The 288,358-nt window shown below is 43.2% G+C and overlaps 5 protein-coding genes across 15 annotated transcripts in view; 3 read left to right on the top strand and 2 right to left on the bottom strand.

The window, feature by feature from the left end:
* The first annotated feature begins 75,817 nt into the window (after positions 1 to 75,817).
* On the top strand, positions 75,818 to 142,109 carry LOC130071726 (uncharacterized). Its single transcript, XM_056236584.1, has 6 exons — positions 75,818 to 75,984; positions 78,095 to 78,186; positions 88,269 to 88,477; positions 120,210 to 120,256; positions 132,809 to 132,883; positions 141,689 to 142,109. Exons 1-6 carry the CDS (start codon positions 75,943 to 75,945, stop codon positions 141,899 to 141,901), a joined length of 678 nt encoding a protein of 225 aa, XP_056092559.1. The 5' UTR covers positions 75,818 to 75,942; the 3' UTR covers positions 141,902 to 142,109.
* On the top strand, positions 121,250 to 123,831 carry LOC130071724 (uncharacterized). Its single transcript, XM_056236582.1, has 2 exons — positions 121,250 to 121,737; positions 122,686 to 123,831. Exons 1-2 carry the CDS (start codon positions 121,350 to 121,352, stop codon positions 123,729 to 123,731), a joined length of 1,434 nt encoding a protein of 477 aa, XP_056092557.1. The 5' UTR covers positions 121,250 to 121,349; the 3' UTR covers positions 123,732 to 123,831.
* A 7,359-nt stretch (positions 142,110 to 149,468) lies between the features above and the next one.
* On the bottom strand, positions 149,469 to 247,145 carry prickle2a (prickle homolog 2a). Of its 2 annotated transcripts, none has more exons than XM_056236580.1 (8): positions 247,060 to 247,145; positions 219,015 to 219,170; positions 204,332 to 204,445; positions 186,340 to 186,477; positions 185,164 to 185,367; positions 184,776 to 184,962; positions 150,871 to 151,806; positions 149,469 to 150,595 (listed from the first exon to the last, which is right to left on the bottom strand). In XM_056236580.1, exons 2-8 carry the CDS (start codon positions 219,144 to 219,146, stop codon positions 149,691 to 149,693), a joined length of 2,616 nt encoding a protein of 871 aa, XP_056092555.1. In that variant the 5' UTR covers positions 219,147 to 219,170; positions 247,060 to 247,145; the 3' UTR covers positions 149,469 to 149,690. The 2 variants fall into 2 exon arrangements, with proteins under 2 accessions (XP_056092555.1, XP_056092556.1); XM_056236581.1 differs by having other exon boundaries at positions 149,469 to 150,592.
* A 19,059-nt stretch (positions 247,146 to 266,204) lies between these two features.
* On the top strand, positions 266,205 to 267,855 carry rho (rhodopsin). The gene has a single exon (XM_056236583.1). The coding sequence runs from the start codon at positions 266,315 to 266,317 to the stop codon at positions 267,371 to 267,373; it is 1,059 nt and encodes a 352-aa protein (XP_056092558.1). The 5' UTR covers positions 266,205 to 266,314; the 3' UTR covers positions 267,374 to 267,855.
* Positions 267,856 to 273,948: 6,093 nt separating this feature from the next.
* Positions 273,949 to 288,358, bottom strand: part of magi1a (membrane associated guanylate kinase, WW and PDZ domain containing 1a) — a 179,096-nt gene continuing 164,686 nt past the window's right edge. For 8 of the 10 annotated variants that reach the window (XM_056236569.1, XM_056236571.1, XM_056236572.1 and 5 more), the window contains 4 exons: positions 287,563 to 287,611; positions 279,347 to 279,490; positions 278,462 to 278,600; positions 273,949 to 275,426 (listed from right to left, as the gene is read on the bottom strand). In XM_056236569.1, coding sequence (XP_056092544.1) covers positions 274,174 to 275,426; positions 278,462 to 278,600; positions 279,347 to 279,490; positions 287,563 to 287,611 — 1,585 coding nt within the window. In that variant the 3' untranslated portion in view covers positions 273,949 to 274,173. Of the gene's footprint in view, positions 275,427 to 277,751; positions 277,841 to 278,461; positions 278,601 to 279,346; positions 279,491 to 287,562; positions 287,612 to 288,358 lie in introns of all 10 variants that reach the window. The other 2 variants (XM_056236577.1, XM_056236578.1) reach the window with 1 other exon arrangement.

The following is a 288,358-nucleotide window of genomic DNA, read 5'->3' as shown; positions in this document are numbered from 1 at the left end:
ACATTCTTGAGATGGCATATAGGGGTCTGGTAGAAAGCATTTTACAGTTCAATATAACAGCTTGGTATGGCAATCTGAATGTGAAAGACAAAAACAAGCTTTCCAAAATTGTTAATATTGCAGGGAAGGTGATTGGCAAGTCACAAAGGCAGCTTGGGGATATGTATGATAGGGCGGTACTCAGGAAGGCCAGACAGATATCAACAGACACCCTACACCCACTCAACTCAGAGTTTGAGTTGCTCCCATCTGGCCGTAGATTCAGGGTCCCAAGGGCGAGCCGGAACATTTATAAGAGATCCTTTATTCCCCATGCCATACAGGAACTTAATTTAAACTGAAAGCGTCTTTGTGTTTTATATAACTTCTAATCGGCTGCGCTGCTTTCCATTTTCTGTTGTTGTATGTTGATGGTGGTAGTGTCATACTTTTAAACTGTGTGTATTTTGTCATTTTAACTGTTGTGTCACTGATGCATATATGTTTGGAGAAGTCGAAGACAAATTTCCACCAAGGTGGACAATAAAGTCTAATAATAATAATAATAAAGCAATTCTCTTCAAAATTCACCACGTGTCATGTAAACATTTTACTGCGATCATTGATAAAACAAAGCATTGGGTTCAAGATGGCGCCGGTGTTTTTGTCAGGCCGTCAGTTCCTGAGACTTTTTCCAAGTTTGTTTATTTTATGGTGTTTTATGAGTCTTTTAAGCCAAGTGATTTTAAACTCAAGTGTTGTCTTAAGCCAAAATGCGCTGCCATTAATAGCGTATGATCGGCAAACTCTATTGAACATTAAATTTCTGGTCGATGGGCAATCTCACTGGGTGTCGCTGGATGCTTATTGCACTCCACCACCGCTGCTGGCGGCCGTGCCGCCCTTTCTGTGGCGCGTGCCGTGTTTGCCGACGGGAAGGAAACGCCGAAGGCGAAGAGGGAAAAGAGGTGGTGTTGCTGTTCAGATTAAGCTTACCCTTGTGAAAAACCGGGAGAGGTATACCCTTCGGAGTTTCTCTATCAACGAAATGGACTGCTGTCATCTCATAAGACGCCGTTCATTGGAACCATCATATGCTTGGAACATTCGGATCTCCCCGACTTCGTCTGGATTGGAGCAACTGTATCGCCCGCCCTGACTTCATCGTGGTGGTGTGAGATCGTGCAATATTAGACCTTTGCGCCGGATATCTCAAGTAAACAATGACCCGGTAAAACTGAGGATTGCCTTGATCAACGCAAGATCAGTGGTAAATAAGACCTTTTTATTGAATGAATTCTTTACCGCGAGCGGTTTGGATTTTATGTTAATTACTGAAACGTGGATCACGCGTGGAGAAATAAGCCCTTTTTCTGAACTTCTACCACAGAAATGTAAGTTTTATAATACTCCTCGTTCATCTGGTCGAGGAGGAGGGTTGGCTTCTATTTTTAAAGAGAAGTTTAACTGTAGACAAATAGTGACCGAGGAATTTCATTCATTCGAACTGCAGTTAATGATATTAGACATTGACAACCCAGTGGTAATAGCAGTCATATATAGGCCACCTAAACAACATAAGGACTTTACCAATGATTTTGGAGATTTTCTTGGAGGTTTGATATCAAAGTTTGATAGACTGCTTATTGTGGGTGATTTTAATATTCATCTGTGTTGTTCTGAAAATTCCCTGGCAAAGGATTTTTTAGTTTTGATTGACTCCTTTGGCCTAACTCAGGCAGTTAAAGGCCCAACCCACATGCATGGCCATACATTGGACCTGGTACTAACACATGGTTTTCTTGTTGAGGACTTAGAATTAAGTGATTACAGTATCTCTGATCATAAACCTGTTTTGTTTACTATTCCTGTTGTCTGCCATTTCAACAACCCTGTTAAATCTATTCAGTATTTTCGTAAGTTTTCATCTACAACCTGTGCAGATTTTACTACAAGGTTCAGGGAGGTGTACAATGTGTCAGACAGTGGTCTTCAGGACAAGGGAGTGGATGAACACCTTCAACTGCTACACTTAACCTGTCAAGAAGTGTTGGATGCAGTGGCTCCATTAAAAAGTAAATATTGTAAAAATAGGTCTGATCCCTGGTTGAATGATGATGAGATACGGCGCTGTAGACAACCTTCAGCAGGCGGAAAGAAAATGGAAAAAGGATAAACTTCAAATCTTTTATTACATTTTTAAGGAAACTTTAACACAATTTCAGAGAACTGTAAAATCAGCTAAATCTAGATACTTCACAGAACTTATAGAGAAAAAGTCGAATAATCCGAAAATACTTTTTAATATTATTAATACTGTAGTAAATCCTTCTCCTAAGGTAAAATTAACTCCGTCCCTGTCTGTATGTGAGAACTTTCTTGATTATTTTATTTCTAAGATTGATGCAATTAGACTGGATTTCTCACCGATGACTTATAAACCATTAAGTCCTGTTCGGCATATTGCAGTTTTTGATCAATTTGAATTGGCTACATTTCAGTGGTTACAAAAGGTGGTAAGTAAATTAAAACCCACAGGCTCCGATGGAGATATGGTCCCTCCATGGTTTTTTAAAGAAACTATTTGTCACGGTTCATGAATTCGCTGTCTCCTTCTCGTCTCATGTTGTGCGTGGGCGGGGTCGCTGATCACCGCAGTTGATTGTTCCAGCTGCGCTCTATCTGCGCGTCAGCTGTGGCTGATCAGTGAGCCCTATTTAGTCCCTTTGTTTTCTCCCTGTCTTTGTCAGATCGTTGTTGGATGTTCCAGTGTTACCCACCTGTCTCTTGTTCGCTGTGTTCCTGCCTGTTTCAGTCCTGTTCGGTTCGTCGGTGTTTTGGCACTTCTGTTGGTCTCCTCGGATTACTTTCACCTGCACGTCTGGATTGTTCTTCCTCCTGCACTCTCGGACTGTTCATCGCTGCACATCCTGCGAGACCCCACAGCGTCCCTGTGCTGCCATACGGCCGTCCCACGGACTTTTGTGCATCCTTCAGTGTGCAACAATAAAGACCCAGCTTTTACTTGCAATTGAATCTTCTGTCTATTATTCCTAACAGAACGATCTGACCAAGATGGATTCAGCAAGCAGCACATCAGACTTAAGTGAGTTTCTGTCTATTAGCGGTGCCAGAATGGATCAACAAGAGGAGAACCTGGCCGTCACGGGACGTGCCGTTCAAGCCTTGGTAGCACAGGTGTCCGAGCTCACCCAGTAGCTCCAACATCTGGCTGTTCCCACTGCGCCCAGCCCACCGCCGTTTCCCCAACCGCCGCCAGCACCCGACCGTCAACCTGAGCCTCGCCTACCCGCGCCTGAGATGTATGCTGGTGAGCCGAATTTCTGTAGAGCATTTTTAACAAAGTGCTCTATGTTCTTTTCATTGCAGCCCCAAACCTTTTGTACTGAGAGAGCAAAGGTGGCGTTTGTCCTAACACTGCTCACAGGACGTGCAGCATTATGGGGAACGGCGGTGTGGGAAAATCAACATCAATGCTGTTCCTCGTTCCAGACACTGTCGGAGGAGATGAAGCGAGTGTTCGATCGGGCGACCACTGGACGGGAGGCTGCTCGTCAGCTCGCAGACCTGCGCCAGGGTAACCGTTCAGTATCGGACTACGCCATCGACTTCCGCACCCTGGCTGCCGAGTGTTACTGGAACGAGGAGGCGCAGTGGGATATGTTCGGTTGGCTGACCGCATCCAGCGGTCATTACTTGAACACCTGCCCGGTAAAAGATCGAGCCCGGCCGTGAACGAGAGGCTACTGTCGGGCGGGATCTCCGTGAACAAGGCCTCTTCCTCTACTCTCCTCCCGGTTAGACTGCTGTGGGGAACCCAGTCCCATCCCACGCAAGCCCTTCTTGACTCAGGAGCTGAGGGTAATTTTCTGGACATAACTGTTGCTCGGACACTATGATTACCCATCACTACTCTCAAAGACACCATTTCTGTCAGCGCACTTAACGGTCAAGAACTTCCATCCATAACCTATCGCACACACCCCTTGACACTGGTCACGTCTGGCAATCACACTGAACAGATTTCATTTTTGCTTCTGGACTCACTCATGGCACCCGTTGTCCTCGGTCACCCCTGGCTGATACAGCATAGTCCCAGAGTTGATTGGGGACACAATTCTGTGTCAGCCTGGAGCACTCAATGTCATAAGTCTTGTCTTGTGTCTGCTTGTTCGTCTGTGTCCAGTGTTGTCTTTCAGACGGAGGCGGTGAATTTATCTAACATGCCCGCGGAGTATCGAGACCTGCTGGAGGTGTTTAGTAAGTCCCGCGCTGCTTCTCTTCCTCCGCATCGTCCTTATGACTGTGCAATAGATTTACTTCCAGGTAAGTCTCCGCCTAAGGGCAAGTTATACTCACTTTCTGTTCCTGAAAGGGAGGCCATGGAGAAATATATTTCTGATTCTCTAGCTTCCAAATTCATCCGTCCTTCCTCTTCTCCAGAGGGGGCGGGATTCTTTTTTGTGGGTAAGAAGGATGGATCTCTGCGACCGTGCATTGATTATCGGGGGTTGAACAACATCACGGTAAAGAATACTTATCCTTTGCCGCTGATGTCTTGAGCCTTCGAGCGGTTGCAGGGAGCATCTATATTCACAAAATTGGATTTACGTAATGCATATCATTTGGTTCGCATCAGGGAGGGGGATGAATGGAAAACCGCTTTTAATACTCCCAGGGGGCACTTTGAATATTTGGTTATGCCGTTCGGGCTGTCCAACTCCCCAGCGGTTTTCCAGGCACTCGTCAATGACGTGTTGAGAGACATGGTAGATCAATTCATATATGTTTACCTGGATGACATATTGATTTTTTCGTCGTCTCTCCAGGAACACGTTCAACACGTCAGACGAGTGCTTCAGAGGTTGCTAGAGAATGGGCTTTTTGTAAAGGCGGAGAAATGCGCGTTTCATGCACAGTCTGTCCCTTTTCTAGGTTACATTGTCTCGTCTGGGGAAGTGCGCATGGATCCTGACAGGGTTAAGGCTGTGATGGATTGGCCAAGTCCAGATTCCCGTAAGGCCCTACAGAGGTTTCTGGGGTTTGCCAACTTCTATCGGCGTTTCATTCGCAATTTCAGCCAACTAGCCGCGCCTCTGACTGCCTTGACCTCTCCCAGAGTGACGTTCAGGTGGTCGGACACAGCCGAGGCTGTGTTCGCCAAACTCAAAAGCTGCTTTGTTTCAGCTCCCATCTTAGTCGCCCCTGATTCATCACGTCAGTTCGTGGTAGAGGTCGACGCGTCAGAGGTGGGGGTAGGTGCAGTACTTTCTCAGCGCTCTTCTGCAGATGACAAGATGCATCCTTGCGCGTTTTTGTCCCATCGTCTATCGCCTGCCGAACGTAACTATGACATTGGTAACAGAGAGTTGTTGGCAGTCAAATTGGCGTTGGAGGAGTGGCGTCATTGGCTAGAGGGTTCGGGGGTACCTTTTATCGTTTGGACCGATCATAAGAACCTTGAATATATTAGATCTGCTAAGAGACTCAATTCCAGGCAGGCTCGGTGGGCACTTTTTTTCGGACGTTTTGACTTTTCTCTCTCGTACCGCCCGGGGTCTAAGAACATCAAACCCGATTCCTTATCTCGTATTTTTGATCCATCCGAATGCCCGGTTACTCCCGAGTGTATTTTACCCGAGAGGATAGTTATCTCCACACTCACATGGGAGGTCGAAACGAAGGTCAAGACGGCCTTAGAAGGGGTAACGCCTCCGCCCGGTTGCCCACCGAATCGATTATTTGTGCCGGAGGGGTTACGGTCCGAAGTCATACGATGGGGTCATTGCTCCAACGTGGCTTGTCATCCAGGAGTAAATCGCACTCGCTGTTTAGTCAAGCAACGATTCTGGTGGCCGTTAATGGCTCGCGACATTCGCAGTTTTGTGTTGGCTTGTTCAAATTGTGCCATTGGTAAGACGTCTAACCGGCCTCCTGATGGGTTACTTCAACCACTGTCTGTCCCTTCGAGACCCTGGTCCCACATAGCGCTAGATTTTGTTACCGCCCTCCCGCCTTCTAATGGCATGACAGTTGTTTTGACCGTTGTGGACCGGTTCTCGAAGTCGGCACATTTCATCCCCTTGCCCAAATTACCATCTGCCAAGGAGACAGCGGTGACTGTCGTAGATCACGTCTTTCGTTTACATGGCCTTCCGATGGTCATGGTTTCTGACAGAGGTCCCCAATTTGTGTCCAAATTTTGGCGAGAGTTTTGTAAATTACTAGGAGCCACGGTCAGTCTGTCTTCGGGTTTTCATCCCCAGAGCAATGGTCAAACCGAGCGAGCCAACCAAGATTTGGAGAGAGTGTTGCGATGTTTGGTGTCCAAGAATCCTTCGTCCTGGAGCCAACAACTCTCTATGGTGGAGTACGCACACAACTCGTTACCAGTGTCATCCACGGGCCTCTCACCGTTTGAGTGTAGTTTAGGGTACCAGCCACCTGTTTTTCCAAGTCTGGAATCCGAAGTCGCGGTTCCCTCCGCTCACGCCTTCGTCCAGAGGTGCCACCGCACATGGACCAGAGCCCGCGAGACTCTGCTCCAGGTGGGGTTGCGCACCAAGGCCAAGGCCGATCGCCACCGGTCAAGGCCTCCCGTATACGTCGTGGGTCAAAAAGTGTGGCTTTCTACCAAGAACATTCCGCTCCGTTCCGTGTCTAACAAATTAGCTCCTAAATTCATTGGCCCGTTCCCTGTCACCAAAATCCTTAGTCCGGTGGCAGTCCGACTCAAACTTCCTCCGGCGTACAGGAGAATTCATCCCGCCTTTCATGTGTCCAAATTAAAACCAGTTTTTCATTCTCATCTTAATCCGCCGGCCCCGGTTCCCCCACCGCCGCGACTCGTAGACGGGGAACCTACATATTCGGTTAACCGTATTCTGGACTCGAGACGGAGGGGACGCGGATTCCAGTATCTGGTGGACTGGGAGGGTTACGGTCCGGAGGAGAGAAGTTGGGTTCCTGCCAGGGACATACTGGATCACTCCCTGATTGATGATTACAATCAACAGGTAGGTGCGTCTGGGAGCGCCAGGAGGCGCTCCTAGAGAGAGGGGTACTGTCACGGTTCATGAATTCGCTGTCTCCTTCTCGTCTCATGTTGTGCGTGGGCGGGGTCGCTGATCACCGCAGTTGATTGTTCCAGCTGCGCTCTATCTGCGCGTCAGTTGTGGCTGATCAGTGAGCCCTATTTAGTCCCTTTGTTTTCTCCCTGTCTTTGTCAGATCGTTGTTGGATGTTCCAGTGTTACCCACCTGTCTCTTGTTCGCTGTGTTCCTGCCTGTTCCAGTCCTGTTCGGTTCGTCGGTGTTTTGGCACTTCTGTTGGTCTCCTCGGATTACTTTCACCTGCACGTCTGGATTGTTCTTCCTCCTGCACTCTCGGACTGTTCATCGCTGCACATCCTGCGAGACCCCACAGCGTCCCTGTGCTGCCATACGGCCGTCCCACGGACTTTTGTGCATCCTTCAGTGTGCAACAATAAAGACCCAGCTTTTACTTGCAATTGAATCTTCTGTCTATTATTCCTAACACTATTGAGGTGATTGGGCCTGGTACCTTGCAAATCATAAATAAAAGTTTAGATACTGGGATATTTCCAAACATGTTGAAACAGGCATGTGTGCAGCCTTTACTAAAGAAACCAAATCTGGACCCGACTGTCCTGGCTAACTTCAGACCGGTATCTCATCTTTCATTTTTATCCAAAATTTTAGAAAAAAATGTTTTTTTATCAATTAAAAAACTTTCTAGAAGAACACAAGATCGGTGAAGTCTACCAGTCTGGTTTCAAGAAACACCACTCAACTGAGACAACCCTTGTAAAAGTTTTTAATGATTTGTTGATGACTGTTGATGCTGGAAAGTCTGCTGTGTTAGTTTTATTAGACTTAACCGCGGCTTTTGACACAATTGATCACTCAGTGATGATTTCACGTTTGGAGGAGTATGTGGGGGTTCAGGGGAAGGTCCTGGAGTGGTTTAAATCTGACTGGTAGAAGTATGGTAGTGAAGATCGGGACATGTTCTTCTAGATCAGCACCGATCATGTGTGGTGTGCCGCAAGGCTCCATTCTTGCTCCTATTTTATTTTCTCTCTATATGATTCCGTTGGGAAATATTTTCAGAAAACATAACATTAAGTTTCACTGCTACGCTGATGACGTACAAGTGTATCTGCCACTGTCACATGAAAATGGTTTAGAACCCCTTATGGCCTGTCTTTTAGATCTTAAAACATGGTTGACTTTGAATTTTTTACATCTAAATGAAACCAAGACTGAGATTATTGTTTGCAGTTCTAGTGGAGCCAGGGATACAGCAGAAATAGACTTTGGCCTTTTGTCACCTCATGTTAAAACATGTATTCAAAATCTAGGTGTAAATATTGACAGCTCTTTAAAACTAGACAAACAGATCAATTCTGTTGTAAAGTCAAGTTTCTTTCACTTACGCAATCTAGCAAAGATGAAATCATGCTTGACGCTTAAAGGCCTTGAAACCGCGATCCACGCTTTGATAACATCCAGACTTGATTATTGTAATGCGTTATATACGGGAATTAGTCAGTCATCTATTTCTCGTTTACAAAAAGTTCAAAATTCAGCTGCTAGACTTTTAATGGGGATTAAAAAACGTGAACACATTACTCCTACCCTGATCTCCTTGCACTGGCTTCCGGTCTACTATAGGATTGATTTTAAACTTTTGTTACTGGTGTACAAATCTCTGCATGGACTCGCACCGGCCTATCTGTCAGATCTTTTAACTGAATATCAGACTGGACGAAGTTTGAGATTAGCGACTCAAAAGCTACTCAAAATACCTAGGACACATCGAAATAAAAAAGGTGATCGTGCCTTTGCTGTAGCAGCGCCTAAACTTTGGTTATAGTTTGCCTAAACATATTAGAGATGCCGCTACTGTGCAGGATTTTAAAAGACAACTGAAAACACATCTGTTTTCAATAGCTTTTAATCAGTGATAATTTTTTTATTAAACGTGTTGATGCTGTGAGGTGATGCTTATTTTTAAGATTAGATTTTTCACCTTCTGTGTTATGTGTTACAATGTAAAACACTTTGGTCAACTTGTGTTGTTTTTAAATGTGCTATATAAATAAAGTTGCTATTGCTATTGCTAAGTCCTTACTCTGATTATTGGAAATAATCACATTATTGGTGCAAATGTAAATATAGTCTCACGCAGTGAAAAATACATCTTGGAGCAAAGAGGAAAAACAAGACAGCGCAGGTTAATTTTGGTATAAAACAAAGTCTCAGTTTTCAAATTCTGTCAGTTTCATCAGTAAATTCAGTCAATAGATACATGTTTGTGTGTCTTTAATGTGTGTGACAGATGAACTGATCATCTCTTCCTCTTTACTACTAGTTACAGCAGAAAATAAACATCAATGAACATCAGAAGGAATGTTGTTTCAACCGTGGAAAGATATCAATACACAATTTCAAGTCTTTTTCTGTTGATCAGTTCACTTTGAAAGGAAATAAATGCATTGAGTGCATGTGCATAACTATGGTGTATGGACAGTATTGTTTTATATAGTTAATGTACATAGAATCTGTGAAATACTTGTATATATATACACTCACCTAAAGGATTATTAGGAACACCATACTAATACTGTGTTTGACCCCCTTTCACCTCCAGAACTGCCTTAATTCTACGTGGCATTGATTCAACAAGGTGCTGAAAGCATTCTTTAGAAATGTTGGCCCATATTGATAGGATAGCATCTTGCAGTTGATGGAGATTTGTGGGATGCACATCCAGGGCACGAAGCTCCCGTTCCACCACATCCCAAAGATGCTCTATTGGGTTGAGATCTGGTGACTGTGGGGGCCATTTTAGTACAGTGAACTCATTGTCATGTTCAAGAAACCAATTTGAAATGATTCGAGCTTTGTGACATGGTGCATTATCCTGCTGGCAGTAGCCATCAGAGGATGGGTACATGGTGGCCATAAAGGGATGGACATGGTTAGAAACAATGCTCATGTAGGCCGTGGCATTTAAACGATGCCCAATTGGCACTAAGGGGCCTAAAGTGTGCCAAGAAAACATCCCCCACACCATTACACCACCACCACCAGCCTGCACAGTGGTAACAAGGCATGATGGATCCATGTTCTCATTCTGTTGTCTGAATGTCTCAACAGAAATCGAGACTCATCAGACCAGGCAACATTTTTCCAGTCTTTAACTGTCCAATTTTGGTGAGCTCTTGCAAATTGTAGCCTCTTTTTCCTATTTGTAGTGGAGATGAGTGGTACCCGGTGGGGTCTTCTGCTGTTGTAGCCCATCCGCCTCAAGGTTGTGCGTGTTGTGGCTTCACAAATGCTTTGCTGCATACCTCGGTTGTAACGAGTGGTTATTTCAGTCAAAGTTGCTCTTCTATCAGCTTGAATCAGTCGGCCCATTCTCCTCTGACCTCGGGCATCAACAAGGCATTTTCGCCCACAGGACTGCCGCATACTGGATGTTTTTCCCTTTTCACACCATTCTTTGTAAACCCTAGAAATGGTTGTGCGTGAAAATCTCAGTAACTGATCAGATTGTGAAATACTCAGACCGGCCCGTCTGGCACCAACAACCATGCCACGCTCAAAATTGCTTAAATCACCTTTCTTTCCCATTCTGACATTCAGTTTGGAGTTCAGGAGATTGTCTTGACCAGGACCACACCCCTAAATGCATTGAAGCAACTGCCATGTGATTGGTTGATTAGATAATTGCATTAATGAGAAATAGAACAGGTGTTCCTAATAATCCTTCAGGTGAGTGTATATATATATATATTAGTGCTGTCAAACGATTAAAATATTTAATCGCGATTAATCGCATTAATGTCATAGTTAACTCGTGATTAATCGCAATTAATCGCACATTTTTATCTATTCTAAATGTCTCTTGATTTCTTTTTGTCCCATTATTTTTTCTCATTTTAATGCTCTCATCAACATGGAAAAATGGATCAGCTTGCTTTGTGCAAATGTTTTTTATTGAAAACAACATTGGCATATACTGTGTTCAATTTCACACTAACATTCTCACTTGGAGCAAATAATCTCTCACACAATGTAACACTGTCCATCAATAAAAGGGTGAAAGAAATACTGACGAGGTCCTGATATTGACGAGGGGGCGGAGAATTCGCATCAGCTGTGTGTGTGCTTGGCCATCAAGTGGTTAGTGATGGGAAGTCCGGTTCTTTTCCGCGAACCGGTTCTTTCGGACAGTTCGTTTCAATGAACCGGTTCAAAAAACCGGTTCACCAGTTCTTTTACGTCATCACGTAATGACGTCAATTCTATCATCCCGGCGATAAAAATACTTTAAATTAAAGGCATTTGTAATCATAACTCATAGTATAAATAATAGTACTCATCGTCATAATCATATTGGATAAGTTTCTTAAATTTACGTTTTGCAAACGAACCCAGCCTACAGGCGATGTGCAAACGCGGATGTTTTACATGTCTTAAAGATATAAAATGCATAAATGGTCTTCATCATTCTATTTGTTATTAAATAAACTTACATTTTGTAAATAAACCCTCATTTAAGTCCACGGTTCACCCGTGCTGCGTGCTCATGTATCAGCACAGCATCAGTTGGCCGAAATAAGGTTTTGTTTAGAGACGGTGTTATCACGCATGCGCAGTATCTCCAGCTCATCGGTTCTCCGTATCGAACGTGTCCGAAAGAAACAGTTCTCGGTTCTGTACTGGTGATTCAAGAACTGCAACAACCAGTTCTTGACTAGAGAACCGTCATAGGCCTTTGTGTGCTGAGCTGAGAACTGCTGAAACCTGAATACAGTCGACAAAACAAAAAAATCGATGCATGTCTCCTGTTTAATACGTTACGTTTTTAACACATTATAAACATTTACTAAGCAGTGCACCATTAAAACCTTGGCGTTTACATCAAAGATTTATGTCAACTTAGAAATTAAATGAGCTGTTCCTGAAAATGTTATTTTAGTATAATAATAAATGTTTAGTTTGACAGTTTTACAATCCATTCGTTGTGTTTCCAAACTTTAAAATAATACAGTGATAATCCGCTGTGTACCTGTGCGTTTAGTAGAACGCGCATGCGCGGTATCAGCTGCTCGTGCTTATCATTTCTCTCAGCACATGTCTCAGTTCAGTGAACTGTTGGATTTACTGGAGTAAAATATACCGGTTATATATATATAAATATATGGGTTATTTCGATTCGGAGGGACTGTCAGGCTTGTCTGAAAGTGAGTAACTTTAACTTGTGGATCAGCGCTGACGCAAGACGCGAACGATTCAGTCCGATTTAGTGTACTGGTTCGACCGGTTCACTAAAAAGAACCGGTTCAAAAGAACGATTAGTTCACGAACCGGCCATCACTACAAGTGGTATTTCAGACTGGACGCGCTGCTAATACGATAGCGATGATGATAGCTCAGTTCACAACGAAAAAACACACAGATCACTTTGGTCTTGTAAACTTTCCATTCAGAATCTTATTGGCATCCATTTCGGCGTCTCGTGCTCGTCGTCAACTCAAAACGTAACGTTAACCAGGGACGTGCACAGGAATTTTGAGGGGCAGTTGCTCTGACCTGAAAATTTTGGGAAAAAATACAATCCTTTTTTAACCTTTTGGCTTCCCGTACATTCAGTTGTGCTTCTTGCTCGTATTCAGTTGTGATGGTAGGCTACGGGCAACTACGCATGATTTGTAGTATGATTGCGTAAAGGGAACAGGAATTCCGGTAGGGAACAGAATCGACTGCTAAACCCAGTGCCGATCCTGACCTCCCCCTGGGGCCCTAAGGGGTCCTGTACCTGTCCTGTGATGTCGTGAGCTATGTAAACCATTTGCCATTGCCACACAGTCACACCTGACACTTCAGTGCTCCCATACAATCCTCCCTCCTTTAAACAAAACAGTCAAAGAATAAGTACAACAATATAGAACAGAATGAGGTTCAAACAAACAATATTTATTGAATAGAGTATTTTCTATAGAATGTTAAGATAACAAGTGAACATTAACGTAAACATAAATAAGAAGAAAATAATAAATTATAACCCTGAGCTTTGGCTTTTGGGATTAACTTTGGTTCTCTCTACAGCCTGGGTATTTTCGGCATCAGTATGATTGTTTTATTTATTATTATGCATGTTGAAGCAATTCTTGATTTATGGTTATTATTTACTGAGGGATGTGCATCCATATTGACCAGTATGTCCAGCTAATCAACATTTTAAATTCAATATAGCCTATAAATCAATAGTCAATCAATGTCAAATTGTCAATACATTGCTTTCTATCTTGCATAATTAGTGCAGTTGTTTAGAGTTTTTAACCCTTTGACGCGTACGATCACACCGGTGTGATCAGTCTTGGCTGGTCCCTGGAGCTTACGATCACACCGGTGTGATCAGTCTTGGCTGGTCCCTGGAGCTTACGATCACACCGGTGTGATCAGTCTTGGCTGGTCCCTGGAGCTTACGATCACACCGGTGTGATTAGAACGGTCAGTGCATCACGTGATCAACTGCTAAATTCAAACTGCTTTCGCGCGTTGGCTGGCGCTGAGCCAGAGACGGACGCACTCAGTGCTGTCATATATCACAACTATTGAGTATTTTAAACCACATAATGTTTATTTTAGGTTTCAGACATTTAAATACACATAAGTACTAGCAAAACAGTGATTTTGAATTAGTAAAATAGACACTGATGTCTATGGAAACGGCAACAATAATCATTTCCATTATAATAAGACAAAACGTTTTATTCATATCAGATACACATTGTGTAAGTAGCTTTACATTTTACCCTATTCTTCTCCTAGTTCACCGGCCACTTACTTTCATGTATTTCGTGAGAAACAACAGATCCGATTCTCTGAACTGTGAAACAAACTAACATGGCGCCGCCCATCGCCCATACAGCTCAACTAACGCGATCGTTATAAAGATGTTTAAACAACAATACACATCCACTTGCACATATTTGACAATCGGAATATCAGTGTTTCATAATATAGCTAATACATTTGTGAATATTTTGAATACTAAAGGAAAAAAGACATAAAAGCAGATCATCACTCATTCAGCTCTGTGTTGTGATTGCGCTGTGTCACGTGACAAGAAATGACGCGTCACCATGGAAACATTAAAGTGACAGGTTCTAAATAACGGTCGCCTTGAAAAACTCACGCTGGGGGGTCAGTTAGAATATTTTAAACTTACGTGTGAAAGGGTTTAACACTGAGACTAGATAATCAGTGTCTTGTTTTAAACGTATAATGTGTACTTTGATTGGGAGTGCCATCATTCACGTGCATGTATTGTACAGTATGTCTGGTCTCCACATATTCTGCTTGAAAAATGCACGTTTCACTTCGTGCACGCGCATATGAACGCATGATAACACCATGGATAACACACGCGACGCGGTTATGTTTTCTGAGCTGCAGTAAACAAACACCGTTGCACTTTGTCGTTTATCAAAAACAAACGTAATAAATAATTGTATTTTACTCTCACTTTTGTCAGGCACAAAGTGATGCAAGAGATGCACTGCCTGCCCAGCTAGGTTAGCAAGACCGAAAAACATCAAACTTTGCTGACATCAAACTTAGAGAGGAGAGAACACAAGTTTACCTGATTGTTGTTCCCGCAATTCACTCTCATGGTTTTTTTATTCTTCCTCTTTTCGTGACCAGAAGGATAGTTTCGCTTTATTTTGTCATGGATGTTGTACACATTAATTGACGCGCTATGACACGAGATGGAGGCGGGGTCTTACGCACCGGTCGCGTGCAGTCTATGGTCACGTGCAGAGCTGCAGCCACGTAAACAGTTGAGCTGAGTGCCCGAATGGAAGTGAATGAGGCTTTGCGATTTTTTTTTATTATTATTATTATTTTATCTAGGCCTACGTGAAATTCTTTTATCTAGGCCTAAAAAATTTTTTTCTTTTTTTTTTTCCGGAAGGGCAACCTGAGTCGAAAAGGGCATATGGGCAGTTGCCCGGGCAACCTGAGCAACCCCCCTGTGCACGTCCCTGACGTTAACCAACTATTTGGCCGGCTCGCAAGCCCAAACAAGTGTGTGTGGCGTCGTGCCTGTTGTTTTGTTTCCGGTCTAGCTAGATCCGCTTGCGCTTTGGTCGACGAAGCAACAAAACGTCCTCGCCCAGCGCAAGCCATTGAAATGAATGGGTTTCATAGCGCAGCGCCGCACATGCCACGTCCTGTTGCAAAAGCATATGAAAAAAAACCGACAAAGTTTGCTAGGCCAAAAAGACCGTTAATCGCGCAAAAAAAAAAATTAACGCCGTTAAAATGGGTTCGCGTTAACGCCGTTAATAACGCGTTTAACTGACAGCTCTAATATATATATATATATATATATATATATATATATAAATATCAATAAAATTAAAACTATATTTTATATATAAATAGACTTATTTACTATTGTGGTATAAACATTAAAACACTTAAAACGCAAACACATGTTATGGTAATGAATGGTTCGATTCTTTACAGCTAAACGATCCGTTTTGGTTTAATTTCGCTAGGGCGTTCTCGAGATATAAGCGGAAAACCAAATTCCCATTCATTCATTTATTCTGCCCAAGACCAAATGCCCAAGCTGTCCTCCAGGGTCACGGGCAAATCTGAGCGTGGACAAGAATGGTGTTAAGAAGTTAATCTTAAGTAAGTAAGATTAGTTTTCTTACCCAAGTGGCAGATAATTTTGCTTGTTTTAAGCATAAACTCACTTAATTTTGATTTCCCCCAGAAAACAAGACATAATATCTTATGCCATTTTTCATCTTGATTTAATAATTTTAAGATATTTGGACTGGAAACAAGACAAACATTTCTTTTTCTTTTGCAGTGTAGACAGTGTCTTGGAGCCTGATAGGGAAAGTTCTAGAAAAACTGAGGCTTACACAGATGTAAATTTTCTAGTTTGTTTACTTCAGAAGAAAAAAATCCCAACTGGAGTACTTGACAAACAACGTTATCAGCATACTTATAGTATGTACTTGCAATCTTTCAAAATAAACACAAAACAAAGTAATAGTGTTTTCTCATCATTTACACTTAGCAACACGTACTGTATGTGTCTATTCAGAAAAAAAAATTATTCAACAACAAAAGTTGCAACATCCTCCCACCCAATAAACTAGGTTTATCTATATTCATTTCAAGGACGTTCGAAACAAGCTAATTCCAAAGGATATAGAAGTTGCACAGGTCTTCTTAACACACTGCCTGATAAACTACGGACACTGTATGAGCGTACCAGGCCATCTCGTCCTGAATTCAGTTTCTCAATTCTTCCCAATTTCCAAGTTTGGCGTGGTACTTTGTCCTCTACAATTAGAACAACATCGCCTTCCTTCAGCATAGTAGCTTTTATTTAGAACTGCTTCCACCTCTGTCAAAATAGTGGTCCTCTCTTTTTAGTTTAGTGAGGCTTTTCCAAGGACTTTTTTCAGACAATTCTTTACTGATCCAACAAGTCTCTCCCAGAAGCCTCCCCAGCAAGCAGAACGCTTCACAATAAATTTCCAAGTAATAAACCTTGAAGAAAAGAAATCTGTAAGCTCAGAGGTTTTGAAGGATCTCCACAGTTCTTTCAAATCTTGGTCTTCCCTTTTGAATGTTTTTGTGTTGTCCGAGTATATTATTTTGCACAGACCTCTTCTTGCTATAAATCTTTTCAGAGCGAGGAGAAATTTCTCTGTGGTCTGATCTGACACTAACTCTAAATGTACTGCCTGAGTAACAGCACATGTAAAGAGTGCCATGTATGCCTTTTTTGATGCACCGTTTGATTTGACATACAATGGGCCGGCAAAATCAACTCCAGTGACTTTAAAGGGTGGTGCTTCAGTAAATCTGTCCCTTGGCAGAGCTGGTTTTGCTGTCAATCTCTTACAAACATGACATGTCCTAAAATTTGCTTCACAAGCTGTCGGCCTCGCAAAATCCAATATTTCTCTCTCACCTGAATCAGTGTATCCCTTACACCTGAATGCATCAGTCTTTCATGATAACTCTGAACTAGTAATTCTGAGTATCTAGTATCTGAGTGTCTATTACAATTCTAGTAATATCGGAGCACCCATGGGTGACGTTCTCGGAAACTGAACTCGGACTGTTGTAATCGTCCACCTACACGAGTCCATTTTCATCTAAGAACGGCTTCAGATCCTTGATTTTGGAGTCTTTATCAACCATTTGACCTAATTTGAGCAAATTTATTTCCTTACTGAAACTCTGTTCCTGAGTTATCTTTACCCAATACATTTAAGCTGCAAGCATTTCTTCTGCAGTGAGTTCACCTTGGATTTTACATCTGGACCCAGCATTGGTAATGAACCTCTTTATTCTTGCTGTGTATTCGTAGCACTGTCTTCAATCTGCTATATTTTACCAAATTCAACAGAGATTCTATTGGTGTAACACCTCCAAACTGTACGGTGACCTGAAACTTAGACCTCAGTTCAGTGTTCATTTCAGCAACACAATTTTCCTCAGGCTCTTCCGAGTGAGCTGGAACTAAAGATGCCCTAAAGATGCCGGGCCATACCACCAGTGTACTCTGTATGAGATCATCTGCACTCTTTCCTCGAGTGGCTAAATGAGCTGGGTTGTCTTTCCCATTACAATGGGACCACGATTCAGAGTTTGTGAGATTTTGTATCTCAGCCACTCTATTAGCTACAAATGGTTTCCATTTCTGTGCAGAACTCTGTATCCAGCGTAACCCAATTACTGAATCTGTCCACATGTGAATTTGGTTTTTCTCCATCTTCAAGGGACTAAACAGATTATGTCCTATTCTAGCTCCAATTAGAGTTCCCAATAACTCTAAATGTGGTAATGTAAGCTTCTTCAAAGGAGCAACTCTTGCCTTTGATGCTACAAAACTGGTTACAGTTTCTCCACTTTCATTTTCTCCTTGAAGGTACGCAAGTGCGCTGTACACCTTTTCACTTGCATCACAAAACGTGCAATGTTTGCGCTTGAACATTAGGTTGAATCTCAACTATGTACCATCTTGGTACGGCGATCAAGCGAAGCTGTGGCACTTCACTACACCACTGATTCCACATTCTCGTCAAATCTGGAGGTAACTGTTCATCCCAACTAAATTCCCTTTCCCACATTTCCTGAAGAAGACATTTCACTCTAACAGTGAAGGGAGTCAAGAACCCTATGGGGTCAAAGATACGGGACTATGTTTGCAACATATTTCTTTTTGTGATTCCTTTTCCCTCCAAAACACTCAACAATTGCTTGAATTCAAACACAAATTCATCGCTTTCTGGTCTCCATACTAAACCTAATACTTTTACTACATTTCCACTGCTATCCGATATGAAGTTTTGTTCCATCGCATTTTCTGTCCATCTTGCTCTCAGTTCTGGTGAACTTGTCACCCATTTACACAATTCCATGCCTGCATCTAGTAAGATGTCTCTGGCAGCTGTGGAGATAGTGTGTGCTTCATCCACCTCACGAGAACTCACAATGAAATCATCTACATAGAGCGATTCTCTCAAGGCTTCCACTGCCTTAGGCTGTTCTAACTCCTTTTGATGAATGTGATGCCTAATAGTTGCAGCTAACAGGAATGGACTTGGGGAAACTGCGAAAACTACTCTACACATTCGCATAATGCGCAGCTCATTTTACTTAGCATCAGTTGGAGGACCATGTAGCCATAGAAATCATCCTTTTCCTTTTCTGCCAGAGCAATCTGTAAGAATGCCTTAGTGATGTCAGCCGTAAATGCAATTTTGTGCAATCGGAACTTGATAAGCACGTCCAGCAAGTGAGGATTCAAGTTTGGTCCCGCAAACAAGCAGTCGTTTAGTGATGGACAACCCTCCTCATGTGAGGATGCATCAAACACTACCCTTACAGCTCGTTTCCACTGAGCGGTATGGTACGGTACAGTTCGGTACGGTACGCAATTATTTGCGTTTCCACTGTCAAAAGTTGTGAATGGTACCAAAAAGCCGAACCGTACCGTACCACTTTTTGGGTACCCTTCAATTGGGGTACCTAGCACAGCGGTACGGTACTAAAAGGAGGAGCTAGACTCACTGCAGAACGTTGATTGGTTGACAGAGTATCATCACTTGCGCGTGCTACAAGGGCATTAGAAACAAATCTGTGGTTTATTTATGATAATTTGACTGAGATCCATTCCAAGCAATCACCTGGCGATCGGCGCTCAAGTACCCCGCCTGGATCAGCCTTTCCTCGGCTAGTCATTCTGATGTTTGCCGCTGACTCTGACGTCTCTGTAGTGATTAAACATGAGATATAATTCGTCTTGTATAGACCTAACAGGCGATCTTTGGTCTCGTGAATCTATAATTCGTTCCCTGGCCCATAGTTTTGGCAGAAGGCTAAGTGAAGTTTCATATATTTGAGCGCTGAATTTGTATATTTGACTGAATTGTTTGCTTTATGTTATTAAAGCTTTACTGTATAGCTTTTTGTACCTTTTACTTATACTTTTATAATGGCTATTATTGATAAAACTGAAATTTAACAAAAGAGATAGGGTTGAGTTTTGTCATTTTTTATTTTATTACAAGACCATCTGTAATGTTGTTTATTGCAGCATTTGTACCAATGCACATATAACCTAGCCTGGCAAGCCAGACCTACATCAAGATGTTAGGTCTGGGAACTCACAATTGGCATACCTCAATCCGAGGGGCGGGATAAACGGTTGTCTTTCAATATCCCTCGGCACGCAATAGGACAGCGCTACAACCAACCGGAGCAACGAACGGCTGTGGCTGAGTGAGTCCTGTCGATTTTTCCACCAGTGAACCAGCTAGTTGATATATTAAACTTTTGCCGTATCCGGTCGTCAAAACTCTGAACACATCTTCCTTTTTTAGGAATGACTTAAGTGACATTCTCTTAACTCCAAGTCATCCAGAGTCGCGGGCAAAGCCGATTCAAAAGACCGCTGTTCGCCAGCAGCATCTTCTTTGTTTTCAAGCAGAGGGAAATCACCTATGGAAATCACGTGGAACCGTCATAACTCTGCCGTCATTATGTTAAGCCCGCCCACCAACTCTACACGATCTGATTGGCCGGACCAGTTTTTGGTTTTTCGAGCTCAAAAGTCTATGGAGAGTTGATAGACCACACTTTGCTGCAAAATAATTTTTGCTGCCGCTAGAGTGCGTCTAGATTTCTAGGCTACATATTGCCTGGAATATGTTTAATATTTTTATATTTAAACGAAAAGAGGCAGGGTTGTGTTTTATATTTAGTTTTGTTATAAATATAGGCTACATACATGCAGTGAATATAATCAATAGGATATGCGTTGCCTGAACCACATTTGTGTGCTTATAATGTTTAAAATGTATTTAAATGAAATCGAAAAGAAGCAGAGTGGTGTTTTATAACATATTTCGTTTTTATTGTTGCCTAAAATGTACATACAGAGATAACTGGAGTAGCAGAGCGAGCTGAGTGGCGCTTTCAAGAACACGCTGTTCCATTAGCAGAATTACTGGACTCGCGTCCTCGGGAGTCATTCTCCTGAGTCGGACCTTGCGTAGGCTACTTGGTATTGAGAAACGCCTAATGCCGGCGCTTGTTTCTTGTGACAAACATGCCGAGAAGCAAGAACAAGATCTGCAGTATGTCATCCATAGTTGTTTACTATGTCGCTTTCTTCGCGCGAAAATGACGTCAATCGCTTCTTTCCGGCAAACACCACGCCTATCAAGTAAGGGTACTGTTGGCGGTGGAAACGCTATTAACATAGGCTTCTATTACATCTCTGTAATTTGTGTAAAAGGTTACGTCAGCTTTTAGGTTTCTCTGTAGCTTCTCAAACCTCTTCTTCGCCACTTTGAAGTTGTTGGGTAGTTCTGGTTTATTTGGTTTCCAGGGTAACTCAACCTGATAACGTCATTCCTTAAAAGTAACTGTCTGGTTAAAGTGTTGTACGGCTTCTATTTCTTCTGGTCTCTCAGCCGTCTTGTTCAGTATGCCCAAAGACTCTACTTCCCAAAAAGCACGCAACTGTTTTGAAATCTGTGTATCTTCTTCTAAACAAATTTGCATACAGGTTGTGTCGGTTACACTCAACATAGGAATCGGTCCTTGTACAGTCCATCCAAAAATACTTTCCAGGGCCACAAGAGATTCGGTTAATCTCTCAACTCCACCAGATACCACTTGCCAATAGTAGTCTGTTCCTATTAACACTGAAAGCTCCAAATCATTAGTGTCCCCAGAGAAATAATCTGCAAGTTGCAGACACTTAGCTTCAAACTTCTTTTGCACATGTTCTCCAGGAACTTTCATAACAGCAGTACAGACTTGAGGAGTCTCTATTGCTGCAATTTCTATTCTTTGATTATCATTGTTGTGCAGGTAAGTGAGGACCCAAAAGCGATTTGAACAAAAACAGAGTCTTTATTGTCAACACAGGGAAGCAACAGTGAAGAACACAGATCTTCTTCTTGAGTGGTAATGGCAAAACAAACAACCCGCAGAGAAGGCGATAAAAAGAAACACAAATGTCTTTCAGATAACTTCAAAAGAGAGCCTTTTGGCAGCAGTGGAGAATAGCTGGGTTAGCGGCGACAGGCTGCAGGTCTCTCAGGGTAGACGCGGGTCAAAGAGAGACAGTGGTTACCTGATCTCTCGCAGCATCAGATGAACTGGACAGAATACAAATATCGAGACGATTAGCTGAGAACAGATAGCACTTGCCAGGTGGATGCCAATAGGACAGGACAAGGTTGAGACAAACAAGACAGTAGTTTGCTTCTAGCATGAGAAACTCTAATGAGAATCTGACAAAGAAAGAAGCAAGAACAGAGAGGGAAGTAGAGACCTAATCAGAGGGGAAAGGGAACAGGTGGGAAGAGAGTCAACGAGGTAGTTAGAGGAGATGAGGAACAGCTGGAGGAGGAGAGAAAGAGAAAGTAACCTATTAAGACCAGCAGAGGGCAACAGAGTAAAGAGAAAGAACAGGAACAAGACATGACATAACATGACAAGACATGACAATCATTCCATACACTTTCAAGTCTCAATTTCACAATGTCGCGTTGTGTAGTTACAGGACACTCAGCTCCGAAAGTGTGAAGATTCAGCGTCTCTTTATTCAGCACTGGTAATTCTAGTGTTTTCACTAGACTCTCTTGCACAGCTCCTTTGGCTGCCTCCATCCAATAAGCAACATACTAATTTCCTACCTGCCAGACCCCCTATCCATGCCTTAACTGTTTGAAGAATTACAGTTGCTGAAATACTGGAGTTTTGAGTGGATGGAGCAAATAAAATTTTTGCAATGCTGAAAAATAAATCTTTGCATTTACTTTGGATGCTGTAAGTAACTTTTACCATCAAAAACTATTAAGTCTGATTCATTTGAAATATAATTTGTGTGATCAAGTGTTTTAACAGATAAATAAATATGCAGATCGCTTGTTCTTCTGGGCATTTTACTTTTAATGCATGATAGCATATCTCTTGGACTGCAACAACCTGTCCCACGTTTAAAAATAATCCACCTACATCTTCTGTACAAACAAAGGGAATCGTAATACATGTATTTAATATTTAAAATACTATTTATAATGCTCTATAGATCATTAGATCAACGGAGCTGATCGTTTGTGTCATTAAAACTCCTTGACTGAAGAAGTGGTAAAAGCTGTTGTCTGACAGTAATTTCACCTTACACAAACTCACGTGCTTATCACAAGGTTGAATCCAGTTACTCATTAGTCCGCTACTTACTGATGCTTTTCTGTTCCATCTTGAATAACGTGACGCTTCCATAACGTGTGGTTCCCGTAACAGAGATGTAAAACGCTGTTTCTTCGCCATTTTCAAAGGCTCATGAAAATGTGGCTTGGCTTGATATACAGTCTAACGGTCTAACAAAATCCAAATTTTAAACATCTTTTACTATAGCAATTTTTGGGCCTTTCACGTCCAATTTGAGCCAATGAGCAAAAGTTATTTCAGAGTTATTTCAGTTATTTCAAAGTTCAAGGTCTCGCCCAAGTGTAAAGCCTAACTTGATTGGTTGTAGCGAGAATGTGCTACGATTGGTCAGCTCAATATGTCCGTTATCTGATTGGCTTAAGTAACTGGGGGTGGAGTCCACTTATTTGTAGATTTGTTTGTACATCAACGCTAGAAGTGTTTCAAACTCCACAGATGCGTGAGGGGATTGACAAGTGCACAAGAAGCGATTGACAAATGTGTGCAGCGATTTACAAATGCACAGAAAGCGGTTCACAAATAAAGTTGTGTTTGTTCAATTCAACTCAAATTTATTTGTATAGCGCTTTTCACAATACATATTGTTTCAAAGCAGCTTTACAGAAAGTACATTTCAGAAATGTACATAGAAAAAATACAGTTAGTTAATCATGTATTAATTTAGGACTTAACATATCGCCGGCGTTGAGTCGTCTCTTCACAGGCGTCGAGTCGTCTCATCGCAGGTGTTGGGGCATCTGAAGTCTCCGTGAGAGGCTGGATACAAACTGGAGCTGACGAACGCTATTTACCTCGGGACTAGCGTCCCGAGATAACAGCAGAGAAGCAGATGGGAAATAATTAGCATAGCTGCTGATCATAATATTAATGCATTCGATCTGATTCAGCAGTGGTATAAAAGGTAAGCATTATGTGAATGCTTGGCTAAAGAGATGCGTCTTTAATCTAGTTTTCAACTGGGACAGCGAGTCTGAGCAATATCAGGAAGGCTTTTCCAGAGTTTAGGAGCTAAATGTGAGAACGCCCTCCCTCCTTTAGTGGACTTAGATATCCTAGGAATGACCAGCAGCCTCGATTTTAGTGGTCTTAAAGAACGTGATGGATTGTAGGGCGATAGAAGGTCCATTAAATACACTGGAGCTAAACCATTTAGGGCTTTATAGGTCAGTAATAGTACTTTGTAATTGATACGGAACTTGATAGGTAACCAGTGTAGAGATGATAAAATTGGTGTTATATGATCGTATTATCTTGACCTAGTAAGAACTCTAGCAGCTGCATTTTGCACTAACTGTAGCTTGTTTATTGAGGATGCAGGACAACCAGCTAATAAAGCATTCCAATAATAATAATAATAATATGTTTATTTTCTATAGCGCTTTTCAAGAACCCAAGGTCGCTTCACAATGTAATACAAACAGCAAACAAACAACAAGCAAACAAATACAAAGGCCATCTGCTTATGAGAGACAAAACAGATGGAAACAAGCATACACTGATTGACATGAATCAAAGAAAGACATGTTGTATTATTTATCAAAATATACAATTACGACGAAGTATGTAGCAAATAGAGCTGGAAGAGTGAAGAACAGAGAAAGCAGTGATGAGGATACTGATTTATTGGGCAAGCTTGAAGATATGAGTTTTAAGTTGTTTTTTGAAGGTCCGGATGTTGTCGGTCGCACGGAGATTCGGGGGCAGCTTATTCCACAGCTTAGGGCCAACAACACTAAAAGCCCTACCGCCCACCGTGGAGAGTCTGACCCGGGGTACCACGAGTAGGTTTTCAGTGCTAGACCTAAGGCCCCAAGTTGGAACATATGGCTGTACCAAATCAACAAGGTATTTGGGTGCCGGGTCGTGTACAGCTTTATATACTAGAACTAGCAGTTTAAATTGGATGCGGTTTATGACAGGAAGCCAGTGCAGTTGGTGAAGGATAGGAGTGATGTGGGCAGATTTTTTATTATATGTGAGGGCACGTGCAGCAGAGTTTTGAACCATTTGAAGGCGCTGTATTGCTTTGGTGGGTAGTCCGCTGTATAATGAATTACAGAAGTCCAATCTGGAAGTGATAAAAGCACGAATAACAGTTTCCGCATCTATAAAGGTAAGAGAGGGGCGAATACGAACAATATTCCGCAGGTGAAAAAAGCATGATTTGACAGTCTGACTAATGTGTGAGTGAAAGCAGAGCGTGGGGTCGAACAAAACTCCCAGATTCCGTACAGTTTTTGAAGGTCTAATCTCAATACCATCTATATCAAGATAAATGTCATGTTTGGGTGAGCTCTGTGATCTAGGGTTAATCAACAGGATTTCGGTTTTATCAGCATTAAGCTGTAAAAAGTTAGAGGACATCCATGTTTTAAGTTCGTGAAGGCAGGAGATAACTGAAGAGGGTGGAAAAGATGAGTTCGGATCGATCTTGAAGTAGATTTGAATATCATCAGCATAGCTATGAAAATTGAGACCATGCTGTCTGATGATTTGACGATATGCTGAGATACTTTAAAATAATCCAGAACAGACAGAAAGTCAATCAGAATCAACATGTATGTTAAAGTCACCAAGCATCATTATTCTATCATGCCGGGCAAAAGCGAGAGTGAGAAGTTCAGTCAGATCAGAACAGAAGTTTGGGTTGTTTCTAGGGGGTCTATAAAACTAAAGAATCAGAAGCGGAGCGGGGCCAGCCAGTTGAAGTGAGAGACATTCAAAACTTGGAACATCAAGAATGACATATTTAGTCACTTTGTAATTGTTCTTAAAGATCACTGCCAGACCACCACCTCTACCACTAAGTCGAGGTTTTGTCAAATAACTATATCCAGCAGGGGTTAAAAGGTTCAGCTCAATGAAATCGTCAGGTGTTTGCCAGGTTTCAGTCAGAAAGAGTAAATCCAGGTCTCTCTCAGTTGTAACTTCATTCAGTAGTGTACCCTTGCCAGTCAGGGAACGAGTGTTCAAAAGTGCGCAGTTGTATCGATGGGGAACATGCGACGAGTAGGTCACATCTTTGGTTAGGGGTATGAGAGTCCTAGCGCGGTGGAGAGTCACATCGTTACTATGGCAACGCTCCAATCTCGGCGACAGTATCACAGGTATTGAGAGAGAGGGGTCGTAGTTATAAAGCCATCTACGTTTAGCAGACCGATGGATATAACGTGTACGACGTGCAATTCCGAGAGTAGTACACAAATCAAACGTGGAGGATTCCAGACGGATTAGACTATTTAGTTTATGCAGTTGCAATGAAGTATAGTTTAAATCCATTCCGTGAATGAGAAGCAGAACAAGGCCAGCAAAGCCCAGGGCCAGCAGTCTCAATGCCGGAGATTTATTAATGGCAAAGTACATCTCTTTGCAATTTAAGACAGCACTCACAGAAAACCAAATGGCCACCCACGTTACTACAACACTACGTTAGCCAGAACCCAACTGATATTAAGTGAGTCCACAAAACTAAACTAAGCAGCTCGCTAAACAAGTTAAAACTTGCCTACCTGCTGCATTAGATGTTATGGGACTCACAGATATACAGCGGTAGAGGGCTCGCGGGAAAAGTAATGCGAGGCCACCACGTTAGCCAGACCAAAGAGGGCAGAACCACAATAAACCACTACGCAATGAATAAGGGAAAACTTACCCACCAAGAGTGCAGAATGGTAAAGCCGAAACAGTGGACAGAGGGCTCGTGGGGATTTCACAAAGTGAGACGCTGAGCAGAAATTAGCAGAGATTGTCCAAATTGTCCAGGGAGTGTCAGGGACTTCAGAAAATGTAACATCCATGCAACAGATGCTTAGCTCAAACATCCAACACTGTTCCATTAAGATTTTATATCCCAAGAAAGCACATCAGAAGCCAACAGCAGGTTTATCAAGTCAAGTCAAGTCATCTTCATTTATATAGCGCTTTTAACAATGAATTGTTTCAAAGCAGCTTTACAGAGATAAACATATAATTTAAGGTAACAGATTGTTTTGGCGTTATAGCGGTTCTTGAATAATGTTACTTCCAGCTAAAGTTAACTTTGATTGATTCACCTCCGTCGAAATGATCAGACTTTAAACGCGAACCTGTGATTAACGCTGACGGTGGTCACATGCTCATTCAGAATTCTATAGTTATGTGCTTTTTAAAATATGTGCGCAGGTTTGTAATTCATACAACCCAGCCTAAACAAACTACTTTTCTTGCCTATAAATTTTGATACAGAATTTTGTTTTATTTTATCACTTCGGGGTACGCGAGCCGGAATTCACAGCGCTTTATCTGTAGAGTGGGAAAGGGATCCTCCATAGGGAGAGGATAGTGGATACTTCAGCACTGCATTGTCATCGGGTCCAGGCGAATCTCCTTCGTCAGATCTGGACACGGCCTGGATCCGGCAGGCTGCGGGAAAACCTCGGGATAAACAAAGACACTAATATTAGCGTAGATGCCATTCTTCTTATGATGTAGCGAGTACATCAAGATTTAAGGGAAGTGTTCCCAGTTCCGGCTGACCTAATCTATGCAGCCTAACATTGAATTTATAGAAGTCTATAATGTATTATGTGTATGCTAGGTCAAAGAGATGTGTTTTTAGTCTAGCTTTGAACTGACAGAGTGTGTCTGCTTCCCTGACAATGGTAGGAAGACTGTTCCAAAGTTTTGGTGCTAAATAGGAAAAGGATCTACCGCCAGCAGTCGATTTAGATATTCTAGGTATTATCAACTGGCCGGAATTTTGAGATTGCAATAGACGTGAAGGACTATAATGTGTTAAGAGCTCGCTCAAGTACTGCGGAGCTAAACCATTTAGTGCTTTGTAGGTAATCAACAATATTTTAAAATTTATACGATGTTTAATAGGGAGCCAATGCAGTGTTGACAGAACCGGGCTAATATGGTCATATTTCCTGGTTCTGGTAAGAACTCGAGCTGCGGCGTTTTGAACTAGCTGTAGTTTGTTTATTAAGCGTGCAGGGCAACCACCCAGTAGAGCATTACAATAATCTAGCCTTGAGGTCATGAACGCATGGACTAATTGTTCCGCATTTCCCAATGAGAGCATATGGCGTAATTTAGATATATTTTTAAGATGGAAAAATGCAGTTTTACAGATACTAGACACGTGGCTTTCAAAAGAAAGGTTGGTATCAAATAGCACACCCAGGTTCCTAACCGACGACGAAGACTTGACAGAGCAGCCATTAAGTGTTAGACAGTATTCTGGGTTATTACGTGTGGAAGTTTTTTTGTCCAATAATTAGAATCTCTGTCTTTTCAAAAATTAGTAGTAGGAAATTACTAGTCATCCAATTTTTTATATCAGCTATGCATTCCGTTAATTTTGTGAATTGGTAAGTTTCGTTGGGTTTTGAAGAAATATACAGCTGAGTATCATCGGCATAACAGTGAAAGCTAACTCCATGTTTCCTAATGATATCTCCTAATGGTAGCATGTACAGAGTGAACAGCAGCGGTCCTAGTACTGAGCCTTGTGGTACGCCATACTGAACTTGTGATCGATAAGACATCTCTTCATTTACTGCTACAAACTGATAACGGTCAGTTAAGTATGATTTAAACCATGCTAATGCAATTCCACTAATGCCAACATAGTTTTCTAGTCTATTTAAAAGAATGTTGTGGTCAATGGTGTCAAATGCAGCACTAAGATTGAGTAACACTAATAGAGAGATACAACCACGATCGGATGATAAGAGCAAATCATTTGTGACTCTAATGAGAGCGGTCTCAGTGCTATGGTACGGTCTAAATCCGGACTGAAAATCCTCGCAGATATCATTTCTTTCTAGAAAGGAACATAGTTGTGAAGATACTGCTTTTTATAATATCTTTGACAGAAAAGGCAGATTCGAGATCGGCCTGTAATTGACTAATTCTGTAGGATCAAGTTGTGGTTTTTTAACAAGAGGTTTTATCATAGCCAGTTTAAAGGTTTTTGGTACGTATCCTAGAGACAAAGATGAATTAATGATATTAAGAAGAGGATATATGACCTCTGGAAACATCTCTTTCAGTAGCTTAGTCGGTATAGGATCTAACATACAAGTTGTCGATTTAGATGAATTAACGAGTTTGCAGAATTCTTCCTCTCCTATAGCAACAAATAAATCAAATTTTTCCTCAGGGAGACTACAATGCACTCCCTGATGCGATACTGTGGTAGACGGTTGCATAGTTATAATTTTGTCCCTGATATTATCAATCTTATAAGTGAAGAAGTTCATAAAGTCATCACTGCCGTGTTGCTTTGACACTTCTGAGCTTGAAGCTTTCTTTTTCGTTAGTTTAGCCACTGTTTCAAATAAATACCTAGGATTATGTTTATTTTCTTCTAATAGGTTTGAAAAATAAGCAGATCTAGCAGCTTTTAAAGCCTCTCTGTAAGCAATTGAGCTCTCTTTCCACGAAATCCGAAATACCTCTAGTTTAGTTTTCTTCCAGTTGCGCTCCATTTTTCTGGCTGCTCTCTTTAGGGCCTGAGTGTGCTCGCTGTACCACGGCGTTGGACTATTTTCTTTAATCTTCTTTAAGCGCAACGGAGCAACTGCGTCTAAAGTGCTGGAAAAGAGAGAGTTAAACGTTTCTGTTGCAATATCGAGTTCTTCTAAGCTATCTGGGATGCTGAGATGATGAAACTGATTAGGAAGATTATTGATAAAGCAATCTTTAGTGGCAGAAGTTATAGGTCTAACGTATTTATAACACGGAGTCGGCTTTGCAGCCTTGGCTAAATGTAATTTACATGAGACTAGATAATGATCTGAGATGTCATCGCTCTGCTGCAGAATTTCAACAGCATCAACATCTATTCCATGTGATAATATTAGATCTAGAGTATGATTACGACAATGAGTAGGTCCTGACACGTGTTGTCTAACTCCAATTGAGTTTACAATGTCTTTAAATGCCAGTCCCAAAGCATCTTTTTCATTATCTACATGTATATTAAAATCACCAACAATTAGTACTTTATCTGCAGCCAATACTAAATCTGATAGAAAGTCCGCAAATTCTTTGATAAAATCTTTATGGTGCCCTGGTGGCCTGTATACAGTAGCCAGCAGAATTCTCAAATGTGATTTATCGTTTACACTATATATTTTTACATTAAGCACCAATACTTCAAAAGAAGTATATTTAAAGCTACATTTCTTAGTGGTTTTGAAAATATTACTATAAATTACAGCAACACCTCCCCCTTTGCCTTTCAGATGAGGTTCATTTTTATAACTGTAATCTTGTGGGGTTGACTCATTTAAAATAATGTAATCGTTTGGTTTTAGCCAGGTTTCTGTCAAACACAGCATATCAAGATTATAATCTGAAATCATATCATTAAGTATAAGAGATTTTGAAGTAAGGGATCGAATATTCAGCATCCCAAGCTTTATCATTTGCTCATCTGTATTATATCTGTTTTTTATTTGTTGAACATCAATTAAATTTTTAACCTGACGTTTTTTGGATTTCCAAATTCGGGGAACAGACACAGTCTCTATATGATGATATCTAGATGAAAGAGGCTCTATGTGATGGGATTTATCTGACCTTGGTGACGTGAGGCCGCTAGCAGACGGTCGGTTTAGCCAGTCTGTCTGCTTCCTGACCTGAGCCCCAGATTGTCATGTTTTAGCTCTAAGACTATGAGCCAAATTACTAGAGAGAAGAGCAGCACCAGCCCAGGAGGGATGGATACCATCTCTTACAGTGTTGGGGTAGTTACTCAAAAAAGGTAATTAGTTACTAGTTACTAGTTACTTCTGTAAATTGTAATGAGATTACTTTACTAGTTACTGCGTTTGAAAAGTAACTTCACTACTTATTACTTTACTTTCCCGTTTCTTAATTTATGGACAAATATCATAGCCCTAGCATCACTTAGCCTGTCTACATAGTGTTTATTGTATAAATATATACAAAATGGCATGTAAAACCATATGAAAGAACAATATCCCTGTCTGCACAAGGAAATATATCTCACTGTAAAATCCACAAACAACAGGATAAAGAAGGCTATGGTGCGGTCATTTTAAAATGGGGTCAACACACAAGTTTTAAAACACAGGCTTTGGGAAACATGAGAATAAACTCTTCTCCTGAGAACAAAACAAGCTTTTTATTCGACTCATGGCAATAAAAAAAAAAAATGAAGTGGTCAATGAAAAATAATAAAATAAAGGTCACTTTTACATTTTTAATCTTAATTTAAAATGCATTTTTCTTGGCGATTCAATAGTCGGCAGGGGAAGCATTCCTCTACAATGAACCCTGCAACAAGCCTGTTCATTTTGTTTTGTGTTACCTGCTGTGCTCCAAGACTTGAGAAGAGTTTTTGTAACAGCGCGCGCGGCGCCGATTCCGAGGATGAACGACTTCAAGAAGCCGAATCTGCCCGAGCATGTAGCCTATGTCTCACCGTGACCGCACCGGCACACAGTTTGCGTGTCTAAATCAGTTGCTTATGTTTACAAAATGAGCCTACAATAGCATAATAAGCATTTTTAATAGAAAGATCCATGTTTTATAAAATGTCCACGATACTTAATGAAATGTTTAGTGAAATTAGAAACTATTTAAGAGATCGTTGATTTAGTTCTATAGTCTACATACATGTTTTTATATCCACATTTTGTTCTAATGTCACAAGTAATAATCTCAGGTTTTAACGTTACTGGATTTTACGTACACGATTCTTTTTGTAGTGTTATTGGTGCTGATGTAGCCTACTAAAATAAACATCGTCACGTGTGGACCTTTCTTCTTCTCACCGTTGATTCCTGATGGTTAAGAGGACAATTACTCGAGTCGCCCCGTCGTTTCACAGAATAGTACAATGGCGAGCGCGTCGAGTATAAACGCCTCGTCCGTTTGGGGAGGTGCGCGTGCAGTCAGCGGAGACTCGCGCTGCAGAGACCCCCTGTCTCCGTCTCCGTCTCCATTTCCCTCTCTCCTTCGCACCGGCAGCTATGTCACTCAAATCGATCTCTATGGCAACGGTGCGCACGCACCACTAGACAGAACTTTACACACAAGCAAACACGGCTTGGGTAACGCAGGAAAGCGCGTTCCTATAGTATAGTAAAGTAGTGTAGTTACCGATATTTTTAGTGTAATGCGTTACTTTACTTCGTTACCCAAAAAAGTAATATCGTTACTGTAATCCGTTACTTTGTAACTCGTTACCCCCAACACTGATCTCTTATCAGGCTTGCCCCAAAAACGTTTCCAATTGTCTATGAATTTTATATTATTCTGCGGACACCACTTCGACAGCCAACCATTCAGTGAGGCCAATCGGCTAACTATCTCATCACTCCTGCATACAGGAAGGGGGCCAGAGCAAATTACAGTGCCTGACATCGTACTTGCGAGTTCACACACCTCTTTAATATTAATTTTGGTGATCTCCGACTGGCGGAGTCGAACATCATTAGTGCCGACATGAATAATGATCTTAGAGAATTTACGATTAGCATTAGCCAGCACTTTTAAATTTGCTTTGATGTCAGGCGCTCTGGCTCCCGGCAAACATGTGATTATGGTGGCTGGTGTCTCTATTTTCACGTTCCGTGTGATCGAATCACCAATTACCAGGGCACAATCAACAGAATTCTCAGTGGGTGTTTCACTGAGTGGGGCAAATCGATTTGTTATGGGAATCGGAACGGAAGAGTGGTTCTTTGATCCGCGACTAGAGCGGTGATCTCTCACAGTAACCCATCTGCCCTGCTGCACGGGCTCTACTTCAGCCGGAACTGAATCATGTAAAGAGTTCACTATGCTAGGCGCATCCAAAACACTATCTAAAGATCTAGCATTCTTACCATCCTCAATTAAAGTTTGGATGCGTGTCTCTAGTTCTGAAATCTTCTCCGTCAGCCTGACTGTCTCCTTGCATTTATCACATATAAATCCTATATTGCCATCGGAGAAGGCTATACTAAACATATGACATGTGACACAGGTGACAATAACAGGACAAGAAGACATTACTCACCGTGTTTGTTGACTGATTTCTTACTTACCTGGACTTTATGAACTCAAAGGCGCGGGCGCGCGAGAGAAAATAAATATATAAATGAGCGCACGGGTGGCGCGTTAGCAGGCTAACGTTAGCGAGTTACTAGCGTGCTGTGTTAACAATAACGGAAGCTAGAGATGTAAGGTTAATCTGAGATGTTGGGTAAGCTGTATTTAGTAGTATAAACAACTAGATAGTAAATGATGGCTCAAAACATAAAGAAATACGAGCAATCCCAAGTATATCCCGAGTATTTCCCGAGTATATATCCAAATTTCGTGTCCCGGGAAAAGAAAACATCCAGATTCTCCGTTCAGCAGTGACGCCCAGAAGCAAACAACATGATGTCGAGGATGAAACGTAACAAACAAGTCCAGATTCTCCGTTCCAGCAGTGTCGCCCAGAGGCAAGCAACACGATGTTAATAGAGGAAACGTAACAAACAAAGATTTACAATAACAAAACAAAACAACGATTTGTGATAAGCGGCAGCCATTTCGCGCACAGCGTACTCTCAATCACATGACATGACCAATGTAATCTAATCTCGAGGTCATGGATGCATGAACTAACTTTTCTGCATCAGAAACAGATAGCATGTTACGTAGCTTAGCAATGTTTCTAAGGTGGAAAAAGGCTGTTCTTGTAACATATGAAATATGATTTTCCAAAGACAAGTTGCGGTGTAATATAACACCCAGGTCTTTTACTGTAGTGGATAAAGTAACAGGACATCCTTCTAAATTAAAGTTGTATTGTAAGAGGTTTTGTGGGTAGTTTTTTGGACCAATAAGTAATACCTCCGTTTTATCTGAATTTAATAGCAGGAAATTACACGTCATCCAGCATTTTATATCTTTAAGACACTCTGTCAATTTAGATGATTTCCATTACACGAGAGTAGATGTTAAAACTTCATGCTGATTTGTACTCGGCTTTCACCAAGATAAACACAAACTAAGATGTAGCTTTACAGTAACCTATGCTTCTCCATCCATTTACGCTTCCTTCCATATGGTGATATGAATCTCCTCTGTCCGGCGTTAACGGCTGCAGTGTAGTTGGCGCGTCAGCACACACGACGGCTCCAACTACAGTGTGGTCTCCCTAGTGGACCAGCACGACAACCGTCTGGATTGAGCCGAGTAGGGGACATCTCTAGGGTCTTCAAGTGGGCACCTTCCGTCCTCAGTGTTTCGTCGACTAGCCCACGACACCTCAAGAGGGCTCGACAGTGACTCTGGCGTCCCAGAGTCACCCCCCTCCGTCCCTCACTCAACTCAGCCCAGCTTAATGACCTTTACATCCTTCCTGCTGCTGAGGTTGCTCCTTCCTCGTAGTTCACATGTGACCTAACCACAATCTCACAATCTGTCTGCAACCCAACCGCGCCAACCCGTTTGACTAAGGCTGTCGAGCCCCACTGTCTTCGTTAAAGTAGGTTCAGTGGCAACGGTTCCGTATGGCATACTACCTACCGCAAAACACAATATCTGCCCAAACACCAACCCTCATTCACGCAATATACACAAGAACGTAATAACTGTAATTACTATGCAAACTATACAATTAAACCAACAGACTCTTCGAGTTTTTCAAGAATTCTACGAAACCGTAGCGTGGCGGCCTGTACTCAGCCAGCTAGAATCTTTCCGTCTCAACCACAGCCAGTTGCTGCTCCTTTCTGCTGCTTCAGATAAGTTCTTTACTGTGCGACGCAACTCTTGGCCACTGAATCCGACGTCCCTGAGGAACCGGGTTGTAGGGTGTGCCACAAATCCTCGACAACCCACTTCCACTGGATAAACCTGAACTCTCCATCCTCGCTGTTCTGTTTCAGTGGCCAGATGAGCATACCGCAGCTTCTTCCTCTCATATGCCTCATCTACCGCATCCTCCCATGGCACTGTTAACTCTATCAGTTGAACAATGCGTGCTGATCCAGACCACAAAACAATATCTGGTTTAGTGGTGGCAATCTCAGGTGGAAAAATAAGCCATTGATCAAGATCAGCCAGCATTTTCCAGTCCCTAGCAGCTTCCAGTTGCCCTGGGCGAGAATTGTTTTAACACCTTTTCTTGGTGGTTGCTCACCTGGGCGGAGGAATATTGTCTTCTGTGTGTAAGGTTTTGCTGGAACAGGAGGCAACTTATTGGTCATGTTACGCTTGCCTTCCAATGCTAAAGCCAAACATCGCAGTACTTGGTCATGGCGCCAAGTAAACCGACCTTGGTTAAGAGCCACCTTACATCCTGTCAAAATGTGCCTTAATGTGGCAGGTGATGAACACAAAGGACAAGAGGGATCCTCTCCTACCCAGAGGTTTAGGTTCTGTGGTGATGGGAGAACATCATATGTTGTCCTGATAAGGAAACTGATCCTACTCTCTTCCATTGACCAAAGGTCTTGCCAGCCCATCTTGCGTTGTTCCACACTCTCCCATCTCATCCACTCTCCCTGCTTGGCCTGGGAAATGGCCTTTATACACCTCATCCTCTCCTCCTGCTTTCGCACCTCATTGACTATCAGCTTCCTCCTTTGAGCTGGGCCTGCCTTGTGCCATTTAGGAGGAGCTAAACTGAGCCCAAAACCCCCTCTTCCATGCTGTACCTGTCCCACGATATCCCCAATTTGAAGGGCAGCCTTTGCCTCTACTACAGATTTCTTTGCTGACCACTTTCTAACAGTTTTTAACACAGGTGCTGCCTCCCTTACACATTTGTCGCGTGACTCTACTAAGGTCATTTCCAGTCTGACCTTGGCGCACTTAAACTCCTCGGTTAAAGCAGAGGATGTTCACAGTTAACTGGCAGCTGCAATACTCCTTTACTATAAAGTCCCACTCTGCTGTGGCAGCGTGGAACTCCCAAACATTTCCTGATGTATGAACTTATTAACACTTCCAGCTTATCCTCCAGCTTATAAGTTAGTGTTTTCATCTGGTCGTGATGAAATATATAATTGAGTGTCATCAGCATAACAGTGGAAATTAATTCCATGTTTTCTTATAATATTACCAAGTGGCAGCATATATATTGAGAATAGCAGAGGGCCTAACACCGATCCTTGCGGCACTCCATAGTCTACTGACGTTATCTTCGATTTTTCCCCATTTAAACAGACAAAATGGTAACGGTCTGATAAGTACGATCTAAACCAGCTTAATGCCTGTCCCTGAACACCAGTGTAGTTTTGTAGTCGATCCAAGAGTATTTTATGATCTATAGTGTCGAACGCAGCGCTAAGATCGAGTAGAACTAGTATTGAGATACAGCCTTGGTCAGAAGCTAGAAGCAAATAATTTGTAATTTTAACTAGCGCGGTTTCTGTGCTATGATGTGGTCTGAATCCTGACTGAAATTTTTCATAGATATCATTTTCTTGCAAGAAAGAGCACAATTGAGCGGACACAACTTTTTCTAGTATTTTAGACATAAATGGAAGATTTGAAATGGGTCTGTAATTTGCTAGGTTATTTGGATCTAAATGTGCCTTCCAAAAAAACATTCAATATCATATTGAAAATAAAAAGGACATGAGCAAATATAAGAATCACAAAGATGTGTTAAAAGGAAAAGACAAAGGAAGTTTGTAAAATTAACTTCAACTGTCAGAAGGACAGCTCATGAAGAACCAATCATGTACAGAAAGGAATGTTCAAATCCAGAGGAACAGTTCAGAAGAAACGTTAATAATAAAGATTGAGAAGATTGGATCAGTTGTGCTCCTTTTTTGCAATACTTGAATACTATTTTTTTGTGGAATACTTGATGCGGCCCCGCCTGACCCAGACTCCACCTCCAGCGGCCCCCAGTTAAGTTGAGTTTGAGACCCCTGGTTTAGATGCAATGATAAGTTTATTTAGCTCTTCCTGTCCTATAGTTGTAAAGCGGTGTAGTTGTTCTTGAGGGGCGATAATTGAGGCTGAATCATAAGACACCATAAAAGATTGTACATTTACAATTGTGTTTCTGATGCTTTCTATTTTCTCAGTGAAGATATTCATGAAATCATTACTACTATACTGTAACGGAATATCTTGCTCTGGTGATGTCTGTTTATTTGTTAGTCTAGCCATGGTGTTGAATAAAAACCTTGGATTATTTTGGTTATTTTCTATTAGTTTGCGGAGATGCTCAGCCCTGGCTGCTTTTAGAGCCTTTTTATAACGTGACATACTGTCTTTCCACGCGATTCTAAAGACCTCTAAATTAGTTTGTTTCCATTTACGCTCTAAGTTACGAGTTTCTCTCTTGATAACATGTGTAGTACTATTGTACCATGGTGCTTTAGTTTTCTCTCTAACCTTTTTTAACCTAATTGGTGCAACAATTTCTAATGTACTAGAGAAAATGGTGCTCAAACTGCTAGTCATTTCCTCTAGTTCATCTTTTTGTGACATATTTTTCATTTTTACTATCGATGTTTAAAACTTTATCGACTAAAATAACTAGCTTCCGACAGACGGCCGTATGCAAGTCGACTAACACCACGAGTAACACTTGACGATGTGTGACGTAGATGTAGGAGTAGCGTAAGCTTTGAGTCTCTCGCGGTTCAAACACACAGTGCTGGGCAACCGCGTTCGTCATTACGTTGTGCGTCAAGTTCAAGTGTTACTCTTTAGGCGTAAATCGATGCGTACTATCATCTGCCGGAAGCTAGTTATTTTAGTTGATAACATTTTAAATATGGATATTTTTCTTACACAAACGCATCGCTTCACGTCAGAAGGCCTTTATTAACCCCCGGAGAGCCGCGTGGAGCACTTTAATCATGAATAGATGTGCTTTGATGGACCTCCAAACACATACAGCCATTCACTCCCATTATCAAGCTTGGGAGAGTCAGGACATTTTTTTATATAACTCTGATTGTATTCGTCTGAAAGAAGAATGTCATATACACCTAGGATGATACACCTACACTTCAGGATGAGTAAATCATGGGCTAATTTTCATTTTTGGGTGAACTGTCCCTTTAAGTATGCTGACAAACGAGGTAAATAATGTAACACAGCTGAACCAAACAAACGTCCCGGGTTACGTATGTAACCCTAGTTCCCCGAAGGGACGGACGCTGCGTGTAATCGCAGTGGGAACGCCCTCAGCGTGACGCGTCTGAAGCATGAATGAAATCAGTCAATGGAGAGAATGAGCGTCCGGCGAGTGACGTCATCGACCAGGAAGCTATAAATATCCCCTGAGTACACAATACGCCAGCTTAAAAGTTACTGAAGCAGCGACCCAAGGGGATGCCGAGAGTATGGCAGGACACGCAGCGTCCGTCCCTTCGGGGAACTAGGGTTACATACGTAACCCGGGACGTTCCCCTTCAGGGACTACCGCTGCGTGTAATCGCAGTGGGAACGCAATACCCACATCCCCATACGACCAAATCCCCGTCGTGTGTCATTAGGAGACACAAGCCGACGAGAGAACCTGAGCCCCGGGAGTGGAGCTAAGATCGAGGGAATAAAATCTAACGAAAGTGTGCGGTGAGGACCAGCCTGCCGCATCACAAACGTCCTGAAGAGAAGCTCCTGAAAGAAGAGCTGTAGAAGCAGCCATACTCCGGGTGGAACGAGCCCTTACAGCCAAAGGTGAAGGCTGATGGGCCGACCCATAAGCAAGTGGGATGGCCTCGACCACCCACTTGCTCATCCTTTGCCTAGATGCAGGACACCCTTTCTTAGGTGACCCAAACAGACGAACAGTTGTTCCGATCTCCTCCACAGGGCAGCTCTGTGGACGTAAGCATCTAAAACCCAAACTGGGCACAGCAAATTAATTTTCTCCTGGTCTGACGTCAGAAAAGGCGGAGGACAGAAAACCTGCAGAACTATAGGTCTAACAGAAACAGTTGGAACCTTAGGAACATAACCTGGTCTCGGAAAGAGAAAGGCCTTAACCAACCAGGAGCAAATTCCAGGCACGAGGGAGCCACCGAAAGTGCTTGAATATCTCCAATTCTTTTTAGAGATGAGATAGCGAGAAAAAGGATAGTCTTAGAGTAAGAAACTTTTCCGAAACTTCCTCGATGGGCTCGAAAGGAGCAAGGGAGAGACCTTCTAAGATGATGGCCAGATCCCAAGCTGGTACCCTCGTGCGAACTGCAGGCCTCAGCCTCAAGGTGCCACGAAGGAAGCGAGACATAAGTGGGTGTTTCCCGAGGGAACCTCCATTTGAAGGGGTGTGGTAAGCAGCTAAGGCCGCCACATACACCTTCAGTGTGGAGTGGGATAACCCTGTGGAGAGACGGTCCTGCAGGAAATCCAGCACTGTACCAACCGGGCAGTTAACTGGGTCCTGCTGGCGCTCTCCACACCAAGAGGTGAAAAGTTTCCACCTCGCGGCATATAACTTCCTCGTGGAGGGAGCTCTGGATCGGAGGATGGTCTCAACGACCTCAGCCGAGAGACCAGAATCTATGAGCTGGGCCCCCTCAGAGGCCAAGCCCACAGCCTCCATAGCTCTAGACGGGGGTGAAGGATCGACCCACTCGCCTGAGAGAGCAGATCTCTCCTGATCGGTATCTCTAGGGGAGAGCCGTCGAGGAGAGACACTAGGTCCGCAAACCATACCCGGGCCGACCAGAACGGGGCTATTAGCAGGAGACTGAGCCCGTCCCGGCGAACCCTCTCCAGAACTCCTGGGAGCAGAGCGATCGGGGAAAAAGCGTACAAGCGTGACCTCGGCCACGGATGTACCATCGCATCCAACCCCAGCGGGGCTGGATGGCTGCGAGAGAACCACAGCGGGCAGTGTGATGTTTCTCGAGAAGCAAATAGGTCTACCTTGGCAAGACCGAAATGTTTCCATAGGAGTTCCACCACCTCGGGGTGAAGACTCCATTCCCCGGGCCTCGGCCCCTGTCTTGACAGGATGTCTGCCCCCTGATTAAAATACCCCGGGAGATAAATAGCTCTCAGAGAAAGAATTTTCCCCTGGGACCATAGAAGGATCTGACGTGCCAGTTTGTAAAGCGGGCGAGAACGCAAACCCCCCTGATGGTTGATATAAGAAACCACCGATGTGTTGTCTGTCCGGACAAGAACATGGTGGCCCCTTAGGTCTGGGAGGAAGTGTTTCAGAGCCTGAAACACCGCCAACATCTCTAGGCAGTTTATGTGCCACAGACGATGATGGTCCTCCCACAGACCCTGAGCCGGGCGACCATCCATGATCGCCCCCCCAACCCGTGAGAGAAGCATCTGTCGTTAGCATAACGCGACGACAAGGAGCTCCTAACACAGGGCCTTGGGACAGAAACCAAGGATCTTTCCACATGATCAGGGCGTGATGACACCGTCGCGAACTCACGATCATGCGAAGCGGATTTCCCCTCGGGGAGAATCCCTTGGTCCTGAGCCACCACTGTAACAGTCTCATGTGCAAGAGGCCAAGAGGTATCACGTTGGACGCAGCTGCCATGAAACCTAACAGTCTCTGGAACTGTTTTACAGTGGATGACTGGCCTAGCTTGACCTGATCTACTGCAGCGAGAATCAAAGCAATACGAGCAGGTGACAATAGTGCCTGCATCGTCGTTGAATCCCACACTACACCTAGAAAAGTGGTTCTCTGTAATGGAGAAAGAACACTCTTTTTGGCGTTGAGCCTCAGCCCCAGTCACTTGATATGAGCAAGAACGACATCTCGGTGCCGAACCGCCTGTTGTTCCGATTGAGCTAGAATCAAGCAATCGTCTAAATAGTACAGAAAGCGGATGCCCTGTAACCTCAGCGGGGCTATAGCAGCATCCATACACTTCGTGAATGTTCGGGGTGACAGTGCTAGGCCGAACGGAAGAACCCGATATTGGTACGCTTCGCCCCCGAAAGCGAACCTCAGGAACTTCCTGTGTTGAGGGAGGATAGATACATGGAAGTAAACGTCCTTTAGATCTATCATGACAAACCAGTCCTCGGATCTGATTTGAACATCCCCTGTGACAGACACAGCGCCCTGTAACGTACTGGCAGGGAACAGCTGGCCTGGGCACTCCACAACCCTCCTCGGAGGGGGCGAGCGTCCCTCGGGAAATCGCTCGCAGAGTCTCTCTACGCCCTGTATAGGCAGGGTTAGTAGAACAGACCCCTGAGGGCATCGAGAAAGACAGGGCACCGTGTTTTTGTGCGGTGAACTCAGGTCTTTCACGATAGGGACCACCCTCAGAGTCCTGACGTTTAGCACGTCAGGATTTTTCTTTTTCCCGATGAAGTAGTATCCTAACTCCCTGCTGGGTGGGGGACCCATTCCGCCAGGAACTCTACTAAGGGAACCAGCCTCTCGAGGCTGGCCTCTGGATGAACATCCCGAGTGACAGACACAGCGCCCTGTAACATACTGGCAGGAAACAGCTGGTCTGAACACTCCACAACCCTCCTTGGAGGGGGCGAGCGTCCCTCGGGAAATCGCTCGCCGAGTCTCTCTACGCCCTGTATAGGCAGGGTTAGTAGAACAGACCCCTGAGGGCATCGAGAAAGACAGGGCACCGTGTTTTTGTGCGGTGAACTCAAGTTTTTCCCGATGGGGACCACCCTCAGAGTCCTGACGTTCAGCCCGTCAGGACTTTTTCGACGCGGCCTTTCTGGCGACAATGACTGTCCTCAGATCAGTCCTGCCCCGAGAAGGCCGCGCCGGAGAGCGCCCGCCTCGTCCCTCCAGTTTCTCTGCAGGAGGGCACGAGACTTGACACTCCGCTTCTGCTGTGCTCTTTTGGAAGACGAACTCGACGAAAAACTTTGCTCTGGTTGAACATTCTGCGTGACAGACACAGTGCCCTGTAACGGCGCACCAGCAGGGAACGACTGGTCTGAACACACTAGAACCCTCCTTAGAGGCGGCGAGCGTCCCTCGGGAAAGCACTCGCCAGACCTTTCTACGCCCTGTTTCGGCAGGGTTAGTAGGACGGGCCCCTGAGGGCGCCGGGAGAGACAGGGCACCCTTAAGGGAGGTGAACGCAAGTCTCTCTCGGCGGGGAACCCCCTCAGATTTTCCTTTGATCGGCCTGAAAAGCCTGCATAAAAGTCTTTTTATTTTTATTTTTATTTTTTCGTATGCAAACATGCAGCCGCCTGCCCCCCCACCGAGTAAGCCTTCCCCACCAGCACAGAGGTATATATATTTATTTATTTATTTATTTTTGGTGGAAGAGCCGGTGCTTTAAGTGAAGACGATGAAGCAGGAGAGAGATAGCTCGCGAGCGTCTCCTCCGCCTACAGTATCGTCACATAACCAGCAGATTTAGCACCAACAATGTTACCATAAGCATTGGACTGATTTGTGTAAATTCTGCTTGAAACCGGTCTAACCCAGGTCTTTGACACCTCAGTATGAAGATCTGGGAAGAACGGTAAGCACCGGCGAGAAGGTTGAAGTCGTGCAGACAGAAATCTATCATCTAGATTGCTTTTAATTCTAGAAACCTGTCTATCAGCTGGCCACTCGATACTGTTTTTTTTTTTTTTTTCAGCTTTTCAACAGCCCGAGATAACACATCCATCAAACCTTCTTCATTTGCAGTATAATGTGATAAACTAGTTTTCTCTGATGCAAAACTTTCGACATCCAGCTCCTCAGAACTGGAAAATCTCAATTCAACATCATCATGTGCCTCCACCCGGGCAGAAGTAACCGCCGCAGCGCGTGCTTCCAGAGCCGGGTGAGAGGCACTAGATCTCGGCGGAGATAGCTGAGATAGGGCGGAGCCCGTCTCAACGTCGCCAGTGAGATCCATCTGCGAGCCCCAAGACAAGCGCCGCCGCTCTGCCTCAACAGAAGCGGGACCCGAGCCTTGGGGAGCTCGCAGCAAATCACTCTCCTCGAAGAGCGATCGCCGCGAGCGCAGAGTTCTCAAGGGAAAACACTCGCAATGCTGACAATCGACTCCCTCGAGAGCCGACTGGGCATTGCTGCACTCCCAACACACTTCTTATACTGCTCGCTCATATTGTTTTTTTTATATAAAATATATATAGTGAAAACTCCTGACAAAACAGACAAACACAATCGACAGATTCAGACACACACAGAGCTGCTGAAGTAACTAAAAGCTGGCGTATTGTGTACTCAGGGGATATTTATAGCTTCCTGGTCGATGACGTCACTCGCCGTACGCTCATTCTCTCCATTGACTGATTTCATTCATGCTTCAGACGCGTCACGCTGAGGGCGTTCCCACTGCGATTACACGCAGCGGTAGTCCCTGAAGGGGAACTAATGACATTACTAACCATAACAATGTGGAGATGTGGGAAAAGAACACAGGAAACTCATGAATACAAACTAAAAGTCAAGGTAAGAACTGTGAACATTAGCTAAGAACTGTGAACATTAGCTAAGAACTGTGAACATTAGGTAAGAACTGTGAACATTAGCTAAGAGCTGTGAACATTAGGTAAGAACTGTGAACATTAGCTACGAACTGTGAACATTAGGTAAGAACTGTGAACATTAGGTAAGAACTGTGAACATTAGCTACGAACTGTGAACATTAGCTACGAACTGTGAACATTAGCTAAGAACTGTGAATATTAGGTAAGAACTGTGAACATTAGGTAAGAACTGTGAACATTAGCTACGAACTGTGAACATTAGCTACGAACTGTGAACATTAGCTAAGAACTGTGAACATTAGGTAAGAACTGTGAACATTAGGTAAGAACTGTGAACATTAGCTACGAACTGTGAACATTAGGTAAGAACTGTGAACATTAGGTAAGAACTGTGAACATTAGCTACGAACTGTGAACATTAGCTACGAACTGTGAACATTAGCTAAGAACTGTGAACATTAGGTAAGAACTGTGAACATTAGCTACGAACTGTGAACATTAGCTAAGAACTGTGAACATTAGCTAAGAACTGGGAACATTAGCTAAGAACTGGGAACATTAGCTAAGAACTGTGAACATTAGGTAAGAACTGTGAACATTAGCTAAGAACTGTGAACATTAGCTAAGAACTGTGAACATTAGCTAAGAACTGTGAACATTAGGTAATAACTGTGAACATTAGGTAAGAACTGTGAACATTAGCTAAGAACTGTGAACATTAGCAAAGAACTGTCAACATTAGCTAAGAACTGTGAACATTAGCTAAGAACTGTGAACTGTGAACATTAGCTAAGAACTGTGAACATTAGGTAAGAACTGTGAACATTAGCTAAGAACTGGGAACATTAGCAAAGAACTGTGAACATTAGCAAAGAACTGTGAACATTAGCTAAGAACTGTGAACATTAGCAAAGAACTGTGAACATTAGCTAAGAACTGTGAACTGTGAACATTAGGTAAGAACTGTGAACATTAGCTAAGAACTGTGAACATTAGCAAAGAACTGTGAACATTAGCTAAGAACTGTGAACATTAGCTAAGAACTGTGAACATTAGCAAAGAACTGTGAACATTAGCTAAGAACTGTGAACTGTGAACATTAGCTAAGAACTGTGAACATTAGCAAAGAACTGTGAACATTAGCTAAAAACTGTGAACTGTGAACATTAGGTAAGAACTGTGAACATTAGCTAAGAACTGTGAACATTAGCAAAGAACTGTGAACATTAGCTAAGAACTGTGAACTGTGAACATTAGGTAAGAACTGTGAACATTAGCAAAGAACTGTCAACATTAGCTAAGAACTGTGAACATTAGCTAAGAACTGTGAACTGTGAACATTAGCTAAGAACTGTGAACATTAGCTAAGAACTGTGAACTGTGAACATTAGGTAAGAACTGTGAACATTAGGTAAGAACTGTGAACATTAGCTACGAACTGTGAACATTAGCTACGAACTGTGAACATTAGCTAAGAACTGTGAACATTAGGTAAGAACTGTGAACATTAGGTAAGAACTGTGAACATTAGCTACGAACTGTGAACATTAGGTAAGAACTGTGAACATTAGGTAAGAACTGTGAACATTAGCTACGAACTGTGAACATTAGCTACGAACTGTGAACATTAGCTAAGAACTGTGAACATTAGCTAAGAACTGTGAACATTAGGTAAGAACTGTGAACATTAGGTAAGAACTGTGAACATTAGCTACGAACTGTGAACATTAGCTACGAACTGTGAACATTAGCTAAGAACTGTGAACATTAGCTACGAACTGTGAACATTAGCTAAGAACTGTGAACATTAGCTAAGAACTGGGAACATTAGCTAAGAACTGGGAACATTAGCTAAGAACTGTGAACATTAGGTAAGAACTGTGAACATTAGCTAAGAACTGTGAACATTAGCTAAGAACTGTGAACATTAGCTAAGAACTGTGAACATTAGGTAATAACTGTGAACATTAGGTAAGAACTGTGAACATTAGCTAAGAACTGTGAACATTAGCAAAGAACTGTCAACATTAGCTAAGAACTGTGAACATTAGCTAAGAACTGTGAACTGTGAACATTAGCTAAGAACTGTGAACATTAGGTAAGAACTGTGAACATTAGCTAAGAACTGGGAACATTAGCAAAGAACTGTGAACATTAGCAAAGAACTGTGAACATTAGCTAAGAACTGTGAACATTAGCAAAGAACTGTGAACATTAGCTAAGAACTGTGAACTGTGAACATTAGGTAAGAACTGTGAACATTAGCTAAGAACTGTGAACATTAGCAAAGAACTGTGAACATTAGCTAAGAACTGTGAACATTAGCTAAGAACTGTGAACATTAGCAAAGAACTGTGAACATTAGCTAAGAACTGTGAACTGTGAACATTAGCTAAGAACTGTGAACATTAGCAAAGAACTGTGAACATTAGCTAAAAACTGTGAACTGTGAACATTAGGTAAGAACTGTGAACATTAGCTAAGAACTGTGAACATTAGCAAAGAACTGTGAACATTAGCTAAGAACTGTGAACTGTGAACATTAGGTAAGAACTGTGAACATTAGCAAAGAACTGTGAACATTAGCTAAGAACTGTGAACTGTGAACATTAGGTAAGAACTGTGAACATTAGCAAAGAACTGTCAACATTAGCTAAGAACTGTGAACATTAGCTAAGAACTGTGAACTGTGAACATTAGCTAAGAACTGTGAACATTAGCTAAGAACTGTGAACTGTGAACATTAGGTAAGAACTGTGAACATTAGCAAAGAACTGTGAACATTAGCTAAGAACTGTGAACTGTGAATATTAGGTAAGAACTGTGAACATTAGCAAAGAACTGTCAACATTAGCTAAGAACTGTGAACATTAGCTAAGAACTGTGAACATTAGCTAAGAACTGTGAACTGTGAACATTAGCTAAGAACTGTGAACATTAGGTAAGAACTGTGAACATTAGCTAAGAACTGTGAACATTAGCAAAGAACTGTGAACATTAGCAAAGAACTGTGAACATTAGCTAAGAACTGTGAACTGTGAACATTAGCTAAGAACTGTGAACATTAGGTAAGAACTGTGAACATTAGGTAAGAACTGTGAACATTAGCTAAGAACTGTGAACTGTGAACATTAGCTAAGAACTGTGAACATTAGGTAAGAACTGTGAACATTAGCTAAGAACTGTGAACATTAGCTAAGAACTGTGAACATTAGCTAAGAACTGTGAACTGTGAACATTAGCTAAGAACTGTGAAATGTGAACATTAGCTAAGAACTGTGAACATTAGGTAAGAACTGTGAACATTAGCTAAGAACTGTGAACATTAGCAAAGAACTGTGAACATTAGCAAAGAACTGTGAACATTAGCTAAGAACTGTGAACTGTGAACTGTGAACATTAGCTAAGAACTGTGAACATTAGGTAAGAACTGTGAACATTAGGTAAGAACTGTGAACATTAGGTAAGAACTGTGAACATTAGCTAAGAACTGTGAACATTAGCTAAGAACTGTGAACATTAGCAAAGAACTGTGAACATTAGCTAAGAACTGTGAACTGTGAACATTAGGTAAGAACTGTGAACATTAGGTAAGAACTGTGAACATTAGCTAAGAACTGTGAACATTAGCAAAGAACTGTGAACATTAGCTAAGAACTGTGAACTGTGAACATTAGGTAAGAACTGTGAACATTAGCTAAGAACTGTGAACTGTGAACATTAGGTAAGAACTGTGAACATTAGGTAAGAACTGTGAACATTAGCTAAGAACTGTGAACATTAGCTAAGAACTGTGAACATTAGCAAAGAACTGTGAACATTAGCAAAGAACTGTGAACAATAGCTAATAACTGTGAACATTAGCAAAGAACTGTGAACATTAGCAAAGAACTGTGAACATTAGCTAAGAACTGTGAACTGTGAACTGTGAACATTAGCTAAGAACTGTGAACATTAGGTAAGAACTGTGAACATTAGGTAAGAACTGTGAACATTAGCTAAGAACTGTGAACATTAGCTAAGAACTGTGAACATTAGCTAAGAACTGTGAACATTAGCAAAGAACTGTGAACATTAGCTAAGAACTGTGAACTGTGAACATTAGGTAAGAACTGTGAACATTAGGTAAGAACTGTGAACATTAGGTAAGAACTGTGAACATTAGCTAAGAACTGTGAACATTAGCAAAGAACTGTGAACATTAGCTAAGAACTGTGAACTGTGAACATTAGGTAAGAACTGTGAACATTAGCTAAGAACTGTGAACTGTGAACATTAGGTAAGAACTGTGAACATTAGGTAAGAACTGTGAACATTAGCTAAGAACTGTGAACATTAGCTAAGAACTGTGAACATTAGCAAAGAACTGTGAACATTAGCTAAGAACTGTGAACTGTGAACATTAGGTAAGAACTGTGAACATTAGGTAAGAACTGTGAACATTAGCTAAGAACTGTGAACATTAGCAAAGAACTGTGAACATTAGCTAAGAACTGTGAACTGTGAACATTAGCTAAGAACTGTGAACTGTGAACATTAGGTAAGAACTGTGAACATTAGGTAAGAACTGTGAACATTAGCTAAGAACTGTGAACATTAGCTAAGAACTGTGAACATTAGCAAAGAACTGTGAACATTAGCAAAGAACTGTGAACATTAGCAAAGAACTGTGAACATTAGCTAAGAACTGTGAACTGTGAACATTAGGTAAGAACTGTGAACATTAGGTAAGAACTGTGAACATTAGCTAAGAACTGTGAACATTAGCAAAGAACTGTGAACATTAGCTAAGAACTGTGAACATTAGCAAAGAACTGTGAACATTAGCTAAGAACTGTGAACTGTGAACATTAGGTAAGAACTGTGAACATTAGCAAAGAACTGTGAACATTAGCTAAGAACTGTGAACTGTGAATATTAGGTAAGAACTGTGAACATTAGCAAAGAACTGTCAACATTAGCTAAGAACTGTGAACATTAGCTAAGAACTGTGAACTGTGAACATTAGCTAAGAACTGTGAACATTAGCTAAGAACTGTGAACATTAGCAAAGAACTGTGAACATTAGCAAAGAACTGTGAACATTAGCTAAGAACTGAGAACTGTGAACATTAGCAAAGAACTGTGAACATTAGCTAAGAACTGAGAACTGTTAACATTAGCAAAGAACTGTGAACATTAACTAAGAACTGTGAACATTAGGTTAGAACTGTGAACATTAGGTAAGAACTGTGAACATTAGGTAAGAACTGTGAACATTAGCTAAGAACTGTGAACATTAGCAAAGGACTGTGAACATTAGCAAAGAACTGTGAACATTAGCAAAGAACTGTGAACATTAGCTAAGAACTGTGAACTGTGAACATTAGGTAAGAACTGTGAACATTAGGTAAGAACTGTGAACATTAGGTAAAAACTGTGAACATTAGCTAAGAACTGTGAACATTAGCAAAGAACTGTGAACATTAGCAAAGAACTGTGAACATTAGCTAAGAACTGTGAACATTAGCTAAGAACTGTGAACATTAGCTAAGAACTGTGAACATTAGCTAAGAACTGTGAACATTAGGTAAGAACTGTGAACATTAGCTACGAACTGTGAACATTAGCTACGAACTGTGAACATTAGCTAAGAACTGTGAACATTAGCTAAGAACTGTGAACATTAGGTAAGAACTGTGAACATTAGCTAAGAACTGTGAACATTAGCTACGAACTGTGAACATTAGGTAAGAACTGTGAACATTAGGTAAGAACTGTGAACATTAGCTACGAACTGTGAACATTAGCTAAGAACTGTGAACATTAGGTAAGAACTGTGAACATTAGCTACGAACTGTGAACATTAGCTAAGAACTGTGAACATTAGGTAATAACTGTGAACATTAGGTAAGAACTGTGAACATTAGCTAAGAACTGTGAACATTAGCAAAGAACTGTCAACATTAGCTAAGAACTGTGAACATTAGCTAAGAACTGTGAACATTAGCAAAGAACTGTGAACATTAGCTAAGAACTGTGAACATTAGCTAAGAACTGTGAACATTAGCAAAGAACTGTGAACATTAGCTACGAACTGTGAACATTAGCTAAGAACTGTGAACATTAGGTAAGAACTGTGAACATTAGCTACGAACTGTGAACATTAGCTAAGAACTGTGAACATTAGCTAAGAACTGGGAACATTAGCTAAGAACTGGGAACATTAGCTAAGAACTGGGAACATTAGGTAAGAACTGTGAACATTAGCTAAGAACTGTGAACATTAGCTAAGAACTGTAAACATTAGCTAAGAACTGTGAACATTAGCTAAGAACTGGGAACATTAGCTAAGAACTGTAAACATTAGCTAAGAACTGTGAACATTAGCTAAGAACTGTGAACTGTGAACATTAGGTAAGAACTGTGAACATTAGCTAAGAACTGTGAACATTAGCAAAGAACTGTGAACATTAGCAAAGAACTGTGAACATTAGCTAAGAACTGTGAACTGTGAACATTAGGTAAGAACTGTGAACATTAGGTAAGAACTGTGAACATTAGCTACGAACTGTGAACATTAGCTAAGAACTGTGAACATTAGCAAAGAACTGTGAACATTAGCTAAGAACTGTGAACTGTGAACATTAGGTAAGAACTGTGAACATTAGCTAAGAACTGTGAACATTAGCAAAGAACTGTGAACATTAGCAAAGAACTGTGAACATTAGCTAAGAACTGTGAACTGTGAACATTAGGTAAGAACTGTGAACATTAGGTAAGAACTGGCAACATTAGCTAAGAACTGTGAACATTAGCTAAGAACTGTGAACATTAGCTAAGAACTGTGAACTGTGAACATTAGGTAAGAACTGTGAACATTAGGTAAGAACTGTGAACATTAGGTAAGAACTGTGAACATTAGCTAAGAACTGTGAACATTAGGTAAGAACTGTGAACATTAGCTAAGAACTGTGAACATTAGCAAAGAACTGTGAACATTAGCAAAGAACTGTGAACATTAGCTAAGAACTGTGAACTGTGAACATTAGGTAAGAACTGTGAACATTAGCTAAGAACTGTGAACATTAGCAAAGAACTGTGAACATTAGCAAAGAACTGTGAACATTAGCTAAGAACTGTGAACTGTGAACATTAGGTAAGAACTGTGAACATTAGGTAAGAACTGTGAACATTAGCTAAGAACTGTGAACATTAGCAAAGAACTGTGAACATTAGCTAAGAACTGTGAACTGTGAACATTAGGTAAGAACTGTGAACATTAGGTAAGAACTGTGAACATTAGCAAAGAACTGTCAACATTAGCTAAGAACTGTGAACATTAGCTAAGAACTGTGAACTGTGAACATTAGCTAAGAACTGTGAACATTAGCTAAGAACTGTGAACTGTGAACATTAGGTAAGAAATGTGAACATTAGCAAAGAACTGTGAACATTAGCTAAGAACTGTGAACTGTGAATATTAGGTAAGAACTGTGAACATTAGCAAAGAACTGTCAGCATTAGCTAAGAACTGTGAACATTAGCTAAGAACTGTGAACTGTGAACATTAGCTAAGAACTGTGAACTGTGAACATTAGCTAAGAACTGTGAACATTAGGTAAGAACTGTGAACATTAGCTAAGAACTGTGAACATTAGCAAAGAACTGTGAACATTAGCTAAGAACTGTGAACTGTGAACATTAGCTAAGAACTGTGAACATTAGGTAAGAACTGTGAACATTAGCTAAGAACTGTGAACATTAGCAAAGAACTGTGAACATTAGCTAAGAACTGTGAACATTAGGTAAGAACTGTGAACATTAGGTAAGAACTGTGAACATTAGCTAAGAACTGTGAACTGTGAACATTAGGTAAGAACTGTGAACATTAGGTAAGAACTGTGAACATTAGGTAAGAACTGTGAACATTAGGTAAGAACTGTGAACATTAGGTAAGAACTGTGAACATTAGCTAAGAACTGTGAACATTAGCTAAGAACTGTGAACATTAGCTAAGAACTGTGAACATTAGCAAAGAACTGTGAACATTAGCAAAGAACTGTGAACATTAGCTAAGAACTGTGAACTGTGAACATTAGGTAAGAACTGTGAACATTAGGTAAGAACTGTGAACATTAGGTAAGAACTGTGAACATTAGGTAAGAACTGTGAACATTAGGTAAGAACTGTGAACATTAGCTAAGAACTGTGAACATTAGCAAAGAACTGTGAACATTAGCAAAGAACTGTGAACATTAGGTAAGAACTGTGAACATTAGCAAAGAACTGTGAACATTAGGTAAGAACTGTGAACATTAGGTAAGAACTGTGAACATTAGGTAAGAACGGTGAACATTAGCAAAGAACTGTGAACATTAGGTAAGAACTGTGAACATTAGCTAAGAACTGTGAACATTAGCTAAGAACTGTGAACATTAGGTAAGAACTGTGAACATTAGCTACGAACTGTGAACATTAGCAAAGAACTGTGAACATTAGCAAAGAACTGTGAACATTAGCTAAGAACTGTGAACATTAGCAAAGAACTGTGAACATTAGCAAAGAACTGTGAACATTAGCAAAGAACTGTGAACATTAGCAAAGAACTGTGAACATTAGCTAAGAACTGAGAACTGTGAACATTAGCAAAGAACTGTGAACATTAGCTAAGAACTGAGAACTGTGAACATTAGGTAAGAACTGTGAACATTAGGTAAGAACTGTGAACATTAGCAAAGAACTGTGAACATTAGCAAAGAACTGTGAACATTAGCTAAGAACTGTGAACTGTGAACATTAGGTAAGAACTGTGAACATTAGGTAAGAACTGTGAACATTAGGTAAGAACTGTGAACATTAGGTAAGAACTGTGAACATTAGCTAAGAACTGTGAACATTAGCAAAGAACTGTGAACATTAGCAAAGAACTGTGAACATTAGCAAAGAACTGTGAACATTAGCAAAGAACTGTGAACATTAGCTAAGAACTGAGAACTGTGAACATTAGGTAAGAACTGTGAACATTAGCTAAGAACTGTGAACATTAGCAAAGAACTGTGAACATTAGCTAAGAACTGTGAACTGTGAACATTAGGTAAGAACTGTGAACATTAGGTAAGAACTGTGAACATTAGGTAAGAACTGTGAACATTAGGTAAGAACTGTGAACATTAGCTAAGAACTGTGAACATTAGCAAAGAACTGTGAACATTAGCAAAGAACTGTGAACATTAGCAAAGAACTGTGAACATTAGCTAAGAACTGTGACCTGTGAACATTAGGTAAGAACTGTGAACATTAGGTAAGAACTGTGAACATTAGCTAAGAACTGTGAACATTAGCAAAGAACTGTGAACATTAGCAAAGAACGGTGAACATTAGCTAAGAACTGTGAACATTAGCTAAGAACTGTGAACATTAGCTAAGAACTGTGAACATTAGCTAAGAACTGTGAACATTAGCTAAGAACTGTGAACTGTGAACATTAGGTAAGAACTGTGAACATTAGCAAAGAACTGTCAACATTAGCTAAGAACTGTGAACATTAGCTAAGAACTGTGAACTGTGAACATTAGCTAAGAACTGTGAACATTAGCTAAGAACTGTGAACATTAGCTAAGAACTGTGAACATTAGCTAAGAACTGTGAACATTAGGTAAGAACTGTGAACATTAGGTAAGAACTGTGAACATTAGCTAAGAACTGTGAACTGTGAACATTAGGTAAGAACGTCTCGGTTACGTATGTAACCCTAGTTCCCTGATAGGGAACGAGACGCTGCGTCAAACGCTGCGGGAACGCCCCTGCGTTGTGCGTCATGAAGCACGTATGGAATCAGCCCAATGGAGAGATGAAACGTCATAGGCGGGTGACGTCATCGACCAGGAAACTATAAAGCACCCCAAAAACACAAGCGCATTAGCTTCTGATAGGCTTGAAGGAAGCGCTAACGGGAGTGCCGGGAGTATGGCGGAGCGACGCAGCGTCTCGTTCCCTATCAGGGAACTAGGGTTACATACGTAACCGAGACGTTCCCTTTCAAGGGAACTTCGAGCTGCGTCAAACGCTGCGGGAACGCGAATACCCACGTCGCCATAGGACCAAATGACCGTCATGTGAGACTAGCGCACAGAGGACGAGAGCACCTGTGCCCCAGGGGTAGAGCTTAAGTCTAGGTCATAGAACTTAATAAAAGTATGCGGTGAAGACCATCCAGCCGCATCACAAACATCACTCAGGGAAACCCCCGACAAAAGAGCTTTAGAAGCAGCCATACTCCTGGTAGAGTGAGCTCGGACAACCAAAGGTGAAGGCTGGCCAGCCGACTCATAAGCAAGTGAGATAGCCTCAACCACCCACTTGCTCATTCTCTGTTTAGACGCAGGACACCCTTTCCTGGGTGGCCCGAAACATACAAAAAGTTGTTCTGATTTCCTCCACAGGGCAGCTCTGTGGACATAAGCGTCTAATGCCCTAACAGGGCAGAGTGAATTAAGTTTCTCCTGGTCCGATGACATAAATGGAGGAGGACAGAAAGCCTGCAGAACCGTAGGTCTAACAATATTAGTAGGAACCTTAGGAACGTAACCTGGTCTAGGATGCAGAAAAGCTTTAACCATGCCAGGTGCAAATTCCAGGCACGAGGGTGAAACCGACAGAGCCTGCAAATCTCCGATTCTTTTTAGTGAAGAGATAGCAAGCAAAAAGATAGTCTTAAAAGTGAGAAACTTCTCGGGAACTTTTTCGATAGGTTCAAAAGGAGCTAGGGAAAGACCTTCTAATACAATGGCCAGATCCCAAGTCGGCACCCTCGTACGAACTGCTGGCCTCAGCCTCAAAGTGCCACGGAGGAAACGAGTTATAAGCGGGTGTCTCCCAAGAGAAACTCCACTGAAAGGGACGTGGTAAGCAGCTAGTGCCGCCACATACACCTTTAGTGTGGAGGGGGATAACCCTGTGGAGAAGCGCTCCTGCAGGAATTCCAGCACTGCACCCACTGGGCAGTTAACTGGGTCCTGCAGGTGTTCTCCACACCAAGAAGTGAAAAGTTTCCACTTCAAGGCATAAAGCTTCCTCGTGGATGGAGCTCTGGAGTTAAGAATGGTCTCAACAACCTCGGTTGAGAGACCGGAGTCTATGAGCTGGGCCCCCTCAGAGGCCAAGCCCACAGTTTCCACAATTCTGGGCGGGGGTGAAGTATCGTGCCCCCCGCCTGGGAGAGTAGATCCCTCCTGACCGGGAGCTCCAAAGGAGAACCGTCCAGGAGAGAAATCAGGTCCGCAAACCATACTCGGGCCGGCCAGAACGGGGCTACTAGTAGTAGACTGACCCCGTCCCGGCGGACCCTCTCCAGAACTCCTGGTAACAGAGCAATCGGGGGAAAGGCGTACAGACGTGACCTCGGCCACGGCTGCACCATAGCATCCAACCCCAGGGGGGCTGGAAGAGTGATGGAGAACCACCGATGAGAATGAGTGGTCTCCTTGGAAGCGAATAGGTCCACCTCGGCGCGACCGAAACTCAACCAAAGGAGCTCCACCACCTCGGGGTGGAGTCTCCATTCCCCTGGCCTCGGCCCCTGCCTCGACAGGGAGTCTGCTACCACATTCAAATACCCAGGGAGATACATTGCTCTCAGAGATAGTAGCTTCCCTTGGGACCACAGGAGGATCTGACGGGCCAACTTGTAAAGCCGGCGAGACCGCAGGCCCCCCTGATGATTTATATAAGAGACCACCGACGTGTTGTCTGATTGAACTAACACATGATGGCCTCTCAGGTCTGTTAGGAAGTGTTTCAGAGCCTGAAACACAGCCAACATCTCTAGACAATTTATGTGCCACGAAAGATGATGATCCTGCCACAGACCTTGGGCTGGGCGACCACTCATGACCGCCCCCCACCCTGTGAGGGAAGCATCCGTCGTTAGCGTTATGCGACGACAAAGAGCCCCCAGCACAGGACCTTTGGATAGGAACCAAGTTTCTCTCCACATGACCAGAGCACGAAGGCAGCGCCGCGTGACTTTGAACGTGCGGAGCGGATTTCCCCTCGGGGAGAATCCCTTGGTCCTGAGCCACCACTGTAGCGGTCTCATGTACAACAGGCCGCAAGGTATAACGTTGGACGCTGCTGCCATCAGACCCAACAGTCTCTGAAACTGCTTGACAGTGAGTAGCTGGCCTAGCTTCACTTGTTTCACAGCTGAGAGAATCGAAGCGATGCGGGTCGGAGAGAGTCGCGCCCGCATCGATACCGAATCCCAAACGACACCCAGAAAAGTGGTCTTCTGGGAAGGAGATAATACACTTTTCTTTGCGTTCAGCCTCAACCCCAACTTTCTGATATGAGCGAGGACGACATCTCGATGCCGAACCGCCATCTGCTCGGTCTGAGCTAAAATCAACCAATCGTCGATGTAATTGAGAATCCGAATGCCCTGAAGCCTCAGAGGCACTAGTGCTGCATCCATGCATTTCGTGAAAGTGCGGGGAGATAAAGCTAGGCCAAACGGAAGAACCCTGTACTGGTACGCCTCGCCCCCGAAGGCGAACCTCAGGAACTTCCTGTGTTGTGGAAGGATGGACACATGGAAGTATGCGTCCTTCAGATCTATCGTGACAAACCAGTCCTCGGACCTGATTTGAGACACGATCTGCTTGATAGTGAGCATCTTGAATTTTAGCTTCCCTACCGAGCGATTCAATATGCGCAGGTCTAAAATTGGACGCAACCCCCCATCCTTCTTTGGAACGATGAAATATCGGCTGTAATAACCTGACTCCAAACTGGGAGGAGGAACCCGTTCTATAGCCTCTTTTTGAAGGAGCGTTTTCACCTCTTGTTCCAATACCAGAGCCTGCTCGGGGCCCACCACTGTGTGCAGAACCCCTCTGAATTTTGGTGGACGACACCTGAACTGGATAGCATAACCCTTTTCTACTGTCTGCAGGACCCAATGAGATATTTTTGGAAGGCTTTTCCACTCTGCCAGAAATTCTACTAAGGGTACCAGCCTCTCGAGACTGGCCTCTGGTGTAACTTGAGCAGCAGACGCAGCGCCCTGTAACGGCGCACCGGCAGGGAACAACTGGTCTGACCGCTCTGAGACCCTCCTCAGAGGGAGCGAGCGTCCCTCGGGAAAGCGCTCGCTGGGATCGTCTGTGCCCCGGCATAAAGGCGGGGTTGGCAGAACGAGCCCCTGAGGGCACCGAGGAGGAATGGGCACCGTAAAAAGAGGTGAACACCTTTCCGCCTCGGTGGGGACCACCCTCAGCATCCTGAACGGCTTGGCGTCAGGACTTCTTCTTAGCCGAAGCCTTCTTAGCCAATATAACTGTCCTCAGATCAGTTCTACTGGGAGAAGGCTTCGGCTGAGAGTGTCGCGGCTGAGCCCACTGTCCAGCAGGGGGAGCACGAGACGCGACACTCTGCCTCTGCTGCGCTCTATGTGATGAGCTCGTAGACGGCCGGGGCTGCTCCCGCCCAGCAGCCCCAGGGACATGAACTTTAAGGGGAAGAAACTTTTTAAAAGCTGCAGTTTGTTTCTTTTCTTCTTGGAATTTATCGATAACTGAATTCACAGCATCACCAAACAACCCCATGGGAGAAAGAGGAGCATCTAAAAGAAAAGCTTTTTCTCTCTCTTTAATATTAGTCTGATTTAACCACAAATGTCTTTCTGCGGCCACCAGAGCTGCCATAGAACGACCCATTAATTTGGCCGATTCTCTGGTGGCACGCAGGGATAAATCAGCAGCCTGACGCAGTTCGCGAACTACGTCAGTACTGACCTCCTCACTCTCACTCATGTCCCTTAGCAGATCAGCCTGGTATGCCTGCAAGATTGACATAGTATGCAGACATGACGCAGCCTGACCTGCTGCCGAATATGCTTTACCCACCAAAGCCGAAGTGTTTCTTAAAGGCTTGGTGGGTAATGCCGGTGCCTTAAAAGATGATGCTGCTTCGGGGGAGAGATGGCTCGCAAGCGTCTCTTCCACACGAGGCAAAGCACCATAACCATGAGCCTTGGCTCCCATAATATTAGCGTATGTAGAAGTCTGGGGACTAAACACTCTATATGACACCGGTTTTCTCCATGATTTCGACACCTCGGTGTGGAGATCATGGAAAAACGGCAGGCACCGGCGTGGAGGCTGCACACGTGACGGCAAAAATCTCTCATCCAACTTTGATTTAGAAACAGACTCCTGTCTAGTCACTGGCCATTCAATATTAAGTTTTTCAACAGCTCTTGTTAACACCTCCATAAGCTCATCACTCTCAGGAGTGTGGGGTGGCGAATCCTCCACATCTCCCTCAACACTAACAACATCAAGTTCCTCAGAACTGGATAGCTGCAGCATTGGTGCCTCAGCCCGAGCGGAAGAAACCGCGGCGCGTGCTTCCGAACCCGGGACTGAGGCACTGGATCTCACAGGTGAAGGGAGAGATAAGGCAGAGCCCGTCTCAAACCCCGCTGTGAGATCCATCTGCGATCCCCACGATAAGCGCCGCCGCTCTGCCTCGGCAGAAGCGGGACCCGAACCGCGGGGAGCACGCACCGAACCGCTCTCCTCAAAGAGCGATCGGCGGGAGCGGAGCGTCCTTAACGGCAAACGCTCGCAATGCTCACAGTCTGCTCCCTCGAGAGCAAACTGGGCATGCTGAACTCCCAAACAAACAACACAAAGATCATGTGTATCCCCGCTCGTTAAATAACGCGAGCAGGGAGGAACACACTTTCTAAACTGCTGTTCGTCCGCCATAATCTCTCAATATATATATATAGGGATAAATTGTTTGTGTGGTGCAGGGTATGTAAGACAGACAATATCACACAGGGACAGATTCACATGTAGCGCGACTGAAAGCACAGAAGCTAATGCGCTTGTGTTTTTGGGGTGCTTTATAGTTTCCTGGTCGATGACGTCACCCGCCTATGACGTTTCATCTCTCCATTGGGCTGATTCCATACGTGCTTCATGACGCACAACGCAGGGGCGTTCCCGCAGCGTTTGACGCAGCTCGAAGTTCCCTTGAAAGGGAACTGTGAACATTAGCAAAGAACTGTCAACATTAGCTAAGAACTGTGAACATTAGCTAAGAACTGTGAACTGTAAACATTAGCTAAGAACTGTGAACATTAGCTAAGAACTGTGAACATTAGCAAAGAACTGTGAACATTAGCTAAGAACTGTGAACTGTGAACATTAGGTAAGAACTGTGAACATTAGCAAAGAACTGTGAACATTAGCTAAGAACTGTGAACTGTGAATATTAGGTAAGAACTGTGAACATTAGCAAAGAACTGTCAACATTAGCTAAGAACTGTGAACATTAGCTAAGAACTGTGAACTGTGAACATTAGCTAAGAACTGTGAACATTAGGTAAGAACTGTGAACATTAGCTAAGAACTGTGAACATTAGCAAAGAACTGTGAACATTAGCAAAGAACTGTGAACATTAGCTAAGAACTGTGAACTGTGAACATTAGCTAAGAACTGTGAACATTAGGTAAGAACTGTGAACATTAGGTAAGAACTGTGAACATTAGCTAAGAACTGTGAACATTAGCTAAGAACTGTGAACATTAGGTAAGAACTGTGAACATTAGGTAAGAACTGTGAACATTAGCTAAGAACTGTGAACATTAGGTAAGAACTGTGAACATTAGGTAAGAACTGTGAACATTAGGTAAGAACGGTGAACATTAGCAAAGAACTGTGAACATTAGGTAAGAACTGTGAACATTAGCTAAGAACTGTGAACATTAGCTAAGAACTGTGAACATTAGGTAAGAACTGTGAACATTAGCTACGAACTGTGAACATTAGCAAAGAACTGTGAACATTAGCAAAGAACTGTGAACATTAGCTAAGAACTGTGAACATTAGCTAAGAACTGTGAACTGTGAACATTAGGTAAGAACTGTGAACATTAGGTAAGAACTGTGAACATGTAGCTACGAACTGTGAACATTAGCTAAGAACTGTGAACATTAGCTAAGAACTGTAAACATTAGCTAAGAACTGTGAACATTAGCTAAGAACTGGGAACATTAGCTAAGAACTGTAAACATTAGCTAAGAACTGTGAACATTAGCTAAGAACTGTGAACTGTGAACATTAGGTAAGAACTGTGAACATTAGCTAAGAACTGTGAACATTAGCAAAGAACTGTGAACATTAGCAAAGAACTGTGAACATTAGCTAAGAACTGTGAACTGTGAACATTAGGTAAGAACTGTGAACATTAGGTAAGAACTGTGAACATTAGCTAAGAACTGTGAACATTAGCTAAGAACTGTGAACATTAGCAAAGAACTGTGAACATTAGGTAAGAACTGTGAACATTAGCAAAGAACTGTGAACATTAGCAAAGAACTGTGAACATTAGCTAAGAACTGTGAACTGTGAACATTAGGTAAGAACTGTGAACATTAGCTAAGAACTGTGAACTGTGAACATTAGGTAAGAACTGTGAACATTAGGTAAGAACTGTGAATATTAGCTAAGAACTGTGAACATTAGCTAAGAACTGTGAACTGTGAACATTAGCTAAGAACTGTGAACATTAGGTAAGAACTGTGAACATTAGGTAAGAACTGTGAATATTAGCTAAGAACTGTGAACATTAGGTAAGAACTGTGAACATTAGGTAAGAACTGTGAACATTAGCTAAGAACTGTGAACATTAGGTAAGAACTGTGAACATTAGCTAAGAACTGTGAACTGTGAACATTAGGTAAGAACTGTGAACATTAGGTAAGAACTGTGAATATTAGCTAAGAACTGTGAACATTAGCAAAGAACTGTGAACATTAGCTAAGAACTGTGAACTGTGAACATTAGGTAAGAACTGTGAACATTAGCTAAGAACTGTGAACTGTGAATATTAGCTAAGAACTGTGAACATTAGCAAAGAACTGTGAACATTAGCTAAGAACTGTGAACTGTGAACATTAGGTAAGAACTGTGAACATTAGGTAAGAACTGTGAACATTAGGTAAGAACTGTGAACATTAGCTAAGAACTGTGAACATTAGCAAAGAACTGTGAACATTAGCAAAGAACTGTGAACATTAGCAAAGAACTGTGAACATTAGCTAAGAACTGTGAACTGTGAACATTAGGTAAGAACTGTGAACATTAGCTAAGAACTGTGAACATTAGCTAAGAACTGTGAACATTAGCAAAGAACTGTGAACATTAGCAAAGAACTGTGAACATTAGCTAAGAACTGTGAACATTAGCTAAGAACTGTGAACATTAGCTAAGAACTGTGAACATTAGGTAAGAACTGTGAACATTAGCTAAGAACTGTGAACATTAGCTAAGAACTGTGAACTGTGAACATTAGGTAAGAACTGTGAACATTAGCAAAGAACTGTGAACATTAGCTAAGAACTGTGAACATTAGCTAAGAACTGTGAACATTAGCTAAGAACTGTGAACATTAGCTAAGAACTGTGAACATTATCTAAGAACTGTGAACATTAGCTAAGAACTGTGAACTGTGAACATTAGCTAAGAACTGTGAACATTAGGTAAGAACTGTGAACATTAGGTAAGAACTGTGAACATTAGCTAAGAACTGTGAACATTAGGTAAGAACTGTGAACATTAGGTAAGAACTGTGAACATTAGCTAAGAACTGTGAACATTAGGTAAGAACTGTGAACATTAGCTAAGAACTGTGAACATTAGCTAAGAACTGTGAACTGTGAACATTAGCTAAGAACTGTGAACATTAGGTAAGAACTGTGAACATTAGGTAAGAACTGTGAACATTAGGTAAGAACTGTGAACATTAGCTAAGAACTGTGAACATTAGGTAAGAACTGTGAACATTAGGTAAGAACTGTGAACATTAGGTAAGAACGGTGAACATTAGCAAAGAACTGTGAACATTAGGTAAGAACTGTGAACATTAGCTAAGAACTGTGAACATTAGCTAAGAACTGTGAACATTAGGTAAGAACTGTGAACATTAGCTACGAACTGTGAACATTAGCAAAGAACTGTGAACATTAGCAAAGAACTGTGAACATTAGCTAAGAACTGTGAACATTAGCTAAGAACTGTGAACTGTGAACATTAGGTAAGAACTGTGAACATTAGGTAAGAACTGTGAACATTAGCTACGAACTGTGAACATTAGCTAAGAACTGTGAACATTAGCTAAGAACTGTAAACATTAGCTAAGAACTGTGAACATTAGCTAAGAACTGGGAACATTAGCTAAGAACTGTAAACATTAGCTAAGAACTGTGAACATTAGCTAAGAACTGTGAACTGTGAACATTAGGTAAGAACTGTGAACATTAGCTAAGAACTGTGAACATTAGCAAAGAACTGTGAACATTAGCAAAGAACTGTGAACATTAGCTAAGAACTGTGAACTGTGAACATTAGGTAAGAACTGTGAACATTAGGTAAGAACTGTGAACATTAGCTAAGAACTGTGAACATTAGCTAAGAACTGTGAACATTAGCAAAGAACTGTGAACATTAGGTAAGAACTGTGAACATTAGCAAAGAACTGTGAACATTAGCAAAGAACTGTGAACATTAGCTAAGAACTGTGAACTGTGAACATTAGGTAAGAACTGTGAACATTAGCTAAGAACTGTGAACATTAGCAAAGAACTGTGAACATTAGCAAAGAACTGTGAACATTAGCTAAGAACTGTGAACTGTGAACATTAGGTAAGAACTGTGAACATTAGCTAAGAACTGTGAACATTAGCTAAGAACTGTGAACATTAGCTAAGAACTGTGAACATTAGCTAAGAACTGTGAACATTAGCTAAGAACTGTGAACATTAGGTAAGAACTGTGAACATTAGCTAAGAACTGTGAACATTAGCAAAGAACTGTGAACATTAGCAAAGAACTGTGAACATTAGCTACGAACTGTGAACTGTGAACATTAGGTAAGAACTGTGAACATTAGGTAAGAACTGTGAACATTAGGTAAGAACTGTGAACATTAGCTAAGAATTGTGAACATTAGCAAAGAACTGTGAACATTAGCTAAGAACTGTGAACTGTGAACATTAGGTAAGAACTGTGAACATAAGGTAAGAACTGTGAACATTAGCTAAGAACTGTGAACATTAGCAAAGAACTGTGAACATTAGCTAAGAACTGTGAACATTAGCTGAGAACTGTGAACATTAGCTAAGAACTGTGAACATTAGCTAAGAACTGTGAACATTAGCAAAGAACTGTGAACATTAGCTAAGAACTGTGAACATTAGCTAAGAACTGTAAACATTAGCTAAGAACTGTGAACATTAGCTAAGAACTGTGAACATTAGCTAAGAACTCTGAACATTAGCTAAGAACTGGGAACATTAGCTAAGAACTGTAAACATTAGCTAAGAACTGTGAACATTAGCTAAGAACTGTGAACTGTGAACATTAGGTAAGAACTGTGAACATTAGGTAAGAACTGTGAACATTAGCAAAGAACTGTGAACATTAGCTAAGAACTGTGAACATTAGCTAAGAACTGTAAACATTAGCTAAGAACTGTGAACATTAGCTAAGAACTGTAAACATTAGCTAAGAACTGGGAACATTAGCTAAGAACTGGGAACATTAGCCAAGACTGGTTGCCCACTGAAGCTAAGCAGGGCTGAGCCTGGTTAGTACCTGGATGGGAGACCTTCTGAGAAAACCAGGTTGCTGCTGGAAGAGGTGTTAGTGAGGCCAGCAGGGGGTGCTCACCCTGTGGTCTGTGTGGGTCCTAACGCCCCAGTATAGTAATGGGGACACTATACTGTCAAAGAGCACCGTCCTTCGGATGAGACGTTAAACCGAGGTCCTGACTCTCTGTGGTCACAAAAAATCCCAGGATGTCTTTCGAAAGAGTAGGGGTGTAACCCCGGCATCCTGGCCAAATTTGCCCAGTGGCCTCTGTCCATCATGGCCTCCTAATCATCCCCATATATATATACCAATTGGCTTCATCACTATGTCTCCTCTCCACCAGTAAGCTGGTGTGTGGTGGGTGTTCTGGCGCAATATGGCTGCCGTCACATCATCCAGGTGGATGCTGCACATTGGTGGTGGTTGAGGAGATCCCCCCTTCTATGTAAAGCGCTTTGAGTGCCAAGAAAAGCGCTATATAAATGTAATGAATTATTATTATTATTAACATTAGCTAAGAACTGTAAACATTAGCTAAGAACTGTGAACATTAGGTAAGAACTGTGAACTGTGAACATTAGGTAAGAACTGTGAACATTAGGTAAGAACTGTGAACATTAGGTAAGAACTGTGAACATTAGCAAAGAACTGTGAACTGTGAACATTAGGTAAGAACTGTGAACATTAGCTAAGAACTGTGAACATTAGCAAAGAACTGTGAACATTAGCAAAGAACTGTGAACATTAGCTAAGAACTGTGAACTGTGAACATTAGGTAAGAACTGTGAACATTAGCTAAGAACTGTGAACATTAGCTAAGAACTGTGAACATTAGCAAAGAACTGTGAACATTAGCAAAGAACTGTGAACATTAGCTAAGAACGTCTCAGGTTACGACTGTAACCGTAGTTCCCTGAGAAAGGGAACGAGACGATGCGTCACTTGACGCCTTGGGAACGCCCCCAGCGTGCATGCGTCTGAGCATCAATGTCAACTAGTCCAATGGAAAGAATGAGCGTCACGGGCGGGTGACGTCATGACCAGGAAGGGATAAAGGCTCACCCGGTGAAACGCGGCATTAGCTTCAAAAAGTCGAAGCAAGCCGATCACAGGGAAGCAGGAAGTATGGCAGGGTGACGCATCGTCTCGTTCCCTTTCTCAGGGAACTACGGTTACAGTCGTAACCTGAGACGTTCCCTTTCGAGGGAACTCTCGATGCGTCACTTGACGCCTTGGGAACGAGAATACCCAAAACGCCAGAATTCCAAGTACCTGAGTGTCAGTCTGTTGAAACTAAGCACTAAGCACCTGAGAACCTGGGGCAGCATCCAGGTCTAAGCTGTAAAACCTGACGAATGTGAGCGGTGAGGACCAGCCTGCCGCATCACAAACGTCTTGGAGGGAAACCCCAAATAACAAGGCTTTAGAGGCCGCCATACCCCTCGTTGAGTGAGCTCTGACCACCAAGGGACACGGATGGTCAGAGTACTCGTATGCAAGTGAAATAGCCTCGACTATCCACTTACTAACCGTCTGTTTAGAAGCAGGAAGACCCTTCTTAGGTGATCCAAAGCAAATAAATAACTGGTCGGACTTCCTCATAGAAGATGTCCGATGAACATAAGTATCCAGTGCTCGCACTGGACACAAGAGGTTCAGCCTTTCCTGGTCCGCAGATGTAAAAGGAGGAGGACAGAAAGCCTGCAGCACGATAGGCCTCGGAATCAAGGTCGGCACCTTAGGGACGTATCCCTGTTTTGGATATAAGAATGCCTTGACCATCCCCGGTGCAAACTCAAGGCAAGTGGGGGAAACCGAAAGGGCCTGAAGGTCTCCAACTCTCTTAAGGGATGAAATAGCTAGCAGAAAGATAGTCTTAAGGGTAAGATAATGGTTCTGTCGGATAATATCTCCAAGACGTTACGCACCAGATGACTAATAAGTCAAAATCCAAATCACAGTCTTTGCTGTCCAAACTTAATTGATATACGTAGTGAAGAACATTATATAGAAACTGTGTCTATTCCTCGTTTAGTGAAGCCAAACAATAAATCTAGTGCAGGATCTAGCAAAAATCTTATTGTAATTAAACCAGAAAATCTAAATATCAGTGAACAAAAAGAATTTCTAAAGCTAGGTCTTCTAAACATTAGATCGCTCACACCTAAAGCGGTTATTGTAAATGAAATGGTCACAGATAATAATTTCGATATACTTTGCCTTACTGAAACCTGGCTTAAACCAAATGAGTATTTCGGTCTAAATGAGTCTACTCCGCCAAGATACTGTTATAAGCATGAGCCCCGTCTGACTGGTCGTGGCGGCGGTGTTGCAACAATCTATAAAGATATTCTTAATATTTCTCAGAAAATAGGTCACAGATTTAATTCGTTTGAAGTACTTATGCTAAATGTTACGCTCTTAGATGTAAGAAAGAAATCCATATTATCTCTAGCCTTGGCTACTGTATATAGACCTCCAGGGCCATATGCTGAATTTCTAAAAGAGTTTGCAGACTTTCTCTCGGATCTATTGGTCAATGTCGATAAAGCAATAATTGTTGGAGATTTTAACATACACGTAGACAACAAAAATGATGCCTTAGGGGCTGCGTTTACAGATTTATTAAACTCCTTTGGGGTCAAGCAAAACGTCCGTGGTCCCACTCATCGTCTAAATCATACACTAGATTTAATTATATCATATGGAATCAATCCAACTGATATAGATATTATACCGCAAAGTGATGATGTCACTGATCATTACATGGTAACGTGCATAATACGTACTGCTGAAATATGTCATGTTGCGCCACGTTATAGACCAGGCAGAACAATCCTTCCAACCACTATAGATAGATTCTCAAATAGCTTACCTGATCTATCTCAGCTGCTCAGTGAACCCAAACTAACAGATGAACTAGAGGAAATGACTAGCAGTTTGAGCACCATTTTCACTAGTACATTAGATATTGTTGCACCAATTAGATTAAAAAAGGTTAAAGAGAAAACTAAAGCACCATGGTACAACAGTGTTACGCATGATATCAAGAGAGAAACTCGTAACCTAGAGCGTAAATGGAAACGAACTAATTTAGAGGTCTTTAGAATCGCGTGGAAAGACAGTATGTCACGTTATAAAAAGGCTCTAAAAACAGCCAGGGCTGAGCACCTCCGCAAACTAATAGAAAATAACCAAAATAATCCAAGGTTCTTATTTAACACCGTGGCTAGACTAACAAATAAACAGACATCACCAGAGCAAAATATACCGTTACAGTTTAGTAGTAATGATTTTATGAATTATTTCAATGAGAAAATAGAAAGCATTCGAAACACAATTATAAATGTACAATCCTCTATGGTCTCTTATGATTCAGCCTCAATTATCGTCCCTCAAGAACAACTACACCGCTTTGCAACGATAGGACAGGAAGAGCTAAATAAACTTATTATTGCATCTAAACCAACAACATGCTCATTAGATCCAATACCCACTAAACTACTGAAAGAAGTGTTACCTGTAGTGGAAGAGCCTCTTCTTAATATTATTAACTCGTCTTTATTCTTAGGTCATGTTCCAAGAATATTCAAGTTGGCAGTAATAAAACCTCTCATTAAGAAACCGCAACTAGATCCAAATAACCTAGCAAATTACAGACCCATTTCAAATCTTCCATTTATGTCCAAAATACTAGAAAAAGTTGTATCCGCTCAACTGTGCTCTTTTTTGCAAGAAAATGATATCTATGAAAAATTCCAGTCAGGATTCAGACCGCATCATAGTACAGAAACTGCGCTAGTTAAAATTACAAATGATCTACTCTTAGCTTCTGACCAAGGCTGTATCTCAATACTAGTCCTACTTGATCTTAGCGCCGCGTTCGACACTATAGATCATAAAATACTCTTGGATCGACTACAAAACTACACTGGTGTTCAGGGACAGGCATTAAGCTGGTTTAGATCGTACTTATCTGACCGTTATCATTTTGTCTCTTTACACGGGGGAAAATCAAAGTTAACGTCAGTAGACTACGGAGTACCGCAAGGATCGGTGCTAGGCCCTCTGCTATTCTCAATATATATGCTGCCACTTGGTAATATTATAAGAAAACATGGAATTAATTTCCACTGTTATGCTGACGACACTCAATTATATATTTCATCACGACCAGATGAAAACATTACCTCATCTAAATTGACAGAATGTCTCAAAGATATAAAATGCTGGATGACGCGTAATTTCCTGCTATTAAATTCAGATAAAACGGAGGTATTACTTATTGGTCCAAAAAACTACACACAAAACCTCTTACAATACGACTTTAATATAGAAGGATGCCCTGTTACTTTTTCCACTACAGTAAAAGACCTGGGTGTTATACTAGACCGCAACTTGTCTTTCGAAAATCATATTTCATCTGTTACAAGAACAGCCTTTTTCCACCTTAGAAACATTGCTAAATTACGTAACATGCTATCTGTTTCTGATGCAGAAAAGTTAGTTCATGCATTCATGACCTCGAGACTAGATCACTGTAATGCTTTATTAGCTGGTTGTCCTGCATCCTCAATAAACAAGCTACAGTTAGTGCAAAATGCAGCCGCTAGAGTTCTTACTAGATCAAGAAAATATGATCATATAACACCGATTTTATCATCTCTGCACTGGTTACCTATTAAGTTCCGTATCAATTACAAAGTACTACTACTGACCTATAAAGCCCTTAATGGTTTAGCTCCTATGTACTTAACGGACCTTCTTTCGCCCTACAATCCACCGCGTTCTCTAAGATCACTAAATTCAAGGCTTCTGGTCATTCCTAGGATATCGAAGTCCACGAAAGGAGGGAGGGCATTCTCGCATTTAGCTCCAAAACTCTGGAATAGCCTTCCCGATACGGTCCGATGCTCTGACTCGCTGACACAGTTTAAAACTAGACTAAAGACGTGTCTCTTTAGTCAAGCATTCACATAATGCTTACCTTTTAGTCCTCTGCTATGCCATACGGAACCGTTTGCCACTGAAACTGCTTAACGCACCAGTGGGGCTCGACAGCCTTATAGACAAACGGGTCGGTCCGTATGGTTGCGGAGAGTTTGGGTTACGGAGAGTTGTGAGATTATGGTTTTCTAACACCTACTCCCGTGTAATGGAAATCATTATGAACATCAGCTATGCTAATTATTTCCCATCTGCCTTTCTGCTGTTATCTCGGGACGCTTGTCCCGAGAAAAATGGCGTTCGTAGGCTCCAGTTTGGTATCCTGCCTCTCACGGGGATTTCGGATGCCTCAACGCCTGTGATGAGAAGACCAACGCCTGTGAAGAGACGACTCAACGCCTGCGAAGAGACGACTCAACGCCGGCGATATGTTATCCCCTAAATATTACATGATTAACTAAATGTATTTTTTCCAGGTACTCTCTGATATGGACTTACTGTAAAGCTTCTTTAAAACCCTATGATTGTTAGCCAGAGGAGAACTGGCCCCTGACTAGCCTGGGTTCTCCCAAGGTTTTTTTCTCCATCCAATCTGATGGAGTTTTGGTTCCTTGCCACTGTCGCCTTGCTTTTGGCTTGCTTAGTTGGGGATATTTAATATTCAACAATATTATTGAACTGTGTTGTACTACTTTCATGTTATCACTGTGAAGCTGCTTTGATGCAATCTGTATTGTGAAAAGCGCTATATAAATAAATGTGACTTGACTTGACTTAAGAAATTTCTCTGAAACCGAATCTAAGGGCTCGAATGGAGCCCTAGACAGGCCTTCTAGTACTATTGCCAAATCCCAAGCTGGCACCCTAGTGCGAGTTGCAGGCCTCAGCCTCAATGTGCCACGAAGGAAACGTGTAATCAGGGGGTCTCGACCCAACGATGTACCCCCAACCAGGGCGTGGTAAGCCGCAATGGCCGCCACGTAAACCTTAAGTGTGGAAGGACATAAACCTGACGTAAAGCGCTCCTGCAAGAACTCGAGTACTGTGTTCACAGAACAGTTAACCGGATCCCACTGATGTCGGTGACACCATACAGAAAAAACTTTACATTTCAGCGCATATAGTTTCCTAGTAGCTGGAGCTCTGGAGCTTAGGATGGTCTCAGCAGCCTCAGCTGAGAGACCACTCTCTATGAGTTGGGCCCCCTCAGAGGCCAAACCCACAGGTTCCAAATCTCTGGTCGAGGGTGAAATATTGTGCCCCCGGCCTGAGACAGAAGGTCTCTCCTGATCGGGATCTCCAAGGGAGGACCGTCTAAGAGATGGATCAGGTCCGCAAACCAGATCCGACTCGGCCAGCGTGGTGCTACAAGCAGTAGGCTTATTCCGTACTGGCGGACTCGTTCCAGAACTCCTGGGAGCAGAGCAACAGGGGGAAATGCGTACAGACGTAGCCTCGGCCACGTCTGCACCATAGCATCCAGCCCCAGGGGGGCTGGGTGAGTAAGGGAGAACCAAAGTGGACAGTGCGTCGTGTGCTGAGACGCAAACAGATCCACCTCTGCTTGGCCGTAAAACTCCCAAATTTTCTCCACCGCCTCGGGGTGGAGTCTCCAGTCCCCTGGCCTCAGCTCCTGCCTCGACAGGATGTCTGCCCCCACATTCTGGTCCCCAGGAATATACACTGCCCTCAGGGAGAGTACCTTCCCCAGAGACCACAGGAGGATCTGGTGCGCCAGTTTGCAGAGCGGACGCGACCGCAGACCCCCCTGACGGTTCAGATAAGAGACCACTGATGTGTTGTCTGTTCGTACAAGCACATGATGGCCCCTCAGGTCTGGGAGAAACTGTCTCAACGCATTGAAGACAGCCATCATCTCCAGGCAATTGATGTGCCACGAAAGATGATGACTTTTCCACAGACCCTGAACCGAGCGGCCTTCCATTACCGCTCCCCAGCCGGTGAGGGAAGCATCTGTCGAGATCGTAACACGATGGCAAAGAGCTCCCAATACCGGACCCTGGGTTAAGAACCAATGTTTCCTCCATATAATTAAGGCACGAAGGCACCGCCGCGTGACCTTGATCATACGAAGTGGGTTTCCCCTCGGGGAGAACCCTCTGGTCCTTAGCCACCACTGTAAAGGTCTCATGTACAGCAGGCCAAAAGGAATCACGTTGGACGCTGCCGCCAAGAGACCCAACAGTCTCTCGAACTGTTTCACAGTGCGTGACTGGCCTAGCTTTAGCTCGTTGGTGGCTGTCAGGATAGCAGCTACACGAACGGGCGATAGAGTGGCCCGCATCGTCACTGAATCCCATACCACACCAAGGAAAGTGGTTCTCTGTACTGGAGAAAGAACACTCTTCTTGGCGTTGAGCCTCAACCCCAACATCTGCATATTGGCGAGAACGACACCTCGGTGCCGAACCGCCAACTGCTCTGATTCCGCCAGAATCAGCCAGTCGTCGATGTAGTTCAGAATACGTATGCCCTGAAGCCTGAGAGGGGCTAGAGCTGCATCCACGCATTTCGTGAACGTGCGGGGTGATAAAGCTAGACCGAAAGGAAGAACCCGATATTGGTATTCTTTGCCCCCGAAAGAAAACCTTAGGAACTTCCTGTGCTGAGGGAGGATGGAGATATGGAAGTAGGCGTCCTTCAGATCTATCGTGACAAACCAGTCCTCGGATCTGATTTGAGTCACGATCTGTTTGAGTGTCAGCATCTTGAACTTGAGTTTCTGTACTGAACGATTCAACAGACGAAGATCTAAAATGGGACGCAACCCCCCATCCTTTTTTGGAACAATGAAATAACGGCTGTAAAAACCCGACTCTCTGTCGGGTGAGTACACCTGTTCTATAGCTTCCTTTGCTAACAGGGCCTTTACCTCTTGCTCCATTACCAGAGCCTGCTCGGGATGCACCACTGTGGGCAGCACCCCGTTGTAACGAGGAGGACGAGAACCAAACTGGATTCTGTATCCTTTCTCTACAATCTGCAGGACCCAATGAGAAATATTCGGCAGAAGCTTCCACGCTGCCAGAAAATTTACTAAGGGAACCAGCCTCTCGAGGCTGGTCTCTGGTGTTATCGAGACAGCCAATTCCGGAGCCTGAAACATAATGGCAGGAACTACCTGAACTGGCCGCTCTAAGGCCCCCCTCAGAGGGCGCGAAACCGATGCTGTGCCGCAGCATAGCATCAGCGACTCGCTGGAGACCGCTGCGCCCTGAAGCACCAAGGGTGGCAGGGTTGGCAGAACGGTCTCGTGAGGACCCCGAAATGGAACGGGCACCGTATAATGAGGTGTACACCGCTCCACTTCGGTTGGGGCTGTCCTCACAGGCCTGATGCATGAACATCAGGACCTTTTTTTTTTTTTTTTGAACCGAAGTCTTCTTCGCCTGAAGAACGGTCCTCAGATCCGGCTTCGACTTAGAAGACTTCGGTTGAGAGGGTTGCGTCCGTCTCCAGTCTCTACGTGGAGGTGCACGAGACGCAACACTCTCTTTCTGATGCACACGATATGATGAGCTCGACGGCTGGGGCTGCTCACGCCCAGCAGTCCCAGGGGGCTGGACCCGGCGAGGGATAAACTTTTTAAAAACGTCCGCTTGTTTCTTTGACTCTTGAAATCTCTCGACGACCGCGTGGACTGCGTCGCCGAAGAGACCAGAAGGTTCAAGCGGAGCATCTAATAAAAAAGCTCGATCTTTTTCTTTAATTTCAGACAGATTTAACCATAAATGTCTCTCAGTAGCTACCAAGGCTGCCATAGACCGCCCAATTGCTCTGGCGGTCTCCTTAGTAGCCCTGAGAGAAAGATCGGTAGCCCGACGAAGTTCACGAATATCGTCATGACTGACTCCCTCACTACTATCCAGATCCCCCAGCAGGTCAGCTTGATAAGCCTGGAGCACTGCCATAGTATGCAGACATGCTCCAGCTTGACCTGCTGCCGTATAAGCTTTGCCCACTAACACCGAAGTGGCTTTAAGCGGTCTAGTGGGCAAAGCCGAGGCTTTCAGAGACGATGCGGGACCAGGGGAAAGATAACTGGCTAAATTCTCTTCCGCCTGGGGCATCGCCTCATAACCATACTCTTTCAGCCCTCTTATTCTCGAATAAGTGTTAACATGAGGGCTGAAAAGACGTGATGAATATGGTTTATTCCACGATTTAGAAATTTCATTGTGCAAATCGGGAAAAAATGGAAGCCCTCGTGGTGGAGATAATGTGGTGGAAGATAAAAAGCGCTCATCTAATTTGCTTTTAGGACGAGCGCCCTTCTTCTCAGATGGCCATTCAATATTTAATTTCTCTACAGCCCGCGACATAACATCCACCAGCTCATCATATGCTGGGGAAATAAATTGTGAATCTCTTTCCCCCATGTGTGTGCTTACATTCTCCACACTCATCGCATCAACCTCCTCGGAGGAAGAGCAATAAAGTAATGGAGGGCTCTCTCCCCGGGCAGAAGAAACCGCAGAGCGTGCTTCCGACACCGGGGAGAGAGCACTGGATCTCTCGGGTAAGGAAGGAGAAAGAGCCCTCGGACCCGTCTCCAACCCCTCCGAAAGATCCTTTTGCGATCCCCAGGAATGCATTCTCCGCGCTGCCTCAGCAGACGCGGGTCCTGATCCCTGTGGATCGCGAGCCTGCCCACTCTCTTTATCAAAGAGTGACAGGCGAGAGCGGAGCATGCGAAGCGGTAACATCTCACAATGCTGGCACTCAGCCCCCTCGAAGGCTGAGACCGCATGCTCCACTCCCAAACAAACGACACAAAGCTCGTGTGTATCCCCACCCGTTAAATAACGCGGGCAGGGAGAAGCACACTGTTTGTACACTTGTTTAGTTTCCATCCTTTTCCGCAACAGACAACAGTAAATAGACAGAGACAAAATGACACAGATCGCTTGCTGAGACGTAGAAGCTAATGCCGCGTTTCACCGGGTGAGCCTTTATCCCTTCCTGGTCATGACGTCACCCGCCCGTGACGCTCATTCTTTCCATTGGACTAGTTGACATTGATGCTCAGACGCATGCACGCTGGGGGCGTTCCCAAGGCGTCAAGTGACGCATCGAGAGTTCCCTCGAAAGGGAACTGTGAACATTAGCTAAGAACTGTGAACATTAGGTAAGAACTGTGAACATTAGCTAAGAACTGTGAACATTAGCTAAGAACTGTGAACATTAGCTAAGAACTGTGAACATTAGGTAAGAACTGTGAACATTAGCTAAGAACTGTGAACATTAGCTAAGAACTGTGAACATTAGCTAAGAACTGTGAACTGTGAACATTAGGTAAGAACTGTGAACATTAGGTAAGAACTGTGAACATTAGCTAAGAACTGTGAACATTAGCTAAGAACTGTGAACATTAGGTAAGAACTGTGAACATTAGCTAAGAACTGTGAACATTAGCTAAGAACTGTGAACATTAGCTAAGAACTGTGAACATTAGGTAAGAACTGTGAACATTAGCTAAGAACTGTGAACTGTGAACATTAGGTAAGAACTGTGAACATTAGCTAAGAACTGTGAACATTAGGTAAGAACTGTGAACATTAGCTAAGAACTGTGAACTGTGAACATTAGGTAAGAACTGTGAACATTAGGTAAGAACTGTGAACATTAGGTAAGAACTGTGAAGATTAGCTAAGAACTGTGAACATTAGCAAAGAACTGTGAACATTAGCTAAGAACTGTGAACATTAGGTAAGAACTGTGAACATTAGGTAAGAACTGTGAACATTAGCTAAGAACTGTGAACATTAGCAAAGAACTGTGAACATTAGGTAAGAACTGTGAACATTAGCTAAGAACTGTGAACATTAGGTAAGAACTGTGAACATTAGGTAAGAACTGTGAACATTAGCTACGAACTGTGAACATTAGCAAAGAACTGTGAACATTAGCAAAGAACTGTGAACATTAGCTAAGAACTGTGAACATTAGCTAAGAACTGTGAACTGTGAACATTAGCAAAGAACTGTGAACATTAGCTAAGAACTGTGAACATTAGCTAAGAACTGTGAACATTAGGTAAGAACTGTGAACATTAGGTAAGAACTGTGAACATTAGCTAAGAACTGTGAACATTAGCAAAGAACTGTGAACATTAGGTAAGAACTGTGAACATTAGCTAAGAACTGTGAACATTAGGTAAGAACTGTGAACATTAGGTAAGAACTGTGAACATTAGCTACGAACTGTGAACATTAGCAAAGAACTGTGAACATTAGCAAAGAACTGTGAACATTAGCTAAGAACTGTGAACATTAGCTAAGAACTGTGAACTGTGAACATTAGGTAAGAACTGTGAACATTAGCTAAGAACTGTGAACATTAGCTAAGAACTGTAAACATTAGCTAAGAACTGTGAACATTAGCTAAGAACTGTGCACATTAGCTAAGAACTGTGAACATTAGCTAAGAACTGTAAACATTAGCTAAGAACTGTGAACATTAGCTAAGAACTGTGAACATTAGCAAAGAACTGTGAACATTAGCTAAGAACTGTGAACATTAGCTAAGAACTGTGAACTGTGAACATTAGGTAAGAACTGTGAACATTAGCTAAGAACTGTGAACATTAGCTAAGAACTGTAAACATTAGCTAAGAACTGTGAACATTAGCTAAGAACTGTAAACATTAGGTAAGAACTGTGAACATTAGCTAAGAACTGGGAACATTAGCTAAGAACTGTGCACATTAGCTAAGAACTGTGCACATTAGCTAAGAACTGTGAACATTAGCTAAGAACTGTAAACATTAGCTAAGAACTGTAAACATTAGCTAAGAACTGTGAACATTAGCTAAGAACTGTGAACATTAGCTAAGAACTGTAAACATTAGCTAAGAACTGTGAACATTAGCTAAGAACTGTGAACATTAGCTAAGAACTGTGAACTTTAGTTAAGAACTGTAAACATTAGCTAAGAACTGTAAACATTAGCTAAGAACTGTAAACATTAGCTAAGAACTGTGAACATTAGCTAAGAACTGTGAACATTAGCTAAGAACTGTGAACATTAGCTAAGAACTGTGAACATTAGCTAAGAACTGTGAACATTAGCTAAGAACTGTGAACATTAGCTAAGAACTGTGAACATTAGCTAAGAACTGTGAACATTAGCTAAGAACTGTGAACATTAGCTAAGAACTGTGAACATTAGCTAAGAACTGTGAACATTAGGTAAGAACTGTGAACATTAGCTAAGAACTGTGAACATTAGCTAAGAACTGTGCACAGGCACTTTCAGATAGGTAGATTTATATATTTATAACAAGCATTTTGGGATGTATGCACAGGCATTTTAAAATATGCACTTTAAATAATTATTATATCAAGTACCTTATATAGTATAGGTACTTTTTATTTATTTCTTTTTTTTTAGCTCTATATGTTTGTTAGTTATGTAGTTTTTTTTTCTGTCTGGGACTACGGATGGAAATTAGCATTGTGCTAAATCCGGCATATTTACGTCAATTTATATTGTAATTCATCAATATGCACTGTCCCATCCAAAAAAAAAAAAAAAAAAACACAACTGAATATTTGTAACAGGGGACTTCATGACATAAATAAAATATATACACCCAAAAAAATGGGTCATCAATAAAATTCCATCAAATTGGATTGAACAATCCTTTCAACCCTTTCAACGCATTCATACTATAAATTTAGAATTAGTAAAAAAACCTAAAAAAACGACCTTAATAAAACATTTTGTATTAATCTCAATGGAACAAGGGAATGAACCATTTAGTGTATGTGATTACTCTATTTATAATTACGAATAAATAAATAAATAAATCCCCCCTGTATTTCCTGTTTTTAAGAACCCTGTCTGTGGTGGAAGCTTTTACATGCTTTTAATTATTTTTGAACTTTATTTTAAAGCACAAACAAGCTGCCACAAAAGACGTGTTTGCACTGGAAGAGAAATGAAGAGCATGTCAGACTTCAACACAAAGCAACTGACTTCTGACAGCAGCAGCGACAACACAAATAGAAAGTGAAAGTGAAAGTCGAGTTGGAAAATATTTTGGCGGAGCTCGTGTTCTTGTTAAGAAAACACAATAATCGATCAAATAAACTGGAAAACGTCGGACAGGATGGACAGGCGTTCAGGAGATCCCGTTCATTGCAGTAAAACGGTATGAATGATTCATTTCGCACCTGAACATCAGCAACAACACCATCATTACAAGCTCTGTTGCAGTTACTCGTTCTAGCGTTCAGAATGTAACTGCATATTCAATATTAAATATAGAGACCCAGTAACGACGTCTAAGAGAAACAGGACGTTAGGTAATGTTTTAGAAGTTGGGCTACTTCAACTGTTTTTTATTGCGAGTGCGTTTTGATGATATGTTTGAACATCCGTCACTTCAGTTATACCTTCCTGTTTAGTTCATCTTCCTATGCACAACAAATATGACCATGGCCGGAACCATTGATATTGATATTGATATTCTCGGTATATGGTGTTAGGATGACAAAGAGTAATACATATTTCGCTTTAGGAGCGCGGTAAAGTTAGTTTCAGGTTCGATATTCGCCGGACATTCGTTTTCCCTTGCACTGTTCTACAAAGTCGACAGTCTTACAAAGAATACAAATCAATACAAAGATTGTAACCTGTGTATCGACATTAAATATTCATTCAAAATAACCTTACGTGCATTATAGCTGCATATTTATACATGAGAATGCTTTGACGCGCTGCCACGGCGCGCGATGCCTAAGGGAACGTCTACAAACTCAACCAATTGCGTTAAAACGTGTTATTTGTATTAATTAAAATTACCTTTAAAACTTGTGAAAAAATTTTAAAACAGACATGGTCAAATTTCAAAGCTTGTAGTAGGTTCCAATTAGTAAGTTACTACAGGTGAAATTTTGCCAATACCTCCCTTACTGTATGTAGGCTACCTTACCGGTGGCTCCCCTTCTTTGGCCTCTGTTGTAGAGGGTTATGAGATGGAGAGGGTTATGAGATGGAGAGGGTTATGAGATGGAGAGGGTTATGAGATGGAGAGGGTTGTGATGAGGGAATGGCCGGTTCGAGGGAAGGAAGAAGCAGTGAGGCGGATGCAAGCTCGTGTCGGACAGGCGATAGGCACGCTGGGTATTCTCATCTAGAGGGGGCAGGTGAGCCTTGCACGGGCCAAATTTCATGACACGACATTTGCAACAACGTCGTTGAAAATTTGCTCAAATTTGCTCTTTAATTTAGCTGCTGGATGTCCGCAGGGGAGACGCTAAATCAGCTTGCTTGCAGAGAGAGAGAGGCTTCAGTCTTCTTTGGAGCAGCGAGATGATCTTCACGCTGAAGAAGAAAGATTTGGATGATTGGGCATTTCTGCATGGCCTTATAGATAGCCAAGGCTTTCAGCGGGCTGAAATGCCATTTGTCTGTGAAAAACACAGACGTGAACCAATCTGGCTTCGGGATTCTGAGAAAACAGTAGTTTTCCCCATAGAACTAACCGAGTGAGTGAACCCTATGAACCTCAACTCTCGGTTCCAAAAGTATGAGGAAAGTTTCAGGGTATGCGAGTAATCATAGCAACTTACTCTCTGAACATAACCTGTTCCAGCTCGAGTTCCAGGGTTAGTTTACTTCGAGTATTCAGTGCAAGCTTGCCCTATTGATGAGGCTCAGTGGGCCTGACAGATTTTGCATTATATATATGTTATTGTTGTTTTTGTTTGTTTATTGTTGTTTATTGTTTATTTTCCTCTAATTTATTTATTTTATTCTCATCTCATACATTGTGGATCTGCATTCAAAAGTTTTTGTTTTTTTTGCAACATGACTTTTTCTATATAATGTATTCATGTGTGATACATCTCACGTTACAAAAATGTGGAAGGAAAATGGCTAAACATAAAAATATTCTTATACAGCCATATTATCTTTGCAAGGACAGACAGTTTTTAGTTCAATCAATCTTTTTAAATTTATTATTAGCATTAAACAAAGAATATAATTATTTTTCACAGTAATAAAATACTGATTAAAGATTAAAAATTAAAGATAAGATTAAAATATTATTGCATAACCCTAATGTGTTTTTAACGTGCTTATTTGTTTTTTCCAGCAACTATTACAAACATACGATGATATTGGAAATCTTGTCTGGAGTTTTGAATTGTCAAGTTATTAACTAAGGCTACATTTGTTAAACTAACATTCTTCAATTGATGATTATCAGTTGCATTTATGAATGTCATTTAAAACAGTATTTTTATATTTTTCAGAACAAGAAAAGACACATCCAGAGAATGAGGAGTCCCTCACGGTACACCCACCTCTATCGGCCAAGGTTTGAGGGAAAATATTTTCGTTCTCGGTAAGAATATGTCAAAAATCAAGGTTAAGGCTGAATACAATCTGCAAACTCTTGTAATAAAATGTTGACTACTCTCTTAGTTGAGTCATTTTAGCTAACCTGTCATAGTTGGTTGCAAGAAGGGAGAGTAGAAGAATTAACCCTATTTGCAGCAGTCAACTTTAATTAACAATAGATCAAAAATAACAAACACTCTGGAACAGGGTGGTATTCCAGAAAGCAGGTTATGTGACAGACCCGGGTATGTTTAAGGGTAAGTAAGCGGATAACCTTGTAACACTCTTAACACAATTAAAAGGGGAATTGTTTTCAGTACTTGCATGTTGGGTGTAAACAATGAAGACAATAAAACAACAGATAGAAAAATAACAGATGTATTGACACACAAATGACTAAAAGACCACAATATATATATATATATATATATATATATATATATATATATATATATATATATATATATATATATATATAAAGAGTCCTTAGACTGTTAAAAGAATAGAGTCTGTTGCTTCCATACCATAAAACAATCCTGTGGAAAGGCCTTGTGTTAATAGTGTATATTCAATCCACCGTGTTATAATCAAGTGTGAGTGAAAGGTCCTGGAAGGGTAAGTGACAAACAAAAGGGGCTTTCGCACCGGGTAGTGCTAGGAACTCAGTCATAGGAACGAGCCACCAGGATGGTTCCCAGAGAACTAATGGTTCCCGTAGGAAAATTTTCCTGATTGCATTCGCACCGCCAGTAGGAACTCTGAAGTGACGGAAAGTACAAATAATATTTTAACATACTGATGCATTAAAACAAAAGAATCACGTTAGAGGGTTGCAAAATATAGTTACTTTGGACTACCTACAATAATTATAACATTGACACAAGGCAACTTACACCCATTGGTGGGCATGTACTGCAGTCATTGGTGGGCACGTACTGCACTCATTGGTGGGCACGTACTGCACTCACTGGTGGGCACGTACTGCACTCATTGGTGGGCACGTACTGCACTCATTGGTGGGCACGTATTGCACTCATTGGTGGGCACGTACTGCACTCACTGGTGGGCACGTACTGCACTCATTGGTGGGCACGTACTGCACTCATTGGTGGGCACGTATTGCACTCATTGGTGGGCATGTACTGCAGTCATTGGTGGGCACGTACTGCACTCATTGGTGGGCACGTACTGCACTCACTGGTGGGCACGTACTGCACTCATTGGTGGGCATGTACTGCACTCACTGGTGGGCACGTACTGCACTCATTGGTGGGCATGTACTGCACTCATTGGTGGGCACGTACTGCACTCACTGGTGGGCACGTATTGCACTCATTGGTGGGCACGTACTGCACTTATTGGTGGGCATGTACTGCACTCATTGGTGGGCATGTACTGCACTCACTGGTGGGCACGTACTGCACTCATTGGTGGGCATGTACTGCACTCACTGGTGGGCACGTATTGCACTCACTGGTGGGCACGTACTGCACTTATTGGTGGGCATGTACTGCACTCATTGGTGGGCATGTACTGCACTCACTGGTGGGCACGTACTGCACTCATTGGTGGGCATGTACTGCACTCACTGGTGGGCACGTATTGCACTCACTGGTGGGCACGTACTGCACTCATTGGTGGGCATGTACTGCACTCACTGGTGGGCACGTATTGCACTCACTGGTGGGCACGTACTGCACTCATTGGTGGGCATGTACTGCAGTCATTGGTGGGCACGTACTGCACTCATTGGTGGGCACGTACTGCACTCATTGGTGGGCATGTACTGCAGTCATTGGTGGGCACGTACTGCACTCATTGGTGGGCACGTATTTCACTCATTGGTGGGCACGTACTGCACTCATTGGTGGGCACGTACTGCACTCATTGGTGGGCACGTACTGCACTCATTGGTGGACACGCACTGCACTCATTGGTGGGCACGTACTGCACTCATTGGTGGGCACGTATTGCACTCATTGGTGGACACGTACTGCACTCATTGGTGGGCACGTATTTCACTCATTGGTGGGCACGCACTGCACTCATTGGTGGGCACGTATTGCACTCATTGGTGGACACGTACTGCACTCATTGGTGGGCACGTACTGCACTCATTGGTGGGCACGTACTGCACTCATTGGTGGGCACACACTGCACTCATTGGTGGGCACGTACTGCACTCATTGGTGGGCACGTATTGCACTCATTGGTGGACACTTACTGCACTCATTGGTGGGCACGTACTGCACTCATTGGTGGGCAAGTACTGCACTCATTGGTGAGCACGTACTGCACTCATTGGTGGGCAAGTACTGCACTCATTGGTGGACACGTACTGCACTCATTGGTGGGCACGTACTGCACTCATTGGTGGGCACGTACTGCACTCATTGGTGGGCACGTACTGCACTCATTGGTGGGCACGTACTGCACTCATTGGTGGGCACGTATTGCACTCATTGGTGGACACTTACTGCACTCATTGGTGGGCACGTACTGCACTCATTGGTGGGCACGCACTGCACTCATTGGTGGGCACGTACTGCACTCATTGGTGGGCACGTATTGCACTCATTGGTGGACACTTACTGCACTCATTGGTGGGCACGTACTGCACTCATTGGTGGGCAAGTACTGCACTCATTGGTGAGCACGTACTGCACTCATTGGTGGGCAAGTACTGCACTCATTGGTGGACACGTACTGCACTCATTGGTGGGCACGTACTGCACTCATTGGTGGACACGTACTGCACTCATTGGTGGGCACGTACTGCACTCATTGGTGGGCACGTACTGCACTCATTGGTGGGCACGTACTGCACTCATTGGTGGGCACGTACTGCACTCATTGGTGGACACGTACTGCACTCATTGGTGGGCACGTACTGCACTCATTGGTGGGCACGTACTGCACTCATTGGTGGGCACGCACTGCACTCATTGGTGGGCACGTATTGCACTCATTGGTGGACACGTACTGCACTCATTGGTGGGCACGTACTGCACTCATTGGTGTGCACGTATTTCACTCATTGGTGGGCACGTACTGCACTCATTGGTGGGCAAGTACTGCACTCATTGGTGGGCACGTACTGCACTCATTGGTGGGCACGTACTGCACTCATTGGTGGGCAAGTACTGCACTCATTGGTGGGCACGTACTGCACTCATTGGTGGGCACGTACTGCACTCATTGGTGGGCAAGTACTGCACTCATTGGTGGGCACGTACTGCACTCATTGGTGGGCACGTACTGCACTCATTGGTGGGCACGTATTTCACTCATTGGTGGGCACGTACTGCACTCATTGGTGGACACGTACTGCACTCATTGGTGGGCACTACTGCACTCATTGGTGTGCACGTATTTCACTCATTGGTGGGCACGTACTGCACTCATTGGTGGACACGTACTGCACTCACTGGTGGGCACGTATTGCACTCACTGGTGGGCACGTACTGCACTCATTGGTGGGCATGTACTGCACTCACTGGTGGGCACGTACTGCACTCATTGGTGGGCATGTACTGCACTCACTGGTGGGCACGTATTGCACTCACTGGTGGGCACGTACTGCACTCATTGGTGGGCATGTACTGCAGTCATTGGTGGGCACGTACTGCACTCATTGGTGGGCACGTACTGCACTCATTGGTGGGCATGTACTGCAGTCATTGGTGGGCACGTACTGCACTCATTGGTGGGCACGTATTTCACTCATTGGTGGGCACGTACTGCACTCATTGGTGGGCACGTACTGCACTCATTGGTGGGCACGTACTGCACTCATTGGTGGACACGCACTGCACTCATTGGTGGGCACGTACTGCACTCATTGGTGGGCACGTATTGCACTCATTGGTGGGCACGTATTTCACTCATTGGTGGGCACGCACTGCACTCATTGGTGGGCACGTATTGCACTCATTGGTGGACACGTACTGCACTCATTGGTGGGCACGTACTGCACTCATTGGTGGGCACGTACTGCACTCATTGGTGGGCACACACTGCACTCATTGGTGGGCACGTACTGCACTCATTGGTGGGCACGTATTGCACTCATTGGTGGACACTTACTGCACTCATTGGTGGGCACGTACTGCACTCATTGGTGGGCAAGTACTGCACTCATTGGTGAGCACGTACTGCACTCATTGGTGGGCAAGTACTGCACTCATTGGTGGACACGTACTGCACTCATTGGTGGGCACGTACTGCACTCATTGGTGGACACGTACTGCACTCATTGGTGGGCACGTACTGCACTCATTGGTGGGCACGTACTGCACTCATTGGTGGGCACGTACTGCACTCATTGGTGGGCACGTACTGCACTCATTGGTGGGCACGTATTGCACTCATTGGTGGACACTTACTGCACTCATTGGTGGGCACGTACTGCACTCATTGGTGGGCACGCACTGCACTCATTGGTGGGCACGTACTGCACTCATTGGTGGGCACGTATTGCACTCATTGGTGGACACTTACTGCACTCATTGGTGGGCACGTACTGCACTCATTGGTGGGCAAGTACTGCACTCATTGGTGAGCACGTACTGCACTCATTGGTGGGCAAGTACTGCACTCATTGGTGGACACGTACTGCACTCATTGGTGGGCACGTACTGCACTCATTGGTGGACACGTACTGCACTCATTGGTGGGCACGTACTGCACTCATTGGTGGGCACGTACTGCACTCATTGGTGGGCACGTACTGCACTCATTGGTGGGCACGTACTGCACTCATTGGTGGGCACGTACTGCACTCATTGGTGGACACGTACTGCACTCATTGGTGGGCACGTACTGCACTCATTGGTGGGCACGTACTGCACTCATTGGTGGGCACGCACTGCACTCATTGGTGGGCACGTACTGCACTCATTGGTGGGCACGTACTGCACTCATTGGTGGGCACGTACTGCACTCATTGGTGTGCACGTATTTCACTCATTGGTGGGCACGTACTGCACTCATTGGTGGGCAAGTACTGCACTCATTGGTGGGCACGTACTGCACTCATTGGTGGGCACGTACTGCACTCATTGGTGGGCAAGTACTGCACTCATTGGTGGGCACGTACTGCACTCATTGGTGGGCACGTACTGCACTCATTGGTGGGCAAGTACTGCACTCATTGGTGGGCACGTACTGCACTCATTGGTGGGCACGTACTGCACTCATTGGTGGGCACGTATTTCACTCATTGGTGGGCACGTACTGCACTCATTGGTGGACACGTACTGCACTCATTGGTGGGCACTACTGCACTCATTGGTGTGCACGTATTTCACTCATTGGTGGGCACGTACTGCACTCATTGGTGGGCACGTACTGCACTCATTGGTACGCACGTACTGCACTCATTGGTGGGCACGTACTGCACTCATTGGTGGGCAAGTACTGCACTCATTGGTGGGCAAGTACTGCACTCATTGGTGGGCACGTACTGCACTCATTGGTGGGCACGTATTGCACTCATTGGTGGGCACGTACTGCACTCATTGGTGGGCACATATTTCACTCATTGGTGGGCACGTACTGCACTCATTGGTGGGCACGTATTTCACTCATTGGTGGGCACGTACTGCACTCATTGGTGGGCACGTATTTCACTCATTGGTGGGCAAGTACTGCCGACTATGGCATGTTTACTGCAGACGCAGGTGTTGGTGTTGATCCTCAGCTCTTCATCAAGGTGGCTCTTCACAAAATGAATCCACCTCTTGATATCATAGTTTTTTGGAAATTTAAATAAGGAGATCGAGCTGTTTTGTAAATTATCGCAACCAGGTAATATGCTTTTTATGTGACGAAGGCATAGCTAGCTAGCAAACTGTAGGCTATAGTAACTAACACTAATGACAGTAACTCACGATTGAGCGTGTAAACAACTGATGCTAATGCGCTCTACTTATAGGGTTAGGAGAGGGGCCATGATCAGTGGTTCCAGGGTGTCATCGACGCATCGGGGGGTTTGGTCCAATAAACAGAATCTCTGTTTTTTCTGAATTAAGTAGTAGGAAATTACTAGGCATCCATTTTTTTAAATCACCTATGCATTCTGATAATTTTGTGAATTGGTAAGTTTCGTCAGGGCGTGCAGAAATATAGAGCTGAGTATCATCAGCATAACAGTAAAAACTAATCCCATGTTCCCTAATGATATCTCCTAAGGGTAGCATGTACAGAGTGAACAGCAATGGTCCTAGTTCTGAGCCTTGTGGTATGCCATACTGAACTTGTGATCGAGAAGACATCTCTTCATTTACTGCTACAAACTGATAACGGTCAGATAAGTGTGATTTAAACCATGCTAATGCAATTCCACTAATGCCAACATAATTTTCGAGACCATTTAAAAGAATGTTGTGGTCAATAGTATAAAATGTAGCACTAAGATCGATTAACACTAATAGAGAGATACAACCATGTTCGGATTATAAGAGCAAATCATTTGCCTTTTCTAGTATCTTTGACAGAAAAGCTAGATTCGAGATCGGCCTGTAATTGACTTATTCTGTAGGATCAAGTTGCGTTATTTTTAATAAGCAGTTTCATAATAGCCAGCTTAAAAGTTTTAAGTTATTAAGAAGAGGATCTATGACTTCTGGAAGCATCTCTTTCTGTAACATAGTCCAGGGGTTTTTAAACTGTGGGTCGCAGATTGGGAAGAGGTGGGTCGCGCAATCACTATATTGGCTGCAGCTGAATTTACGTTTCATGAGTGACACATACTAAACAGGTTGCACGATGAAACAACGTTAAATAGAAATCGCTATATTGCTTAGAGCAATTTAAAGTTAGATAAATATGTCAGTATTGTGTTTCATGAAGTGCGCACGTGCGACTTGTTGTGATAACAATTTTCACCGTCTCAGAGCGGCTTCGGTTCATTAAGCAGTTTGGTGCGCATTATTACTAGAAGAAACTCGTTTACTCCAATCACTGCACTGCATTCTGCATGAGATCGCATTACACCGGAGAATTCAAATGTTACGAAAGGCTGATTCAGGTCTGGGCTGCGTTTCCCAGAAGCATCGTGAGCTAAGTTGATTGCAGAGACCATTGGTGGCAATGGTTCTACGATCTACTTAGGCATACGATGCTTTTGGGAAACGCATTAATCTCTGTCGTCTGTTCAACACAGCGCTGTTGTCTTTCAGAGATATGGTCGTCGTAAGAGTTCATTGTTTTGTGGTCCCTTGCATGCATTTTGATACCTACCAACGCATAAGGAAAATATATATGTAAAAAGTATTTAAAATGTATACACACGAGGACGAAAGCGTTTTCTGCGCTGAACAACGCAATGAGTTTAACACTCGCAGCATAAATATTAGTATTGAAATTCTAGGTCCTGGGCATACTGTCAAATAAAATTATTCGTCTAATAGTTTTTTTATATTCTGATTTTTTGTCATATCAAACCTTTGGTTAAGATTAAAGGGATACTTCACCTCTGGAAAGATGAATGTGTATTCATCAGAATGCACTTGCTTCGCTGCCCTAGAAGGCCACGCCTACCGGTAACGGAGCACTGTAGTTAAACTACAAGTCTAGGCTACTAGTGAGTCTCCGTGATGAGTCTGCCCGGGATTATGAGATCGTCCAAAATGTCCGGGATTCGGCTTTTGCGTTCTACAGTCGCCATTCATCATGTTTACTGTGGCGAGCAGGACGAGCCCGGTGGCGTGATTACCGATGAGCGACACCTCTGAGCCGCACCGGTCTCGTATCTCTCACGGAGGAGCGGGAATTTTCTTAGCAATGTTAAAACGCACATCAACCGATCACTTGTTTAGCGTTCATGTAAACACTACATTCAGATTCACCAATCGGAATGAATTCAGTTAGATTGAAACAAAAGGTGTGCACGTAAACAATGAATGGCGACTGCAGAAAGCAAAAGCTGAATCCCGGACATTTTGTACGATCTTGACGGCCGGACATGTCCGGGAAAAAGAGGATGAATGGTAACCCCTACTACTCAGCTTTCTCCACAGAACAAGAGCCTGCTATCTTAGCTTCCAAAAGAAGATGTCTGACACTATGTGTACATTCAGTGAGTGAGATCCCACCCTCTATGGGCGGTTGAGAACATGCGGAACAGCCCCTACTACTGGCTGTAGTCTTTAGCCTCTGGCCAAAAAATCCTCCGATGACGCAATATGACGATTTTTGCGTCATTGGAGGATTTTTTCCAGACAAAAAATACATAAATCTCTCGTCTCAGGGGGATATGAGGGTGGAAAGCATGGTCATTTGAAAATACTACAGGTTTTCTACTAATACAAAGCTTAATGCTAAATCCTGAAGTATCCCTTTAAGCTTACTTAATCTTTTTCATTTCTTTAAATTTGTTTTGCCATGTTTGGGTAAATCAGTTGAGGCAGCAGACAAAAACTCAGTATTCTTCACATTATTTCAACAGCCATTAGGCTACTATTTTAATTCTCAAACTTTTTGATAATGTACCATAAATTTGTATTGCAATTAAACTCATATGTCATACTATGACAAGGAAAAAAAAACTGCTCTAAAGAGAACTAATGCCTCCCACCCCACATTCATTCTTTAAAATTATTTTGGTGGGTCTTGAGATAGATTATTCTTGTCTACGTGGGTCCTGGAATGGAAAAGTTTGGGAACCCCTGACATAGTCGGTATACGGTCTAACATACATGTTGTTGATTTAGATGATTTAACGAGTTTAGAAAATTCTTCCTCTCCTATGGCAATGAATGAATCGAATTTTTCCTCAGGGAGACTACAACGCACTGTCTGATGCGATACTGTAGTAGAGGGATGCATAGTTATAATTTTATCTCTAAAATTATCTGCTTTTGAATAAAGGGATCGTATATTTAGCAACCTGAAATGTATCATTTGTTCATCTGTTTTATATCTATTTATTTGTTGAACATCGATTCCATTTTTACCCTAAAAATGGGTTTGGGAGTTTTTTGTGTTTCCTAATTCGGGGAACAGACACAGTCTCTATATGATGATATCTAGGTGAAAGAGTCTCTATGTGATGGGATTTATCTGACCTCAGTGACGTGAGACAGCTGGCAGACAGTCGTTTAGCCAGTCTGTCTGCTTCTGACCTGAGCCCCAGATTGTCATGTTTGAGCTCTAAGAATATGTGCCATTTTACTAGAGAGAAGAGCAGCACCAGCCCAGGAGGGATGAATACCATCTCTTTTCAACAGGTCAGGTCTGCCCCAAAAACTTTTACAATTGTCTATGAACCCTATATTATTCTGCGGACACCACTTAGACAGCCACCCATTGAGTGAGCACAGTCTACTAACTATCTCATCACTCCTGCGAACAGGAAGGGAGCCAGAGCAAATTACAGTGTCTGACATCGTACTTGCGAGTTCACACACCTCTTTAACATTAATTTTAGTGATCTCTGACTGGCGAAGTCAGACATATTTAGCACTGCATATTTACAATGCTATCGGCTCTGGCAGTTAGAAGATATTTAAATAAATGTTATATTCATTTAATAAAAAATAGTTATTTTATTAATAAAATAAAGTCATATTTTTTTAAATAATTGCTACAAAGGAAACAGACATCGAAAACCATAGACATAATGGTCTTCTTAATTAATTGTTCGAACTTCCGGGTAAAGCCTCGCCCACTTCAGGTTTTATACGAATAAAGATACGAATCATTTTGAGATTGTTACAGATACAAATATTGGCTCCGCTGCACACCCCTAAACTACACTGTTGTCACGGACATGGCTGGTAGACGGCAAGCTTTTTTGCATACCACTTTGGTGTTAAAAACTCCCCCTATAGAAGAAGCTCTAGTACTCTACTTCATAGCAACAACATTTAAATGAAGCAGTGTGGAAATCAAGTTTGACCTCTAACTGGGTAGACACTGGGTAGGTATCAAAATTATACCCTTTGTTTTTTTGATAAGTTAGAGCCTATCAGAACCAACAGGATAATAAATAGCTATTAATTAATAACTGTTAGCTACCTGAATTTGAATCTAGGCAAAAATCTGTTTATATAATAATCTCATGATAATTTCTCCTTTTCTTAGCTTCAGGTTTTTCAGGACTATGGAGGAGCGTTTTTTACAACGTCCAAATTTTGCAATGAGGTACCAGAGGCATCATAGAGGTCCGTGGACCAGCTTACAGCTGAGCCGTAGGCCCAGAGCCTCTCCTCCTCCCAGACATCGGTTCAATAAAGGCCTGGACAAGAGTTCCTTCACAGCACTTAGACAACACATCAAACCAGGCACCACAGGTTAGCTGCATTGTGTGTATCGGTTTGTTGCTAATGGTTCAACTGATTTTTACATACAGTGCATAAATGTCCTTGGATCCGTCTTAAAACTAGGAGGTAGTGATATAGCCTTCTGCATTCTCATCACTGTAGCTTTACAGAATTCCTCGATCATAGGAGGAGTGTGTGTAAGGCTGGGCCACGAGTCGGAAATCAACGGGGACTTGGGCCAAAAGTGCCTATGCACAATAAAATTAAATCTAGTAAAAAAAAAAATGTAAATGAAATTAAAAGTGTCGATTGCAGCATTACATTTAGATCTGCTCGTGTTGCATCATACTTTTTACACGTTTTACAGCATTTCACATTATAACCAATCAAACTCAATTCTGTTGAGCTTATGATTGCAATGGCCAATCAGGTGTTGGGATTAGTCATCACTGAAACGCTGGAGTTTTGTTCAATGCGTGCGCTCGCTGACTGAATTCAGCACTCTCACAACATAAACAAGTGCAGATGTATAAGTAAGAGATTCATTTCACAGTGTAGACGCTTCAGTGATTACAACAGGAGTATTTTTGACAGTGCATAAACTCGCGCTAGTCAGTGATAATGTTCTTTGATGTAAATGTTCTTTATTCGCTTTATATGGCTTAATGTATGCTCTGTTTGAATAATTGTGGAAATTAATATGTTATAATCGACTTACAATTTTTATTTTTTTTACATTGCGATTATGTTAAATACAATGTGTCCAGTTGTATTAACCCTTGTGCACTGTTCGATTTCTGGTTACAGCCTGTATCAGAGGTGGGAGACTCGAGTCATATGACTTGACTCAAGTCAGACTCGAGTCGCAATTTTCTGGACTTGAGACTTACTTGACTAGATCTCTGAAAAGACTCGACTTGACTTTAGACTTGATCCTTGTGACTTTAGACTTAACTCGGACTTGTGCCTATTTACTTGAAATGACTTGTGCAAAAAAAAAAATCTCAATTATTGTAATTTTTTGTATACGCCATAAGAGGGAGCGCGGGCGGTAATGCACTCTGTGTGTGCGGGTTGAGGGAGAATAAAGCGTTGAGCGATGTAGCCAATTACAGACATATGTGTTGTTTTCTTGAACGCAATGGCCAATCAGAAGCATTTACGATAGACTTCCCTCACCGCTCAAAACAGACTTTTTGTTCAGTGCTGAATTCTGTATGCTGGCTAATCCTCTAATTATAACAAACAAACTGTATATATTATGAAACGTCATTGATAATAACAGATGTGTGAGATCGCGATGAACTGTCAGCTTTTTAGGAATTATTAAGGGAGCGCAGTCATGCCAAACCATGCACGCAGGAGCTGCTTGCTTTTATGTTATAACAATGGTTTGTGTGTTAATGCTTTAATAACAAATAATTTATCAGGAGCATTTATCCTGATGTTTATGGTGGCGACACGTAGGCTAAATTGAAAGTATTTGGATGTACAGAAAAAAGTCTATTTGCGGGCGGGAGCGGGACGAAACATAAATGTTGCGGGCGGGAAAAAGTAATATAGAAAGTAGTTGAGAACGTCAGTTACAACGACCCACGTATTAAAAAATAGCCGGGTTTAAATAATTTAAATGTTTAAATTTGTTTTCTTAAAATTTCCATATAATATTTTGTGTTATGGGATCAAATCACCTGGATATTTAGAGTAAGAACATACAAACTTTGGCATACAGTACTAATTTAGAATGCAATATATATATATATATATATATATACACTCACCGGCCACTTTATTAGGTACCCCATGCTAGTAACGGGTTGGACCCCCTTTTGCCTTCAGAACTGCCTCAATTCTTCGTGGCATAGATTCAACAAGGTGCTGGAAGCATTCCTCAGGGAGTTTGGTCCATATTGACATGATGGCATCACACAGTTGCCGCAGATTTGTCGGCTGCACATCCATGATGCGAATCTCCCGTTCCACCACATCCCAAAGATGCTCTTTTGGGTTGAGATCTGGTGACTGTGGAGGCCATTTTAGTACAGTGAACTCATTGTCATGTTCAAGAAACCAATTTGAAATGATTAGAGCTTTGTGACATGGTGGAAGTAGCCATCAGAGGATGGGTACATGGTGGCCATAAAGGGATGGACATGGTCAGAAACAATGCTCAGGTAGGCCGTGGCATTTAAACGATGCCCAATTGGCACTAAGGGGCCTAAAGTGTGCCAGGAAAACATCCCCCACACCATTACACCACCACCACCAGCCTGCACAGTGGTAACAAGGCATGAGGGTTCCATGTTCTCATTCTGTTTACGCCAAATTCTGACTCTAACATCTGAATGTCTCAACAGAAATCGAGACTCATCAGACCAGGCAACATTTTTCCAGTCTTCAACTGTTCAATTTTGGTGAGCTCTTGCAAATTGTAGCCTCTTTTTCCTATTTGTAGTGGAGATGAGTGGTACCCGGTGGAGTCTTCTGTTGTTGTAGCCCATCCGCCTCAAGGTTGTGCGTGTTGTGGCTTCACAAATGCTTTGCTGCATACCTCGGTTGTAACGAGTGGTTATTTCAGTCACTGTTGCCCTTCTATCAGCTCGAACCAGTCTGGCCATTCTCCTCTGACCTCTGGCATCAACAAGGCATTTCCGCCCACAGAACTGCCGCTCACTGGATGTTTTTTCTTTTTCGGACCATTCTCTGTAAACCCTAGAGAGGGTTGTGCGTGAAAATCCCAGTAGATTAGCAGTTTCTGAAATACTCAGACCAGCCCTTCTGGCACCAACAATCATGCCACGTTCAAAGTCACTCAAATCAACTTTCTTCCCCATACTGATGCTCGGTTTGAACTGCAGGAGATTGTCTTGACCATGTCTACATGCACTGAGTTGCCGCCATGTGATTGGCTGCTTAGAAATTAAGTGTTAACGAGCAGTTGGACAGGTGTACCTAATAAAGTGGCCGGTGAGTGTATATATATATACAAGATGGGAAAAGTTTTATTAATTCTTGTTTACTTGTGTTCATTTAATTTATTTTTTTATTAAAGCATTTAAAGTGCTTCTTAATGATATGATATTATATTTTAAGTTAATTTATTTATTTTTGTAACCCATTAGCCCTTTGTGTTTAAATAAAGTAATAAAAGTCCCAGAGTTAAAAAATGTGTATACAACTAGCCTGTGTGCGACTTGGTATGACTTGATGACTAAGTTGCGACTTGACTTGTCTTGACAAAGAGGATGACTTGACTTGACAAAGAGGATGACTTGACTTGACTTGACAAAGAGGATGACTTGACTTGACTTGACAAAGAGGATGACTTGACTTGACTTTTACAACAGAATGACTTGACTTTGACTTGCAATGTTAAGACTTGGACTTGAGACTTGCATTTAGTGACTTACTCCCACCTCTAGCCTGTATGGTACGGGTAAAAGTGAACCTAATTGAATTCAACACAATTCCCCAAAATTCACACTCTGAAAAAAAAAACACACCTTACAATCAGGTACAAATAATTAACTTTTAATATCAATACTTTTCACACATTACAAAGAATAAATATATGAATTTGGGATTCATAAAAATGTTTTTAACCACTATTTTTAAAACGGCCCCTACCCGACACCCATGGGACACTTAACATTATACATTGAATTCATTGTGCTTTTGTATTTTAAAGTATTTAACACCTTTGTAATATAAATCAAAAAACAAAACAAACATTCATCTAAGAAAATACATAATTGAACATAACCCCATTCAGGCATGAGTCCACACTGGATTACAATAATCTTCTTATAGAGATCAGATCACAGATGAACACTGTCAGGAGCCTTAATGGTTAGCGTCCATATAAAGAATCTAGTCCACATTCCAGAACAAGTATCAAGGAACATATATAGTCCAAATGAATAATCAGTTCATATGAGTATTCATGATGAAGTAGGCCTTACACTTTACGATACTCAGGGCTGATGATCGGCACAGCCCATGCACCCACAAACGAAAACCCTCTATGTACAAACAAGATTAAATGATAATCAGACCAAACAGAAAACATGACATATACATACACAACCCAAGCAACAAAACCAAACCATCACTTACATTGAGTTGAAAGAACAATGATGTTCCTCAAAATAGGGCAAACAGTGGCTTGAACAGAGATGAAATATTAGCCCTGCTACGGCACATGGCTACAAACTTACTCACTCCTAAAGTAGAAAGCTAGCAATGGTTACCTTGTTAACTTCCCCCTAGTGGCAGGGAGGAAAACTACCAGAGGAACAGTTGCACCTAACTGATGCAACCTCAGGATGGGCATCCCGAGATAAAAAAGAAAAGCAAATAGAAAATTATTAGCGTAGCTGCTGTTCATAAAATTAAGCAAAGATAATCATGTGCATTTGATCTGATATAACTGGAGTATAATGTTAGGAGATGCATTATATGAATGCATGGCTAAAGAAATGCGTCTTTAATCTAGATTTAAACTGGGAGAGTGAGTCTGAGCCCCGGACATTATCAGGAAGGCTAATCCAGAGTTTAGAGCTAAATGTGGACACGCTCTCCCTCCTTTAGTGGACTTAGATATTCTAGGTACTTCCAGAAGCCCAGAGTTGTGTGACCTTAAGGGTTAGTTCACCCCAAACTGAAAATTCTGTCAGTAATGACTCTCCCTCATGTTGTTCAACCCCGGAAGACTTTAGTTCATCTTCGGAACACAAATTAAGATATTTTTGATTAAATCTGAGAGCTGGATCAGTCCTCCATAGGCTTCTAAGGGATTGAAACCTGCCGGCCCAGAAAAGTTAAAGACATTGTTAAAATAGTCCGAGTGACTACAGTGGCTCAATCTTAAGTTCATCAAGCGACGAGAATACTTTTTGTGCACAAGAAAACAAACAAAAATAATGACTTTATTCAACTATTCATTTCCTTCTCTATTTTTTATTTCCTAATCTATTTCCTTCTCATTTCCTAATTTTTTTTTATTAATTTGACACACTACCTTTGATTATTGAAAAAAAAAGTTTAAAAATGGATTGGTTTATTTTTTCCTGCCGTCGAGCCATAGGTAGGCTTCTCACTGAAAGAGAGCATCGGGTCCCGAGCAGACTGGGATTCAGTGCATTTTCATTTTAAAACACATAACTTTTGCTGCGGTTATGCCTGTCGTAGGCTACTCCGGAGTTTAGACCCTCGAAAGCGGAGACACATTGTCATGTTAATTAATCAAATGCATTTTGTTTTATTGACCACAATATTGTCATTGATATTTGTTTGAGAGTGGCACTTTCGATTAGTTTTGAAAAAGGGCAGCGGCTCGAGCACCCCCAGCGCAACAGTTTCTAATGTAATTAAACAGTTAAACAGTAATTTCTTGAGTGAAAAGATTGTAAAAAGACGAGCGCAACCACGCTAGTGATGCTAGCGGGCTAAAGCTAGTATGCGGGTGTTCGGAAAGTTGGATATTAGTAGTGATATCAAAGTGATACTATATTGGAAGTTAGTAGTGATATGTTGTTCACCCGCTCTAAAATGGAAAAATATTAGTTTATAAAATTTGTGTAAAGAAGAAATCGAGGATTAAGTATTAAGTTGATGGAGCTCCAATCTCCAAACACTGAAATATCTTAGTCTAAACCTAAAGTAATCTTGACAAACTATATAGCATTTGAAAGCTTTCAGACTCTAGTTTTCATATTTGGAGACTTTTCATTTCAAAAGAAATGACAGAGCAATAGATGAATAGCAATAGATTTTTCATTTGTGATGTGTTGCCAAACTATATCACACGCTCTGATTCTTTCCGTATGTTTTTTAGATGGGTTTTAGAGATTGAATTCAAATCAAATAATAACATTACTGCCCAAACTACTTCTGAATAGAATGTCTACCTCATAAATATTTTGAATTGTATTATATGGAAATATATGGTTCAGATCACTCAAACCATTTTCAGATCACTCAAACCAAATCGAAGAGTCCTCAATGGTCACCGGTGGAGTTTGGATGTCATCTAGTGGAAAAGTTTATTACTGCGCCCAAAAAAAACTTACTGAAAGGTTTTTGTTTTAGATATCAAACTAACATTTTTTTTTTGAAGTTTTAGAGTTGAATATGTTTTGTAAAATATATATTTTATATAAAATATAAAAATATATATTTAAAATTTTCATAAACTTAAACTTCTATAACTTACAACTTTACTTTTACAACTGTTTAGACTTCTACAATGATCTGTGGAATGTTCCCTTTAAAAAGATAACAAACTTAATTCTGTGCTTTGAAATATTCAAGACTTATAACAATTAAAGTTGGAAAAGTCATATTCAATGTTCGGCGTTCGTGGTTCGACTGGTCGAGACTGTTTTCCAAGATGGCTCCTGCCTGTATACACGAAGTGGACTGTCTTTATAAAATATCTTCTTATTAAACTGTCTGTACACTTACAAAGTTCTCAATGCTTCGGTTTGCATGTAGGGACCCTCATTATGCTAGCGTGTTCGTGTGGGGCTATTTTGAGCCTTGTTAGTGGTATTAACTAGTGATTTCTTTTTACTTATTCTATGTCAACATGTACTAGCGTTATAAGCTAAACCGATTTTAGAGATAAAACTCTTTACATTCGATTATCATGAAAACAAATCTCAGAGAACGGTTGATCCAGCTCGGTACCAATGTGTTACTAGACAAAAGGTTCATTTTGTGCCGGAGTTGTCCTTTAACAGGTAAAACAACTTTTTATATTCACAAACTTTGAAAATAAAAAGATGTTAAACTCAGCAAGACACTGGCACTTCAGGACTAGAGTCGAAGAGCTCTGACAAACAACAGTGTTTTGTATTATGGGTCTGTACAGTTGCTTTTGAATAACTGTCTATATGGGTCAAATTGACTCATGAACAAGGCAAGGCAAGGCAAGTTTATTTATATAGCACATTTCATACACAATGGCAATTCAAAGTGCTTTACATAGAAGAAATTAAAATAATCAAAACAAATAAGAATAATTAAATAAGAATAAAAAATCACATGAAGTAGTACTGGTCCACCCCTATCTGAGATGGAAGAGATTGAGCCGGTTTACGGTGCCACTGGACCTCTAGCCCAGGGACGTCCTCTGCTGGGGTGGTGCTACACCAGTGATGCCCAGCGGGGCCCCCACAGACGCCCCCACCTCTAGCCCAGGGACGTACTCTGCTGGGGTGGTGCTACACCAGTGATGCCCAGCGGGGCCCCCACAGACGCCTCCACCTCTAGCCCAGGGACGTCCTCTGCTGGGGTGGTGCTACACCAGTAATGCCCAGCGGGGCCCCCACAGACGCCCCCACCTCTAGCCCAGGGACGTCCTCTGCTGGGGTGGTGCTACACCAGTGATGCCCAGCGGGGCCCCCACAGACGCCTCCACCTCTAGCCCAGGGACGTCCTCTGCTGGGGTGGTGCTACACCAGTAATGCCCAGCGGGGCCCCCACAGACGCCCCCACCTCTAGCCCAGGGATGTACTCTGCTGGGGTGGTGCTACACCAGTAATGCCCAGCGGGGCCCCCACAGACGCCCCCACCTCTAGCCCAGGGACGTACTCTGCTGGGATGGTGCTACACCAGTAATGCCCGGCGGGGCCCCCACAGACGCCCCCACCTCTAGCCCAGGGACGTACTCTGCTGGGGTGGTGCTAGACCAGTGATGCCCAGCGGGGCCCCCACAGACGCCCCCACCTCTAGCCCAGGGACGTACTCTGCTGGGATGGTGCTACACCAGTAATGCCCGGCGGGGCCCCCACAGACGCCCCCACCTCTAGCCCAGGGACGTACTCTGCTGGGGTGGTGCTACACCAGTGATGCCCAGCGGGGCCCCCACAGACGCCCCCACCTCTAGCCCAGGGACGTACTCTGCTGGGGTGGTGCTACACCAGTGATGCCCAGCGGGGCCCCCACAGACGCCCCCACCTCTAGCCCAGGGACGTACTCTGCTGGGGTGGTGCTACACCAGTAATGCCCGGCGGGGCCCCCACAGACGCCCCCACCTCTAGCCCAGGGACGTACTCTGCTGGGGTGGTGCTACACCAGTAATGCCCAGCGGGGCCCCCACAGAGTACGCTTCTGCTGCCGTTACCCTTAACGACGCTCTCAGCGACTTCTTATACAGCAGTATAACTTACTCCTTCACTCGCCTCATCGGAGTGAAGACTCTCCCGCTCTCCTTCAAAATATAAAAAGAAATAAATAAATAAATTAGAAATTAGAAAACAAACAAAGACAAAACCAGAACAGTAAAAACAGTCGGACGGACAGTGGCACAGGCTATCAGAAATGCCAAAATCTCGCATTTTAAAGAGAAACTCACCACATGTGGCACTGATGCTAGGGCATTCTGGAAAACAGTCAAGGTAATGGAAAATAAAGTTATTTCCCCTCATTTACCAGTTTCTATGTTATTTAATGCAGCGGTTTTCAATAGGTGAGGCGCGCCTCCCCTGGGGGGCGCCAAAGAGCCACAGGGGAGGCGCGACATGCGAAGAAAGATTAACATACATTGCTGCTAGGTAACTTCAGACTGTTAACGTTAGCTAAATATTTATTGTAGAACATCCTATGTAGCTTACTAAAAACATTCTGTGTAGGCCTACCATGAAAACGAATCCACTTTAAACCGCAGCATTTTTCTGTCAGTAATGTATGACAAGCAGTGCTGTCAACGTTGACGCATGCGATTAATTTTTGCCCAGCTTCAACGTGTTAAAGTATTTAACGCAGCATTCGTTCTTTCTTTCATCCTTCAGCTAGGGTTATATGATCATGCTCTTATTCGCGCAAATGCTCTTAAACCATTCATGCGCGACAAGACAAAAGAGAACGCGCTGTCAGTGAATGTCCTCCTGACACACACACACACACACACACGACTCACAGAAAGACGCGCGCCAGTATCGAGTTCTCTTTCGCGCTTGAACGAACAATAACACACACATTTATGCCAAAATGTTCTCTTTGTCGAGTATCCTCACAATACCAGTCTTAAATTAATTAAATAAAATCTTAAATGGAAGTAAAAGTGAGAATGAGATGCGTGAGATCCTGTCTGCAGATCTTAAAGTGATAGGAGCCACAATTCTCTCTGTCAGTAAAGTTAACCAAAGAGCAAAGGGAACAGAGAAAATTACTCCCTGTTCTTGACTAAAGAACACTTGTAGCTTTAATAAGGATTAATCTATATTTCATTTATAATTTATGCAGTGCGGACTGTTTTATAACTGTCAAGTGTTTTCTTCTAGCTGTGAGGTGTCCACACTTGACAAGGACCAGACTTCGGATTTCACTCAAATGATTTTATTTTGACCAATTCAACAGAAGTAATAGAAGTAACAGGTGAAAAACCTTTAAATACAAAAATAAGCATTTTGAATAAACAGGTATTATTCACAGTTACAGTAAACGCATGTCAAGGTAAGTATTCCAACAATATAAAATATTTTTAGATGAAGTATAATGTCCCACAAACAATTATATTTTAACAGCATTTACTAATATGTATTTTAAGCATTAACAAGTCTATTTAAGTATTTACTCGCAAATATAAGGTAAGAAGCCCACATTTTTTAACCATATACATCCAAGCATTTGGTTTTAGATTTATTTCTTTAACTATGCAGTGACAACTCTTAACTCACACCCACATTAACACATTTAGCTTATTAAATACATTTCTGCACCTAAACAAACAAAGATCTAAATGACAGTCCATGAGCTTACCGATAGCCCGTCACAATCAAAAGTCTCATTCCTCACAGTGGATGCACAATGCTTCTGCCGTCCTCTCAGTCCATTTCATTACAACCAAATGATTGCATTGTGTATATGTGCTCCCGCTCATTGAACTGAGCGCGAGCTTCTGATTACCCCAATTTAATTCACCTGGTCGCGAGTGCCAAGGCGCACACAGTCACGTGCGCGCTACCAATGCAGAGCGGCACGCAGATAAGACGTAATGGAGGAGGAGAAGAGACAGGCTCACGGGAGACAGACACACAGCGCGACACCTCCCACTCGATCTTTACGTGGCAACACCCAGAAAGATCGTACTCTCAAGTGGGCTGGTCTCTAACTTGATCCTCCACTGGCATGAGGACCACAAGGCGTCGGACGTCCCGATGCAGTATGGTACCCGATTCGGGATCCGTGGCACCAGGTTTTGAATTTCTCACAGAGGTGCTAGAACTTGGAGAGACTTTCACATGAACATCTCGAACGACACCTCTGAAATCAGGATTTGCGCTGATTACTTTTGCAAGCCTGAACTGCCCTCTCAGTGCGTTTTGGTCGCAGAGCCAAACTATGTCTCCAACGGTAACGTTCCTCTCAGCAGTATGCCACTTACTGCGAATGAACAAGTTCGGACCAGCAAGTTGGCTCCAGGACTTCCAGAAGTTGCTTACCATCGTTTGTACTTCTTTGAACCTCTTGAATGGGTAAATGGTGTAGTCGACAGTTTTAAAATCTCCACTTTGTGTGGCTCGACCAAGCAGCAAGTTGTTCGGCGTGATGTACTGGATGCGCTCTTCTCGACTCTGGACTCTGGCATCGATGGGTCTTTCATTGGCAAGATTAGCAGCTAGCTGCAGCACTGTCAGAAACTCACTAAAGGTAAGGCCTTCTACATTGCCAAGGCTTTGAAGGGCTCTCTTGGTGACTCTGACAGCGGCTTCGGCGGCCCCGTTTCGGTGAGGCGAGTCAGCTGGGAGGATTTTCAACGTCCAGGTGGTCCCATTTTTGGCAGCATATTCTTCAAGTGACTCGGTTTTCTTTTGATCCAAGTAAGTGTACATCTCTTGTAGGACAGATCTCGCTCCGACAAAGTTCGTACCAGGATCAGACCAGATTTTACGGGGATGGCCTCGGACAGCAGTGAATCTCTGGTAAGCAAACAGGAAGCTCTCTGTCGATAGTGTGTTTGCTAGCTCGACATGGATGGCTCGGCTGGACATACAGCAAAACACGACGCCCCATACTTTCATGGTCACTCTCTTCTTGACATCATCCTTCACATGGTAAGGTCCAAACAGGTCAACGGATGCAAATTCGAATGGTGCTGCAGGACTTGACCTCTCTTCAGGTAAGTTTCCCATTATTTGTTTACAGATTCTTCCTTTTGCTTTCTTGCAGACGATACACTTGTCAACAACTTTTTGGGCAATGATCCTTCCTCTGATGACCCACGCCTTTATCCTCATCCGCAGCAGGGTTCCCGCCACTCCGTCATGTGCTTCACTGTGTGCTTCTCTGGCTAGCAAGGTGGATAACCAGGCTTGGAATGGTAAGAGTGGAACAGCTCTGCGATCTTCTTTAAAGGTCTGGATTCTGCCACCACAAACTAGAAGTCCACTTGTCTGGTCTCTGTAGACGACTAATCTGTCTGTTGTGGTGCTTGGGAAGTTGACGCCCTCTTGTGCTGCTAGGCAAAGGTCTCGAAACACGTCTCGTCTCTCACTGACTGTAAGGACACCCGAGGATGGCACTGCCTCCCACTTTTCTTGGTCTCTGGTTTTGGCACTCAAGAACTTCTTAGCTGCTCTCCAGATCCAAGCCACAGTCCCAACCAGCCTTCTCAGGTTGCTGAAGCGCTTTTCATCGACTAGTTGTCGCACTGCTGCTCCTGCTGGTGGTCTTCCAGACTCTAGCTGGGCTGGACTGTGCGCTGTCTTCAGGCGACTTCTGGTTAGTAGTGCTACAAATGCTTTTTTCTGGATCCTTGTGACTTTGTCTCGAGCTTGGGCTGCAACATCTCTGGCAGACTTCTTCGGCCACTCATCGTCAGGAAGTTGGAGGAACTTTGGACCCAACTGCCACTCAGAGTCCTCAGTTAGGGCATCTGGACAGGCCCCTCTGGTGATGATGTCTGCAATGTTTGCTAGCCCAGGAATCCACCACCAGTCTTGGACATCGGTACTGCTCTGGATCTCACCAACACGGTTTGAAAAGAAAGTCTGGTAGCCATAACTCTCACGCTGTATTGCACCCAGGACTGTTTGACTGTCGACAAGATGATACCATCTCTTGACCTGGAGTCGGCAGTGTCTCTGGAAGTAGGTCTTGAGGCGGGCTGCGAAGACTGCTCCGCATATCTCAGCTTTCACAGGATCCCCTTTGTGGTCAAGGGGGGTCAGCTTGGCTTTGGATTCGACCAATCACACAACGACACCATGGCTGCAGCTCCAGCGAAGATACATCACTGCGCCATATGCGTGTTGGCTGCCATCAGAGAACGTGATGGCACTGGGCTCTGCGCAGGGATCTGGCGGAGTCAGGGACCTGGTGAAACGAAGTTGGCTCAGATCAGCATATTCTTCAAATAGCTTTATAGCATCTTCTCTGAGACCTTCAGACAAAGCAGCATCCCACGTGTCCTCTAGCCAGTATTTTACTTTGGCTTCTTGAAAAGCTCTCCTAACAAGGATGGCACCCTTTTGCTTGACAGGAGTCACAAGGCCGAGTGGGTCGTACAGGCTAGAAACCTGGCTTAGCAGCTCTCGTCTGGTGAGTGGATCTGGTGTTTGATTTCTGACCTCTTCCTTGAGCAGGTTTTGACCAAGACGCATATTTCTCCTTTTCTTTGAGAAGTTAACTGCAGCCATGACATGGAGTTTGTCATCATTGATGATGTAACCAAGGCCAAGGGCTTTGTTGTCGCCTTCCGTCAGCTGGTTTGGTAGGATCATAGTCTTTGGCATCTCCTTCTCAGGTTCTTTCCTCCCACTTTGAATGGAGTAAACCCAGGGCTTTATGTGGAATCCTCCAGCTTTCAGGATGTATTTGATGTTGGTTGTGAGGCCTTTCAGATGGTCAAGATCGTTGTGTGAAGTCAGGATGTCATCGACGTAGACATCTTCTTCTAGCACGCGTCTCTCTTCCTTAAAGTGACTAAATGAAGGCAAGTTTGCAGTCTCTCGCATGGCGACTTGGGCTATGCAACCGGCAGGTTTGTCTCCGATGTTGACTCTTGTTATGGCAAAATCTTCTATTTCAGCATCTTCACTGTCACGCCACAGGAATCTGTGCAAGTGGACCTCTCGATCTTCCAGCCAGACAGAGTTGTACATTTTCCGAATGTCACCCAGGGCAGCATAGACACCAGTTCGAAATCTCAGTAGGACAGCTTTGATCGGGTTCAGGACATCAGGACCTTTGATGAGGATATCGTTCAGACTGAGACCTCTGCACTTTTGGCTGCTGTTCCACACTAGTCTGACTGGGGTGGTGACTGAGTGTGGGTTTGGTGCGATGAGATGACTTATGTACCACACTGGCCCAGTCCAACTCTGCAGGACGTCTTCGGACAGCTTCACTGCAGCTCTGCGGTTCACCATCTCATGGATTTGTGCACCGTAGGCTGCCTTCCACTCAGGTTCTTTTGACAGCTGCTTCTCAGTTCTGAGGAATGTTGCCTCAACTGCTCTCCTGTTGTTTGGCAGGGTTGCTGGATCTTCTGCCCACGGATACTTAGCATGCCAGTGTGGTTCGGTGCTGTGTACATCTCCAGTCGTGTAGGTCAAGCCATTTTTTATGATCTCCATCTCCCTTTCTTCTGCAATCGTCATTTCCTTACCCCCTGGCTGGCAGTTCCCGCAGCGACACCCTCCACATTTCGGCTGGCAGGCGGCTCCGATGCTTTCCCACCTCCACCACTTCAGAAAGTCTCTGCTGCTGGTGGCTGTGCTAGACTGGATCTCGGGGTGGTCGGGATACTGGCAGGAAGTTGAGTCTATAGTGAATTCACGATACTTGACTGCTGAAGTTCTCATCGATCTAGCGAAGTGAGTCTTGGACGAGTGTGCCTTCAGGATGACTTCCTCCAAGAGGTCTGGATGCATGCCCCCGACTGTCTTACCGAGTGGACCGTCCCAGAGCACCAGGTCACCAACTGAACGGACCTTTTGGGGCACCAGCTGCCCTTCTTTGTGGCTGATGAGAAGCTGGATTTCTCTGGGTCTGATGAGGTCTTTGAGGGGAACATCGGGGAAGATCTTCTGCAACTTGTCAGATGGAACATGCCTGTGCACTTCTGCAATCTTGTCAAGTCCATAGCAGATCAGCTGGTGAGACTTCAAAGTTCCTCTCGGAGTGCTGACGCGGATCTTAAGGAGGTAGCGCTTGGTTGCAACAGACACTTTCATCCCTCCAACGCCATGGACGACTAGTGCGACATCTTCACTGCGGAGGTTCAGCTTGCTTGCAGCTTTATGGGTTATGTAATTCGTGTCAGACGCAAGATCAATAAGTGTTCCGATCCTTTGCCCGTCATTGGCAGTGACGTCAAGGAGCATCAGGAGCACTGGGTATTCGTGCAGACCAGTCTCCTCCAGAAGGCCTCTCTCTGCTGTAGTGGAGTTATATGCTTGAGATGCGATGTTGCAGAAAGCATTGCGACACTGCTGCGCTAGCTCAGATGAAAGTTTAGAGAGAAACTCTTCCTGGGCCTCGGTGTGTCTTTTCCCCTCAGCTCTCACAGGACCGAACTTGGGTCTTTGGGACTGGTGTCTGGGCAAGGGACAGAGAAGGTAGTGGTGTTGGTCTCTGCACTCTGAATTCCCACAAAGGTAAGTAGTTTTTCTGCAGGGTTCGCTGTGGATTTCGAGGCACCCCTCACAGGCTCCAAGCTGTTGCACTGCGCTCCTCTTTTCTTGGAGCTTTGTAGTGGTCCTAAACCTCCTGCAGATATAAAGTTTTCTTTTGTGTTTCGGATCTCCACAGATGATGCAGCCTGCTATTTCACTGCTGGATTTAACTGTCCGTGTTCGGGCATGCTTGGTTTGAAACCTGGTCTTTTCCTTGGCAGGGTCGATGTCTCCCAGCTGTTCTAACTGCTCATAGATGGACTCTTGGGATTGGAGGTATGCCAGTAACTTGTCAAAGCGGTTCCAGTGAGTCACAGCATTATTCGGGTCAGTAGCGTGGGTAAGCCAGTCTTTCTTCAGAGACTCTGGCAACTTACTCTCAATGGATTTTAACACCAGTGGGTTTTTTATGGCTTCTGCATTCTTCAGTTCAGTCAAATCATAGAGGGCTTTTTCCACTGCTTGGATGAGCTCTATGATTCTTCTCGGGTGGTTACCACGGACAGGTGGAATAGCTTGTAGCTCTTCGACAATCTCAATGGCGATGGTGGCTTGGTTTCCATAGCGGTTCTCTAGGACTCTGAAGATCTCGTCTGCTGAAGTGTAAGTAGAGAGCCGTAGATCCTTGGCCACTCTTTCCTCGAGGCTATCAAGTAGTTGAAATTTCTTCACCTCTTTGGACCCGGTTGGTTCACCTTGCCTCTGCAGAGCCTCCCATTCCTTCCTCCATCTGTAGTACTCACGCTGGCTGCCAGTAAACTTTGGTAAAGCTGTGGCTTTGAGCTTTATGGCTGCAACAGGGGCTGCGCTGTGGGCTGTGACGGGTACCTTCTTGGTGTCCTCTTTAATTCTTGCTGCTCCGATCAGGGCGGCTTTCCTTGACACCAGCTTAGGAAGTTGGGTTTCGAGCTCCGTTAGCCGACGAGTGGAGTCTTGCTTCTCGGCTGGGGGAGCCCAGCGGTTCCAGGTCTGGTGCGCTTCTTTGGCTTTGTGCACCAGGCTCTCTAAATGGTGGAGCATAAAGTCATACGCCTCCAGGGGTGTGTTAGGCTGAGCGGAAAAGACGTTCTCGCACTCTGCCTCTGCAGCTTTTAGAGCAAGGGTCAGTTCTCTCTCACCAAATGAGGCCCATAGTGTCTCCTGAACTAGGTGCTTTCCTTCTTTTAACTTCTGCTCACACTCTTTCTCCGTCTTCTCGAGGTCGGCTCTCTGCTGGTCACTTAACTCAGGTGCGCCTTCCGCTTCGGTTCCTCTGCCGAGTTCAATGTAAGCAGCCTCAACCTCCTCATTTACATCCATCACTTTGGCGCCCTCTGCTGTGAGTCTTTTGAAGTTATCTTGCAGCTCCTCTACAGACATCTCCATGTGGGTCCTCTTTATATGGTTGGCGAGTCGGGAAAAAAGTCTTTTTACTGTAGTTCGCTCCAATTTCAGCTCTTCGAGTGACTTGGACTCGGCCATGTTGCCCTTTTTGGCTGTTGGACTGACAGGTGGACGGCAGGTAGTTGATTTCCTCCAGGCCCCCAGGTGGAGTCTTCTCCCTCTTTGTGGTGGGCTTTTGTGGAGTCTTCACTGGTCACAGCCGGTTTCCTTCTGGCCAGGCCGGTTTTTCACTGTCAAGTGTTTTCTTCTAGCTGTGAGGTGTCCACACTTGACAAGGACCAGACTTCGGATTTCACTCAAATGATTTTATTTTGACCAATTCAACAGAAGTAATAGAAGTAACAGGTGAAAAACCTTTAAATACAAAAATAAGCATTTTGAATAAACAGGTATTATTCACAGTTACAGTAAACGCATGTCAAGGTAAGTATTCCAACAATATAAAATATTTTTAGATGAAGTATAATGTCCCACAAACAATTATATTTTAACAGCATTTACTAATATGTATTTTAAGCATTAACAAGTCTATTTAAGTATTTACTCGCAAATATAAGGTAAGAAGCCCACATTTTTTAACCATATACATCCAAGCATTTGGTTTTAGATTTATTTCTTTAACTATGCAGTGACAACTCTTAACTCACACCCACATTAACACATTTAGCTTATTAAATACATTTCTGCACCTAAACAAACAAAGATCTAAATGACAGTCCATGAGCTTACCGATAGCCCGTCACAATCAAAAGTCTCATTCCTCACAGTGGATGCACAATGCTTCTGCCGTCCTCTCAGTCCATTTCATTACAACCAAATGATTGCATTGTGTATATGTGCTCCCGCTCATTGAACTGAGCGCGAGCTTCTGATTACCCCAATTTAATTCACCTGGTCGCGAGTGCCAAGGCGCACACAGTCACGTGCGCGCTACCAATGCAGAGCGGCACGCAGATAAGACGTAATGGAGGAGGAGAAGAGACAGGCTCACGGGAGACAGACACACAGCGCGACAATAACCTTATTCAATTTCTGTATATTTCATACCTGTTAGACAGGAAAGGCACAGGTAAATATGACATTTATTATGGGTTTAAGTGAGGATTGTTTTGAGTTAACTTAAATAAAAAATTGTTATATTTTTTGAAGCCTAATAAATGTTTAAAATTTGGGGAAAAATCATTTTCATGGAGACATCAGTAGCTATATTAATATCAGTGATACTGGCCTTCATTCATAAAAAGATGGCATTAACATACAGCCATAATACTTGAAAATAAATGGTTCCACTGAAGATAAGTCCGTCTGTGCAGTTTCAGCCATCGGGTGTCGTCAGCGTTGGCGCCGATGGGGGGGGGGGGGGGGGGGGGGGGGGGGAGGTGGCTCGGCTGTCCTTACCTACTGTAAGGGGAAGCTCATGTTCACCCAATTTGAAAACCCCTGATTTAATGATATTATTATTACTGAGAAGTCTCGGATGGCCTCACTTCTAAACCATCACTTTATTAATGCAACCCATACAGTTTCAATGTCAAACCCTAATCCTGAATCAATGGACACTTCAGTTACAACTGATGCAGATGCTCAACTTTCTCCATCAGACAAGAGGGGCTTCTCCTTTATGCCTCTTTCCACCTCTGAAGTCCAGGATGAACTCACCAAGCTGACTACAAACAAATCTGCTGGTCTTGATGGTCTTGATCCCATGTTCCTAAAAGCAGCATCCCGCATAATTGCCGCTCCCGTCACTAGACTATTTAACATGTCCCTACAGTTCTCTGAGTTCCCTATTGATTGGAAATCAGCCACAATTTTCCCCCTCTTCAAAGGGGGTTCTGAATCTGACCCAAATTGTTACCGCCCAATTTCCATCCTTCCATGCCTTGCCAAAGTTCTGGAGAAACTCGTACAAAAACAGTTAAATGATTTCCTGGATAAAAATCATATATTATTTGACATGCAATCTGGTTTTCGGACGGGACATGGGTGCATAACAGCCACCACAAAGGTCCTTGATGATGTAATTACAGCTTTAGACAGCAAACAGGTCTGTATTGCCACCTTTATAGACCTCGCCAAGGCCTTTGACTCTGTCGACCATAGGATCCTCTTACATAAGCTCTCCAGTATTGGTCTGTCCTCCTCTAGCTGTGATTGGTTTGCTAATTATCTCACCAACCGTGTCCAGCAATTAAAGGTTGACAACATTATGTCAGACCCACTCACTGTCTCTAAAGGTGTGCCTCAAGGCTCCATCCTGGGTCCAATCCTTTTTTCTATCTACATCAATGATATAGCCAGAGCTGTTGGTACCTCTCGGATTCATCTTTATGCAGATGATACCATTTTGTACTCAGTTGGTTCCTCTCCCAATTCTGCGGCTTCCAGTCTTAAACTCAGCTTCACCTATATAGAGCAGTTCTTTGACAGTCTCCACCTCCGTATTAACGCCAGTAAGACTAAATGTATCCTTTTTAGCCGAAAACAGGATACAGAGACTCCACCTACAATCACCTGCACGAACGGTATGGCTCTGGAGTATGTCAAAGAATATAAATACCTAGGTATCTGGTTGGATTCATCCCTGTCATTCATTACACACATCAATAACCTTCAAACAAAAGTCAAAGCTAGACTAGCCTTTCTTTTCCGTAATAAAGCCTCCTTTACCCATGCTTCCAAATGCACCCTCGTTAAGACGACAGTACTGCCAATTTTGGATTACGCCGATATTATCTACAGAATGGCACCAAACACAGCTCTAAAAAAACTTGACACAATCTATCATTCAGCCATTCGTTTTGCCACTAATGCACCCTTTCACACTCATCACTGTGACCTGTATAAACTGGTGGGTTGGCCCTCCCTTTATACCCGGCGGCTCCATCATTGGTTTCTCTTCATATACAAGACAATTCTGGGCAAGGCACCTCTCTATTTGTCATCCCTACTTCATGCCGCTCATAATACCTATCACACAAGATCAAGTAATTTGATTAAATTAAGTACCCCCCCCCCTACTTCTACTACCTTTGGACGTAATGCCTTCCGCTTTGCATCAGTACATGACTGGAACATACTACAAAATACCCTGAAACTTACATCTCTGATCCCAATCTCCACCTTTAAGCAAAAGCTCGAAAATTACATAGTTGACTCTTGTTCCTGCTGACAATCATGAACCATATTTATACACACATATTTAAGCACTCTATTTCTTTTCTTTTTCCCCTTTGTTGTCTATCTTTTTTTAATTTAGTTACTTGTTCTATGTGTTGTGTGTTTGACTATGTACAGCTGTACAGTATGTTCTTATTTATTCCTGTAGCCTCTTGGCCAGGTCATGTTTGTAAATGAGAAGTGGTTCTCAAACAGTTTACCTGGATAAATAAAGGTTAAATAAAAAATAAAAAAAAATAAAAAGCATAGCTAAACAGATGTGTTTTGAGTCTGGATTTGAAAGTGACTACTGTAGGCAGTAGCGGTTTTAGGCACGGGCGAACCGGGCAGTCGCCCGGGGCGGCATTTTTTCATGTCACATGGGGGCGGCACGAGCAGTTAAAAAAAATCCTCTGCGGGAAAATAGAAGGTTTTCTATTTTCTATAATTTCAATTCAATTATTGGCAATGGCGCCCCTGCTTGCTGAGAAGGTGCCATGCACAGAAGCGATCTCAAGGGGGTCTCCTGATTGGAGGAGCTCACCAAGGGGCCGTTCACATATCACGTCTTTTGCGCGCTCGAGGTCGTTGTTTCAAATGTAGGCGCACGGGAAGCGCGCTCATAATTGAAGCGACGCGCTCATTTTTTCCAGGAGCAGCGAGATGAACATTTTTAAACATTTCAGAATGGGGGTGCACCCAAACACGTGGGTGTTTTTCTCTTCTCCGTAAATAAATCTTTTAGCAGAGCTACAGCAAGCGTTTTTCTGTGGTGGAAATCTATTAGCTACTAAAACTTCTTTGTCGTTGTGGAGAGCGCAGTGCATGGTTGTATAGCAACGACAGCCATGGGAAAATTTTACTATTAATAATAAAAGATAAGCTACTGTGCATTATAAATGTCAGGAATTTATCTTTATTGACCCATTCTTTTTATAAAGATTATTTAAAGGCTGAAATATGTGAGGTTTATCTTTTTATAAAACCTTTTTTGTCAAAAGTTTATTTGAACGTGTGCATGTTAGTAGATAACATAAAAGACACTCCTTTAAAATTTGGCCATCATCTTTAATGCTATTAACTTGGTGAATAGATTTCATTGTGTATTAGGCCTACTTTTTGAACAAAATTCTGTGTTTAACCGTGATCATTTTGGTCACTATATTCATGAAATGAAAATAATTTTCATAATGATTAACTAAAATCATGTGTTTTTACAGTAGCCTATAATATGCAAAGTACAATTTTCTATTAAAAAATAATCTCTGATTCTGTCCTTTTTCTCTGACATTTAAGAGTGACCCCCGCTCGAAGGGGGACTCGCCCAGGGTGTAATTCAATGTAGAACCGCCACTGACTGTAGGAGCACATCTGATCTCCTCTGGAAGCTGGTTCAGCATAATAGCTAAAGCAGACTCTCCTTGCTTAGAGTGAACCCTTGGTATTTCTAGCTGATGTGATCCTAATGATCTGATTGATCTGTTAGGTTTATATTCAGTGAGCATATCTGCAATATATTGAGGTCCTAGCCCATTGAATGATTTATATACCAGTAATAATACTTTAAAATCAATCCTAAATGTAACTGGGAGCCAGTGTAAAGACCTGAGGAACAGCAAGATTGTATACAATTTCTGCATGCACATTTCACTACACATCACATGTTGAAACTTTGCATGCATATTCGTGGCCTTAAATGAGAAAAAAATCACAACATTTCAAGAAAAACAACATGGTTTTAATTGTATTTCAAATCGATTGAAAAAAGAAATGATAGCAAATTTTTACCATATGTGGCTGACAAAATATTTTTCTGTATTGAAATAAGTGGGGAAAATCTACTTTTTAGCTTAATAGGGTAGTAAAAGACTAAAATAACAAAATATAACCAAGAAATGTAATGGCATACCATAAAAATAACCCGTAGTTCTCATTTCCAGTAGATTTCACAATGACTTATTGCTCACCTTTTTTATGGAGAGTTTTCCAGGTACTCTCTGATATACACTTACTGTAAAGCTTCTTTAAAACCCTATGATTGTTAGCCAGAGGAGAACTGGCCCCTGACTAGCCTGGGTTCTCCCAAGGTTTTTTTCTCCATCCAATCTGATGGAGTTTTGGTTCCTTGCCACTGTCGCCTTGCTTTTGGCTTGCTTAGTTGGGGATATTTAATATTCAACAATATTATTGAACTGTGTTGTACTACTTTCATGTTATCACTGTGAAGCTGCTTTGATGCAATCTGTATTGTGAAAAGCGCTATATAAATAAATGTGACTTGACTTGACTTGACCTTTTTTATGTACAGTGACAGATGCTGTCATGTCAAAAAACACGTGTTTGATCCGCATTACCTGTCTGATCCAGGGGATATGAATATTTTTTCCTTAGGCCGATCACAAAGCACTGAAAACACCGCAGTTTCTCCCTGAAGTCGGAGGGCAAGCGCTGGGCAAGACTTGTTTTGTGGCGTAATGCTTCGAGGACATTGACAGGCAAGTGTGTGAGTACGTAACCGAAATAAGAAAGGAGTTGCCCCGCTGGTGGGTTAGTTCAACTCTTTCCTTCAGCTGGATGACGGCTCTGGTTATGGGCAGACCCTCATTTCTTTTTCCAGTTACGTACTGGCACACTTCCCTGTCAGTTTCTTCGAAGCAGCTTTCCTTTGACTGTTAGTTTTTTTTCATCATGCGTTGTGTTCATGTCTTCTAACATTACACTCTGACACCGTATTTCCTGGCTGCTTAATGAGAGTTGTTTGATGACTCTGCTTCGTTTATCAGTCCTGGGGAGCACACTCTTTTTTACGTGTATTTGGCGCTCCCTATTGTTGCGGGTGTATTATTGACATGTTAAAGTTTAGAACCTGAATATAAGAAAACCCCATGTTTTCTGATGTATTTTCGAGAAAAAAAAATCATATATTTGGAACAATACGGTACATGTATTTAATGATGTTTTATAAACAAGGTTCGGGAGGAGCACGTTCAAATAAATCATTCCAATCAACTCGTCACCAAACAATTACATGTCTACCCTATCAGCACAAGTGGAAGCATATATATATATATATATATTCTTTGTCAACTCACCTAACATTCCTTGACAGTTCCAGCATCCCTCCACCACCCCGACTCCTCACTCCTGGCTTATTTCACAGTCAGGAATACGGGAGGGAGGACTCTGGGTTCGGGCCGCATACCGAGCCCGGAGCCCTCTCCTCGGACAGCACGGCAAACATGCATTTATTCTATCTGACTTATTTGTAAGTGTGAACTCGTGAATTGAACATTGATGGAGCAACAGATTGTTTGTGAAAATGAATCATAAACGTTTGTTTTGTTTAAAAATCGTATAAACGTGTGAGGTGGCAAAGTGGGACTTTACCCCACACACAGGGGAAAAGACACAAAGTATTGATAAAAATACTAAACTATAACTAAAATAATATGTTTTTTGAATTATGTCTAAGTTAAACCTTGTTCAAAACAATCACTTTAGCAAAGTTTGTAGTATTTTCAGTTTATTTTAATAAATAAGAGAATTTATTTTTGTTCAATAAATACACTGTCATTAAAATATTTTTCAATAATATTGTTGAATATTAAGTGTCCCCAACTAAGCAAGCCAGAGGCGACAGTGACAGGAACCCAAACTCCATCAGTGACAGAATGGAGGAAAAAACCTTGGGAGAACCCAGACTCAGTCGCTCAGTTCTCCTCTGGCCAATGAACGAACATGGTGTCATTATGATTCAGGAAGCATCACGTCAGAATTCAGATTGGGATCAGTAGCATTGAAATGTTCATCCAGTTCCTTCTGCTTGAAGAGCGATTCATCACGCCGGTCTGGAGCCGAAGCTGGTCTGTGTTGAGGACCGGTCTGGTTCTTGTGTCTCTGCTGAGGATCAGTGCCGGTGACTGTCATGTCGACGAGGCCTTTGCCGGGGAGAGTCTAGTACAGCGGTTTTCAATAGGTGAGGCGCGCCTCCCCTGAGGGGCGCCAAAGAGCGACAGGGGAGGCGCGAGTCAGTTTATAATACGTGACTTTTTTCTTTTCTTTTTTTTTGTAAGTCGCGTTAAAACAGCATGGGTACGGGTTCCTTTTCTAATAAAGGAGTGGTTTCAGTTTAATATGTTGCAGGCTCATTTATTGGTAATAAATAATAAATTATAATGCTGAAACTAAATAATCTAATAATATTGGGCTTGTTTTGGAAGCTCCCGTTGCTTATTTGTCTCGCGAGAGTTGGCAACTCTGGGCGCGACACGCGAATAAAAAAATAACTGTGCAGCCTTATTGATATCGGTAAATTCGTGTATTAGCTTTAAAAATTAAAATGCATCGTTTCCTTGTCCCAAGTCAACAGAAGAAAGCATTAAGAGAGGAGACAGTCACGGGACCCAGCAAAAAACGTAGGAAATATGATCCTGAGTATTTAAAGTTAGGTTTTACCTGGTCGGGGTCCGAGGCTGCACCTCTGCCGCAGTGTGTGGTCTGCAAGGAGGTGCTAGCAAATGATAGCATGAGACCATGCAAACTTCGGCGTCACATTGACACTAAGCACACGAATTTAGTGAACAAGCCAGTTGAGTTTTTTGAGAGGAAGCGTGATGATTTGCAGTCTCAAAAAAGCATAATAAAGTCGTTTGGCACCATTAACATGAAGGCGACAGAAGCTTCTTATCGTGTCGCGCTACGTATAGCGAAGGCAGGCAAACCCCATTACATCGGCGAAACATTGCTACTCCCTGCAGCTAGAGATATGTGTTCAGTGATGCTGGGAGAAGCAGCTGCTGCTAAACTTGACGCGATCCCTATCTCTGACAATACCATCCAGCGACGAATATCAGACATGGCTTGTGATGTCAAAGAGCAGGTCCTGGACTGTGTTCGTGAAAGCCCCTTTCACGCCATTCAGCTGGATGAGTCCACTGACGTCGCACACTGTGCTCAATTGATGGTGTACGTTCGCTTTATCAAAGAGCACAGTGTGCAGGAAGATTTTTTGTTTTGCTTTTCTCTACCCGCCCGCACAACAGCTGACGAACTTTTCAAGGCCTTGAATAACTTTTACCAGGCTAATTGCCTTGACTGGGGCCGGTGTTGTGGGATATGCACTGATGGGGCAAGAGCAATGACTGGCCGTCACAGCGGTCTAGTAAAACAGATGCAGGCAGTTGCCCCTGCGGCTGTCTGGAAGCACTGCATTATCCATCGACAGGCTTTAGCAACAAAAAGGATGCCCCAAGAATTGCGTGCTGTCCTTGATGAGGCTGTCAAAATTGTGAAGTTAATTAAATCGCGTGCCTTAAAAGCCCGTCTGTTCTCAATCCTCTGCAATGAGATGGGCGCTCAATTCCAGCAGCTGCTCCTGCACTCCGAGGTCAGGTGGCTCTCTCGGGGCAAAGTCCTCACCAGGCTGTGCGATTTGCGCGAAGAAGTCCTCCTCTTCCTCACTGAGATTAACTCCCCACTGGCAAAACATCTGGCAGACATGAACTGGCTTGCTATGTTGGCCTATCTCTCCGACATCTTTGATAGGATCAACTCCCTCAACACCTCTCTCCAGGGCAAAGAGTGCCACGTCTTTTCGGCACACGACCAAGTGTCTGGGTTCAGGAAAAAGCTGGACTTGTGGTGTGCTCGTGTTGAACGAGGTTCGGTGGAAATGTTCCCAACCCTGGCGGATGTTGCGGAGAAGACAGGGCTGCCTCTTAACTCTGTCCAAACGGTCATCACTGCGCATTTGAATGGGTTGCGTGACCAGTTTGGCGAGTATTTTGGAGAGGACGCATTGGGAAATCAGTGGGTGAGAAATCCGTTCTCTTTCCCCGCCACACCCCGTGATGGACTGAGCCTGCAGGAAGAGGAGGCCCTGGTCGAGCTCAGCCCGAATATGGACTTGAAGCAGAGACTGGGAGAAATGCCGATCACGCGTTTCTGGTTTTCTGTGGAGAGCGAGTTCCCCCAGATCTCCACTAAGGCTACGAAAGTCCTAATCCCCTTCACCTCCACCTACTTGTGTGAGTGTGGGTTTTCCGCACTGACCATGATTAAAAACAAATACAGATCAAGGCTGCAGGTGGAGGACGACTTGCGTTTATTTCTCTCTGGAGTGCAGCCCCGCATCGAACACCTCTGCGCATCAAAAGCGCGGCCTCATTGTTCCCACTAATATGGACGATTAAATTGAAACTCACGTGTTGTCTTGAATCCATAAATTGGTTGGGTCATAGAGGGTTGATGCCGCTCTTGTAGCGCAAATGACGTGAGTGGCGCATTTTGTTTGTTTAAAACCTTTTTGTTTAAAAAGGTTTTAGATTGTTAAAAAAAAGTCATGAAAAATATGTGAATCTGTTCGATCTGATAACATGCCTTCAATGCAGTTGACGGTTAAATGTTATGTGTTCCGTGAACAAACAGCGTTGTCGTTCATTGATCAGTCAGAGCTGTCCATTGTGCTGATTTTGTTCGAGACGCTTTTTCAGCCGTTAGGTGTCGTCGTCGGTAGTTTTGCCGCCGATTACACGTTAAAGGGATAGTTCACTTCAAAATGAAAATTCTGTCATCATATAGGCCTACTCACACTCAAGTTGTTTCAAGCCTGTATGAATTTCTTTCTTCTGCTGAACACAAAGGAATATATTTTGAAGAATGTCAGTAACCAAACAGTAAACTGGTCCCATTGACTTAGAAAAAAAAATACTATGGAAGTCAATGGTTCCAGTTAACTGTTTGGTTACTGACATTCTTCAAAATATATTCCTTTGTGTTCAGCAGAAGAAAGAAATTCATACAGGCTTGAAACAACTTCAGGGTGAGTATATGATGACAGAATTTTAATTTTGATGTGCATCACTTTAAGCATGTTTTGTTGACTTGTGGTTAGGCATATGCTACTGATGTTCAGTGATTTTAAAAGTAGCCTCAATTAGGCCTGCATTAAGTTGGAAATTATTTGCTGTTGCAAATAATCATTTATGAATGCACTTTAAAAAAATGTTTAGAAAATAAAATGTCTTCAAATACAATATTAAAAAAGATTTGTTATTGATCAGACAATCAGTTGTTATTGAAACTCATCATTGCCTGGAACACACAAAAGATGGCATTTACTGCAGGCGTGGGTTAGGGCAGGCAGACGGTGTTTTGGGGAAGGGGGGGCTCGGCTGCCCTTACCTACTCTAAGGGGAGGCTCACATTCACCCAATTTGAAAACCCCTGGTCTAGTAGACATGGTCTCTGCTGACATTTAGGCCTGTGTTTTGGTCGTGTCTAGGCGCAGGTCCTCCATCTGATCTGGATACGGCCCGGATACGACTGACTAAATCATGTGTTGTGGTCGTGTCTAGGCGCAGGTCCTCCATCTGATCTGGATACGGCCCGGATCCGGCTGACTACATCATGCGTTGTGGTCATGTCTAGGCGCAGGTCCTCCATCTGATCTGGATACGGGCCGGATCCGGCTGACTACATCATGTGTTGTGGTCGTGTCTAGACGCAGGTCCACCATCTGGTCTGGATACGGCCCGGATACGACTGACTACATCATGTGTTGTGGTCGTGTCTAGGCGCAGGTCCTCCATCTGATCTGGATACGGCCCGGATCCGGCTGACTACATCATGCGTTGTGGTCGTGTCTAGGCGCAGGTCCTCCATCTGATCTGGATACGGGCCGGATCTGGCTGACTACATCATGTGTTGTGGTCGTGTCTAGACGCAGGTCCACCATCTGATCTAGATACGGCCCGGATACGACTGACTACATCATGTGTTGTGGTCGTGTCTAGGCGCAGGTCCTCCATCTGATCTGGATACGGCCCAGATCCGGCTGACTACATCTTGTGTTGTGGTCATGTCTAGGCGCAGGTCCTCCATCTGATCTGGATACGGCCCAGATCCGGCTGACTACATCTTGTGTTGTGGTCGTGTCTAGGCGCAGGTCCTCCATCTGATCTGGATACGGGCCGGATCCGGTTGACTACATCATGTGTTGTGGTCGTGTCTAGGTGCAGGTCCTCCATCTGATCTGGATACGGGCCGGATCCGGTTGACTACATCATGTGTTGTGGTCGTGTCTAGGCGCAGGTCCTCCATCTGATCTGGATACGGCCCAGATCCAGCTGACTACATCTTGTGTTGTGGTCGTGTCTAGGCGCAGGTCCTCCATCTGATCTGGATACGGCCCAGATCCGGCTGACTACATCATGTGTTGTGGTCGTGTCTAGGTGCAGGTCCTCCATCTGATCTGGATACGGGCCGGATCCGGTTGACTACATCATGTGTTGTGGTCGTGTCTAGAAGCAGGTCCTCCATCTGATCTGGATACGGCCCGGATCCGGCTGACTACATCATGTGTTGTGGTCGTGTCTAGGCGCAGGTCCTCCATCTGATCTGGATACGGGCCGGATATGGCTGACTACATCTTGTGTTGTGGTCGTGTCTAGGCGCAGGTCCACCATCTGATCTGGATACGGCCCAGATCCGGCTGACTACATCATGTGTTGTGGTCGTGTCTAGGCACAGGTCCTCCATCTGATCTGGATACGGCCCAGATCCGGCTGACTACATCTTGTGTTGTGGTCGTGTCTAGGCGCAGGTCCACCATCTGATCTGGATACGGCCCGGATCTGGCTGACTACATCATGCGTTGTGGTCGTGTCTAGGCGCAGGTCCTCCATCTGATCTGGATACGGCCCTGATCCGGCTGACTACATCATCCGTTGTGGTCATGTCTAGGCGCAGGTCCACCATCTGATCTGGATACGGCCCGGATCTGGCTGACTACATCATGCGTTGGGGTCGTGTCTAGGCGCAGGTCCACCATCTGATCTGGATACAGCCCGGATCCGGCTGACTACATCATGCGTTGTGGTCGTGTCTAGGCGCAGGTCCTCCATCTGATCTGGATACGGCCCAGATCTGGCTGACTACATCATGCGTTGTGGTCGTGTCCAGGCGCAGGTCCTCCATGTGATCTGGATACGGCCCGGATCCGGCTGACTTCATCATGTGTTGGGGTCGTGTCTAGACGCAGGTCCACCATCTGATCTGGATACGGCCCGGATCCGGCTGACTACATCATCCGTTGTGGTCATGTCTAGGCGCAGGTCCACCATCTGATCTGGATACGGCCCGGATCTGGCTGACTACATCATGCGTTGGGGTCGTGTCTAGACGCAGGTCCACCATCTGATCTGGATACGGCCCGGATCCGGCTGACTACATCATGCGTTGTGGTCGTGTCTAGGCGCAGGTCCACCATCTGATCTGGATACGGTCCGGATCCGGCTGACTACATCATGTGTTGTGGTCGTGTCTAGGTGCAGGTCCACCATCTGATCTGGATACGGCCCGGATCCGGCTGACTACATCATGTGTTGGGGTCGTGTCTAGGCGCAGGTCCACCATCTGATCTGGATACGGCCCGGATCCGGCTGACTACATCATGCGTTGGGGTCGTGTCTAGGCGCAGGTCCTCCATCTGATCTGGATACGGTCCGGATCCGGCTGACTACATCATCCGTTGTGGTCGTGTCTAGGTGCAGGTCCTCCATCTGATCTGGATACGGCCTGGATCCGGCTGACTACATCATGTGTTGGGGTCGTGTCTAGACGCAGGTCCACCATCTGATCTGGATACGGCCCGGATCCGGCGGACTCCATCATGTGTTGTGGTCGTGTCTAGGCGCAGGTCCACCATCTGATCTGGATGCGGCCCGGATCCGGCTGACTTCATCATGTGTTGGGGTCGTGTCTAGACGCAGGTCCTCCATCTGATCTGGATAGGGCCCGGATCTGGCTGACTACATCATGCGTTGTGGTCGTGTCTAGGCGCAGGTCCTCCATCTGATCTGGATACGGGCCGGATCCGGCTGACTACATCATGCGTTGTGGTCGTGTCTAGGCGCAGGTCCTCCATCTGATCTGGATACGGGCCGGATCCAGCTGACTACATCATGAGTTGTGGTCGTGTCTAGGCGCAGGTCCTCCATCTGATCTGGATACGGTCCAGATCCGGCTGACTACATCATGTGTTGTGGTCGTGTCTAGGCGCAGGTCCTCCATCTGATCTGGATACGGCCCGGATCCGGCTGACTACATCATTAGTTGTGGTCGTGTCTAGACGCAGGTCCACCATCTGATCTGGATACGGTCCAGATCCGGCTGACTACATCATGTGTTGTGGTCGTGTCTAGGCGCAGGTCCTCCATCTGATCTGGATACGGGCCGGATCCGGCTGACTACATCATTAGTTGTGGTTGTGTCTAGACGCAGGTCCACCATCTGATCTGGATACGGTCCAGATCCGGCTGACTACATCATTAGTGGTGGTTGTGTCTAGACGCAGGTCCACCATCTGATCTGGATACGGTCCAGATCCGGCTGACTACATCATTAGTGGTGGTCGTGTCTAGACGCAGGTCCTCCATCTGATCTGGATAGGGCCCGGATCTGGCTGACTACATCATGCGTTGTGGTCGTGTCTAGGCGCAGGTCCTCCATCTGATCTGGATACGGGCCGGATCCGGCTGACTACATCATGCATTGTGGTCGTGTCTAGGCGCAGGTCCTCCATCTGATCTGGATACGGGCCGGATCCGGCTGACTACATCATGAGTTGTGGTCGTGTCTAGGCGCAGGTCCTCCATCTGATCTGGATACGGTCCAGATCCGGCTGACTACATCATGTGTTGTGGTCGTGTCTAGGTGCAGGTCCTCCATCTGATCTGGATACGGCCCGGATCCGGCTGACTACATCATTAGTTGTGGTCGTGTCTAGACGCAGGTCCTCCATCTGATCTGGATACGGTCCAGATCCGGCTGACTACATCATGTGCTGTGGTCGTGTCTAGGCGCAGGTCCTCCATGTGATCTGGATACGGGCCGGATCCGGCTGACTACATCATTAGTTGTGGTCGTGTCTAGACGCAGGTCCACCATCTGATCTGGATACGGTCCAGATCCGGCTGACTACATCATTAGTTGTGGTCGTGTCTAGGCGCAGGTCCTCCATCTGATCTGGATACGGTCCAGATCCGGCTGACTACATCATGTGTTGTGGTCGTGTCTAGGTGCAGGTCCTCCATCTGATCTGGATACGGTCCAGATCCGGCTGACTACATCATGTGTTGTGGTCGTGTCTAGGCGCAGGTCCTCCATCTGATCTGGATACGGGCCGGATCCGGCTGACTACATCATTAGTTGTGGTCGTGTCTAGACGCAGGTCCACCATCTGATCTGGATACGGTCCAGATCCGGCTGACTACATCATTAGTTGTGGTCGTGTCTAGGCGCAGGTCCTCCATCTGATCTGGATACGGGCTGGATCCGGCTGACTACATCATTAGTTGTGGTCGTGTCTAGACGCAGGTCCACCATCTGATCTGGATACGGCCCGGATCCGGCTGACTACGGTAACCTCGGGATAAGAATCAGACAGACAGACTAGTATTAGGGTAGATGCCATTCTTCTTATGATGTAACGAGTACACTAGGTGTTATAGTAAGTGTTCCCGACTCCAGCTGACATAATTTATGCAGCGTAGCAATCATTTAATAAAATTGAAAAAGAATAATGTGATAATGTGTCATGCACATTTTTCACTGTTTGTATTTATATTGTATGTTTTTGTGTAAGGGAGACACAAATGGGTGAAATAAGACAAGTGAAATAAGAATTTCATTGTCTGGTCAAAACCGTGGTGCTTTAATGTGTATATGATAATAAATATATCTTGTATCTTGGATGTGTATGCCATGTTAAACAGATGTGATTTTAGTCTAGATTTAAACTGACAGTGTGTCTGCTTTCCAAGCGATGCTAGGAAGACTATTCCAGAGTTTGTATGGATTCTTAAAAACCTCTGATTGGCCACGCGCTCAACATTTGACAACACTAGCACAGTCCCTCTTGGCGGTGGGGTGTCCATTTCCCCCTTTGGGTACTTCGTACTGATTAATTAAATATATTTTTAAAAATGTAATGTCTTTCACTTTTATTCTGCTGCCTCAAAGTAACATTGAAATTACAATACTGAATCTTTTTTATCACCTAGCTCAATTAAAATTCATGGATTCTTAATAATGCACAACTCTGGCATGTACATTTGTGTGGGTGTGTGTAAAATTTTTGTGCATGCAGACGTGCATGTCTGTTTTTGAGTTGGCTAAAAATCAGATGTGGCATGTTGAGAAGATTTTCCTCCCCCTCCATCTCACACAGTTATGTGCCTGATGACTCACTGCTTTTGTGTGTATGTGTTGCTTGAAAGTGAGATATAATGAGAGAGAATGTGCGTGTGTGTGTGTGTGTGTGTGTGTGTGTGTGTGTGTGTGCGTGTGTGTGTGTGTGTGTGAGTGACGTAGAGCTGAAGGTGTTCTTGTGTGTATGTGAGAGTAGAGATAGAGAGTAAGAGTGGTTGAACATGTTTATATGCAGTTAAGCGTCCAGGTACACACCATTAAATAACACAAAAGCCCAAATGCTATGAGGCATATTTTTCTAAATAACACCACACAGATTTTCCTAAAGAAGCCACTCTCTTTTTTTCTAACTTTTTCCTCTTTTTCCCCCCCTTCCCTTTTTATAGACATTCCCTGGCCATCCTCTGGAGACAGACCATCACTGCCATTCACAGTAAGAGACCAGAAACTCCTTGCATTATTTCATTATGATCACACTTAAAGAAATGTTTTCTTGTTCAATACAACTTAAACTCTATCAAAAAATTATGTGATTTACTGTACATGTATGTTGAATCTGATTGACTGAGATTGACATCACTATGCTTATGTCTATGTACTTTGCACGCCCCACACTGTAACATGGAAGAGGCTGACAACTCATTTGCAGTGCTGAGTTTATTGGGCAAAAGAAAAAACAGCATCGTAATACAGGCAGAGGTCTATAAGAGGAAGTCAAATTCATGCAATAACTTAAAGCTGCCGTCTGCAATTTTTTTTATCATATTCAGTGAAATCGACACTATAATCCGACAGAACAACATAAATAAAGTGGTTTTAGAAAAAAAACCGAGCTTCTAACTGGAGCGTGTTATTTGTTTGGCAAAAATCCACAGCTCCCGGATCATCATGTCCAATCAGCGCAGGGGGGTGTGAGATCTGACTGTCAATCACAGATCGGGCACACGCCACCCCTCGCACACGTTACAATCACATGCACACGCCTGAAGTTTGCGGAAGTTTGCGCAGTAACGAAGAGTGATGGCGGAAAATCAAGTAAGCTCATTTAGAGTATAAAGGACGTTAGCAATTGCAATCTATCGGTAGATTCCCAGCTAGAAATTTTACGTTCCCAGAACGTTCTGAGAACGTCCCCGCTGGTGTCAAGGACGTCGCCTGGTAACGTTCCCACAACGTTCCCAGACAGACTCGATGTGGAGTTCTTTAAAGGGTTTGGGGACGTTATTTGGAGGACCTTCAGGGAACATTCAGGACGTTCTGGGAACGTTTAGAAGACCATATTTAATTCAGAAATCCAATGTTTCCAAAACATTCTGAGAACCTCCTGCAGAACTTTTAGGGACCAACTTAGAATATTATTTTTGTCCTATACACAAGTTTTTGAGCCGTTTCCGCTCTACATCCTAAACTCCTCCCGTTTATGCAATCCACTTCCGTTCTGGCGGGCTGGTAATGCTACCTAGCTCCGTTGTGCCGACAAAGCACTGATATCGCAGTGACAAAGAGGATAACAATTAACTTACAACATGAATAAAAGTGGTTCGGGAACGACGTGTGCGGTAGTTGGGTGCAAAAACTCGCGAAAGCACCTGAACGAGTGGTTAGATAGAGAGTGTTACGACCACAAACCAGCTACGAAGAGGCAATGTCCATGCGCTCCATTGTTTACATTTTTTCGCAAGCCTGATACCGACTCGGAATCAAGGACCTGGCTGAAGGCATTGAATCTAAAGAAACCACCCCGCATCGTTTTTGTTTGTTCCTATCACTTTGTTGACCAAAAACCAACCAAGGATAATCCTTTCCCAGAGTTGTGGTTGGGATACAATCGCCCTCCCCAGCCAAAGAGGCGTCAACTCACCCAGCGGACCACTGTCTCCACCCAGAGAAAGAAACGCAGACTTGCATCTGAGGGTAAGTAAAGCAAATTTAGCTATGAATTTGACAATACTGTTAATTATGAACAAGTTGTCATACACTAACATTGCTACCGGTATTTTGCTGAGGCAGTTGATTGTTTTGGATATGGGACAAACAATGCCCACGATAGCTACATCATTAATTTTGTGTGTGTGTGTGTGTGTGCATGCCTGCGTGTGCCTTATGCTGCGTTCATGTGCGATGGTAATTATGGTAAATACCAAAAGCCGACGTGGAAAATGCACATGAACACCCCTCATGTGGTATTTTCCACTGGGCAACTCATAGAATATTTTGATGGACGAGTTGCCGAGATGAAATAACCTTTGAACTTTTCAAAAAGGCTGAGAGCACCCCAAGAGTCGTGAATGGTAAAAATATATACTATTCATGATCTAAAAAATATATAGCATATTATTTTATTATTATTACCTTTTGAGTTTTGATGCATCATTTTCTTGCTGTTGCAGATGACTTAAGCAATCTAAAATAGTTTTAGCTAAATAACAGGTCTGGATCGCCATCTTTTTACCACATTACAACAACAAAAGCACTTGAACGCAACACACTGGTAAATACCAGTTCACAAGTGGGAAATATCATATTTCCCATAGCATGTGAACGCAGTCTACATCATAAATGCAATGCAAGGTGGCAGGCTGTTGTGATAGTGTGTTTGTGTGTGTGTGTGTGTGTGAGTGTGAGTGCAATGTTGTAATACAAATTTTGCCATTGTGATGTTTGTAGTGTTGTGGAAAAATTTATATTTTACTTTTCTTATTATTTACTTTCTTAGACATTGTGCTTTTTCTTTCAATTCAATCATGTGTTTCTCTCCTGGAATGTATTTTTTACCTGGCAGGAACAAAGACGCACAGTAAAAGAAATGGTCTATGCCTTAATTAATTTTGCTCCATCCATGTTTTCTCTTCCCCTTTTTAGATGCTCCTGAAACCTGTCAGCCTGCCTGTGAGGCCGAGCCTGCTACACCAAAATTTCGAGATGCCCAGACCCAATGGGAGGATCCGTCACATATTGACCACATGTACTGTTCAACAACACAGTCTGTTAAAGTAGACAAGGCCACACAGTGCGAGGCAGAAATGGGTCCTACTGTGACTAGCACCACGGTCATTGATGATGCTAGTTCCCGGCTGTATACAGGAGTGCGTATGGTTCAATTTTTCACCCTGGTGACAGTGTTGTTGCCTTTCAGTAAGCTATCAATTACCCTTCCTGTTGTTGACCAAATCCTGATGACCTTGATGAAGCTAAAACTAAACCTAATATTAGGAGATATTGCTCATCGCTTCAATGTGTCTACATCCATGGCAAGCATTGTGATTAGTCACTGGATTGACGTGATGGGTGAACAGTTCAAAGTCCTGATCCCCTGGCTTCCAAGAGAGACCATTCGTGCCACCATGCCCTTGTCGTTTCAGAGGAACTACCCTCGAACCACCTGCATCATTGACTGTGCCGAAAGTGCCATGCAGAGAGCCACAAACTACGACTCAAGGAGTGACACTTTCAGCCAGTACAAATCACGCAACACTGTGAAATATCTCGTCGCTGTGGCCCCTAATGGGCTAATCATGTTTATATCTGATGCCTATGCTGGCAGAAGCAGCGATAAGTTTATCACCATGGACAGTGGGTTCCTAGACTATCTGAGGGCTGGTGATGAGGTCATGGCGGACCGTGGGTTCACCATTCGAGACTTGCTTGATGAGAGAAAGGTCCGTTTGAACATCCCTGCATTCACCTACAGACGCAATCAGTTGACCAATGAGGAGACCACACGCACCAGGCGAGTAGCCAATGTCCGCATACACGTGGAAAGAGCAATACAGAGACTGAAGGTCTTTAAGATTTTATCCCAGACCGTCCCCATCAGCATGGCACCGAAACTGGACAACATCTTAACCATCTGTGCTGGCCTAGTTAACCTGAAGAGTCCACTGATCAGAGTGCCTTCTGAGATTTAATTTTGCCTTGTGTCCTTGTCTACCAACACCCAGCCATGTTGCTCATTAAATACAGATAAATACAACAAATACTTCATGCATTGTATTTTTTTATTATATATGAATATTTTTAAGGTGATGTAATTGTGTGGGCTGCTTTTGTATTTTACTTTTTAATACCTGTTAGGATTAATCACACAATCTTTCTTGTTGAAGCCATTTGTTTAGTTTACTCAAAACAATTAATTCATCCAGTGTCATTTATGTACAGTATGAGCGTACTATGAATGATGAACTGTGTTAAAATAAATTGTAGCACTCTAAGGAACATAAAGCCTATAATTAATGATCGTAGTTCAGTGCAATAATTAAATGAAATGAAATTTCATATATGAAATGAAATAAAACTTTATTTTAACTCAAACAGTAGTGGCAAACATCTGTTTGCTCCTGTGGGCATGACCTAAATAAGGCAGTTTATTTTGGTTTTAAAATGCTGAGATATTTACTGCAGAACTGTAACCTTCCCTCAACAAAATCATCAACAATTTTCGGGAGCATGTGGGCAAAGTAGAATGTGCGCAGCCTTTTGATATGCCCCTGGACAAAGCCTTGGTCGTAGGGTACTTCAATTTCTAGGTGCTCAGTTTTGTTCCAGATCACCAACTTGGAGTGCTGAAGCCCTGTGCAGTGCATCCCAATTTGTACCTGCATGTAGTAGCCTTTTGGACCATTGCAGGCAATATGGTAATCTACTCTATCTATGTTTGCCACAGTTGTGATTTCACAGTTCTTTGTTGCCAAAAATTCTGCAAGTGACTTGTTTCCAATCACAGGTGATTTGATCTCCAACAGAATGTCTTTGTTTATCACTCCATCGGGAGATGCTGCAAGCCACGGTTCCTTTTCGCACACCACTAAGCCTTTGGTTTCAATGCTGTTGCCCAGAGTTTCCAAATAGTCCCTCGCAAGTTCCTCCCCCTCCGCTCCTTGACGGGTTGCGGCATTACCACGGAAGGATGGGTGTAAGTGATCTGACAAAAACTTGTCAGGCGCCGTGGTTGAGCGAGCGGGCACCTTTTTAGCCGTGCTTGCTGTGACGCGCACTCTCCGTGCATCATGCCAGACCTGTTCTTTGCTCTGTGATTTTGTAACCTTCTCAATTTCCTCAAGCTGGGCTGTGGACATGTTAATGTATTTATCGTAGAAGGTTCTGCATTTTACACAAGCCAGTGGTGTGTGGTGCTCATCATGGGTTAGGAGATGGAGGCCTGGACATGGTGATGGCTCGATGATGGAGGAGGTATTTGCATTAAAGCAGAGCTGCAGAAGGCTATTCCCAGGGCATTTGAAAAGTTCTGCCATTGGTGATGCAAGTGCGTTCCTCCTCCACTCTTCATGAGTCCTAAAGCGTGTCACCTCCTGTGCCGGTTCTGGAGTGGTAGAGGATGGCTGTGAAGTTGGCGGCGGTTGATAGAGATCCTTCCTGTTGTGCCGTTTGAAGTGCACATACTTCATCTTCCTCTGACCAGCATTCCTTTTAGACCCAGCATTCCACTGGTTCTGTCCGTCTGTACAGGCACTCCCGGTTTTCCCCTGTCTCACAGCATTTTCCACCTAGAGAGATATAGTCAGGGACGGATTTTGACTTGCAAGGCCCCGGGGCCAATTATCTCAAAGGAACCTCTATCACAATTTTTTTCCTGTTATTTTAGCTGCGCATTCACAGTAGCTAATCCCCTGCGCTAAAAAGACAGGCCTATATTGTAGGGTTTACAGAATCGGGGCATAGGATAATAATCATAATAATCAACAATGGACTACATTGAGGTGTATGAAACACGTATTTATTGAATTAACTTCAGATATACACTAAACACTATACACAATTAATTAAAATACATTTACAATGAAAATACATACAATTAAAATCAATTAAAAACACATTTATTGCATCACATGAATAAAAATGTATTCACATTAATAAAAAGTATTTGTTACAATAAAAAATAACATGCCTGTAAAGTTTTCTCTCTCTCTCTTTCTCTCTCTCTCTCTCTTTTTCTCTCTCTCTTTTTTTCTCTCTTTCTCTCTCTCTCTCTCTCTCTCTCTCTCTCTCTCTCTCTCTCTCTCTCTCTCTCTCACACACACACACACACACACACACACAGTTACGTTCGCGCCCGCACATCTCACGCGCCTAATTATTATCATCATGGCACACACACTTTGCACTCTAGCCAAGTCGCCTATGATGTAGTTCGGATACCAACAATAAAAAAGGCCTAGGCTACAATGGTCAAATAATCTAGTTACCTTCCACAGAATCGCAGCTGAGTGGGAACAAGATCTACCTGGTCCAGCAACACACGTACATCCCGTAGTTTTAACTTCTCCAGCTTCAGTTACCAGCACCCAAGCATTATGCCACGCATTGTTCAAACACTGGCTAGGCTCTACATTTGCTTTAAGATAAATAAAGTGATCATGTTTGTATGACATAACACAACCGACTTTGTTGCTGTGCAGATATTGGTACGCCTCGGAGGCTTTCAGATTGTCCATGGCTTTTCCGTCTATTGCCATGGATTGTGCAAAGTAGGAGCAAATATTACTGTACGTTATCCTGGGCCACGTCATCATGTTATCCTCCCAGTTCTGTACTGAATTCGGGTGGGGGATAGTAACGCCATCTCCAGTTAAAGTAGTGGAACCGTGTTCCCAAGCTAGCATCTTAATAGCTGTGTTTACACCGGCAGACGCTGTGCAAACCACTTCCGGCGGAAATTAAGTGCATATGTGTAGAGTTATGGCGCCGCCCACGATTTGCCGCGTAAACTTGTGTATTAAGGTCTTCTGTTATATTTCAAGAATAAGAAGCTGATGCTTCTCCGCTTCAACCTGATCTGCAGGCTCTGTGTGTGTGACAGGAGTTTTTTTTTAATAGACTGTGTACATTTTGCTGCCATTGTTGCTGAGCTTAAAACGTCTGCATTCTTGATTTTATAATAACAATTGTAAAAAACTGTTTTACATCAACGAGCCAAATAGCAGGATCACCACAACTTTTTTCCCATGGAAAAGTGGTGTAGCCTTTACCAAATAATAGGAAAAAATGACAATAAAAGAAAAGAGACAAAAATAATACAAACATGTTCTAAAGACCCTCGCTTTGAACTTTATGCCGCTTAGATTTCGTGAGGAGACCCTGCAGGCTATGTAAACAAGAGTTAAAATAAGCAAATTGGAATAGGCCTAGCGCTTACGTTAGCTTGTTTATCTAAAGAAAAAAGCCAATATAGCCTGACCATCTACGGGAGAATGGTTCATTAAAATAACTTTACATGATAATCACATTGGCTTTTTCTGGCTCGCTGTCGGTGAAGAAAACAAGAAAAAGACCGCCGTCAGGTGTCCGTCCGAGAAGGGTCCAGCCCGCAGACAAACCAGATAAACATGACAGAAGTTGACGGAAGTTGAACCTCGGTTCGTCCCACATCACCGCGCACAAAACGTGATGTATATGAGAATGTTCTCATTAAGTTAGTCACAAAAGGTTCTCATATGGTCAACAGAGAACCATATGGGAACGTCCTTATTATGTCCTCTTTGTAATGTTGCTATGTGACCATAAAATAACCAATATGGAACATTCCCCTAAAGTCACATAAAGAACGTCATTGTATGACAAACTTAGACCCATATGAGAACGTTTTGATTACATCCTCTTTGTAACGTTGTTGTGTGACCATAAGATTATCCTTACGAAATGTCCCCCTAAAGTCATATAAGGAACGTTATAATATGACCAACTTAGAACCATATGCGAACGCTCTGATTATGTCCTCTTTGTAACGTTGTTGTGTGACCATAAAATAACCAATATGGGATGTCGCCCTAAAGTCCTATAAGGGAGGTTATTTTTATGACCAACTTAGACCCATATTAGAATGTTCTCATTAAGTTAGTCACAAAACGTTCTCATATGGTCAACAGAGAACCATATGGGAACGTCCTTATTATGTCCCCTTTGTAACCATATGTTACCATAAAATAACCAATATGGAATGTTCCCCTAAAGTCACATAAAGAACGTCATTGTATGACCAACTTAGACCCATATGAGAACGTTTTGATTACGTCCTCTTTGTAACGTTGATATGTGACCATAAGATTACCATTATGGAACGTCCCCCTAAAGTCATTTAAGGAACGTTGAACTGCAGCACTTTCATTACCAAAAGAGGATGTTTCAGGAACGTCCCTAATGTTCTGTAAAAGTTCGGAATGTTCGTCACCTTTAGATAACTTTTACGAAACGTTACCAATGGTCGCGGGAACGTCACCTTCTACCTGGGTTAGCCAGGGCAGCATACCTCCAAATACTCCATGGTGTTGATGGATGCTGATGAGACGGGCGCGTTCACTGAAAATCTGGTGCACACGCACGGACGAGCATGAACTCGGGATATGGAGTATCCCGAGTTCATATGGACATACCCTCCACCCCTCAATTTTGACAGAGAGAGCAAGTTGACTGATATGTACACTTCAAGCTGCTCCATATACCACAATGCAACACAATTGTGATGTCACAGCAGATCACGCCTAACTTACTCCCATCCCACATCATAACTGTTTCGAAACACTTGATCTCTGTCAACCCATGAATCATGACGAGTCACTGAGAACCAATGAACAAGTGTCTGTGGGTTTTACCTGATATCTGATCAATTTTATACATTTGAAGACGTTTTAATTAGACATTAATATAATTAAAATGAATAATGGTAGTTAATTGTCTCAGCCTTTTTAGCTGAGCCATTCATAGAACAAACAAAACAAACCCTGACAATTGATAAAAGAACATATAGACACTTGATAATATTATTAAGTCAGTCAAGTCAAGTCACATTCATTTATATAGCGCTTTTAACAATATAGATTGTTTCAAAGCAGCTTTACAGTGATAATAGACAATTACAGTAACAGAGATTATTTTGGCTTTACAGCAGCTCTAGAATAAAGTTATTGTCCAGCTAAAGTTAGTTTTGATTGATTCACTTCCATTGCACGACACCGTTCTAACAGAAAATGCTCAGTGCGCTCCGGCCCGCTCATCCGCACAAAACAGTGCCTGGTGTCTCGAGAACGCAAACCCTGAAATAGATTCCAAGGTGCAAGCCTTGAAATTTTTAAAAAAAAATGTTATCTCTGTGCAAACCTCAAAAACACAAACCCGTGAAAACGCCAACAGCGTGCACAGCCGCATCACGTGTTTAGTCTATAGGGATGCACGTTTGTGTAGTCCTTCTTTACAAACCAACCCTCAACAAACTACTTGTCTGGCCTTAAAAATTTATAATAAAGAATTAATTTATCACTTCCGCCTAGCCACGTGAACCAGAATTACCCGACAACGTTTTTTCTGTACAGAGCAGTGGCGGCTCCTGGTCTTTCAAAGAGGGGAAGCTCATTTTCGTCCTACATCATAAAAATTGTCCATTTATTTATACAAATACCAAGAAATAAGTTGCAGCAGTTTGTCTTTCGACTACACTAGCAAAATCCGCGATGGGACTGAGCTCGAATAGCTTCAGAGTCAGCGACTTTTTATTGTACAAAATCGCTGTCAATCAAAAGGAGATGCAGCCTTTCGACAGACCCTCCAATCATCACGCAGAAGCCGGAGTCCAGGCCAGCCCACTCCTCCATTCACCCCAGAGACGCTGAGCGTCCGTGGGCGGGACATAATCGCAGCATTTATCCAATGACCGTCTAGTTTCGAAGCACTGAAAAAAACTGTTCAAAGCAGCCCAATTGAAGTCAGTGGACGCTCGGCTTTAACAGGAAAATGCACTGTGACGCTACGGGAATGTATGAGAAGGAAATCGAGTCAGCCGACCTGCTATATGGAGCTGATTCTGAACGAACTCGTCTTCGAGATGAACGTGTTCTAACGCATTTTTAGTCAATAAAATGTTAACACAATAGTACATATTTGACCATAATTTTTTTGATATTGTAGGGGAAGCCGAGCTTCCCTTGCAGTCTTAAAGAAATCCCCACTGGTAAAGAGGTAAATGGAAGGGAGGGAGGCCTTCACAGGGGAGAGACTAGTTGACACTTCAGGACTGCGTTGTCGTCGTGTCTAGGCGCTGGTCCTTCGTCAGATCTGGATACGGCCTGGATCCGGCGGACTGCGGTAAACCTCGAGATAAACAGAGAGATTAATATTAGCGTAGATGCCATTCTCCTTATGATGTAACAAGTACATCAGGATTTATGGGAAGTGTTCCCGGTTCCGGCTGATCTAAACTATGCAGCCTAACATTGAATTATAGAAGTCTATAATGTATTATGTGTATGCTAGGTCAAAGTGCAGTTAGGGTTAGGGTTAGTCTAGTTTTTAGTCTAGCTTTGAACTGACAGAGTGTGTCTGCTTCCCGGACAATGTTAGGAAGATTGTTCCAAAGTTCAGGTGCTAAATAGGAAAAGGATCTCCCGCCAGCAGTCGATTTAGATATTCTAGGTATTATCAACTGGCCGGAGTTTTGAGATCGCAATAGACGTGAAGGACTATAATGCGTTAAGAGCTCACTCAAGTACTGGGAGCTAAACCATTTAGTGCTTTGTAAGTAATTAGCAATATAAAAAAAATGTATAGGATGTTTAATAGGGAGCCAATGCAGTGTTGACAGAACCGGGCTAATATGGTCATACTTCCTGGTTCTGGTAAGAACTCGAGCGGCTGCGTTTTGGACCAGCTGTAGTTTGTTTATTAAGCGTGCAGGGCAACCACCCAGTAGAGCAGGGATAGGCAACGTCGATCCTGGAGTGCCGCTGTCCTGCAGAGTTTAGCTCCAACCCTAATCAAACACACTGAGCAAGCTAATCAATGTCTTCAAGATTACTAATGCTAAAGGCAGGCAAGTTTATATCAGGGTTGGAGCTAAACTCAGCAGGACAGCGGCACTCCAGGATCGACATTGCCTATCCCTGCAGTAGAGCATTACAATAATCTAGCCTTGATGTCATGAACGCATGAACTAACTGTTTCGCATTCGTCAATGAGAGCATATGGCGTAATTTAGATATATTTTTAAGATGGAAAAATGCGGTTTTACAGATACTAGACACGTGACTTTCAAATGAAAGATTGGTATCAAAGAGCACACACACACACACACAGGTTCCTAACCGACGACGAAAACTTGACAGAGCAGCCATCAAGTGTTAGACAGTATTCTAGGTTATTATGTGAGGACGTTTTTTGTCCAATAATTAGAATCTCTGTTTTTTCAGAATTAAGTCGTAGGAAATTACTAGTCATCCAGTTTTTTATATCAGCTATGCATTCCATTAATTTTGGAATGTGTGTGTGTGTGTGTAGCATGTACAGAGTGTGTGTGTGTGTGTGTGTGAGGGTAGCATGTACAGAGTGTGTGTGTGTGAGTGTGAGTGTGTGTGTGTGTGTGTGTGTGTGTAGCAAGTACAGAGTGAACAGCAGTGGTCCTAGTACTGAGCCTTGTGGTACGCCATACTGAACTTGTGATCGATAAGACATCTCTTAATTTACTGCTACAAACTGATAACGGTCAGATAAGTGTGATTTAAACCATGCTAATGCAATTCCACTAATGCCAACATAATATTGAGTCTATTTAAAAGAATGTTGTGATCAATAGTATCAAATGCAGCACTAAGATCAAGTAACACTAATAGAGAGATACAACCGCGATCGGATGATAAGAGCAGATCATGTGTGACTCTGATGAGAGCGGTCTCAGTGCTATGATCCGGACTGGAAATCCTCGCAGATATCATTTCTTTCTACAAACATTAGATGATTGCGTTTTAAAGATTTTACTTTCAGTAAAAAATTTGCAATATATTTGTAAAAGGTGTTTTTGTTGCATTTACACTGTTCTGAGCACTAGCGGTCACCGTGGAGACGGGTGTTGGATAGTTTCGAAGCCTCGACACAATACGGCACATTTGCTTCAACTGTTTCAGTGTTCCACGAAGCCTCGATCTGCCCACCACTAGGTAACACTATGCTTAAACAGGGGTTCCCAATGCTGTTCCTGGAGCTCCAACTAGGGATGGGCAAATGATGCCTCAAGAAGCACTGAGGCGTTCCCCTGAATGTTTCGGATAAAGATTCGAAGCATTAAGAGTGTCGAAAACATCACCATCTTGTGGCAGGTCAAATTTATAGCAGCCATGTTTAGTTACAGGAACAGCATTGTTAGTAACATGTTGAACATATATTAACATGCTAACAATTTAAGAAATGTTAGTACCATGCTAAAACACACTAGCAACATGGTAGCAATGTGCTAAAGCATGCTATCTATCTATAGCTGTCACGTTTTGAGTTTATTTGTTCATGTTTAGAGTTTGTTTTTATCTCTTTTTCTGGTCTGTTCATTTCCTAGTTAATCTTCTAATCTGTTAATTGGTTCAGTCTTCCTCCGCCCCGTCTGTTGGTCTCCTTGGTTACAGATTTGATCAGAGTCCTTAAGTCAGGTGTGTCTAGCTAGTTTCATTCTTCGTTTTTCCTTTTCAGAGTATTTAAGCCCTGTGTTTAGTCCTGTCTAGTTGTCTGTCGTAGTCACTATTTACTGGTTGTGATGTCCTTGTTTTTGGTATTTCTAAGAAGCCTTAGTATTTTTGTTAGTTTGATTTTGTTTTCAATAAAGACTGCTGCATGAAGATCCAGTATCATCTCTGCTGCCAGCAGCCTGTGACAATAGCCAACATCAAAGTTTCATTTTCAGGGCAATATTAGAGCTTGAGTCGAGTCTCATGCTTCAGCCCTCCATCATGGACAGCGAGACAAATTTGTTTACCCTCATTCCACTGAAAGAGTATATTAACATGTGAACATTCGTGATACAATCACTTTCTGTTCCTGTGTGTGCAGAATTATAGCTTCTGTCATGAGTATGTAAACATATGACATTACAATGTATTACAATTGTAAAAGCATTGGTATAAAAATATTTTGTGAGCATTGCTACAAACTGTAACATATATAATACTAAAATCTATGCTTTTGGATTGAAATGTTGCTTTAATTGTGACCTGTACAGGCATCACAGAAGGCCAGCAAGAGAAATGCAGCACGAAACAGAGCCATACAGAAGAAGCAAGAGCAGATAGAGGAGGTAAATTGATTTGTGTTTGTGTGTGTGTGTAGTCAAGGTATTCCCAATGTTGTACTATAGCTACCAAATGTCCTGAAAAAACGACCACAAAAAAAGTTGAGAATGTAATGTAAAAATGCAGAGAGGTTTCTGTGATGATTAGGGTCTAGGCCCGGGATAGACCATACAGTGTGTACAGTATAATGGTCACTTAATATGGTTACTTTCACACACAGTTAGGTTATTATTTACAAAAGAGACAACCCCCTTTTTGGCAAACCCCTGCTGTGTGAACAGAACCACAATGGAAAACAAGTTGTCTGTTCGAGAGACACACTCACGTCCACTGCGTGTTTAATCTGCATCAAGCCTTCCTTACGGAACAAAAATACATGGGAATATACTGCAAAATATTGACCATGTATGGCTATATATTAATACATATAAAATAATTATAAATGAAAACAAAAATAGCTTTACATGTAATATTCACAAAGTTTTATCCTTTATTGTGTACATATATTGCACACACGTTCCCATTTAAATGTGAATGTGTGTTCACACACACACACACACACACACACACACACACACAAATATATATATACATATATATATACACACACATTCACGGAATGAGTTACTACAGATTTCTAGTACCCAGCATGCTTTGCTTCTGACTGTTAAAGGAGAGTAAATGTTAAGATTAAGTGTTATTTGATGTGTTTTGCTCAATATTAATATAGGGGGAGATCTGGGTGTGTTTAACGCTCTATTATTTTGGAATGTAAAAGTTTTTCTTTTAAAGTTTTTGGGGTTACCCTTGTGCTGAAGAGTCGAGCCTGTGCTTCGGTTGATGATTGGCCAAATGTTATTAAGACTATAATTACTATATATTAAAAGTAATAACTGTGCTCTCCGCAGTACAGGCATAGTCTCTTGGCTAAATACTTTAGTACATGCTGGTGTGCTTGTGCTTTTGGTAACTAGCTTGAAGATATGAAATGTTTGTAAATAATTAAAAAATATAAGAAATATATTACATTATATATTTCTCTGTGTGTTTATGTTGCATGGGTAAATATCTGTATCTGCAATATATTACACATGCAGTGCCATATCAGATCGCACATACATCTTTATGTAATGAAGTGTATCACTGAATGTAAAATTACATACATTATGATATATTAGTGAATATATTGTCACATATTTTTCAATATATGAAAAGCGGCAATTCCTTAAGCATTATTCAATATATTGTAATATATTAACACAATATATTATGTATATTTTAAAATATACTGTTTAAACATTTAATATATTGATCATTCATATATGAGAAATATAATTTTGTTCCGTAAGGGCTAACAGACCGTGTTTAAAGGGTTAGTTCACCCAAAAATGAAAGTTCTGTCAGTAATTACTCTCCCTCATGTTGTTCAACCCCGTAAGACTGTCGTTCATCTTCGGAACACGAATTAAGATATTTTTGATGAAATCTGAGAGCTGGATCACTCCTCCATAGGCTTCTTCAGGGATTGAACTTGCCGGCCTCGAAAAGTTATTAAAGACATCGTTAAAATAGTCCAAGTGACTACAGTGGCTCAATCTTAAGCTTATCAAGCGACGAGAATACTTTTTGTGTGCAAAAACAAACAAAAATAACGACTTTATTTCAACTATTCATTTCCTTCTCTTTGGGCCACGAGTCAGTTAACGTAGTGTGATTCCGTAGAGCTACGTCACACGCAGGCTCACTATTGGCCGACGCTGGTCATGTGCGTGATGCGTGTGACGTACAACAACAGAAGCTTACGCTATTACACTAGTGAACTGACTCTCGAGGCGCACAAAAAGCGCACAAAAAGTTTTCTCGTCGCTTGATAAACTTAAGATTGAGCCACTGTAGTCACTCGGACTATTTTAACGATGTCTTTCATAACTTTTCGAGGCCGGCAAGTTCAATCCCTGAAGAAGCCTATGGACGAGTATGGAGGAGTGATCCAGCTCTCAGATTTCATCAAAAATATCTTAATTCGTGTTCCGAAGATGAACGAAGGTCTTACGGGGTTGGAACAACATGAGGGTGAGTAATTACTGACAGAATTTTCATTTTTGGGTGAACTAACCCTTTAAAGCAGTGTGTAATGTCTGTGATGCTCCCTGCATTGAATGTATTGTAACAACGTGTTGTTTGCGGTGTTCAATGTGAATCACAGCAAAAATGAGTGAGGAATATGTACAAGTCAAGGATTAAAGCGTTTATGTCAGTCTATCATTCTTATACACAGCCCTTTGGTTCCGGTTTCCGACCGACCCTGTCAATTTATGTGCGACCAAAATGTATTTTATGAGCTTGGGGAAGAAATAATACAAATTAAATAAATACTCAAATAAAAAACTTTGAGGCGAACTATAATTTACGTTTTTGTACAGCACCGTATTTGTATAGCACTCTTGCGATGCAAGATGCCTGTTGTCCTCCAGCAATGCTAACAAACGAGGCGAGTAGTGTTTTTCTTCCACACAAAACTTTGGCGCTGCTCCTCCTGGACAGTTTGTCACACACCCCTGAGTGAGGCGTCCGCGTTTCCATTACCCTGCAAATTGTGCAAATTGAAATTGCGAATTGAAAATACGCACAATGGAAACACGTCAATTTCGCAAAAACTCTCGTTTATCGCAAAAAAGTTTTTACGCTCGCATGAGGGTTTTTTTCAGGCAATTCGAAGTAAGGGTTAATGCCCAACGCGGTGTCCATTGTCAGGTATTAACGGACGACGGCGAGGCGTGAACCGGCCGACGTGCAGCGGAGTCCAATAATACCCAGACAATGGACACCTCGAAGGGCATTAACTCGCTTATACCATGGTCACTTGCCAAATAACACATTTTTAAAACACTAGTTTATATTTTAATTAGTTTTACAATCGAAATCTACAGTTTTTACAAACAATAACTTGGTTTCCCTGGTTACGCCTGACGGTTTATTTAGCAACCGGAGATATTTCACTCAGCTCGTAGAACCCTTGAGTTTAGCTAACTTACGAGCCAGAAAGTTAATGTATTTTTTTTCATGTAAGTTAGGCTTGTCTAGCCATGGGTGTTACACTTTCGGGTTTTTTAAACCTATAATTAAAACACACAGGTAGGCATAATTACGGCTAACTAGATGTTTGTTTTGATACAATAAATTGTAAACGGATACTTTGACTGCCTGTTGCTATGGTTACTCACAGCTGTTGTAGGCAGCGCATTTATTTATTAATTTTGAACGGTAAACAGTCAGTTTCACCAGAACTCCTTTACTAGGTGTCCTCTATCACTTTTTAATGGAGACCCTGCAGCCAATCAGAATCGAGTATTCACCCAGACCATGGTATAAAAAGGAATATTTCACAAAACTGCAATGGAAATTTTACAATACAATGCGCATTTACAGTCACCTAACTTAGAAGACGTGGTGTGTTTGGGGTCCGTGTACACAAATAATAATAATAGGCTAATTATTATAACATTTATTAGGGTAGCTACATATTTAGAAGACGCTTTTATCCAAAAAAAGGAACAAAGCAATTCGTCAAATGTCATTCATAACACAGGTTGGACAATAATAATACAGGGCTAAGATTATCACAAATAAACACAAGATTTTGACGCATATAGAATAGAATAGAATAGAATGAGGCATTTATATAGCACTTTCAAATGTACTACTGTACACCCAAAGCACTTTACAATCATATCAGGGGTTCTCTCCTCAACCAGCTCCAGTGTGAGCATCCACTGGGATGATATCCATATCCAAGTGTGTGTGCGGAGTGTGGAGCGCGACTGCACGGCACGGAGGCGCGGGCGCGAACACTTGCATTTTCCTATCAACAGTGGAGACAACTTAAAATTCTCGATCATTTCTGGTCATACAGAAAATAATAATACATTATTCGCAACTACTTTTATTTGCGTAAACTCACAATAACAAGAAAACGTTGTGCTTTTGTAACATAAAATAAAACAATCAGGTGCGGTTTCATGATCTCCGTGAACAGGGGCGCGAGAACTGAAACAAAATATAGCCTATGTACGTTACTGTTGGCTAAAGCTTGAAATGTCCACTTTAAAACGAACAAAGCTAATACCTTCTGATTATGTAATCCATATGGAAGGTGCATTTCTCTCTAAAGGTGGATCCGCCTTACAGCGGAGGTGGAGAAATGTTTTAGCCGCGGCGAGCAGGACGAGGTCGAGGGCCGTGCGAGGCCGGTGGCGTGATTACTGATGAGCGACGCACCGGTGTCGTATCTCTCACGGAGGAGCGGGAGCATAAAAGGAGGAGCGACGACAGTGGAGGTCGAGACCGGTGCGTCGCTCATTAGTAATCACGCCGCCGGCCTCGCGCCGTCCTCGACCTCGTCCTGCTCGCCACACCGATATTTAGAAAACAATAGTTTATTAATAAACAATTAAAATGCCTCGTTATTTTTTCAGACACATTTATTATCATTAGCCTATAGCTCACCTATAAATCACCCATAGGCTATGATAAAATAGAGTATCCATCGCTACTGTAAAGTAAAATAAAAAATAATAATAATAATAATTTCTTACCTATGATATCCCTTGCTGCCACTGGAGAAAAACCCCCCCAAAAAACAATTCCCTACCGACCCATGACCTCAGCTGACAACCAAACTTTTTTTTTATGCCTAATGAGAATAAACACCAATATATATTTCTAGATTTTTTTTCTTGTTAGTACACCAATAATGCAGACGATCATTTAACCGTGAAAGGCAGAAACTGTGATCACGTTAATATATGATTAATTGTGTAGCATTAGTCACTCTGCTAGTCTGCATGTCCATTCCGTGACAATTAGTTCAATAATCTACCGAAAATGAGCAAAACAATGGCAACAAAAGCATTCTGTCATGGAGGAGTCTCTGCAGATGCACCATAGACTGGAATGTAAAATGAATGTAGTGAAGGTTCGCCGGGTGCATGAGGAGTGAGGCCGGGGGTGTGAGCGAGAGACAGAAGTGGATTTGTGAGCATGGATTGAACTCCACTTTCCTCCACTCCACTCATCTACAGGATTCTGCGTACTAGAGAGGCTCGGCGGGCCACAGAGAGCCTGTACACATCCGTCATGCATTCTAGCTATTGTAGAAAATCATCTGCATATTACATGCATACAGAAAATTCACATCGTTTTCACAGCAAAACATGCAGCAGAAATAGCAAGAGTAGTGCTATTCTGAATATAGTTTTATTTTGAGACCTGTTGGTAAGTTTGTGTCTTCAGTGAGTTACACAAGTTAAATCTAGCTCTATTATATGGTGTGTTTTCATTGTAATCATAGTCATTCATTCTATTTTCAAGAAACTGCACAGCAGAGCTCATGATGCGATGACTCAGATACATGCGGAATGGTAATTTAAGCCCGCAGCGCACACACAGAGACACGCTATCTCTATGGTTACCACGGATGAGGCAGTAGGTGCTATTTTGAAGTGATCCGATAAAAGCTAGCAGCTCAAACACACATACAATCCTAGAGTTTCTACAAGACTGCCTGCTTCTCCACACACCAATAATAACGGTTTTAGCAAGGGTGAAATGCATATTATTTAATCATTTTTCTCTTAGCAATATAGAAATTCACATTTATTGGCATTTGTTGTTTTATGTAACCTTTTATGTAATGCTTTTATGTAACCCTGATCAAACGTTCTCTAAGGCAAAACCACATATATATATAATTTGATCAAAAATTTAAAGTAGATTTTTATATTTTAAGGAAAATACTGTTTGCCTGAGCAAAATGTCTTAATTTACATAATTTACAATTATCGCTCCATTTTTCTGGCTGCTCTCTCAAGGGCCTGAGTGTGCTCGTTGTACCTCTACGTTGGACTATTTTCTTTAATCTTCTTTAAGTGCAAAGGAGCAACTATTTCTAAAGTGCTGGGGGGAAAAAAGAGTCAAACGTTTCTGTTGCAACATCGAGTTCTTCTAAGCCACATGTGTCAAACTCCAGTTCCTGTCTGGAAGTTTCTAGTAATCCTGAAGAACTTGATTAGCTGGATCAGGTGTGTTGAATTAGGGTTGGTGCTAAACTCTGCAGGGCTGTGGCCCTCCAGGAACTGAGTTTGGCACCCAGTGGTGTAGCGGACGGGCACACAGGGCACGCACTGCGGACGGACCCTGCGTGGTGGGGGGGCCCCCAAAAGTATGACGCAAAATAAAATAACTAAAGCTTTTTTATGACGTGACTAAAGCTTTTTTAACCATCCCTGTCACTGTGGCAAGTGGCGACAGGTCTTTTTCTAAACTGAAACTAATAAAAACCTGCCTGAGAAGGACAATGAGCCAGGACAGACTTTCCAAACTTGCGATTCTCGGTATTGAGAGCCAGCGCGCACGTCAGATGGACATTCAGACATTGTGAGGGACTTTGCTCACAAAAATGCTAGGAGAAAGGTTCGTTTTGGCTATTTTAAAGGTGAGATGCTTTATTGCATTCCTTCTCAAGATTCAATGAGTCAATTAACTTTTTATAGGTAACTTGAATGTAAAAGATTGTCAAAAACACGTTCAATCCCTGTTTGTAATAGACAAATTCATTGTTATATCGATAGCAGATTTCCAGACATAGTTTTGACGCCAGATATACCTGTTATCTTGCATTTTAACATGTTATTATAAGGTTGTTTTATTGTTGGTGTTTTTTTAAGAATCTGAAAAGTTCTTTATGAATAAAATGAATGAAATGCATTAAATATAGTCTATAGTAAATGCCATGCCACTGGTACACCATTGTGAAGGAATCCCACTTATTTCATTTCGCGTGAGGGGCCCCGCCTCCACTCTTGCGGGGGGCCAACACAGTTTTACCATCCCAGGAGGCATGAATACCATCTCTTTTTAACAGGTCAGGTCTGCATCAACAAATTGATAATAATCTCTGTTATTCTGCGGACACCACTTGGACAGCCAGCCATTGAGTGAGGACAGTCTGCTATCTCTCACTCTGGCGAACAGGAGGGCCAGAGCAGATTACAGTGTCTGAAGTAAACACAATGATTTTACATCTGATATACACATTTAGATTAAATATGCCACTCTCATTAATAAAATTAAGCACTGAAATTTCATGAAGTCATTATCCAGAAGTTACAATATTTTTTATATTCATTGAAATAGAAATATTTGTAGTGGGTGTGCTGCTTTTGAACACTTTTCCTGTGGAATGCTGTGGTTTAATGTTTTAACTACAGCAATGATTGCTTGACACGTGATAATTTCGCTTTAAATTGTGTTGTAAATAGCAGAACTCATGTTCTGAGAAAATATTGTTTGTGCGAATAATGATCAATAATGCACAGTTTTCCCGTCTAAGCAGATGGCTTAGCAACATCGACAGCAATGACAGACACTGAAAGACTCGCGCAGTGATCGGTCCATTGAGTAAGTCTGAGGCTGTAAAGCCTCTTCTGCACGCAGGCGCTGTTGATGTCCTGCACAGACAGACATATAACCATTTAACCGGGGTCTTCCCAATATTATGAAAAATATAACTGTATATATCTAAGGATATAATTTGAAGGAAACGGTAAGAAATGCACACTTTTATTTTTTTAAATGTTTTGTCAGTAACGCGCTGAGTCAGACAATTATTTACACTGCAAAAAATAAGGCCTATCTGTTTTCATAAAAAATAATAATAAACCATCCTAAAATATGTTTACCTTATAGGCAAAATTGCATACATTTTATTTGCTTAAAGCAGTTAAAAATAGCCTACTATTTTGCCTGGAAAAGATTGAGAATAACTCTCCTCTGAAAACAGTCTCTGAAATGTATTTTAATACAATATTGATTTATTTATTCTAAAACAAGGAAAGGATACGGAATGATTTTTAGTAATGTAATGTGACAGCACATAGTCCTTATCTCATATTGTCCTAATGTCTTGTGTTAAACATGGTATCACGTGGATGGGAATATACATGGAAAGGATATGCAGATGACGTTATGCATAGTAAAACGAGGCGTTGTAAGCTCATATATGGTTATTCCGGGTAGGAGACGCACATGAACACAATCTTCCTCTGGGTTTTATAAAGGGAATTTTGCGCAGGTTCTGGCAAAATCTAGCTTTTGTGGTTTTTGTAGCTTTCAGGATGAAATCTACAGAAGGTTTTATACATGAGGGCCCTAAAGTACCATTACATATGTTTTATAGTACTATGGTATTCTTTGAAGTACCATGGATTACCATGTAAATAACATGGTACATATACTGTATATATGGTAAGGATTTAGTAACATAGCATATATTATTAAATAGAAACAAATTAGTGGTATTATGTGAATAAGTAATTGAGATATGTATTTGACAGTAACCACTGCTCACTATTTTCTGAAAGAGAACTGAACCTCCAGATCAAAAAAACAAGCGGAAAAGGCATTGCTGTCTTTGACACATTTTTTCAGCTTTTTGTTCAAAATGTTGCTTTTTTTATTAAGCTTTCCCACATTCAAGTATTGATAAAAATAATGCATGAAACTAGAATACAATGTTTATTTATTTATTTTTTAAAGCAGAGCCTCTGTTCTTTCTTTTGATATAGCGCATGTTCAGATATTCATACAACAATTTAATCTGAGGGCCATAACCATTTTGTGAAAATGATAATAAAAAAAAGGCTGGCGGTGGCTGGCAGCTTTTTAAAAACAAAAAATGCTGGTGGGAAAACGAAGTAGTTTAATTAATATATTGTAATGTTTAGAGTAATCAATGTTTATAATCCATACAGGTGTATCGGCAGGACTGTGACACATTTGGCATGGTTGTGAAGATGTTGGTGACCAAGGATCCATCCTTGGAGAAGTCAATTCAGCTGTCTCTGCATGAAAACCTGAGGGACATCGGCATGCGCTGCATCAAGGCCATGGAGCAGTTCATCCATGAGTATGATTCCCGAGAGCTAGACACTCCATCCACCTCCCAAACACATCCCATCAAGTGACGACTGCAAACACACGGCTGAATGCAGATGCTTATTTATTAACTTCTTATTCACGCTATCCATTCAACTTTAAAAATGTGCTTTATTAACACACCTGTAGCTCTATCAGCGTTTCTTTAAAAGATTTGTAGCACTGATCCAAATGCTAAAAAGCTGTCACGATATTGACCCAGTTAATATACATTGACAATAAAATTGTTTTTTAGTACACCTTTGTATTTATTCTGTTGATAATCAGAGGCTGTGCCAGTAATCTCTAATTCCACAAAACCAGTGAGAAAAGTCAAATTTTTAATGGTCATTACCGAGATTACAAAATGTTTATGAACCCAGAGTAAAAATATATTTAAGTATGAATATATAAATCATGTTTGCATTGATGTATGCCTGCCTGTATATTGTTTGCAGACAGTAACTATAAGTACCATGTTGAGAAACAAGTCTCAAATATCAGTGGAAGATAGAGTAAAGAATAATGAATTTAGTTGTACTTAAAGTATTAAGGGAAATGTTAGTTTGGTATTAAGCTTGCTGTTGTGTCTTGAATTTTGTCTGTCTACATGTATTACAAATAAAAATTGTCTTCCACTAATCTACAGGATTTTAATAATTTTTTATTCCCCCTGTGGTGAACATCAAGTGTTTAATGTTGTGTATATGTCTATGTGGTGTTTTTAATATGCTTTAAGACAAACCATATGCAAATTCAAGTCAACACCATTGCTGATTATTTTCTCCTTAGAGGGCATCTATTATGCAAAATTCACTTTTACATGGCGTTTGAACATAAATGTGTGTTGGCAGTTTGTGTACACTACCACCCTATAATGATAAAAAATTGACTGACTCTGCTGTATTAGCATAGACCCGCCCTGAGTGAGCTAAACACAAGCCCCTCCCACGACTGTTGACTGACACTGCTGTATTAGCATAGGCCCACCCCGAGTGAGCTACACACATCCCCGCCCACGACTGTTGACTGACACTGCTGTATTAGCATAGATCCACCCTGAGTGAGCTAAACACAAGCCCCGCCCACGACTGCTGACTGACACTGCTGTATTAGCACAGACCCACCCTGAGTGAGCTAAACACAAGCCCCTCCCACGACTGTTGACTGACACTGCTGTATTAGCATAGACCCGCCCTGAGTGAGCTAAACACAAGCCCCTCCCACGACTGTTGACTGACACTGCTGTATTAGCACAGACCCACCCTGAGTGAGCTGTACACAGGCCCCGCCCATGACTGTTGACTGACACTGCTGTATTAGCATAGACCCGCCCTGAGTGAGCTAAACACAAGCCCCTCCCACGACTGTTGACTGACACTGCTGTATTAGCACAGACCCACCCTGAGTGAGCTAAACACAAGCCCCTCCCACGACTGTTGACTGACACTGCTGTATTAGCATAGACCCGCCCTGAGTGAGCTAAACACAAGCCCCGCCCACGACTGTTGACTGACACTGCTGTATTAGCATAGACCCGCCCTGAGTGAGCTAAACGCAAGCCCCGCCCACGACTGTTGACTGACACTGCTGTATTAGCATAGACCCGCCCTGAGTGAGCTAAACACAAGCCCCTCCCACGACTGTTGACTGACACTGCTGTATTAGCACAGACCCACCCTGAGTGAGCTAAACACAAGCCCCTCCCACGACTGTTGACTGACGCTGCTGTATTAGCACAGACCCACCCTGAGTGAGCTAAACACAAGCCCCCCCACGACTGTTGACTGACACTGCTGTATTAGCATAGGCCCACCCCGAGTGAGCTAGACACAAGCCCACGCCCACGACTGTTGACTGACACTGCTGTATTAGCATAGACCCGCCCTGAGTGAGCTAAACACAAGCCCCTCCCACGACTGTTGACTGACACTGCTGTATTAGCACAGACCCACCCTGAGTGAGCTAAACACAAGCCCCGCCCACGACTGTTGACTGACACTGCTGTATTAGCATAGACCCACCCTGAGTGAGCTAAACACAAGCCCCGCCCACGACTGTTGACTGACACTGCTGTATTAGCATAGACCCGCCCTGAGTGAGCTAAACACAAGCCCCGCCCACGACTGTTGACTGACACTGCTGTATTAGCATAGACCCGCCCTGAGTGAGCTAAACACAAGCCCCTCCCATGACTGTTGACTGACACTGCTGTATTAGCACAGACCCACCCTGAGTGAGCTAAACACAAGCCCCTCCCACGACTGAGGACTGACACTGCTGTATTAGCATAGACCCACCCTGAGTGAGCTAAACACAAGCCCCGCCCACGACTGTTGACTGACACTGCTGTATTAGCATAGGCCCGCCCTGAGTGACCTAAACACAAGCCCCGCCCACGACTGTTGACTGACACTGCTGTATTAGCACAGACCCACCCTGAGTGAGCTAAACACAAGCCCCTCCCACGACTGTTGACTGACACTGCTGTATTAGCATAGGCCCGCCCTGAGTGAGCTAAACACAAGCCCCTCCCACGACTGTTGACTGACACTGCTGTATTAGCATAGGCCCACCCTGAGTGAGCTAAACACAAGCCCCTCCCACGACTGTTGACTGACACTGCTGTATTAGCACAGACCCACCCTAAGTGAGCTAAACACAAGCCCCTCCCACGACTGTTGACTGACACTGCTGTATTAGCATAGGCCCGCCCTGAGTGAGCTAAACACAAGCCCCTCCCACGACTGTTGACTGACACTGCTGTATTAGCATAGGCCCACCCTGAGTGAGCTAAACACAAGCCCCTCCCACGACTGTTGACTGACACTGCTGTATTAGCACAGACCCACCCTGAGTGAGCTAAACACAAGCCCCTCCCACGACTGTTGACTGACACTGCTGTATTAGCATAGGCCCACCCCGAGTGAGCTAGACACAAGCCCACGCCCACGACTGTTGACTGACACTGCTGTATTAGCATAGACCCGCCCTGAGTGAGCTAAACACAAGCCCCTCCCACGACTGTTGACTGACACTGCTGTATTAGCACAGACCCACCCTGAGTGAGCTAAACACAAGCCCCGCCCACGACTGTTGACTGACACTGCTGTATTAGCATAGACCCGCCCTGAGTGAGCTGTACACAGGCCCCGCCCGAGACTGTTGACTGACACTGTTGCATTAGCATAGACCCACCCTGAGTGACCTAAAAACAAGCCCCGCCCACGACTGTTGACTGACACTGCTGTATTAGCATATCCCCGCCCTGAGTGAGCTAAACACAACCCCGCCCACGACTGTTGACTGACACTGCTGTATTAGCATATCCCCACCCTGAGTGAGCTAAACACAAGCCCCTCCCACGACTGTTGACTGACACTGCTGTATTAGCATAGGCCCGCCCTGAGTGACCTAAACACAAGCCCCGCCCACGACTGTTGACTGACACTGCTGTATTAGCATATCCCCGCCCTGAGTGAGCTAAACACAGGCCCCGCCCACGACTGTTGACTGACACTGCTGTATTAGCATATCCCCGCCCTGAGTGAGCTAAACACAGGCCCCGCCCACGACTGTTGACTGACACTGCTGTATTAGCATAGGCCCGCCCTGAGTGAGCTAAACACAAGCCCCGCCCACGACTGTTGACTGACACTGCTGTATTAGCATAGGCCCACCCTGAGTGACCTAAACACAAGCCCCGCCCACGACTGTTGACTGACACTGCTGTATTAGCATAGGCCCACCCTGAGTGAGCTAAACACAAGCCCCTCCCACGACTGTTGACTGACACTGCTGTATTAGCATATCCCCGCCCTGAGTGAGCTAAACACAGGCCCCGCCCACGACTGTTGACTGACACTGCTGTATTAGCATAGGCCCACCCTGAGTGAGCTAAACACAAGCCCCTCCCACGACTGTTGACTGACACTGCTGTATTAGCATATCCCCGCCCTGAATGAGCTAAACACAGGCCCCGCCCACGACTGTTGACTGACACTGCTGTATTAGCATAGGCCCGCCCTGAGTGAGCTAAACACAAGCCCCGCCCACGACTGTTGACTGACACTGCTGTATTAGCATAGGCCCACCCTGAGTGAGCTAAACACAAGCCCCGCCCACGACTGTTGACTGACACTGCTGTATTAGCATAGGCCCACCCTGAGTGGTCCGTGATCCAGCCTAGTGATCCACGGCAGAAGTGAAAGCGCACACTTTATGACAGCTCATGGTGATCATGAAAGGGAGAGAGAGAGTTTATGGATACGACTTCAAACTTCTTGTACTGTTTTATTCAGCTCTTACAGTGATTTTCTGGAGTAAAACTAACACTTCTTTTTTTATGTGATGTACAATAAACTTCATTAAACTCATCAGTATATGTTTGGCCATCATACAGGCCAAACATTTACATTGTAGTAATAGTGGATAAAAGCAAGATGAAAAATAAGTTATAACCGTAATTAAACTAGACTATACCTGTTCTATTTCCATACAGCATATACTCTCTGGCTCTGTGGGGATTATTGTCCGACTCCGGGTGGAAATGAACACCGCTACTGAGAGTTTCTGTTCTGATATTCTCATTCGCTGAGATGAGATTGTCCTGCCACTGGAGCGAGCTCTTGAAGCTCCGCCCTCTGTGCCGGCGGGAACAGCTCATTTGCATTTAAAGGGATACACAATAAAGCAGCACGTGTTTCTGAGCCCCAAAAAGTGACAATTTAAACTTATTTTAAGACAAATTAAATCCTAACCCTAACCCATGCTGTAAAAAAATATCTGTTGGGTATTTTGAGCTAAAACTTCACATACACACTCTGGGGACATAAGAGACTTATTTTACATCTTGTGAAAAGGGGTGCCCTTTAAAACTGCAGTGAAAGAAAGACTCTCAAAAACACTGTTTAAAATTGCTGGTGTTTCTGACGTCACAAACTACCTGGCAACCAATCAGATCAACGTGCCGGCGGCCTTAAGCATATCATTAACAGCGAACTAGCAGGGGAGGTTATTCTGTTGACATGAAGAAAAAAAAAACGGGTAGATTTAGCAATATAGCGGGTGAATTATCTATATGATGTATATTACGATGTTATGATGACTTATGCTTTTCTTCAAAAGCATTTCTAAGGATGCTGATGTTTAGAAGGCAGCTGTCCGACTCTGAGATGGCGCACCAGAGCATGGTTTGTGTAACATTAGCAACACCTGATTAGATGTTTGATAACGTAGTCAAGCTAAAGGTTAATTATATTAATTACCGTTGTGTGTCCGACATTGTAGAGAGCGATACACAAATAAACACATTACCATTCTGATATATCGACTTGTAGACGAGCCTGTGTAATTCACTCTTCCACTACTTTTTCTGAATCAGTGTCTGGTTCTAACATGAATGGCTGAATTAAACCAGTATTTCCAGTAAAGTTGAGTGAGTGGATCTCTGATGTAAACACATCAGAGTGGTGAGAGTGTGGATGTGAACAGGGTGTGAGTGAGTGGAGGTGGGGCTAATTTGCATATTCATAGAGACTTTAAGATTGTTAAAAAAAATTCAGAGGAGAGGATTATCTGAAACTGAAGGGATTTTAAAAAGTACAAAATAAGTAATTTACACCCTAGCTCAGATTATATTTCAGAAAATATAATATAAAATAGTATTTTTAAAAGATCACAATGATATTAATCTGAAGCTTAATTAAAGGCTTTGTTTGTTTGTTGAAATAGTTATTTAATTCACATACAAGACATGAACGGGGGATACACATGCAGTCACCATTGGTTTCTACACTCTATAATATGATACAAATTATGCATCTGAAGATACAAAATATAGAAATATTTAAGACAATATTTACAGAACCTTTACAATACTACATTATTTTTATATATTGTTTTAATCATTAAGAAAACATTCAATTTTAAGATATTATTTGTAAATGACTTTGGAAAGACAGAATATTGCATTTAAAACCATAACCAACATTGCCCAACAAAATGATAAACATTTTATAAAGTTTAATTTTAGAATGACATTAATTAAACAAGTTGAAAACCATGAAGAGCGCATATTAGGAAACTACTGTATTTAGAACAATTAACAGTAAGCAGCAAGGGGATTATAGAAAACCGTATTGCCACTAAATTATAACAAAAATTAAGGGAAAAAGAAAGGGGAGAGTGTAGACTTGACTAGAATTATACTTACAACCAAGAAAATCTAAAAACAGATAAGAAAATGGTTGTAACTAGATTTTTGATGCACTGAGTTTATGGAATGTGCTGAGCAGTAATCCCAAATTTTTTCAAGAGTAACGCAAATTAATTTAAGAGTAAGTTAAAAATCAATATTCTAATTCTAAAGGTTAAGTGCACACTGAGTCGTCACTTCTTTGCTTCTCCTGAAATTAAGTTATATAGCAGATTGTTATTGCACAGGTTTCTACAAAACAAAATTCATATGCTTAGCAATAGATAAAATTCAATGTACAATTCCAATAAATAGAAATGAATACATTTGATCATTGTGCAATCTCCAGTCACAGTAAACACATGATTTCAGATCAGAACACATTACCTACAGTGTTACTTATGCAATGACTGAAACATGCCTGAATTGGATTTCAACCCATAGTTGGATATTTAGGAAAAAAAATACAATACACAACAGAAGTGAGTACACCCCGTGAAATAACACTTAACTGTCAAATGAATAGAAATGTTATCACCTCTTGATAACTATATTATTTCTGCATTATTTCTAAATTTTGACAAAGAGTATTGATTATATACACACACACACACACTCACGTCATCTGTCATCATTGATATTTCTGAACCTAATATTTCGAAATAACCTAATTGCATTAACGTTGTTTTAAAATTACCTGTGAACACCAAACCTTTCTCAATTTTGGACTTGTCATCCTAAAACCGGGTTGTCCAATTCTGTTCCCAGAGGATCACCTTTCAGCAGAGTTTAGCTCCAGCCCTATCTAAACACACCTGAATCACCTAATCAACATCTTTAGGATTACTACAAACTTCCAGGCAGGAGCAAAATTTGCATTATGTTGGCCCTCCAGAAGCAGAATTGGACACCCCTATCTTAAAATTACTTGTATAATCTAGTTCTGAAAAGCAGAAGGGCAAGTGCTTTAGACATGTAAATGGGGTTATAAATGGAAATCAGGCTTTCTGTGGCAGCTCAAGGACATTGTATGGTATCAACCTCTATGGACAAATCCTTGCATACCCTTCAGAACAAAAAAGCAAGATTGGAAGACGTTGGGCAAAAGAAGAATATTTCAGCATGATAGCGATCCACAGTACACTGGCAAAACCATGCAAGATTCTAAAGTTGTAAAAAATGACCTAGCAAAGTGTGTTGCCTGACTTCTAATGGAACCCCTTTGGGTTATTTTAAAGAGAAATGTAGAGCAACTCAACCCTTTCCAGCAAAGAGCATCTGAAAAAAAATCTCTCCAGAAACACTGGTGTCCTCCATGCTGAAAAAGATTGAGACTTTATCAAAAATAAAGGTGGACATCAAATTAAGGAAAAAAAAAAAGATTCCCGGTAATAAAAGGTGTACTTGGATCAAGTTCTTTCTGTGGAGCCTGTATGTTTAAAATAGTACATCTAAACGGTTAATATTACACAAGAGGAAATACCTCTATGTTCAACTAAACAAGTAACACAATTACTGGAAGGTGATAGAATTTTGAATTATTTGACAATTAAATGATGATGTACAGGTGTCTACTCACTTCTCACATACTCACTTCACCCACTCTCACATACACACACTCAGATACTCACATTACCAATTGCTTATGATATGATGCAGTTCTTGCTCTTTCGCCGTTTGCGTGTATGTAATTGGGTGTGACCACCCGTCAATGTAGGACTATAACGATGTCGCAATTCCTCATTGTCAAAGTATCGGAGCTGCACTGGCCGTGGAATGACTTCACCCATAAGGTAACCATCATCATCAGACACCTCTGAAGAAGAGGAACAGGTTGAGCAAAACTGATCTTCATCATCAGCTGTTTCTCCATACCTACCCATAAACTGTCCAATTTGTGGACCTCCAGGATCCTGCAAGGTGAGGTCCGATGTGGTTCGAGGGCATGGCCTAAAGAACTGTTGTCGATACCCATAGTTAGCTCCAAAGAGATTGTGTGACATTCTTGATGAGGATGGTCGCTCAAAGTCATTGTGAAACCTATGAATGGGGTCCCCAGGGAAACTCTGATTTTCTGTAGCTAAATGCAGGGCATTGTCTGACCGAGAGCGGCGGGAGCGATAGTGATATTTATGACCTTTGTGACTCTTGTGGTGGTGACGTTGTCGCTGACGCTGCTGTCTGGGAGAGTCTTGTGTTTGAGGACGTCTTGGCCGTGGTGTCATTGCTTGGGCATTGCCTTCTTGCATACAGGACATGCTTCCTGCAAGACCAATGTGACCTTTGACTGGATCCTCAAAACTTATCCCTCTGTGCGAATCCCAGTATAGTGGAGGAGGGTACCTTACTCTGACAGGCATGCCAATATCAGCAAGGGGTCTTGGGACAGAGCTCAGGGATTCAGTGCTGCGGAACTGCATTGGTGAGTTTAAAGTACCCATGGTGCCTTTATCAGACACAATTACCCCAGAGTCTTTACTCAGGTCAGGCATAGAAAATCGAGAGAAGTGCTCCTGACGCCTGTTAGTCCCGTCTAAGGAGTTTCCTGCTGAAGACAAACAATGGGCAGAGATCAGATATAGGTACACCATGTGAAATGTGTTAAGTTTGAATGAACCAACTCATCTCTTCTTTTGAACATACCCCTGTCAGGCAGGGATATGGAGTATCATGCTATTTGTAAGATCAGAAATAGGGTACACCATGTGAAATGTGTGACAGTTGAATGAGCCATTCTTCTCTTGTTTTGATCATATCCCTGTCAATTAGTGAAATGAAGTATCATGGTATTTGTATTTGTATTTGAACTGAATTTAAGCTCACCTGTAGTGCATGAAAGGGCCAGTGAGTCAGCAGAACCTCTTGGTGTTTGTTCTAGTGGTGTAAGTTCACCAAAGCTTGGCCCAAATTGGTGCCTGCTCCTCAGCAATGGAGGACGCATCTCTCGGGGGAAACCTTGCACACTGATACTGCGCTTGTCCAAAAATCCAGAATTACGGCTTGATACCTCATTGAAGCTCATTTGTGTTTTGAGCTTAGGAGCATGAAATTCAGGTTCTTGGCCATGATGCATCCAGTTTTCATTGAAAGAGTGCCCCCTCAGAGCAGCAATGACTGGAGGCTTTTTGGGATTACCCCCAGGTGGTTCTTTGGACCAAGACTCAGGACTGCTCACTATCTTGGCTGGCTGATTGGGAGAAGGAGGGTAAGCGGTACGAATGCTACATTGGCTTCGTAGCTGATGGGGATTTGGAGATGTGGAGGAATCTCTTTGTTGAGACTCATAGGAGTAAGGCTCATCCCGGTTTACCCAAACTGGCTGCTTGCGGTTGAGACTTGGAGACCGACTTTTGGTTCTACTTGGGGTTCTTGTTGGTGTGCGATGGGGAGTGCGGCTTGGTGCTGGGCTTGAGATGCTCAGCAAATCCATTTGAACAGCTAGAGGCTCCGCATCACCAGCTAATTGTGTAGGGCCAGATGATGTTTGTCGGACACCTTCACCCTTCCCTTTTGTCCCATCCTTGCCAATCTGACCACTGTGGTGTGACTGTCGGGAACGGGCACTCTGGAAAGCAGAGTCTGAGGAGTCCGACAGCTCAGGCTCATCCCCTTGGCTGCAGAGACGGGAACAGTAGATCAAACCTTGTTTCGGCAAGAAGGGACGACCCAGCAAAGACTGATTGCAGCGGGCACAGCTGAAACACTCTTCAGTGGCATGCCAGTGTTGACCTTCATATGCCATCTGACCTTGGTCTATACCTAAAACACATAACAGACAAAAGACAATAACCATCTTTATTTATTTATTTTTTGCTAATTACGACTTCAAATGTAGTGTGTGGAAAATTAGTATTGGTATTTCAAAATTAACCACAAAAATTACACCCAAAGAAGAAATTACATTTTGCATACAGAAAATGATGCCATCTGTGGCCACTATATTATGCCACCAGAACCACTGGGGTGGTCACTGACATTTTTAGGGTGTACTCAAGGACTACTCAAGTTCAGAGGCCAAGAGGGCCACATTTAACCCTCTGGGGTCTGAGGTGTTTTCGGGGTCCTTGAGATGTTTTGGCATGCTCTGACATTTCTGCTTTTTCAGTTGCTTATAAACATATTAATGGCACAGGTGAAATTACACTCTATATAGCACAGACAGGGCTACCATAATATGTGAGCAACATGTATGTACAAGTTTGTATTTTTGAGAGAATATTGTTTATGCGTGGTTATTGAAAAAACTAAAAAATAAAGTTTCTAATATAAGGCCACAAATAACATACTAAATATCTGTCCACAAGACTTTTGACAAGTGGATGTTGTTGCCTAGAGTTTTTGCTTCAAATTGATCTGAAAATCATTCTGCCTCATCATTCACATAAAACAATAGATTGTTTTAAATTGTGAAAAACATTTTTTGTTTGCAAAGGCAATATGCGGATGGGCGTGAACGACCCAACCCCCTCATGAATAATTAGGCAGTTCTCACCTGAGCAGACTGCATACTAATGAGCCTTTCATTCAGGGGTGTCACACAAGAAAGAATGCAAGGACAATATATATATATATAAATAAATAAATATTTATACACACACACACATATATATATATATATATATATATATATATATATATATATATATATACAAACAATCAAAATATAAATGAAAGCCAAAAGCACATTTTTAGTCACCTTTTAGCCATCCACATACCATTTTTAGCCATCCACCACGGTAAAAATAAACCAGTTGCATTTCAAAGTCGTTCGCGAAATGATCGCCAGGTGGCGCAAAGGGACATTTAGCAAAATGTAAGTGGGGCTAATGTCTGTAGCCTAAGGATGAAATACTACAAGTTATGGTAATTTCCAAATAAGCCAACAACAAACATTTATAGCCTACTCCGTAATTGTTGGTCATACAGATAATATATAATCTTTTAAAACTGTAAAAGGCTAAAGTATAGGCCTACACTCACAGGCTAAAGACAAAACGTTTTCTCGCTCATGTGAGAAACAAACGTTCGGGTATTTCTCAGTGAGAAAATTCATAGCCGAGCGGTAGAACTTACGGTTCATCATCAAGATGACGCGGGTTCAAATCCCGCACAAGCCTGGTCTGTTGTAAGTTTTATATTTATTTAGATTTGTCTAGCTCTAAAACTCTGTTACACCATACAGTTTTTTTGCTTATATAAATAAAATACAATTATCATGCATTTCCATTTTACACACAAAATAGTACCCAACAGAACGACTTTGCATCTGTATAATAATAGGCTACCAATCGTAATTTCAAAAGCAGTTCTGTAATAAATAAATTATATATAGCCTATATATACTATATATATTTTTTTTTCAGGGCTGCCAACTCTCACGCACTGAGCGTGAGACTCACGCAATTGACCCAAATCTCACGCTCTCACGCCACACCCCCGATTTCTCCCGCTGAAGTGTCAACCCGGTCGGTCAAATTCCTGAAAGATATAGTTTATCTATAGATCTACCTGTTGAGCCACTCGTGATCGACTAGTTATACCGCAAATTAGTTAAAATATCCCGTAATCTATCTAGAGCGAGCGTGCATGCGAGACAGATATTGTGCTCCAAACCGTGCGCGCGCATGGCAGAGAGGTCTGTTCCCTACAACCTAGAGTTTTAAAAAACATGGTTTTAAGTAAAGTGTGATTTGCCAGGGGGTATTGGGATTTCCTTCTGGTCTAAACATCCCTGCTTCTGCTGAATTATTTTAATCCCCACACCCCTCCCTCCACAGCTAATCAATGCTATAGGCTACTTCACCAATATCAAATATAAAATAGAGATATGCAACAGGCATGTTTAAACGACAAACAATAAAATCAAAACCAGCGTTTCAGTTGTTCATTAGTTCCAGTGGCCCTAATGCATGCCCGGCTTTTCAAAATTTCACAAAGCGTGTTGATGAGATTATTTTGAATGAAATATTGAAGTTTATAATTAAGTGTTTTGGCACACCACGCCGAGTGGCCCTATGCATTTTTCTAAAGTCGGGTTTTATTCTGGCATGGTGAGTTAGTGTTCGACAAACGCGGCGGCGCGTTCATTTAGATTAATTTATTTTTCTCATTATTACAGCTAAAATAACTTAATAGGCGACTCCGTAATTTTTTGGTCATACAGATAAGAGTAGAGTAGCTTACATCGTTCAAAACTGTAAACTTGTATTCATATTAGGCTAAGTTAGCCTGGCTAACGAAAAAACAGTATCTGTCGTCTCTGTCTCCGGGAACTGCGCGTCACAAAAATGAACCGAAAGCCACTTCAGCTCAGTCACGATAAGAAATCGGCGATGTCTAAAGCCTTTAAATGTCTAAATATTTAGGCTAATAAATGTTATCTGATTATGTAGGCTAATCCTTATGAAAACGAGAGGTACAGAGGATCTACTCAAACATGTAATGGAAGCGCTTCCCAATGAGAAAATGACAAGACAAGAGTGAAAATCTCGCTCTTATTAAATGTAGGCTAAATCGCCCTGAATTAAAATGTAAAAACAGATCAAATAATGTATTTGTCGAAATGTTGCGATATTGTTTCATTTAAGTTCATAATTATTCTATAAATGTTATTTAATTTAGCAGCATTACCACGAAGCACCGTGTTTCGATATTTATTTGAATAATACAAAATAAAAAAAAAACTTAATTCACAAATTGCATGCCTGGTTGTAAGGATCCAAAGATCCCTGTAGACTTTAATATTGATTTGAACATTTTGTTCATGACAACAAATTAACATGTGATTTTTCAGATTATATTTAGTTTTGCTTGGAAAAAGCTGGCCCAAACCAGTTTTATTTCATCAGTTATTGAAATAATGAAATAATTAGTAATAAACTTTTATGACAGAAATATCACTAGGCTACATGTAACTTAAATCATTTAATTCCTTCATTATCAACACTGTCTAGAATAGCGATTTAAGTGTGAATTGCGACTTCTCTTTGTGTTAAGTCAGCCTCAGACTCCGATAGCCTGTGGGGGGTTGGAGGGACATTGCTGGACAAAGGTGTTAATGTTCCTCCTTCATATGGAGAGTGTCGGATAGCCAGCCTGATGAGCAGGCAAAATTATTGTAAGGATAAATCTGTGTCCAAATGTAGGCCCCATATCTTATTAAATTATAAATATTGTAGTTTATTTATTGTAGCCTATTTAAAGTTTTTTTCACACAAAATTTCAATTGAAGTTATTGTAAGGTGAATTCAACAAGGCGTGCTGTGTCTTTGAAGCAACAATTAAAGGCTAAATAATTTTTTCGTGATTTGTATGGCTGACACGCAGCGACATATACAGTATTATTGAATTGAATTGAATTTATTGTTGAGGATAACCCCTTGAGATGAAACATCTCGTTTTCGAGGGGGTCCTCGAGACAAAGACAAAGATAATGCAGCACATATACATTCACTCACACTAAAGCTCTACCTCATCCCGCCTCGCCCGACCCACCAACTCCTTATTGGAAACAAATCCATGAGTAAAACATATTGCAGTATTAAGATGCATAACAACATTTAGCCCTGGCTTACATACACATATGTCTATACAAACATATATACAAACATCATGTATACACGTACCTACACCCATACTCGCATAAGTACACATAATAAAAAAAATAATAAAAAAAAAATTAAAAAAAATACGTATCCCAGATATAAAGGGTATAAAAAACAAAAGTCCAGTCACGCATGAGGAAAACATTTACAGCAACAGTTTGCTTGCAAGTAAGTAAAGAGAGATATTTTGAAGGAACACAATGATGTGACAGATCTTAGAGACCCAGGCAGGCTATTCCAGTCTGAGGGGGCTTTGAATTTAAAGGCACGTCTACCACTCTCTTTGGAGATATTTGGCACAATGAAGGAGAGATATTCAGTGTGTCTCAATCTATAGCTGGGTCTATATGGAAGTAAATATTCCTTCAGGTAAGAAGGATAATTATAATACACACATTTAAAAATGACCTGATACCAGTGATACTGTCTTCTGGCTTTTGGTGATAATAAGTTCAGTGAGTCATACATTACACAGTGGTGAGTAGTAAAAGGACATCTCAGCACAAATCTACATATATTATTGAAAACAACATTCAATGCCTTCAAATTTGATTCTGATGTGTTTTGATAGACAATGTCCGCATAGTCTAATATATGAAATATTAACTGTGACACAATTCTTAGTCTAATCAGTTGAGTGAAACAGTTAATAGAGCGATACAATATTCGTAAATTACAATTAATCTTTTTAACAACAGAGTTGATATGACACCTAAAGGAGAGTTGTGAGTCAAGCCAAAGGCCCAAATATTTAAGTTCATCAACTTGTACAAGTTGAGTATCGTCTAGGAATTTGAGTAAAAGTTTGTTATCTTGATTCATTGAAGCTGATCTGGTGGAGAACAATATGCTATATGACTTTTTCTTATTCAATAGAAGATGATTGGATTGGAACCAAAGTTGAATGGCATAAAAATTAGATTGCAATGAGGATTGAATCTTAGAGACAGACACATTAGATGTGTAGATCGCTGTGTCGTCTGCATATAGATGGATACAACAGTCTGAGCAAATTAGAGGAAGATCATTGATAAATAAAGAAAATAGAAGAGGCCCTAAGGAAGAGCCTTGAGGGACACCTTTGTCCATTATTAAGGACTGTGATACGCAACCACAAAAAGAAACACGCTGTCGTCTACAGTGGAGGTAGGAATTAAACCAGAGAAGAGAATCTTTGGTAAGGCCTATCGCATATAATTTGTCGAGAAGCAAATAGTGATCGACCATATCGAAGGCCTTAGTGAGATCTATAAATATTGCACCAGTTGACATGTTATTATCTAAGGAAGATGAAACATCATTGGTAAATTTTAAAAGAGCAGTAGTTGTAGAGAAGTTTGGTCTAAAACCAGATTGATTTGGAGACAGAATAGAGAAATCATTAATATATTTGAATAGTTGTTTAAATATGATTTTTTCAAAGACTTTTGCTATACTACTGATGATAGAAATAGGTCTATAGTTGTTAAGATCAAGTGCATCGCCACCCTTATGTATTGGTGTAACTCTGGCAGACTTCCAAATTAATGGAACCACACAGGTGGATAATGATAAATTAAATAAATCTGATAAAGGAAATGCCAGGACATGAGATGCGAGCTTAATAAACTTAATCTCCAGGCCATCGGGATCAGTACCCTTACCTGACTTTAGTTCGGAGATTGCTTGCTGAACTTCAGTAGGATTTATTTTAGCAAATGAGAAGGAACTGTTAAACTCATCTGCCGGACTAGAGTAGGAGAAATTAGAATATTGTGAACTACAAATGGAGGAAAAGTGTTGGTTGAAAGCAGTGGCAACTGCAAAAGGATCACTGATAACATCATTATTGACTTTGATTTCGGTAGCAATGCTTTTAGTGGAATTTTTAAATAAAGAATTAAGGCTTTTCCAAAACTTCTTAGGATTATTGAAATTATTAGATAGAAAGTTTGTATAATAGTTCGATTTAGCATTCCTTGTTTTAGTCGTACACATATTTCTTAATTCTTTATATACAGCCCTGTCTGATGGATCCTTTGACAGGCGGTACTTTACCCATGCCTTGTCTCTTTGTTTAATCAGATGAATTAAATCAACATCAATCCATGGTAAATGTCAGCCCTTAACCTTGACTGATATCCAAGGGGCATGTTTATCAATTACTTTAAGCACTTCTGTATAGAAAAAATTCCAAGCATCTTCAACAAAAGGAATAAGGTTAAACCTGTTCCAATTTATTTCTAATAAATCTTGGATAAAAAACTCAGTGTTAAAATGTTTACTCTGCCTTACCCTGATCACCTTGGGTGGTAGGCGTGGTATTCTAATTTTCCATACACAGAAAACCATGGAATGATCACTAAAGCAATCGGGTAGAACACCGGTTTCAGTAATCCTGTTAGAGTGGGTGACCAAAATCCAGTCCAACAAAGATTTGGATCTATGGTCAACCCGAGTAGGTTCTCTAATTAGTTGAGTCAGATTTAAGCTTTCAAAATAATTTCTATCATTTAGAGATGAACGATCTAACCAGTTAATGTTAAAATCACCAAGGATAATCATCTCGTTTGAGCTACCCACAGATTTTATAGTAGTGCCTATGCAGTGTATTGACTCTGTAGGAGAGTTTGGAGGTCTGTAGATGTTCCCTATAATCAGCTGTTTATTTACGTGAAAAATAATTTTAACAAAAAGACATTCAAAGTATACAGGGTTTTCCTTAGGGGCTATAAACTCAGATAATAAATTTGAGGAGACATAAGTGGCTACCCCTCCTCCACGAGTACCCCTATCAGCTCTATACAAAATATAACCATCCAGTTTAATTTCCTCATCTAATATGTTTTTATTCAACCAGGTCTCAGACAGTGTTATAACATTTGGTTTATTATAGACCAACCAGGCCCTTAAGAGATCAATTTTATGTGGCAAGCTCCTTATATTCAGATGAATGACAAATAAGCCTTTACCCATGTTGACTATTCAAGGACATAGGAAAAAGGGTTGAAGGGTTGGAGGTTGGGGGGAGAAAGCGAAAGTGAAAGAGAGCAGCATACACACACACACAACCACACACAAACGCGCGTACAGACACACACAATCACAAACTGGCTAGGCCAAAACATAACAAAATACAGATACAGTTTGCTAAATTTCTCAATATAATTATGTGAAGTGAAAGGTTAATGTTGAGAAGAAATAAAATAAAAACATGCAAAAATAAACATTTGAGTCAAGCTGAATCCCAGCCATTAATGGTATAAAATAGGATAATGTATTGGCCGATCTCATTATAAACCAGTCAAATAAAAACATACAAGACCGGAAACGGCAAAAATTAGGCGAATCGGCCCGGGAGACAGGCAGCTCACTTCAATAAATATATTGCCTTTCATGCCACAAAATAACAACAGCATCGAGATGCATTCGGTTAGTCTTATACCTCAAGTTCAATGAGACGAATGAAATCAGTCATTCTGGGAGTGAGCCTCAAGATCCCGAAGGAAAGACTCCGCATCTCCAGCATTTTTAAAAAGGACTACTTTCCCCGCTGCGATGATCCTCAGTGTGGCAGGATATAGAAGAGAATATTCAAACTTCAGCTCGCGGAGCTTTTTCTTGATGTCATCAAACTGCCAACGTTTGTGAATAATGCCAGCACTGAAATCAGGGAAAATGTGGACGCGGTTGCCTTTATACTTTAGTTCCTTCTTCTCACGTGAAAGACGTAGAATTAGTTGTTTATCCTGGAGGCTGAGGAATTTCACCAGGATTGGCCTTGTCCCAGCTTTCGGCTTATTTGTTTGTAACACAGTGGGAGAACGGTGGGCTCTCTCAATGACTGGAGGAACTATAAAGTTCTCTTCCCCCAAAACTAGCTGGATAAGACCTCTCATGAAGCCGATGATGTCCTGGCCCTCCGACTTTTCCGGAATATGCAGAAAGCGCAGGTTGTATGCCCTGCTGCGATTCTCGGCATCCTCAACTTTTTCACGCAAGTAAGAGTTTTCACTCACTAATGTTTTGACATGCTTTTGTAGTTCAGTTAAGTTATCTTCATTTGAGCTTACTCTTTGTTCAAGTTCAGACACATGATCACCAAGTGTGGACAGCGAGCCTTGTATTGTTTGTAAGCCCGATTGGATATTATCCATTTTCGCGTCAAAATGGGAAAACATATCCAATTTCAGTTGCTGTATAGCATCCCAGATTGATTGATTGGAAATCGGTGTTTGCTCCATAGCGAACTCAAGACACGCTGATCCCGGTTTGAATGATTGGAAGTTTTGCAACAAACAAAGGATCAGTTCGAAATCAATTTGTTGCGAAATAATGAGATTTAGGATTAGGGCATGAAGGCCAAAAATATATAGTTTAGCAGACTACACCTGACGAGCACGTCGCTCACGCAGCCATCTTGGATTTCACATGCACTGTTATCAGCTGTATGATGTGTTTTTACCCTGAAATGATTAATTTCGAGAGAGACGCGGCGCGCGCAGCGAGGGAGACTAAATAAACTTGTTAAAAAGAGATCCAGCGCGAGAGAGGCAAAGAGAAACGCATGTTTTTAATTTAATTATGTTTCTTTGGACAATTTTCGTTTTGTACTGTTTTAATTGTTTAATTTAGCTGTAATTTCTTTGGCAATACAAATTTAAAATGTCGCAAGAATAAGATTAGCCTAGTGTTTCTTATTTTGCATCGCAAAAGAAATAAACTCTAAACCCGATGCAACCCTGTTTTAAATAAAAAAAAACTGTCCCGACACTTTATTTAAACCTTGAAATGTTCGAACTTGGTTTCAAACTTAAGTAATTTTAGTGTTCTTTTACATTACACAATAATTTAGCAGACTAAAGACGAGCTTCTTCATTTTCATTTTCTGATGCAATCGGCTGACAATCTTCCTTCATCAGTTTTTGTCGTTTGTGCAGCGGCTGCGGTTCTACAGGAATGTAGCAAATTTATGTTGTAATGATAATTAAACAAAACTATTGACTTTAAATAAGTAAACAGTTATAAACAGTTACCTATTTAAGCATCAAGGTGGTAAAATATAAACGCTGTAGGCCAACATCGGTTAACAACATGTATGCTACATTGAGATTCGATCTCGGGTCGAATAAAGCTCCTAAGCTCGTGTTGTTGCGTTGATCACTGAGCTACCTTCTGTACGCTGTTACAGTTGTAAAGCCTCATTGATGTAGCCTTGATGTTGAAATGTTTTCATTATTTATTCAATTACATTTCAGTAGCCTAATTTCAGTATTGTGATTATGAATTATTTTAACTACGTTTCACTTGTTGAATTCATCTGCTACCAGCTTTCAATCGCTCTGAATCAGCGCGGTGCGGCAGTAGATTACGCATTAGAGAGAATAAACCGGAATAAACGAACACTTTTCAGAGTCTATGATTGTAGCGCCTCTTAGCGGTAAAAGGCAGCAAATACACCACACATTTTACCGCCGCGGTGGAACGGCTGATGTGGGCATTGTCATGGCTTGCCTCGACATTTGCGTTTGAATAGCGCGCGTCCTCCGTGGGCGTGTCAGATTAACGCGTAATGAAGTGTAATGAGCTGGGAAAAAAATACTGACAGCACTCTCTTTTCATACAGATTGCATAAACTGAGAATATTTGTTTTTTATATAAATTACTTCATTTAAAAGAAGAGAATTCAAGCTTCATAAAGAAAAATCTCTCGTGCCTGTGTGACAAGTAATCGCGGAGTTACAGTTAATCTTAGGACGCGTTTCAGAATGGACTGCACTGACAGAGAGAACGCTGAACTCGCATCATGTTTGTTTTTCTTTATTTGGTGAAAAGCACAACACTTTGTTTTTATTGTGAGTATCCACAAAAAAAAATGAAACTTAACAGGATCTAATGATGTATCACACTTATATGTAAGATCAAAATCAACCGAGTATTTTGAGTCTCTTTTGCACTGATAAGAAAAAAAGCGAGACAATCGCGCCGGCGCGATAGCCGACCCCAGGGGGTTAACCCTCTGGGGTCTGAGGTGTTTTTGGGGTCCTTGAGATGTTTTGACATGCCCTGACATTTGTGCTTTTTTTCAGTTGCTTATAAACATATTAATGGCACAGGTGAAATTACACTCTATTTAGCACAAACAGGGCTACCATAATATGTGAGCAACATGTATGTGCATGTTTGTATTTTTGAGAGAATATTGTTTATGCATCGTTACTAAAAAAACTAAAAATGAAAGTTTCTGAAATAAGGCCACAAAACACATACTAAATATCTGTCCACAAGACTTTTGACTAATGGATGTTGTCGCCTAGAGTTTTTGCTTCAAAATGATCTGAAAATCATCCTGCCTAATCATTCACATAAAACAATGGATTGTTTTAAATTGTGAAAAAAAAATTTTTGTTTGGAAAGGCAATATGCGGATGGGCGTGAACGGCCCAACCCCCTCATGAATAATTAGGTGGTTCTCACCTGAGAAGACAAAGACCCGCATAATGAGCCTTTCATTCAAGAAAGAATGCAAGGGAATATATATATATATATATATATATATATATATATACAATCAAAATATAAATGAAAGTCAAAAGCACATTTTTAGTCATACCTGAAAACAAATCCTGTTCAAATAGGCTATATCGGCCATTCTACAATTCTGTTCAAAGTTAGAGTTGGAAACATCTTGAAAAGAAAATTGTCTTTTTCCTTAAAAAATGTCTTAAAGTATTCTTTTTTAAAAGTAGGCCAAAACATTATCATACATATTTCAAAGTTAAGGATTCATTCGTTTGATATAGCTTACATTGGAACAAACACTATAACATCTTAGTTGATTAGTTTATTTTTGACAAAACATACTATATATTTAACATATGAGCAGAAACTGCTAACAAAAGCTTAATTGATGTCTATTTTAGAGTAAAAACTTTATAATCTACCCAAAACTAGTCAGCGAAATGTTGACTCACATTCATTCACTCACACACAGAAACGTGATTCAAATTTAAACAGTATTTTTGCATTTACAGACACTATTCTATATCGCGATTAGAACAAAGCACAAGAATAAAAATCTTGCTCAATTCTCAGCTGGATGCTTTGGATAAACCAGCACTTGTTCTGAGGTAAATGTCCCAGGATTATTCCTCACAGCCTCACAAGACGACATACATTAATCTGATTATACTTGATGTGTTTTACCGAGTTTATGTGGGCGTTTACACGTCTGAATGTGTTGCTTCAGATCATTAGCGTTTGAATAGCGCGCGCTCTCCGTGGGCGTGTCACATTAGCAGAATAATGAGCTGCGAGAACGATAATGAGAATGGCTGACATCTCTCTCTTTTTATATAGATTACATAAACAGAGAATATTTATTTTAGTTTTGAATTAGATAATTTAAAAGTACACACTTAAATGGTTATAAACATATATTGCTCATGCCTGGGTGAATAGTATTCGCTGAGTTTTCTTTAAGTTTAGAGACGTGCTCCAGAAAAAAAGTTCACGGAGACGGAGAGGCAGAAAGCACACCCTGTTTATTTTCTTTATTTTACAAAAGCACAATGTTTTATTTCGATTGTAAGTGGACACATAAAAAAATTGACATTTAACAGTTTATTTTTTCACATTTCTTAAGTCTGTATGACCAGAAATGATGGAGTATTTTAAGTCTATTTTTCTGCTATGTGAAAAGAATCGAGCTCGTCACGGCGGCGCAATAGCCGACCCTAGAGGGTTAAACAAAAAAACAACAAACAAAAAAAAAATGCAAAGAGCCACAACTTACTATAAAACACCTTTTTACACTCCTGGTTACTTTACAAACTTATTATTATTTCTGTAAAAAACACCATGATTTAAAACTTTGGACATACTTTGAAATAAATTTTGAATGGTTTTCAATTATATTTGTGCATTTCAGAATCAGAATAACAATACGTTTTATTGGCCAAGTGTGCCAAAGTGTGTTAGTGTGCCAAATTAGTCTCTCCACTGTGAATGCCTCCTTAATAATAGTAATAATAATAATAATGATAATTCATTACATTTATATAGCGCTTTTCTCTGCACTCAAAGCGCTTTACATAGAAAGCGCTTTACATCCTTCCCTTCCTTTTACCTCGGTACAGACAAAACGTTATCAAAATGATTCCAGTTCGCATGAATACGCCAGACAAGTAATTTGGTGAGGTCAATTTGTAAAGAAAGACTACACGCCTGCGCACATTTATATATTCAAACTCGCATACCTATAGACTAAACACATAATATGCATGTGCACACCGCCACCATTTTCCCAGATTCACGTTTTTGAAGTTTACATGGAGATGATTACGTTTAAAAAAAAAAAATCAAAACTTGCACTTTGGAACCTATTTCAAAGTTTGCGTTCTCGAGCCTCCAAACACTGTTGTCCTGCAAATGAACGGCCAGAACACATTAAAAGTGTTCTGTTTTCAGTTAAAACGGTGTCATGTTAGCGGCCCCTAAGTTAATAACTATTGATCTTTACAACGGAAGTGTATCAATCAAAAACTAACTTTAGCTGGACAATAACTTTATTCTAGAGCTGCTGTAAAGTCAAAATAATCTCTGTTACTGTAATCTCCTGTTATTACTGTGTGGCGAGCAGGAGGAGGCAGAGAATGGTGCTCATCAGCCTCGCACCGTTCTCCCACGGCCCTCGGCCTCGTCCTGCTCACCACACACTGTAAAGCTGCTTTGAAACAATCGATATCGTTAAGAGCGCTATATAAATGACGATGACTTGTCTTGACTAGTGTTTTCAAAATGTTACAATTTCAGTATTGACCTGGTACCCTACTTGGCTACCAAGTCGATACTGAAACTGTACAAATGTTAGGCTACCGAGTACTGACTTGCTGCTTTTAAACAATCCCATCTGTATCTGTTTGCGTTTTGAGGAACATCAAAGTATTCCATTTACAACATGTTTTTGCAGCGTTTTCGCAGAGATGTCTATTGAGCTCATGAAAGCAACACAGTGTGATGAAGAGTCAGAGGCGTCCGAATCCATGTGCAATAACTTTAATGATGAACACAAACAGGCAGAAAACAGAGAAAGCACAGGGTAGAATATATACTGGGGCAGTCCAAACTCAGAGTGGTTACCAGGCAAGGGTCGAAGGCAGGCGGCAAACGTTCACAGAGTAATGGGGAAAACAGGCGAGAATCAAGGAACCAGGAATACGTAGAAATATAGGAGATTGCTCAGAGTTGCACGCCGTGGCAGTAACAAGACCTCACAGAGAACAAAGGGGAGCAAGGTCCAGATAAAGGGGAGCTGAGTGGGAACAGGTGGCTGAGATGATGGAGATGAGACCGGGATGGAAGGAGGTGATTAGTGAAGGGAGTGATGGGAAGTGAAGTCCTAGAACTCAGGAGAGAGTGATCTGGTGAGGCCAGGAGGAGGCGTCGTGGAGCGCATCGTGACACACAGATAGCAAAAACTTTAGAAACTCTGGCCAAGTTTGGAAGATAGTTATCACATTTGGCATAGATATAGCATGGCTAAACATATGTTGGCCAAATTTTCTGCATATTTGTTAAGTGTAGTAAATTACCAGTGGACCAAGAAGAACTACATATTAATAATAATAATAATTCATTACATTTATATAGCGCTTTTCTAGGCACTCAAAGCGCTTCACATGGAAGGGGGAATCTCCTCAACCACCACCAATGTGCAGCATCCACCTGGATGATGTGACGGCAGCCAGAACGCCCACCACACACCAGCTTACTGGTGGAGAGGAGACAGAGTGATGAAGCCAATCAGTGTATATATATATAATGAACTTCCCCTTACTCTACTCCAATCACACAATTGAATGCTTGGGTACGTTTTCCATTTTGTTTTATACAATATTGGAAGATTTTATACAATGCTGGAAGATATTGTGCAAAAATTTAAACCTACGTTCTGTGCAAATTATGTGATGCCTTGTTGTTTGTTAAAGCAGACCTTTGATTGTTCTCAGCTATCCTTTGTCTCTAAAATCTTAGAAAAATATGTGCTGCAACAACTACTTTCATTTTTTAAAGAAAATTCTATAGGAGAAATAGGAGAAATGTTCGAGGGGTTCAAAACAGCCCACAGCAGAGTCGGCTCTAATGAAAGTTAAGCGATATCTTTTTGGCTTTAGACAAAAGAAATGATGTTGTTTTGTTGCTGCTTGATTTGAGTGCATCCTTTGACATGATTGATCATAACATCCTTATCTCCCATCTTGAACATTCAGTAGGTCTAAAAGGTATAGTCTTGAAATGGTTCCAATCTTATTTGACAGATAGATATTTTTTCAGTTAATTATAGTAATGCGACCTAGGGTAAAAAAAAAAGTCTTCCTCGGGGGGTTCTACAATGATCTATTCTTTCTCCCACACTTTTTCTTTATATTTGCTTCCATTGGAGTGTCATTCTTTACGGAGGGTAAAGAAACACCAATAAATCACCCCTGTATTAGCTTCTATAAAATGGCTTACTGTCCATCTACACTGTGCTGGTGTATACATCTAACCAGGCCGCACTGTGTCTGGCAAACCATTTAACCCTGTATAATCCCTCCAGAACTCTACACTCAGAGGATCAAAAACTCATTGTAATACCTAGAACAAATTGCCTACATAAAGGCAATTGAGTCTTTGCAGCAGAGGTGGGTAGTAACGAAGTACATTTACTTCGTTACATTTACTTGAGTATTTTTTTGGAAAATTTTTACTTTTAAGAGTAGATTTAATTGTGGGTACTTTTACTTTAACTCGAGTACATTTCTAATGAAAAAACGGTACTTTTACTTCGTTACGTTGGGCGATGTTCCTCTCGTTACTTTATTTTAATGCAATATGTTGTTAAAAGTGTAGTTTAATCTAAGCGCGCGCTCTCTCTTTTTTCTGGGCATGAGCGATGCTCAATTCACAAATGAATCACTCTTTTGAGTCGATTCTGTTCAAAGACTTCATCAAACAAGTTGGGCAGATATGCAGAGGTGGAAAGTAACGAATTACATTTACTCGCGTTACGTAATTAAGTAGTTTTTTTGTGTACTTCTACTTTTTTAAGTAGTTTTTAAAATCTGTACTTTTACTTTTACTTAAGTACGTTTTCTTTGAAGTATTGTACTTCGCTACATTTTAAATCATATCTGTTACTGAGTAAAAAATAATAATACAAGAAGAAAAGAAAAAAAAAACACTCCGGAAACTACTGCATTGATTGAAGGGCGGGAGAACAAACGCGCAAAAAAAGGTGACGCAGACACAGCTGAAGCTGAAACCGAAGCGCCAAGCGAATTATGGCCAGTATGAAAATACTTTGTAGAAAAAAAGCGTGGTTGTCCTCGAGGATAGATATCCAATTTGCAAAAAATGTGGACGCAAAGTGGCTGCAAAAGAAGGATATAGGACACCATCCCTCCTGCAGATAAAGGTATGTCCCGATTTACGTGATGCAGAGGGAACCCCGGAATCCAGTCATGAAAATGAAATTTACATAACGCATATGTCACGTAAAACACGCAAAATAATGGATGGATGAATACATGGAAAGTAGAACTGTGCAATAAATCCAATCGCGACATGGTCTGTGAATATTTAAGCTATGCACAAAAATACTGCATGTAAATATAACCCTATTTGTTCTGCTGAGCTGCGCCGCTTTGTCTACTACATACTCAAGTAGGCTACGCGTGACATTCAGAGTCTCACAAACAATTGGAGGATATGAATACATGAACATTTCCAGGGCTGCTCTGAGAGAACGCCTAATGAGCATTTTCATAATTTTATTTGAGATAAACCATTGTCAAATACACTTTGAAAGACTTTTTTACACTTTTGGTCTTCACTACAACCCGTCAAAATAAAAGTTTGGTTTATAGGAGAGAAATATTACTATTATAGGTATACAATAGAACGTAGCCTACTTCTCTAAATAATAATAATAATTACAATAATAATAATACATTTTATTTAAACATTATTTAAAGGAAAATATTTTTTGTCCATGGTTTAATTTAGTAAATCTGTTTTTGCAGCGCTTCCCCAAAAAATTAAAGGACACAATTTTAAATTTACATTTTGATTACAACCGTTTTTGATAATATATTTGGATTAAATCATAAAAAGAAACATTTAATTTTCTGAATAAAATACATTTCATAGGACAATATTTTTCTTAAACATTTTAATAAATTATTAATGTTAAAAATAAGTTGTTAATCTAATTCATTATCAATTATCAAATTTAATTGATTAGAAATGTTTTATTGAAATTTTAATAAACAAAACAAACAAATGGTTTCAAGTTTGTTATAATAAAAGCATTTGTTCATCCAAAAAAAAATCCTGTTTTCATTAATTTAACTGTCATTTTAACTGATGATAATAATAATACCCATAATTTAACAATACAGTTTATTTATTTATTTAATAATTGATTAATACTGTAAACCGTGATATTTTCTGAGACGTTATCATACTGTGAAAATCCCATTCCATTACAACCCTACACGGGAGAGTCCCCCACCCCCGCTATTAAAAAAGTTACTCAGTAACTTTTACTCTGAGTACATTTTAAATGAGCTACTTTTTACTTTTAGTAAAAAGTAGATTTTTAGACCGGTACTTTTACTTGTACTTAAGTAAAATTTAATTGAAGTAGTAGTACTTTTACTTGAGTAGAATATTTTATTACTCTTTCCACCTCTGCAGATATGTCTAAATCGGTTCGCGAGTCAGTTTGAATGATCTGTTCAGTTTCCTCACGCACTGAATCGTCTCGGAGTCGTAACAGGAAGATTTAAGAACATCAAGAGCGTTGCATGAAGTGGCGGTCCACACAGTACAGTCTAGAAAGTAAATCTGCAAATGCATCATATTTTTTGCCAGCGATGAAGATCTTTATTAGTTGAACATCTTCGTATGTTACTTCGTAAGCTGTCTCTTGTGAATGAATTATTCCACACGACGATACATTCGATTTCATTTCATTCAGGTAATACATTTTACAACCAAACAGATTATTACGCCATATAGCATTACTACAAAGTATGACATTACCCTTTTTTTGGACATATACATTACTTTATACATTAAATAAGCTATCATCGTCCAGTTTATGAATGTGTGTACACACACAATGTGTGTATTGCGCAGTGGCGTGCGAACTCAACTTGAAAACGAATGCCTTTGCCTGCCTTATTAGACACAGTTAACCAGTTTAAAGATGCTTTCACAAATATAGCCTACATTTAAATACATTTTGGAGAACAGACAGAAGAAGATCCTTGCATTTGATCGTTGTTTGTGTTGGGCATGACATGACAGCGAGCACATGTGCAGAGTTTTAACACTTTCTAATCTGTGTCAATGGTTCCCATCCCTTTACATATGAATGCAAAACTCCATAGAGTCACTTTATTCCAACATTGTCTAATAACCCAAATGTAGTTGTATAAGTTATTATACTATTATACAAACCAAAGGACAGGCAATGGTTTTCGGGCTATAGATATAATATACAGATATACAGAAATAATGTTTGTCTCTTCTGTTTTTGTTGCAAAGATAGCTTATCTAATTATGATAATTTTAGTCATTAAAATGAAAAAATATCTAAATAATATCATGTTATATATTGTAACGTGATGCGGTGAAGGCAGATAGGAGGCTGGATCCAAACGCAGTTTACACGCTTTATTTAAATAAACTCAAACAGAGACTCAGAACTTGGAACAAGAATCTTTACACTGGGAAACCAACACTCACGTTAATCCTGAAACATATAACAACTCACAAAGACAGGGCAGAAACACAGGGCTTAAATAATCAGGGACAAACGAGCTAGACAGGATAACAAGGGGGCGTGGTTAACAAGAAACACCTGGGATAACTAATGGACAAGACAGGGAACCACTAAACATGACAAGACACAAACCCACATCGTGACATAACCCACCCCTTAAGGAGCGGCTTCCAGACGCTCCAAAGACGATCCAGGTGGGGGGTAAAGCGAAGGCGATCCTGGGGGAGGGATGGAGGGCCAGGCCCGTGCAGGGGAACGGGACCAGGACATAGCCACGACGGGCCTGGACCGCAGAGCGTGGGCAACCAGGGCGGAGCAGGACGAGATGGCGGCCAGGGCGGAGCAGGACGAGATGGCGGCCAGGGCGGAGCAGGACGTGATGGCGGCCAGGGCGGAGCAGGACGTGATGGCGGCCAGGGCGGAGCAGGACGTGATGGCGGCCATGGAGGTGAAGCCCCTGCAGACGACCATGGCGGCGCAGCCCTCATGGTCTCCTCACCGGACCCTTGGCCCCCCCGCTAAAAATACTTGGGGAAATCCACGGGTTCAAGAAAGCCCTCCCGGAGCTTGAAGGGCGCAGGCAGGGCGAGGCGCAGAGGCGGGGCCGGCAGGGCGAGGCATCTGGGAACGCCCTCCGGAGCCTGGCGAGCCAAACAAATCATCCTCCTCCTGCGACGGCGCTTTACTGGGCTTGAAACTTTCACTTGGCTGGATTCACTTGACTCACTTGACTTGGAACTTGACTCACTTGACTTGGAACTTGACTCACTTGACTTGGAACTTGACTCACTTGACTTGGAACTTGACTCACTTGACTTGGAACTTGACTCACTTGACTTGGAACTTGACTCACTTGACTTGGCACTTGACTCACTTGACTTGGCACTTGACTCACTTGACTTGGCACTTGACTCACTTGACTCGGCGGCACTTGACTCGGCGGCACTTGACTCACTTGACTCGGCGGCACTTGACTCACTTGACTCGGCGGCACTTGACTCACTTGACTCAGCGGCACTTGACTCACTCGCGCCGGCTGGCACGCGTTCAAACTCCGGTTCGGCTGGCGAAACCTCCGCCGCGGTTTCTGGATTAGCAAAATCAACAGGACCAGTGCGGAATACGGGCTCGAGGGGTCCGACACGAAGAGTGGGTTTGGCGGAGCAGACGTGCAGCGCGGGTTCGGCTGAGCAGACGTGAAGCGCGGGCTTTAGGAGCGCGGGTTCGGCTGAGCTGAAGTGAAGCGCGGTCTTTCGCCGCTTCTTCTCCTCCACGCCCACAGTAAATGATGAACCGCTCCTGAAGAGGGCCAGGTTGACATACCCCTCCAGGGTCCAGCTGGTACAGTCATCCGGCATTAACTGGGCAACGTCCTCGTCCAACCCGCTCCAAAACAAGTCCATGAGCTCGAGGTCGTCTAAAGCCCCCAGACGACTGCACGACATAAAGTCCCTCACGTACCTCTCGATGGACTGGCCTTCCTGAAATATCGAGGCAAGGAAACTTCTGAGGGCCTGGTTGCTGACAACTGCTGGATCCATGTCTTGGTGAGTTGTTCTGTAACGTGATGCGGTGAAGGCAGATAGGAGGCTGGATCCAAACGCAGTTTACACGCTTTATTTAAATAAACTCAAACAGAGACTCAGAACGTGGAACAAGAATCTTTACACTGGGAAATCAACACTCACGTTAATCCTGAAACATATAACAACTCACAAAGACAGGGCAGAAACACAGGGCTTAAATAATCAGGGACAAACGAGCTAGACAGGATAACAAGGGGGCGTGGTTAACAAGAAACACCTGGGATAACTAATGGACAAGACAGGGAACCACTAAACATGACAAGACACAAACCCACATCGTGACATATATATATATATATACATATATATATATAGGCCTATGTGATCCAAAGTAACTAGTAACTAACTACTTGAGTAGTTTTTTCATTAGATACTTTTTTACTCTTACTCAATTAACTTTTAAGATTATTACTTTTACTTTGAGTAAATATTTATATAAGTACTTGTACTTTTACTTGAGTACAGTTTTTGGATACTCTACCCACCTCTGCTTTGCAGTAACAGGGCTGAGACTGTGGAATGAGCTGCCGTTACCTATCAGGTCTGCCAAATCGCTGTCGATGTTTAAGAATTGTCTGAAAGCTCATTTAATATTGGTAGCGTATAACGGTTAAATGTTGTGTTTTTATATGTTGTCGTTTTATTGGCCAATGTGTGTGTACTTTTTTTCTTCTTTTTATGTAAAGCATTTTGGTTCAACTTCGGTTACACTGTAAAAAGTGAACAGTTGGATCAACCTAAAAAAATTACTTCAATTGGTAACACCTAAAAAAATTAAGTTTTCTCAACTTAAATTATCACGTTTTATCAACTTCATTTCACTAGGTCAATCACACTTAAATTATTTGAGTTCATTCAATCCTATTATTTACATTGGTCTGACTTAATTTCACTGCATTCCAACTTAAATGTATTAAGTTTTCCTACAGTTGGATCAACTTTAAAAAAATACTTCAATTGGTAACACCTAAAAAAAATAAGTTTTATCAACTTAAATTATTATATTTTCTCAACTTAATTTCACCAGGTCAATCACACAAGACTCAAATTGCTTCATAAATATTTATTAACATTAATTCATTTCATACGCCATCAGTATTTTTCATATTACAAACTTTGAGAAATCATTACAAACTGTTCATATTTGTTGTGCCAATGGAATTTAATTTACTGACACACTTAACATCCATTCCATTAACAGTCTTTTTGCAAAGCTGTCTTTGCACAGCATTATGCTCAAAACTGAGCCACTAATACATTTATAAAAATAAATATAAAAACATAGTGGTTATGCCCTATGCCCAAAAAACAATTAAAGGGATAGTTCACCCAAAAATGGCTCAAGTTGTTCCAAACCTGCATGAGTTTCTTTCTTCTGCTGAACACAAAAGATGATGTGTTGAAGAATGTTGGTAACCAGACAGTTGACGGCACCCATTGACTTCCATAGCAGAAAAAAAAAAATACTGGAAGTCAATGGGTACCGTCAACTGTCTGGTTACCAACATTCTTCAACACATCTTCTTTTGTGTTCAGCAGAAGAAAGAAACTCATGCAGGTTTGGAACAACTTGAACCATTTTTAGGTAAACTATCCCTTTAATATATTCTTAAATTAGAACCATAAGTGTATGATAAGTGCTTTAGAACACCTTACAGGTAATGCCCTAAATTTAAAGTGAACCAATCAACTACAGATTCGAACATACAACTACACATTCATACTAGACATATGAATGAACAAATGGATAGTCTACAAACATAAGAAAACAAATGAAACATCCAACTAAAACGGAGACATTCTTTCAAACACAGACTAGACATATGCACATTCAAACATTACAGCAAGTTCACTGTAGTCTACTGAAAAGACTTTGAACTTTTGGTGACATCAAGCTGCAAGAGAACTTTCTGGAATACCTCATGTAAAACGAAGTGGTTTTGGGTAAGCCAGATTGATGATGTATATCATCCCGAGAAGCAAGGCACAAGCTGCTGTGAACAAAGGTAGTTCATTCAAAACTTTAACACCCTCGATGACGACACCTATATCAGCCGGTGGTTCGTGATGTTCTCCCCCCTCCTTCCAAATAACATACACCGCCATGGTGAGGTGCTCCAGCTCACCCTCGCAATCATCTCGCTGGTTCTCCTAAAGTAGTGTGCATTAAAAAAAAAACATTTTGCGTTCAAAACTACAAAACACAAATTTAAACTTTCTGAAAAATAAAATCAAAATAGAATATGCGGAATTTCAACTCACAAAGTACTCCTTGATGAGGTCTTGAGGATTTCCCCCCAGGAAAACGATGAGGGCCTTCAGGACACTCTTTTTTGTGTGAATGTTTTCAGTCTGTGAAAAAGCAATTGTGAATATTTTTCTTATTTTTAAAATTCTGAGTAATCTGTAATAGAGAATCAGATTTCGCCGAGGATGGCAAAGGACAAGACAATATAAACATTCACAAAACTATAAAAGTTTGTATTAATGACTGGCCAAAGTACATCACAGAAGTATACAAAATCATTATTCAGATATACAAAAAAACACTGATGTCTACGTTACCGTTAAAAATAGAATATTGTTTTCTTTAGTATATCACTTTTTTAACTGAAACCGTAGTCCTCTGTGGTTCATATAATGCAAGTGAATGGCTACCGTCTCTTTTGAGAGTAAAAAAAAAATGTACACGTGGCTCCAGACAATACATCGAGGTCTTAGGAACTGAAACAATCAGTCTGTGCAAAAAACAAGAACATTAACATGCAACATTGCCATGAACGCACTCAGGGCTGTTTGCTGAGGCTGTTCACAGGTAATCACAAGAAATAATGTTGTAAATAATGTTCAGTTTTTTCCATAGAACGATCGTTTCGCTTCAGTGAACCTTAAACCTCAATGAATCGTCAGGACCCACAGGTATTAATTTTGTTTTGCCTGTATGTTTTTTTTTTTGTGACGCTTTTTGACTTGCATTATATATTAATCACCATGGACCACAGTTTCAGCTAAAAAAAAAAAACTTCTTTACTGTTCTACTGAAGAAAAAAGTCACCTACATCTTGGATGGCCTGAGGGTGAGTAAATTAACAGCATTTTTTTATTTTATGAGTGGACCATCACTTTTAAATTGTCCATTTTGATTGGGTGGTTATGACAATTTCAAAGCTATAAAACAAGTATTTAGGCTAACAATTAAATGTTACTGTTGAACATACTGTGACTAAAATAAGATTGTTTAGTTGATATTAATGTAAAACACACAAGACGTACCTGATCCAAAATTTGAAGAATTTCTGCATTACTTAAATTAATAGAATTACTTACCATGTAACGTTATAGCAATCGTCGTCCTCAGTTGTCAAACATGAAAAAAGCTTTCGGTCCTAAGGGGAGAAAAATGTTGTAGTATTTAACTTAAGTGGTAGAAAATGATTTGCTACAGGCCAAGTAATTAATTAGTTTTGAAAATACAACTATTTCTACAAAAAAACAAACATTTTTTTACTATGGAAACCCCTGATATTTTTTCCTGGATGAAACACCTCGAGCTAGGCGGATGAAACATAAATAAAAATGTATTCGTTTTTATATGTTTTATTCATAAATATTTCTAGTTTCGTTTTATTCTACCACAACTCGCACACAGAGTGAGTGCATTACCGCCCGCGCCCGGCCATCAAATTTAGTCCCGCGCCGCACTCGTTGGGAGTGCACGTCTCTAGATCAAGGGCCCGGCTCGAGGATAGTGACGGGAAATATCGGCCCGACTCGACAAGTTCGGGCTCGGGCAGAGAATCTAAGCTGAACATTATTCAGTAACGCTATTTCGCAAACGAACGTTCAAAAATTCGGTTAATTACGATTTCGTTAGTATTCATGTTCACAAACAACATTAATTAACTCATAAACAACTAATACACACGTCCAAAAGTTGCATATTCGAGTATATTAATTAAAACAAACTTCCAACCTACCTTATTCATCCGAGTGCGAGAGAAAAAGAAAATGGCGGTTGAGCAGAAGTTCCAGACAGGCTCGTGCGTCATGACGTCAGAAAAAAAACGTCTGACGCAGGTGGCCTTAAAGGGAAATTATACTTTGGGTGAAAGTGAGATATTTGAGTGTCAGTGAATTTCTATGCGTTCAAGTTGAATGAGTGTACAATAATCAATTACGATTAGGAAAGCAGAAATACGAAGTACATAGACTCAAATAGTTCTAGTAATCCAACTTACACCCATATTCACTTTTTACAGTGTAGTTCTAAGAGTGCTATATAAATAAACAAGACAAGACAATATTTCTCTTTTAAAGGGGAAAATATTCCCATGCATTAAAGAACAAGATCAAATTAAACTGTTAATTATTAAACTATATTAGACTCAAGGTCATATCCTTTTTCTTTAATAAGGAGCTCAAAGCAAAAGTGCTTTTAACAAAGTGTTTTGCCTCCTGAATAAGTTGTGATGAGCATCTCATTTTGTGGTACCTTGACCATTGTCTACTTCAGACACTTTGAAAACTTGAGAACATGCGGGAATGAAATCACAGAAGAATTCTGGTAAGTAATATATTACCCCACAGGGTTTGACGCTCACATTTATTCCAAGGAGCATTTGTGCTCCTGATTTGAACATTTTAGGGGAGCATAGAGAACTTTAAGGGTGCAATAAAAATGTATCAAATAATTAGTTTACCGTTTTTTATTAGACAATATTGAAACAGAAAATTTGTACAAAGAGGGATCATACATCATTTCGAAAAACTGTCAAGCCAAAGGCTTATTTCCATTGTGATCCTCTCAAGAAAGGATACGAGGATACTTTATGTAACAACTAAGGCTGACTCCCATTCAGCTGCCCACCAGAGGGAGCCCAGAGGGAGTATTGATCACAGACTGCTTCTGCATTAGTTATTTCCTGTTTGCCACATGCATAAATAGCCATGTTCCTGCCACAATACTTTGCAAAGTATTGCCGGCTTCTACTGCCTTACCGAGTGTTTTCCATTGCCTGCTGTTTTGTCTATTGTTATGATCATCATGCCTGCTTTATTGGATATCATTTGTTGATTACACTTCTGCTTTGTTTGCCTGGTTGGACTGTTATCAAGTTATTACGGATTACGGCCTGTTATCCCACGTGCCATGATGACATGTGCCAGAAGTCCGGCATCAAGCACTCAGAGAATGGACCATGGGCCTTGTCGGACATTAAAAGGGCAAGATGGAAAGATGCAGAGCTTAAGGACAAACACCAACAGAGATGGCTTATCTGTGATTTTGGTAAAACAAATTCTAGAGCATCGACAGAAGTGTGAGACTGACAAATTACAGCATTAGAATAAAGCAAAGAAAGCAAAGGTTTGAGCTCTGGCTGAACAATTGCAGAATGAAAAGGACAAAGAAAGACTTTTAAATGAGAATGCCAAGCTGCTGACTTTACTCTCCAAACAACTGGAATCAAAATCTTCAAGCAACTCTGTTGACAGTGAGGCAGGATTTTCCATCAACACGTGTGTTCATGCCTCAAGGAACTCAACAGTTAAACTTGTTCCTGTGATTGTCAAAAACAGAAGAAGTGAAGTTGAAATTGACAATGAGGAGGAGGAGGAGTATGAGGAGAATGGTGAACGAACTCGCACTGTGTCAAAAGTGGTAAAGAAATACATTCCATATAGGACATACCAACCAGCTACTCCAGAGCAAGGTGACAAATAGTCAAAATAATTGCCAGACGTGTAAAAGCAACCATGGAAAGCTTGGCAATTTCTTAAACGCTTACATAAAATATACAATTTTACATCCACTTCACAAAGTGATGATTGTTAATGTGAACTTAAGAGACTAACAGAAAGTGTTGAAAGAAATATTGGTGAGTCTCAAGCGAACATTGAGGCTGGATGGGAAGCTGTACAAACTTTCTTGTTCAATCTGAAACCTGCAGAGGTTAATAGGGCTAGAATTACCTCATGCATGCAGAAGACAGGAGAAAGTATTGCCGAGTTTGAAGAACACTTAGACTAACTTGGCTGGAACATTCTGGTCTAAATGAAAATTCACCAACTTTTTTCTTTTTTTTTCAGTTTGAACACTGAACTTGGGTTGGAGCTCTTAATTTTAAACTCTCAAAGTGCACCAGATTTTACTTAAAAATGTTCAAAATCGTCTTCCAGGGGTGCATAAGGGACAGAGGGACATATTACATATAGAGACGCTGTACAGATGCACACAGGTAATTCACACTCACAGTCTCTCTCTCTCTCTCTCTCTCTCTCTCTCTCTCTCTCTCTCTCTCTCTCTCTCTCTCTCTCTCTCTCTCTCTCTCTCGTTAATTCATTCAAATAAATGTAATCTTACTTTGCTACTATATTTACATTGGACACCATTGAGGCAATAGCAATAGACCCTTGGGTGCTGAACCTTTTCTTCATTAATGCAATACATATTTAATCTACGATAAAACGCCCCAAAAAACCTTTAATAAAAAAATAAAATAAAAATGATGTCCGATTACTACACTTACAACTGATCGAATAGAGTAAAAAAAATATAAGCGTGTTTGGCGTGCTGTCCAAGGGGATCGAGGTCTCCGAGCTCCGAGTTATTCCCAGTATCCCCAGTGGAGAGTGAGGAGTTCAGCCCAAACCCAGAGTTATTCCCAGTATCCCCAGCCGAGAGAGAGGAGTTCAGCCCAAACCCAGAGTTATTCCCAGTATCCCCAGCCGAGAGAGAGGAGTTCAGCCCAAACCCAGAGTTATTCCCAGTATCCCCAGCCGAGAGAGAGGAGTTCAGCCCAAACCCAGAGTTATTCCAGTATCCCCAGCAGAGAGAGAGGAGTTTATCCCAAACCCAGAGTTATTCCCAGTATCCCCAGTGGAGAGTGAGGAGTTCAGCCCAAACCCAGAGTTATTCCCAGTATCCCCAGCCGAGAGAGAGGAGTTCAGCCCAAACCCAGAGTTATTCCCAGTATCCCCAGTCGAGAGTGAGGAGTTCAGCCCAAACCCAGAGTTATTCCCAGTATCCCCAGCCGAGAGTGAAGAGTTCAGCCCAAACCCAGAGTTATTCCCAGTATCCCCAGCCGAGAGAGAGGAGTTCAGCCCAAACCCAGAGTTATTCCCAGTATCCCCAGCCGAGAGTGAGGAGTTCAGCCCAAACCCAGAGTTATTCCCAGTATCCCCAGCCGAGAGAGAGGAGTTCAGCCCAAACCCAGAGTTATTCCCAGTATTCCCAGCCGAAAAAGAGGAGTTCAGCCCAAACCCAGAGTTATTCCCAGTATCCCCAGCCGAGAGTGAGGAGTTCAGCCCAAACCCAGAGTTATTCCCAGTATCCCCAGTGGAGAGTGAGGAGTTCAGCCCAAACCCAGAGTTATTCCCAGTATACCCAGCCGAGAGTGAAGAGTTCAGCCCAAACCCAGAGTTATTCCCAGTATCCCCAGCCGAGAGAGAGGAGTTCAGCCCAAACCCAGAGTTATTCCCAGTATCCCCAGCCGAGAGTGAGGAGTTCAGCCCAAACCCAGAGTTATTCCCAGTATCCCCAGCCGAGAGTGAAGAGTTCAGCCCAAACCCAGAGTTATTCCCAGTATCCCCAGCCGAGAGAGAGGAGTTCAGCCGAAACCCAGAGTTATTCCCAGTATCCCCAGCCGAGAGTGAAGAGTTCAGCCGAAACCCAGAGTTATTCCCAGTATCCCCAGCCGAGAGAGAGGAGTTCAGCCCAAACCCAGAGTTATTCCCAGTATTCCCAGCCGAAAAAGAGGAGTTCAGCCCAAACCCAGAGTTATTCCCAGTATCCCCAGCCGAGAGTGAGGAGTTCAGCCCAAACCCAGAGTTATTCCCATATCCACAGCCGAGAGTGAGGAGTTCAGCCCAAACCCAGATTTATTCCCAATATCCCCAGCCGAAAGATAGGACTTCAGCCCAAACCCAGAGTTATTCCCAGTATCCCCAGCGGAGAGTGAGGAGTTCAGCCCAAACCCAGAGTTATTCCCAGTATCCCCAGCCGAGGAGTGAGGAGTTCAGCCCAAACCCAGAGTTATTCCCAATATCCCCAGCGGAGAGTGAGGAGTTCAGCCCAAACCCAGAGTTATTCCCATATCCACAGCCGAGAGTGAGGAGTTCAGCCCAAACCCAGATTTATTCCCGATATCCCCAGCCGAAAGAGAGGAGTTCAGCCCAAACCCAGAGTTATTCCCAGTATCCCCAGCGGAGAGTGAGGAGTTCAGCCCAAACCCAGAGTTATTCCCAGTATCCCCAGCGGAGAGTGAGGAGTTCAGCCCAAACCCAGAGTTATTCCCAGTATCCCCAGCCGAGAGAGAGGAGTTCAGCCCAAACCCAGAGTTACTCCCTGTATCCCCAGCCGAGAGAGAGGAGCTCAGCCCAAGCTCAGAGATATTCCCAGTGTCCCCAGGCGAGGAGTGAGGAGTTCAGCCCAAACCCAGAGTTATTCCCAGTGTCCCCAGCCGAGGAGTGAGGAGTTCAGCCCAAACCCAGAGTTATTCCAGTATCCCCAGCCTAGAGTAAGGAGTTCAGCCGAAACCCAGAGTTATTCCCGTATCCCCAGTGGAGAGTGAGGAGTTCAGCCCAAACCCAGAGTTATTCCCAGTATCCCCAGCGGAGAGTGAGGTGTTCAGCCCTAACCCAGAGTTATTCCCAGTATCCCAAGTGGAGAGTGAGGAGTTCAGCCCAAACCCAGAGTTATTCCCAGTATTCCCAGCCGAGAGAGAGGAGTTCAGCCCAAACCCAGAGTTATTCCCAGTATCCCCAGCGGAGAGTGAGGAGTTCAGCCCAAACCCAGAGTTATTCCCAGTATCCCCAGCCGAGAGAGAGGAGTTCAGCCCAAACCCAGAGTTACTCCCTGTATCCCCAGCCGAGAGAGAGGAGCTCAGCCCAAGCTCAGAGATATTCCCAGTGTCCCCAGGCGAGGAGTGAGGAGTTCAGCCCAAACCCAGAGTTATTCCCAGTGTCCCCAGCCGAGGAGTGAGGAGTTCAGCCCAAACCCAGAGTTATTCCAGTATCCCCAGCCTAGAGTAAGGAGTTCAGCCGAAACCCAGAGTTATTCCCGTATCCCCAGCGGAGAGTGAGGAGTTCAGCCCAAACCCAGAGTTATTCCCAGTATCCCCAGCGGAGAGTGAGGTGTTCAGCCCTAACCCAGAGTTATTCCCAGTATCCCAAGTGGAGAGTGAGGAGTTCAGCCCAAACCCAGAGTTATTCCCAGTGTTCCCAGCCGAGAGAGAGGAGTTCAGCCCAAACCCAGAGTTACTCCCAGTATCCCCAGCCGAGAGAGAGGAGCTCAGCCCAAGCTCAGAGTTATTCCCAGTATCCCCAGCTGAGAGAGAGGAGTTCAGCCCAAGCCCAGAGTTATTCCCAGTATCCCCAGCTGAGAGAGAGGAGTTCAGCCCAAGCCCAGAGTTATTCCCAGTATCCCCAGCCGAGAGTGAGGAGTTCAGCCCAAGCTCAGAGTTATTCCCAGTGTCCCCAGCCGAGGAGTGAGGAGTTCAGCCCAAACCCAGAGTTTTTCCCAGTATCCCCAGCGGAGAGTGAGGAGTTCAGCCCTAACCCAGAGTTATTCCCAGTATCCCAAGTGGAGAGTGAGGAGTTCAGCCCAAACCCAGAGTTATTCCAGTATCCCCAGCGGAGAGAGAGGAGTTTATCCCAAACCCAGAGTTATTCCCAGTATCCCCAGGCAAGAGTGAGGAGTTCAGCCCAAACCCAGAGTTATTCCCAGTATCCCCAGCCGAGAGTGAGGAGTTCAGCCCAAACCCAGAGTTATTCCCAGTATCCCCAGCCGAGAGTGAGGAGTTCACCCCAAGCTCAGAGTTATTCCCAGTGTCCCCAGCCGAGGAGTGAGGAGTCCAGCCCAAACCCAGAGTTATTCCCAGTGTCCCCAGCCGAGGAGTGAGGAGTTCAGCCCAAACCCAGAGTTATTCCAGTAACCCCAGCCTAGAGTAAGGAGTTCAGCCGAAACCCAGAGTTATTCCAGTATCCCCAGCCTGGAGTGAGGAGTTCAGCCCAAACCCAGAGTTATTCCCGTATCCCCAGCGGAGAGTGAGGAGTTCAGCCCAAACCCAGAGTTATTCCAGTATCCCCAGCAGAGAGAGAGGAGTTCAGCCCAAACCCAGAGTTATTCCAGTATCCCCAGCGGAGAGAGAGGAGTTTATCCCAAACCCAGAGTTATTCCCAGTATCCCCAGGCAAGAGTGAGGAGTTCAGCCCAAACCCAGAGTTATTCCCAGTATCCCCAGCCGAGAGTGAGGAGTTCAGCCCAAACCCAGAGTTATTCCCAGTATCCCCAGCCGAGAGTGAGGAGTTCAGCCCAAGCTCAGAGTTATTCCCAGTGTCCCCAGCCGAGGAGTGAGGAGTCCAGCCCAAACCCAGAGTTATTCCCAGTGTCCCCAGCCGAGGAGTGAGGAGTTCAGCCCAAACCCAGAGTTATTCCAGTATCCCCAGCCTAGAGTAAGGAGTTCAGCTGAAACCCAGAGTTATTCCAGTATCCCCAGCCTAGAGTGAGGAGTTTAGCCCAAACCCAGAGTTATTCCCGTATCCCCAGCCGAGAGTGAGGAGTTTAGCCCAAACCCAGAGTTATTCCCAGTGTCCCCAGCCAAGAGTGAGAAGTTCAGCCCAAACCCAGAGTTATTCCAGTATCCCCAGCAGAGAGAGAGGAGTTTATCCCAAACCCAGAGTTATTCCCAGTATCCCCAGCTGAGAGTGAGGAGTTCAGCCCAAACCCAGAGTTATTCCCAGTATCCCCAGCTGAGAGTGAGGAGTTCAGCCCAAACCCAGAGTTATTCCCAGTGTCCCCAGCTGAGAGTGAGGAGTTCAGCCCAAACCCAGAGTTATTCCAGTATCCCCAGCCGAGTGTGAGGAACGGGGGGATGCAGAAAACTGTCGAGGTCACTAGTTGAGCCAGCTCTTGGCTGTGTATCTCTCTTGAGACTCGAGCTGATTAGATAGACTGTTTGAACGTACTCCTACCGAACTCTGTTTATAATTTGTCGCTTGAATTCTGCAATCTCTTGAAATGCAGACATGTAAGACAATTAGCTGAATATACTAGTTTAATTAGTGACACTTAGCCTACATTTTAAAACCTTTATTTGAATATGGCAACATTTTTATTTTGAAATATTAATTTAAATTATGGCAAAATGATACCTTGTTCTACAATATTTATATCACTGACAGAGACTCCTCCCCCAACAGCCAATCACTGTGGTCATATTTAGTAAGCTTGTTGACATCATCCATAGCAATGCGGTGAACCCCGCCCTTTCTCTTAGCTTAAGACTTCTCTCTGTTCCTTGGAAAAAGTTGGTCTCAGCAGCTTTGTGAACAGGGTTTACGAGAAAACTCTTAACCCTCTGGGGCTGACAAACGCGTCAGGCGTTTTGCTGGATTTTTTTCACATAGCAGCAAAATAGACTTAAAATACTCCTTCATTTATGGTCCTACAGACTTAAGAAATGTTAAATAATAAACTGTATAATGTCTACTTTGTATGTGTCCACTTACAATCGAAACAAAACATTGTGCTTTTGTAAAATAAAGAAAATAAACAGGGTGTGCTTTCTGCCTCTCCTTCTCCGTGAACTGTTTTTCTGGAGCACGTCTCTAAACTTAAACAAAACAACAAATATTCTCTGTTTATATAATCTGTATGAAAAGAGAGATATTTCAGTCGTTCTCATGTCGTTCTCAATATTGAAACGCAAATGATCTGAGGCAATTCATGCAAACCTGTCAACGCACACATCAGGTCGATAAAACTCATCAAGTTTAATCAGATTCATGTACTTTACGTCGTCTTGCTTGGCTGTGAGGAAAAATAAAAGCAAAATAGTAGTATTTTTCCTGGAAAATTTGACCTGAGAAGTGCTGGTATCGGTTTCCTTTCGAGGAGCAACGGATCCAGCAGAGGATTGTGAATAGTAAGTTCTTTATTCTTAAGTGGTTGGTTCTAATCGCGATATATTGTCTGTAAACCGCAAAAGACTGTTTAAATATGAATCCCGTGCCTATGTGTGAATGAGTGGTACAGATGCGCGCTGTTGTTTACTACAGGCACTTACATTAGTAAACATGTTATTTTTACCTGAACATTAACACATCTACTAGTTTAGCTTTTCCCAAACTATATTGCTATACCGAGGAGTAAAAATCGACTGAAATATGTTGAAATAAAATGTCTTTGTATAAGCAACATATTGAACTGCAATATAACATTATGCCCTATATTAATATATCATAAAAACGAAATATGATTGTTTAGACAAGATTTTGTTGACTAGTTTTGGATAGATTAAAAAGTTTTACTGTAAAATAGACTACTGCCACATCAAATAAGCTTTTGTTCGCCAATTTATGCTCATATGTTAAATATATAGTATGGGATGTTTTGTCAAAAATAATATAGGTATATTGAATTATCAACTAAGAAATGTATATTCAAACTAATGAATCCTTAACTTTGAAATACGTATGATAAAATGTTTTATACAAAGAAAGATTACACTTGAAATTTTGTTAAAATAGTTGTTGTTGTGGATTTACGTGTGAAAACTTTTTAATAAAATAGGTAGATGTAAACAAAATCTTAATAGGTCAATATAAGCCTTCTCATTAAATTATGTATTATTGTGTTTTATTAGTGACAAATTTGGGAAGAGGATAAATATTCCAAAACTTTCTGAAAATACAGTATGATAATTAACTGCACAATTACTAGAAATGTTTACCTTGGATATTATACAATTTGCATGCATACAAAATTTGTCGAAAAAGACACATTTTTTTCTAGATGTTTTGAACTCTAACTTTGAACCAATTCTGTAGAATGGCCCATATAGCCTATTTGAACAGGATTTGTTTCCAGGTATGACTGTGTACTCAAAATGTGCTTTTGACTTTCATTTACATTTGGATTAAATTGTTAACTATATTCTAAAAACACAACAAGCAAAAGCAATATATAATCTTTTGTCCTCACATTCTTTAGTTCCCTCTCAGTAACATACCTGACTGAAAGGCTCATTATGCAGCTCATTATGCAGCTCATTATGCAGCTCATTATGCGGCTCATTATGCGGGTCATTGTCTTCTCAAGTGTGAATCACAGCATTATTCATGATCGTTCACGCCCCCACGCATATTGCCTTTCTAAACAAAAAGTGTTTTACAAAATTTAAATCAATGTATTGTTTTATGTGAATGAGTAAGCAGGATGATTTTCAGATTACTTTTAAGCAAAAACTCTTGGCAACAACATTCATTAGTCAAAAGTCTTGTGGACAGATATTTAGTATGTGTTTTGTGGCCTTATTTCAGAAACTTTACTGTTTTTTCAAAAACTATGCTTAAACATTATTATCTCAAAAATACAAACATGTACATACATGTTGCTCACATATTATGGTAGCCCTGTTTGTGCTAAATAGAGTGTAATGACACCTTTGCCATTAATATGTTTATGATCAACTGAAAAAAAAGCACAAATGTCAGGGCATGTCAAAACATCTCAAGGACCCCAAAAACACCTTAGACCCCAGAGGGTTAACTAAGAACTTTCACTGCCATTTAGGAGAACACTTAGTGGTAAGATGAAATGTTTTGTGAATACGGCCCCAGATCTATGCATTAAGACTTGCAGTGTAAAAGCAGGCCTAGTTTGATCTTGCAGTAATTCTGTGGATTGAAGCATGAGGAAAAAATGCAGATTGAAGGAGGCCCTTACCTATGTGCTCTCCACAAGAGTCACAGTATTCTGCATAAAGTGACTCAAAGCAGTTGCAGCAGTGAGGATGACCCTCACGCATGATGTACCGCTGACCACCTAGTGGAGCCTCACACTCATAACAGCAGAAATGCCTCATGTGCCAGTGCTGTCCCTCTGCTTCTGTGCACTCATCTGCGAAGATAATCTACAAAAGAGAGAGATTTATTAACATCATGCGTGTGTGCATTTATGTTCACAATTTATGTGAGGGATTTTATATTCTGAAGCAGGGCTTCTGGGTACTGACATGTCACAGGTCACCCACTGGAATGTTTAAGAATGCAAACAGAATAAAGGTTGATTTCAGACATTGGACAAATGCTTGGATTCTACATGGTCAGCTTACCTCATCACATGCTGAGCAACGTGGCTTAATTCGTTCAGCATGGTGGCGGCCACAGTAGATCTTGCCATCCAGGTGGAAGTAGATGAGATCTACCAATAGCTCGCAACACACGCTGCACACAAAACAGTGGGGGTGCCAACACAGGCCATGGCCAACCCGCGAGGCCAACACTGCAATATCGCCACCATTGATCTGGTCTCTGCACTGTGTGAGAGGGACATTTTGTCATTTGCTGCTTGTTGCACCTTAAGACAGGGACACACCTTTTCCATTTCTGAGCGCCGACCGACAGATTTTTTTTGGCCAATTTAACACATAGAATCGTTGGTGAGAGAGAGAACTCTGATTGGCTGTTCCGTTTAGCGAACAAGAAAAAGAGCAAAAGTGATGAAAGCGAGCAAAGAAGTCATGACGGCACAGAAAGAAGGCTGTTCTAATTTGACGTCATCTTACGTGAGCATTCCACTGCGCGAATATTTTCATAATAACATGAGCGGAGTGGAATAAAGAACGTGATCATCATTTGGATATTCAGAACGGTAAGCAAGCACTGCTTTGTTTATGGTTTGTATACATGCAGTCTTAGTTCGCTTTCCCTGTTAGAACGTCGAATATAGACTAATATATCTGCTAGAATAGACAGTTATCTCCTTTTCACGCAGGCATGGAACGCACATGCTAGTTGACAGTCGCCTGTAGTCGTTTCGGTGTGTTCAAGCACGGACTTTTTAAGGCGACAACAGTAACACAGACAACACAGTCGGCTTTCATCAGCGCTAGTTCTTTGCCGCTTGGTTTGGTGTGTCCCTACCTTTATTGTGCAGCCTATAATATGCAGTGTAACATGCAATCATTACTGAAATATATACTGAAACATTTTTACTACATCTGCATGGCTACTCATTTTTGTTAATCCAGTTCACTAGTCCAGAAAAGATGTTGATAGGTCGATGAGTTAATGTTTAATTTATGCAAATGACTGCCGGTCTGGCGGCTATGGAGAGATTACGTGCACATCTCTAAGATAATGAGGGTGAAAAACAAAAGCTTGCATATCTCCACTAAAAGACTATTACTGCCTGCATTGTTATGAATGGTTCAAAAAACATGTCCTGTTCCAATCGCTTATATTTTGTGCCAGTCTCTGGCTTGCTGTTATTTAGGACTCGCATGTACCTGTTCACATATAGCTCCAGCTATAGTGAGGGGTAGAGGTCGGACAGTGCCTCTGCCTAGATTGTCTCTTTTTCGCTGGTTACTGAAGATCTTCAATTCCCGCTTTTCTTCTTCATCCAGTGAGGTACAGTACCGAACCTGACATCAGAAAGTATCATCAGTAAGCAAGCATCATTATAGATCATCTGAATTCTTATTGGATGAGCCTCATGCAATGCCAGTATAAAATGCAGATGAACCTGTGACTGCACATTCAATTCTAATGCGCCAAATAGCAACCTTCCTTTTCAGTCATAAACAGCTATGATTAGGGTTGGGTATCGTTTGAATTTGAACGATTCCAATTCCGATTCCGATTCCTTGTTTTGATTCCGGTTCCTAACGATTCTCGATTCCGATTCTTTTAAGAGGCGGGGTCAAAAAAGTTAAGGATATTTTAAATGAGCTAGCTAACCAACAGTCTTTCTGAAGGAAATAGTCTGACCTTCTCCATCAATTTTAATTCTATGAACTTTTAACTTTTTATGAACTTTACTATGAATTTCTCACAGGGCTGTTTTCAACTACAATATAAATATCAAATCTATGAACTTGAATATAAATATTATAAATTATGAATATATTTTCACAGGGGTACACTTTCCTCAAGAGAGCTTTATTTTTGAAAACCTAATGAAAACACATTTACACATGAGTGTATGATGCTGCAGATACTTGAGCATGTTACCATGCTCCCACTGAAGGGCTAACCTAGGGCTGTCAAAATTGCTCAAAAATGACGTTCGAATATTCCCTCTAAAGAAACCACATATATTCGAACTATTTGAACATCTGGTTGCGCATTTTGTCAATGACGCGCATTACGTCAATAACAGGACAAATTAATACAAAGAGACATAACTACTTGTATAGGTAGTTTAAGTTTAAACATATTTGACAACGTATTAACTTACACAAAAAAAAGTAAATCAACTAATGGCCAAGACCGCAGACCTCACTCTCGCTCAACCGCAGGCTCTCTCTCTCTCTCGCCCTCAAGCTCTCTGCGCATAACGGTTTAAATGAACAACAATAAACAAATGTTGAGTGCTGGATCAAGAGTTTTGTGCAAGCAAATTAAGGTCACGACTCTTGTCCTAAATATAGCAGGCTTCATTCAGTGATTGAAACAAATATTATTAACATTAATTGGAGTTTTACAGTATATATAACCGACATTGATCGCTCCGAGCGAGCTGTGGTAAACTGCTGCTATAATCAGTGTTGCCAACTATTTTCAAAGGAAAGTAGCTAAGGTCTTCCCTAAAAGTCGCTAAATGTTGCTAGATGACGTCATACGTCAATTAGCATATTAATGACGTCATCGCGTCGTACTTTCGTTCTGTCAGCCTAGTGCATTTTCTCTTTAAATTAATGCTCTATTAGTCTATTTAATATAATATAGCCGAATGTCAAATAAAGCTGTTTTCATTTCCTTTTTTTTGTTGTTGTCAGACAATAGAACAAGTAGCTGTAATATATATGATTACATTTTGTAAAGGCCTATGTGGAACATTATCTGAATTGAGAGAGTTAGGGAACCGGATGAACTAATCTCTGTGATAGTGAGTGTTACAAGTAATAAGCACAAGAAAATAAATAAAATGAAAATGGTCAAACTAAATTCTTTAAATATAAAACAAAAGAAAAGCAGATAAGTGATAAGTCCGTGGAAAAACACTGCTCATTCGCGTCTGTCAGCGGCCGTGCGCTCCTCTCAGCCATTCACTGAACAGGGGAGACGCAGCTAGAGAGAGTGACGACAGGGAGAAAGCAAGACCTCGTGCTCGCAGGACAGGACTGGCAACATTTGGAGGTTACTGAGGTTTGTCCAAAAAGTCGCTAAAATTGTCGCTAGTCGCTTTTTTGAAAAAAATGTCGCTAAAGGGGTCTGAAAAGTCGCTAAAAATAGCGACAAAGGCGCTAAGTTGGCAACACTGGCTATAATGGCTATTTTTTCGGGGGCGTCGGGCCACGCCCCCTTGGCGGACTCTGACGTGTATGATGTAATGCTAGCTCATTGGCGCACACGTTGGAGGCGCCCGCACCATTGGATGTGCAGTTGCCGCAACACAGCCAATGAGTGAGCCAGACACTCACAGTGCTAGCTGTGCAGCTGGAAAATGCGTTTTGCCACTCGCAAAGCAGACAGCCGCGCTTCTGCTACCGCGGGCGTGTCCGGTCGGCGGACTGTGAATCGAAACTAGGAATCGAAATTTAAACTTTTGAACGATTCCGGGAAAATCGAAAAGCTAGTCCCGGTTCCAATCGATACTCGATACTCGATACCCAAGCCTAGCTATGATTAAGTTACACTAAACAAAATTATAAGCGCAACACTTTTGTTTTTGCCCCCATTTTGCATGAGCTGAATTTAAAGATCTAAGCCTTTTTCTATGTACACAAAAGGCCTATTTCTCTCAAATATTGTTCACAAATCTGTCTAAATCTGTGTTAGTGAGCACTTCTCCTGTGCCGAGATCATCCATCCACCTCACAGGTGTGGCATATCAAGATGCTGATTAGACAGCATGATTATTGCACAGGTGTGCCTTAGGCTGGTCACAATAAAAGGCCACTCTAAAATGTGCAGTTTTACTGTATTGGTGGTGGTGGTGTTGGTGGTGGGGTTGTTGATTGTAGCCTGCGGAATGTTGGTTCACTCCTCTTCAATGGCTGTGCGAAGTTTCTGGATATTGGCAGGAACTGGAACATGCTGTCGTATACGCCGATCCAGAGCATCCCAAACACATTCATTCATGCCGACTGCAGGAGTGTCCACCAGAGCTGTTGCTCATGAATTGAATGTTCATTTCTCTACCACAAGCGTCTCCAAAGGCGTTTCAGGGAATTTGGCAGTACATCCAACCGGCCTCACGACCGCAGACCATGTGTTACCACACCAGCCCAGGACCTCCACATCAGCATCTTCACCTCCAAGATCGGTGTTGATCGAGTGGCCCATGGTGGCGGTGGGGTTATGGTACGGGCAGGCGTATGTTATGGACAACAAACACAGGTGCATTTTATTGATGGCATTTTGAATGCACAGAGATACCGTGACGAGATCCAGTGTTGTGCCATTCATCCACAACCATCACCTCATGTTGCAGCATGATAATGCACGGCCCCATGTTGCAAGGATCTGTACACGATTCCTGGAAGCTGAAAACATCCCAGTTCTTGCATGGCCAGCATACTCACCGGACATGTCCCCCATTGAGCATGTTTGGGATGCTCTGGATCGGCGTATACGACAGCGTGTTCCAGGTCCTGCCAATATCCAGCAACTTCGCACAGCCATTGAAGAGGAGTAGACCAACATTCCATAGGCCACAATCAACAACCTTTTTTTCTTTTTTCGGGGCGGTACCCCCCGGACCCCCCAATACACATTTTAGAGTGGCCTTTTATTATGGCCAGCCTAAGGCACACCTGTGCAATAATCATGCTGTCTAATCAGCATCTTTATGTGCCACACCTGTGAGGAGGACGGATGATCTCGGCTCAGGAGAAGTGCTCACTAACACAGATTTAGACAGATTTGTGAACAATATTTGAAGAAATAGGCCTTTTGTGTACATAGAAAAAGTCTTAGATCTTTGAGCTCAGCTCATGAAAAACAAAAACAAAAGTTTTGCGTTTATAGTTTTGTTCAGTGTATGAATGAACTACATTTCTTTGCACAGGTATTATTTATTCATATTATTGCTATTAATAAATATGCTTTTTTATAATATTTGTGTATATTATTTTTATAATATTTACTCCACTTTGTCTAAGAAAACCCTCTACCTGTGGTCAAATCCTTATAACATACAGTATCAAGTGGTGTTTTGTTTTATGAAGCACATTTTTACATAGATTTTGTTGTAGATCCTAGGATTGCAGATTAATAAATCTTTAACCTGTAAACAGTTGCAATTGCATTTAAAACTGCAAATGGGGAATTAAACCTACACAGTTTCCCTAAAGACCAGAAACTGGCTATAATTTATGTTTAACTATGAAGTGCCCTGTGTAAATAATTTACATGACTTTACTTCAAAAATTGACAATATAGTGCAAATTGGGGCAACTGTTTTATCAAAGAGCTTGGGATCTGATTTAAAAATCACAAGATAATTTCTGACCAAAGTAACACACCGTTTATTTGTGTATGTATACAATTGTAATGCAGGACACAAGTTGAGTTCTAAAGGTGGAGTCACTCTAGACGAGTTCTTTTTCATTTACACTCATATGGCCCTATTTTAACGATCTGAAACGCAAGTATCAAGCGCGAAGCGCAAGTAACTTTGTGGGCGGGTCTTGGGCGCTGTTGCTATTTTACCGGAAATAGCTTTATTATTCATAGGTGTGGTTTGGGCGTAACGTGAAATAAACCAATCAGAGCGTCATCCAACACACCCTTTAACCCTCTGGGGTCGGCCGGCGACCCCAGATCTAACAGATTACTCTGTTGATTTTGATCTTACATATAAGTGTTGTACATCATTCGATCCTGTTAAGTGTCTATTTTTTTTGTGGGTACTCACAATAAAAACAAAGTGTTGTGCTTTTCGTCAAATAAAGAAAAATAAACCTGATGCGCGTTTTGCCTTTTCTCTGTCAGTAAAGTCCATTCTGAAACGCGTCCGAAAAATTAACTATAACTCAGTCAATACTTGTCACAGAGATACGAGAGATTTCTCTTTATGAAGCTGCAATTCTCTTCTTTTAAATGAAGTAATTTATTTTAAAAATATATATTTCCAGTTTATGTAATCCGTTTGAAACCAAGGAGAGGTACAGTTTTTTCGTTCTCCCTTCATTATCTTTAATGAGCTGAGGCCGCCACGCCCCCAGAGCTTTTCACATGGTAAATAGGTGATCTAACGTTATGCATCGCACACGCCCAGCAGCGATCAATGGCATAATAACACGTTTCTTCATCAGATTCACTGATAGTTCATCGCATTTTGAGAATGGCACGCTACTCCTTCAGAGGAACTTTTTCACCTTTTCCTCAGAGAAATTTGAAACTCGGACGACGAACGGCTGCATTTTGAAGAACGAATTGAACCCGCTGAGGATACAAGTTCGGAGTAAGTTGTTTAGTGTTATATAATTCCTTTTCTGATTATAGAGCTCAAATGAATTTTCAGACTATATTTTGCCTAGTTTTGGCTAGCTTTTGACATAGGAAAGATTACCTCACAGTCACAATATCCCTATACGTAGGCCTACACGCTCGTGTAAACTTTTTATATGTGATATTAGCCTACTACATATATTTCACTCAGTTTTGAGATTAGTTTATGACACTGATTATCATGCTAATATACTGCCTTACGCGTAATTTATTTAGTTTGCCAATAACTGCTTAGGTTATATAATGATTTAGTGAAATATATTTCAGCCTCCGGTAAAATATGTGATACTGTCTAAATACAATATATTATTTATGTATAAATGTTCAGTTAGGCTAACTGAAATAAAACCATGTCTATTTTGTGAAGGGTAGTCAACTTTAGCATGGGTGTGTTCACTTATTCTAAGCACTATGCTAAAGTTAACACACCCATATATATATATAATTAAATCGCAATTTTAACCAGAAAAATCTACAATGCATGCCCAAAGTCGTGCAGCCATATAGTTTCTCTTGATATCAGCATGTTCAAAGGTGTTTATTTTTTTTAATTTTTTTTTACAGGGAGAGATGCCACTGATGAGTCCTGCTGACTTCAACATTCAACAGTCTCTGTACATGAACATGGTAAAATGAAAAATCAAACACCTTGCAAATGACAGGTATGTACTGTTTCAATGGCACAAAGTTGTGTGACTGTTCAAGCCTCTGTCTTTAGATCAGTGTGTTTACTAATGTGCTTTTTTGTCCTTTGTTGTGTATCTTTGAATTATGTTGTGTTGTGCATAAACAATATTCTCTCAAAAATACAAATATGTACATACATGTTGCTCACATATTATGGTAGCCCTGTTTGTGCTATATAGAGTATAATTATACCTGTGCCATTAATATGTTTATAAGCAACTGAAAAAAGCACAAATGTCAGGGCATGTCAAAACATCTCAAGGACCCCAAAAACACCTTAGACCCCAGAGGGTTAAGAGCAGGTGCGTATGTTGCATGGCGGATTGCTATTATAACGGCGGATTTACCAGGCGCGCGCCAGGAGCGGTTCACAGCCGAGGAGACCGACGTTCTTGTCAGGGCAGTGAAAGACAGAGAAGTGACGGTGTATGGGGATGGGAATTTTTTTTTAATCCTGGTTCTTGACGGACAAACTAATTCGTCAGATGTCCTTATATACACATGTGTCTTGCCACTATTGGGCAAACAGGTCTGATCCGTCATTACTACAATTAGCCTGAAAAATGTTGGTAAATGTGTCAGCTAGATTTAGGCCTACATTTTTTTACATCTTCATGGACACCACAATGATTTCCCTCATGTGTTAATATTTTTCCTTGTTATGATGTATGATTTGCAAAAATAAAAACTGCTGCATCTGTGTTGATGAGAGAATCAAAGTGTATGCGCGTTGTACCATATTTCGCCGAACACCGAGGTCCTGTGAGGCATCTCTCTGATTTGGTGGGTCGTATATAATTTTTTCAAGGTTTTTGTTTCCTGTGCGGCTTTTTATCGATCTTTTATGAAGAATGGAGACTGCGTTGTAGTGTTTTGATAGTATTTTGGGTGCTGGGTCATTTCGCTATACCTACACTATTCAACTATGCAATTTGCAGAAAGAGAAAGCTGAAAATCATCAGAAGAGCGAAAACAAAAAGAATGATTAGATGGACATGGATGACATGTATAGCAGCATGCGGTAAGGAGCATTCTTCTGTTTATGATATATCATACAGCTAGACCTTGACCTATTACGACAAGACATGTCCAAGCAATAGCCTATTGACACTGTTGGAAAGGCGGGGCTTAGTGCACCTGTCAATCATCGCCCTGACGCAGCCGAATGAAGCGCGAGTGAGAGAGACTTGCACGGGACCGGGAGAATTAACCCTTATTTTGTGTGCTATAGTGTGCGTCTCTTACTGATTGTGAGTACCCGTTTTGATCAGTAGACAATCCTTGTTAATATAATAGTATTTATTTTCAAATGCACTATGGTATTTGTCCGCTGTTAGTCAGAATGAAGAGTGTGAGAACTAAGCTCGCGCGTTCGGTGCATTCACGAGCTGTGTTCACAATATAATATCGTTTGAGGATATCTTTAGCCTTTTCCATATCTGTTTATTTATGTTACTGTGGTATTATACTTAATTCTTTGTTAGGTTCGTATGGGAGTACTGTAGTGCGCTGTGTGATATTCATATGGACACTTTCGGTTTCAACGTGCCGGTTATGTTTATTTAAACAATGACGGCGCCAAATTGCATCGTATTGGTCCAGTTTAGTTATGTATATTATAACTAGGGCTGTCAGTTAAACGCGTTATTAACGGCGTTAACGCAAACCCATTTTAACGGCGTTAATTTTTTTATCGCGCGATTAACGGTCTTTTTGGCCTAGCAAACTTTGTAGTTTTTTTTCTTTTCACATGCTTTTGCAACAGGACGGCATGCGGGCCGCTGCGCTATGAAACCCTTTCATTTCAATGGCTTGCGGCGCGCGAGGACGTTTTGAAAGCGCAAGCGGATCTAGCTAGACCGGAAACAAAACAACAGGCACGCCGCACACACTTGTTTGGGCTTGCGAGCCGGATGCGCGAGCGCGAATCTCTCTGCTCGCGCGCGGAATATAATGTGCCGAGCACGAATCTCTCTGCTCGAGTCGCGCGCGCTCTCAGATACACGCTGCTCTTGTAAGAATTTTCTCTGGGCTCACTCAGAGAATATGCCTGCACTTAAAACGTGTTCAGTGCAATCGCGAATCTCTCCTCTTCCCCAGCTAACAATTTTAGGTTATAAGAATGTTTTCATAACGTTCCCATTAAGTTATAAAAACGTTATTTCTGAATGTTATAGGAACGTTCAAAACGTCCAGTTTTGAGTGGATGACGAGCGTGAGACGCCGAAATGGATGCCAATAAGATTCTGAATGGAAAGTTTACTTTTAAAAAGTTGCCAAATGGTTCCATTGACAAGACCAAAGTGATCTGTGTGTTTTGTCGTTGTGAACTGAGCTATCATCATCGCAGCACGTCCAGTCTGAATACCACTTGATGATGGCCAGCACACACACACACACACACACACACACACACACACACACACACGCACACACACACACACACAGCTGATGCGAATTCTCCGCCCCCTCGTCAATATCAGGACCTCGTCAGTATTTATTTCACCCTTTTATTGATGGACAGTGTTATATTGTGTGAGAGATTATTTGCTCCAAGTGATAATGTTTTAGTGTGAAATTGAACAGTATATGCCAATATTGTTTTCAATAAAAAACATTTGCACAAAGCAATCCGATCCACTTTTCCATGTTGATAAGAGCATTAAAATGAGAAAAAAATAATGGGACAAAAAGAAATCAAGAGACATTTAGAATAGATAAAAATGTGCGATTAAATGCGATTAATCGCGAGTTAACTATGGCATTAATGCGATTAATCGCGATTAAATATTTTAATCGTTTGACAGCACTAATTATAACATTATATAGTGTAATGCAATGTGATGTATATTGTGATTCATTTGGTATAACAGTCAAGTCATGTTATGCTGATTATTTCTTTATTTATGTTTTATTGTAGAACCACACACATACCTCACACAGACCAACGCATTGTCAGTGTACAATAAACCCCTTTGATTGAATCAGACTGTCCTGATCCATTCCTGTGTTTTGATCGACACAGCAAGAGGAAGGCTAGAGACATTAGAACCACCTTAGAACACAATCCTAGTTTAACTACATAACAAATTGGTCCTTCGAGCCGGATATCGGCCATTGCTCTTGGATAAAGTGGGATCTATCAGCTCTGATATGGAACCAGAAGGGGTATATGCAGATGGTGGCAGACCTCAATGCCATGTTCGCACTCCTGCCTATCTCGAGGACTACGATCTCACAGCTGCACGACGTAGACCGATCAGACAGCCAATGATGTCTTATGCTGCAGAGGAGCCACAGAGAGGAAATCCCTCAGATGCTGCCAGGATTTCTCCCTCCCCCTCTGACAGAGCCTCTAGTCCTGTGAGTCAGTATTCCTGGAACGCGGTGGACGAATGGTCGCCGGCTGCTTATAACAGAGAGCATTCCTATGAAAGACATCAGGTGAGAGCTCCCATGCCTTTTACTCAACCTCAGTTTTCACCATATCATCGGCCTTGGGAAGAGACTGAGGTTCAATTATCTTCACAAACTGTCTGTGACTCAGCACGCAGGCCTTCGCAACCCCTGTTGCGCTCTGAGTCTCTTCCAACACCACTTCCCCACTCATCTACCAACCGGCAGTCAATGCGGTTGGCCAGCACAGTTGCTGCACCGGTGAACTCAGATTCGTCTGCCCTTAAAGGGGATTACAGCTCATTCTCAACCCCGAAGCAGACTGTGGACTGTAGAGATGGTTTTTTTCTGTCTAACCACCCAGAGAGGAATGCTGAGCCATTAAGGGAACATGTGATGGTAGATTTCTTGGGTAAGATGCTTAGTGAGCTTCAAGTAATGAGAGATCATATACAAACTGGATTGCCTGCCAAACAAGAAGTCACACAGTCAGTTAAGCCCCCTAATTATTATGACTTCCCTCCTGCCAGCTATCCAGATGAAGCTGTCCCACCTACTTCTCGCAGATTACCTCCACCACTCAATGGCCCTCATTTATCATTCTTGCGTAGAAACGGGCGTATATGTTGGCGTAAGATTATGCTTACACTCCTCTCACCGCCTGATTCATGAAGCTGTGCGTACCTTTGAAATCCAGGTGTACGCAATGCCTGCCCTTGATAAATCCCGCGGCTAAAAACGATCGTCATTAGAATAACACGCCCCTATATATTCAAGTCTCCGCTTCCCCCGCGCCCTCATTTTACGCCATGGACACACGGAAGACGGCAAAGAAGAGAAACTTCTCTGACGTGAAGCCGAAATGACCTATCACAATGCATTATTTTACAGCACGTCTTTTGAATTAGCATCTTACAGTCTATGATTAGCATTCAATTTCGAATCACGTTACATGTATTGGGGTGTACAATAGTGATGATGATGATGTGATGTGGAGTACCATTCATTCACATTAATAATTGCATGACAATTTGTAATATTCTTCTTATTATTAGTATGATTTGTATTATTAATGACGCTTTTTGTTATTTAGAAGAAGAATGTCATTATTATTATTTGTATTATTATTATTATTTAAAAGAAGAAGAATGTATTTTTTATTATTTTGTCAGTCTGAATTATTTTTTGGTCATTGAAAGCCTTTCGTTACCGAACTCAGTCCGTGCGCACCTGCCGGGCCAAACCATGAAACGTCAGGGTAAAGCGCACAGGCTCGCAACTGAAGGAATACATATGGCTACAAATCAAATGCTTTGGTAAAGTCACACAAATTAAACATTGAAGTCCATGTTGCACAAAAATAAACACTGAAGTTTATAATTACTATGTTGTTGTTGTTGTTTTTTTACTGTGGGTCATAATATATAATATCTTTTAGTTTGTCAGTGCGTTTTGTGGTGTTAGGAATTGTTTTTCTGCACATTTCCGCACTAACTCAAAACGTGCGTACACCACCTCTTGAGCTGGCGTAGGATTTGAGCGTGCCGTACGCCAACGTCCATATTGATAAATCTCAAAGTCACCGTGGTTTTGGGTGTACGCCAGGTGTACGCTGGAAATTTGGTGTACGCACTTTTGATAAATGAGGGCCAATGAGTACGATACCTACGCCCATGATCCAAGTTGGTATCCAGAACAGAGGTTTGAGCCTGTTAGGGCTGCTTACCTGCCTCAACCTCATGAAAGGTATTAGCCAAGGAGACCTAGGTGTGTGACACCTACGCCCAGAGCTTCCACTTTGCATCCAGATGAGAGAGAGAAGACCTATCGTGGGCCTACACCGACCATTCCAGACTTCATCACGGGAGATCCTAGTGAGTTCACCAGACTAAAGCTTGCTCTGGAAAACCTTTTACCTCATGATGCGACTGAGCTCTTCCGCTATCAGATATTGATGGATCATTTGAGATTAGATGAAGCCCGCCTGGTGGCTGACTCCTATCTCAACTCACATTTCCCGTATAGCGATACTATGGCAGCTCTGACTGAGAGGTTCGGACAACCTTACAAGTTAGCCCTCAGAAGGATAGCTAAGGTGATGGATGCTCCTGATCTACGACGAGGTGATACAGCAGCCTTTGACAAGTTCGCCCTGCAAATCAGATCCCTTGTCGGTATGCTGGAGACTTTGGGCCATGAAGGTCAGTCGGAATTAAGATGTGGTTCGCATGTGGAGAGGCTGCTAAGCAAACTACCTCCTGAAATGAGGTCAGAGTTCAGAAGACACATGTTCCGTCGTCCGGGTGCAGTGTACAACCTCCTAGACTTCTCTGAATGGTTACAGTATGAAGCGTGGTGTCAGAGCAGTGAGAGTCAAACTTCGGACCGTCGGCGGAGGGTAGAGCAGAAGACGGACCGGGGGAGAGCGACAAACCCTGCTGGACGTTCAGCTACTGTACTTCATGGATCACGGATGAGAGCCCTTCACGGATGAGAGCCCTGCCAAATTACCTATCGGACCAGCTCTGATTCCATTAGCCAGTTCAGGGATCACCAAAGCACAGCCCAAAGCTTTCTGTCCGTATTGTGACAAAAATGACCATTACCTCAGTCAGTGTGATACCTTCAAGTCCATCAACAAACAGCAGATCACAGATTGGATCCAGGCCAATCACCGTTGTTGGCGCTGTGGACGTGCACACCCAGCGGCTAAGTGTACCCTCAAAAAGCCATGTAGTATCTGTAAAGGCAGACACCTGCAAATTCTTCATGAAGTGAACTCCAAACCAGTTCTCCTCAAGGTTGTCAGAGTTCTGCTCCGTCACAAAGATAGGACCCTAGATACTTATGCCGTCCTGGATGATGGTTCGGAGAGGACGATTCTTCTATCCCCTGCAGCCATCAAACTCGGAATTCATGGTCCCATGGAGAGCTTAGCTCTGCGTACTATCCGCCAGGATGTTCAGACTGTCAATGGTGCCGTAGTCTCTTTCCAGATTTCTCCAGTAACTCAGCCACAGAAAATATTTAGAATCTCAGCTGCCTTCACTGCCGAGTGCCTTGGTCTAGCGGACCATTCTTACCCTCCGAGTGTCCTGGAGAAGTATCAGCACCTGAAGAACCTTCCACTACAGTCTTTCGATGGAGTAAGCCCACTATTACTGATTGGAGCTGATAATACGCACCTCATTACTCCCATATCACCTGTTCGTCTGGGCCCCTCTGGGGGACCTGCAGCTGTTCAGACCAGGCTCGGATGGACCTTGCAGGGACCAGCAAGATTCTTGAAGGATCAGCTGTCACCACAACAGTGCTTCTTCGTATCCCTCACCCCTGCTGAACTAGAGCTGAAAAAGGATGTTGAAAGGCTGTGGCAGATTGATGTCTTACCCTACCGCTGTGAGAAGCAGGTCACCCGATCCAAAGAGGACCAAGAGGCTATCAGTCTCTTGGAGACTAAGACAACTCGGGTTGAAGTTAACAGCATCCTCCGCTATGCAACGCCTTTATTGCTCAGGAAGGACTTCCCCTTCTTCTGTGCTCCTAAGGAAACAGTAATGCCTAGTCTCAGAGGCATGGAGCGTCGGCTTGTTCGGTCACCAGAGAAAGCGGAGATTTATAAGTCTGAGATAAATAAGCTGGAGTTGACTGGTGCTGCCATCAAACTGCAGAATGAGGGAGAGGAGGCCACAGGAGAGAAGTGGTATATCCCACACCATATGGTCACTCACAACGATAAGAACCGCTTAGTGTTTAACTGTTCTTTCGAGTATAATGGGCTAAATCTTAACTCCTTACTACCGGGTCCAGTCTTGAGCCCTTCTCTTCTGGGTGTCCTCCTGCGGTTTAGGGAGTATAGTGTGGCCATAAGTGGGGATATACGCGGGATGTTTCATCAGGTCCTGCTACTGCCTGAGGATAGACCACTCCTGCGGTTTTTATGGCGTGACCTGTGTCGGGATGACCCTCCAGATACTTATGAGTGGCAAGTACTTCCCTTTGGGACTACGTGCAGCCCCTGCTGTGCGTCCTTCGCTCTTCAGCGACACGTGGCGCTACACAGTACACCCGATGAGGATGTAAGATTCTCTGTAGACAGATGCTTCTACGTGGACAATTGTCTCCAAAGTTTGAGTTCTGTTCAAGAAGCACGACTGTTAGTGGATAAGTTACGTACGCTCCTATCCTCTGGTGGTTTTGACATCCGGCAGTGGGCCATTAATGCAGCAGAAGTTGTCAGTCATCTACCTCCTGAAGCCAGGTCCCCTAAGCTGGAGTTGTGGCTTTCTCAAGACAAAGCCGACCCACGAGAGTCAACGTTGGGCCTGAGCTGGCACTGCGAGCTGGACCATCTTGGGTTCAAACACCGACCTGTCACATACAATGCCTTGACAATGCGGAGCATCTATAGGGTGCTGGCAAGTCAGTACGACCCCCTTGGTATCATCCTTCCCTATACTACCAGAGCCAAGGTGATCGTGCAGCAGCTTTGGCTAAACCACCGGGACTGGGATGATCCACAACTCCCTGGTGAGCTCAGGCAAGCATGGACAGACTGGGAAGAGGAGCTTAAATTCCTATCGCAGGTGACAGTTCCAAGGTGCTATAACCCCTCCTATATGGATCAATCAGATGTACGCCGGGAGATTCACGTTTTCAGTGATGCCTCTGAGAAGGCATATGGGGCTGTTGCTTATCTGCGTTCGGAAGGTCGCCGGGGGGAACTCCACCTTGCCTTTCTTCTAGCCCGGTCTAAAGTGGCCCCACGAAAGCGACAGTCAATACCGAGGCTTGAGCTCTGCGCCGCCTTGGTAGGTGCACAGTTGGCGAAGTTGCTCACAACTGAGCTCACTCTGAAATGGGACAAGGTCACCTATTGGACTGACTCTACTATTGTCCTCCACTGGCTCCTTTCTGAGTCCTGTAGGTACAAAGTCTTTGTGGGCACCCGGGTAGCAGAGATTCAGGAGTTGACCGACCGGACAGAATGGCGATACATAAATTCTGAAGGAAACCCTGCTGATGACCTGACTCGGGGCAAGGGACTGCAAGACTTTATCGGCCCCAACAGATGGCTTCAAGGTCCGAAGTTCCTACTGCAACCACAGGAGGAGTGGCCCTCTCAGCCCACCTCATACTTTCCGAACTCTGAAGATGCAGCTGAACTTAAAGGAGGAATCTTCTGTGGTATCACTAACACTATGCCGTTGACTAATGAAAGGAGATACAACCACTGGAAAGATTTGGTGGACGCAGTTGCACAGGAGCTGCATGGGGCGGCTGCCCAGGATAAATCTCCTCCAGCAGGTACCTACAGAGAGGCAGAGACTGTTGCCCTGAGAAAGATACAGCTAGATAGTTTCCCTGAGGATTTCCCGCTGCTAAAATCCAACAAGTCAGTTCGCTCCAACAGTCGGTTATTATGTCTCTCTCCTGTATTTGACTCTGAAAACCAACTCATCAGAGTCGGAGGACGACTGAGGAGAGTGGAAGCCCTTGACCCAGCTACCGTGCACCCTATTGTACTTGACTCTCATCATCCTAACACTCAGCTACTGATCAAGGACTATGACACTCGACTTCACCATCCAGGACCTGAGCGGGTGTTTGCTGAGCTCCGCAGGAGAGTGTGGATTCTGAGAGGTAGGGAGGCAATCAGGAAGCACCAAAGGGCATGTCTCGACTGTTGTAAGTGGAGGTCAAAGCCAGCAACACAGCAGATGGCTGATCTCCCTCCTCCAAGGCTCAGATTGTTTAAGCCGGCATTTTACTCAGCAGGAATGGACTGTTTTGGGCCACTGGTGGTGACATTGGGACGCCGGGTAGAGAAGAGATGGGGCCTCCTATTCAAGTGTCTCACTACCCGTGCAGTGCACATAGAAGTGCTGGCCTCAATGAACAGTGATGCCTTTCTGATGGCACTGAGAAGGTTCATTGGTCGACGTGGCCAGCCTGCCGAACTGTACTCCGACCAGGGCACCAACTTCCGAGGTGGAGAGACAGAACTCCGGGAATCTTTCAACCAACTCAGTCCAGACTTACAACAGCTGTTACCCAAACAAAGGATCAATTTCCACTTCAATCCTCCGGCCTCTCCGCACTTTGGAGGTGTGTGGGAGAGGGAGATCCGGTCTGTAAAGGCTGCCCTTCGTGCAACCCTAGGTTCAGAAACGGTGTCCGAAGAAGTGCTTCAGACAGTTTTGATTGAGATTGAAGCCATCCTAAATTCTAAGCCTTTAGGTTATGTTTCGGCAGATCTGGCTGATCTGGACCCAGTTACTCCAAATTGCCTGCTGATGGGGCGGCCAGATGGTTCCTTACCCCAGGTGGTGTATCCGGAGTCTGAACTCCTCACAAAGCGGAGATGGAGACACTCCCAGGTATTAGCTGACAGATTCTGGTCTGCATTTATAAGGCACTATCTACCGGCAATGCAGACGAGAGGAAAGTGGCAAAGACCATCACCTAACATCGAGCCTGGCACTGTAGCCATGTTGGTTGACCCCCAACTACCTCGGTCCCTATGGCAGATTGGAAGAATTCTGATAGTCTACCTAGGAGCCGATGGCCGTGTCAGAACAGCGGAGATACAGATAAAAGACAGAACATATACTCGGCCTATAGCTCGTCTAATAGTTCTTCCTGAAATCCCTGAAGAGGATGACCATCCTGGGAGTGAAGACGACCAACAGTAACCCTGAACTCATTTCCAACAGAGCAAATTTCTTAATAAATTTGGGGGCGGCAATGTTGGAAAGGCGGGGCTTAGTGCACCTGTCAATCATCGCCCTGACGCAGCCGAATGAAGCGCGAGTGAGAGAGACTTGCACGGGACTGATTGTGAGTACCCGTTTTGATCAGTAGACAATCCTTGTTAATATAATAGTATTTATTTTCAAATGCACTATGGTATTTGTCCGCTGTTAGTCAGAATGAAGAGTGTGAGAACTAAGCTCGCGTGTTCGGTGCATTCACGACCTGTGTTCACAATATAATATCGTTTGAGGATATCTTTAGCCTTTTCCATATCTGTTTATTTATGTTACTGTGGTATTATACTTAATTCTTTGTTAGGTTCGTATGGGAGTACTGTAGTGCGCTGTGTGATATTCATATGGACACTTTCGGTTTCAACGTGCCGGTTATGTTTATTTAAACAATGACGGCGCCAAATTGCATCGTATTGGTCCAGTTTGGTTATGTATATTATAACATTATATAGTGTAATGCAATGTGATGTATACTGTGATTCATTTGGTATAACAGTCAAGTCATGTTATGCTGATTATTTCTTTATTTATGTTTTATTGTAGAACCACACACATACCTCACACAGACCAACGCATTGTCAGTGTAAAATAAACCCCTTTGATTGAATCAGACTGTCCTGATCCATTCCTGTGTTTTGATCGACACACCAAGAGGAAGGCTAGAGACATTAGAACCACCTTAGAACACAATCCTAGTTTAACTACTTAACAGACACTATGGGCCCTATCTTGCACCCGGCACAAATTACTTTGTACACTGACGCATGTATCATTCATATTTTGCACCCGCGGAAAGCGGGCTTTTCTCTCCACAGACGAACGTCGGTAAACTAGGAAATGAACTTGCGCTCCCTGGGCGGGTCAGCGCAAAGAGGAGGCGTGTTTCGGCGCAAACATTCCCTAGTGCTATTTTGCAGTTCCAGAAAACAATTCCGCCACTGACCAGAAAAAGCCTAGTCTAAAGTCAGTGGCGCGTTGCGCGTTGTTCATAATGCTATTTTAAGGGCGCATGCTTGGCCATAATGTAGCGGATGCACAACGCGCATACACTTTGATTCTCTCATCAACACAGATGCAGCAGTTTTTATTTTTGCAAATCATACATTATAACAAGGAAAAATATTAACACATGAGGGAAATCATTGTGGTGTCCATGAAGATGTAAAAAAATAGTTTTTTTCCTCCCACGCCTGTTTAACCGACGCTGATTTGGGTGGGTTTCTCCATCCCCATACAACGTCACTTCTCTGTCTTTCACGGTCCTGACAAGAACGTCGGTCTCCTCGGCTGTGAACCGCTCCTGGCGCGCGCCTGGTAAATCCGCCGTTATAATAGCAATCCGCCATGCAACATGCGCACCTGCTCTTAAAGGGAATGTGAGATGATGCTCTGATTGGTTTATTTCACGTTACGCCCAAACCACACCTATGAATAATGAAGCTATTTCAGACCAACCCCTTTTAAACTTGCGTCGGGCGCAAGAGTCATTTATCCCGCCGGTAAAATAGCAACAGCGCCCAAGACCCGCCCACAAAGTTACTTGCACTTCACGCTTGATACTTGCGTTTCAGATCGTTAAAATAGGGCCCTATATCCAGGAGATAAGTCAGTAAATTCGAGTAAAATCACAGGCTTCGCTTATCCCGTGTGAATACGTCACACGAAATTCAGATGTTGGGGGGTAATTTCTAAATCACACGAGGTAATCAGATAATACTAATCCAGTGCGAATATTGCTAAAGAATGTAATCTTCTTTAAATAATTATATTTAAATTCTATTTCTCAAAGAAAAAATCGAATGATCTTTATCTAAAAATCTTTATGACTTGAAGTCTCATGTTAAGATGAGTACAGACAAGCTGACCTCAAGATGAAATTAAAGAATAAAAGTATGTGCGATTAGTATATGCTATTGTTATGCATTTTTGTGTTAAAATTTTTTGAGTTATGACTGTACTAACAAACCTCATTGTCATGCGGTGGCAGTTGCTGAAGGAGTTGTTTGATTCGATGCTTTTCACCAATACTGTTCACATAAGGGACCTTATCTTCTGGGAAAAAGCTGTAGTATTGATGAACCTGTGTTCACGCAAACAGAAACAGACAGAGGCAAATGGTTATAATTCATATAAACAATTAGGAACATGTTTTGTCACAGTACAGACTACACACATATTGTGCATATACTGTAATTGTTCAATTGACTATTGCATAAACCACTTGAAAGCTTTGTGTAAAACAAAGGGGACTTGATTAATGTGTAGGTCTTCATTTTGGCCATTAAACATCTTCACAATACCGTTTTGGATAAGATGCCTCTGGTGATCAAGGGTTAATATTCGTTTTGTAGAAATGCTAAACAAAAGCGATGACAATGTGTATAGAATATTATTTTGCATTCTCTTGTCTATACTGTGGGGGTGATTGAATAAATTAAGAACATTTCGAGAAAAAAAAACATTTCGAAAAATTATTATTATAATGATTTGCTTAATTAAACTATTACTTTAAGTTTATTGTAGAATTTATGGTCCCACATCACTTTATATAGGTCTGTTTAACTATTATGTACATAAATGTTATTATTAAAACCTGCATGTTGTTTTAAACTCTTGCCAGATTTCGATTTGCTGCTGGGTATTGCAGTTGGGTAAGTTTAGGGTTGAGGTACCATCAATAATATAACTACATATGAAAATATAGGCAGGTACTTCAAATGTAATGGCGCTTTTCCACTGCTGGTACGGCTCGGTACGGCTCAGTACGGTTCGGCTCGGCGCGGCACGGTTCGGCTCGCTTCGCTTTTCCACTGCTGGTACGACTCGGCTCAGCACGGCACGGCGCGGCTCGCTTTAGCTCGGTTTGCTTTTCCACTGCAGTACCGCTTCAAAGTGGGTGGGATTATAGTCGGACCGTTAGTTTATCCGCTCCTCGGCAACCAACGAGACGAACGTCTGCACTTCGTCCACTGACCACGATTCAGCCATTTCTTTTTTTATGGAAGTTTTCTTTCTTTTTTTTTTCTTCAAGCAAGTAGTTTTAAAACAGGTGCTACAGCGGTGGCTGTTGTCTACTGGCTATTTAAATCGAGTGGGTTTAGTGTCTCGTGTCGCAAATACAATGACGCTGATAGTGACGATTCTGTCTGTCTGACCAATTAGTGATCTGTAGTGTTTTCACGTCACATTTAGTATCGGTACGGTACGCTTGGAACCTCAACAGAGCAGGTACCATTTAAAGCGAGCCGAAGCGAGCCGTACCGTACCATGCAGTGGAAATGCGCCATAAGTGAGCCGTACCGAACCGAGCCGTACTGTACCATGCAGTGGAAAAGCGCCAAAGCGTGCCGTACCGAACCGAACCGAACCGTACCGTTCCATGCAGTGGAAAAGCGCCATTAGATGCAAGTACAATGTAACAACACGTATTTATGCAATAAGCAGTCTATTTGAAATAGGTCCAAGGCAATTTTTATGTAAGTACATAGTAAAGACATCAAATATAAAGTAGGTCTCTATATCCCAAATTTGACAGGAAAACCCATGTATCCTGTCAATGTTTTCATGTAAAACATTAACTTATAACCACAAAAAATGACCAGATTTACAAGCTCCCACAATGGAGGAATATTCATATGTGCTTATGCTAGAAAAAAATGACTTGGTATGTTTGGGCAAGCATTGGTGCTCGGATATTAAGCAATATCCCAATCTCCATCGGGTATTTTGCTGAGATATTTTTCAAGCACAAAAGCTTCTGGGTGGTGATGGCGCAGTGGATAAGACACATGCCTTTGGTGTGAGAGACCTGGGGTCGAATCCACTGTGAGACACCAATGTGTCCCTGAGCAAGACACTTAACCCCTAGTTGCTCCAGAGGCGTGCGACCTCTAACATATAATTGTAAGTCGCTTTGGATAAAAGCGTCAGCTAAATGAATAAATGTAAATGGGTATAGATTGTGAGATCCCACTATACAGGGAAATTAGGTTGTTTTTATGAAGTAATTTGTGTTGCGATAGACAAAATGACGACACCTTTGTTTCATTTTTATAAAATGTGTATCTGTAAAAGTAAGTTAGTAAGCATTGCGACCGCTCCTACTCCCGAGTCAATGTGTCGACTTCTACCAACAAGGGACAGTCGAGATCTGGATGTCTTGTATTGCTGGGTTAAGGTTGCTGGGCGATTTAAAGAGAAAACTGAAACAGAAACCCTTGGCAGCAGCCAGGCGGACTGTTCAACTTTTCGAGGAGAGCGAGGCAACATTTACTGTGACATGAGAAGAAGAGGGGTACTCAGATGGAGACCTCATCTAATCCATGATCGATCTCAGTGGCGATTATTATGGTGCGACACGGACAGGTGTGAAAACGCTGTTTTTGTGTAATGTGTGTGATGTATTGCTTAGAGATGAACTGAGATATATTGAGAATTTAGATTGCATCTGAGATGAAAAGCACGATATTTAACATCGATATCAAATATTTAAAAAGGTGTGCGAGTGAGAGAGAGAGAGAGAGAGTTACAGATTCTGTGACATGAGCCATTTCCTTTCCATCTGTTCAACGATCCTCATTTGTCTCTATTTCCCTCACAAGCACAGATTGTTGATATCTAAATCTCTACGAGTGAATCTAATGAAACCTGTCAGAATACATCCTTGTCAAAATCAAAAGAAAGAAATAAGACATTATATTTAGCTTAAGCTCGCATATTTGAAGCCTAAATGCAGCTGCTAAAGTTCTGACCAGTTCTTGCCAAGAAAATATGATCATATAACAAATTATATAATCCCTACACTTGTTACCTATTAAGTCCTGTATCAATTACAAAGTATAACTACTGACCTATCCCTAAACGGTTTAACTCCTGTGTATTTAATTTGATAGCTCCTGTGATTTTCTATCGCCTTAAAATCCATCACGTTCTTTAAGGTCACACAACTCTGAGCTTCTGGTAGTACCTAGGATATCTAAATCCACTAAAGGAGGGAGAGCGTGTCCACATTTGGCTCTAAACTCTGAAAAAGCCTTCCTGTTAATGTTTGGGGCTCAGACTCACTCTCACAATCAATATTAAAGAGATCTAGATTAAATTAATTATTCTCCATTTACTTTCTGTTTCTTAAGATTACGCCAGCTCCAGTTTTGGAAGACATGACGCTGACCCCTGGAGGACTTCAGATGACCCAACACCTGTGAATACATGACGCTGACCCCTGCCAGGACTTCAGATGACCCAACACCTGTGAAGACATGACGCTGACCCCTGCCAGGACTTCAGATGACCCAACACCTGTGAAGACATGACGCTGACCCCTGCCAGGACTTCAGATGACCCAACACCTGTGAAGACATGACGCTGACCCCTGGAGGACTTCAGATGACCCAACACCTGTGAAGACATGACGCTGACCCCTGCCAGGACTTCAGATGACCCAACACCTGTGAATACATGACGCTGACCCCTGCCAGGACTTCAGATGACCCAACACCTGTGAAGACATGACGCTGACCCCTGCCAGGACTTCAGATGACCCAACACCTGTGAATACATGACGCTGACCCCTGCCAGGACTTCAGATGACCCAACACCTGTGAAGACATGACGCTGACCCCTGGAGGACTTCAGATGACCCAACACCTGTGAAGACATGACGCTGACCCCTGCCAGGACTTCAGATGACCCAACACCTGTGAAGACATGACGCTGACCCCTGCCAGGACTTCAGATGACCCAACACCTGTGAAGACATGACGCTGACCCCTGGAGGACTTCAGATGACCCAACACCTGTGAAGACATGACGCTGACCCCTGCCAGGACTTCAGATGACCCAACACCTGTGAAGACATGACGCTGACCCCTGGAGGACTTCAGATGACCCAACACCTGTGAAGACATGACGCTGACCCCTGCCAGGACTTCAGATGACCCAACACCTGTGAAGACATGACGCTGACCCCTGCCAGGACTTCAGATGACGCCAACATGCACTAATGCCAAAGTTTATATATTATAATCATTATGATCACAAAACTTAATCATTGCTCTAACATGCTCATTGTTTTTGCTTAAATTAATACATAAAGTTGGCTAACTGCATGATCTGTATTGCCTTTAAACTGTACATTTTCGACATGTGTACATTACTTGGACACAGTCACCTCTGATAACAGATTACTCTTAATAGTAACATAGAAACAAGCATTTCTTGTGAAGCTGTTTTGAAAAGATATGTATGTAAAAAATAATACAAACAAATGCGAATTAAATTGAATTTCACTAAAAAAAAATTAACAAATGATGAAAAGCAAAAAAAAATTACACAATTATGAAAAATGTGACTATTATTTTTCTTATAGTATAATTATCATATGTAACCATTTCGTGATAGGAGTAAATCCTGCCATACATTTGTTGCCTCATGGAATACCATCTTTTCGAGACGTCGCTCAGGTGTCGCTCATTATCAATCATGCCACCGGCCTCGCGCCGTTCTCTCGCGGCCCTCGGCCTCGTCCTGCTCACCACAATGTAATTCCAATCCCATGAGACTTTCATTCATCTTCGTTCCTTTATGTTTTTTGGCACAGGAAATTCTTGAACTGCTCTATTTTTTTCTGGATCTGTCTTGATTCCTGTAGCAGTCACAATGTGGCCAAGAAACTTCAGAGAGGAACGGAAGAAATGTGTTTTCTTCATATTAACAGTTAGGTGGGCCTCTTTCAATTTATCCAAAACAGCCTGGATGAAGTGCTGTTCCATTGATGGAGAGTAGATCATTATATCGTCCAATTAGATGAAACAGTTCTATCCCTGCAGCTCTCCCAGGACTCTCTCCATCAACCGCTGGAATGTCACTGGTGCATTTTTGAGGCCAAAAGCCATTACCTTAAAATGAAAAAGCCCCTGACTGCATATGAAGGCAGCTTTATCTTGACTGTCGAACCTGCCAATATCCACTGTTGAGGTCCAAGGTGGAAAAAACGACAGCACCACTCGAAGACTCAAGAATTTCTTGAATGGTAGGAAGCGGATAGGCATCTGATTGAGAGACTGAATTTACCTGTCGGTAATCCATACAGAAACGGGATCCACCAGTTTTCTTGGGAATCAATACCATGGAAGAAAACCATGCTAAAGAGGAAGAGGACATCAGCAGCTAACATCTAACCAATGAGCTGTTTGATAACCTTCTGTTTTGTAGGAGAAACACGATAAGATTTTTGTTTTATAGGAACATCTTAGGTAACAAACTCGATATGTCAAAACACTTGTTTTACCCAAAACATTGAATAGAATAGGTCTAGAAAAGGTCATTGTCACAGGTACAACGAAATTTAAAGTGCTTTCCAGTCAGTGCATCATTCATTGAGTCTATAAAAATAGCATGCATAAACAGCGTACATAAACACACACAGTCATACACAGTATGAACACACAGTCATTGCATAAAAACAGTATGAACATACATCCACAGACATGCATACTTTCTGTCATTGCATTAATCTATTTCACATCAGCTGCCATATTGCACAATTTTTTTCAGCATTGAGGGTGGTAATTGCAGTAGGATAAAAACTGAGTTAATTGATCTGTACCTTCTGCATGAAGGCAACAGTTCAAACAGGGAGTGACCGGGATGGTGGGTGTCCTTTATAATGTTCTGGGCTTTTTTGAGGCCAGGGGAACTGTGTAGTTCTTCCAGTGTGGGGAGAGGGCAGCGACGATCTTTTGGGTGGTGTTGATGACCCCGTGGAGCACTTTCCTCTAAACCGCCGTGCAGCTAGTGTACCATACGCACATGCAGTATGTTAGTATGCTCTCAATGGAGGCACGGTAAAAGGACACCAGCAGTCTTTGTGTGATGTTATTCCTCCTGAGTATTCTCAGGAAGTACAATCTCCTCTGGGCCTTTTTCAGCAGCTCTGAGGTGTTCACGCTCCAGGATGGGCTCTCCTCAATGTGGACTCCCTGTCTCTGTGCAGACATCAGAGTTCTGTTTGAGTTGTATTAGAAAACGTTCCTTTCCTCTTTCATCTAGGCAGGTGTTTTGGCATGCTACATGCCGATGGTTTGGTTATTCCTTTTTTTGTACGAGGTGGAAGAGCAGAAAAGAGAGCAAGAGGTGAAGAATTGTGCCTGTCATGGAAGTGAGCATCATTTTTCAGAAAATAATATTTTTCATCAGGCTAAAAGCAGTAGACATTGTTCTGGATGTCCATTTGTAGCTCACTGAAGAAAAGATAGTCTAAACCCAACACAACAGGAAAGGCAAGCATCTGTGGGGCAAGGATAACCACAGGTAAGGTGACTGTTAATGTTTGCACTGCATGGTTGCCGGGCTCCTCCATCAGCCAGATAAATGGGACCCTCAGTTCAGGGTCTGAGCTATTGAGGAACCCATGGTTAACCACAATTTTTCATTAAGCAGTGTATATGAAGATGCTGTGTCAACCAAAGCTTCGTCTTGCCAAGAGTCAATGTTTACAGGAACAATCAACTGCTGTGGCAGAGATGAGGAGAAAGGATGAGTAGGTGAGTATACAGACTTCATATGAGTGACAGTGCTAACAGTAGGATGATTACCATGGTTACCTTTAACAGGATTTGAACTTTGCTGGCCTTTATAGTTTTTGTTCTTAGCAGAACCAGCCTGAGGACAAGTAGGAGCATGAAGGCCCTTCAGGACTAGTTACTCTGAGTTTCCAAGGTTTTTTCAGTTGTTCATATTGTGGCTGGTTTTCCTTGTCCTTTTCCAGCTGTTGTCCAAGATGGACCAAACTGTCAACAGATGTAACACCGTTACTTAGAAGTTGGCTTGCCATCTGAGGATTGATACTCTTCAAGATTAGTGGCTTCCAGCATTTGCACAGAGTTCGGTACATGTAAGCAAAATCTCACCTTCCTGCTGTACATATATTGGGGCTGGTTTTCCTTGTCCTTTTCTAGCTGTTGTCCAAGATGGGGTAAATCATAACATTTCTCCAGGAAGATCAAAGGATCATCACAGTCTTCTAGTCGGCCAAAGCATTGGAACTGGATTTTAATGGGCTGTTTCCCCAAAAACATCCTCTACCTTCATCGGTGGTAACCAATTCGTTTGTGGGATTAAGTTCAGAATCAGCCAGTCTATATTGAAATGTTGAGTAGAGTCGCTGTAATCTGGTATTCACCACCGGAGTTTCCACCACATTAGTAGCAGATGGTGACGAAATTGTTTGCACAGAAACGTTTGCTTTCACTGAACTCTGCTGTGATATCTTGAGAGCTCCATGTCCAGAGCTAATTGATGAAAATGTTGTGTGCACTGGTGAAGTTTGAATTTATTGAAAGTCAAGTCAAGTCATCTTCATTTACATAGCGATTTTAACAATGGAGATTGTTTCAAAGCAGCTTTACAGAGATAAACATACATTTTACGGTAACAGAGATTGTTTTGGCTTTATAGCGATTTTGAATAATGTTATTTCCGGCTAAAGTTGGTTTTGATTGATTCACTTCCAGCAAAATTATCATTTGTTATTAAATTAGGGGCCACTAAGACGACGGCGTTCTCTCTAAACAGACTTTAGATGGCGTTCACATGCGCATTAAAAATTGATTCTATAGTTAAATTCGTTTTAATATGTGTGCGCAGGTTTGTAATTTCCCTACAAACCATGACCAAACAAACTACTTGTCTATAAATTTGATACAGAATTTTATTTTATCACTTCGGGGTACGCAAACTGGATTTTCAACAACGCTTTATCTGTAGAGTGTGGAAAGGGATCCTCATTAGGGATCCTCAAAGGATAGCTCCTCGAGATGTAATATCTCTTTTTCGAGGGGATCCCAACAACATCCCAAGTACATCCTGTAAATTACTATTTGAGCTTGTCTGAGCAATAAAGGTGTTCAATTGTTGAGTACAATGATCAGTGGACTTTTGTATGAGTTCCAGAGTAATAGCTATATTGGTTCCAGGACTGCATTGAAATCTTCCAGTACCTCTGCATGATGATTCTTTAGTCGCCAATGCAGTGTGTTATTAAACTCTTTCCAGAAGTGCTCAAACTGATTACTGTTCCCTTTCGAGGGAACTCGCGATGCGTCACTTGACGCTTTGGGAACGCCCCCAGCGTGCATGCGTCTGAGCATCAATGTCAACTAGTCCAATGGAAAGAATGAGCGTCACGGGCGGGTGACGTCATGACCAGGAAGGGATAAAGGCTCACCCGGTGAAACGCGGCATTAGCTTCTGTGTCTCAGCAAGCGATCTGTGTCATTTTGTCTCTGTCTATTTACTGTTGTCTGTTGCGGAAAAGGATGGAAACTAAACAAGTGTACAAACAGTGTGCTTCTCCCTGCCCGCGTTATTTAACGGGTGGGGACACACACGAGCTTTGTGTCGTTTGTTTGGGAGTGGAGCATGCGGTCTCAGCCTTCGAGGGGGCTGAGTGCCAGCATTGTGAGATGTTACCGCTTCGCATGCTCCGCTCTCGCCTGTCACTCTTTGATAAAGAGAGTGGGCAGGCTCGCGATCCACAGGGATCAGGACCCGCGTCTGCTGAGGCAGCGCGGAGAATGCATTCCTGGGGATCGCAAAAGGATCTTTCGGAGGGGTTGGAGACGGGTCCGAGGGCTCTTTCTCCTTCCTTACCCGAGAGATCCAGTGCTCTCTCCCCGGTGTCGGAAGCACGCTCTGCGGTTTCTTCCGCCCGGGGAGAGAGCCCTCCATTACTTTATTGCTCTTCCTCCGAGGAGGTTGATGCGATGAGTGTGGAGAGTGTAAGCACACACATGGGGGAAAGAGATTCACAATTTATTTCCCCAGCATATGATGAGCTGGTGGATGTTATGTCGCGGGCTGTAGAGAAGTTAAATATTGAATGGCCATCTGAGAATAAGGGCGCTCGTCCCAAAAGCAAATTAGATGAGCGCTTTTTATCTTCCACCACATTATCTCCACCACGAGGGCTTCCATTTTTTCCCGATTTGCACAATGAAATTTCTAAATCGTGGGATAAACCATATTCATCACGTCTTTTCAGCCCTCATGTTAACACTTATTCGAGAATAAGAGGGCTGAAAGAGTATGGTTATGAGGCGATGCCCCAGGCGGAAGAGAATTTAGCCAGTTATCTTTCCCCTGGTCCCGCGTCGTCTCTGAAAGCCTCGGCTTTGCCCACTAGACCGCTTAAAGCCACTTCGGTGTTAGTGGGCAAAGCTTATACGGCAGCAGGTCAAGCTGGAGCATGTCTGCATACTATGGCAGTGCTCCAGGCTTATCAAGCTGACCTGCTGGGGGATCTGGATAGTAGTGAGGGAGTCAGTCATGACGATATTCGTGAACTTCGTCGGGCTACCGATCTTTCTCTCAGGGCTACTAAGGAGACCGCCAGAGCAATTGGGCGGTCTATGGCAGCCTTGGTAGCTACTGAGAGACATTTATGGTTAAATCTGTCTGATATTAAAGAAAAAGATCGAGCTTTTTTATTAGATGCTCCGCTTGAACCTTCTGGTCTCTTCGGCGACGCAGTCCACGCGGTCGTCGAGAGATTTCAGGAGTCAAAGAAGCAAGCGGACGTTTTTAAAAAGTTTCTCCCTCGCCGGGTCCAGCCCCCTGGGACTGCTGGGCGTGAGCAGCCCCAACCGTCGAGCTCATCATATCGTGTGCATCAGAAAGAGAGTGTTGCGTCTCGTGCACCTCCATGTAGAGACTGGAGACGGACGCAACCCTCTCAACCGAAGTCTTCTAAGTCGAAGCCGGATCTGAGGACCGTTCTTCAGGCGAAGAAGACTTCGGTTCAAAAAAAAAAAAAAAAGGTCCTGATGTTCATGCATCAGGCCTGTGAGGACAGCCCCGACCGAAGTGGAGCGGTGTACACCTCATTATACGGTGCCCGTTCCATTTCGGGGTCCTCACGAGACCGTTCTGCCAACCCTGCCACCCTTGGTGCTTCAGGGCGCAGCGGTCTCCAGCGAGTCGCTGATGCTATGCTGCGGCACAGCATCGGTTTCGCGCCCTCTGAGGGGGGCCTTAGAGCGGCCAGTTCAGGTAGTTCCTGCCATTATGTTTCAGGCTCCGGAATTGGCTGTCTCGATAACACCAGAGACCAGCCTCGAGAGGCTGGTTCCCTTAGTAAATTTTCTGGCAGCGTGGAAGCTTCTGCCGAATATTTCTCATTGGGTCCTGCAGATTGTAGAGAAAGGATACAGAATCCAGTTTGGTTCTCGTCCTCCTCGTTACAACGGGGTGCTGCCCACAGTGGTGCATCCCGAGCAGGCTCTGGTAATGGAGCAAGAGGTAAAGGCCCTGTTAGCAAAGGAAGCTATAGAACAGGTGTACTCACCCGACAGAGAGTCGGGTTTTTACAGCCGTTATTTCATTGTTCCAAAAAAGGATGGGGGGTTGCGTCCCATTTTAGATCTTCGTCTGTTGAATCGTTCAGTACAGAAACTCAAGTTCAAGATGCTGACACTCAAACAGATCGTGACTCAAATCAGATCCGAGGACTGGTTTGTCACGATAGATCTGAAGGACGCCTACTTCCATGTCTCCATCCTCCCTCAGCACAGGAAGTTCCTAAGGTTTTCTTTCGGGGGCAAAGAATACCAATATCGGGTTCTTCCTTTCGGTCTAGCTTTATCACCCCGCACGTTCACGAAATGCGTGGATGCAGCTCTAGCCCCTCTCAGGCTTCAGGGCATACGTATTCTGAACTACATCGACGACTGGCTGATTCTGGCGGAATCAGAGCAGTTGGCGGTTCGGCACCGAGGTGTCGTTCTCGCCCATATGCAGATGTTGGGGTTGAGGCTCAACGCCAAGAAGAGTGTTCTTTCTCCAGTACAGAGAACCACTTTCCTTGGTGTGGTATGGGATTCAGTGACGATGCGGGCCACTCTATCGCCCGTTCGTGTAGCTGCTATCCTGACAGCCACCAAAGAGCTAAAGCTAGGCCAGTCACGCACTGTGAAACAGTTCGAGAGACTGTTGGGTCTCTTGGCGGCAGCGTCCAACGTGATTCCTTTTGGCCTGCTGTACATGAGACCTTTGCAGTGGTGGCTCAGGACCAGGGGGTTCTCCCCGAGGGGAAACCCACTTCGTATGATCAAGATCACGCGGCGATGCCTTCGTGCCTTGGTTATATGGAAAAAACACTGGTTCTTAACCCAGGGTCCGGTGTTGGGAGCTCTCTGCCATCGAGTTACGATCTCGACAGATGCTTCCCTCACCGGCTGGGGAGCGGTAATGGAAGGCCGCTCGGTTCAGGGTCTGTGGAAAAGTCATCATCTTTCGTGGCACATCAATTGCCTGGAGATGATGGCTGTCTTCAATGCGTTGAGACAGTTTCTCCCAGACCTGAGGGGCCATCATGTGCTTGTACGAACAGACAACACATCAGTGGTCTCTTATCTGAACCGTCAGGGGGGTCTGCGGTCGCGTCCGCTCTGCAAACTGGCGCACCAGATCCTCCTGTGGTCTCTGGGGAAGGTACTCTCCCTGAGGGCAGTGTATATTCCTGGGGACCAGAATGTGGGGGCAGACATCCTGTCGAGGCAGGAGCTGAGGCCAGGGGACTGGAGACTCCACCCCGAGGCGGTGGAAAAAATTTGGGAGTTTTACGGCCAAGCAGAGGTGGATCTGTTTGCGTCTCAGCACACGACGCACTGTCCACTTTGGTTCTCCCTTACTCACCCAGCCCCCCTGGGGCTGGATGCTATGGTGCAGACGTGGCCGAGGCTACGTCTGTACGCATTTCCCCCTGTTGCTCTGCTCCCAGGAGTTCTGGAACGAGTCCGCCAGTACGGAATAAGCCTACTGCTTGTAGCACCACGCTGGCCGAGTCGGATCTGGTTTGCGGACCTGAGACGGTCCTCCCTTGGAGATCCCGATCAGGAGAGACCTTCTGTCTCAGGCCGGGGGCACAATATTTCACCCTCGACCAGAGATTTGGAACCTGTGGGTTTGGCCTCTGAGGGGGCCCAACTCATAGAGAGTGGTCTCTCAGCTGAGGCTGCTGAGACCATCCTAAGCTCCAGAGCTCCAGCTACTAGGAAACTATATGCGCTGAAATGGAAAGTTTTTTCTGTATGGTGTCACCGACATCAGTGGGATCCGGTTAACTGTTCTGTGAACACAGTACTCGAGTTCTTGCAGGAGCGCTTTACGTCAGGTTTATGTCCTTCCACACTTAAGGTTTACGTGGCGGCCATTGCGGCTTACCACGCCCTGGTTGGGGGTACATCGTTGGGTCGAGACCCCCTGATTACACGTTTCCTTCGTGGCACATTGAGGCTGAGGCCTGCAACTCGCACTAGGGTGCCAGCTTGGGATTTGGCAATAGTACTAGAAGGCCTGTCTAGGGCTCCATTCGAGCCCTTAGATTCGGTTTCAGAGAAATTTCTTACCCTTAAGACTATCTTTCTGCTAGCTATTTCGTCCCTTAAGAGAGTTGGAGACCTTCAGGCCCTTTCGGTTTCCCCCACTTGCCTTGAATTTGCACCGGGGATGGTCAAGGCGTTCTTATATCCAAAACAGGGATACGTCCCTAAGGTGCCGACCTTGATTCCGAGGCCTATCGTGCTGCAGGCTTTCTGTCCTCCTCCTTTTACATCTGCGGACCAGGAAAGGCTGAACCTCTTGTGTCCAGTGCGAGCACTGGATACTTATGTTCATCGGACATCGTCTATGAGGAAGTCCGACCAGTTATTTATTTGCTTTGGATCACCTAAGAAGGGTCTTCCTGCTTCTAAACAGACGGTTAGCAAGTGGATAGTCGAGGCTATTTCACTTGCATACGAGTACTCTGACCATCCGTGTCCCTTGGTGGTCAGAGCTCACTCAACGAGGGGTATGGCGGCCTCTAAAGCCTTGTTATTTGGGGTTTCCCTCCAAGACGTTTGTGATGCGGCAGGCTGGTCCTCACCGCTCACATTCGTCAGGTTTTACAGTTTGGACCTGGATGCTGCCCCAGGTTCTCAGGTGCTTAGTGCTTAGTTCCAACAGACTGACACTCAGGTACTTGGAATTCTGGCGGTTTGGGTATTCTCGTTCCCAAAGCGTCAAGTGACGCATCGCGAGTTCCCTCGAAAGGGAACGTCTCAGGTTACTACTGTAACCATAGTTCCCTGAGAAAGGGAACGAGACGATGCGTCACCCTGCCATACTTCCTGCTTCCCTGTGATCGGCTTGCTTCGACTTTTTGAAGCTAATGCCGCGTTTCACCGGGTGAGCCTTTATCCCTTCCTGGTCATGACGTCACCCGCCCGTGACGCTCATTCTTTCCATTGGACTAGTTGACATTGATGCTCAGACGCATGCACGCTGGGGGCGTTCCCAAAGCGTCAAGTGACGCATCGTCTCGTTCCCTTTCTCAGGGAACTATGGTTACAGTAGTAACCTGAGACGTTTTATTTCTGTTGTTTGTTAAACAGATGCAGTATCCACATTCTTAGTCAAAGTATCTACGGCATGTTTCAACTCTGCATTTTCAGTGAAAAAGGTGTCTTTTAGACTCTGATATTGTGTTCGGGTCATTTCACTCAATTGCTGAGGTGTCAGACTGTCCATTAATCCAGTTACTGCTAATGAGGGCTGAGATGAAGGAGATATTGGGGGTCTGAGATCAAAACTTCCTGTTAAGTCCATACCCAGCAGAGTATGTTGAGATGAAAGAGCCTGAAATCCTACCAATGTACTAGGAAGAAGGGATTGAGTTCCATCCTGATCCGAGGCCATTACATCTATAAGATCCTCTTTAAAGGCCTTGGTTGGGGTTTGGTTTTGATCTCCCTCCATTTCATGGCAAGATTTGCTTGGAGATGCAGCCATTTTGTTTGTAGAATTGGTTGTTGTGTTTTGGTTGTTTTGAATGATGAAGTGTGGTTTTGTTTGAGGGTATTTTCCTCCTCACAAGTTTTAATATTTGCGTCCCATCTGGGGTGCCACTTTTATGTAACGGTTTCCCATAATCTTAGTTTGGGTTTTTTTTTATGCTGGAGTGCCAGACAGGATTATCTGTTATTAGTTTAAGTTTGAGGTCATTGTTTAAGTCTCAAGTAAAGAAAACGTACAATGATCTTCTGTAGTCTTTGTCTTACATCGCCATCTTGATTCGGGCAATATATTACGATGACTGTAGATCCATAGAATATTGACATATTTTTGATATTTGTGGATAATGATCACAGATTTATTTCACAGATGAATGATGACTGATAAATGCAGGAAATATAAACAATTCATTACAATTTATGTATTTATTACATGATGACATCATCACAAAGTGTAAATGTTTTTAATGAAATCCGAGAGATTCTTGTCCCTCCACTGAAAGCCTTTCCACTCAAAACTCTGATGCCTCAAAACATTCCATAGGAATGGAGTGGTTTCATCCAAGTCCTCCGAAGAGATACAAACACTTTATAGGATGAACAGATTTCATTTCGGCTTTTATTCACATATAAACCCTGATCAGCAAATGTACATGCAGATCTCAAACATGTTTCATTCTCTCGCGCCACGCAACACATTTGAGCTTCTGTTTGTGTTCACTGATCAATGTTTATATGTGAATAAAAGTCATTTTTGGGTGAACTCTCCCTTTAAATTGAGTAGCAAATGCTTTCATGTTGTCATTGAGTGTGTGTTACCTGTTCAGGTTTGAGGCCAGGTGGAACCCAGGCGTACTCCTCCAGCGCACAGCCAGAGTCATCATCAGAGGTCGAGTTCCTCTGGAAGTCAAACATGATTTTAGAGACTGTCCTCTCCATATCCAGAGCCATATCACCACTTCATTCCATTAAACACTGCAGAAAGACAGACAGACAGGAATGAGAAATGTAGATCTAAGCGTCTTTTACACACTTACAGATCGATGCTGGAATAACTGAAACTTGCGTGCATTTACCTTTTATTTTGAAAACACACACACACACACACACACACACACACACACACATTGTGTTTCCATGTTTTATGGGGACTTTCCATAGACGTAATAGTTTTTATACTGTACAAACTGTATATTCTCTCCCCTTACACTACCCTACCCCTAAACCTACCCAACACACACACACACACACACACTAACCCTACCCCTAAACCTACCCAACACACACACACACACACACACACACACACTAACCCTACCCCTAAACCTACCCAACACACACACACACACACACACACACACACACACTAACCCGACCCCTAAACCTACCCAATACACACACACACACACACACTAACCCTACCCCTAAACCTACCCAACACACACACACACACACACACTAACCCGACCCCTAAACCTACCCATCACACAAAACTTAAATGACAGGTATTACTATATTTGTGGGGACATTTGGTGTTTTATCAAAGCAGTTTATTAAAGCAGTTTATTAAAGCAGTTTATTAAAGCAGTTTATTAAAGCAGTTGACCAAATGCTCAATTAATGTGAGGACACTCACTGACAGAGTACTGAAATAAACTAATTAATTGAAATTGACTGCATAGAAATGTAGCCTTCCAACTCATTTACTGATACTTAGGAATGCAATGCAATAAGGGAACACATCAAACATAGTTTAAACACTACATTTAGACAGGAAAAATGATCATTTACATTTCAGTAACCACAAATATTATGGAAAAATAGTGCAAAAAATGTAATATGACAATCAACCAGGCTATATTAGGTATTTCAATAAATAACATTCTTAAGTGCTAGATCAAATAGAAGGAGCTTTTCTAAGGAAACAACTGCGTATTTTCATATTCGACACGTGACGATATTTTAATTAATTTCCAGTTCCACATAATACCAACATTTTTGTTGTATGGATATTCCATTATCTCAAAAACTACATGGTACATGGAAATCATTTCTTTTGGAATATCTGGAGCAATGTATACGACAAAGCCATCTGAATTCATCAAACTGCCTTCAAACACACATTTGTGCGCCTGTTTGATGAATAATAATAAAAAAATACTGATGCCACTATCAACATATCTCCAGCAACATTTCAGCCACGCATGATGAATTCAAATCATTTTAGCACAGAGAGTAGTATGATCATCACCAGTACTTTCTGCATGTAATCGATGGATTTAGGTTTGTGAACCTCTACACCTGAAAGCTTTCTTTCACATTATAAATTATACAATCTTATACCACACAAGACGTCAATGTGACATCACAAACTTGCGCACCACATGAACATTAATTTGGTCTTTAGAATTAGCAGGAAAAACAAGGATAGAAAGAAAGAATATGAATACAACAATCAAAGAAAGGAAAACCACACGGCAATAATGATTTCCAGAAGCATCAGACCAAACCCATGAAATGAATACACTGATTCACCAATCCTACAGTAGAGACGGCACGTTTCAATAGATATGGAAGCCTGTCTTATATCGCTGCAAAGATCGCTAGAACACTCTCCTGTTTAACCATTCGGATGAAAGGCATACAGACCTGCATCTTCATATCAGCATAACCCGAGGGAACCAGAAAAAGAGGAAAAAAAGAGAAGCGCAGTGCTAAAGCAAAGCGAAAATAAATGCTTTTCTCTTTTATGTGTCATGCCTCATCCTTCGCTCTCACTCTGCCTGTGGATGTGACTGTTTCTGTGTGGGTGTGTGTGAGAAAGAAAGAAAGAAAAAAAGGATGAAAAAAGGGAGGGTGGGAGAAAGAGAGAGACAGGGAAAGAGAGAATTTCTTATTTGTGTAAAAGGCAACATGAGAGCAAGCTCTCAACTAAAGGACTGATGTTGACCTTCACATCTCTTTAGACTCTTTATAACATCACAATACTGCTTATTTTACACGTGTTCTTAGCACACAATTATTGCCCAAACAGGACATCAAAACATGACTGAGGCCCAAACACATGACGTATGAAGACGGTGGCACACAGGGCAAGTTACACGCTTTAGGCAAACAATCCATTTCAAGCGATCACGCGCATCACTGTGTCAAAGGTCCAAGATTACACCACAATAAAACATTTGCAGAGACAGGCGTGTAAAACATGCTAAACAAAGTCCATAATTGCCATTTTCTATAAACATCCTCTTCTGAGCATTAGACAATGAGACATATTTTTGGTTGGAATTAAAAAACATAATGTAGGAATATGTCAAATCCAACCGTACAGGACTACACAACTGCATCGCTCTTGTGTTTGTGTAGGTTATGTGTCTGGCCAGAGTTTTACAAACAATACAAAGTAGCCTTAATGTATTGATTTCATGAAACAAATCACTTTCCTGTTTCTCTCAATCCTTTTGGACCCAAGTAAGAAAGTGTATATAGGCTTTCAGTGACGATGATGAAGATGAGAAAATAATCCAAACCCACACACTTGTCGTCAGTCGGTGTCGGCGAGTGGGCTCTGGGTAATACAGCTGTAATTACTGCCGCTGCGCTTGAGTCGATAATTAAGCCTCAGTGATGGCTTCACGTCACTGTGTATTAATGACAAAACCATACGCACTGGGCTTACTTTACATGTTTAGGATGGGTCCTTTTTCACAGTTAATATTTAGCAGTATGTCTCCATTTGATTTAGACCAGTTTGAGGAAATGATGTGCAGTCATGCTAAATGATAAGTTAATCTGTGGAATATGCTGCTTTACAGTTGTAAAGAGACCAGCAATAAGATAAATCACTGAAAGCATAAAACTGCACAAGAATGAAATGACAAACATCAAGCACGTCAGAACTTACAATAGAAAGCACACTCATTTCCAGTTTTCTGTATGCCCTCTAGGTGTAAGATTTTCATATAACCAACAATAAAATAGATGAAAGACGCCCATAGACATGCATTGAAGGAGGAGCTTACACCATATCTAAAAGACCCTACCTTAAAAACAAAGATTCTTTACAGCAAAATGTTCCTTCAGCATCTTTTTGGATATTTTTCTTGATTCTAAAGCACATCTCTGCAGTCTCGGGAACACACAGAGATGTTTGAGCCTTTGGAGTGCTCTCAGTGACCGTGAACACATTAATCATTCAAACTAACAGCAGGATTCTGGCTTTGTCTGTTTCCAGTGAACAGTGCTCGTGCTCTGGTCGCCATGGAGCTCTCGCAGTGACAAGTCTCCGTGGAAACCTTGTGCTGATCCGAGAGCAAGAAAGCACATACCCAGCACACATTTATCAGTGAGAACGTGTAAACCATTCCCCTTTAAACATCACTCACTGTCTCACTGTCTCATTTCAGTCAATCATTTCTTTGCATCAAAATGTCTTTTGTTTGTAGCGACTCACTTTGAGTTAGCAGGGTAATTCTCACAAAAAAAAAAAATCCATGTCACATTTCATCCCAAAATTTAAAGGAACAAAAAATGAACTTCTTCTATATAAGGAATCCTAAACAAATCCTATTGTAATGCCCTTAAGCGTTTTTGCAATGTGACATTATGTAATATTTATGACATCATCATTATTTTCATGCTTGTTTACTAAAAGTGTCATTACTATAATCTATTCAGACTTTTGCTTTTGAGGTTTGGTTTATTAATTATTTTTATGATAGTACTTTATTTCTTCTGTTATTCAGTAAATATTGTATCACAGTCTTTTTTATTTACATCATACAACAGAAGTGACACCATTGTGCAATATCACAAAAATGTCTATTGTTTCAAAATTGTATCACACCTCAACAACTGCATTATTTTGAAGTTGACAAGTAGAATATTTCCTCTTATGAACATCAACAAACAAATACTTTTGAAAAATATTAGTCCTATGTGTATGTGTCAGCAAGTGGTTGATGCCGGGATGAAAAAAGGCTGGATTTATGTGCATCATGGATTTCACGAGTTCACACTTACGAATGATCATAGATTAAATGGTTATGCGTATTTGGTGTGCTGTCCGGTTGGGGGGGGGGGGGGCTCCGAGCTCAGAGTACTCCCCCCGTTTTTCTGGTTAGGAAGAGAACCAGGCAAGTGTGAGGGAAGCTGAAAACTGTTGAGGAATATGGGCGAGTCAACTGCGTATATTTATAGGCCTTACTCATGCTGATTGAGTGGACCTGTTGATTATTGAGTGCTGACAGCTGGTTGGAAAGATTTGATTGTTTGATCATTAGAACGTGTTCCTCCCGAACCTTGTTAATAAAACATAATTTAATGGGCCGATGAAACCTTTCCACCACCTCCTCATGGTATCGGCTGGTAGCAAGGACCTTAATGGCTAACGGTGGGGGTTCCCCATGGCATGGGGTACAGAATCGTTGCATCTACGACACGACGGATGGGGTACAGAATCGTTGCATCTATGACACGCAGGATGGGGTACAGAATCGTTGCATCTATGACACGCAGGATGGGGTACAGAATCGTTGCATCTATGACACGCAGGATGGGGTACAGAATCGTTGCATCTATGACACGCCGGATGGGGTACAGAATCGTTGCATCTATGACACGCAGGATGCGGTACAGAATCGTTGCATCTATGACACGCAGGATGGGGTACAGAATCGTTGCATCTATGACACGCCGGATGGGGTACAGAATCGTTGCATCAATGACACGCCGGATGGGGTACAGAATCGTTGCATCTATGACACGCAGGATGGGGTACAGAATCGTTGCATCTATGACACGCCGGATGGGGTACAGAATCGTTGCATCTACGACACGCCGGATGGGGTACAGAATCGTTGCATCTATGACACGCAGGATGGGGTACAGAATCGTTGCATCTACGACACGCCGGATGGGGTACAGAATCGTTGCATCAATGACACGCCAGATGGGGTACAGAATCGTTGCACCTACGACACGCCAGATGGGGTACAGAATCGTTGCATCTATGACACGCAGGATGGGGTACAGAATCGTTGCATCTACGACACGCCGGATGGGGTACAGAATCGTTGCATCTACGACACGCCGGTTGGGGTACAGAATCGTTGCATCTATGACACGCAGGATGGGGTACAGAATCGTTGCATCTATGACACGCAGGATGGGGTACAGAATCGTTGCATCTACGACACGCCGGATGGGGTACAGAATCGTTGCATCTATGACACGCCGGATGGGGTACAGAATCGTTGCATCTATGACACGCAGGATGGGGTACAGAATCGTTGCATCTACGACACGCCGGATGGGGTACAGAATCGTTGCATCTATGACACGCCGGATGGGGTACAGAATCGTTGCATCTATGACACGCCGGATGGGGTACAGAATCGTTGCATCTACGACACGCCGGATGGGGTACAGAATCGTTGCATCTATGACACGCCGGATGGGGTACAGAATCGTTGCATCTATGACACGCAGGATGGGGTACAGAATCGTTGCATCTATGACACGCCGGATGGGGTACAGAATCGTTGCATCTATGACACGCCGGATGGGGTACAGAATCGTTGCATCTATGACACGCCGGATGGGGTACAGAATCGTTGCATCTATGACACGCCGGATGGGGTACAGAATCGTTGCATCTATGACACGCAGGATGGGGTACAGAATCGTTGCATCTACGACACGCCGGATGGGGTACAGAATCGTTGCATCTATGACACGCCGGATGGGGTACAGAATCGTTGCATCTACGACACGCCGGATGGGGTACAGAATCGTTGCATCTATGACACGCCGGATGGGGTACAGAATCGTTGCATCTATGACACGCCGGATGGGGTACAGAATTGTTGCATCTACGACACGCCGGATGGGGTACAGAATCGTTGCATCTATGACACGCCGGATGGGGTACAGAATCGTTGCATCTATGACACGCCGGATGGGGTACAGAATCGTTGCATCTATGACACGCAGGATGGGGTACAGAATCGTTGTATCTACGACACGCCGGATGGGGTACAGAATCGTTGCATCTACGACACGCCGGATGGGGTACAGAATCGTTGCATCTACGACACGCCGGATGGGGTACAGAATCGTTGCATCTATGACACGCCGGATGGGGTACAGAATCGTTGCATCTATGACACGCCGGATGGGGTACAGAATCGTTGCATCTACGACACGCCGGATGGGGTACAGAATCGTTGCATCTATGACACGCCGGATGGGGTACAGAATCGTTGCATCTATGACACGCCGGATGGGGTACAGAATCGTTGCATCTATGACACGCAGGATGGGGTACAGAATCGTTGTATCTACGACACGCCGGATGGGGTACAGAATCGTTGCATCTACGACACGCAGGATGGGGTACAGAATCCTTGCATCTACGACACGCAGGATGGGGTACAGAATCGTTGCATCTATGACACGCCGGATGGGGTACAGAATCGTTGCATCTATGACACGCCGGATGGGGTACAGAATCGTTGCATCTATGACACGCCGGATGGGGTACAGAATCGTTGCATCTACGACACGCCGGATGGGGTACAGAATCGTTGCATCTATGACACGCCGGATGGGGTACAGAATCGTTGCATCTATGACACGCAGGATGGGGTACAGAATCGTTGCATCTACGACACGCCGGATGGGGTACAGAATCGTTGCATCTATGACACGCAGGATGGGGTACAGAATCGTTGCATCTATGACACGCCGGATGGGGTACAGAATCGTTGCATCTACGACACGCCGGATGGGGTACAGAATCGTTGCATCTATGACACGCAGGATGGGGTACAGAATCGTTGCATCTATGACACGCCGGATGGGGTACAGAATCGTTGCATCTATGACACGCCGGATGGGGTACAGAATCGTTGCATCTACGACACGCAGGATGGGGTACAGAATCGTTGCATCTATGACACGCAGGATGGGGTACAGAATCGTTGCATCTATGACACGCAGGATGGGGTACAGAATCGTTGCATCTACGACACGCAGGATGGGGTACAGAATCGTTGCATCTATGACACGCCGGATGGGGTACAGAATCGTTGCATCTATGACACGCAGGATGGGGTACAGAATCGTTGCATCTATGACACGCAGGATGGGGTACAGAATCGTTGCATCTATGACACGCAGGATGGGGTACAGAATCGTTGCATCTACGACACGCCGGATGGGGTACAGAATCGTTGCATCTATGACACGCCGGATGGGGTACAGAATCGTTGCATCTATGACACGCCGGATGGGGTACAGAATCGTTGCATCTACGACACGCCGGATGGGGTACAGAATCGTTGCATCTATGACACGCCGGATGGGGTACAGAATCGTTGCATCTATGACACGCAGGATGGGGTACAGAATCGTTGCATCTACGACACGCAGGATGGGGTACAGAATCGTTGCATCTATGACACGCCGGATGGGGTACAGAATCGTTGCATCTATGACACGCCGGATGGGGTACAGAATCGTTGCATCTACGACACGCAGGATGGGGTACAGAATCGTTGCATCTATGACACGCAGGATGGGGTACAGAATCGTTGCATCTATGACACGCAGGATGGGGTACAGAATCGTTGCACCTACGACACGCCGGATGGGGTACAGAATCGTTGCATCTACGACACGCCGGATGGGGTACAGAATCGTTGCATCTATGACACGCCGGATGGGGTACAGAATCGTTGCATCTATGACACGCCGGATGGGGTACAGAATCGTTGCATCTACGACACGCCGGATGGGGTACAGAATCGTTGCATCTATGACACGCCGGATGGGGTACAGAATCGTTGCATCTATGACACGCCGGATGGGGTACAGAATCGTTGCATCTACGACACGCCGGATGGGGTACAGAATCGTTGCATCTATGACACGCCGGATGGGGTACAGAATCGTTGCATCTACGACACGCAGGATGGGGTACAGAATCGTTGCATCTATGACACGCCGGATGGGGTACAGAATCGTTGCACCTACGACACGCCGGATGGGGTACAGAATCGTTGCATCTATGACACGCCGGATGGGGTACAGAATCGTTGCATCTATGACACGCAGGATGGGGTACAGAATCGTTGCATCTATGACACGCCGGATGGGGTACAGAATCGTTGCATCTACGACACGCCGGATGGGGTACAGAATCGTTGCATCTACGACACGCCGGATGGGGTACAGAATCGTTGCATCTACGACACGCCGGATGGGGTACAGAATCGTTGCATCTATGACACGCCGGATGGGGTACAGAATCGTTGCATCTATGACACGCAGGATGGGGTACAGAATCGTTGCATCTATGACACGCCGGATGGGGTACAGAATCGTTGCATCTATGACACGCCGGATGGGGTACAGAATCGTTGCATCTATGACACACCGGATGGGGTACAGAATCGTTGCATCTATGACACGCCGGATGGGGTACAGAATCGTTGCATCTACGACACGCAGGATGGGGTACAGAATCGTTGCATCTATGACACGCCGGATGGGGTACAGAATCGTTGCATCTATGACACGCAGGATGGGGTACAGAATCGTTGCATCTATGACACGCAGGATGGGGTACAGAATCGTTGCATCTATGACACGCCGGATGGGGTACAGAATCGTTGCATCTATGACACGCCGGATGGGTTACAGAATCGTTGCATCTACGACACGCAGGATGGGGTACAGAATCGTTGCATCTATGACACGCCGGATGGGGTACAGAATCGTTGCATCTATGACACGCAGGATGGGGTACAGAATCGTTGCATATATGACACGCCGGATGGGGTACAGAATCGTTGCATCTACGACACGCCGGATGGGGTACAGAATCGTTGCATCTATGACACGCCGGATGGGGTACAGAATCGTTGCATCTATGACACGCAGGATGGGGTACAGAATCGTTGCAGAATCGAGCGGAAGCATAAAAAGAGGAGCGACGAGCTGAAGATCGAGAGACCGGTGCGTCTCACAGGTGACGTTCATTAACACTCACGCCACCGGCCTCGCGCCGTTCTCTCACGTCGGCTGCGTCCTGCTCGCCACAAATGCTGTTTCTGTATTCTCAAGGCTAATTATTATTTTTTATTTTTGTAGATTTATTTGAAACTAGATATCATGTACAAAAAAATATCGAGTATTGAATCGAATCGTGGGAAATTCTGAAGTAGTGAAAATAATCGAATCATTGGCTTAAGAAATCGGTATCGTATCGAATCGTCATTAAGGCTCCGATTTACACCCCTAATATGACCAGTATGTACCGGACCGAATCAGAATGCAGATTTTGGTGACTCAACTTACAAGCTCAAAAACACAGATTCAATCACAGATAGATGTAATGAAACAAGGTGTTGAAATTATTTTAACTTTGAGCGCCACATTACAGGGCTCGGCTGAGCAGCGATGCATCACATGGGCAATGCTGAAACTGATGCTTCATTTCTTTATTATTTTTTCTTTGTTTTATTTTAAAAGGGAGAATGCACATTAATTAACATGAGCACTCAATTCCATCATGTAAATGTGCCAGATTTAGCCATTCAGGCAAATTTTCTGTAGTCCCTGGCAGGTTGATGGTAAATAAAAGTCCATAAAACATAAAAAATCCTGCAAAAACATTCCAGCAAACATAACCATAATCAGAGCATATTCATACAAATACAAAATTACTTAAAATATAAGACGGAAACACGCCACTAATCCAAATTATGAGGACATGATTGATTATCCAATAACCACTGTTTTATCAATGCAAAAAAAAAAGAAAAAAAGTAAGAGATGTAATATTTCTTAATTCTATAGGTGTAGTATTCCAGGTATGTGAAGCTCTATAAGAAAAGGCTGACTGCCCAAAAGCACTTCTTTTATGTGGTATTATACAATCCCCTTTAGTTATGGCTCTAGTAGATGAGTTATGGTTTTGTCTAATAAACTCATTAAGTGGAGGTGGGGCCATTAATGCAAAATTTTACACACAAGTAAAATATCTCCAAATGTAATCACATTTTCCCAGTTAAAAAAAAACTTATTTAGTAAAATGTTTACAATGATGTCATAAATTAGACCTTTCATCCAATGTTTTCAAAGCCTGCTTATAGAATCTTTCTATTGATCGTAATGTAGTCCCACCTGTCTGCGTCCAGCTAGTAAGCAGTCATTCATATGTGAAAAGATCATGGCATTAATGTATAACTTTACGGCCTCAGTGGTTAAATGATTTGAAATGTGTCTAAAACTTACCAGATTCAATTTAATTTTATTCACAACTTTTTTTAACTTGTTTTTTAAATGTAAGTTGTGAATCTATTATTATGCCTAAATATTTATACTCATGGACCACTGATAATTCTCTTCCTGCTATTATAACAACTGCATCTTGATCTCTATTTGAAGTGGGAAAACCTGCAAAATCGGCAGTGTATTAAATACTTGTTCTCCCCACTGTATAACCGTATCATCAGCATACACCTGACAATTAACAGTAGATACACAAACGTCCGGCAGGTCATTAATATGCAAACTGAACAACAACGGCCCCAATATTGAACCTTGGAGAACACAAAGTCATGTCAAGTCAAGTCATCTTCATTTATATAGCGCTTTTAACAATATAGATTGTTTCAAAGCAGCTTTACAGAGATAACAGGGAATTAAATTAACAGAGAGTGTTTTGACTTTACAGCAGCTCTAGAATAAAGTTATTGTCCAGCTAAAGTTAGTTTTGATCGATTCACTTCCGTTGTAAAGATCATTAGTTATTAACCGACACCGTTCTAACAGAAAACCCATATCCGACCTCTCATTTGTACAACAACAGTGCCGGGTGCTCGAGACAGAATTAGTAACAAACTATCAGCAAGGTATGATCTTATCCATTTGATTACCTCTGGTGAGAAATTATAATTTGATAACTTAACTAAAATTGCATGATTTACTGCATCAAAGGCTCTCTTTAAATCTAGATAGACAATTCACACGACACCTCCTTTATCCAATTTAGATTTTATATTTTCTAAAAGAAAATAATTAGCAGTTTCTGTAGAATGATACTTTCGAAACCCAAATTGCATCGGAATGAGAATGGAATGAGAAATCTCAATTGCAATGAGAATGGAGTACTATTCAAATGTCATATACTGTCCAGAAATCCATTTCTCTGTAATTTTGGATACTGATGGCGGGATACTAATTGGTCTATAATTGCTAATAGCCATGTGATCACCTGATTTGAACACTGGTGTAATTATAGCAGTTTTCAAGCCCTTGGAAACAAGACCAATTAACATTTTGTAAATGGGAGGAACGAGTGCCTCTTTATAGGTTTTAAAAACATTGTATCCATCCCATATTTTTTGCCCTTGAACTATTAATAGATTAAGTAATCATATGTACTTTAGAATTAGTAAGTTCTCTAAAATTCAAAATAAGAGCATTCAAATTTATAGGTGTAACTAAATAATTTAAACCAGGTACTTTCTGAATCAAATACTTTGTAGAATCTATAAAATCATTATTAAATGCTTCTGCCACCTTATTTGTATCAATAGTCATATTTAATTTGTATCATTCTCTATATTTAATTCCATTGTTTTATGTATGTTATTACCTTTTTCGGTAACACTTTACTTGAAGGGGTGTGCATAAGACTGACATGACATTGTCATTACAAAGACACTGACAGGTTATGATGTATTGGTTTATGTCAAGGTGTCATTAATAAGACATCTCAAACAATGTCATATTTGCATTAAAAATGTCATAATTGAGCGAATGACACTTAATGACAGTTGTCATAAACATGCATGAAACCTCCTTCATATTCATGACATGTGTCATGTCATAATTATGAAGGTGTCATGTCAGTCTTATGCACACCCCTTCAAGTAAAGTGTTACCAATTTTTCAGTTAATATCTATAATTCTGCCATATTTCTTTCGTATTTCCTCTAGTTTCACAAATAGTGTCAGGGTTTGGGGTTGAGGAGGGAGGACTCAAGAGCAGGAAACAATAATGGGCTTTATTTAATAAAAAACACACGACTGAGCACGTAAAAAACACACACGCTCAGTCAGTCTCTCGTTCACTGTCTGTTTGACTTGTTAAGTGCAAATCCATGGAGCCTCTGTACAAATCACCATGATAGACACAGTCTTATTATCATTAACTTATTTAACATTCAATGCCCTTGCACGAAATGCAAAACAAGAAGGACATAGCCTTATGAAAAAGCGTGCAAATAACGCGGTTGCTTGCATTCCTCTACTAATGCCTGTTAGTAGTACTGTAACTGTCATTTAGTGTTAAATTATTGTAGTTGGTTTAGGTGGCTTAGGTTTATTGTGAATTTGTTATGTACATTTGTTGTGTTTTGTATTTATATTTATATATTGAAGTATATTTTAAACTTTTAATATATTGTTAAATTTAAAGATTTTTTAAAAATAAAAAGCAGCTATTTAATGTCATCCATCGTTGTTTTGTGGCTCTTTTTTTAGGTATCGGTTCAGGCAGTGTTCAGGCGCCGGTACCATTTTAAAAGTATCAATTTGACACTGGTATCATAAAAAACTCAAACGTTACCCAACCCTAGCCATGCGTAGTGACAAGGCCTTTGAACAGACAAGAACAGCACTCTGCTTCGACCCCGGGAGTGACTAGGACTCTGTGGCAAGAACAGCACTCTGCTTCGACCCCGGGAGTGACAAGGACTCTGTGGCAAGAACAGCACTCCGCTTCGACCCCGGGAGTGACAAGGACTCTGTGGCAAGAACAGCACTCTGCTTCGACCCCGGGAGTGACAAGGACTCTGTGGCAAGAACAGCACTCCGCTTTGGCCCCGGGAGCGACAAGGCCTCTGTGGCAAGAACAGCACTCCGCTTCGACCCCGGGAGTGACAAGGCCTCTGTGGCAAGAACAGCACTCCGCTTCAACCCCTGGAGCGACAAGGCCTCTGTGGCAAGAACAGCACTCCGCTTCGACCCCGGGAGTGACAAGGCCTCTGTGGCAAGAACAGCACTCCGCTTCAACCCCTGGAGCGACAAGGCCTCTGTGGCAAGAACAGCACTCCGCTTCAACCCCTGGAGCGACAAGGCCTCTGTGGCAAGAACAGCACTCCGCTTCAACCCCTGGAGCGACAAGGCCTCTGTGGCAAGAACAGCACTCCGCTTCGACCCCGGGAGTGACAAGGCCTCTGTGGCAAGAACAGAACTCTGCTTCGACCCCAGGAGCGACAAGGACTCTGTGGCAAGAACAGCACTCCGCTTCGACCCCGGGAGTGACAAGGCCTCTGTGGCAAGAACAGCACTCCGCTTCGACCCCGGGAGTGACAAGGCCTCTGTGGCAAGAACAGCACTCTGCTTCGACCCCAGGAGCGACAAGGACTCTGTGGCAAGAACAGCACTCCACTTCAACCCCGGGAGCGACAAGGACTCTGTGGCAAGAACAGCACTCTGCTTCGACCGCGGGAGAGACGAGGACTCTGTGGCAAGAAAAGCACTCTGCTTCGACCGCGGGAGCGACAAGGCCTCTGTGGCAAGAACAGCACTCCGCTTCGACCCCGGGAGCGACAAGGCCTCTGTGGCAAGAACAGCACTATGCTTCGACCCCAGGAGCAACAAGGACTCTGTGGCAAGAACAGCACTCCGCTTCAACCCCGGGAGCGACAAGGACTCTGTGGCAAGAATAGCACTCTGCTTCGACCCCAGGAGCGACTAGGACTCTGTGGCAAGAACAGCACTCCGCTTCAACCCCGGGAGCGACAAGGACTCTGTGGCAAGAACAGCACTCTGCTTCGACCGCGGGAGCGACGAGGACTCTGTGGCAAGAACAGCACTCCGCTTCGACCCCGGGAGCAACAAGGCCTCTGTGGCAAGAACAGCACTCCGCTTCGACCCCGGGAGTGACAAGGCCTCTGTGGCAAGAACAGCACTCCGCTTCAACCCCGGGAGCGACAAGGACTCTGTGGCAAGAACAGCACTCTGCTTCGACCCCAGGAGCGACAAGGACTCTGTGGCAAGAACAGCACTCCGCTTCGACCCCAGGAGCGACAAGGCCTCTGTGGCAAGAACAGTACTCTGCTTCGACCCCAGGAGCGACAAGGACTCTGTGGCAAGAACAGCACTCCGCTTCGACCCCTGGAGCGACAAGGACTCTTTGGCAAGAACAGCATTCCGCTTCGACCCCAGGAGCGACAAGGACTCTGTGGCAAGAACAGCACTCCGCTTCGACCCCTGGAGCGACAAGGACTCTGTGGCAAGAACAGCACTCCGCTTCGACCCCTGGAGCGACAAGGACTCTGTGGCAAGAACAGCACTCCGCTTCGACCCCGGGAGCGACTAGAACTCTGTGGCAAGAACAGCACTCCGCTTCGACCCCGGGAGCGATAAGGACTCTGTGGCAAGAACAGCATTCCGCTTCGACCCCAGGAGCGACAAGGACTCTGTGGCAAGAACAGCACTCTGCTTCGACCCTGGGAGCGACAAGGCCTCTGTGGCAAGAACAGCACTCCGCTTCGACCCCGGGAGCGACAAGGCCTCTGTGGCAAGAACAGCACTCCGCTTCGACCCCGGGAGTGACAAGGCCTCTGTGGCAAGAACAGCACTCCGCTTCGACCCCGGGAGTGACATGGCCTCTGTGGCAAGAACAGCATTCCGCTTCGATCCCGGGAGTGACAAGGCCTCTGTGGCAAGAACAGCATTCCGCTTCGACCCCGGGAGCGACAAGGCCTCTGTGGTAAGAACAGCACTCCGCTTCGACCCCGGGAGTGAGTAGGACTCTGTGGCAAGAACAGCACTCTGCTTCGACCCCGGGAGTGACTAGGACTCTGTGGCAAGAACAGCACTCCGCTTCGACCCCGGGAGTGACAAGGCCTCTGTGGCAAGAACAGCACTCCGCTTCGACCCCGGGAGTGACAAGGCCTCTGTGGCAAGAACAGCACTCTGCTTCGACCCCGGGAGTGACTAGGACTCTGTGGCAAGAACAGCACTCCGCTTCGACCCCGGGAGTGACAAGGACTCTGTGGCAAGAACAGCACTCTGCTTCGACCCCGGGAGTGACTAGGACTCTGTGGCAAGAACAGCACTCCGCTTCGACCCCGGGAGCGATAAGGACTCTGTGGCAAGAACAGCATTCCGCTTCGACCGCAGGAGCGACAAGGACTCTGTGGCAAGAACAGCACTCCGCTTCGACCCCGGGAGCGATAAGGACTCTGTGGCAAGAACAGCATTCCGCTTCGACCGCAGGAGCGACAAGGACTCTGTGGCAAGAACAGCACTCTGCTTCGACCCCAGGAGTGACTAGGACTAGAATGATGTATGTAAGTTGTCATAGGGAATGCATAGGCCTTTATCATTCATTTAAAAGAAGACAATATGTTCTCCTTTAGTAGAAAGTGGTTTTATTTAATTTTAAGACATGATATGTCACAGCAGTTAAATATGAGTCTGCATTGTGTTCAAACTTTAATATCATTTATATAAATAGGTTGATAGATGTTTTCTCCAGGAGTATATAATGGGTTTGGACATTTTAGAGAAATTCTAGATTAATGCATTACAATTTAACTAAACCCATTAGATTTTAGCTGACCAAATCTACTGTAGAAATAGTCAACTAAAATCTTATTATATTTAGTCTAACTAAAACTAGACTAAATCTAAAACAATTCAGATGACTAAAATATGACTAAAACTAAATCAAAATCTGCTGCCAAAATGAACAATATGAAGCAGAGAGGTGGGAGTGTGATGACATGGGGCTGCATAAGTGCAAAAGATTTTGGAAAGCTGGCATTTATAGAACCCAGAATGCCTGTGAATGTAATGTACCAAAATACTTGCTGACAAGATGACTTCCAGTCTCCAGAAGCTTGGCAGAAGAAGAATATTATAACATGATAATGATCAAAAGCACACTGCCAAAATCATACATGAGTTTCCAAAAAAAAAAGAAAAAAGAAAGCATCTCATTCATGAAAAAGGAGATGTACCCTGCTTTACTTGATCCAAAAGAACACATTTAGTATATGTCACGAGTTTACATGTTTGTGTAATCTTTGAATTGAATAGGGAAAAAACCTATTTGGCTTGCTGTCCTTGGTAGAGAGTTGGGGTGGCGGAGGGATGCCTGAAAACTGTTGCAGGACAGAGGTAAGCAGATGTTGATTGGCTGGATTAAATGAACCCGTACCTCCCGAACTTGTGCTATGAACTCTTTATGAACTTATTTCACAAGTTCTTTATAGAACAGGTAATGGCCTCCTAATCATCCCCATATACTGATTGGCTTCATCACTGTCTCCTCTCCACCAGTAAGCTGGTGTGTGGTGGGCGTTCTGGCACAGTATGGCTGCCGTCGCATCATCCAGGTGGTGCTGCACATTGGTGGTGGTTGAGGAGATTCCCCCTTCCATGTAAAGTGCTTTGAGTACCCAGAAAAGCGCTATATAAATTTAACGAATTATAATTATAATTAATTAGTCCTTAGAGTGACTGAAATATCTCTGCAGTCTATCTGGCAATTAGACTCGCTGGGTGGGAATAGGGATAACTTAAAACATCCTCTTATTATATATAATAAAAAATAAAAACATATTAACTAAGCTCCAAAAACAGCTTGATTGGATATTGTAAGATCTGTGACATCACACGAGCAAACACATTTGCACATAATCGCCTCTCCAGCAAGACATCGATGAATAGTAATAAATCATCACACCACAGGCCTCTCCCTCTGGCGTCCAGTGGCCCAGAACAGAACCAAACAGACAATCCAAACTGTATGTTAATTTACATTATCTCTGATAGTTTTTAATAGTATTAAGTAGGGGTGTAACGGTTCACAAAATGCACGGTTCGGTTCGGTACGGTTCGGTACGTTTCCGATACAGCAAAAAGAAAGAAATGCCAGAGAAATTTCCTTGATTAATTTTTTTTAATTATATTTTTATTAAAACTAACATCATAAAGTATGATATTTTTTTACTTTGAGCAATGATGGAGCTATACTTGGCCTTTTTTAGGAGCTTATAAAACAAAACGGCTCCTTGGACAAAATGAAATGTAATATTGTAGTAGTTATAAACAAAGGTTTATTTTAGTTCAGATTAACATTTGATTGCAGCAATTGTATTCATAATGTCAAAATAAAACCGACGTGATGTTACTTGAAAGCATTGTAGCCGACTATTCCTGCCAAACGTCCATGGTTACAGTTAGTAGTGTTACTACAGTTAGTAGTGTTACTACAGTAAACCCATGGTGAATGTTGCTGATCTGTGGACACTGGATAGTTCATTCATGGCACAATGTTTCCTCCTGGTTTCCACGTCAGCGCTGTTTGATCCGTTAATAACGGAGAAATGTGACTGTTTCTCACTAGATGTTATTACTTCAGTGGCGAATTCAAATGCTTTCTTTACTGGATTCCTCTGTGTAGTAACAGTGCTGCTTGATTAAGATCGGCTCACGCTACATTGGTCCAGACTGATAAACGGTCCGTCAACCACACAATAACGAGTAGCTCAGTTTCGTTCCACTTACATTACATTTGCCATTTGATGTTGGGCAATGTTGTGGTCACGCCAGCGTCTCTTACATTATAAGCGCGCTTGCCACGCGCGACGCAAATTCATTTGAAATAACGAAATTTTGGTCTCCAGGAAAAACGGTCCAACGAAGCGTTCGGTTAAAAAATGCGTTCCGAAAACCGAACCGAAAGCCTAGTACCGAACGGTTCAATACGAATACGTGTATCGTTATACCCCTAGTATTAAGCGAAATACAGAGCTGACAGAACACAAATGAGAGAAGAAATTGAATGTACATGAGATAATAGAAATGGTACAGATGATGCAGCATGTAAGATTCAAACACCCAACCTTTAGACTAAAAACCCAGTAACAGAGGACACATGTTTGTCTTGATGTCAAGGAGATCTTCCAAAGTGAGAATGTACACACAAAAGCATTAGATACCATGCTAACCAAAAACTAACATAGAAGCACATCAGTTTACTGTTAGCCTGATAGCTGAAGAGCCACATTAGACAAAGGCCAATGGTTAAGCTAAAGTTGCGTTTGATTGAACAATTGGGAAGCCTCTCATCTAATTTTTGGTTGACATTGTTAACTTTTGAAAGACAGAAATCAAAAGTCTGCTCTATACAACCTGAAATGGACAACATTTGAAGTATCAGCAAACAACGAAAACCAGTAAATTTCACTAAGATTTGCACTTAAAAAGTTACAACCAAAATAAAAAAATATATATTTTGAACTGTGTCACGGTGGGTGGCTGTAGTGAAGCGCACGACGATGAAGATACTCAAAAAGATCTTTAATCCAAGAGTCAAAACTATAAACATAGACACAATTTTTTGATGGTGATTTTCTGACAGATTTTATTCTGCTAGGATCAGTCGCTAGCACACTTCTTGAGGCCAGGGGAGTGAGGTTTACACTCACAGCTCTTACTGGACTACATCTGAGCCACTTTTGGTGAGAATCTGATCAAATTTGAAAGCAAAGGCGGAGAGCAGAATATATTTCAAAATGGCGACTATTGTGTGACTGTAATGTGCAGAGTACTAATGTAAAGCCGCTTTTCCACCGCAGGAACTTTCCCCAGGAACTAGGGACTTTGGGGCGGTACTCGGTGTGTTTACCGCGCAGGAACCAGGGTCTAAATTAAGTTACGGGTAAAAATTTCTCCCTCAGAAAGTCCCTGCTTGCGAGCATTTCATCTGTTGCGGTGCGTGCAGTAACAGTTGTTTGCTATTCGAATCAACAATGGTGTTTAAAAAATACGACGATGAGGTTCAGGCTTTATTAAGCTTAGATTCAGAGGATGAAATCTAGCGGGAACTGTAAAGTAGTGCGCAGTCCTACGTCACTGGACTATTTGCCTAATCTTCATGGTACTTTAGACCAGGTCTGGGGGAGGAAAAGTTCCTCGGGGAGGAAAAGTTCCAAATTGGTCCAGGTTATTTCGGTGGAAACGCAGCTTGAGACATGGATTGTGATTGGTCTACTCTGCTCTGATTGGTCAGATGGCCCAGTCTGTTGTGATTGGTCTACTCTGCTCTGAGTGGTCAGATGGCCCAGTCTGCTGTGATTGGTCTACTCTGCTCTGATTGGTCAGATGACTCAGTCTGTTGTGATTGGTCTACTCTGCTCTGATTGGTCAGATGACCCAGTCTGTTGTGATTGGTCTACTCTGCTCTGATTGGTCAGATGGCCCAGTCTGTTGTGATTGGTCTACTCTGCTCTGATTGGTCAGATGACCCAGTCTGTTGTGATTGTTCTACTCTGCTCTGATTGGTCAGATGACCCAGTCTGTTGTGATTGGTCTACTCTGCTCTGATTGGTCAGATGACCCAGTCTGTTGTGATTGGTCTACTCTGCTCTGATTGGTCAGACGGCTCAGTCTGTTGTGATTGGTCTACTCTGCTCTGATTGGTCAGATGACCCAGTCTGTTGTGATTGTTCTACTCTGCTCTGATTGGTCAGATGACCCAGTCTGTTGTGATTGGTCTACTCTGCTCTGATTGGTCAGATGGCCCAGTCTGTTGTGATTGGTCTACTCTGCTCTGATTGGTCAGATGGCCCAGTCTGTTGTGATTGGTCTACTCTGCTCTGATTGGTCAGATGGCCCAGTCTGTTGTGATTGGTCTACTCTGCTCTGATTGGTCAGATGGCCTGGTCTGTTGTGATTGGTCTACTCTGCTCTGATTGGTCAGATGGCCCAGTCTGTTGTGATTGGTCTACTCTGCTCTGATTGGTCAGATGGCCCAGTCTGTTGTGATTGGTCTACTCTGCTCTGATTGGTCAGATGGCCCAGTCTGTTGTGATTGGTCTACTCTGCTCTGATTGGTCAGATGGCCCAGTCTGTTGTGATTGGTCTACTCTGCTCTGATTGGTCAGATGGCCCAGTCTTTTGTGATTGGTCTACTCTGCTCTGATTGGTCAGATGACTCAGTCTGTTGTGATTGGTCTGCTCTGCTCTGATTGGCCAGATGGCCCAGTCTGTTGTGATTGGTCTATTCTGCTCTGATTGGTCAGATGGCCCAGTCTTTTGTGATTGGTCTACTCTGCTCTGATTGGTCAGATGACTCAGTCTGTTGTGATTGGTCTGCTCTGCTCTGATTGGCCAGATGGCCCAGTCTGTTGTGATTGGTCTACTCTGCTCTGATTGGTCAGATGGCCCAGTCTGTTGTGATTGGTCTGCTCTGCTCTGATTGGTCAGATGGCCCAGTCTGTTGTGATTGGTCTACTCTGCTCTGATTGGTCAGAGGGCTCAGTCTTTTGTGATTGGTCTACTCTGCTCTGATTGGTCAGATGACTCAGTCTGTTGTGATTGGTCTGCTCTGCTCTGATTGGCCAGATGGCCCAGTCTGTTGTGATTGGTCTATTCTGCTCTGATTGGTCAGATGGCCCAGTCTTTTGTGATTGGTCTACTCTGCTCTGATTGGTCAGATGACTCAGTCTGTTGTGATTGGTCTGCTCTGCTCTGATTGGCCAGATGGCCCAGTCTGTTGTGATTGGTCTACTCTGCTCTGATTGGTCAGATGGCCCAGTCTGTTGTGATTGTTCTACTCTGCTCTGATTGGTCAGATGGCCCAGTCTGTTGTGATTGGTCTACTCTGCTCAGATTGGTCAGATGGCCCAGTCTGTTGTGATTGGTCTACTCTGCTCTGATTGGTCAGATGGCCCAGTCTGTTGTGATTGGTCTACTCTGATTGGTCAGATGGCCCAGTCTGTTGTGATTGGTCTACTCTGCTCTGATTGGTCAGATGACTCAGTCTGTTGTGATTGGTCTACTCTGCTCTGATTGGTCAGATGACTCAGTCTGTTGTGATTGGTCTACTCTGCTCTGATTGGTCAGATGGCCCAGTCTTTTGTGATTGGTCTACTCTGCTCTGATTGGTCACATGACTCAGTCTGTTGTGATTGGTCTGCTCTGCTCTGATTGGCCAGATGGCCCAGTCTGTTGTGATTGGTCTACTCTGCTCTGATTGGTCAGATGGCCCAGTCTGTTGTGATTGGTCTACTCTGCTCTGATTGGTCAGATGGCCCAGTCTGTGGTGATTGGTCTACTCTGCTCTGATTGGTCAGATGACTCAGTCTGTTGTGATTGGTCTACTCTGCTCTGATTGGTCAGATGGCCCAGTCTTTTGTGATTGGTCTACTCTGCTCTGATTGGTAAGATGACTCAGTCTGTTGTGATTGGTCTGCTCTGCTCTGATTGGCCAGATGGCCCAGTCTGTTGTGATTGGTCTACTCTGCTCTGATTGGTCAGATGACTCAGTCTGTTGTGATTGGTCTACTCTGCTCTGATTGGTCAGATGACTCAGTCTGTTGTGATTGGTCTACTCTGCTCTGATTGGTCAGATGGCCCAGTCTGTTGTGATTGTTCTACTCTGCTCTGATTGGTCAGATGGCCCAGTCTGTTGTGATTGTTCTACTCTGCTCTGATTGGTCAGATGGCCCAGTCTGTTGTGATTGGTCTACTCTGCTCTGATTGGTCAGATGGCCCAGTCTGTTGTGATTGGTCTACTCTGCTCTGATTGGTCAGATGGCCCAGTATAATTGGTCTACTCTGCTCTGATTGGTCAGATGGCCCAGTCTGTTGTGATTGGTCTGCTCTGCTCTGATTGGTCAGATGGCCCAGTCTGTTGTGATTGTTCTACTCTGCTCTGATTGGTCAGATGGCACAGTCTGTTGTGATTGGTCTACTCTGCTCTGATTGGTCAGATGGCCCAGTCTGTTGTGATTGGTCTACTCTGCTCTGATTGGTCAGATGGCCCAGTCTGTTGTGATTGGTCTACTCTGCTCTGATTGGTCAGATGACTCAGTCTGTTGTGATTGGTCTACTCTGCTCTGATTGGTCAGATGACTCAGTCTGTTGTGATTGGTCTACTCTGCTCTGATTGGTCAGATGACTCAGTCTGTTTTGATTGGTCTACTCTGCTCTGATTGGTCAGATGGCCCAGTCTTTTGTGATTGGTCTACTCTGCTCTGATTGGTCAGATGACTCAGTCTGTCGTGATTGGTCTGCTCTGCTCTGATTGGCCAGATGGCCCAGTCTGTTGTGATTGGTCTGCTCTGCTCTGATTGGTCAGATGGCCCAGTCTGTTGTGATTGTTCTACTCTGCTCTGATTGGTCAGATGGCCCAGTCTGTTGTGATTGGTCTACTCTGCTCTGATTGGTCAGATGGCCCAGTCTGTTGTAATTGGTCTACTCTGCTCTGATTGGTCAGATGGCCCAGTCTGTTGTGATTGGTCTACTCTGGTCTGATTGGTCAGATGGCCCAGTATAATTGGTCTACTCTGCTCTGATTGGTCAGATGGCCCAGTCTGTTGTGATTGGTCTGCTCTGCTCTGATTGGTCAGATGGCCCAGTCTGTTGTGATTGTTCTACTTTGCTCTGATTGGTCAGATGGCCCAGTCTGTTGTGATTGGTCTACTCTGGTCTGATTGGTCAGATGGCCCAGTCTGTTGTAATTGGTCTACTCTGCTCTGATTGGTCAGATGGCCCAGTCTGTTGTGATTGGTCTACTCTGGTCTGATTGGTCAGATGGTCCAGTATAATTGGTCTACTGCTTACATGCTACACATGTCAGAAACGAAACATGAATGAATGAATGAATGAATGATGCATTTATATAGCGCTTTCACATGTACTACTGTACACCCAAAGCGCTTTACAATCATATCAGGGGGTCTCTCCTCAACCAGCACCAGTGTGCAGCATCCACTTGGATGATACGACGGCAGCCACAGTACAACGGCGCCAGTGTGCTCACCACACACCAGCTATAGTTGGAGAGGAGAGAGAGTGATAGAGCCAATTCAGTGGATGGGGATTATTAGGAGGCCATGATTGGCAGGGGCCAATGGGTGGAATGTGGCCAGGACACCGGGGTTACACCCCTACTCTTTACGAGAAGTGTCATGGGATTTTTAATGACCACAGAGAGAGAAACAGCCATTACCTTATCTGAATTTCAGCTCTAGAGGCTTCGAAAATGCTCAGTGATTGTACACACTGGAAGGACAGAAACGATAGTGTTGATTTTGAAATCAACCGAAGATGAAACATTGGAAGAACTAGTTATTCGACCCAAACCTCCATCGCAAGGACGACTCGAACGGGACGTTTCTCAATGATACGTTTTTACTCAGTTTGTTGTGCATTATGAGATGCCTCTATCAGCATTAACAAGTGTATGTCCATCAACAATCTGATGTGTATATTTTAGGTGCACATGTGGGAACTGTATTGTTAATGGTATCAATAACGGTGCATATGTTCGCCCAGCACTAACGTAAATAACTGATGTAACATTAAAACAAATCTTGCTACATCCTTTATTTTTACTCAAAGTAGTAAGAAAAACAGACAATCTGCATTAATAGACAGTTTTAGGTAATAGTGGCCCACAGCTGATTAGCAGAACTATTTCAGTAAGACAGTAATAGCGTGAGTTAGCCGGTTAGCCGGAGACATACAAAATATACTACACCAAACTACGTATTTTGAACACTTGCTAGAAAATATATACATCAAAAATGAATCATACTTACAGGTTGGAATTCAGAGGAGCAAGTTGGTCCAAATAATCTGGGTACTGCCCCATCTTTAATGGATAAGCGTTTGGCAAATCCTGTGTTTACCTCGCAAGCAGTCGTCAGTAAAATGACGGGTACATAACAAAAAGTTATACTGCTGTTGTATCGCGGTGATAATTTTAACCACTGACTCTTCACATCCTCATCATTTGGAAGTGTATACAAAGAGAATTTTCTTTTGCAGAGCAGAAAACAGCTTCTTCTGGACATGTACACAACATGAGCCAGCTACTGTGTTTGAGGGCATCCAATGAAGACCAGAGGAGGGCATTATGCAAATTTGTTACATTGTTATGTGTGAATGTTACAGAAGTAAGAAGAAATGAAAAGAGTACTGACGACTGGTTTCAGCAGTTCAGAATTGCTTCTTTCTTTAAGGAGACAAAAACTCTGTTTATCTGCACTTTGCAGACCTTTTACATTCACAAACAGCTTTATTACCCACTGTTTGAGAGGTAATATCTAAAAAAGCATAAAAGGGGCATTTTAAACATATTCAAAAATAAATAGAATGGGATCCACAAATATATGTCAGGAATTTCACAAAAATGTATTAAATTATTAAAAGAATACAATAAAACAATAAAAAATCATTCACAAATATGTTTTTATGTCACAAACACAACTCTACCTGGCACTCATTTGTGAATCGCTTCCTGTACATTTGTGGATGGCTGCACGCATTTTTGGATTTCGAAACATTTCAAAACGTACACAAAAATCCACAAATAGGTTAGATCTTCAAATAGTCAACATGGCATCATGACTTTGCGTAAACATACACGCCACTTTCAAGTCAAGTGGCGTGTTATCTATACGCATTTTGAGCTATCCGCGTGTGTGTCCGCGCCGAAACGAACCGTCATCTTTTGCGTGTATGTGTACGCTGTTAAATGTCCGAGCGAAACGAAGCAAAATCTATATCTACATCTGTGGAGCAATATTTTTTTTCCTAGGATGGTAGGGGAAGACTCATAAATGGTATTAACCCCAGTGACGGGTAGGGTTAGGGACGGGGTTGGGGTAGGTCATATATTTAGATATATACAGTAATGTAACGTTAAGTCAAGGCGTTGATAAACACGCTGAAAAGCGATTATGCGTGTTGATAGCACGCCAATTATGGAAATACGAATTGGCGTGTCATACATACGCCATTTCATGAGATCAGTCTGAAATAGTGGATCTCCATCCACTGTCTACTCAAGCCAATCAGATAACAGTCACATTATGCTGACCAATCGTAGCACATTCTCTCTACAACTCTGACTGTTAGCAGAAAGCTCCAGGAACTGAACTGTGTGCAAAACACATTGTGGAGTTTCCCGATGGACTGGCCAGGAGATAGAGGCTGATTCCCCATTCCAACAGAGGGTGTTAGTTAGAGACCGCTTGTCTTCCGTTCATGCGTGGGACGAGGCGAGCGAAACCTCCAGGTCCTGCTCGTCCTTCTTGGGACTCTTCTGTAGTCTTAGTAGTTCAGTTGATGGCTTCAACATCCTCTAGCAGATTGGGTGTTTTGTAGGCCTTATTGGTGATGAGATGTTGAATGGGTTTTGCTCCCGGGTTAGTTCCGGCTCGAGTGTGTTTCTCCTGCGTGACGCCAGGACTTCTCTCTCCGAGAGCTCGCTCCGCTCCTGTGCACCTGCGTCTCCTCGCATGCCTTGCTGATTCACTATATAGAGGACGAGAGGAGATTCGCCTTGCAAGCAAATAAGCTTTGTATTTGTGTTTGTTTTCCCTTTTCTGTTGGGTTCTTTCTTAATTGTGGTTTTGTTAATATTTTTTGCTTTAATACTTTTGAGTTGTCCTATTGTTGTTAGTTTGTTAATTATTTTTGAAACATCTTTGTTTTATTTCTTCTTGTTATGATGCATGTTTTCTTTGTGTTATGGTAAGTTTCACTATTTAAATAAATGTGTATGCGCTATATTTTGGTAGTGTCCTTCTTCATGTTGGGTTCCCCCTTTCTGCCGAATGTAACTAGGGGTTCGTAACGCAGGGTTACATCCGTAGCCGAGACATTCCCGTTCATAGCTCAATAGCTGAACACTTTTCCACAGCGACACGCTTCACACAGACCAACACAATCCCCGACTGCTGTTCACTCAGATCTGGGAACCAGGAGTCATGACTAAACCTGATAAACTGCAGCCTGGAGTCGGCCTGTGACTGAGCAGCGAAGGAGAAGTGGCCTGAGGAACATACCCTAACTAGGGAGCGAGATGCTGCCTTACTCCTTGGCTCCTGCTACCTTCCTTCATCTGAGGATTGCCGGACGAGTCAAAGCGTGGCGTTCGTGTCATCAGCCAATGGACTGCTCTGCTTCTCTAAGGCTTCAGACTGGAGTGTGTTGTTTTGCTGTGATGTATCACACACATTTCCATCATGCATGAAATATATTTGAATATATAGTTTGTAAAAGCTTCCAAGGAAAGGAATGCGTTTATTAGAGATGTTAGCAAAATCTGCAGGGTCTAGCAATTCAACAATTCAATTAAAATCAATAAATGAGACATGTCATCATTAGAACAGCTAACAGGGTGATGCAGACAGTGCAGTGTTGTCATGGTAACATGCAGATAAAGAGGAAATGACATCGTCTTTCCCACTTCAAGGCTCTGTCCTTTAGAATGAGTAGGGCACAAGGATTCTTACTTTTGATTGGAATTCACCCTAAGTTATTCATATTCATTTATCTTGGAGTGAACGTCCTTATTGATGTGATCACACGTGTCCATAGTTTATCCACAGCTTGTGCATTACAATATTTAAAGGTCTGAAAAGAGAAACAAAATACTGCATGTATCCTCGATGGTCAGCTTGGGTCACTACCGTATGTGTGCAATTATTTACCTATTCATTTCTATATATATATATTTGAAAAATGTAATAATGAGTGAATATAGATTCCTTTTTATTAGAAATGAGATTATACATTTTACACTTGACATGTTACATTAAAGGCACCAATCTGAATAGTTACATAACCGCCAAACGTCTGGCCCCTAACCCGATCACGGGCGCATATGTCTGCGGTAATCCATGAAATATGTAAAGCAGATCGAAGTAATGACAACAGCAGACACACAGATCTCTCCCCTCGAGATCAACGATATGAAACACTGAGGATATGAGGAGGAGGAGGAGGAGAATGTGCTCATTTAACACTCATCTCTGTGGCGTTTTCACAGCATCTCTCTTCTCACTCACACACACACACACTCACACTCTGCTCTTGCACAAGCTGAACCATCTCTCACTTGCCACCCACTCGATTACAGAGCTGTGCAGGCATGAACACACACCACAACACACAATACATATACACACAAACCCCGGGCACACACACGTATCTCACAGCTCAAAGAGGTGCGCACTACACACCATTGGCACACACTGTGTAACATTACAGACACATGTAGAAAATATGCACACACACTTGAAATTAATATATTTTTAGTTTAAGTTAAACAGACATACACATCATACACACACAGTGTGTGTCATAAGGCTAAACTAAATTATTATTGATATTTATTGCTTTATATCAATATACGCATTAACAGCATTTTGACAAATTTTATTGAACACCAACTGCATTACCCACACCTCTAATCATACCAGCACAAACTATTCATTTTATATCTAAACACACACAATCATGTCACATTATGTTACATTTATACACATAACTGGAAATATACAGAGAAACTAATGCAATTGCTGGCACATACAAAGCGCACGGGTCTCTCTCTCTCTCTCTCTCTCTCTCTCTCTCTCTCTCTCTCTCTCTCTCTCTCTCTCTCTCTCTCTCTCCCACACACACACACACACACGCACACACACACACCATTTAAAGCACATATAACTGCGCAATGTGCTCTGCTAACACCCCCGAGATAAACTAATTCTGCAGATTTCTCATTATAACCGGCTGCAGTTCACACTCAGTTCAGTTCAAACGAATCGCATAAATACCAGTTTCTTAAATCATCATATACATCAGATAACACACACATACATAGGCTATATTAACTTAATCTATTTTATACTCTATTCATTACAGTATATACATTTCATCTTCTTTCAAACATACACAGTATTAAAGGGTTATACGCATTACATTTGTCATTTCTCTCTGCTACTCAATCATACAGGGTTTTTATACTTACCTTGATTTCCTTCTCCCTCTTTCTGGCTGGTCGGTGTTTTCCTGTCTTTACAGTGTGTGGCAGGCTTTCTGATTGGTAGCTGGCTGCGATCTTCCTTTGTCTCAGACTGGGGTTCTGTGGATGTTTTACCTTCTCTTTAGTTAGGATTTTGTAGGATTCAGCGTTATGGAGAGTGTTTGCGGTGAGGAAGATGCTTTCATTTTCCTCTCTGAGTGTCAGTTCTGCCTTCCTCCCAACAGCCTGTAGGAGTGAGTCATCAGCCCTCGACCAATCACAGGCTGAGTATCTGAATCTCATCAGAATCACAAGAAAGCTTGTTGAGCGATAGAAGTGGGCAGAGCCGTCCATTATAGCTCCAAAAGGAGACAAGATGCGCAGGTTTAAATGAGAGAGAGAGAGAGAGAGAGAGAGAGAGAGAGAGAGGGGTATTCACAGAAAACAAGGGAGAAAAAAGCCCAAAATATTTTTTTTAAAGGTCCAAGCACCGAATGTGTTTTTGTGTTTGTACTGATTTTCTTATTCTTCCTTATTTTGTCATGATCCGGGTTCCTCCCTTCTCTGTCTCCCTCTTGTGGTCACACATTACATTCACTCTCTACACTTTCTCTTTTGTCTCATCAGGTTCAGCTGTTCCCGTTTATCTTAATCTCCCCACACCTGTCTCTCCTTTCCTCTAATGCTTCCTACTATTTCTAACTCTCTCTTTCTCTGTCTTTTGTCAGTTTATTGCAAACTATACATGCAGATAACATTGCTCTTACCTCTCTCATCAAGAGTCGCGTCTTGTCCCGTCCTGTCCTGTCCTGTGTGGTTCGTGTGGATGCTTCGCCTTGTGCTGGTAGATTCTTCCGTTATCTTGCACGCTCACATAACTCTGCCCTGCCAATTCAGACGCTGTGTTCCTGGCCAGACGTCGTATCCAGTCTACGGTACACTCAACGGGTCTCGTCTCTCTCTCGGCAGTCTGCACTGGGGTCTCAGCCTCGCCAAACGCGTGGCCGCGTTTCAAGTTTCCCAGTGACTATACTTTCTACGTCCTGCTGTTTGTGTTCCTTTTCTACAAGTGAAGATTTCTGTTTGGACTGGTACCTGAGAATCCTGAGAAGATTTATGTTCCTTATTTAATTCAGTGATTCGTGCCTCTTTTCATTAAAGACTGTTATCATTGTGAAAACTCGCTTTTGGTCCTCTGTTCTCTAAATACCGTAACAGAATAAACTGACCAAGGATGGACCAAGCGAGCGGCATTCCCTTTCAAGCGGCAGTCGAACTTCAGGGTGCCATGCTGGGCAGACACGAGCAGGAGATATCCACCGCTCGCCAGGCTGTCGACTCTCTCGCTAATCAGATGGCGGACCTCTCTCATCAGGTTCATCTGGTACGCCACGAGCCACCCGCCTCTGAGACCCGTGAGGGCTCTGAACCACGTATCAACAACCCTCCTGTCTATTCCGGTGAGCCTACTCAATGCCGCTCATTCCTCACTCAATGCGAGGTAGTTTTCTCGCTACAACCTGCCACTTACGCCCGGGAGCGAGCCAAGGTCGCCTATGTAATCTCTCTCCTCGCTGGACGGGCCCGGGACTGGGGAGCGGCTAACTGGGAGGCAGAGGGTGATTGCGTCTTTGACTTCACACTTTTCAAACAGGAGATGATCCGTGTCTTCGACCGGTCAGCACATGGCGAGGAGGCTTCACGACTTCTTTCGTCTCTTCGCCAGGGGAGACGTTCGGTCACTGACTTCTCCATTGAGTTCCGCACCCTTTCAACATCCTGCGGGTGGAACGAGCCGGCTTTGGTTGCGCGCTTTCTGGAGGCGTTGAATCCTGACCTTAAGGACGAGATCTTCATGCGCGAGGTGCCGGCTCGACTTGATAATCTCATCGATTTGGCGATCCGGATCGAGAAGCGGTTTGACTTGCGTCACAGAGCACGTAGGTCCCAAGCCGCCCTGGTTCCAACTTTTTCCACTAACGCTTCTCCTCATGCTTCTGACACGGACCCAGAACCCATGCAGCTTGGTGGTCTCCGTATTACCTCTAAGGAGCGCGAGCGACGCATTACCAATCGTCTGTGTATGTACTGTGCGTCAGCCACCCACTTTGTCACTAACTGTCCGGTAAAAGCCAGAGCTCGTCAGTAGGTGGAGGGTTACTGGCGAGCGTGATGTCTAGGAACTCTCCATCCAAGTCTTGTACTACCCTTCCGGGACTTCTTCGGTGGCCCGTTTCATCTGTCTCCTGCGAGGTTCTGATCGACTCAGGGGCGGAGGGGAATTTCCTCGATGAGGGGTGGGCTCAGAAACAAGGTATTCCTCTCATAGACTTAAAAGACTCTACCCCCCTCTATGCCCTAGATGGTAGCTTCCTTCCCAGGATAAAGCAGAGGACTATCCCTCTGACGCTTACCGTCTCGGGTAACCATAAAGAGACAATTTCCTTTTTAATTTTTCGTTCCCCCTTTTCTCCTGTGGTACTTGGTCATCCGTGGCTAGTACAACATAATCCCCACGTCAACTGGTCCGACGGATCCATTCTGTCATGGAAATTGTCTTGTCATGTTGAGTGTCTAACCTCTGCTGTTCCTCCTGTTTCCTCTGTCTCTGTTTTTCAGGAGGAGCCCGGTGATTTGTCTGGAGTTCCGGAGGGTTATCACGATCTGCGGGAGGTCTTTAGTCGTGCCCGGGCCACTTCTCTCCCCCCCCATCGTCCGTACGATTGTAGTATCGACCTTCTTCCAGGGGCCACGCCCCCGCGCGGCAGAATATATTCTCTATCGACTCCCGAGAGGAAGGCGCTAGAGAATTATCTGTCCGATTCTCTTAATGCCGGTACTATTGTTCCATCCTCGTCACCCGCCGGAGCAGGTTTCTTTTTTGTCAAAAAGAAGGACGGTTCGTTACGTCCCTGTATCGATTATCGAGGGCTGAACGAGATTACGGTCAAGAACCGTTATCCCTTGCCTTTAATGTCGTCAGCCTTTGAGATCCTACAGGGAGCTAAGATTTTCACCAAACTTGATCTTCGTAACGCTTATCATCTTGTTCGTATAAAGGAGGGTGACGAGTGGAAGACCGCTTTTAATACGCCCCTCGGTCACTTTGAATACCGGGTTCTACCGTTCGGTCTGGTCAACGCTCCGGCCGTGTTCCAAGCCCTTATCAATGATGTCTTACGAGATATGCTAAATATATTTGTATTTGTCTATCTCGATGACATTCTCATTTTCTCTCCCTCACTTCAAGTTCATGTCCAGCACGTTCGTCGAGTCCTTCAGCGTCTGTTAGAGAATCGACTCTTTGTCAAGGCAGAGAAATGTTCGTTTCATGTCGCGTCGGTTACGTTTCTGGGCTCAGTCATTTCGGCGGAGGGAATCAGTATGGATCCTGCAAAGGTCCGGGCGGTCACTGAATGGCCCATTCCCGACTCTCGGGTCGCGCTTCAACGCTTTCTTGGTTTTGCCAATTTTTACCGTCGATTCATACAAGGCTTTAGCCAAGTAGCCGCGCCCCTCACTGCGCTGACGTCTGTTAAGTCCCGCTTTAGATGGTCAGAGGCTGCTCACGCGGCTTTTGTCCAGCTAAAGAGCCTCTTTACCTCCGCTCCTATCTTAGTCTCTCCCGTCGTCTCGGAACCGTTTATTGTTGAGGTCGATGCCTCGGAGGTCGGGGTCGGGGCCGTCCTTTCTCAGCGCTCTTCTACGGACGGAAAGGTACATCCCTGCGCATTTTATTCTCATCGCCTCACGCCCTCCGAACGAAATTATGATGTTGGCAACCGTGAACTGCTCGCCGTTCGTTTGGCGCTGGGCGAATGGAGACACTGGTTGGAGGGTTCTCCCGTTCCTTTCGTCGTTTGGACAGATCATCGAAATTTAGAATACATCCGTTCGGCTAAAAGACTCAATGCCCGTCAAGCCCGCTGGGCTCTGTTTTTTACGCGTTTTGACTTTTCCATCTCATTTCGCCCAGGTTCTAAGAATGTCAAACCTGATGCCCTTTCTCGCCTCTTTGAGTCCCCCACCGCTGCCGTTACCCCTGAGGTTATTATTCCTCCCGGTCGTGTCGTGGGTACCGCCGTGTGGGGGGTCGAGAGGTTAGTCAAACGCGCTCTATCTCAGGTTTCCGTGCCGCGTAACTGTCCTAAGGATCTCCTTTTTGTTCCCATGTCCGTTCGCCGCGCTGTTCTCCAATGGGGACATGCGTCCAAATTGTCTGCCCATCCCGGCGTTCGGGGCTCTCTTGCTTTTATCCGCCAGCGCTTCTGGTGGCCCACTATGGGACGCGATACACGTCGCTTTATCGCCTCTTGTATTACCTGCGCACAAACCAAGACCAGCAATTCTCCCCCAGCTGGTTTGCTTCGACCGCTCCCTGTTCCAGCTCGACCCTGGTCTCATATAGCTCTTGATTTCATTACCGGGCTTCCTTCGTCGGCTGGCAATACGGTTATCTTAACTGTTGTCGATCGCTTTTCAAAATCCGCACGTTTCATCCCACTCGCTAAACTCCCATCTGCCAAAGAGACAGCCCAGATAATGGTAGATCATGTTTTCAAAGTACATGGGTTACCTACCGACGTGGTTTCTGATAGAGGTCCGCAATTCTCCGCTTTCTTCTGGAAGGAGTTTTGCCGTCTCATTGGGGCTACTGCCAGCCTCTCGTCGGGTTTTCATCCCCAAACCAATGGGCAAGCCGAACGCGCCAATCAGATTGTTGTCCGCATTCTCCGCAGCCTTGCTCATCGTTGTCCCACGTCATGGTCTGAGCAACTGGCCTGGGCAGAGTATGCGCATAATTCCCTCCCATCCTCTGCTACGGGTCTTTCACCTTTCCACTGTTGCCTCGGTTACCAGCCTCCTTTATTTTCGTCTCAGGAGACTGTATCCAATTCACCGTCGGCTCAGGCCTATATTGACCGTTGTAAAAGCACTTGGAGGAGGGTGAGAACTGCACTTCGTCGCTCTAACACTCGCATGAGCATCACCGCCAATAGGCGTCGGGTTAAGAGTCCGCGCTACGTTCGTGGCCAGCGTGTGTGGCTTTCCACCGCAAATTTGCCATTACATTCTGAGTCCCGTAAGTTGGCGTCCCGTTTTATCGGGCCTTTTCGTATTATTAAGATCATTAATCCTGTCGCGGTACGACTTCGCCTTCCACCCTATCTCCGTCGGGTCCATCCTGTTTTCCATGTTTCACATATTAAACCCATCGTTCGCGCGCCCTCTCGTCCTGTTTGCCCACCTGTTCAGATTGATGATTCTCCTGTTTTCCGAGTTCGTCGCATCCTTGACACACGTCGCCGGGGTCGTGGTCACCAGTACTTAGTCGATTGGGAGGGGTATGGGCCGGAGGAGAGAAGCTGGGTACCCTCTCGGGACATCTTGGACCCTTCGCTTATTGATGAGTTCCTCCGTTCTCGCCAGTCCTCCTCCTCGGGAGCGCCAGGGGGCGCTCGTTGAGAAGGGGGTACTGTCATGATCCGGGTTCCTCCCTTCTCTGTCTCCCTCTTGTGGTCACACATTACATTCACTCTCTACACTTTCTCTTTTGTCTCATCAGGTTCAGCTGTTCCCGTTTATCTTAATCTCCCCACACCTGTCTCTCCTTTCCTCTAATGCTTCCTACTATTTCTAACTCTCTCTTTCTCTGTCTTTTGTCAGTTTATTGCAAACTATACATGCAGATAACATTGCTCTTACCTCTCTCATCAAGAGTCGCGTCTTGTCCCGTCCTGTCCTGTCCTGTGTGGTTCGTGTGGATGCTTCGCCTTGTGCTGGTAGATTCTTCCGTTATCTTGCACGCTCACATAACTCTGCCCTGCCAATTCAGACGCTGTGTTCCTGGCCAGACGTCGTATCCAGTCTACGGTACACTCAACGGGTCTCGTCTCTCTCTCGGCAGTCTGCACTGGGGTCTCAGCCTCGCCAAACGCGTGGCCGCGTTTCAAGTTTCCCAGTGACTATACTTTCTACGTCCTGCTGTTTGTGTTCCTTTTCTACAAGTGAAGATTTCTGTTTGGACTGGTACCTGAGAATCCTGAGAAGATTTATGTTCCTTATTTAATTCAGTGATTCGTGCCTCTTTTCATTAAAGACTGTTATCATTGTGAAAACTCGCTTTTGGTCCTCTGTTCTCTAAATACCGTAACATATTTGTCTGCCCTAAAAGTTTAGTTTTTAGTTTAGTTTATTTTTTTTCTAAAGCACATTTCTACTGCCTCAAGTGCAGCCCAATGTGCTGTACAAAGCCATCGATAAACACAGAGAACACAAAACACAACAACATAAAATTAATATTTAGTTCTCTCCTGGGTTAGAGTCAAACGGCAAACTAAAAGTGCTTCTTCACAGAGCGGACGGCAAGTGGCTAGTTGTTCCATAAGCTAGGACCGGCTATCGAAAAGGCGCGATCACCTGTCGCTTGAGTCGGGACCGCGGTACCTGGAGCAATCATTTATCTGCCGATCTCAGATGCTTTACTGGCTGGTGCGGAATAATAAGATCCGACAGATAGGAGGGCGCGAGACCATTACATTTAAAAAAAAATATTAATAGGTCCTTGAAGTCGATCCGAAATCTGATAGGTAGCCGTTGAAGGGATGTTAGAATCGGGGTGATTCTGTCCCTCTTTCTCATACCGGTCAATAGCCTAGCAGCGGCATTTTGATCCGATTCACCAATGACTGAGAGAGTCGTAAATACACCACATTACAATAGTCCAGTCTGGATGATATAAAAGCATGGATGATCGTCTCCAAATCTCTAAATGAGAGCATAGGTTTCATTTTTACATTAATGCATTTGGCAGATGCTTTTATCCAAAGCGACTTACTTTGCATCTTGCTTTCCCTGGGAATCAAACCCATGACCTTGGCGTTGCAAGTGCCAATGCTCTACTGTTTGAGCTACATTTAAGCTATTAATCTTAAGTAGTAGAAACTAGTTTTCACCACAGCACTAACTTGTACTAAAAGTATATGGGCGTCAGAAGCCCCGAACTTGACTGGATGGATCCACTCGTGTACCGACACTAGGAGGCACAATAAGGCAATTTGCATTTTGGAACATAACTTTGGAACCGTGAGAGCTAAACACAAAGCTCTTTTTCCAGAATCCTTGAGTCAAGCACAACAAAATGTATATGTCCAATTTAATTTCCGTTTAATTTTTTTCTGCCATTTTGTTCATAATCAATGTTCTTATTAACATACCTTTTCAAGTTCCTCTTAGGCCTTTTGCCCGATCTTCACCAAAATAGGCAGGCAGCAAGTTAATTAATAGACCCATTTCACATTTCCAGGTTTCTCAGAAGCGACGTTGTCATAGTTGGGTAAACTTCTATTGCAGTGAATGAGAGAAAACATTAAACATTAGTTAGTTAATAGTTCACCGCAGTCGACAGTGCAAAGTTTGTGAAGCAAATGCCTAAAATGTTTAGCTTGATAATTCATCAAGCTGTAATGGATTTCAGGAAACGGTTCACCACCTCAACAGTGAAAACTGTCATGGCTAGCACTAGCACAGCTAATAGTAATGTCGCCATGCCAGTGACAGAGCCTGGTGACGGCAGAGGAGCTACTTCTACTGCTGGATGACGACACTTGCCCGGATGATTTAGGGTAGGATGGACCTGTGCAAGTCAGATTAACCCTCTGGGGTCGGCGGCCATGCCGCCGCGATCACCTCGCTTTTTTTCTTATCAGTGCAAAATAGACTCAAATAACTATTTTTGTCATACAGGCAAGTGTTATACATCATTCCAAATACTATCACAAATACTAATAGTCCACATGAAGGAACGCGAACCTGTAAACGCCCTCATTACCTCAAAAGAAAGAATCAAACTTCATCAGTCCTCTGCTTTCCATCGAGTTTGGAAGACAAGCTTCAAGTTTACCTTGGATTTAGCTCAGAAGAAGAATAATGCGATTTGAAGATAAGATTTTTAAGGTAAGAAATTAATTATCACTTATAATAGTTAACGTGTTATTGTTGCATAAACTTCACATTGTTCTAGTTGAACTGGTGCCAGACTAAAATGTATGAAATCGACGGAAACATGTTGAGTTGAGACTATAGAGAGGCAACCTTTCAATGCTAAATAAATATACATGTACGACACGAGGATGTTTTAAGCTTGATAATATAAAACACAGCATGATATAAAAGTAGGCTAGTATGAGTGTACCAATATGATGAATATTATAATGTTTAGACCCGTGTTTACTGTTAAATACGCTGGTTGTGGGTATCCGTTCAAACGTAGATGTTTATAATGCGGTAACAATAATGTAAACCATTGTAAGTTATGGTCACTCGCACTGTGCATTTGAAAGCACAGCTTGTTTTTTCTCTTGTGTAGTGTACTGAAGTGTTCCTTTTTATTGATTTATCGTTATAGGCCGCCTGCATTTCTGTAAAGTAAAAATTATTGTTAATTTTATATGCAGGTGATCTTCGTGGAACTGGGTACACTAGGTCCTCATCAGCAACATCTGGAGGAGGAGGTACTTCATCCATGGTAGGTTCTGTTGGGGAAGAGAACAGAGGTTCAGTGAAGGGTTTCAGGAGGGAGACATGAAATGAAGGTGACACACGGTAGTGAGGTGGAAGGTTGAGCCTGTATGTGACCTCAGTAACCTGCCTCTGCACAGTGAAGGGACAAATGTAGCGGGGACTCAGCTTACGGCAGGGCAGGCGAAGACTGATGTCGCGGGTGGAGAGCCAAACCCTTTATCCCGGCTTGTATTGGGTGGCTTCAGCTCTAAGGACATCCGCGTGTAGTTGGTGTCTGCTGGAGACGCACGTGCGCTGAGTCCCATACCCTCTCGGTCTCTTTGATCCAGTGATTGACAGCTGGAACCTCAGAGACTTCTCCAGACCAGGGGAAGAGAGGAGGTTGGTCGCCGAGGATACATTGGAACAGAGTAAGCGCAGTGGTGGATTGGCGCAGGGAATTATGGGCATACTCTGCCCAGGGGAGGTAGCAGCTCCAGCTGTCTTGGTGCTGGTGGCAGTATGACCGCAGGTATCTCCCGATCTCTTGGATCTTGCGCTCAGTCTGGCCGTTGGTTTGCGGATGGTAACCTGATGATAGATTCACTGAGACGCCGAGGAGTTTGAAGAGGGTCTTCCACACCCGGGAGATGAACTGGGGACCTCTATCCGATACGATGTCTTCTGGTAGATAATGACGGAATACTTGTTGGAACAGGAGTTCTGCGGATTCGAATGCGGTGGGCAGAGGATGAGGGATGAGGGACTCAGGGATGAGTTTACAGGCCTTGGAGAAGCGGTCAACGACGACAAATACACAGGTGTGATGGTTGGACGGAGGAAAGTCTGTCATGAAGTCAATGCCAAGGTGGGTCTAGGGATGTCTGGGTATCGGCAGAGGTACCAACTTTCCCTCGGGTAGCTTCCTTGGCGTGTTTGTGATGGCAAAGACTGAGCACCCTCTGATGTATCAGGAGATATCCTGGGCCATGTTGGGCCACCAGTAGCGATCCTGTATGAGCGAGAGGGTTCGCTGGCTGCCTGGGTGTCCAGAGCCCTAGAGGTGTGTGCTGAGTCCATGAGGGAGAGACGGCAGGCAAATGGTACATACTACCATCCCTCGGCGGAGCAGGTTTGGTGCGAGTGGCTTGGAGGATCTGATCGTCGAGGGACCATTGGATTGGGCTGACTACCATGGCTGGAGAGGGAACTGGTTCTGGAGGACAGGTTTCAGGTTCAGGATGATACAGACAGGATAAGGCATCCACCTTGCAATTCTTGGTACCAGGTCGGTAGGTCACAGTGAAATCGAACCATGTGAAGAATAGCGCCCAACGGGCTAGTCGTGGGTTGAGCCACTTGGCCTCTTGGAGATACTATAGGTTCCGGGGATCGACCTCGAAGCTGTGATGAGCTCCCTACAGCCAGTCTCTCCATTCCTCCAAGGCAAGCTTGATGGCGAGCAGCTCACGATTTCCGATGTCGTAGTTCTGCTCCACCGGGGACAGCTTCTTGGAATAGAATGGGCTTCGGTGGCCAAGGGGTTCCAGGACAGACTTGGGCCGGTTCTTGAGGAGTGAGGTGAGAGGTGAGCTGAGAAAACTGTAATTCTGGATGAATCTGCGATAGAAGTTGGCGAAGTCTAGGAAGCGTTGGAGTTCCTTGACGGTGACAGATTGGGGCCAGTTGTGGATGGTGTCCACCTTCCTCTGGTCCATCTGGATACCTTGTTGGTCGATGATGTACCCGTGGAACTGGACAGATGGTGTGTGGAACTCGCACTTCTCCAACTTGAGATAGAGGTGGTGTTCTCTTAGCTTCTTGAGGACCTGCGTCACGTGGTGGCGATGTTCGGCCAGGTTCCGGGAGAAGATCAGAATATTGTTGATGTAGACGATGATGAAGCGTTGGAGGTACTCCCAGAGGAAGAGGATAACTGTATTTAACAGTCTGTGCGTTAAGGGCCTGGTAGTCGATACACGGCCGCAAGTCTCCGTCCATCTTGGCCACAGAGAGAAGAGGATGAAACGTTGTTTAAGAGCCTTTTGAACGTACTCCTCCATGGCCTTCTGTTCCGGGATGGATAGTGGATAGACTTTACCCTTAGGTGGCCCCAGGCAGCAGGTCGATGGCGCAGTCCCATGCCCGATGAGGTGGTAGAGGGGTCACCAACCGTTTGCTGAATACATCCTGCAATGCCCGGTACTCTGGAGGGATTTCAGTTTTACTCTCAGTCTCTGGGCTTTCGACGGAGGTGGAGTTTCAAGAGATTTCAAGAGATGTCGACAGGTCCGACGTGTAGAAGGTTTGATCACAGAAGACAAACAGTTCTGGAAGCAGGAATCACTCAATTGCAGAATCTCTCCAGAGTTCCAATTGATGGTGGGTTCGTGTTGGGTCATCCAGGGGCATCCCAGGACGAGGTCAGCGGTGCTTCCAGCACCAAGAACAAGATCTTCACCTCATGCAGGCAGCCGACACGTAGCGTGACTGAGGGGGAGAAGTGGCGAACACGACCACGGCCCAGCGGCTTGCAGAGGATGGTGTGAATGGTTCATTCTTGTGAGCAGCGTTTCCTCTGGAGGTTGAGTCTTTGGAGAAGTTGATAAGAGATGACGTTCCCTGCAGACCCAGAGTCGATGAGCGCTTGCACTGAAACGAGAAGTTTTGGGTTTAGAATTTGGACAGGCGTGCGAGTGAAAGGTGCAACTTTGGGCAGAAACTGGATGGTACTCACCACTGGGTGTGGTGGTCGTATCGGGCAGTTGTTGATATGACCTTCTCCCCCACAATACAGACACAAGTGCTGTGTTAGTCTTCTTTGATGCTCAGCGTTGGACAGATGGTAAGTGTCTACCTGCATGTGTTCTGGTGCTGGAAGGGCGACAGATGGAGAGATGGGTGGAGGATGCAAAGCGGGTTGTTCCAATGAGTGGGCTGAAAGATGGTGAGAGATACACACAGCTTTCTGAATGAAACTCTCCAAACCGACAGTGTCGTCATAAATGACCATCCTGTGGCGCACTTCTGGGTTCAGACCTTGGCGAAAGGCTGTCAACAGGGCCGTCTCATTCCAGCCGCTAGATGCCTCCAACGTGTGGAAATGCAGAGCATAAGTGTTTATTAAAAGCAGAGTGGTGCTGGAACAATGGGAACCAGATGATGGTGACTTGTAGAATGATGATGGTGACTGATGGTGGCAAGGAACCAAAACTCCATCAGGGACAGAATGGAGAATAAAACCTTGGGAGAAACCAGACTCAGTCGGAGGGCCAGTTCTCCTCTGGCCAATGAAGGAACAGTGTATGATTCGGGCAGCATTACAAGTCAGATTGTATCGGAACATTTACAGTATTTATCCATTTCCATCTTTTTGGAAGTCGAAGTAATGTGCCTTTTTGTCTTTTGTATCTTAGGACTATATTGTGTTGTAAATAAATCCAAGTAATAAAAAAGCCATTCTTTTTTAAATCTCTCCTCATTCTTTGTTTATAGTTCCCTCACAGTCCCACCTGATAGGGCCATTAGGGGAGGGTCTTTGTCTTCCCAGGTGTGAAACACATCAATATTCATGATGATTCACGCCTCCTCGCATACAGCTTTCTTACACAAAACATGTATACAAATTTTAAATGTGGGCAGGATGATTTTCACATCGTTTTGAAGCATGTATACTACGTGATGCAATTTTCAAAAGCCTTGTGAACAAATAGTCAGTATGGGTTTTATGGCCTTTTTCACAAACCACACATAAACTGTGCAACGCAGATCTCGATCGAGCAGCGCAGAGTGAGACTAGCAGAGATGGGGGACTCGAGTCACATGACTTGACTCGAGTCAGACTCGAGTCGCAAATTTAAGGACTTGAGACTTGCTTTACTAAATTAAGAAAATGACTCGACTTGACTTTGACTTGAGATCCAATGACTTGAGACTTGACTTGACTTGAACTGTATGACTCGAGAATGACTTGATATACATTTTTATATAAATCATCGCAACATCCATTGATAAACAAAATGAAAGCAACGGAACCATTGACGTCATCAGATTCTGCGCGATTGCGTGACGCTGCACAAGCCCAGAAATAGCCTACATCGCGGTGAGCGAGCTAAATACAAAAACATCTCCCTGCATCGTATCCTTTTGGATTTAAACACTAGACAATTACCATATTCATGCAAGAAGATTTGTTGTACGCATAATAACTGGCAAGGGATATCGGACGACCATCACAACCTCGAACAGTCGAACTTCATTCACCACGTCTAAAAGTAAGCTATGGCTTGTTTAACCTGTTTGTTATAGTTAATTTGACTATCTTTAAATCTAGAGAGAATAATATTGGTCAAAACAGCATGCCTCTTTATACACAGTTATGTTTTCAAATGTAGCTTAATGTTGTCAATATTCAAATGATAATTAATGATGGTATATGTTTTGTATAACATTTGCCACATTTCTTTTTAAATCATGCTTTAAAGCCAAAAATTTTGTTCTTTCCAATGACGAAAAACAATATAGAAAAGTGTTAGTTTTGTCGTTTTATGTTTCTCTTAATGTTATCAGGGGGTTGGTGGCAAAAAATGCCAGCAGAATTAATATGCACCCAAAATTCAAAATGTGGTGGAAAAATGGCCCTAGTATGGGTTATTTTCATAATTATAACATATATAAAAAAATATTTCCAGATTATTGGCGCGATTGCAAATGTGATGATTTTATAAAACAGTTCAGTAAACAAAGAGTGAATATTGTGATGTGACATTTTAGACATAATATTCCAAATATTCTCTGTTTTTGCTCTATTTCTCCAATGACAATAGTTCCAAACAAGCCACAGAAAGAGTTATGCGTATTTGTGATTCAGTGACCTAGTTGCTTAGTTCCAGAACGAATCTGTCATTTTGAACAAATCAGTTGACTGCTTCTATGACTCGTACATTAAGACGGTGATTTGGCGCCACCTATTGGCGGTTTTAACTTCATAATAGGCTAAATGCCAACGGCTGTTATATAACTTATATAAAGGGGATGCCAGTTTGAAGAATGCCATTTGGTGGCATAGGAACCATTATACTTGAATTGTGAATTGTTTAATACCTTTTAATGGTCTTCTGCAATGTTTGAGGCATATATATTTTTTCATGCTTTAATGTTGGCCTAATTTCAGTTACATTTACATTTTAGGCTATGTAGTTTGAAATTGTATTTATTTTTTATTTTTTAGATTTTTATTGTAGTAACCACTCAGCTGTATGTGGAAATGCATATTTAAAAAAAATGTTGCAAATAAAACCATAGTCCACAACTTATGTAGTTTTAACTTATTTTAATATATAAATTCAGTGAAATCATCAAACGTTTGTATGACTTGCCAGTGACTTGTGACCCAAGCTACGACTTGACTTGACTTGCTTGACATAAGGCAGTGACTTGACTTGACTTGCTTGCTTTTATAAAAAATTGACTTGGACTTGCTTGAGACTCGAAGGTTAAGACTTGAGACTTGCTTGTGACTTGCACATGTGTGACTTACTCCCACCTCTGGAGACTAGACTTGACCCAGCAGTTAAAACCAAAGGCTTCCATGACTGGAAACAAGCCGTGGAAACCAGGATTCAACAGACTTCAAAGAACATTTGACTTGATATATAGTATGTGGAAAGAAAAAGTAAGCCGAATAGACAAAGGTAAATAAATCTTGACACTACTGCATGTAGAACAAATACAGTGATATCGATACTACATGTATTATTAAAATTGAAGTTCTGAACCTGGTGTCCAATCGGTTAAAATTGAGGTAAAATTTAGGCCTTTGATCATATGGATGAAGTTGGGAGTTCATGTCATTACTGAATTCAGCATCAGGAAGGACCCACAGTTGGCTGAAATTGTGCAAACAATTCCAAAACATGCCACCTACACAAGCCATGAAGTTCAAAACAAACTCAATGTAATGAGAAGCATTGTGACTGACTCAATAGTGAAGGTAATCAGTGATTCATGGTTTATGGTGAAAGTAGATGGAACCAGGGACCCTACTGCAATGGAAACCATTTCTATTGTAGTTCGCTACTTCAGTGAAGAAACACTGGAAAATTACAGAACGACTGCTTGTGATGACCATCAGAAACATGATCCTTTCAGAGCTGACCAAGGCAGGCTTGAATACGTCTAGGATTCTGTGTCAAGTGTACAATAGAGCCGCGGTGATGGCGGACAAATGTGGTGGAGTTCAGCGACTTTTGCAAGAAAAAGATGGCCGGGAGATACTTACATACACTGCTTAAACCATCAGCTGCACTTAGTTGTTGTGCATGTGTATCTGCTGAGCAAGCAATTAAAGACTTCTTCCCTAAGCCCACCGTTGCCCTGCAATATAGAGGTGACAGATCAAACGTTTACTTGCCAGAGGTGGACAGGCCACATGGCTACTGTTGCTGTCATCGTCAGTTCCTTCGAGGACATTACATCAGTTCTTGAGCATGTCAGCTCTGCAAAGGCTTATGGAGCTGAAGTTTGCGTGAACGCAGTCGGACTGTTAAGGGATGTGACGGATGAAAGCTCTGTTTTATTCTGTCATTTGGTTCACAAAGTTTTCATTTGATAAAATTCAATAAAAGTCAAGTCAACGGAGTTATCTTTAATAAATTAAAATGAAAAATATATACATATATAAAATAATATATTTGAAGTTTCAATCATTTAATATTATTAAAAATGTCTCACTTCAATTTGATTGAATTTTGTTATGAAATTCAAATGCGTAAAAATGGGCTAAACTATTTTTGAGTGTGTGCATGCACTAAAACATTAAATGTTAAAACATCCACCCCTGGTTTCACAGACAAGGGTTAAGCTGCTAGTCACAGACAAATGCATGTTTGACTGAAAGCATGTCAGTGCCATTGTTTTGCACACCAGTTCTGTTTTTTTATAGGCATGTTTATAAAAGCTACTTAAATGTCCTACTTGAACTAAGGCCTAATCCTGGGTTAATCTAAACTCTATCTGTGAAACCTGGCACAAGAGTTAGACTAAAGACAGGAGCCATGTAAAATGTATTTTGACGTGGGTTTGCATAGCCTGTTTTTTGTTTGTGTGTTTTCAATTTCTGTCTAAATAACTAACAGCATTTTTAATTATTCTTCAATGTTTTGCTATTCGGAAATGACAGAAGACTTTTCAGTTAACACAACCTCTAATTAAAACGCAAGGAGAGGATACAGACCGTTAATGAAGACCTGGCATGAATCTTGTGTAGCATGAGTGTGTTCATCTCCGCAGTGAAGATGAATTCTGCATTCTCTGGGACACGACAGATACACCTGTCCCAGCAAAACAGGGTTGACAGGTAAATAAGACCCTGAGTGAGTATGTAGTTGAAGAAACAACTGCCAACATCAATGATAAATTGGAGCTACACCGACTGTACTTCACTGCTTTGGATCATATTCTTGGTGAAATGTAAGTGTGGTTCAGTGAACATAATTCAAAGTTGGCCCAGAAAATAAGACTTTTAAGATGTAAAGTCCATAAAGCTCATCATGGATTTAACAAAGTCTAGCATTGTGGAAAAGGAGTGCATCGTTGCACAGCAATATATCTCCAGAATCAAAACAGAAAGCCAGCAGAGGATGCCTTCTCTCTCAACCACACAAACTACTTGAAGCCATGGCCAGTGTTTTATCGGCACTTACACTCGCTGTCACAATCACTATGGCTGTGTGTGAGAACTTTTCTGTGCTCAACAAGCTGTTTACGGTCACCAGAAGAACCACACTGGTTAGGCTCCTTTCTACCTCACAGAGAAATAACGTAACGGATGGAAAGAAATATTTCTGAAACACGACCACTCGTCGCCTGGAGCTTTTCTAAAGGTAAGATGTCTTTTTGCTTTTTTGTCTTTGTCACTGATATGTGGCCAGTGCTGGTCATTATTATTTACGAGAGTGCTTAATGTGTAGCTTTGCTCTTTAGTGCCGGGTAGTATGATGGCGTGATGGTTATTATAGAGTGCAATGCTTAATCTTTGCCAAAAACTAGGTTTACTGAAGTGTTATTATTATTTTAATGAGGTGTCCCGTATGCGCTGGCGCCGACCCTGTCCACCGGTGTGTATATACGATCCACAGAAGTGATGGACCGAAGATGGTTCTGGACAGGAGAGCCCATCACATGACAGGCAGACCCAGTTTCACTTAAAGACATACACACATTAAAACAGATCAGAGGAGTAAAATGGCCAAGACAACATGTACACCTATTAAACCTCCAAAATACATAAAACTACTATAATATATTGAGTAGGGAAAACCGTGTCATATGTGACAGTTTCCCATAGTATTAAATAGATAGGTTCAATTCAATTTGAAAACGAGTTGTGCAAAAAGTTGTGCTTTCGTGAACTGCTTTCCGACATATACTTACTGATATGATGGCCTGAAAATTAATGATTTAATTTTAAATAGATTAATTTTTACTGGGACATTTCAAACTTGCAAAGCGTGTGAAATCTAAACTGAACTCGCAAAATGCAGACACTAAATTTACTGACAAAATGTTTTTGTTCATATAGTGTACTTCAGATTGTGTGAATGTTTTATGTTGAAATATTTGTAAATTATTGCACATAATGCTGATAGAGACTATACTGACCAATTAGAAACAATTCCCCTTTCCCTCTTTGCCCTGCAGCCAATGCAGTGTGGATTGAAGACTGACTAGTGAACAGCTAATGTGCTTAAGGCTTCTCATTGTAGAGTAACTCTCCTGTAATCCATAAATCCTCTTCATAACACCCACCTGTGTGAATATGCTGAGCCTTGAGCATGTCTACCCAGGCATTTCAAAGTGCCAAGGGTAACGTAGTCCACCTGACACCACACAAAATACAAATACGCTTTACAACAAGTATTCTCGCACTAATATCCCCAAGGTCACGAGTCCACTTCCCAGGAAACACCAACTAGCCAAAACAAAAACAACTTATCAAGACCAATATATTCCGCAATAGTATTGGTAAGGATCTTGTAGAGTTCAAACTCGACCTCTGCACTTTACTTTTCTTTGGTTCTCCTGGGTTCAGTAATTTACCTCACATTAACCCAGTATAACTTGTTAGTACTAATGCACCACACGTAATGACAGTAACAGTGAACGTTTTGTGGTTTGATAACAAGAAAGTGTCTTAATTTTGAATATGTTGCATATTGTATCATTTCAAACCAAACACACTTCCTTTTGCCAAATGTTTTGATTAAAATGTGCTTGTGCTATCTTCAAAACTACCCCTTGGTTTGATATTTAGTTGTCTGTTGTCAAACTATTTTGTTTGTTGGAATTATTCATGTATTTTTAAGTGTCCAAATACGATTCGGGGCCTCTACATTGTTGCTTACAAGGTGCAACCCAACAGGGCCAGCTTTTTTGGGCTTTTGATTATGGTCCAATTCTCACTATTAACTAACTACTAACTACTAACAATTGCCTCAATAAACTTCGAATTACTGCTTATCAATAGTTAGTAAGGTATTTAAGTTTAGTTATTGGTTAAAGGTAACACTTTAGAATACTGTTCCTCCATTAATGAATAACTACACAGGAGCAAATGAGTAACGCACTATTAACAGTCTAGTAACTACTATTAACTAACAAATTATTTCTCTGATTAATGAGTTAGTAAGTAAGAGCGCTCAGTTAAAGGAGGTAGTTCACTATTCAATCAGAAACTACTATTTTTAAGATTACTAAGAACTACTATATATGGGTTCATAAATAATATTAATAATGCATAATATATAATATAAAGTAATGGTAACCCATTAGGAATGACTCAAGTGTTACTACATCCCTCTAAAGGATCTACTAATAATTTGGATCAGTATCTAAACTACAGATCATGGGAACACACTAGTAATGAGTGAAGTGTTACCAAATCCATCGGAAGCAATGACTTCAGTCAATATTAGGTAGTTATCATGTTTTTCACTTTAGATACTGATCCAAATAATTAGTAGTTCCTTTAGAGGGATGTAGTAACACTTGAGTCATAGGGTTACAATTACCTTTTATTATAAATTATGCATTATTCATGTTAATTATGAACCTGTATATAGTAGTTCTCTGGGTGGTATGAACAAAATAGTAGTTCCTGATTAGCTAATAGTGAACTACCACATTCAGCTGAGCGCTCTTACTTACTAACTCATTAATCAGAGTTTCGTGTTAGTTAATAGCAGTTCCTAGACTGTGAATAGTGCGTTACTCATTTGTTCCTGTGTAGTTGTTCATTAATGACGGAACAGTATTCTAAAGTGTTACCGTTAAAGGGATGTAGAATATGGTCATGCAGAATAAAGCATTAATATGTGCTTTATAAGTACTAATAATCAGCTAATATTCCAGTAATATGCATGATTGTAAGCAACTCAATTCATAGTGAGAAATGGACCTTAAACTAAACTGTTACCTTTTTTATTACTGCTTACCTGCTGGTCAGGTACAACCTTAATAACTTGATAAGTTGCCAGATATGCAGTGCAATGATGCCAGGGATTATTTTATTAGCTCTGGCCTAAATAGACTGGTGCTGACAGCCTGGAAACATCAGCTAATCCCGCGCGAGTCTCTATAAAGCGGGGTGCATGGACGCCCCAACCAGTCGTAGCACGGTCCTGCCTCGTTTCTCTACATTCCTGCCAAGTCATCCAAAGACTACCGCAGAAGGGGCTGAGCACAACATCCAACCGCAGCCATGAACGGTACAGAGGGACCGGCATTCTACGTGCCTATGTCCAATGCCACCGGCGTTGTTAGGAGCCCGTACGAATATCCCCAGTACTACCTGGTGGCACCATGGGCATACGCCTGCCTGGCCGCTTACATGTTCTTCCTCATTCTCACCGGCTTCCCCGTCAATTTCCTCACTCTGTATGTCACCCTCGAGCACAAGAAGCTGCGCACACCCCTCAACTACATTCTGCTGAACCTCGCCGTCGCCGATCTCTTCATGGTGTTCGGCGGCTTCACCACAACGATTTACACCTCGATGCATGGCTACTTCGTGTTGGGACGCCTCGGCTGCAACATCGAAGGCTTCTTCGCAACCCTGGGTGGTGAAATAGCGCTTTGGTCCATTGTCACGCTGGCCATCGAGCGGTGGCTGGTCGTCTGCAAGCCCATCGCCAACTTCCGCTTCGGAGAGGACCACGCCATCATGGGTGTGGTCTTCACGTGGGTCATGGCCAGCTCCTGCGCTGTGCCTCCCCTGGTCGGCTGGTCCCGCTACATCCCCGAGGGCATGCAGTGCTCATGCGGAGTCGACTACTACACCCGTGCCGAGGGCTACAACAACGAGTCCTTCGTCATCTACATGTTCCTTGTCCACGCCCTCATCCCGTTCTGTATCATCTTCTTCTGCTACGGGCGTCTGGTCTGCACTGTGAAAGAAGCCGCTGCCCAGCAGCAGGAGTCCGAGACCACGCAGAGGGCCGAGCGCGAGGTCACCCGCATGGTCATCCTCATGGGCTTCGCCTACCTGGTTTGTTGGCTCCCCTATGCCAGCGTGGCCTGGTACATCTTCACCCACAAGGGAACCGAATTCGGGCCGGTCTTCATGACAATACCAGCCTTCTTTGCCAAGACCTCTGCTGTGTACAACCCGCTCATCTACATCTGCTTGAACAAGCAGTTCCGCCACTGCATGATCACCACCCTGTGCTGCGGCAAGAACCCCTTCGAGGAGGAAGAGGGCGCCTCCACCACTGCATCCAAGACCGAGGCTTCCTCCGTGTCGTCCGTGTCCCCAGCATAAACACCCGGACGTGACGCACGACGAGCAGCGACATGCACTGGGCTTCGACGGCAACCCACTCAGAGACCACGGAGCGCTCAGCCCAGGGAAACGAGCGACCGCTACCACTTGCAGAAAAAATCGTCTGTCAGTTTTCCTTTTTGTATTTTTACAAAACCCAATTGGTTCAACCAAAAGACAGTTCTGAGAGAGGACAGACCATGTCCCAGTTTCAGTACATCCAGCGAGTCCAGCGTAACGGTGCATAAGATTCTTTTTGTTTTTCTTCCTAAAATGCAGCAAAAGGAAAAAATATATCAACTCTTACTGCTGGACTCCTTATACTGGCTTTGTTGTGATTGTAGAGGCATGTATTCAAGGCAACGTAACAATAAAAAGCACTTTGCAAATGAAATCGCTCTGTTTATGTGTTGATTGAGCTGTGATGGTAATGAAATGTCAAAATAGTATTTTAAACTGAATAAACAAGATTTCTGATGAGAGCTTTAATGTGATGTATATATTCCTACCGCTGTAAAGGAAGGCTGTGAGAACAGTACTCAGTACAATACTGCAAAGTTTCAGAATTAATACGTTGTACATTCTACAAGAGTTAGAATTGTACACACATTCCTATACATACAATTTAGAGCACCATAATTATGGATATCATAACAGGCTCAATATGTTATTCAATGCAAGTTTAAGACAGTGGCGAGCCTCACTGTCACCTTGGATTAAAGGCTTTATGAAGGATGATTTGACAGATATGTATGGATGAATTAGGTAGGATCAGAGCTGACGTGTTAATCCAGCTCGAGGTCAGAGTGGTGAAAATAGATAATGATTATGTATAGTTGGCCTTTCACTGGCATCTGTTTAAATAGGAACACAGCCTCGCACCACAACTTTGAACTGAACTCTTCGGTAGTCGAAAGTATATAAATCATGTATTAAACAAGTTTGACAAGAGAAAATGAAAATGCATACTATCTGTCCGATATAGTATTCCAAATTAGAATTAGTGTGTCCAAATCGTAGTATGTTGAAAATTAGCATTTCAAAGATACCCGGACGGTCTAATTTTCCTGGTTGGAATCCGAAGTGCAAATCCGTGCTCACTCTAACGGCCCACAACCCATTACACACGGGACGAGGATTCGATTAGAACTACAAACGCGAACAAAAAGTCAAGTCATCTTCATTTATATAGCGCTTTTAACAATGGAGATTGTTTCAAAGCAGCTTTACAGAGATGAACATACAATTTACGGTAACAGAGATTGTTTTGGCTTTATAGCGATTTTGAATAATGTTATTTCCGGCTAAAGTTGGTATTGATTGATTCACTTCCAGCAAAATTATCATTTGTTATTACATTAGGGGCCACTAAGACGACGGCGTTCTCTCTAAACAGACTTTAAATGCGAACCTGTGACCTGATGGCGTTCACATGCGCATTAAAAATTGATTCTATAGTTATATTCGTTTGAATATGTGTGCGCAGGTTTGTAATTTCCCTACAAACCATGCCCAAACAAACTACTTGTCTTGCCTATAAATTTGATACAGAATTTTATTTTATCACTTCGGGGTACGCGAACCGGATTTTCAACAACGCTTTATCTGTAGAGTGGGAAAGGGATCCTCCATAGGGAGAGGATAGTGGATACTTCAGCACTGCATTGTCATCGGGTCCAGGCGAATCTCCTTCGTCAGATCTGGATACGGCCTGGATCCGGCAGGCTGCAGGAAAACCTTGGGATAAACAAAGACACTAAAGTTAGCGTAGATGCCATTCTTCTTATGATGTAACGAGTACATCTGGATTTAAGGGAAGTGTTCCCAGTTCCGGCTGACCTAATCTATGCAGCCTAACATTGAATTATAGAAGTCTATAATGTATTATGTGTATGCTAGGTCAAAGAGATGTGTTTTTAGTCTAGCTTTGAACTGACAGAGTGTGTCTGCTTCCCGGACAATGGTAGGAAGACTGTTCCAAAGTTTTGGTGCTAAATAGGAAAAGGATCTCCCGCCAGCAGTCGATTTAGATATTCTAGGTATTATCAACTGGCCGGAGTTTTGAGATCGCAATAGACGTGAAGGACTATAATGCGTTAAAAGCTCGCTCAAGTACTGGGAGCTAAACCATTTAGTGATTTGTAAGTAATCAACAATATTTTAAAATGTATACGATGTTTAATAGGCAGCCAATGCAGTGTTGACAGAACCGGGCTAATATGGTCATATTTCCTGGTTCTGGTAAGAACTCGAGCTGCGGCGTTTTGAACTAGCTGTAGTTTGTTTATTAAGCGTGCAGGGCAACCACCCAGTAGAGCATTACAATAATCTAGCCTTGATGTCATGAACGCATGAACTAATTGTTCTGCATTTGTTAGTGAGAGCATATGGCGTAATTTAGATATGTTTTTAAGATGGAAAAATGCGGTTTTACAGATACTAGACACGTGACTTTCAAATGAGAGATTGGTATCAAAGAGCACACACACACACACACACACACACACACACACACCCAGGTTCCTAACCGACGACGAGGACTTAACAGAGCAACCATCAAGTGTTAGACAGTATTTTAGGTTATTACGTGTGGAAGATTTTTGTCCAATTATTAGAATCTCTGTTTTTTCAGAATTTAGTAGTAGGAAATTACTAGTCATCCAATTTTTTATATCGGCTATGCATTCCGTTAATTTTGTGAATTGGTAAGTTTCGTCGGGGCGTGAAGAAATATACAGCTGAGTATCATCGGCATAACAGTGAAAGCTAATTCCATGTTTCCTAATGATATCTCCTAATGGTAGCATGTACAGAGTGAACAGCAGCGGTCCTAGTACTGAGCCTTGTGGTACGCCATACTGAACTTGTGATCGATAAGACATCTCTTCATTTATTGCTACAAACTGATAACGGTCAGTTAAGTGTGATTTAAACCATGCTAATGCAATTCCACTAATGCCAACATAACTTTCGAGTCTATTTAAAAGAATGTTGTGGTCAATAGTATCAAATGCAGCACTAAGATCAAGTAACACTAATAGAGAGATACAACCACGATCGGATGATAAGAGCAAATCATTTGTGACTCTAATGAGAGCAGTCTCGGTACTATGGTACGGTCTAAATCCGGACTGAAAATCCTCCAGATATCATTTCTTTCTAGAAAGGAACACAGTTGTGAAGATACTGCTTTTTCTAATATCTTTGACAGAAAAGGCAGATTCGAGATCGGCCTGTAATTGACTAATTTTGTATGATCAAGTTGCGGTTTTTTAACAAGCGGTTTTATCATAGCCAGCTTAAAGGTTTTTGGTACGTATCCTAGAGACAAAGATGAATTAATGATAGTAAGAAGAGGATCTATGACCTCTGGAAACATCTCTTTCAGTAGCTTAGTCGGTATAGGGTCTAACATACATGTTGTCGATTTAGATGATTTAACAAGTTTAGAAAATTCGTCCTCTCCTATGGCAATAAATGAATAAAAATTTTCCTCATGGAGACTACAATGCACTGCCTGATGCGATACTGTGGTAGACGGTTGCACAGTTATAATTTTGTCCCTAATATTATCGATCTTATAAGTGAAGAAGTTCATAAAGTCATCACTGCTGTGTTGCTTGGACACTTCTGAGCTTGAAGCTTTCTTTTTCGTTAGTTTAGCTACTGTTTCAAATAAATACCTAGGATTATGTTTATTTTCTTCTAATAGGGTTGAAAAATAAGCAGATCTAGCAGCTTTTAAAGCCTCTCTGTAAGCAATCGAGCTCTCTTTCCATGAAATCCGAAATACCTCTAGTTTAGTTTTCTTCCAGTTGCGCTCCATTTTTCTGGCTGCTCTCTTAAGGGCCTGGGTGTGTGTGTGTGTGTGTGTGTGTGTGTGTGCTCGCTGTACCACGGAGTTGGACTATTTTCTTTAATCTTCTTTAAGCGCAATGGAGCAACTGCGTCTAAAGTGCTGGAAAAGAGAGAGTTAAAAGTTTCTGTTGCAATATCGAGTTCTTCTAAGCTATCTGGGATGCTGAGATGATGAAACTGATTAGGAAGATTATTGATAAAGCAATCTTTAGTGGCAGAAGTTATAGGTCTAACGTATTTATAACACGGAGTCGGCTTTGCAGCCTTGGCTAAATGTAATTTACATGAGACTAGATAATGATCTGAGATGTCATCGCTCTGCTGCAGAATTTCAACAGCATCAACATCTATTCCATGTGATAATATTAGATCTAGAGTATGATTACGATAATGAGTAGGTCCCGACACGTGTTGTCTAACTCCAATTGAGTTTACAATATCTTTAAATGCCAATCCCAATGCATCTTTTTCATTATCTACATGTATATTAAAATCACCAACAATTAGTACTTTATCTGCAGCCAATACTAAATCTGATAGAAAGTCAGCAAAAAAAGTGTTAAAATAACTAAAAACATGGCGGATGCGAGTCAGACGGTGAAGTAGAGAGGTTTAGATAAAGGGGTTTAAGTGATTAATAATCAGTTTCTAACCTGATGAAAATATTCAAAATAGAAGTCCTTGGATTAAAACAGATTCAGTACTCTTTCAGAAGTTGTGTAATAGCGCCCCCTACAGTATAACAGTGAAAACACAAAAAGCCAGAAAATTACAGCAATGGCGGGGAAAGAGTTAATAATCCCTTAAAATCTTTGTGCATTTATTCATTAGGTAGATCATTTCCTAAGCAACTTCCCAGTGAAGTACAATTCAAATAACCACACACTCAATGAAGTCTATGCTATATAGACATGCGGATGCAGGGCTATCATGACATACCTGAATATTTTTGAGAGACATCCCTCGGTTGTTGATTGTACTTTTCCTCTTCCTGTAGCAATTTGAGAACACAGCACAAGCGAGCCAAGGCCACATATAGACATGATCCAGGGACATAAGATTATAGGCTCTTAGTTCAGCACTGAAAGAATAATCTGACCAAACAACACAAAAGTTCCCAGTTATTTAGAGCTTAATATTAGTACCTGAAAGAAATATTAGCACCTTCAGAAAGGGCACTGGGTCTGCAAGTCAGCTTGGTTATAATGTTTCTTAAACGTAGTGTAATTTCACACCACCACAATGAACACAAGATTGTGAATTTGTATGGAAAACTTTATTTGATAATAAAAATAGCATTCACAGACTTCTTTTTGATAGCTACATATACATTGTGATCCATTCAAACAAGAAGAAAAAAAACTTTACCGTGTAAGTCAACGTCTACTTGAACTTAGACTAATGTTATGTATAACTTCATGAGTCAAATAAAGCTATGGACAATGCAGAATTTGTATATATGCATCGTTTTGTAAAAAACAAAACAAAAAAAAGACCATTTTATCGACAGAAAAAAGCATTTAAAATCCATAGAACTTTGCAGAGACCACAGACAGTACACGAGATCTGTAGAAACGAAGCAGGCTATCCATCACAACAGATATTCAACCGCCTTCCGTGAAAAAACATCAGTCTCCCACCTTTCCTGGAGGGAGGAAAACAAAAACTAACTTCACATACGCCTGATTCTGAGTACACATGATCGTAGTCCCAGCGGGCCGAGTATAAACATGTTAGTATCTTCTTCTAGGTGGACATCTTTCATAAATTCTTTTTTGTACAGAGAAAAGGCAACAGTATCCTTTCCTACACGGGTTTAAAGTACATACAGTAATAAAAGTCTGTACAAAAGACAGCGGCGGATTCGTCCATTTCCATACAGTGCTGTTCAGATGACACTGAAGGAACTCCCTGTTCTTGTTCCTGGTTGAGAGATTACGGTCCTGTCGAAGCGTGTTCCCAAACGGACAGGTATTGCGTGTCGAGAGCGTGACGGAAACACGTGGCTCAGTTCGGCAGATTGTGCCAGGTGCCGTTTTCATGGAGTCTCCTGTAACTGGACGTTCAGGCCACACATTTCTCAACACCGTTCAGAGATTCAGAGCCTGTCACTGGCCTTTGGTACTGGACTGTGTGGAGGTAAATGTGGCTGTGTAATGGACGCTCCAAAGTATTTCAGACCTCTGATTGAGATGATTGTGAACTGCCACTAATAAGTATGCAGGGACTAAAATCAGACAACTGTCCTCATATTTCATTCCTCCAGTGTTTGCATGTATGGGCTCAGTTCCTGTAGCGCAGCTGCTCTCAGTGCTTCATCTTCCAGAGGAACGCCTGCTGATAAGACATACAGCTCCAACGCACTTTTTAAAAGCACCTGATTAGTTCATAAAATATACGTTTTGTAATAACTTGCTTTAAGCTAATGTCGGGTCAAGTTTTCTGTACACGTGTGCCTTTAGTCTAATTTCTGGTGATTATGGCAAAAAAACAAAACAACAACAACAACAACAAAACTTTGTGCCACAAGATAATGCCTTTCTGCTCTCAGTTCTTCCGCGCTTTTTTTGCTAATGGGCGGCTCGTGCCTCAGTCCAGTGCAGTGTAAAGACAAGCTCAGATAGTGTCCGAATGATGCTTTTCAGCCCGTCAAGTAACACTTCAATTTTTCAAAAAATAAATATACAGCTTCAATATATTACTTCCTTAAACAGTTTTGCCACATCTACTCAAATGTACAAACAAAGAAACAAAAGTTGAATTCTTGTGCTCTAGTTCAATAAATCTGAATCTGGAGAAAAGAGGACACAAAGTAGATGTAGAGAACAAAACAGTTTTAGTCCGTACCTTCTTGACAAAACATGGATCTCACTCACAACAACATATAAAAACAAATGGACAGATGAAACTAGAACTCCACTGCTGAAGGAGTGCTGAAGCGGTCAGATACTGAGGTCTGCGTGGTTCTCCTTGTAAAGCCGCCTCCTGCTGGGAGAGTTCTGGCCGATCCCGCTCCTGATCCCGCTCCCGCTCCCGGCTCTCAGAGCGTTGTAATAATCCCTCAGCTGCGGAGTGACGCCCTCCTCCAGGAGACTCCCATCGCTGCTGCTGTCCGATCTCCCGCGGGAGGCTCTTTCACCGGCTCCGTTCAGGAAATATCCCTGTCTTTCAGCTTGACTGGACGGAGAGCCGTTGTGCAGAAGGTTCCTGTTCTTTAGCCCGCGCTCCGGGGTGCGACCCAGCGTTTGGGCCGCGGCTCTGTCGGGCCACTCCGGGGTGCGGCCCAGCGTTTGGGCCACGGCTCTGTCGGGCCGCTCCGGGTTGCGGCCCAGCGTTTGGGCCACGGCTCTGTCGGGCCGCTCCGGGGTGCGGCCCAGCGTTTGGGCCACGGCTCTGTCGGGCCGCTCCGGGGTGCGGCCCAGCGTTTGGGCCACGGCTCTGTCGGGCCGCTCCGGGGTGCGGCCCAGCGTTTGGGCCACGGCTCTGTCGGGCCGCTCCGGGGTGCGGCCCAGTGTTTGGGCCACGGCTTTGTCGGGTCTTTCCGGGGTGGAGGTGAAGTAGCCCTCGCTGCTGGGGTTTCGGCGGGGCGTCTGCGGGTCTCGTTGGGAATGGGAATGCCTCTCAGGAGTGGAGATCTGGCTCAGCAGGTCCTGGGAAGAGGCCTGATAGCTGCGTTCAGGGGACTGATCTTTATAAGATCGAGTGATGCGACGGTCCACAGACTTGGCCCGACGGCGGTCCGGAGAGCTGTTGCGCTTCCGGCCGGAGGAGCGATCCAAGGATCCACTACGCATCTGAGATCCGGTGATACTTTCCCTGTCTATGGATGGTTTGCGGCCTTGTCTCTGTAGATCCTGATTGGAAGATTTCCTCCCGAATCCGCCCTCTTTCCTTAATGTTTTGAAGAGCTTGGCAATGCCACTCTCGGACTCGGACTTCTTGACCCTGCGGTGGGAGTTGTTTTTGGGGCTGGGCTGGTTGTTCCAGGACAGGTGGTGTGGATCCGGGCCGGAGTCCTTCTCTCGCTCTGGCTGTCTGGCCTTCAGGTGCTGCTGCTTGGGCTGGGATGGGGTGGGATATTCAGATGTATAGCTGGACTCTGACGGTGGATGAAACGGGCCGCTGACCAGCAAAGTCCTCACTTCCGAATTATTTTGTGGCCCGGGCGAGGGAGGGTAGCTGTCATTTGGGCCGTCTGGAAATTAATGAAGAAAGTCTTTCAGTAAGGAACACTAACAGCACTCAGCTTGTATAGGTCCTTGCACACTGAGTCCGAAATTTTCGTATGCATTTTTTCGTATTCGTCATTCGGTGGCTCTGAATTGTCAAACATCTCACAAAATGCTGGCTGCGGATGCGAAAAACGCAGAAAATCAAACCTGATCCCAATTTTTTTATGATGGACGAAAGTTTCGGAGGCAGTGTGTAAACGTGATTGATACAACGTGAGGTCGTATTTAGTTTTTTACGTGCAAGAATTTCTGACTCAGTGTGCAAGGACCCTAACAGTAAAGACGTCACATGACCCTTTAACAAACAGGCAGCACTTCATGCAATCAAACATGAAAGCAAAATGCTCATACAACAACCAGTCAAAGCTTTGGACACAGCCCTACTCATTCTTTATTATATCAAGTCATCTAAACAATGACACAAATCGAAGAATGGAAGTTATGTAGTGACCAAAGAATCTTGTCTAAGTTTCTGTAAAGTACCGCTTTGCCCTCGAGGGCTGCGCTCCTGCAAAGTTCAGCTCCAACCCGGATCAAACTCACCTGATCAAGCTCCTCAAGCTCCTATTATCACTGCAGTTGCAGACAGGTGAGTTTGATCGAGGCTAGAGCTGAACTGGCCTAGATTATAGCTCTGAAAACTATGTTTGGGTTCATCGGAACGATGAGCTGCAGTTGCCGACACACAAACAGCAGAAATCTCTGCTGCTCAAGCATATCACTTTCAGACACGTGAGAGGCACAATCAGTGAGGAGTAATTTAAGTGACTCAAATCATCAAATGATAAAATTTGGAGGCATCGCTAACGAATATTTGCTCCAAATGCCATGCGTCCTTATTATTGTCAAACAGATATACAGTGTTGGACACTTTCAGGCATTTCCCAAATGTGATCATGGTTTAAAGTGCCCCTAATATGTTTTTTTTTCTTCAAATATTATCTTTCATGCAGTGTGTAATAAAGCTGTTTATGAATGTAAAAAGTGCAAAGTTTTAAAGATCAAAGTGTAGATAAATGGATTTATTGTCTCCTAAAAGAAAGAATCGATTCTGAACTGAAACGAGTCGTCAGTAATTCAGTCTCTCTTCCTGCTGAACCTGCGTAGGTTTGTAACTAATTAGCATAATGCCCTCCTCTGGTGTTGATTGGCTGAACAGTGTCTCTTTGCCCCGCCCTCAAACACTAGTTTATCTGAGATTGGGAGAGTTTGGTTCATGTTGTTCACGTCGAGAACACGCCATTTTCTTTTTTTTTTATTATTGTTCGACATGTTATAACAACAAAAACTTTGACATAAACATTCACTTATTCACATACAGATAATCAAAAGAAAGGGAAACAAATCAAAGACGCTGTTTTCTGCTGCCAAAGCAAATCCACTTTGATGAGATTGATACGGTGAAACCCACGCCATCGTTACTGTTCGTATCACTGTGATCAAGAGCTGAGGTTCAGATATGATAATGAGCGTTTGCTTTCTGACCAATCACAGCAGAGCAGCTCTCAGAGAGGCGGGGCTTAGAGAGACTGAATCTCCAATGGAAGCGTTTCAGACACTGAGAGAAAGAGCTGAAGCTGCAGTGGAGATTATGAGGACATTAGTGTGTGTTTGATCATGGATGAATGTGAATCTGTTGTAGGAGACGCCAAAACAACATAAGCAGCCTTTAAAATAGCAGAATAGGGGCTCTTTAATACAATTAGGTGGATGAAGGGTTTTAGGACACCCCAGGAAAACGAGATGTCAAAAACTCTCACTTCCCTGCGTTGCAACAGGAGCGCCAGAACTCTTCCTGAACACAAGAGTTATCAGGAGGTTTTGGTCATAGTTGAGAAGTTTTGGAAAGAACGTTTTTTATGGACATATTTAGAATTTGTCTTGGTGTTTGTCCCGCCACCAATGTTCCATAATTCACATAATAATAGGGTGATGGAAACATAATAGATGTCACAACGCAAAAAAACATTAATTGTCCAAAAAATAGGCTTACTTTTCTTTATGCAAGATTTTTTTTATTCTTCTGATTTAAAAAAATGGGATACGGACACGCTCTTGACAGCTTTCGTAACATTCACCCATCTGTTATTAGCCATTAACAGAAACAACAACATGACAGCATCACGCATGCATCCGAGCATCATCCATAGGGGAATATGAATCCATTGAGCATGGGGTCATAGGTCAGCGGGATGTAGCGTGGCATGAGGGCGGGTGAGGGAACAACACACGCTTGTGACGCGCCACTGGGTGATGGGAAGGGTTGACACACACTGTGCTTTACAAACCGTGGCTTGGTTTTGACCCATAAGGTAGTAGCAGGGCTCGCCCAACTTATCATTCCTCAGACAGGCAGCGAGATGCGGACCCATCATAGCTAAGGAGCCCAGCAGAGAACAGAGAGAGAAACAGGGGTGAATCAAGAGAAACACTGGCTGAAGAGCTCACTCTCGACATCAATACAGCAGACACTGAATATCAGGGATATTACCCATCTGCACTATCGGATGAGAACAAAACTAGAACTCAATCCATCGGATTAATGGCACTTTTTAGAGCTGCTTTACAGCTGAATCGACTTCATTTCACAATGGACAAATTTTGCAACATCAACACTATTATTGAACTGAAATGAATCAACATACGACTGACTTAAAGTGACACTATAGTCTTCTGTAGAGCTGCTTATAGCTGAATTGAGCTCATTTCATAATAAAATGAGCTCCAGTAAAAGAGATTTTTCTCTACTGGTTAAATAAAGGTAATTAAATTAACTTTACACAGTTATTGAACTGAACTGAATCAACACTGATCTGAATAATGACTTCTGTAGAGCTGAATGTGAATGTGTCTCATATTCAAGTCTTAACTTCAGACTTCTCAATAGAGGCTTATTGATCACCAAGAAGAACCGATTTAACAGTGGAGAACAAGAAGAGAGGACAGTTCAGGACAGATAAAAACATGGATGCTGAAGATTTCCCGCATGGATACGCACCGTACTCTGGGACGGATCCATCTCCTCTCTTCAGCACCAGTCGGGCTCGTCTTCCTCCGGTCTTGATCAGCTCGATGGCGCGGGAATGATTCATATTTTTTGTAGTTTCACCGTTGATCTCCAGAATTTCATCACCGACCTGAAAGCAGGCGGACACCAGAGTGAGCTCGTGGGAGGATCAAGAAGAACATCCACAACTGGGAGCTTCATGAAAATGTTATTAAAGTTGTGAACATACACTTGTTAGTGAATCTGGACCTGTACTGAACGCCTGTACTGAAAAGGTTTTCTGCTGTTCTCAGTTTAGAGGAGGAAATGGAAACATGTATCTTGGGAGCCCTGATCTTAGATCAGCAGGCATTAACCAATGGAAACTATCAGTATGTTGATCAGTCTCTTAGTACTGTGTATTCCTCAACCTGGGTTACTTCCAACAATGATGCTTAGTAGAGCAGTCTGTCAGGAGATCGTAAAGCAATAGAGCGGATCTTTCAGAGTCTGTGGGATAAAGATCAATCGGTCATTGAGGAGTTCGAGGATTGCATTAACACTCTGAGAAGAACAGATCTCCAGAGTAACAGTGGACTAACTGGGGAACTAATGATTTCACACTCTTCATATCATCAGTTTGTATGAAGAAATTCAGAAAGAAAGTTGAACTGCCTCCATTACAGTTTTTCTGTACTGTTTTCTGATAAGTATCATACGATATCCAAGTGACAGATTGAGAGGAATAGTTAGAGAGTAGAAAGAGGGGGATAGAGAGACGCACTTCTCTGACAGATTCTGAACTCATGATGGCGACACACATCATATCTCAGATTAAGATGGAGGATTGTGTTATCGATGTGAAAGCAGAAAGAGTTCAGTCCGTGTGTGTCTTACCCTCATCTTGCCGTTCCTGGTGGCCGCTCCGTCCTCAGCCAACCTCAGCACGTACAGATCCATGCTGTACTCCTTCCCACCTCGCAGACTGAAGCCGAAGCCTTTACTCTCCCGCTCCAGATCCACGGAGTAAAACTCTGCCTCCTGAACACACATCATCAAAATCACGACACACATTCTTCTGGCTGCACTTTATTGACCTGCACGTTCAGTGTACTTACCCAAGAAAACAGAGTGTTATAAGGTAACTGCATCAGTCACATCACACTTTATTGTAATTAACTATTAATGGGGGGTTGAGAGGTGCAAAAAAAAATCATATTTTATTTGATATATATATTGAATGTCTAAGATATTTCTCAGTGTGATCAAATGGAGAAATACAGTTGCAATTGAAATTATTCAAACCCCACTGCAAATCAGGTTTATTGGCAAAATTTAAAGACTTTCAGCTGTTTGCAATGAACAAATCAAACAAAAGTAATTAAAATAACTCAACAAAACAAATATTTCAAGTGGTTTCCCCAAATTCAACTGAAAATGCAACTTTTAATTGAGACTTCTGCAGTCTCAAAATTATTCAATCCCTTCATGGCAAGTATCTTTAGCACTTAGTAGAGCAGCCGTCTGCTGTTGAGCTGCTAAAACGAGATGTATAATCGACAGCAGCTTCTGCCAGCGTTTCTGAGGAATCTGAGCAACTATATTCCAGTTCAGGAATATTCTTGGGCTTGTGTTCTGCAACCGCCTTCAAATCCCTCCAGAGGTGTTCTATGGGGTTCGAGTCAGGAGACTGTGCTGCCACTGTATCTCCCAGGACTTCTCCTGACACCAAGCCTGAGTGGAGTTTGAGGAATGCTTGGGATCGGATGATGTTCTCTCCTAGGATCTCCTGATACTTCAGTGATCAATCTCTCCTTCCACACGCTGCAGGTTTCCGGAGCCGGAGGATATTGATCCGCCGCAGAGCATCACGAGCTCCACACGCTGCAGGTTTCCGGAGCCGGAGGATATAGATCCGCCGCAGAGCATCACGAGCTCCACACGCTGCAGGTTTCCGGAGCCAAAGGATATAGATCCGCCACAGAGCATCACGAGCTCCACACGCTGCAGGTTTCCGGAGCCAAAGGATATAGATCCGCCACAGAGCACCACAAGCTCCACACGCTGCAGGTTTCCAGAGCCGGAGGATATAGATCCGCCACAGAGCATCACAAGCTCCACACGTTGCAGGTTTCCAGAGCCGGAGGATATAGATCCGCCGCAGAGCATCACGAGCTCCACACGCTGCAGGTTTCCAGAGCCGGAGGATATAGATCCGCCGCAGAGCATCACAAGCTCCACACGCTGCAGGTTTCCGGAGCCGGAGGATATAGATCCGCCACAGAGCATCACAAGCTCCACACGCTGCAGGTTTCCGGAGCCGGAGGATATAGATCCGCCACAGAGCATCACAAGCTCCACACGTTGCAGGTTTCCAGAGCCGGAGGATATAGATCCGCCGCAGAGCATCACAAGCTCCACACGCTGCAGGTTTCCAGAGCCGGAGGATATAGATCCGCCGCAGAGCATCACAAGCTCCACACGCTGCAGGTTTCCGGAGCCGGAGGATATAAATCCGCCGCAGAGCATCACAAGCTCCACACGCTGCAGGTTTCCGGAGCCAAAGGATATAGATCCGCCGCAGAGCATCACAAGCTCCACACGTTGCAGGTTTCCTGAGCCGGAGGATATAGATCCGCCGCAGAGCATCACAAGCTCCACACGCTGCAGGTTTCCGGAGCCGGAGGATATAGATCCGCCGCAGAGCATCACGAGCTCCACACGCTGCAGGTTTCCGGAGCCGGAGGATATAGATCCACCGCAGAGCATCACGAGCTCCACTTGCTGCAGGTTTGCAGTGCCGGAGGATATAGATCCGCCGCAGAGCATCACAAGCTCCACACGCTGCAGGTTTCCGGAGCCGGAGGATATAGATCCGCCGCAGAGCATCACGAGCTCCACACGCTGCAGGTTTGCAGTGCCGGAGGATATAGATCCGCCGCAGAGCATCACGAGCTCCACACGCTGCAGGTTTCCGGAGCCGGAGGATATAGATCCGCCGCAGAGCATCACAAGCTCCACACGCTGCAGGTTTCCAGAGCCGGAGGATATAGATCCGCCGCAGAGCATCACAAGCTCCACACGCTGCAGGTTTCCGGAGCCAAAGGATATAGATCAGCCACAGAGCATCACGAGCTCATCACGCTGCAGGTTTCCGGAGCCGGAGGATATAGATCCGCTGCAGAGCATCACAAGCTCCACACGCTGCAGGTTTGCAGAGCCGGAGGATATAGATCCGCCGCAGAGCATCACGAGCTCCACACGCTGCAGGTTTGCAGAGCCGGAGGATATAGATCCGCCGCAGAGCATCACAAGCTCCACACGCTGCAGGTTTGCAGAGCCGGAGGATATAGATCCGCCGCAGAGCATCACGAACTCCACACGCTGCAGGTTTCCAGAGCCGGAGGATATAGATCCGCCGCAGAGCATCACCAGCTCCACACGCTGCAGGTTTGCAGAGCCGGAGGATATAGATCCGCCGCAGAGCATCACGAGCTCCACACGCTGCAGGTTTCCGGAGCCGGAGGATATAGATCCGCCGCAGAGCCTCACAAGCTCCACTTGCTGCAGGTTTCCGGAGCCAGAGGATATAGATCCGCCGCAGAGCATCACGAGCTCCACATGCTGCAGGTTTCCGGAGCCGGAGGATATAGATCCGCCGCAGAGCATCACGAGCTCCACTTGCTGCAGGTTTCCGGAGCCGGAGGATATAGATCCACCGCAGAGCATCACGAGCTCCACATGCTGCAGGTTTCCGGAGCCGGAGGATATAGATCCGCCGCAGAGCATCACGAGCTCCACTTGCTGCAGGTTTCCGGAGCCGGAGGATATAGATCCACCGCAGAGCATCACGAGCTCCACATGCTGCAGGTTTCCGGAGCTGGAGGATATAGATCCGCCGCAGAGCATCACGAGCTCCACTTGCTGCAGGTTTCCGGAGCCAGAGGATATAGATCCGCCGCAGAGCATCACGAGCTCCACATGCTGCAGGTTTGCAGAGCCGGAGGATATAGATCCGCCGCAGAGCATCACGAGCTCCACATGCTGCAGGTTTCCGGAGCCGGAGGATATAGATCCGCCGCAGAGCATCACAAGCTCCACACGCTGCAGGTTTCCGGAGCCGGAGGATATAGATCAGCGCAGAGCATCACGAGCTCATCACGCTGCAGGTTTCCGGAGCTGGAGGATATAGATCCGCCGCAGAGCATCACGAGCTCCACACGCTGCAGGTTTCCGGAGCCGGAGGATATAGATCCGCTGCAGAGCATCACGAGCTCCACACGCTGCAGGTTTGCAGTGCCGGAGGATATAGATCCGCCGCAGAGCATCACAAGCTCCACACGCTGCAGGTTTGCAGTGCCGGAGGATATAGATCCACCGCAGAGCATCACGAGCTCCACACGCTGCAGGTTTCCGGAGCCGGAGGATATAGATCCGCCGCAGAGCATCACAAGCTCCACACGCTGCAGGTTTGCAGTGCTGGAGGATATAGATCCGCCGCAGAGCATCACGAGCTCCACATGCTGCAGGTTTCCAGAGCCGGAGGATATAGATCCGCCGCAGAGCATCACGAGCTCCTCACGCTGCAGGTTTCCAGAGCCGGAAGATATAGATCCGCCGCAGAGCATCACGAGCTCCACATGCTGCAGGTTTCCAGAACCGGAAGATATAGATCCGCCGCAGAGCATCACGAGCTCCACTTGCTGCAGGTTTGCAGTGCTGGAGGATATAGATCCGCCGCAGAGCATCACGAGCTCCTCACGCTGCAGGTTTCCAGAGCCGGAAGATATAGATCCGCCGCAGAGCATCACGAGCTCCACTTGCTGCAGGTTTGCAGAGCCGGAGGATATAGATCCGCCGCAGAGCATCACGAGCTCCATACGCTGAACTGTAGACAGAGTTCTTACAGCTTATGCTTCATTCCTCTTCCTCAGACACACCGCTGATCCACAGGGCCGAGAAGCTCCAGTTGTGTTTCATCGCTCCACAGATCAATATCCCTAAACCTCCGTGGATTATTTATATGATTTTGAGCACTTTTCTTATGGGTTTGTGTCAGTAGTGGTGTATTCCTGGAGTTTTGATGCATTTAGAACGAACTTTACTGTGCAGCTGAACCTCAGTGTCTGTGGCCACCAGCTCTTCTGCAGTCACTCCAGGGTTTACTGAGCCATTGATATCTTCCTCCTGCCCGTCCAGGGAGTGTAACCACTGCTCCTTTAACTCTGAACTCGTCCAACGGTGTCTCGAGGAACATTTAGTGTCTTTGCTGTCTTTCTGTATCCTGTTCCTTGTTTGTGAAGGGCGATGATATCTTCTCTTAACTTATTGGACCATTCTTTTGCCTTAGCCATATTTCTAACTTGCAGTCAAACAAACCTCCCCAGTTCAGATATTTCATGTGTTCTGGCTCAAGCACACCTGGTGCAGCTAATGAAGCCCTTGATTAGCAAGACGACACCTGTTCTGCAGATCTGTGCCGTTGTGAGGAATTATATTCAGTGGGTTGAATAATTTTGAAACTGCAGAAGTCATTAAAAGTTGCATTTTCAATTAAATTTGGGGAAACCACTTGAAACATCTGTTGTGTTGAGCTATTTCAATTACTTTTGTTTGTTTTCTTCATTGCAAACAGCTGAAAGTCAGTCAATTTTGCCAATAAACCTGATTTGCAGAGGGGGTTGAATAATTTCGCTTGCAACTGTAGATCCAAGGGATCTCACATGTTTCTTTCATTGCTGCATGTATAAGCTTATAAACACTGAGATCAGAAAACACGCTAAGCCTGCGTGCATCACTAATACCCAATCAAACTTTGAGTTTGTGCATTTTGGGAAGTGTAATAAATTCTCAAATGATGTATGATGCATGCTCACCTGCTTGTGAATTAAAAACAAATATTTGACCTGTATATTTATGCCAAATGATGTGCTGTCAATAATGTTCTATGGCTGTATCATCTGTATCTGTTAGCATTACTTCATGCACTGTGAACTAACACGAACAATGAACAACTGTACTTTTATTAACCAACATGACAAAGATAAGTAAATGCTGTAAAATATATTGCATGTTAATTAATGTATTAACTAATGTAAACGAATGAGACATTACTGTAAAGTGTTCCCAGAAAGACTCTTCACCAACTGTAAAACTGTGAACTGCAGAACAAACACACTAAAGCAGAAACCACAAACACAGCGGTGTGTGTTCTGGTGCGACCACGCTCTCACCTGACTGTAGGCTGGCAGGTGAGCGTGTGTGTGTGTGTGTGTGTGTGTTCTGGTGCGAGAGCGCCCTCACCTGACTGTAGGCTGGCGGGTGAGCGTGAGTGTGTGTGTTCTGGTGCGACCGCGCTCTCACCTGACTGTAGGCTGGCGGGTGAGCGTGTGTGTGTGTGTGTGTGTTCTGGTGCGAAAGCGCCCTCACCTGACTGTAGGCTGGGGGGTGAGCGTGAGTGTGTGTGTTCTGGTGCGACCGCGCTCTCACCTGACTGTAGGCTGGCGGGTGAGCGTGTGTGTGTGTGTGTGTGTTCTGGTGCGAAAGCGCCCTCACCTGACTGTAGGCTGGCGGGTGAGCGTGAGTGTGTGTGTTCTGGTGCGACCGCGCCCTCACCTGACTGTAGGCTGGCGGGTGAGCGTGTGTGTGTGTGTGTGTGTGTTCTGGTGCGAAAGCGCCCTCACCTGACTGTAGGCTGGCGGGTGAGCGTGTGTGTGTGTTCTGGTGCGACCACGCTCTCACCTGACTGTAGGCTGGCGGGTGAGCGTGAGTGTGTGTGTTCTGATGCGACCGCGCTCTCACCTGACTGTAGGCTGGCGGGTGAGCGTGAGTGTGTGTGTTCTGGTGCGACCACACTCTCACCTGACTGTAGGCTGGCGGGTGAGCGTGTGTGTGTGTGTGTGTGTTCTGGTGCGAAAGCGCCCTCACCTGACTGTAGGCTGGCGGGTGAGTGTGTGTGTGTGTGTTCTGGTGCGACCACGCTCTCACCTGACTGTAGGCTGGCGGGTGAGCGTGAGTGTGTGTGTTCTGGTGCGACCACACTCTCACCTGACTGTAGGCTGGCGGGTGAGCGTGTGTGTGTGTTCTGGTGCGAAAGCGCCCTCACCTGACTGTAGGCTGGCGGGTGAGCGTGTGTGTGTGTGTGTGTGTGTTCTGGTGCGAGAGCGCCCTCACCTGACTGTAGGCTGGCTGGTGAGCGTGTGTGTGTTCTGGTGCGAAAGCGCCCTCACCTGACTGTAGGCTGGCGGGTGTGTGTGTGTGTGTGTGTTCTGGTGCGAGAGCGCCCTCACCTGACTGTAGGCTGGCGGGTGAGCGTGTGTGTGTGTGTGTTCTGGTGCGAGAGCGCCCTCACCTGACTGTAGGCTGGCGGGTGTGTGTGTGTGTGTGTGTTCTGGTGCGACCACGCTCTCACCTGACTGTAGGCTGGCGGGTGAGCGTGAGTGTGTGTGTTCTGGTGCGACCACACTCTCACCTGACTGTAGGCTGGCGGGTGAGCGTGTGTGTGTGTTCTGGTGCGAAAGCGCCCTCACCTGACTGTAGGCTGGCGGGTGAGCGTGTGTGTGTGTGTGTGTGTGTTCTGGTGCGAGAGCGCCCTCACCTGACTGTAGGCTGGCGGGTGTGTGTGTGTGTGTGTGTGTGTTCTGGTGCGAGAGCGCCCTCACCTGACTGTAGGCTGGCGGGTGTGTGTGTGTGTGTGTGTGTGTTCTGGTGCGAGAGCGCCCTCACCTGACTGTAGGCTGGCGGGTGAGCGTGTGTGTGTGTGTGTGTTCTGGTGCGAGAGCGCCCTCACCTGACTGTAGGCTGGCGGGTGTGTGTGTGTGTGTGTGTGTGTGTTCTGGTGCGAGAGTGCCCTCACCTGACTGTAGGCTGGCGGGTGAGCGTGTGTGTGTGTGTTCTGGTGCGAGAGCGCCCTCACCTGACTGTAGGCTGGCGGGTGAGCGTGTGTGTGAGTGTGTGTTCTGGTGCGAGAGCGCCCTCACCTGACTGTAGGCTGGCGGGTGAGCGTGTGTGTGTGTGTTCTGGTGCGAAAGCGCCCTCACCTGACTGTAGGCTGTTGGGTGAGCGTGTGTGTGTGTGTATTCTGGTGCGAGAGCGCCCTCACCTGACTGTAGGCTGGCGGGTGTGTGTGTGTGTGTGTGTGTGTGTGTTCTGGTGCGAAAGCGCCCTCACCTGACTGTAGGCTGGCGGGTGTGTGTGTGTGTGTGTGTGTGTTCTGGTGCGAGAGCGCCCTCACCTGACTGTAGGCTGACGGGTGTGTGTGTGTGTTCTGGTGCGAGAGCGCCCTCACCTGACTGTAGGCTGTTGGGTGAGCGTGTGTGTGTGTGTATTCTGGTGCGAGAGCGCCCTCACCTGACTGTAGGCTGGCGGGTGTGTGTGTGTGTGTGTGTGTGTTCTGGTGCGAGAGCGCCCTCACCTGACTGTAGGCTGACGGGTGCGTGTGTGTGTTCTGGTGCGAGAGCGCCCTCACCTGACTGTAGGCTGACGGGTGCGTGTGTGTGTTCTGGTGCGAGAGCGCCCTCACCTGACTGTAGGCTGACGGGTGTGTGTGTGTGTTCTGGTGCGAGAGCGCCCTCACCTGACTGTAGGCTGGCGGGTGTGTGTGTGTGTGTGTGTTCTGGTGCGAGAGCGCCCTCACCTGACTGTAGGCTGACGGGTGTGTGTGTGTGTTCTGGTGCGAGAGCGCCCTCACCTGACTGTAGGCTGGCCGGTGTGTGTGTGTGTGTGTGTTCTGGTGCGAGAGCGCCCTCACCTGACTGTAGGCTGGCGGGTGTGTGTGTGCGTTCTGGTGCGAGAGCGCCCTCACCTGACTGTAGGCTGGCGGGTGTGTGTGTGTGTGTGTGTTCTGGTGCGAGAGCGCCCTCACCTGACTGTAGGCTGGCGGGTGTGTGTGTGCGTTCTGGTGCGAGAGCGCCCTCACCTGACTGTAGGCTGGCGGGTGAGCGTGTGTGTGAGTGTGTGTTCTGGTGCGAAAGCGCCCTCACCTGACTGTAGGCTGGCGGGTGTGTGTGTGTGTGTGTGTGTGTGTGTTCTGGTGCGAAAGCGCCCTCACCTGACTGTAGGCTGGCGGGTGAGCGTGTGTGTGTGTGTGTGTTCTGGTGCGAAAGCGCCCTCACCTGACTGTAGGCTGGCGGGTGAGTTAGCGCCGGTTTGGGTTTGTTATTCCTGTTGGACAAACAGAACGAAAAATCATGTTACTGATGTTCACCAATCATTACTAAATCAGTGCATACAAACACATATTCCACAGACAATAGTGAAGTGTGTGTGTGTGTGTGTTTGTGTGTAAGAGAGAGAGAGTGTGTGTGTGTTTCACCTGTGCTCTGTGGTGTGTGTGTGTTTCACCTGTGCTCTGTGCTGCTCTGAGGTGTGTGTGTGTGTGTGTGTGTGTCACCTGGGCTCTGTGCTGCTCTGAGGTGTGTGTGTGTGTGTGTGTGTGTCACCTGGGCTCTGTGCTGCTCTGAGGTGTGTGTGTGTGTGTCACCTGGGCTCTGTGCTGCTCTGAGGTGAGTGTGTGTGTGTGTGTGTGTCACCTGGGCTCTGTGCTGCTCTGAGGTGTGTGTGTGTGTTTCACCTGGGCTCTGTGCTGCTCTGAGGTGTGTGTGTGTGTGTCACCTGGGCTCTGTGCTGCTCTGAGGTGAGTGTGTGTGTGTGTGTCACCTGGGCTCTGTGCTGCTCTGAGGTGTGTGTGTGTGTGTCACCTGGGCTCTGTGCTGCTCTGAGGTGTGTGTGTGTGTGTCACCTGGGCTCTGTGCTGCTCTGAGGTGTGTGTGTGTGTGTGTGTGTCACCTGGGCTCTGTGCTGCTCTGAGGTGTGTGTGTGTGTGTGTCACCTGGGCTCTGTGCTGCTCTGAGGTGTGTGTGTGTGTGTCACCTGGGCTCTGTGCTGCTCTGAGGTGAGTGTGTGTGTGTG

Source organism: Rhinichthys klamathensis, unplaced genomic scaffold (genome assembly GCF_029890125.1).
Source record: "Rhinichthys klamathensis goyatoka isolate OS25496 unplaced genomic scaffold, OSU_Roscu_1.1 h1tg000453l_1, whole genome shotgun sequence".
NCBI classification, from domain to species: domain Eukaryota; kingdom Metazoa; phylum Chordata; class Actinopteri; order Cypriniformes; family Leuciscidae; genus Rhinichthys; species Rhinichthys klamathensis.
The sequence above is the reverse complement of the archived record's forward strand: the minus strand, read 5'-3'. Positions and strand labels throughout refer to the sequence as shown.

What these genes read in the sequence shown, in the direction of transcription:
- LOC130071724 (XM_056236582.1), top strand. Translation starts at nt 121,350, where the DNA reads ATGAATAAAAGTGGTTCGGGAACGACGTGTGCGGTAGTTGGGTGCAAA. An exon ending in ACGCAGACTTGCATCTGAGG is followed by an intron (nt 121,738 to 122,685) that starts GTAAGTAAAGCA and finishes TCCCCTTTTTAG; the next exon opens with ATGCTCCTGAAACCTGTCAG.
- rho (XM_056236583.1), top strand. Translation starts at nt 266,315, where the DNA reads ATGAACGGTACAGAGGGACCGGCATTCTACGTGCCTATGTCCAATGCC.
- LOC130071726 (XM_056236584.1), top strand. Translation starts at nt 75,943, where the DNA reads ATGGACAGGCGTTCAGGAGATCCCGTTCATTGCAGTAAAACG. An exon ending in CCGTTCATTGCAGTAAAACG is followed by an intron (nt 75,985 to 78,094) that starts GTATGAATGATT and finishes TATATTTTTCAG; the next exon opens with AACAAGAAAAGACACATCCA. An exon ending in GACCATCACTGCCATTCACA is followed by an intron (nt 120,257 to 132,808) that starts GTAAGAGACCAG and finishes TGACCTGTACAG; the next exon opens with GCATCACAGAAGGCCAGCAA.
- prickle2a (XM_056236580.1), bottom strand. Translation starts at nt 219,146, where the DNA reads ATGGCTCTGGATATGGAGAGGACAGTCTCTAAAATCATGTTTGACTTC. An exon ending in GTTGCTCAGCATGTGATGAG is followed by an intron (nt 184,963 to 185,163) that starts GTAAGCTGACCA and finishes TCTCTTTTGTAG; the next exon opens with ATTATCTTCGCAGATGAGTG. An exon ending in GGCCCTTTCATGCACTACAG is followed by an intron (nt 150,596 to 150,870) that starts GTGAGCTTAAAT and finishes GTTTGTCTTCAG; the next exon opens with CAGGAAACTCCTTAGACGGG.